Below are 261,538 nucleotides of genomic sequence, written 5' to 3'. Positions count from 1 at the left end.
GTGTGGTCCCATGGAAGTTCATTCTTGAAAAGCTGGAAAGGTTTACAATCCATCTGCTTCCTGTCCCTCAAATCACGGACTGCCTTACTATGTGTGTCGTGGAATATGCCGACGTTGGAGAATCAGGGCCTTGACTTCAGATTCTGCAAATTAAGGATGACCTTGTTCCACAGAGCTTAGCTCAGAAAAGCTGAGTGGTGGGCTACGTGTGATGGCATATGGAGGCAGAGGTAGGAAGATCATGGAAAACAGTGCAAGACTTTATCTGAAAAATAAACTGAAGCAAAAAAAAAAAGGCTGAAGTGGGAGAGTGCTTGTGCAAGGTTCTGAATTCAAATCCCAGTACTGCCAAAAAAAAAAAAAAAACAAAGAACCTATGAGTGGCAAAGTACTAGGCAATGCTAAAAGCGTTATTAAGATGTGCACTTTGTGTGGGTTACGTTCAGAAGCATTAAGCAGAGATTTCATTGTCTCCTGATAGCTTACTTTCCATCCTCCCTGGAGAAGCCACAGGAGCACTGGAAAAATTCAGCCTCTGAGGAAGGGCGGGAGACATGTACAATATGTAGGTGTCACAGCAGGAGAGAGGGGCTGAAGAGCAAGGTTCTGTGATGAGAAGATGACACAGTGGGTGTGGAGAGAGGAGAGATGTCACTGGTCTGGCAGCGATGAGCCTGGAACCTGCTTCCCTAGGAGGCAGCCTGGCCTGTGAGTCTCAGAGATGCCAAGACTTACCTCCACTCACTGGGAACAGCCTGAGCTAGTAGCAGAACCCTGGGGCGGAAGTGGCTTCTAGGAGGGTCTGGGCTTAGGCAGGTTCTCAAGGACTTCCATCCCCAGGGAGGCTTGGGCAGCCACTGATTCAGCGAGGAGCCAAGGGGAGAGATACCAAGGCTGGGGTTTCCCATCCCCCATGCCAGCCCTCAGATCCCGGGCTGAGGGGTCCCCAGTTGAGTGGGCTGATTGAAATGAAAATTTCCCCTTCTTGGAGCTGATATAAAAATACAAAACTGCACGTCCTGCACACCGAGTTAATATCCTGTGTGTGCTTGCTTTCCTCTCTGGTGTCCCTGCTAATGCAGCAGCACCCGTGTTTCAGAAAAACCTTCAACTCGGTATGGAAATGAATGAGATTAATTCTGGGAAAATTTTGCTGACCAAGGAAGGGAGATGAGAGAGAGTGTGCTAAGTGCAGGGTTTCAGCAGATGACTGATGCAATATGTTCAGGCGTTGCCTATCTCAGGGCCTTTATGAAGGGAGACTGCCCATTGAGCCCACACTTTTTCTTCTTTTTTCAGTACTGGGTTTGAACTCACGGCCATACCCTTGCTAGGCAATTGCTCTACCACTTGACCTGCACTCCAGCCCTTTTTGCTTTAGCTATTTTTCAAATAGGGTGTCACATTTGTGCCCAGACCCTGCTGGACTGTAGTCCTCCAATTTAGCTGAGCTGAAAGGTGCACACCACCACGTCCATCTTTTATTGATTGCGATGGGGTCTTACTAACTTTTTGCCCAGGCTGGCCTCAAATCTCAATCCTCCCAATCTTTGCCTCCCGAGTAGCTTGGATTCTAGATGTGAGCTACTATACCTGGCTGAGCCCACATTTTGACTGGCTGTTTGCATGCAGCTGATTAATTGTAGAAATTAAAAATACAAGCCTAGAGATCCTGGTACAAACTGTGTTGGTGCTTAGAGTTTTGTTCCACTGAGGGGCCAAACCTAAGGAATAAAATCCTCTAGATTCTCAAATGCCAAATACTATAACTGCTCTGAGCTGTTTAATTATTCATCTTTAAAGCTGTAACCAGTAAAGTGCTTAGATACTGAAGGGAAACATTTGCCAGTTTGCAACTTGCAGAAATCCAGAGAGAAAATAGCTTCTTTTCCCTTAAGATTTTCGAGGATGGGGGCTGGGAATCTGGATAATCTACTGAAAGCTAATTTCATGCACAAATGCAAGACTTCCTTTTTGCATTTCTTGTCTTACTGGGTTATAGTTCATTGAGCAAAGTTTTGCATAACCTATTTGCTTTTCAAATTCAATATTTCTACTTTATTGATCTACTAGGAAAATATTTGCTAAGCACCTCCTATGCGACCAACATTGCACTGGACTTGGAACTTATCAGTGAACCAAATTGACTAGAATAATCAGAGACATCACCCCAGGGCTACTTTTCTGGGAACTACCTCCCTCTTTGTCTCCCTCTTCCCACATTATATAAGTCCATATACTTATGGCAGGAGCGGTCACTTTATAACCTGGCCAAGGTGTTATAACCACAATTATAGGACTCCTCTATGATCATATCCTAGGGGAGAGAAGGAAGGATCTGAAAGTATTGGTCAACTTGAAACATCAACAAAGCAATCATTGAATGAGCACTCACTGTATACAAGGTGCGGTGCTCACTGCTAATGGTATAGAGGATAAAGGCCAAGTGTCTTTGCCTTACCAAGATCTTTAAAACTAGCTCAAGGGACCTTGTTCGCATGCAAACACTAGACAGACGATCCGACGTGTTAAAGGAAACAGCAAGCATCCTGGGTCTGACATGCTGTGTAAGGTCACAGGAAGGTGAGAGTGCCTTGTATTTGATTTGAAGCCAAGTGATCGTAGCTGTTTCTCTTTCTTCCTGCAGCTCCATTTCCTCCTCCACTCGTGCGAATGAGCATCGCAGTCATTAAATCATTACACATTTCCAGTTTCAGATAAAGACATGAAGTTACACTCCACTAAGAATTTTCATGAGGCCTCGTCTTTGATATTTTTGATGCAAAGATTCAGTGTGCGAGCTGCAGAGATGGCCTGACTCCAGCAGGTGGAGAAGTTCGCCTTGGAGCACAGCACAGGCTGGTCATAGGATGTGACTGCAATTTCAATCTCTCTTTGTTTCAGCATGTGCCAGAATACCCCTGAAAAAAAAGACCCATAACCTGAAGAAGATAAATGACACTTGCTTATTTTTGCCACACTAGCCAGAGCATAAAGTAGGTGGCACTTTCCTCATTTTGGAAGCTCAGAAATCTAAAGAAAGAATTAATTCTGCTACAGAGCACTGGAGAAAATTTGAAAACCAAAAAAGCATAGCATTTCCATAGCCTTATGCTACATTTAGAAAATGTCAAGGTTTGATTACTGGTGGCTTGGGTCTCCTGGTCATCCTTTGAGTTTACAGGAGTGGAGGAGTGGCGTCTGGTACAGGCATTGGCCTGTCGGACCATCTATGAGCTGGTGCAACCTGCCTGAGTGAACTCAGTGTACTCAAAGGAGAGGAGTCATCAGGGAAAGATGTCAGGTCTTGCCCATTGCTGGGATTAGGTATCCCCGGCAGTTTAGCAAGTGGTGGGACCTGTGGAGGACTGAGAAGTTTCCGGGATGAGAACTTGCTCACCCTAAGGGAAGAGATTTGATGATTAGTTTGGCTGGGAAGAGGCCTTGGTTGTCACAAAGGTGGCTACGTTTCATTTTGGCATTGTAGCGGTTTCTTCATTCTGTTCTCTGGACACGTGGAGAGATGTGGAGCGTTGTCAGTAAACACTGAGAGACTAAGATTTATTACTTTTAATTTTAAATTTACATTTTTTATTTATTTTATTTTTGGTGATACTGGGGTTTGAACTCAGGGTCTCACGCTTGTTAGGCAGGCATGCTACTACTTGAGTCACACCCCTAGCCCTTTTATGTTTTGCTTATTTTTCAGATCGAGTCTTGCATTTTTGCCCCAACTGGCCTTCCACATAGCTGGGATTACAAATGTGAACCACCATGCCTGACTTGTTGTCTGAGATGGGATCTAACTTTTTGCCCATGCTGATCTCAAACTGTGATCCTCCCAATCTCTGCCTCCCAAGTAACTGGGATCACAGGCATATATCATCATGTCTGCTTCCTACCCCATTAAGCTTTGTAGCACTCAGACTCTAGAAATACTGTTTTACCTTCCAATGGGAACAGGTGAGTTATTTTTTTGATTCCTCTGCTGAACAGCTTGGAGGAAGAAGTGGTTGAACCGTGGTGCCCAGTGGGTAGTGTGTTGCCAGTAGTGTAGGAGTGCATGGTACATCCTCTGGAGACTCAGAAATGCAGGACATGTGTGCCAGGCTTGGAGGTTTGGTAAGACAAGTGGGGGCAAGAATCGTGTTGGAGTTAGTGGAATTTCCTCTGATTCAGACTGAGAAAGAAATATGCATGACATATATATGTCATGTGTGATACATTATTACACAGGTCCTTAGAATTGTCATTTACTAGATGAACTTAAATCAATGATGTTTCTCTTGATACATAGCTCTTTGTCAACCCCCCCTTTTTTGGGGGGGTAATGCTTTTATAGCAGCAAAACATACCTACAGACAGGTGTATCTTAAGATTGAGTCACAGTGACTACTTACAAATGAATAACTCATGTGAACCCGACCTAGACTGAGCTACAGAACCTTCTGAACAGATTGGTGGTCCCTGCCATGGACCTTCCTAGTCACTCTCTCTCCCCCATGGTAATCACTACCCTGATTTCCAACACTGCAAATGATTTTTGCTTGTTTTAATTGTCTGTAAACAAGAGGCCACGAATAGCCAAGGCAATATTCAGTCAAAAGAACAATGCTGGAGGTATCACAATACCTGACTTCAAACTATATTACAAAGCAATAACAATAAAAACAGCATGGTACTGGCACAAAAACAGACATGAAGACCAGTGGAACAGAATAGAGGACCCGGATATGAAGCCACACAACTATAACCAACTTGTCTTTGACAAAGGTGCTAAAAATATATGCTGGAGAAATAGCAGCCTCTTCAACAAAAACTGCTGGGAAAACTGGTTAGCAGTCTGCAAAAAACTGAAACTAGATCCATGTATATCACCCTATAACAAGATTAACTCAAAATGGATCAAGGATCTTAATATCAGACCCCAACCTCTTAAGTTGATACAAGAAAGAGTAGGAAATACTCTGGAATTAGTAGGTATAGGTAAGAACTTTCTCAATGAAACCCCAGCAGCACAGCAACTAAGAGATAGCATAGATAAATGGGACCTCATAAAACTAAAAAGCTTCTGTTCATCAAAAGAAATGGTCTCTAAACTGAAGAGAACACCCACAGAGTGGGAGAAAATATTTGCCAACTATACATCAGACAAAGGACTGATAACCAGAATATACAGGGAACTTAAAAAACTAAATTCTCCCAAAACTAATGAACCAATAAAGAAATGGGCAAGTGAACTAAACAGAACTTTCTCAAAAGAAGAAATTCAAATGGCCAAAAAACACATGAAAAAATGCTCACCATCTCTAGCAATAAAGGAAATGCAAGTGAAAACCACACTAAGATTCCACCTCACCCCTGTTAGAATAGCCATCATCAGCAACACCACCACCAACAGGTGTTGGCGAGGATGCGGGGGAAAAAGGAACCCTCTTACACTGTTGGTGGGAATGTAAACTAGTACAACCACTCTGGAAAAAAATTTGGAGACTACTTAAAAATCTAGACATTGATCTACCATTTGATCCAGCAATACCACTCTTGGGGATTTACCCAAAAGACTGTGACACAGGTTACTCCAGAGGCACCTGCACACCCATGTTTATTGCAGCACTATTCACAATAGCCAAGTTATGGAAACAGCCAAGATGCCCCAGCACTGACGAATGGATTAAGAAAATGTGGTATCTATACACAATGGAATTTTATGCAGCCATGAAGAAGAACGAAATGTTATCATTCGCTGGTAAATGGATGGAATTGGAGAACATCATTCTGAGTGAGGTTAGCCTGGCCCAAAAGACCAAAAATCATATGTTCTCCCTCATATGCGGACATTAAATCAAGGGCAAACACAACAAGGGGACTGGACTTTGATCACATGATAAAGCGAGAGCACACAAAGGAGGTATGAGGATAGGTAAGACACCAAAAAACTAGATAGCATTTGTTGCCCTCAATGAAGAGAAACTAAAGCAGATAACTTAAGGCAACTGAGGCCAATAGGAGAAGAGGACCAGGAACTAGAGAAAAGGTTAGATCAAGAAGAATTAACCTAGAAGGTAACACACACGCACAGGAAATTAATGTGAGTCAACTCCCTGTATAGCTATCCTTATCTCAACCAGCAAAAACCCTTGTTCCTTCCTATTATTGCTTATACTCTCTCTTCAACAAAATTAGAGATAAGGGCAAAATAGTTTCTGCCAGGTAGCAAGGGGGTGGGGGGGCAGGGAGGGTAAGGTAGGGGGTGGGGGAAGGAGGGAGAAATGACCCAAACATCGTATGCACATATGAATAAAAAAAAAATCGTCTGTAAATGGAATAATTTCTTTTCTTTATAAGTGCTCAGCCTTAGGTATTTTGTTATAGCAAAAGAAAACTCACTAAAACTGTACAGATGTACAGTTCTTTTGAAGTAAAGATATTAAAACAATGGAGAAAGTGAATCTGACTAGAAAACTAGAAAAAAAGAGCAGGCAATATTTTGAGATGCTGGACAATAATAATTTTGGTATTTATTAATGTTGAATCCTCATTATTTATCTATCACGAGTTGTAAATATGGTACCTGTAAATATTGCGTTGCTCATGCCAAATTTAAAAGACGTGGAGGATAGCTTTTCACAGCCACCTAGGACATTTTCAGGATGTCTCATCCTGCAAGCTAATTTTTAATATTAAACCCAGGAACATATGCTAAGGAAAGTAATTTTTAATTAAAAATCTATTCCTGTCTATCAATGCAGATGGCTAAAAGTTAATTGCTGTACTCAATAGCTTGTAGCATTTGCCAGTAGAAGTTGGAAAACCTCAGTGGGTCTTTTACCTTTTTATTTTTAGTTAATAAGTTGGCAAATCTGTTTTAAGCAGGACTGTTTGAATGGAAAGGGGTGTTTGAGTCCCAAGAGAGAAATACTTTGTGATGTGGGGTTCATCCTGAGTGTCTATGCCCTCAAAATATCTCCAGGGTCAAAGCTGTCCTGTGGTCTTGGCCCATCCCTGCAAATTCTGTGTCTAATCTGCAGGAACATTGCTTAGAAGACTTCTTGGACACTGACATTCATTTTAATTTGTTTTCTAGTTATAAAAATAGATTGTGCTTATTCTAGAAATTTTAAAACGTTTATAAAATATAAAATATAAAAATCACATGTGATAACATTATTCTTTGTCTGTATTTTGGAGTTACTTTCCTTCAGTTTCTGAAATACCTCATTTATTCAGCACAAATGTTTTTGAGAACATCTTATGTACTGATGGTAAGTAGAACCAGAATTCCTGTAACCCTGTAAGCAGGGTATCCAAGATTTGAATTTACACAGCAGAATCATGAACAACTCCAAGGTCAGTTGGCATTGCTGGGAAGAGAGAGCTCAGGCAACTGTCCAGAAGAAGAACTGGACCACTCCTCTGAGATAGCCAGCTTTAGAAGGCCTTGCTTTCAAGGTTGACCCTTGGCCAGCATCCAGGAACTTGGAGTTCAGGAGAATTTTCATCATTCCTTGATAGGTGATCTAATACGCCTAGTGTATAAACACTATAGTTTATGTTGAACACTTATTTTCCTTCTCCTTCCTTTATGATCAGCCTCACAATAAGTGAGCTTCCCTAGAATATGATACACTTGGCACATGGTGCCACCTGACATCACTGAAGGAATTAAGCACCGTCGATGCAACTCTTCCAGGAGAGGATCCCGAAACCTGTGCCAGGTTTCCTCCAGACTTTGCTCCATTTGACATTTCCCTTTGCTGTTTTGCTTTTTATCCTTTCACTGAAATAAATTGTAAATATGAATATAACTAATTCTAAGTCCTTCTAGCAAATCATCATTGTGTCAGACACTCAACACTATGATCCACTGGGAAATTAGGTCACCAGATGAATCAGTGCCTCTGCTTTCACAGTGGCCCTTAAGGCAAAGCTGGGACTACAGCTCTCTGAATGGGTCTCTTCAGATGTGAGGCTCTGAGACTGGAGCTTTGGGTAATAGAAAAGACATAATGTCCCAGGTGACTTATAACCATAAGAGGATTGGGGACCCCTTCACCTGAAGGATGATTACCCATTCATTCCACCTCTCCCTCTGCTCTGAGCCGTGCTATTGCAGGAGAACATTCTCACTGGTCTGGAAAAAAATTGTTACCAATATAGCTCAATATACCTTGACACAAATACAAGCAGACATTTGAGGAAAACCAACTGCATGACACTCATGTATTCCATAGACAGAATTGGCTCACAAAGGAAAAAGAGTCAATCCAGGAAACAAAAGAAAACTTAAAGTGAATGTGAATATGTAACAGAGCTGAGAAAATTTTATTAACACAGTTCTCTTATATGAGAACACTCTATGTGTTAGAAGAACTATGTTGCTTGGTGCTGGCTTATTCACCATTAATCCTACCATCATGATTTCATTTCCATTCCCCAAATCACCCAGTCTCTGCTATACAGCAGCTTTGTACTGCAGATGGACCCTGGTTTATATGAGTTATGGAAGCTTCTTTAAAGAACGTTGGAAGAAAATTATCTCACAGAATAGAAAATTTCATGAAACTGGGTACCAGACATTATTGCACCTGAAGACCATCAGGCAAACAATCTAGGAGGGCATTCCTTCCTGGCCTTCTGTCTGTGGGTCCTGATCTGCTTTATGCTCTTGGAGACGCTCTGTTGGATTAGAGCGGCTTTTCCCATCACCTCTTGCCTTGAGACCCCCAATTATAATCTCTGGGCTTCCAGGAGAAAAAGGAATTCTCTGAAGTGAAACAAACCAACCCTCATCCCCAGACGCTATCTGCACAAACACGCCAGGCTCACATCACTGTCCAGAACAACTTAGGAACACGCTTTCTGTTACCCCTGCTGGCCTGGGCAGGGGTTTTCCTTTTGCATAATCAGAAGTTCCACTGAAACATTTTAACACACAAAAAAAAAAAAAAGAAAAAAATTTAGCCTTCTCTGATAGCAGTTTTTTTTTTTAAACAGTGTCCTCAAAGTAGCAATGGCTGAAGTTTTAGAAATTATCCTCCCAGCCACCCTGCTTCTAAATCCCTATTTTTGTTCTTAAAAAGGTAGTTTTATCTCTCAGAATGTGAGCAAAATACCCTGTGCATGACTGACCTCCACAGCTGTCCCTGTCTTAGCCCTTCTAGGCCAGCATCACCTCCTGGCAGAACAGACTCCTTGCCCCAGCTGTGGGGTTACTGAGCAAGATGGTCCTGAGGGGCCGCAGCAGGAGGTGGTGTCCTCTTGGCTGAGGCAAGGCTCTTACACAGCTGCCTGGGTAGCGTTTTGTGCAGACCCTGCATTTCTGAGCTGGCTGCTGAAACTGGGGGGACTCCAGCTTCCTTCCTTCTCCTTCCCACTTGACTGTGCTGCTCAGTTGGGGGTGGTGATGGATCTTGTTTATTTCAACAAGTTCCCCTTGCATCTTGGCCACAGTAAAGTTTCACAATCCAGCCTCCTGTGTGCTAAATTCTTTTTAGGCACTGTCTGATGGCTGGCAGGATTTCATATGCTGCTGAAGCTTTTGTGATTTCTCAGTAGGAAGTTATAAGAGATTGAGCTGTAGGTTATCATCCTGATGAGCAAGAACACAGACGTTGGGAAATTTGATTAATGAGGGGAATGGAAAAGAGACTGAGTTGAATATGACAGAGGGGACATGGGGTAAACTGTGGCTGTTGGAAGCTTTCTGCACTCTGGCTTTTGCATTCTTGCTTGTTTGCTTGTTTATACTTATTTATTTTAATAGTACAATATTCTGTGGTGTTCCACACATGCATATATTGTACATTGATGAGATTAACCTCCTCTACAGTCTCTTTCCTCCTCCCCTCATTTTTTAACACCTTTCAGTGGATTGCCTGGTATCACCTTCATACATGGACAAATGTATTTTGTATTGTTCCCCAACTTCATAACTTTCTTTCTCTCTCTTCTCTCTCATTCCTCCCAGACAGTCCCTTGATTACAGTCATGTATACATGTGTGTGTGTAAATATATACATACATACACATTCGAGGTTCTACATGAGGAAGAACATGCAGCCCTTTTTCTTTTGAACCTGGCTTACTTTACTCAACATGATGACCTCCAGTTCCATCCATTTGCCTGCAAACACCATAATTTCATTATTCTTTATGATTGAATAGTAGTTCAGTGGGCATATACACCACATATTCTTTATCCATTCATTGGATGAAGAGCCCTCTGGCTCATTTGGCTGGCTGGTTCCAAAACTTGCTCTTGTGAATAGTGCTGCAATAAACATGGATGTGCCAGTGTCTCTGTTGTGGATACTGCATTCTTGGTGAGAAGTGATGGGCATAGAAAGGAAAGTGGGGGCATAGAAGAGCCAGCCGCCTTGCTGATTTTGGAATGGGGGGGGTTGGCCTTGTTCAATGCCCTCTAGGACACAAGGTGGAGATATGGCCCTAGAGATGAGAGCCTCTTCACTCTGTCTTCACCAAGAATCTCCTGGGGGTCCTCCAAGAGGTTCAGAGCCAGGCTGCAAGAGGACTGGTTCTCTATCAGAATGTCGCCAGGTTCTGGATGTGAACAGAGAGAAGACCTATTTCCTCCTGCTCCCAGACCACTGTCAGATCACAGCTGATATGTCACCTCTGTGCCCTGCCTCCTCTACGCTGAACAGATAGAGCCCAGAAGACTTGGTATGGAATTGAACAAAGCAATTTATATGTTTGTGGAATAGCTTAGAGGGAACAATGGGCGTATGGAACAATATTGAGAAAGACACGTTTTCTGCACCAGAAGAACTCATATTCACAGAAAGTACTTTTAAAACTTGAGCTGGCTGCCAGTGGCTCACGCCTGTAACCCTAGCTACTTAGGAAGCAGAGCTCAGGAGGATCACAATTTGAAGCCGGGCTGGGTAAATAGTTCAAGAGACCCTATCTCTAAAAAATCCATCACAAGAAAGGGGCCAGTGGAGTGGCTCAAGGAGTAGGCCCTGAGTGTTCAAGCCCTAGTACCACAAAATTTTTTTTTTTCAAATAGAAGTCTTAATTTGCTACTCCAAAGCCCAAGCAGAACAGTTTTGCATGTGATGGAGGGAGGAAGAAGGTTGGGCAGCCCCCTGGGATCTCAGCGGATTAGTGCTTCTCTGCTATTAGGAAGGCAGAGCAGAATGGTTTAGAGTGAAGGTCCCAGAACTGACATGTGGAGGTTCCAATTCCAGTTCTGCTACTTACCAGCTGTATGACCTTGGGCAAATGCACAGACTTAACTTGCTATAGTTTCCTCATTTTTAAAGTGGGGGATAATTAAATGCCAACCTTGGGTCATTGTATAGATCAATCGAGTTAATACATATGAAGAGCTTAATATAGTGCCTGGCAAATCGTGAGTCTGAAGATAATGGTAGCAATTACTATTATTACCTGCCCTAGGAAGCGTGGGTGAGAACAGGATTCAAAGAATACAGATCTTTTAAAGTTATTCAGGGCCCATTGAACCCATCCCCCCCAAATAATAATATAATAACAATGTAATATCTAGTTAGATGTAATATCTAATTGGAGCTCAATCAAGAGGAATTCTAATGAGGTCCTGTTTTAGGCACTACATGTATTTTCAAACTTAGTTCTCACAGCCATCTTATGGTGTAGGTAGGTGTTATTATATCCAGTTTAGCATTAAAAACAAAAGCTATTTGTTTTTAAAAACTAAAGCTATCAACTTGTCCAAGCTCATATCTAGTAAGTGGTTGATCTGGGCTGGGAACTGGATTTTTTATGACCCCAGAGTCATGTTGAGACAGTAAGACCCAAGGAGTAAAATTGGCCTTTTGTTTAGTTTTAGTTTTTGTTTTACCAGCTGTGTGGATTTTCATGCCGTGAGAAAAAATACCCAGCTTGGTGTCAAGTCGCTTAGAGGGAATGATTTCTCATGCTCATTGCTTGGGGAAGATGTTGGCTATGGCCCCGGTTTCTGCTGAGTTGTGTAAGCTCTGTTGTTTTTGAGCTAAATCAGTTGTGAGCGTTTGGTATTCTGAGACATAAAGTCAATACTGAAGAGAATTTCCCCTATCACTGTTTATTCTCTGCTGGGATGGTAAATGCCTCCTTGCTTTCTGCCATTTCTAAAACATTGGCTTTGTTTAAGAAAAAAAGAAAGAAAAGAGAACACATCCCAGAAATTAAAGGCACAGACTTAAGTGGCATTCGTTCATTCAACACCACATAGTTAAAACCTGTTCTCACTTTGCACAAAACCCACCGAAGGCCTTCTGCTACCCTTGGAATTAATGCAAATACTTCACCATGGTGTGGGGTCCTTGTCCTTTCTGCTGCCCTGCCTCCATCCCACTCTTCTGGAAATAGCGCTCAGATTGGATTTAGTGGCTGGGATTCTAAGTCTAGGTCGTCCTGTTCTGCCCCCTCTTAGCTAAGAGGCAGGACCCAGGCAAAATCAGGTTTGTCCTTCTGGAAGTCAGTCTTGAGCAGAGACAAACGGATGAGAAAGAGCAGGTTTTGTGTTTCCTTGGAGAGTTCTGAGAAGACCAAATATTCTTCAGTTCTTCATTCCCAGAGCTGTCCCATGCCATTCTGTGCCTTTAGGAAAGGCAGGGCTTTAGGTCAGGCCATGCCCTTCCCCACTGCCTGGTCCTCCTCTCTGCAGATCAACCCCTGACTCTGGCTCCTTCTTCTCACCTCAAGGCCTTTATCCCACTATTCTCTCTCCCTAACTTCTGCAGCCCAAATACCTCAGACAGACAGTTGCTGACCACTTCATAACTTTCTATCTCATTAGCCTGTTTGATTTGCAATGTGATTATTTTTTACTATTTAAAATTACCTTCATTTTTGTTTACTTACCATTTGCATTATATTGTATTAGACTATCAGCTCTAAGAAGGTAAGCAGCCTATCTGTCTTACTCACTGGTCTCTCTATAGTCGTAATGGTGTTTAGCACCTAAGAGTTGCTCATTAAGGATTTATTGAATTGAGAATGTTGCATGGGGCACACACCACGGGTAGCAATCATATGTCATATAACCTAGTGGCCAAAGCATGGGCCTTGGAGTTAGACTATTTGAATTCAAATCCTGACTCTAATATTTGCCTGCAGTGTGACCTTGGGCAAGTCACTTAAGCATTTTGGGTTTCAGTATTCTCATTTCTAAGATTGTAATAATAAATATATGTAAGTAAGATGATTCACTGAAAGCCTTTAGCATATTGTCTGGAAAACAGTACGATTCAAACTATGGCAACTTATCAGAGTATGTATTTCTTAATTGTAAGAGGATTATATTAGAGATTGTAAGATATACTATTGACTTACTATTAGTTTTTTTTTTTCTTTTTTGGAGAAAACCATAACATTAAATTTATACAACTTTACAAAACCTAATTTAAAATAGCCATGCATTTTGGGATCCAAAATGTCTGTCATGTATGGCCACTGGTGGTTATATGAAATGATGAACAATGTAACAGACAGGTCCAGGACAGGTGATCTGCAGAACATTGTGGGATGATGTATTTATTTGTGTTCCCTTTTGGCTATTTTGTTTGTATCATTGCTGTTTATTGAATTATAAATACCTGGAGGTAAAGAGCTTCTTTGGAAAGTAGCTGAAAGCTTTTAACAGAATTGGATGTATGAGAGAGTGCCTTTGACATACCGGTTAGTCCTAACGACTTTTCCAGGATTTGAAAATCTATTCTTAGCGTTGTGCAGTTTGTACTGCCTTCAATCGTATTTTCCAGTGTATGGTTCTTCATTTTGTGCATTTGTAATATATCTTTTCTTTTTTATGCTGCATTATAATGGAATCTTTTAAAAGACCTTTTAAGTAATAATTGTGCGGTGAATTTAAGTTTACCAGCTATCAATGCAAATGATGCAACAGAAGTGACAGACTGATGGAATGATGCCTCTCCCATCTTAATAATTTTGCAAATGTACAGGCAATAACAGCTGTCTCCAAGTTTATGACACCCATTCAGTCCTGACATCTAGGCTTTCAGCCCTGGATGCACAATAGAATTATCTGGGTGTGGGGGCTGAGCCATGGCTCATGCCTGCAATCCCAGCTACTCTGTTCGGGAGGCTGAGATTGGGAGGCTGGAGGTCTGGTTGAGGGACAAAATGTGAGACCCTATCTGAAAAATAAACTAAAGCAAAAAGGGCTGAGGCCAGGTCTAGTAAGCATAAGGCCCTAAGTTCAAACCTCAGTACTGGAAAAAAATATATCTGGGGAGCTTGCAAAACTACAGGTGTCACTAAATTAGTGGTCTGGCATTTTTAACGTTTCCCAGGTGATTTCAGTATGCAACAGAGGGCAAGAACCACCAGTCTACCCATGGCTGGTAAGATATGTTTGGACATATGTTGTAAGATATGTCCAACTGTGTCTTGCTATGTAGTCCAGGCTAGCCTTGAACTCTAGCTCCAGGAAGATTAAGGCTATGAAAAACATGACACTGGGTTAGATGAATTTTGTGGGAGAACCAATGTTCCTTAATTAGTCTCTTTTATGGTGTGCCTCTGAAAGTTTCTACGAGGATTGTAGCCCAGAGATTATTAAGCTTCCTTTAGTTCCTGCCAGAGAGCTGGCAAGAGGCTTAGGGATGAATGAAGCCTAACACCCGAGACTTCCAAAAAATAAGGAAATAAAACACCCAAAAGCACTGTGAAGTACAAACATATTTCCTGGTGACTGTCTGCGCTCTGGTATCCTGTACCCTGTGGCTCAGTTTGGGCCCCTGATTTGGACATCTCCATCCCCCCTGGGCTGGTCCTTGGTGCTTCATCTGGTCCCCTGGTATTCTTTCACTTCCCATCCCCAAGGCAAGGGTGCAAGTGCTCAGATTCTCTGAACGTCAAGGGAAAAGTGTCTGTTCAGCTGGGGAGATAGACAGCTAGCTTACCAGCAGTACATGGCTTATAGGTGGAAACTATGTTTTAATTCTAGGTCTGAGTTGAAATCTTGAAGATGTGGAATTTGTGACATGGGAGTTTCAGCTGTATCTGCAAACTGTTTAAGATGGACTGAGTTCTTTCTGATGAAGACAGTTGTGATCTTTCTGCTGGTATATTAGTGCATCACTATGTCCAGATAAAGTTTGCAGATTCTGCAAAACCTACTGTTTCTGCCAACCTCTGGAGAAGTTGCAATTAACCTTCACCTGCTCTTCATCATAAGCCTGCCACACCAATGAGGTTGGAGACTTGCTTCTTCACTTCTGACAGCCCAACTGCCCATGAGGAAATTAGGAAAATGTACTGAGATCACATGTGAAAATCAGCATTCCATTAGGAACAATTAGAATCCTCATTTGCTGTGAGTGATCTGCTCATTACAAGCTCATTAACTAGTAGGTTAACAGCACAGTCGAGAAAGAATGGAGAGTAGCTCATATTTAATACCCCCTCTTTCCTTAAAAAATTTGTTAAAAATTGGCATAGCAATAAATCAATAAATTCAATAAATCTTCTCTACTAAGAAGTGAATATTGACAAGACAAATGAGTCCAGTTAATTAAAGAAGAAAATACATGACTCTGATTTATGGGCAAGGATAACAAAGGAGGTTTAGAATGTAAAATAGAAGTTGGAGAGAAGTTTTAGAAAATTCAGAGGCCCGATGCATAAAATACTTGGGAGGGATTCTAGCCTCCTTGAGAAAAATCAGAGCAATAGTTGCATTGTCTTTTGGTTTGTTAAGGCTTTAAAGTTTTATGTTTAATACATTAATATCTAGAATGTGATATGGTTAAAATAGTTTTACTTTCTAGATAACCAACTTTCGACTAATATTTTTCACCATTTTGAAACAATCTTCATTTCCTCCCTTGTAATTCTCTGCTCAACATGTATGAAACCTATTTTTTAGTTATTCTGTAGTCATTTTTAGGAATATGGTACCATTTTGATTATTGTTGTTTTGAAATTGCTTTTCATGTATCATACATCAACTTACTGCTTTTTCTTAAGCTTTTGCCTACATTCTTCCATTAATTTTTTTTTGAGGAGTGATTAATTTTATTTCTTTTTTAATTAAAAAAAGCTGTAAAGGTAAAATGATGAGGAAAATACTTTCAAAGGAAAGTTCTTTGATCTTCTTCTTCCATTAATTTTTGAGAAGAATCTAACAAATACATATTTTATCAAGTTCCAAAAAATGGCATTGTCTCCCAAGAATGTAATGGTAGGAATCAGTGCTGACAAAACCCCAGTTAACACCTTACGCTTTTTAACACTTGTTACAGGCCAGGCTCTGCATATCATCTCCACTTTAGAGTGTGGCACCTGTGGGTGAGTTTCTTCACTTGACCCAGGGCATACAGCTGAACCAGGACTAGAATTGAGGCAGTCACTGCCAGACACCATGCTCCGTGATTGAATGTCACTACTTTCGGGGTTATCAGAGAATGCAAAGAATAGAGGCTATTTAATAATGAATTCTTACATTTAACATGTTTTCATCTTATTACACAAAACATTTTTCTATGGGGTTTTCTCCCTTTATCCCCCTTTTGTTATGCAGAAATATAGGAGTCCTCTCCCTTATTCATAGCTTTGCTTTTTATGCTTTCAGTTACCCATGGTCACCCATGACCTGAAAATATTAAATGGAAAATTCCAGAAACAATGTATCAGTTTTAAACCATATGTTCTTCTGAGTAGTGGGATAAAGTCAAGTGCCATTCTGCTCTATCCTAACCTGGATGTGAATCATCCATTTGTCCAGTGCATCCACATGGTATACTCTACCTGCCTGTTAGTTACTTCATAGTCCTCTTGGTTATCAGACCCACAGGTGTGGTATTACAGTGCTTGTGTTCAAGTGACCCTTATTTACTTATTCATGGCTCTTTGACTTGGGGGTGTAGATCAGTGGTAGAGTGCCTGCCTAACAAATGTGAGGACCCGAGTTCATAACCCCCTCCAGAAAAAGGCCCTAAAGTGCAAGAGTAGAATATTAGGCTATATCAAAGGGAAGCCAGATGGCTTCCTTTAGGTGAAAAGGTAGATATTTTCACTTTATGAGGAAAGAAAAAAATCATTTGCTGAAGTTGTGAAGATTTGCAGTAAGAAAGAATCTTCAACCTGTGAAATTGTAAAGGAAAAATAAATTGATGCTAGCTGTGTTGTTGCATTTCAGACTGCAAAAGGTATGCCATATGTGCTTAGTTAAGATGGAAAAGGAATTAAATTTTAGGGTTTATTATCTGCACTGAGGGGCTTAGCACATCTGCTCCCTGCACGTAAGTACATACTGACCATTGTTCAACAGGAGAGCATTTTAGAAAGTATACTGCTGTATACTTTCCTGAAGCTTTTCTCCTCAAGTTGGTTTCCTTTATTAGATACCTTAAAAATCACAGGTCTACATTAGAAGATATTTGTAGGTTGTCATCAACAACCTACAAAGCATGACGTAACTTTCTGTCATGCTTAATGACATTATAATTCACTATATTCAATAGTTGCTAAAGAATTTTAGAAAAAATGTTGAAGTAAAAAGATAAGAACATCAACCAAACTATAAACTCTTTTAGATTTCATGGTGAATGTTTACTTTTACCTGATGGGGGAAGGGAAAAGACATGACTAAGTTTCATGACCACTGGGGTGTACGTAAGGCCTATCTTGAATTCCTTCCTCAGTGTGACTAGTTTTCCATTCTCTCCACCACTCCGGCGGAAAACAAGCTGTAGAGGTGATTCCTGCCAGACAGGAAGAGGAGGTAAGTGAGAGCCTTCCCACTAAGTGCCATGGTTTGTATATGATTCGTTTCTCATGCCGATGCAGGAGTTCAATCTTTGCTCTTAAATTGATGGTATTTAGAGGGTGGAAGCTTAAGGTTCCTGGGGTGTTTAGAGGAAAGGACCCTTTGGGAGGTGATTAGTTTAGATTAATTCATTGGGGTGGAGTCCCCAGGATTGAATCTTGATGGCTTTGTAAGGAAAGGGAAAAAGAACACATGGACACAGACATGCATGCACTCCTGCCATGATGTGATAGAGCCAAGGGGGGCCCTTGCCAGAGCCTGTGACATGATGTTTGGACTTCTGGTCTCTACAGCTTTGAGATAAATAAACCTTTTTTCTTTAGAACATAGTCTGCCTAAGCTAACTGATACACTAAAGGGGCAGGGAAGGGGAAAGGAACGGTAGGGTCAAGGGGTCAGGTCCTAGATCATTGATACCCTCTCTGTCTGTTTTGGGCTTTGTCTCACAGAACAGGAGCTACAGAAGCATCTAGAGCCAGGCCCTGGTGGCTCATGCCTATAATCCTAGCTACTTGGGAGACTGAGATCAGGAGGATTGAGGTTTGAGGCCAGCTCAGGCAGATAGTTCATGAGGCCTCATCTCCACAATAACCAGAGCAAAATGGACTGGAGCTGTGGCTCAAGTGGTCACCACAGTGACCAGATCACACAGAACAGCCTTAGCAATGGGAGGCATCCTGTCTGGCAGGGTCTCAGAAGGAATCCTGGTCTCTCCCCCTGCACCCCTAACCCATGCATCTTGCTTCCTGCTCAGGAGATCCTTTTGAGTGTTGTGATGGATTTTTTTCTTTTTTCATGTTGATTGAGATGTAATTCACATGTCATAATTCACTCTCTGAAAACATACATTTCTATGGTTTTTAGTACTATTGCCACTAATTTTGTGATATTTAATTCCATAAAGGAAATGTGATAACAATTTAGTCCTTTTTCCCCCCAGGGAAGTATCCCACCCATACATTTTGGTGGTGTTTCTTAGCACAGCTGTGGCAGGGTAGAGGGTAATGAGGTCCACACTGTTGTTTCCGTGCATTTAATTGGGTGCTTCCATTGTTTGCTCATTCCCAGTACCCAAAATTCTGGGTTCATCCAAACAGCTGATTCTTCAGAAAAATGCAGATGTAGGTGACTTGAGCTGTGTGTGATGTGTATGTCAGACCCGGGCGTCCCCAAACCCCAGTCTTTGTGGAAGCAACTGAGACTATATTTGAAGAAAGAATATATAAAGTGTGACCCAAGAACCTTCTTTGTTTAATTATTATAGTTCTCTTGACTCTAATCAGAAATTCTGATTCAATGGCAAGCCCTCCTTTCTTATCTGTAAGTTGAATAGATGGCGAAAGGTGAATGCCTACTTTAGAGGCAGGAAAACATCTCATTTCCAGGAAAGAGGACAATTCCCTGCAAATCACTTCATCGCTCCTGTGAGGAAATTCTGGGATCAGAAGATCCATTAACCTTTGTGCCAGGAGAAGAATAAAAAGTGGCTAATGTGTTCCATTAGGTAGTAAAGAAAAGAGAAGAAAACCCACAAAGAGAGATGGGACAGAAAATGGAAGAAGAAAAAAGTCTTCCAGTAGGGGGTGTGGAGAGAGGAATGTGTCACCCTGAGATCACAAGCCATGTCATGAACTTTTTTTATAAGCGTATGCTAATTGTACAAAGTGAGGGATTTCATGTGATACTTCCATAGTGCATATGATGTACTGTCACCCCCTCTACCTCTCTTTTTATCCCCTACCTCAGGGACCTTCTCACTTCCTTATAAACTTTTCTATGGAGTTCTTCTTTTTTCTTTTCATTTACTTTTTAAAATTATTATTGTTGTACTGGGGATACATTGTGACATTTACCAAAGTTCTTACAATGTATTTGAATTCACCCCCTCCATCATTCTCCTTTATCTCCCCTCCCCCCATTCCTGGAATAGTTTCAACAGGTCTTACTTTTCTATTTTCATACATATGTACATAATATTTTTGTATGGGTTTCTTTATAATCTTTTCAGACGTATAAACAATATACTTCAGTCATATTTCTCCCACTCCCCGTCTTCTATCCCTCCCACCTCCTGATGTTACCCCCCTCCCAAGGAGTCCCCCTTTTGTGTTCATGTTCTTTTTTTCTTTAGATCTAGATTCCACATATGAGAGAAAAATGTGGTATTTGTGTCTCTGCATCTGACTTATTTCACTTATCATGATGATCTTCAGTTCCATCCATTTTCCTGCAAGTGACATATTCTTTATGGCTGAATAAGTGTTCAGCATCCTTAGCTATAAAGGAAATGTGAATCAGCTCATGTATTTTTAAGCAATGTTTTTCTTTTAATAAAAAAAAGATTGATAACAGTGTAAGGGAGCTCAGATAATATTGCAATTAAAAACAGTTGTATTACTAATATTGCAATTAAAAACAGTTGTAGCCATTCAAAGAAATGTTACAGAAGCCAGTGACATGTGATATTTTGCAGAACAAGTTTGTGGCTTTTTTGTAAGCAGACTTGGTAAAGTTCTTGGAGGCAGGCCCCAAAGTATCTAAACTGTGGACATTTCACATTTTTTTGAGGAATAAATAAAACTGAGAGACAGTGCCTTTTTTTTGGCAGTAGTGGGGTTTGAACTCAGGGCTTCTTACTTGCTAGGCAGGTGCCCTACCACTTGGGCCACTCCTAGCCCTACTACCACACTTTTGAATAAATGGTTCGAAGGCCATCTGCTTTCAAGAGCTCTGGGGACTTCCCAACTACACTGCGCTGAAGAAATATTGCTCTGAGAAAGGTGAATTTTCACCAAAATACGTAAAAACTAAGAAATTCTATGGAGACATTTTGCTCTCTCATAAAAATCATTTATTGGCACACTGGAGATGACAATTTTTTCTAGTACAGTTGCTGTATGCATCTATAATTGCAATTCAGTGTAAACTAAGTGTTACAAGTCACTAGAAATCTAATTGGCAGGATGAGTTTAATAAAGGATGAGATAACTATGAGTCTACAGCGGCCCAGCCATCGAGGCTCATTGGAGCATAAATCAAATATCAAACTAGTGTTGCCCTGCAACAGAGTTTCTATAGCCATGGAAACTGAGACAGACAGGATAGCACCCGTTCAATAAATTAGGTTCTAACTAGAAAAACATCATAATGGACAGAAAAATCTAAGGAGAGGAAGCACATAAGTGAATAATTGGCTATTTACATAGATTACTTCTTTGCCAAAACACTGTTAGCTTTTCCATTCTATCTCTTCTCTTCTCATTATTTATTTATTTATTTTTTCACATTTCTTGGTTCACTAGAAAATATTTAGCCAGTGAATCAGAACTTCTTTCTTTCAGGTCCTACATTTTCTAAAACTTCATGTCAAACTACAGATCTGAAGGGTAAGTGCCACTCTCTCTAGAAGTAATCAGCATTATTATTCTGCCTTCAGTCCTAGTAGTGACATATCTCACACTTTCCCAAATTTTATTTGAACTCCTCTAGAAAGTCAGGCTGAGAATGGCAGCAGAGTGGATGGGTTTTCGTTGTAACAGGCACAGATTGCAGGCGTGGAGACAGCACGTGTGTCCTTCCTGAGAGTGTGAATGTCGTGGAACCCCACCTGGGATCCCTGTGACTAAGACTGGGTCCTCTGCCCTTAGCTCACTTATTTTTTTTAGCCATTCATTTTTTTTTTAAGGCTTAGTATGAATGCAGCATTAATGAGTAAGAATGCTGACATTATTTCTGCCAAAGAAGGGCTCTGTGATGAGTGGTGGCCAGGACCTTAATTAAAACAGTGCAGCTGGAGAGGTGTTGAGTTAGGATTACTATGGCCCTAGTGTGGGGTTCAGCATCACTCTAGGAAACCTGAAAGACCTTGCCAATGACCTTCTTTGACCCTTGTCTATTTCCTTTCTGCTACTTATACTAATCTGTAATTGTTTAATTTTTCCTTTGTTTTCCTACTAGAATATACACCCCAGGAGGGCAGAGACTGTGTCCGTCAGTTTCATGTTTCTACAGTGTCTTGAACAGTGCTTGGTCCACAGTTCTTAATTAAAAACTTTACAACTAAATGAATAAAGTCATTATGTCCTCTGGTCTGCCTCTGTCTCGAGACTTTCCAATTCCACACAGCCTACTTATTGGGCTGGCCTAATGATCACACCCTGCTGTTAACCTATATAGCTGACAATTCAGTGCTTCAATAGGTAGTAAAACTTCTCAATGCCAGATGCACTCTGCCCATCTCGGGCAGCTAAGAGGTGTCAGGGCAAGAACATTCTAGAAAGTAAACCACAGGCTCCAAATTTAGTTCATTCTTCTCTATCTCCCACTTTAATCACTATTTGACTCAAAGCTTAAGAAAAACTTGATCAAGAGAATTTTCTCTTGGCAGTGCCAGTTCAGTAACATGGTCAGAAAAAGAAACAAAATGAACTTACCTATGTCAAAAATTAAGTTAAATAAAAGCAAGATCTGGGAGTGGACACAGAGTGACATGGTAGGCTGCCTAGGTCCTTGGTTGGTTAGAATTGCTGGGTGTGGAAGGGGAGTCAGGCATAGCAGCGTGGAGAGGCTGGAGGGAAAGGGTCAGAGTTGTGGGGGCGAAGATTGTAGAGGACCAGCTGTTGTCGCCTCCTTTTTCCTCTGCTGCCAGCTCTGCTTCCCACTGCGGCTGGCTGGACTCCTTGCTGGGGCTCTCTCAGGTAGCCGGTGCCTCCACAGCTCCTCCTTAGGCTATCGATGCTCTGCTGGAGTAGAAGTCGGGGACTGGGAGCCCAGTGTGAAGTGTGACCTGGGAGACAAGACTGTGAGTTCTGCAAGACACCATGGGTATCCCCTGCCCCAGGCAAAGTGCCCAGTGGTGTGCTCCTAATTAAAAAAGGGCCCTGTTCAAATTTTTTGAATGTCTATTGTGGCTGACATTGAAGAAGATTCTAGAAGAATTCTAGCCGTGGTAAGGGCCACCATCACTGTGGTGGATTCCCAAATCCTGATGACACCTGATGATTCAGTTCTTAGCCACCTGCCTCTTTTAAAGGATTCTGGGAGGTTGTATTCCTTATTACCAAAGGCACAGGCACTGACTTGCAGGTAGTAAAAGTGGTGGGCTACACCATAGTCACCATGTCAAGTCCATGGGCAGAGAGAGAAGATTAGCAGAGACAACCCTCCCTTCTTACTTGCCCACTAGTTACTATAGCTGGGGTAGCCTTGTTTTGTGAGATTGCGTGGATGACTCATTACCAATCGGTACTTATGTTACTTCACCAGTTTCTGTTCAACCTCAGACCTCAATGGACAAGACTAGACCACTTCTTGTAGTACTGTCATTCTCTCCTCCCTCGACTCTGTCTTCCCCACCCTAACAGTCTTTATATAAAAATACTCAGAACGTGGGGAAAACTCCAAAGTATGCCTATTATCATATTCTTTGGAAGGGAAATGGCCAAAAATGTGGAAAACTTTCAGTGATATTTTTCTGAGATTCAGTTCTAGGGCCACGGTTTTCTTTGTTCCAATGTAGAGCAATTTTCCTGCATATAACTGACAGACAACAAAGAACATTTAAAGATAAGTTTCAAGACCATTGTTCTAGATAGGGCAAAAGACACCGATAGCATTTTGATTCTCAAGTCCTACTGCAAGGCCCAGCTCTTTTGGACAGTGAATCCACAAGTCCTGACTGACTGGCAGGGCTCCCCTCCGGCACCGCATGGCTCTAATCCTCCTCCTTGCTGCCCCCCTGCCCCAGCCCACCAGCCTGTTGTCTCTGCCCTGTCCATGTGAGACTCCTCCATACCTCAGAATCTCTGCATGGGTTGATTCCCCTGCCTGAAAAGCTCCACACAGCTCACTCCTTCACCTCCTTTCTGGCATAGTTCACCGGGACTGCAGTAGTGTTAATCCACACTGACCACCCTAGTTAAGGCTACCCTTTGCCCTCCCCACCCAGCACTCTTGATCCCCTTACCCTTCTTTTGGCCTTTTCTAAACTGTAGCACCTATCACCTTGTAAGATGCCTTATAAAGAATGTCATTCTGCTTATTGTGCATTGTCGTCTGTCTCCTGTAACTACAGTGTAAGCTCTAGGAGGGCAAGATTTATAACTGCTTTTTTTCCCTATTGACGTATACCAAATTCTTTTAATAGTGCCTGGCATGTAAAAGGCACTAGTGTTTAATGAACGAATGAGTGAGTGAGAGGAATGTGTTGTTTTGTGTCTACTTTAAATCATAACTGACCTGTAGGCAGGGGCTGTGTTTCCTATTGCTGCTGCACCCAGCAAGCTAACAGGAGTGCGGAGAAGGGGCTCGCCAAATTTTCTGATGAGGATGCTAACACTTCAGTCCTATAGCTTCCCTTCTCAGGCACTGTGAGTCATGCCAGTTAAAGGCGTTCATTTCTACTTAAGAGATGAAACTACAGCAAACCATGAAAGAACAGGATGGTTTCCCAAGGACTGTTAACTAGATGGTGTGCAAGAACAGGGAAGAGGCTTGTTCTGTGGTGGATTCTTTACTAGTTGTTCACAACAATCCCTTTCTCTCTTCTCCTGCATGCCTTGCTCTGGGCCTCCACACTGTCAGCTTCCCTCTGGGGGGTTGAAGTGCCCAAAAGCAGACTTTGGAGCAGCAGTCAGTGGAAGTTCTTACACGAGGGGCCCATGCTTACCTGCACATTCCGGTTCAGGCTGACGGCAGGGAAGAACAGGCCCTCCATGTTCTCAAATGCTATGGGGCCTTGCTGTCCATCGTTAATAAAAAATGTCAGGGTCTTTCTGTTTAAGTCAAGCAGGACCCCAATGGTGGCCCCTTTTGTGATCCCTCCCTCGGTTCTGTAGGAAAAGAAAAAAATGGGGTATCATACCCTTGTTCTCATTCTGATCTCCCCCTTTTTTGGATGGTTAATCCAGTGTTTTGCAACCTGTTCAGAACGTTTGCCTCATGTTTAATTTTTTTTCTAAGTACCTTTTTTCACATAAAATTTTGATGCCACAGATATACTATACAACTGTTTATGTGCTGCATATATATATATCTGTTTTTTATATAAAATATGAGTACGATTTTTTTTGTTCCCCCACCAATTCCCACTCCCCTGGGAGAGATGCTCACCCCAGTGAGAATCGCACAGGGTGCTTGTGTTGCTGAGAGTGAACTGGTTCATATGGGGTCTCTACCACTGAACTGCAGCTGTAGGAAACCAACATAAAGATGGGGAAAAATAGCCTTTTGGCTATCAGACCTCTGACTAGCTATATTACACACTTTGTACAAATGATGTAAATTAAACCCCATTAAATAAAAAATGACTTCATTTGAAAGTCAAGAGAAAGAAGCACTTTGGTTAAACCTAAAACATTGCATGAGAAATTGGCTTTGCGGCCTTCTGTTTCCCATTAAATAGTAAAACTCATCTCAGAAAGATGGTAATTTTTGTCATGTTGAATTTAAATTAAGAAGCCAGAGACTCTCTGTAAAATGACAATATAGAAGGAGATTCTTCTTCCCTGTAAAGTGAGATAATTATATTACAGGAAATGTAGGGATTTTAGAAAACCCGCATACAAATGTCATTTTACAAAGAATTGTCTTTTATGCTTCAATTGATGTCTTCACAAAATGCCATTAAATGGGGATGAGGGATATATCTTCCCTCCCTTTTTGAGATCTGGCAGGACTGAAGTTTGTCCTCATCTCAGCATAGCACAGGCACTCGCAAGCATCACTCACTTCCTCCGGCATGCAGAATACAGACTGCACAGTCCTTAGAAGACAGGCTTACGAGTCACATCTTGTTCACAGGCTTAGCAATGACAGCACACGTGACATGCAGTTTGCATGCAAGCGATGTGTTCAGCTTTGAGAATGAGTTTCTCTGCATAGTGTGATGGCTGTGTTCTTATTCACCCCTGCGCTCCAAAACAAAGACACGAAGCATAGTACATGGGTGATGGTACCAGGAATCTACTGTGAGCGTTCCTTAAATGCTGATCACTTAAGATAGCTGCTTATCTGTATCCAGTAGGATTTGATATCAAGTTGAAATGGTGTGTGCTCAGGTCAAGTGACAGTGACTAATACACACCTGCATGGAGACATATAGAAACTATTCAAGGGCACAGGAGGCCCTAGGAATCTGCTGGCTAGAGGGAGATGGGGGTCAGTGATGAGTGTACAGGAAAGGCTGAAACAGTGGAGTCCAGTTATCCTACCACTGCCTAGCTTGCTTTTCCTTTGATCTCACTGAACACAACTGGATATTTTTTCAGAGGTACTAAATGAGAATGTATTTTGGGGAATGTTTTTGAATAAGGCAGGCCAGTGTCCATGAAAGATACTTGTTGGCCTAGGAAACTTGAGATAAATTCATTTGAAGAGAGCACAAACAAATGGAAAGGGAAATCCAGGGAAAAAATTATAGTATGTGCTCAATTATAATTGTATTTCCTTGAGGAAAAATCTTAAAGAAATTACTGCATTCTCTTTCTTCTGCCAACTTGGTATTCTGACTTCATACAACAATAAGAGTTCAAGTATAAAACTCTCCACATTGGTTTCTGTAAGGTTTACTTTAACAAACGGGTTCTATTTTCAGCAGCAGTATTGATAATAATCCTAAGGAGAACAATGGCTTCTATTTTCAGGGCCTCCACTGCAAGGCATTTTTGCATATCTTCAGAACACTCCTGCATGGAAAAATATTATTAAAGTAATTTGAAGGATTTGCAAGCTGAGGTTTGGACAAATGAAGTACCTTAGCTTTTCAAAAGCACTTTTCTGGTAAGTTGTAGGTCTGGGTTCAAGAATCCCAGATTGCTTTCCTAGTGGATCTATTTCTAGAGGATTCTAGTTTCTAGCTCTGGGTGGAATATAGCAAAGCAGGGCCAGGGGAGTGCTTACATTTCCATCATTATGCAAAAACTAAACCAGCAGGATGGACTGTGTTAAGAGTAATGGATGTCCTGGGCTACGGAGTGAAGACTACCTGCCCGACTTCTTTGGTGTTGTCTGTGTCCCAGATCTTTGAACTGGGGCTCTCTCCCTGGTCACCAGAAGCCAACGTGAAGAAGGCTTGGTTTGGGGGCCGCAGGGTACCTGTTGGTGTGCGAGTTGCTGTGCATGAACCAGCTCCGGTTATTGTCCACATACATTGCCCAAGCTTTGTCGTCCTTTCCTAACATCACATCCTTCATCACATCCATGCGGGCCACACCAAATGCAGGGTCAGGGTGGTTGTCATAGCGATCTATTGTTAGCTCCCAGTAGTGGACACCCTTGGAGAAGCCAGTCTTCCCCAGCACCACCCGGTCATCGTAGCTACTGCAGGTCACTGTGAGGTTGTCATTGGAGAAGATGATGTCCGAGTGTGCCGAGCCAGGGTCGAAAGCAAACCAGGCCACTGAGAACAACAAAAGGGAAGCGGGTTATTAAGACGGACCCAGGAAGGTCAGCACTCCTGGGCGGTCACGTTTTCATGCTGCCATGCAGGAAGGAGGTTCTGGGGCCCGAGTTGCCGTAAGTGCACAGACAGGGGCACATCCTGGGAGCTGGTTCTCTGCACCAGAAACAGATGGAGGACACACGACCGATTCAGCAGGGGTTACCTGGCTCAGACTGCACTCCCAACCAGGTGATCCGGGAGTGAGGTGGCATCGAGTTTGGAAGGTGCATGTCCCTTCCCCTGGTGACTAGCAGAACAGTGCACCAGAGACAAAGGGAGAGGGGCTGTGCTAAGATGCCTGTGTGACCCCTGAGGCGGGGAAGCTAGATTTAGAGTCCTGGATGGAGGAGGGATAAAACACACTGGATGAAATCAAGAAGCAGCCCCTCCATTACAGAAGGCTAAGGTCTACTTTTTCTGAACATTTCCCTTGTGCCTGCTCACAAGCTATGAAGCTACAAGCAACATGGACTGTTTCATGTGTGATTGTGACTTGGGTATATGACAGGTTGCTTGCTTCATAACAAAAATGTGTGTTACTCCTAAGACTAACATCCTACGTTTGTTGCTGGAGCAGTAGGTAGTTTGGACATTGGGTGCAGATTCTTTGTACATATTGGTATGCCCCAAATCCCTTCCTTCCTTCCTTCCTTCGTTCCTTCCTTCCTTCCTTCGTTCCTTCCTTCCTTCCCTTTGTGGTAGGGCCTTATGTTTGTTAGGCAAGTGTTCTGTCTACCACTCAGCCACACTGTTAGCCCTTTTTGCATTACTTTGTTTTTAGATAGGGTCTTGAACTTTTGCTCCCACCATCCTTGGAACTCGATCCTCCTTATACCCTCCAAGCAGCTGGGTTAGTCATGAGTCCCCACGCCTGACTTGTTCGTTGAGGTAGGGCATCTCCACCTCCTAGTTGCTAGGCTTACAGGCATGTACCACCACGTCTGGCCTGTTAGGCCCCAAGTTCTAAATGTTGCCTACAGATGACGCTCTGGAGAGAAGAAATTGCTGATTTACTGAACCTGTGAGGCACCTCACATGCACTTCAGTCTTTGCTATTTGTAACAGAATAAGGGTATTCCATACCTGCCAACAGCTTTTTAATGTCAACTGTTGTCATTCCAGTGAAAGGCATGGGGGGAGAGAAATGGGAAGCAAAATTGATATTGATAAGAAAACACGTCTCTTTTGAAAGACTAATACCAAAAAAAAGGTTCCATTGAAAATGTTACACATGCTACATCAGCCGGACTGGTTTGTACCTTGTCCTACATTTAGTGCTCATAAAGAGTGCTTTGCATTGGTGTATAAGAAACCTGGAGGGAAAGGTAAGCTTTGAGGTATAACATTTCTTCTTAAGAACTTGAGAAACTGTTATAATGGGGTTAGAATGACAGACAATTTTATTGACAGAAAGTAAGCTGCCACCTTTTATTTTGTGAAGGAAATTGACACAGAAGTCACAGAGGTAAAAGATAACAATTACAATAGGTATACTTGCCTAATTGAGAGTAAGGTGCAGACTGTGTCTCAAAATTGCATCCTATAAAGAGATACTACACATCAAAGCTATGAAACAACAACCAGTTAGATAAAAATTACTTGTCCATATTTAAAAAGCACCAACTGACTATAGTCACCAGAGGCCTGATTCATGGAAAAAAAAAAAAAGCCCTTTTTATGTGCCTTTTCGTTGCTGGGTTAAACGGCATCTCTGCTCTTTCCAAATGAAAAGCACATCTATTTATATTTTAATAAACCTTCTCCAATGGATCTGAAATGCTGCAGCTTAAATTTTAATTATCTTCCAAGCTGATTGTTTTAAAAATGAGACAAACTTGCCCAACTGAAATAGAGAAACCACTGGATCTTGAGAAAACTGCTGTGTCACCATTCTATGCCTTTCTAACAGGTTATGGCCAAAGGACTTTGTTGTGAGCTGGGGCCAAAATAAATGAAACATATGGAGTGTAACATAATCCAATCCATAAATTAATACATTGGATAATGGTTAATGATGTGAACTGAATGTTTTTAAAACAAAAATTACTTCTCCTTTGATTTAATCCTTCTCACCTGAGGGAGGGATGGAGGGCCAGTAGGAGGGTCTCAGAGATGACTGGAATCACTTGTGGGACTTTTTTAGCCATCCCCTTCCCTGAGCTTTGGCTCTCCCACCCTGTGACACACTGTGCTGGTGGGGAGCGGGAAGGAAGGTGGTCTAGTCTTAAAATGCTCAGGGGTGTGTGAACAATTTCCAGTGATATCAGGAACTGGGTTAGAAAACATGGTTTTGATGAGCACTACCAAGTGAAAAAAGATCATGTAATTCTTTTTCCAATTTAGTAAGGCCCTTATACATTAATTTCCAAAACAACAGAAGGATAATACACTAACTTAAAAGCTAACTTAAAAGGATTTTTAGAAGAATTTTAAAAAAGCAACTTACTATAAAAGAGAACTGAGTTAAAGACAAAACTTAAATCCCTAGCATAGCCAAAAGAATTTTAAAGACTATGACCTTCCTTTTGGTTAGCTTATTTTACTCTGGGATGAATTCAACATACAAGAGAATCATTTTCTCCCAACTCATGGCTATTTTTATGTCTACTTTCTACCAACTATGACTTCAATTCCTATTCATGGGTGAGAGCACAGTGAGCATGGAACACCCAGAGTTTTAAAACTGAATTTCATATCCAGCTTTGAGTCATGGCATGTGAATAGGGCTTTTAAATTTTTTAGATGAATCATACCTTGTGCAAGTATTTCTTTTTTTTTTTTTTGAAACAAATATTCTGAAATATTTTTACACTAAAAACACCATTATACATTTAAAATTCAACGATACTACTAAAACAATGCTGTTATATATACCTGTCACATAGCCCCCAAACCCACATTTCATTTTTATTCTTGAGACAATATGCATTACAAAGACTGTAACAATATTCCAGTACATTAGACACGAGGGAAGAGGGTTCCATAACAGAGCGGGTGGCAAAGCCAGTAGTGCACAGAGAAACAGTAAGAAACGTGAAAGCACAAAGGCAAATGTCATTTTCAAGAGAGCTTGAAGTCCCTGCATCCTTTTTGCACTGTCATGCTGTGGCATTCTTCATTCCAGAATGTGGGATGAGCCAAAAGAATAAAATAAAAACCAAAAGAAACCTTGGGAAATGTATGTCATGTGTATCCATGATTATAATATAGTCCTGAAGAGATCAAATAGGTTGGCATCTTAGAGATTTTCAGGTTTTACTAGCCAGACAGAGCTTACTGCAAAGTAAGTCTAGCTTCCCTGAAATCAGCCCCGAGCCCTGCCACAGGCAGCAAGGCCGTGGGGAACTTCCAAGGCCAGGCCTTTTGATTACAGGATCTCGGGGCATTAGGCATCAGGAGTGAGGGTTTCTCATTCAGCTAGTCGTGGTCCCTGCCCTTTGCTGGGAAAATGAGCCAAGAGCCCGCTGGCTGTCCTAACAGCGAGTGCAGGCATGTGCAGAAATTGCTTTCTGCTTTGTCGGGTACATTCTGCTATTGGTGTGTTTTCATTTTTATTTTGTTTTATCAATAAAGATCTCTTAAGTCTATGTTTAATCAGACCACTTCAGGCTGGATGCACTGATCCAGTCTCCCAGACACAGCTGGTTTCCCGGATACAGAGGGGTGCAGACTTCTAAACTACTGCCATGGCCTCTACCCAGCCAGTGCCTGTGCCGTGCTATGTCACTGCATGTGATGACAGAGCAAGTTACCCATGGTGGGGCCAGCTTGTGCAAAAAAGAACAACTTCACTCGTCACTTTCGGATGCCATTACACACGGACCACAGCTCCATGGTGGGTCCTTCCACCACACAAACAAGAATGCCACAAAGCCCCATCATCCAAACGCTCCTTGCAGGGGAAGCAGGCCACAGACACAGACATCAGTTCCTTCCCCTCACCACGCACATGGATGGCAAGAACAAAACAAGTGTTTCAGAGATGCCATCAAGGCACAGAGATGAAGAGGAAAGGTGGGACAGCTCAGCTCACCGGGTACATTGAGAGACTGTAAAGAAGAATGCAAGCTCAGCTGGTGGGGTGAGGATCGGAAATCAAAGTAGGATCTCCCGGGGAAGCTGGGTTGTAGATTAAGGGTGGAGGAGAAAGGACTCATTCTACGGAGCGGCAATCTTTCCGAAGGCACTGGAAAAGGGAGGGTCTGTTCTTCCGAATCTGTGTCTAAATGTAAGATCAATGCAAACTAGAGATCAGAAATCTGCCACCTGCCCATGCCCGATTCCCCAAGACTTCCTTATAAGCATTCACGCAAAGCTTCACCTGCCCGCAGGCATCATGCCAGGCAGGCATGAGCAAACCCAAGGTGTCTGGGGGCTGGGCAGAGAATTCTCAGCAAGGTCAGGTCCCAAGAGCAGAGCACACCTCCAACATCACAGGTAATCATTTTCATTCTACCCCAATTTTCAGTGATAGACAGGTTTCCTTTAAATTATTCAATTAGATAATATTTTGAGTTGACTTTAGCGGTAAATTTTACCCACTGATGATCAAGATGAGAATAATACTTATCAGTTTTAATTGCATTTAACAATGGTCCTTTAAAGAGTTTCTATTTAGGAGATGATGATTTTTACCAATGGCTCCTACATATACATATATATATTTCCATTTTTAGATGAATGAGATGGTTTTCTACACTTTAGAAAATCAAGACTTGGTCTTTGAATAGGAGAAGAGTCACGTTATGAGGACAGGGCTGGATAAGTGATCAGGTTATGAATCTTACCTTTGTTTCTGAATTAGGGTCAGATTCTAGGGACATTACTTGACCATCTTGGGGTCTCTAATACACAGACTGTAGGTGGTGGGAAGGTGCATTGGTGTAAAGTGTCTGTTTCTTTTCAGCTAGGTCTGGCATTATATTAGAGTAAGTACCTATCAACTACTTGATTACACCTTTCTCTTTGTCAAACAATACCTAGTCTGCACAGTGGTGTGGTCTGGTCAGAGATGGTTCTTTCTCACCAATTAGTCTTCTTAAAACTCACTTTAATAGTAAAAGTTCAGGAATTACAGATGGCATGAAAGTAATATTTCATGCCCAAAACCTCCAACAAGCTTTCTTCTCATTGAAAAAATAATTTTGTTCTGGTGAGTGTCCCTGGGAATATATTTCTGGCTTGAGTCTTTTCTTTGTTGCACATACTTCTCCTATCAAAATGGTAGTCTGTGCATGTTCAACCAAAAATGTGTGTGTGTGTGTGTGTGTGTGTGTGTGCCTGTGTGCACACATGCAGAACATAATCCTATTTGAAGAGCTCAGAATAAGGGCTTCGGCAAGTTCTAATACTGCCAAAGAGCAGACTTATTTTCATTCTGAACTCGCAATATTGAAAGTCAGCTGTTCAGACTTTAGACTTATCATTGAAGGAATTTTTTTTCTAACTATAAACCAGATCTCAGAGAAAAGGAATTGCTATTTATGATGTCAAAAGCTTTATATTCCCCATAATAATACAGTGAAATATTTTAATTAAACGTCATATAGTTTGGGTGACTTGGCATGTACGCTTATCTCATTGTTCAGAAATGATAAGAAATGATTTGCCATAATCAACTTAAGGGGAAATTAGCCTCTTAGTTTTAATGGAAAGATCTGAAATATAATGACACAGTACCATGAATGGACACAGACCTCTTTTAGGAAGAGAGGGCAGTTACAACTGCATTTAGGTCAGGAAAAGATTTTTATTAATAAGAATTTGCTTGAGGACTGGTGGAGTGGCTCAAGTTGTAGAAAGCCTGCCTAGCAAGCATGAAGACTGAGTTCAAACTCCAGATATGATAATCAATTCATTATACTAAAAACACTTGTTGCTTTAAAATTAAGGGAAAGGACATATATGGCAAGATGAGTTTCAGAGTATATTGAATCCCCAAGCAATCATCTGAAAATCTGTGAAGAAATGTGTACTGAACCCGGAATTGGGGGATGGTGACTCATACTCACTTTTTCTATTCTCAGCACCAGAAAGAAGAGCTTAGAAGTATTGACAGCACCACTTTGAGGGAGGCCTGAGTGTAACTACTGCTATTCCTGGGGTACTTGGCACTAAAATAGTTATTGTTTTTCCTTTCCTTTCTTGTGGATCCATTGTTTACTGATAACCCAAATTTTCCTTGACAGCCCTTACTCTTGAACTATACCCTCTACTCAGCCAAATATTCAATATCCATGTTACCCAACTAGTCCATCTTTGATTTTGAGTCCTTTTCCCCACCTATGACCTTCCATTTCTGACCTGTTTGGCTCTTACCCAAGATTTTCTAAGCAGTTCCTTAAAAAAAAAAAAAATCCTACCTTGCCACGAGAATATTCCAAATAAATGAGAGGACAGAGAACAGTTTCCACTTGATTTCAGCCAAACTAAACAAGTGATCCTCCCTTCCCACCCCTCCACATGGGAGGTACAAGAGTTCAGTCAGCTGCTTATAGGTCCTCTAGGCCATTTCTAGGATCTTAAGTTACAACTGTCTTAGAGGAAGATCTTATCTCAGAAACATCTGGAGAGGAACCATCAAGTGTCGTCTGAAGTCCCTGGAAATAACTCATTGCCTCCAGCCCCCTCTAGTTTGTAGTTCCTGCTTATATTGGTTGGATAAACCCCTTTAGAGGCTCCACTCCCCAGGCAGTGCTATCTGGGGCCACATGAACTTAATTACTAGTTCTGCAAGTATTTGAGGTCAGTTACCAACCTTCTTTAAATATTCCCTTTTCTGGGCTAGAGTCTATTTTCAACCATTTTTCTTTATATGAGTTTCAAATCCTTCACTCTCCTGGTCATGCCCCTCTGGATATGTTTGAAGGCATGAGCCAAAAATTATATGACAGTATTGAGAACAGTACTGCCACTCCTTAGTTTAGCCAAATTATTGTAAACTCACGTTGAACATAAATATAACTACCCCAGTGTGTATCCTGTGTTATAACCATTTAATGCAGGAAGGAAGTACATCTCAATTCCTTACCTTCTATTTATTTATTTATTAATTGATTGATTGATCAATTGATTGACTATAGTACTGGGGATTGAATTCAGGGCCCCTCTACCACTTGAGCTACATGCCCAATTCTCCTGTAAAACACCACTATTGAGATACAGAGAAAGCTTCCCTGCTACCAATGTCCTATTAGTCAAGACAAAGAAGGATGAGGTTATCAGGTTTTTAATTTTTTTTCAGAATACATGATAGGAATCTGTGTTTTAGTTCATGGCCATTGGCTGTTGCTGATTCATTTTATAACTTATGGATCACTACAGAAAGACAAGAAGCTTCTTAAGAGATTGTTATAAGGTCTCATAATTTTCATCCCATGCAGTGAGTCCTGTCTACTTGAGCTTTGCTGGGTGAAAGTAGTTTAGTGGGAAAGAGCAATGGAAAGCAGCCTGTCAGTGCTTAGTGTGGAGACTTCATGCACAGCTATAACTTGAGGTGGGGACTGTGTTCTCAATGTCAATGTGTTAAGACTTGCTTTCCATCAACTATGTCAATGACTATCACTTTATTCTTGCTCTTTTGTGGACTTCTTTCCCTTCCCAACTGGGATTGGTTGGATTCTGGAGTGGGGTCTTAGCTAATGGCAGAGGCCACTGCTTGAAAGAAACAGTCAGGAATTACTGGTCCCACTGGAGGACCGTATATACTCTTACTGACTTTTAGGGTCAAGAAGGAAAAAAATATCTTGGTGGTATACCCTGTTTGGCTCACATTTCATTTGTTCATTATTTGACACTTACTGAACCATGTCATGCACTAGACATTGTATTAGAATTGAACAGTTGGAAAACATAAAGTTGGCAGAAGAGCTGACCATAAGAAAAATAATCTAGAGAAAATCTGTCATTTGTTATCGATCAGTTTTTATACTACCAGGGTTGCACTTTTGACCAATTCCAACATGTAAAGAGCACTAAAGATTTCTATGCATGCTGCAGAATAATTTGAAGATAGTGCAGTCTTTTAGGTGTTATTTTGTGGAGGAAGGGGAAAAGCAAACAGAAGTTTCTTATGACAATGACACTAACCCAGCTTCCTCTGTGTCCTGGTGGAAGCCGTGGTGTCCTGTCTGGTGGTGAACAGCTTCATAACTGAGCAGCTTTCAGGCTCTGGCTCAACAATAGGATTGCATTTCAGAGCAGAGTAAAGCAGGGTTATGTTACTAAGAATGGCAAAGTGGTGTTAAAAATGAGCTTCAGGTCCTTATAAACCAGCTGTAAGATAATTTGCTTTTGTTGGTAAGATTTTAAAATAGATAAAGAAATGAATGAAGAGAGAGCCTGGGTTTTCTTAAGTGATCTAATAAGCAGCCCCAAAGTTACAATTATGCTCAACTGGTATGTAATTTATAACAAAAGGTAGTATTTTAAGCTTTTGTAAGTGTGGCATTAATTGCAGTTGTGAAGTGGGAAACAAATCTGTTTTGAAAACTTCCTCTTGGAAGAATGAAACAGCCCTTGCCACCCCAGGGTGGTTGCTTACTTCATCACTAAGACCTCCATTCCAACTTATTATCATGGCATTATTTCTAAGCAACTATCATCAGGAGAACTGAAAATTCCTATATTTTAATTAGACACAAGCTTCCAAAGGATTAAAGTGCTCCTGAGGGTGTCAACTGTTGAGTACACTCCCCAAAACCAAAAATAGTGTTCTGGATCCAATTTAGTTACATGGAGAAATTCAGGATATTTCTTGGGATATCATGGATGATGGGAAAATCAAAAGAACAAAATATACATATCTTTTGAGCTGTGAAATTTATCATTATGTCTCTCACTTTGTGTGTTGTAAAATTTAATCAAATTTGGTCAGGTATTATTAACCTACCTTGAGGATTTTGTCTTGGAAATGTACATTCTTCTAACTAAATTATTTTTGGAGAGGCCCAGATGCTCTGGGTCAGGAAAAGCAAAGTCATGGAGAAAACATCTTCAGTAGACCATGGATTTTCCTTATGTGATCCCTTATCAACTATTTTCTATTAGTGTTGAATTTTCAGGGTCACAGGCAGAACTTTTAGACCCACCAAGGTCCTTGGAGGAGGAAGAAATTATCTAACACCTCTTTATAGCATTTTCTGAAATAGTTAATAGCTTTTCATAGCAATTTTGAAGACAGAAGCCACAGAGGTGCTAATTGTACAGAACATAGAGGTTGTCTGCTGTAAGTCCACAGCTTCATAGATGAGAAAAACTGAAGCCAGAGAGGCCAAGGGACATAGTTAAGTCACAGCAGCTGCTGTGGTGGAAAGGGCGGAGACTATAGCAGGATCAATTCCTGAGTGGATAAAATTTGGGAACGGACAAGGCTATTACTGCTCTGTTGTGACTTGGAAATGTACAAGAAGCAAAGTTTATGCCACAGGCCTTGGGCCCCATTCCAGTGGTATAAGGGGTAACAGGTTTTGTGGAGAGGACCTAATACCAACCATAAACCCTGAGCTACATTGAGGCTGACACTTGTCTTTTCTAAATAGGGTTATTCACTATAGGTGAAAGGCAAACATACCACCTTCCCCCTCTGGAATTCAGGCCACAGGGGGTAGGTGGCTGAGTTGTTTCCTGCTATTGTTCTCCTGAGAGGTTCTTTTTCCCTCATAAGGTTACAACTTCTGGGAATGGTTCTCAATATATCAGGATTTAAGAGGAAAGTATTTAGGCTGGCCCAAAATCACTATAAAATTATATCTGCAAAGAGATCGTGGATAGATGCATCTGAGGCTATTTGGTATTCAAACAAATGGAAGAAGTCTATATTCTGCCTACATCACTGAATATTTTCTGGGGGAGTTTCCTTTGGTGTGTGGAAAGAGGAGCTTCTACATGGACGGGGCAGTGTGATGCTGAGAGGCCAATCACAGAAAATGATATCTTCATCTTCATGAATAACACCTCTCACTTTTTAAGAGTCTCATGCTCTACCGACTGAGGTAGCCAGGTGCCCTCACCTCTCAATTTTTTAGAAAGCAATTTCTAAGATGTAATTTCAAGAATCTCAACCCATTTATTGTCATTAGATAAAGCATTGGTGAACAATGTTGGATAGATGGCTACTGTGTTCATTCCAGCAAGAATGCTTGAGAACTCTCTTTCCTTCAATTCCCTGGCACATAGCTGCTGGTCATGCTGGAGTGTACAGCCTCATCTACAACCTGTCTCTAATTATCACCAATCTCCTTCTCTCCCCTCCCAGCTGAGATCTGGAAGGCTGGAATGCTTCTGTGAATAAACAGCTCTGTGGTTTCAACCCTCTGTGATCTCCAAGTCCCAGATCTCATTGGTAGTAGTGTTTAAGGACCTCAAAGACGTGACTCTGACATTCCCTCTCCTTGTCAGGTAGTGACCCATAACTTCAGGCTAAGAGCATTCATAGTAGCACTTGGAGAGAAAGCACCTCTTGAGGTGAGCTGCTGGTCTGGGGTGGGGGAGCTGGCAGAAGCACAGACACAAGCAGATAGCACAGGAGCTGCTAAGGGGTGTGGATATTATTCCGTGACAGCCAGTTCCACATCTTCTTAAAGGAGGAATGTTGTTCTTTTTTGACAGAAGTCTAATATGATGCTCTGAAAGCATTAACATCGTATTTCTGGCTTTCTAGATGGTGCACACAAGGCGGCTACACAGTGTTGCTTTACCTAGGATGTTTTTAGACTCAGTGCAGACAGACTTGGGGTCTTTTTCCTTCTCTTTCTTTAAGGTTAAATGCAAATGGCATTTTTCTAATGTCAGCACCACAGTGCACTGTGCTGGGTGCTGGAGGCTGAAAGAACTGTGTTGGAAATGTTACTTAACCTCTCAGAAGCTCATCTTTCCATATGGAGAGTGGGATAATAATGGTACCTTACTCATAGGCTGTGACAGCCTCAGAGACGCTCATCCAAAAATGTCCCCATCTTGATCCCCAGAAACCTCTGAATTTGTACCTTTCAATGTGAAAGTGAAGAGGACTTTGCAGATGTGCCCACCTTAAGGTTCTTGAAATGAGAGTATCCTAGCTTATCCAAGTCGGCCCAAAGTCATCACAGGGGTCCTTACATAAGGAAGGCAGAGGGGCAGAGTCAGGCAGAACTGGAAGATGCTATGCTGCTAGATCTTAAGATAGAGGGAAGAGCATGAGTCAAGAAAGGCAGGTGGCTTCTAGAAGGTGGAAAAGGCAAGAAAACAAATGCTCCCTTAGAATGTCTTGAAGAAGCACAGTTCTACTGACACCTCACTACTAGCCCAGTAGGATTCTGACCTCTAGAACAGTAAGGTAATAAATTTAGGTTCTTTTGAACCGATAAGTTTGTGGTAATTTGTTATAGCAGCAGAAGACATTCAGTGCATGGGGAATGTTGCAGCAACAGAGAGGGGAGGGGTTTAGACATTAGCAGTGGTACAGAGATTAGTCTGTAATCTATTTCACTGCTTTAGGGTAGACATTGTTTTCGGTAGGACTGTCTCATGAAACATGGAATGGGTAGTTTTTGTATGATTTCTCCACTGTACTTCAGTATCCTAAAAAGATTTGCTGGCTCTCATGTTGCTGACATTCTTCACTGAATCTGTTGATGGACAATGAAGAAAGCTCTCAGCAGCTTGACACAAAATGAGGCAGGATTTAATGTAAATCATTTTTTTTTTCAGGGGGAGGGTTGTTTCTTGTGATTCCACAAAGTCTTCTGAGATATATTCAATGCTCCACTACTGAGGATTCCAGAGAACATATTGACTTTGAAATGTTTCAGATGGGAATATTTCTAAAATGTGTTATATACTTCCCGACTTTTAAAATAAAAATATTTGCACAGAGTAACTCTTGATTTTTGGGGGTCTTTCCTCAGGTTTTCCAAGTTACCTTCCTTGCTCAATGCTACCTACCAACAATCTAAATTAACTTCTACAGTGGTCCCTTATCTTTCTTTTAATGTGACACCCTTAGTCTATAGCAGTCTTAGCAAATGGGTGATAAGCTCAGCGGCATGGTGCATAAACTAAGAATAAAGGAGCTTGGACACACACACTCTCTCCCTCCCAATCAGAGACTATTGTTTTTACTTCCTGATACAAGCTCGCCACCTGGATTGTACTTCCAGAGAGGTGAGTGATACCAGTTTTTAGGTGAGCTAAACAAGGTGCTGTGAGTATGAGATGAGGAGCAAAGCCCCTAAATTCTAAAGCAGATGCGGTGCTTTGTGTATGCCTGTGATCCCAGCCAGCTAAGTTACCTGATATAATTAAAGTGCCCAATTAAAAGTTTTTGAATGATTGACTTTCCTTTTGGTGTCATCCAGGGCAGATTTTTGAACTTTTTGCCTTGCATACAGTAATTATGTTTGGAGCTCTCTCCTTCCACCTCCTTCTTTGGGAAATCTTTCTTTCCCTTTAGATCATGTTACATCTCACTGCAATACATTGTGACATACATGTAGCTAGTAGATGTGAAAGAATCAGAATAGTACTGCTGTGAAAAACATAATGGAAAACACTTTTAGAAACATTTTTAGGAGGTCTGCCCATTTAGTTGAAATTAAACCCTAAATATTATAATTATGGTGGTATTTCACACTGGAATGACCCAGACATTTCTGGTGTACATTCTGTCTGGAAAACAAGTTGGAAATACAGATCAAGGGTATCAGACATGATCTGATCCTCCAGTCCAGTAATTCCACTTCTTAGGATCTGTTCAAGAAAAATAATCTTTCTACACAGACAGCAGTGTTAAAGGTATGTTTTGTGTAGAGGCTGTAATCCTCCATCTTCTGCCTTCCCTGAAGGACTGATGAGGGGACTAGAAGCAATTCCCCAGCTCTGAGGACCTGAGCAGAGTGGAGACCCAGGGACTTTTTCAGCTAGTTAACAGATTCAGTTAATTGAGCCCTGGGAATATTACCTTTGCTCTATTCCATGTCTCTCCAGATTTACAAAAGAAAAAAAAAAGTTACCTTCTGTTTAGACAGAGAGAAACTATAGAAAAGTAAACAGAACATTCCTCCTGGTGTTCTCAGCCTAGTCGAACTATTGTTGGTAGAGCATAGTCTATCATGCAGAATGGGCCTTAGAATGCTGTGGTAAGAAGGCCTCCTTACATAATAGACACTCTTATAGATGGTTTCAAAGACTGACACAGTTATAATGATTCTTTGGCTCTCTTTGCTACACTCCCAGGAACCTGCCAAACTTGAACTCGTATAATAATGCATTTCTTTTCCTTCTCTCCTACAGTAACACATTCTTCATAATTTCTACTGAATTAAATTGCTTTTCATTGTTTCCCTAATTTTCCTATAAAAATTATGTCTCCCTCTCCTTTTTTTACAGTGCTCATCATGATTTGTAGGTATGTAAGTATTCATGTGTTCATTTCTTTAAGCCAGTCTCTCTTGCCCGTAAGCTCCACTTAACAGGGAAACATATGGTCAGAGGTGGCCACTTATGTGAAGCACTGTCCGACAGACAAATTTGCTTTTGAGGGAAAAAAGGATTCAAATTCATAATAATGTAGACATTTGATTTCCTCTATGTAACATTACCTTTAGGCCAACAGAAGATTTTCTGACAGTTCAAAGAGTGTTAGTGATAAGTGACTTAAACCTGTAATTAAGTTAGACTTGCTATCACATATGAGATGCACCCTTTTGTGACAGACTTTGGGCTTTGAACATTGCAAAAGGGTTGATTCCTGCTAAGGAGAAAGCCAAAATGAAGCCTCCCCCAATACCAGCAAAGAAAACATATCTTTAAAGGAAATGTTCCAGGAGCTGGTAGGAACTTATCAAAAATCTATGGTAGGATTTTTTTTGTCTCATTGATTTCTAAAAAAAAAAAAAAAAGAGATATACTTATTTAATCCTATAGGCTTTCTTTATTGTGACAGATGGATCAAATCTTTTTAAAAATAAGTATTCACTATATTTTTTTTCTTGCTTTCTAAATCTGATCTCATTATGCAAATGAATTAGAATGAGGGAGAAACAAATAGAACAAACCAAAGTTATGGAGAAAGTATGTGTGCAAACTTTATTTCATCATGAGAAAATCACTTCTGTGCAGTAACAGAGAATACTGAGATCTACATGATGATAGGGTTTGCTATGTATTTAGGTACATACCTTATATTTGTATACAATTATAAAATTCATGGAGGAAATGAATTTCTACAGTACAGTTTCTTTGTTGGTAGAGAACTTGTTCCATTAAGAAAATGACCCTCCCCCCCCAATTCTGTGACTGTGGTACCAAGGGTTGCAGTTTCAAATCCTATAATTTATTAAATTAGACACCATAATCTTATGAACATTGAAAGAAACTAAGAAATTACATCCTCCTGCACAGGAAGAAAGGAGAGACAGAAGCACTTAGCTTGTTATGCCCAGGACTGATTTTAGCAGAATAGTATGATTTCCATAACATCTTATGAGTAGAAATGGTTTTCCTATAGCTTTGATTACAAATATTAGTAACAATGCTGCATTTTTCTCTCTTCTGGCATGCGCTTCACTTTTCAATCAAACCACCTATGCACACCTGGGAAATGAGGCCAGCACTATTGGGGCCTTCTGTATTGCTTCCAGGAGAAAACTCTTAGAGGGCTTTTGCATTTAGCACGGTATTTTGGAAAAGGGATAACTGCTCTCAGACTGATAGGTCATTCCAGAGAGAAGTTGCTACAATGATAATTCTGGGGGAAGCTCTAGCTACCACATCACTACACTCTACATGGGAGTATGTCAAGTGGGTGTTTTCCCTTCAACAAATACTTTTTCAATAGATAGTATCACTCAGACTTACAACTGCTCCCCAAAGCACCGTTTTCATAGCTAGGTGCCCTCCACTCTTGCCGTGGGGTCCAATGTTGTGCTTGTTTTTAACCATGTGGACCACTGTAGAGGTGACTGACACTGGCTGAGGTTTGTGGGAAGTGGGAAAAAGCCACAACAGTTCTAACTAACATCTTGATGAAAACTGACGTAATTAGGTTCTGCAGAGGAAAGTTATGGAGAATGCCGGGGGGGTAGGAGGTGACATCTATAATTAAAATGACACCCCAAAGTCTCAAAACACTTTGGCTCTGGCCAAACCTACAACTCCTCATAGGTTTAATTTCATGTGCTGTTGAGTAAGTTATAAGCCTCAGGTTACACTGGGCCATCAAATTCAAACCTCTGTTCTGAGACAGATTGTCTTTGATGACCAAAATATTTATAGTGTAGCTAAGAAGCAAATGTCCCTTTGAGATTAACCTTGTACAGTGGCCCTAGGCAGCCTAACCACGACTAAAGGGACTGGCAAAGATGTAAATGGCGAGGTAATGCAGAGTTGCTGGTCTCTTCCTGTTTGGTGCCCACAGGAAGTCTCCATCCTGGTGCTGATGGCCTGGGCTTTGGGTAGAAAATGGAAGCAGTCCAAGCTGGTTAAGCCAGAAGTGGCCAACGGGCCCACTCTGAGAGCTCTAGCACCCCACTCCCATTGGAAACACATTTAGTCATACAAATCCACAGCTGGAAAGAACCTAGGTCTCCCCCAATCCCCCAGGAACAAGCAAACACTACAAAGAAATTGAGAATCATCTGGGTAAAACTGGCAACTGATGTGGATCGGTAGAGAATGGGAGCCTGCTCTAGAGCCTAGGTACAGCCGTCTTAGACACCAGGGGCACATTCAGGCCTTCACGTTCAGCTTCTTCAACTGCAGCTTACTTAGAGTGTTAGCAGAGGAAGCCGACGGCCCAAGCCATTGGAACTGCCGATGTGGAATCTTTGGTTTGCTCACATCCACATCCCATGGGCTCTCTAAAGGCAGGAGAGGAACAGTGGCTCTGAGGCCGAGTGCAGAGCAAGTCATGGAAACACTTCAGGAATGTGGGCAGTGGTGGGGTTACCTCCAGGCTGCCAGCCACGTTAGATGCCACGCAGTTCTCGCTCTGAGGGATACTGCTGAAGGGCCTTACCCTCAGACGTCTGGAGGACCAGGGTCTTGCTGTATGGGCTGACTCCTGTTTTGTTGAAGGCCTTGACGCGAGCGTTGTATGTGCTGTTGAAGTGAAGACCATCCACTGTGCACATTGTCTCTTTTCCGACATACACTTCCTGGGGGTCAACAGATGACAGGATCCCATTTAATGTGAACCCTTGTGACAAGTGAGGAAAGCAGTAGTGCTGAGTGGTTGCTTAGCAGTCAGAGCTGTGGTATCAGCCTGAGATAGATTCGACTCCTGTGAGATATTGGGTTGTTCATTTTACCTTTCTAAGCCTCAGTTACCTAGTGTGTAAAATGGAGATGGCGAAGCCTACCTTCTGAGGATAGCGTGAGGATTATATAAGGTTATAAATGCGGATTGATTAGCATACTGCCTTGCATTTCACCTATGCCTGGCAGCTTAATGAATGGTTAAGTTGTTAGCAGAAAGGGCTTAAAAAATTAATTTGGAGCTGGGTTGGGTGGTGCACACTGGCAATCCTAGCACTTGGGGTCGGGGGAGAGGGTCTGAGGCAAGAGGCTCACAAATTCAAGACCAGCCTAGGCTACATAGCAAGACCCTATCTCAAAAACAAAAACAAAAAAATAAATAAATTAGGTGCTTATTGTTAGGATTATGTTTATTCTTATTAACTTGGCATGTGTACAGTATGTTACTTTGCTGAGCTCTTTATCTATCAGTGTGATTTGTAAAAAACATGTTCCAAACATGAAAACACGAGGGTGGTCTCTATGCTGTGTTTATAACCCCACTGGTCACTTCAGGAACTGTCACAAAGACTACTGTCAAAGACATAGGAGGAACATTGATCTACCATTTGATCCAGCAATACCACTCTTGGGGGTATAACCAAAAGATTGTGACACAGGTTACTCCAGAGGCACCTGCACACCCATGTTTATTGCGGCACTATTCACAACAGCCAAGTTATGGAAACAGCCAAGATGCCCCACTACTGACGAATGGATCAAGAAAATGTGGTATCTATACACAATGGAATTTTATGCAGCCATGAAGAAGAACGAAATGTTATCATTCGTTGGTGAATGGATGGAATTAGAGAACATCATTCTGAGTGAGGTTAGCCTGGCCCAAAAGACCAAAAATCGTATGTTCTCCCTCATATGGAGACATTAGATCAAGGGCAAACACAACAAGGGGATTGGACTTTGAGCACATGATAAAAGAGAGAGCACACAAGGGAGGTGTGAGGATAGGTAAGACACCTAAAAAATTAGCTAGCATTTGTTGCCCTCAACGCAGAGAAACTAAAGCAGATACATTAAAAGCAACTAAGGCCAATAGGAGAAGGGGACCAGGAACTAGAGAAAAGGTTAAATCAAAAAGAATTAACCTAGAAGGTAACACATATGCACAGGAAATTGTGAGTCAACTCCCTGTATAGCTATCCTTATCTCAACCAGCAAAAACCCTTGTTCCTTCCTATTATTGCTTATATTCTCTCTTCAACAAAATTAGAGATAAGGGCAAAATAGTTTCTGCTGGGTATTGAGGGGGTGGGGGTGAGAGGGAGGGGGCGGAGTGGGTGGTAAGGGAAGGGGTGGGGGCAGGGGGGAGAAATGACCCAAGCATTGTATGCACATATGAATAAAAAAAAAAGACATAGGAGGAGTACAGGTTTGGACCACGGTTCAGAGTGAAGGGAGAGGAGGCACGGCATTTCCAAGGCTTAAAAATAAACCCTAGCAGAATGCATCTTTAATATAGGTTAGACATTTACTTCCCTCTTTGTCTGTATACTTTGCAAAATTATGCTGGCATAATGAGTAAAGACAATTTGCATTCAAAGCACAGCTTTAAAATGACAACTCTCTGGTGGACTACTAAGAAGACTGGGGTCTTGGATGGCCCAGCAATTCATTATGACTGCAGCAACAACAAAAATCTGAATATTATACCTTTTCATTTAGTGCTTCTCAAATTTTATGTGCATATCAATCACCTGTGAATCTTACTGAAATGCAGTTTCTGATCCAGTAGGTCTCTGGGATGGGCTCTGAGAGTGCATTTTTAACAAGTTCCCAGGTGAAGCCAATGCTAGTGGGGGGAGGACTACATTAGAGTAGTAACCTGAAGTCTCTTGGCCTGGGACCTTGGCCGACAATACACCACACCAACGGTCACACCTTCTCATGGTAGTGTGGAAGGAAGAGAAAGGGACCTGGATGTAGCTCCATAGCCTGACTAGATGCAATGAGGGAGATTCAATGACTCCCTTAATGTCATTGGGGCCTAAGGATGAAGAACTAGCTGGTGCTGAGATTTTGAGTCTGATATCTAAGAAAGGACAATTGGAATATAGAAGAGACAGAACTAAGTTTTAAAAGAAAAGTATAGGTTTATTTTAAAGCAACTTTGATGGTGTAAGCCATAGAAAATTCTACACAGGTGGAAATTGACCTGACTTTCAGACAAGAAGTGTGGGTGAAAGTGATGCACCAGGGAGGAACCTACATCTGGGTGGGTAAGGAGGCAGGACAAACTGAGGCCTTGGAACTGCAAGAAGGAGACCATTCCTGGGATGATGCCTGGAATGTGCCAATAGGTAATAACTGGTTTAGAGAATTAAGAAGACGAGGAAACTTAGTCTTTCAGGAGAAAAAAATAATACTAAAGGGAAAAGAAAGGCCCTTAAAATGAAGCAAGAACCAAAGAGGCAAAGTCAGAGGTAAGAAACTGGTGCATAGACATGATTTTTACACACATACACACACATGAGTACAAAAGACATCAACTGAAATGGAACCCAAGACCCGAGGTAGAAATTAGATTTTGCAGTACCAGTCAACCAACACATATGTAAGTAAAGATGTCCTTATCAAATGAGAGAGCCTTTATCCTTGAGGGGAATTGTAGAAGATATGGTCCCTGCTTGGAAGTATTTAAACCTAGTGGAGTATCAAAAACATTCAGGAAAAGAAGGTCTTGACAGGCTTTGCTCTTGCAAACTAAGTAGCCGAGGTCCCTGGTGATGGATGACCAAAAGAAAGCCTGTGCTCAGGGACTGGGGTGTGCTTTTGGACAGGGTGCTTCCCTCTCCATCAGTGCAGGATTGACCACAGAACCCACAATGGCTGCTGTTTAGGAGGTCCCAGACATAGACTCCCCAAGAAAGAAACTCAGCCAAGTCTGAGTTGGAGCAAATGGAAAGCAAAGTGGAGGGGAAGAATGGATGAGAATGAGGCTCCGTGTGCGTAAGAGAGAGAAGCAGACATGTGCAGACAGGCAGTCACACACACATCATCAACCTGTAGGCACCATGGCCATGTCCTACTTTCGGAGGGGACCACAGCTTCCCATTGCAGTTAGGAGTTCCTTACTCTGTGGAGGTAATAATCTACTAGCACCAGTTCTGTCTGGTGAAGTCCAAGAAAAAAACCCAACAACACAGAACTGTGAACCTTTGGTAGAGGAGCTTTTAGAATAGGGAGGCTATAAGCGGAGAGCTTGACAAGAAGAACCAACCCAAGATATAAGAAGTTACAGTTGCAGAAACAAATCTTAGACAACAGTTAATGACATTATTTGCAATACAAAATAATACTAATTGTGATGCTGCTACTGCAAGCTTGCCATGGACGAGGCAGCACGCTAAGAATTTTATTTGGATTATTTAATTAGCAACCAGGCATACCCCTCACTTGCAAATGAGGACCTGAAGGCTCAAAGAGGTGAGAATGGGCCTGGTCACACTGCTAAACGGTCTCTTAGGAACAGTAGAGTGATACAGGGAGAAGGCAGGTCTCAGCTGTAGGGCAGGCAGGTTTGCCAGGGTGGCCCATCTGGAGGACAGCCGGGAAGCCAGGCCTGAGACTGCATGGCAGGTCCCCTGAAGGAGTCACTGGCTACGGTTAACAAGTAGAAGATTGTCTACCTACCCGGAACTGACCGCCACTGCCGTCATCCAGCTCCAGAATGTATCCTTCCGCTGGCACAGTGGACAGAGGAGGCTGTTTCCAGGACAGCGTAGCGCTGTTGTTGTGGGTGCAACACTCCTCCAGCTGCAGGATGGGGGTTGCTGGGACCGGAGAGGAAGCTAAACAGAAATTAATGTTACTCTGGATTCTGCACTGTTGCAGATATTTCTGTATCATGGAATCATAAACACCCCCCTGACAAACGCGATTAGAAGGAGCCAGTCTGGGGTGCATGGCAGACCCCAATGGGATCCTCCCAGACTCTCCAGGGTTGGGCTGGTTCCTGATCTTTGTCCCGAGCTCATGGTGGCACTTCTCGCCTTAATCGTGGTAGCTGGAGGGGGTCAGGCATGTTCACAGAACGCTGTTCTCACTCTCTTCAGTGTGGAAGACATCATCCCTCAGGGGATAATGGGGACTGAATTTCAAGCCCAGCTCATTAAAGGTTATTTAACTCACAACCTGGCGGACGCTGTGCCAATAATTTTATTAAATCCCAGTTGATAAACTGGGGACTACTCATTTGAGAAGCAGCTCTGAAACCACTATATTTCTAATATAGGTATGATTCCACGTCACATCTTGTGACCATGAATAGCTATAGTAGTGGGTTTTTAAAATGCCAAGTGACAAAACAGTGATCTCTCCGTTTTGGAACTTCTGAAGAATCTGACATTGTACTCAAGGCAGCAGCTGTACCTAGGAAACAGCATGAGGCCAAGTTGCTTTTTTTTCAGGTACAGAATACCTGACTGTGAGCCTGGGAATCATATGGGAGCAGAAAAGGGGGCTCCAGGTGTCCCCACAGCCTTGTGAGAATTTGTTATGGTATTACTAGCTATCCACCTCCCCCTGCATTTTATATCAAGTCTTTTATATTGCTTATACTGTAGAGTTAAAAAGAAAAAGAAAAAACTCCAAAAATTTCAGAGTAGCTGAGCCTTCAGAAACAGACGTAGAAATGCTGGTTGATGAATAATCCCAGTTCCTAATATATGAACTTGATATATGTAGCTGAGAGCAGTGTTTTTACGAACTGATTAAAATTTTTTAGCATCAAAACACTGATTTAGTATTTTTTTTTTTTTTTAGCACTTTAGTAACAGGAGAGAACAGCTTGGACTACATTCAGAGACAACTAGATGAACAAATGTTAATTGTGGAACTCCTCGTGGGCTGTCCCAAAGTTAGACTTTGTGTGTCATGCATAGAGTTAAATCTGCTCCTGATAGTCAGTCACCCAACCAAGAAGATGTCTGATTTAGCTGCAGTTCAGGACACAGGATCTATGGATGGGTAACCTAGAAAAGAAAAGCAGTGACTACAACATATGAGGTGTGAACATGAAACAGGTCACTCATCTCATTCTTAGAACTGTTACATTATAATGAAACCATGTCTGAGCTATTAAACCAAGCATAAGCAAATCAAATTTAGCAACTAGGTAATCAGAGAGGATCTGTTTAAGAAGAGAAGTCATGCTTCAAGTTTCAAGGGCCCAGGGTTTGGATGGAATATTCTCAGAGACCTGTGGCTAACTGTAGCCTCAAGGGTCCCAGACATCTGGATTTGAAGGAAAAGAGATTAAATTACTTGCCTTGTTCAATAAATAAACTCCAGGATTAGATGGAAGGATGAGGAGACAGAAGACATAACTCTTTTTTGACATAGAGATTAGGCAGGGAGTTGGGAAACCTAATGGCTGAGAATGATGGCTTAGATGGTGATAAAAAAAACAAATTCTGGCTCTAGGACTTTAACAGAATGACTTGTGACACTCTGTTGGTGTCTTGTTGAGCTACAGCCCCCCCATAGCCTGTGAAAAATAAAAAGTACCGGTCTGACCATCCAAGGCCAAAAACTCCCCTTCTGAAGTGAGGGAGGAGTTGTTGCATAGCCCAGTCTACCAGAGTTAATGATACATAATCTTTTCCTGGAATGACTACCCCCATACCCACAGATACCAATAAAAGTTGAGGTCTTAAGACCCTTGGGGTAGCCACTCATTCTTGAGCCTATCTTCTCTCCCATTTTCAGGGTGAATTTCACTTTGCTTTGCCTTAAATTCCTTGAATTCTTTTTCTGATGAGACCAAGGACCTTCTGGCCCCTGATCCAATGACCAGGACCCAGGAGCACTTCTCATGATTCTAATGAAACATCTCCACAGAAATAGGCATCACTGGGAGTCCTAATGACTTTAGGTCATTACAAATATTGGGAACTTACTCTGGTATTTAAATTTTGTTCCCTTTATTTTATTTTATTTTTTAATTTTTCTTTTATTATTCATATGTGCATACAAGGCTTGGTTCATTTCTCCCCCCTGCCCCCACCCCCTCCCTTACCACCCACTCCGCCCCCTCCCTCTCCCCCCCAATACCCAGCAGAAACTATTTTGCCCTTATCACTAATTTTGTTGAAGAGAGAGTATAAGCAATAATAGGAAGGAACAAGGGATTTTGCTAGTTGAGATAAGGATAGCTATACAGGGAGTTGACTCACATTGATTTCCTGTACGTGTGTGTTACCTTCTAGGTTAATTCTTCTTGATCTAACCTTTTCTCTAGTTCCTGGTCCCCTTTTCCTATTGGCCTCAGTTGCTTTTAAAGTATCTGCTTTAGTTTCTCTGTGTTAAGGGCAACAAATGCTAGCTAATTTTTTAGGTGTCTTACATCATTTTGTTCTCCCTTTGTTCAGGTTTCAGGCAAGTCTGTATTTTATCAGTTGTAAAAATCAAAGAAAAAAGATCATGAGATAGTTTCAATTTGACTCATATAAGTGTTTGCAATGTCTCTAATAAGAAACTCAAATTTCCCGTTAGACATAGGTATACTTGAAAGAGTAATTGAGAAAATAATGTCATGTATAATTAAAACACTAGAATTTCATTTGTAAGTCCTGATTGGATACAATTTAAAAGAATGAATAGAAAAAAAAATCTAACCGTTCATTAATCTTCAGATCTTATTATCATCTCAGATTTTTAAAAATAAGCAAATGAACAAAAAATCAGGAGGTGGGGAAGGAAGAGAGAACTTACCTAGAGATGTACACATGTGTCTAAATCTATTTTTTCATGTGCTAAGAATTATTTTTTCTTTTTCTTTATTATCTATTCCTTATTTACCCCAAATGATATGGTACATAAAAAAGAAGATATGGCAAAATTATAGCCTCATTAGCAAAGAATCAGGTCAACATTTACAAAAGTAGATTTTATACCCTATTTCATTTTATTAGGTATAAAATAAATAGTCTACGAGAAATCCAAAGTAGTTTTGAATTAATCTGTCTTTTATGGTTTGGAAGTGGATAGCACTACAGTTCCTGGGATGATGTCTAAGAAAGATTGTTTTATTTTATTGAAACTCCTGTCACTGGGGCTACTGTAGCTATCTTGATCTACTTTCATGCTCCTTTTGGAGAATTTTTATTTTTTTCCTTAACAACTAGTTTCTCCTATTTGATCCGAATTCTAGCATTTAGCATTCTTTTAGCCTATAAAAGCAAAAGTAAACTTAAGGTTGAAAAGTTTCTGGGATACCAGGAACAGCTACTCTTACTGGCTGTCGCAGAGAGTTTGATAGAGCTGGGGTTCAGAGTTGTGTTCTGCAAGGGTGACTTCTGCCAGTGTTTTCAAATGTCTTACTGTTTGAAGGCTGCTGCATTTCAAATTATGGTTCACATTTTCCTCATTTTTTTCCTCTAATTCTTCAGGTTATGAACACTCACAACCCTTCAAAATTCCTCTGTGAAATGAACAGGAGTGTGGGGAGGTCCATGTGTAACATGAATCCTAAGTGATGCTTTGTGAGCACATGTGCCAAATAGCATGGTGGGAGGCCTACATGTGTTACCCCATTGCATTTTCACAACCCCACAAGTCAGGTTCTCTTCTGATCTCTGTTTTGTAGATAAGGAAACTGAGGCTCAGGGAGGTTTTATGACTAGTAAACAGCAGGACTGAGACCCAGCTGTGTACTTGGCACTGAATCACACTGCTTCCCCAGTGTAATACCCAGAATAGTGGGCTGGAGGAAGTCTCCATGCCTAATGTGAACGAGAGAGATTCCCAGGAACTGCTGTTGATATTAATGAAATAGTTAAAGTGGTGAGCAGGAATGCCATTTTACTGATCATCTTCTCTCAAAGTTCATGTGTTGACTGTCATTCCTATCCACTGTGGAGGACGAATATCAACACATTCTGAGGTCCCCAACCTCCGCATGTGAACAGATGACAGACTCATGCATATGTTCACCCCATTCCTGCCAACCCTGTGGCAGCTCCTTTGCTAGGATTTATAGGAACATCTGCTCAGATCACACTGTCCTTGCCCATGACCTTGGTGCATACCAAGGGCACTTGCATTCAAGATGAGCTAATGAAGATAAATACATCCTAAGGGGAGTAGAGGCACTTAAAGGAATTAATAGCATTTGGTGTATGTGCTAAAAAGGGTTGGTGGAATCAAAGGTCATGGTTTCATCCTAATTCAGCATAAAACATGCTGGCCTTTGATTTCAATACCGTATCTCAAATTTTGGGATACTCTGTGTACTTATGTAATCTTAGAGTAATATTTTTCTGAGAAGGCATAGATATCTAAAATTTGTTCTTATCCAAGCAGCAGAACCCTTAGCAGACTTGGAAAAGATTTAAAATTTCCTTCTCATGTCCAAGGAAAGAGTTGACAATATCAACTTAGAATTAAGGAAAAAAATACATTTTTAAATTATTCTTTAATAAAACCAGAAGACAGAACTTAATATGTTGTTTTCTATGCAAGAAAAGTCTGAAAATCAAACACCAGCCCAATCATCTGGGAAGGGGGTACCATGGTTTTCTTATCAAGATAAAATCAGAAAACATACAATTAAATTTAAGGATGTTTGATTAAAAAAAGTACCAAAAGGCCAGGTACTGGTGGCTCATGTCTGTAATTTCACCTACATGAGAAGCTGAGATGGGGAAGATTGTGATTTGAGGCCAGTCAGTACAAACAGTTCTCTAGATCTCATCTCCAAAATAACAAGACCAAATGGACTGAAGGCATGGCTCAAGCAGTAGAGAACCTTGCTTTGCAAGTGTGAAGCCCTGAGTTCAAACCCCAGTCCTACCTAAAGCAAAACAAAAACAAAAAAAAAAAGAAAAGAAAAAGAAAGTGCCAGTGTTCTGTATTTGGGGTGGTATGGAATCAGAAAGAGCAGACCAGTTAAATCCTTAGCTAGTAAGAGAATAACTGTAGGCAGTTGTTCTTGATAAATAGCAGCTAGCCTGAGCAAAAATATGTAGAAAACAACAGCAGTCCTGCCTTCTTCAATATCCACAACAGCAGCAACAACAAAAAGGGCATCTATGATGAGATTTAAAAACCAGAGAGATGCTTGCTAAAATTCTGACTTAACAAGTAAACAAACATGTTAGTTATTATTGAGTCATAACTTTAAATGCATACTTTAACTTTGAAAATATTTTAACTTCCTGCTATAATCCACTTAGGACAAATAGGAAAACACACTGTTACTTTCAGATGGTCAGATTATATTATCACCATTCCAAATGTTACTTAATTTTAACCATTTGTACAGGATTTAGGATGCAGTGTCTTGGGATATTTTTATTGACAACTTGTGAAAGTTCAGTTCATTAATGACTAAAAATTTCTTAAAAAAAAAAGAAAAGACTAAAACTATGCTAGGAACAGTTGTACATGTGTTAACAGAGATTTCAGAGGTCAGTAGCCAATTTTCACTACAGCCAACCAAGTTCTATTGCATCGTGACCTTTGACTTTTTCTATGACAGGTAAAAATTATTCAGATTCTAAAGAGGACTGGGCTCTCACTGAACTAACTACACTTAATGAGCACAAAGCAAAGCATACAAATTAACAATGCTGAGTGATAATAAACAGAAGTAAATTATATTGAGATAAAGTATAAATGGACAATGGAATAATCCACTCACACTAAATGGACTGTTATATTAATTTCATAAAAAATTGCTCTGGATCTTCTGTGTCTCAGGTAAATAGCTGATGTGAGGGTGTTCTATATTTTGGCACACATAGGTGTGTCCACTCTTAACTTCTGTGTGCATACTAAGTGGTCAGGTGACAGTGCTTTGGGATTGTGGTTTGTGATGCCAGGCACATGGACCTGCAGTCCTCTTATCAGCTGATGGGCTGGTTCACTCCAATATAATTGTTAGCCATACCACCAACTGGCTTGGATTCCACCATGGGCAGATGGTCAGTGGATAGATCTCAGAAGGGCAGTCAGCTGATCAAAGCATTTCAAGCCCCCAAGGCCTCTACTCTTTCACTGCCCCCTCCTCCTGCTCCTGCACCAAGGCTAATTGGGTCAGTTCATTTTTTTTCTCTTCCACCAAAAGCCTTTTTTTGTTGCTCTTTTGGGACATATTTTCTCCTCCAAGCTACTTGTGACATAGCTTTTTCAGTGATTTTATTCCATTGAAAGAATTGGGGACATGGAGAGGCTGGAGGGGGATTTACCTGGGGTTCTATATTCTACCAGGGATGGATTTAAATATCAGGCTACTATGTGTATGTTAAAGAAAATTTTTAAACAGCAAGAAAGAATTGCTGCATTCAATTAAGTACATGAAAGAATTTCAGATATTTCTCAAAGAACTTTCATAGGAAGGCACTAGTTCATAGCATGAACTGAAAGTTGTACAAGAGTGTTCTGCATCCACGCCCTGGGTGTGACCCCTGACCTCACCACTTGCTAGCTGTGTGACCCAGGCAGGTAACTCAGGCTTCCACGCCTCAGTATCCTCAGCTGACTACCACGGCTGTGGGAGGAGAAGGAGGCAACACACGTAAAACTGTATGTGGAAAGAATGTCTTTCTTGCTAGCACTCAATAAATGCCAAGTATTACTTGTTACTGTAAGAGAACATTTTAATTTATCATCTATACACCATCTCAAAAATTGGTTAAGGCCTCTTCTCAAAGCTGTAACTGTTAAAAAATGAGAAAATTGAAAATACATGACAGCAAAATCTATTAAGAGGATGAGAGAAGTACATATAGAGAAGAATATAACCATGTGACGTGAGCCCTAACAGACAGCCCTAAAACCTGTTAGGTTATGTAATCTACTGTCCAGAAAAAGGAAGCAGAGAGATTTTTCCTAAGAAACCAAAATTTTAAACCACTGAATTCTAAGAGTCATTTATTTCATGGATGCTTATGTTTCAAGGAGCAAATCTATTCCTTCAGTTTTAAAAAAGATGAGAATGATAAAATGGGGAACAGATTAATAGTAGTTAGGGGTTAGGGATGGTGGAGGAGAAGGGTAACATTGTGGTGATGGAATAAGTTTTTTTTTTAATCTTCCTTCAAATGTATGTTTCAAAATCAAAAGTTTAAAATAAAAAATATTCTTCAAATGGATATAGCTTATACTGCTATAAAAATATAGTTGCATAGTTGACTTGAGTTTTTAATTTTTCTTTGAAACAGTAATTTTCCTTAAAATAATTTTAAGTACTTGTACTTCCCTTTATTCCCCACCCCCAAATCTCAAAGCGACCTTGCCATATCCGTTAGTTACATAAACTAACTTTAAAGCTTATTTCAAGTTTGCCTTTCCTTTCTGGCTTGTATTTTCTTGCCAGTATGGGCAGGCTGGCTGTGAGCTTCTCAAATTCCTACTAATCATTCCCACCTGTTTATTCATTATCTATATCCAGGTGGAAGTAGTCATTTCAACTCTGGGGTCCCCTCATTTATATCACTATTTCTGGGTTACTTCCTGTAACAAGGTTTTATTTATCTGCAGTGATGTTGTCTCTTTCTTCTTTCCTCTTTTCATGTCGGCTGCTCTTTGTTAGTGAGCAAGTGAAATCTCTAAGGCTGTCAGAATCAGCTATTGAGTTTATTTGAATTTATCTGACATGTTCAGAGGTAGATTACACAGCCACAAGGAGTCATTTTCATTACCTAGTAAGATGGGAGCCACCCAGAATTTTATGGCAATCACCATAGCGGTACTAATCCTGCTTCAAGTCCCAGCATCTACTCAGGACATTGCTGTCTGAGTTGGGCCATGCAAGCACGTACCTTTCATCTGCACGAAGTCCAGCTGGTGAATGGATTGCAGTAGAGGGCTATTGTCCAGACTCAAGTCAAAGTCCGTGGTCATCCTGGGAGTGAGTGTGCCTTTCCCCCACTGATCCTCAGTCAGGTGCACTCTCCTTATGAGGGCATCCGAAATCTAATCACATCAAAAACCACAGCCTAAGAAATACAACACTACACTGGAACCACAGGCCTTGAGATGCACAACTTTCCAGCCTCAGTGGAGTTGATGGGATGGACTCTGTTGGTAAGAGGATGACCCACAATTTAAGAAATCTGAACACTTGTGTGAGTCAGAGGGAAGGGGCACTGTAAATAATTAGAGGGTGTTAATTGATCTAACAGACAAACCTGGATATATGGTCATGCTGTTTGTGACTGATCCTCTAAAAGCCAACAATTATAAAGAATGCTGCAACATACTGGCAACTAGTCAATCTTATAAGAACCAACAGATCTAAGCTTCTATTTTGATGTGTGGGTAGGCTACCAAGACTAGCTTAGAGAGGCTGTGTATGGAATTCCTTACAGTTTAAGCACACTATTTTTATGTGACTATCACTTTATTCTTTGGTGGAAGATTCTTTCATTACTTAATTAATTTTCCCTCTGTCATTCTGGGCCAGTTTAGTAGAATGTGAGTTGGAGGAGATCTATCCACATGTCCCTTACTGAAAGGTTACTTATTTTTATGATTAAAACTTAAATAAAATCCAGCTTACATCATAGCATTTCACTAAAACAACACTGAAAATGAAAAACACTGTTCAAGAAATCACTGACTTGCTGGCCAATTAGTAGGAAGTGACAAGAAAGTAGAAACCTTGCACACTCAGATGTTTCTGGCCAACAAAATTATCCAACAGCTGGTAAAGGAAAAGGCCTAATTCTCAGGCATGGCAATGCTCTACTTTGGAAGAACTTACAGGGAGTAATGTTTTCATGATTAAACACAAGAATAAAAATAACCACCCACCTACCCCCGCCCCTAAACCCACAATGCATTTCTCAGTCAGCACATGGTGGCAGAGACTTCTAGGAAGTCAGTGGAGTACATTTAGCAGGTACTTGCACACGTCCTACAGTGTTCTGTTATTGAGGACCCATGCTCAGCCAACGCTGCTGGGTGTCCTACCTATGTATCCTGCACTCAGTCCCATGGAACATCTGGAATCTGCCACTGAAGCTACTTACCTGCAAAAAGCCACTAGGATCATTTTCCTTAATCACCTCCAAGCAGTATTCCATGAGACCAGTGGTCTGGCGCAATTTCACTGTGCAGTGAGAGATCTGATCTCGAACGACCTAGGATTGATGAGAGAAGAAAATGGTCCAAAATGGTGGAAGACAGAGGAAAAGCAAACTGGGACTTTGGAAAGCATCTTCAAACCAAAATCCAAGAGCATCACAGAAATGGAACTCAGTTTACAAGAATACTTTGTGGCAATGTCTGCATGGACAGTGGCTCTGGAAGACAGATTGAATGAGGTTCTTACAGGAAACTGGAAACAACAGGACCCACCAGAAGGAGCACAGAGGTTGGAACCCTGTGAATCTAGTGACCTTCACACACCAAGGTTCACCCTCCATGGCATCTCCTTGCCACTGTCTGGGAAGCTGACTCTCCTGTGAGCTGCTGAGGTCACAAGGCCTCTGTGAGGGGCTGCTGTATAACACACACTATGATCCACTTTCCCATTCCTTTCGAGAGAGCAGACATCACCATCTGAACCCCAGCACACTGGTGGGGTTCACTTTTTTGGGGTGGGTGGTGGGGGGACAGGTGTGGTTTGTGAGAGACAATGAGATGATGTGAACAATAACTTGGGGAAAGAAAATAGAATGAAGTTTGTGAATAACCTACTTAGAGTCATTGCCCTCTTTTTGGAAAACACTTTTAAAGGCTGCCCTATTTGTCAAGCTGTGAGGCTGCTTTAACCTAGATAGGCAACTGTCCAAGCATACAGTTTCTGCCTCTAAGAAGTTGTCTTTGCCCAGTGACAAACTCATGACAATCCTTGAAAAGTTTCTTCCTTTAGGGGTGTTTGTCTTCCTGACCTCTGCTAAGTGATCTGAATGCTGAGTGGCTTTTGAAACAGAACTGAACATGGAGTTACTGAGAACCTTAATCATGTGCTTTTTTGATATTTATACTTCTTTGCAAAAGCCTTAAAATCTCCAGAACTTTGGATTTTATGGATAATTACTAAAAAAGATGTTAATAATAATTATTAAAAACTTCCTTGTTCCTTCCTTTCATTTTTCATTATAAATTCATATTGCATTAAAAATGATTACATCTGATTTCCAAAACAATTGGGAAATAGATGAAAACAAAGTAAATAACCTCACCATTCTAATGGAAAAGTTTAAAGCACATTGGTTTTTCAATTTAGTTTTTTTTTTTTTCTGGAACCAAATTTATTTATAGTTGCAATCATAGTACATGACAGTTTTACCCCCCAATTTAATACAATACCATAGGCATTTTCATCTTTCTACATCTTTCTACCATCAATAAAACCTTTTAGCTACATAAATATCCCATTGAGGGTGTAGTCATCATTTATTTAATCATTCTTTGTTCTTCCATTTTTTGGACATTTCACTTCTTCCTAATTTTTTGACAATTTGTTCACTCATTGTTTCTGTGTATTGTTTTTACTTTTTATTGTGGTAAAACATATATAACATAAAAATTTCTAGCTTAGCCATTTTAAATGTACAGTTCTGTAGCATTAAGTACATTTGCATTGCTGTGTAACCATCAACACAATTCATCTGCAGATATTTTCTGTTTTCCCAAATTGAAATTCTATAGCCATTAAATACTAGCTCTGCATTCCCTTCCTCCCAGCCTCTGGCACCCACCACTCTACTTGTCTCTATGAATCTCAGAAGGCAGGAATCTCATATAAGTGGAATTGTTCAGCAATTTGTTCTTTTGTGACTGGCTAATTTCACTTAGTATAATGTTTTTAAGGTTCATCTATGTTGTATCATGTATCAAAATTTCTGTCTTTTTAAGACCGAAAAATATTCTAATATATGCATTAACCATATTTTATTTATCCATCCATAGAGGGTTGGGTTGTTTCCATGTTTTGGCTGTTGTGACTAACCATGTTATGATCAAGGATGAACAAACACCTAAATGACTCTTGGCTTCTGCTTCTTATGGATATCCACTCTGAAGTGGAATTACTGGATCATATGGTAATTTTATGTTAATTTTTTGTAGACTCACCATACTGTTTTCCACAGCAGATGTAGCATTGTATACTCCCACAGCAATGCATACGAATTCCAGTTTCCCAACATCCCATCAATACTTACTATTTCTGTTTGTTGTGTATGTGTGTGTGTGTGTGTGTTTAACATAACAGCTATCCTAACAGGAAAAAGGCAGTGTATCATTGTGGTTTGATTTGCATTTCTGTAAGGGCTAACAATATTGAGCATTTTTTCATATGTTTATGGGTTTTTTTGGGGGGAACACTGGGGTTTGAATTCAGGGCCTCATGCTTGCTAGGCAGGCGTTCATACTGCATGAGCCACACCTCCAAGCCCATTTTTGTGTGTGTGTGTGTGTGAGATGGGCATTTTCGAGATTGGGTCTCACTATTTGCCCTGGGCTGGCTTCGAACTGCAATCTTCCTGATAGCTAGGATTATAGGGCTGAGCCACTGGCACCTGGCCTTATTAATCATTTGTACATCTTCTTTGGGGACAAGACTATTCAAGTCCTTGCCTATATTTTAATTGTTGTTGTTTTTATTGAGTTATAGGAGTTTTTTATATATTCTGGATATCAATTGTTTATCAGATACATGATTTGTAAATTTTTCCTCCTGTTTTATGGGTTGCTTTTTCATTCCTTTGATGGTGACCATTGAGGCATAAATATTTTTCATTTTGAGAAGATTTTTTTTTCTTTTGTTGTTTATGCTTTTGATGCCATATCTAAGAAACCATTGCCAAAGCTCTTCCCCTTCGTTTTCTTCTAAAAGTCTTATAATTTTAGATATTATATTTAGGGCTTTGATCTATTTCGAATCAGTTTTTATATACCAGTTAGGTAGGTGTCTAACTTCATTTTTCCCTGTGTGAATACCCAGTTTTCCCTACCCCGTTTGTTGAAAAGACTGTCTTTCTCCCTGTTGAACGATCTGTTGCCTTTGTGGAAGATCATTTGGCCATATATGCAGGAATTTATTTCAGGGCTATCCTATTCCAGTGGCTTATATGTCTCTCTTCATCTAGCAACACACAGTTTTGACACTGTAGCTTTGTGCTAAGTTTTGAAGACAGAAAGTATGAACACTCTAACTTTGTCCTTTTTCAAGACTGTCTGGCTATTTGAGTCTTTTAATTTTCTGACAGGTGATTTGGTATTGCTTTTTAATTTTAGTAAGAATCAAAATGAAGACTAAAATGCAGGACCTAGAAAAGCTATCATAATTGGTAAAAGAAACTAATTTTGATATGAAGATTATCTTTATAATTTTTCTTGGGGAGGGAGCAAATTAAAATCCACTAGTTAATTTATTTCCTTCTCATACCCAACACATTCCTGACAACCACCACCACCACCTGTTGGTGTGGGATCAAGGAATACAAGTTACTTTATTTTTTACTTGAAAATAAACAAGAAGGCGAGGTTTCTGCTTCTTGGGGGTAAGAATTCCAAAACTGTTCCTTAAGTAAAACATTTAAGGGTTCAAGACAGGTGACCATCAGCTAATACACTACTTCCCTCTGCTATCTGAGGCTTAATTCACCTGTTCTAAGAAGATGTTTTTATTTTATAATTCAGTAGGCAGTGCATTCCTTCTGCCAGGAACAGAAAGTTTAGCAATCACCATTTCATTGTACAATTGGCACCTGCTCTGTGACTACTGGTCCTGAAAGTCAAGTAACAAACACAGACCAGACCTGAACACAGTAACCCAAAGAGAGTCTGCTTTTGGAGACAAAACTGACTGAATTGTGTTCACTTTCTGGAGGATAATTTTATGACACACACATACTAAAATAAATTCATTCCTTGGTCCCCATAAAATTCTATGCATCTGTAGACTTCCTTCTCAGGCAAGGTGGACTTGGTGCTGAAGTTGCTGTCTGAATGTGGGGTTCTCTGTCCACTCTTGAGAAGCTTTATTGTTGCTCTGCCAGAGTCAGTGAGTTTCAGCAGGGCCAGACATTGGCTGTTCTATTCTAGGCTCTAGTTTCTGGGGAGGACTCAGTATTTCCCCAATTCTGACTCTCAACTACCACCGTTGCTAGGACTGATTTTGCTCTGTTGCTTTACATTTTAATCAGCCATTCCACAATGGTTGCAACAGCCTGTGATAACAATCACCGCTGAAATTAAGGCGTTCTCAGAGAAACAGCTTCGAGAGCATTGTAATTGATTTTTAGTTTCTGAACTATTGAGCAAGATTTCTAACCTTATGGAAATCAGTTAGATAAGTATCCTGTTTAAGAGTTTAAACATTTTCTCTGGTTGAGAGTCTTTTATTGGCTCTTTTACCGGCTATCTTCTTCAAACTGTAGTATTCATACCACTTCTAATTATTATTTCTTTTTGCACTTGGGTTTTTATGGAAATCAGTTCCTACAAAGCCAGGCCATGTCACTTTATTCCTTGAATTAAACAGTCTGCTTTGGCTTTGGTGCCCCAGAGAGATCGCTGGCACCACATTTGCAGCTGGCAGGACTCAAGAGTTCTTTTTCTTAGGAACTGCACAAGTTGAAGGAATGACACAAATAGGTACCAGGAGAACAGACTTCCTGCTTTCATCTGCACTGAAGCCTACACCAGTTCCCACGGGACAGTGAATTAATCTGTAGTCTATAATTTCAGAGAACACTTTCACAGTTCTGTCAGCAGAGCTGCCATCTGTTCTGGATGTCACATGCCCAATGATCATTTGAATAGTTTTATTTTGTTAAGTGGCAAACTTATAAAGATCACTTCTTTATAAGGACATGACACTTCTTGGGTGAAGACATGACACTGACATTCATTTGAAGAACACTCTTTGAATGGACTGCTGTGTCCTTTTGAATTCTCAGACTTTTTCAGCACCACTGAGAAACTCAGGGAAGTGTAGATTTGCTGTCTGTCCACACTAATGTTCACCTCCTACAGCCAATCTCCTTCCTCCATTCAGTTCATGTGACACAAAGAAAAGCAAGATCTGATGTTAATTAAAAGGAACTTCACGATTTTATTCAACTATGCCCTTGCCTACTTTTCCCATCTTCATTTACCTCTTCATTTCACATGTGGCTCTTTAAATTTTTTCTTTCTTCTTTTGAATAAACACTTACCACAATACTCCCCCATTATGGGATCTGGAGGTTTACTTACAACACTTCATTGTTCTAAATAAACGCTGACATCCTCTCTCCTATTTTAAACAATTGTTTCCTAAACAGAATCTATGCTTTTCTATCAGTTTAAAACAATTTCCCCTAAGCATAAGATAATACTTTAATTTTTTAAAATTTGCTTGTTTAAAGCATATGTACCTTTTTAAAAAATTTTTATTTTATTCATATGTGTATACAATGTTTGGGTCATTTCTCCCCCTCTTCCAACCCCCTCCCTCACCCCCCCCGCCCCCTCCTTCTCCCCCTCTACCCCCTTGCAACCCGGCAGAAACTATTTTGCCCTTATCTCTAATTTTGTTGAAGAGAGTATAAGCAATAATAGGAAGGAACAAGGGTTTTTGCTGGTTGAGATAAGGATAGCTATACAGGGCATTGACTCACATTAATTTCCTGTGCGTGTGTGTTACCTTCTAGGTTAATTCTTTTTGATCTAACCTTTTCTCTAGTTCCTGTTCCCCTTTTCCTATTGGCCTCAGTTGCTTTAAGGTATCTGCTTTAGTTTCTCTGCGTTAAGGGCAACAAATGCTAGCTAGTTTTTTGGGTGTCTTACCTATCCTCACCCCTTCCTGTGTGCTCTCGCTTTATCATGTGCTCAAAGTCCAGTCCCCTTGTTGAAGCACATGTACTTTTAAGATAGATGCTTGAAGGATTTGTTCCTCACAGGCTTTGTTGGTCAGTGGGCAAGTTTCTTAGTGTTCCACCATGTTCTGAAGCATTATAACCAACCGATGACGTGTGACTTAAAGGTGAAGTTCTTTGGCTGTTAGATTCACTTGGTAAAATAAAAAATTCTGTTTTTGAGTACAATGTTATCTGATACCATATTGTTGCCTTCACTGAAATTTAGAGGTATTTAAATGAAAAAAGAGCATTATAAGTTTCTCATATGCAGTAAAATATTTCCCCCTTTCTCTTGCTACTACCCTCTGCATGAGTGTTTTAATTTACCCATGTTGGCAACTAAAATTATTTCAAAGACAAGCTTGAGTTTTCAATCAAGAAAAAGACCCGGTAGGCCTATTAAATAAGCAAAACACGCACCTGCTTTGAAGAAGGATCGAGATTTTAGCAGTAAAGCTGTGAAATTTCTATTTCAGAAGTGTGAATGCCACCAACAATCTGATCAATAAACACTGAGTGCAATATGCAAAGCATGGGTTTGTGTATGAAAGTTGGTATCTTTGTACAGAGAAGGTAATGAAGAAAGAAATACAAGCCGTTGGAGAGAGGCCCATATTGGTACATTCCACCCACACAGAACACTTACCATTGATGGTGAGCTGCAATTAAAGCGATACAATACGGTGTTTTGTGAGATGTGAGATGCAGTGAGTTCCTAGAGGATTATTCCATCACCTGCACAGCATGAGTTAGGTGCCTTGTAGAGGCAAGGAGTGCCACTCACGTCTAGGTGCAGGCGAAGGACATTAGACCTTCTAAGACTGTCCTTCACTGGCATTGCCAGAGTGAGCTGGGAGTGCTTCCTAATCTGAGGGAGCCCCACCTGTGTTTGGTGGCCTCCTAGTGATTCCCTGGGGACCCTGGGCACTCACACAGACTTCGTGACCTTCGCTCTCATATGGTGGGAAGCAGAGGACCATAGAATTTGCCACATGAAATTCTAAAAGGAATTCCTCATTAATGATGGGCTTCCATCAGACATGATTGTGGTTGCATTATTAGCGTTGGTCTCTACTCCCTTCTGCTGATGCAGTTGAGGGCTTCAAGTTGTTCTAGGTACCTGTTTTTCTAAATGTCTTTATTTCTACTGGCCTAGCCTAATTGTTTGCCATTAGCTTTATTGGGATTGGGGTGATGACTGGCTTGACTTAGTTACTTTGTTTTGCTAGCAACGGCTGTAGCCAAATCATATCTAATTATTTAAAAATTCTTTGTGAGCTTGGGAAGGTTTTTCTCTCTCTCATCCCTGAATCAAAGGGTTAGCTACCTTCTAGGATGCCATGAGAAAATTAGTAAGTAGTTTTCCAAGCCAATAATGTTCATAATAGAAATTAGCTCACTTAATGATATGGTCACATAATTATTTGCAAACATAGTGAGAACATAACAGGTGATACAGGGTAAGTAATAACAAAGATCATGATGAAAATAATGATAATAATCTGAACAAAACCCACAGGTACTCTAGGCCCCAGAATGAAACATTCTAAACATAGCTGAGGTTGGCACTTACAAATATGAAACCTCTGTAACTCTGTAAGCTTTATCATTATCCCTCAGCAGCCTCACAAAGTCATCTTGTTTTATGTCAAATTTACCAACCACACATAGAAATTAAAGACCAGACTTTTTTCCAGAATATTTGTGAATGACTAAGGGCCTCAGAGTCAAAAGGTAACCAGGAAGACACTTAATACCTCATACTACTCAATGTTTCAATTCATTCTCAATGTTGCAGAGAGAATATATTTAAGATGAGTTTAGAAGCTGGGTGCATTGGCTCAAGCCTGTAATCCCAGATACTTGGGAGGTGGAGATCAGGAGGATCATGGTTTAAGGCCAGCCTGCACAAAAAAGTTCCAGAGACCCCCATTCCAACTAATAAAAGCTGTGCATAGTATCACATGCCTGTCATCCCACCTAAGTGGGGAAGCACAAATAGGAGGAACACGGTTCAGGCTTGTTAGGACATAAAGCAAGATCCTATACAAAAACATACCTAAAGCAAAAAGGGCTGGGGTGTGCGTGGCTCAAGTAGTGGAGTGCTTGCTCAGCATGCACAAGACTGAGTTTAACCCTCAGTGCTGAAAAAAAAAAGATTTTAGTATCCTTTCAAATTCTCTATACAACATAAACAAAAATAATGTCCACATACTACTTTGAGCTTCTCCAAAGAAAGTGAGATATGTAAAGTTTCTGGAAAAAAAAAGTATAGATTTTGCTAATGACATATTTTAGTGTTGTCACAAATTCCCTATGAGGATGACAGAGAGGACTTTCAGGGCCTTCCTTAGCTGTGGGAGATCTGGGAAGGGTATTGTTAACACCGTGTATGGGTGGGACCTGGGCTTCCATCTTACTCTACTAATCACCAGGATATCACCCAGCTAATTCCAAATCTGGGCTAGGTGGATTCCTTGGGAGGTCAAAAAGATTTTCTGTCTCCAGTACCCTTCTGATATTAGAAAAGAGATACGCAGTTTCAAGCATTTTTTCCGACCACAGAATTGAATTAACTGAAGTTTCAATTTCAAACACGATTCCTAGAATATGACCACGTCCACACATCTCACAGCCATTTTGCTTTTTTTTAAACTCTTTTGTTCTGGGGGAGGCAGTACTGGGGCTTGAACTCATGCCTCATAGGTCAGTGCTGGATCACTGAGCCATGCCTCCAGCCCTTATATTTTTATTTAGCTTTTACTAGCTCACTGAACTTTTGAACTGTTTCACAGAATGATTAATTATAATTCCAGGTCACTAAAGAATTCCTAAAATGTTTTGAGATAATAACACAATGCAATTAGGCATTGTGGATTATGGCAAATAAGCCCTTGGAAACTCTTCTTCAGTGTGTTTAATGAAACTTTATTTCCAGTCATTCTCTCAATGGTAATGATAATAATTAATACTTACGGAGTGCGGTGCTAAGTATTTTACAGTGCTCCATGAGGTGACAAAAGTACTACTTCTAGGTGTATTTTCCGCACAGATAAAAGAACTAAGCCATAGAATTTTCCCAAGTTAGAGGCCTCATAAATGACCCTGGTCTCTGTGACGAAGACTCTGCATTCCACCTGGACCACTTCCTCCCTCACCAGGGCCATGTCATCTGCTCAAGCTGTCAGTGCTCTCAAAGATGGACATGCACAGATTACCACGACTGTGGAAAGGCGCACTTGCTTTCCAGCATCTGCACCTTTTCAGTTGCTCAAGGAGAGGAAGTTGCCAGAAAAATGCACACACAATTCCCCTGTCAGCCGAGCAGCCCCGGGAAGACGTGGTCACCAGGAAGCGGACCTGAGACAACAAAGGCAGAAAGAAGTGCTGTGCTGGGCAAGGATGTCTATAAATGGCCAGTCTTTTCTCAGGACTCTCAGAAGCAACAAAAGTGACAAGAAAGAGAAAGGCAGGGACAAAAGGAGAGGGAATGAGCAGGGGAGGCCACTATCAGTAGTCATGCAGCAGCAGCAGCATTGATGGCTGTTTTTAGAAGCAGTGACAAATACCATCGGCTGGAAACAGCAGAGAAACAAATTGCTAGAGACAGAAGACAGAACAGCTTTGCTGCTGTGGGGGACAAGCAGCCACCTGTCTCTGTTTCTGCCATCCCTCAAGGTCTGGGACAGGAGCTCCAGCTAGGACAGGATGGAATGGGGGCGGCAGCTCCTCTGCCCAGTGGCCCCAGGGCATCAGCCTGCCCTGCAGTGGGCTCCCCTAGCACAGATGGAGTCCCAGCAATGTGTTAAAGCCATTCCTGTCTACACCCAAACTCATGGCATAGTCCATAGTTGATTTTTAACACTGTCCAGTCCTGCAGAGGTGGCACCAAGTTGGGAGTACTGGGAGCTTTTCATGCTTCTTTGCCATTCTCTGACATGGATCAATGATGCTTCTTCAATCTTGGATTCCCTCTTGCATCCATATTTCTGCCTTTCTGTCTTTCCCATATAGAAAAGCTGGAGTTCCAGTGGCCTTGTGACTTATCACAAAACGTTCACCATGTAACGTTGCCAGATAGAGTTTGCCATGTTTTATGAAAGAGATTCCATTGAGAAAAAGTTAAGTATTTATTGAAATGGATGCTCTTCTACTTAGTAGGGGAAACTCCAGCTGTCCAGTTCATTGTCCAAAGACATCTACAGTTTTATTTTACACAACTCTATGTGATTCCAATGAGTTTTTTCAGGATTGCTGTAACGATAAAATTCTGTATTTCTGAAAGGTAGTACATTGAAGGGTTGTAGTGATCACTCTTCTAGTGATGTTAGAGCAGAGGATGGAAACAGAAAACATCTATTGGTCCTCAGGACTAACTGGATGGAGCAAGCACATGGTGGTTAACACACACCTCCTACAGTTCAGGCCACTCTGATGCAGCTATGACTTTTAGCTGCAAGTAATTCTGTCCTTTTCACAACTTCTTTTTTTTTTTTTCTTTTATTATTCATATGTGCATACAAGGCTTGGTTCATTTCACAACTTCTAAGGCATTGACCACTTCTCTCCTGGAAGCTTGCTCTCTACCTGTGCTGGAGTCATTTGTGGTATGGCTTATCTCTTCTGAACTGTAAGCTCTATAAGGGCAAGGCTCATACTGAGTCACCTGTGTGTCCCTCCCCACCCTGCACTCCTGCCCAGCACTCAGCTCCTCATGGGTGTGCATTTGGTACAGGCTGACTGGGAGAAAGGATGAGGGAATGCCTGATCTCTGCATTGTTCAGAAGCAGGTGTGTAGATACAGAATGTGTTTTGAGGAGCTGCAAGTGGTGAGAAGGGCTACGGCTCAGATTCTGGTTTGGAAGCAGTGACAGATACCACTGTGGCTAGGCTACCAGCACTCAAATTCAGGTTCCCTGGACCAGTTCTTAATATCATGGTGCTATCACTATCTGTAGAAGGGGGATAGCAGTAATAATGACCTGATGGAGCTGTTGTGAGGAATACAGTTCATATAGTGTTGCCTGTGTCCACAAACTTTACAGCTATTAAATCATTAAAGGCAGGACTTGATCATCAAGGGTGCTCATCTGTGGTGCTCTGTGGGCAACTGCAGACTCACATGTTATAGAATTCACAGATTTTAATTCAGATAAATGGTGGTCAATCTTTGTTTAGACCTAACCAGAGTATCTTGGATGAAAATGTTACAGACTAGCGCCATTTTTCCACATTGTTACAGCTAAATCTATTAGATATCCACATGATAAACTTTCGGGAACTCTTTGTGCAAAAAGCATTAGTATCTTAAAGGCTTCCCTCAGATTCTGCTCACATGTTGTCATGAATCACAGTTTGGTAGCCCTTTAAGGAAGTCAAGAGCAAATAACTTGACACCAGGAGGCAGAGGCCTGGAAACTGATGAGCTGGGCAGAGATATGTAAGTAAAACTCCCCATCACTCAGCACTTTGTGGATTGTACATACACAGGCCATAGCAAGTGTCTCACTAGGAAAGCCCAAGGTCTTCTTATTCCCTTCAGTTCCTGTTCAAAGACTCCATGCAGCTGGGGTTGGTGTAGCATCCCTCAGGACCTTGACTTCACCCTAAGATGAACCTGAGGGACTCTTCTGCTTAGACCACCAGGAAATATGAATGGCCACTTTGCCAGGAGCTCTGGGATTGCTAGCTTTTGTTTGCTGGCCAAAAATAATAGGCTAAGGCTCTTTGAACACCTTTTTAAACCTAGGGTTTGTATTCTAATTTCAAGATATAGATATGCAATTTTCTTTACCCAGGAATCTGCAGTCCCTCTCTTTGTGCTATCAGGAGCCTCTCTATTGGGCTGACCACCAGGACCACCCAAAGGGCATGGCATAAGTGCCAGCTGGAGGTTAGATTGGCAAACTTCATCATAAGCCGAAAGGTGCATGAGCCCTTTCTGCCTTGGATGGATCTTGTTGTCAGAGCTCAGCCTCTTGCCTGTCTCAATTCCACGGGTCCCCACAGAGCAAAAGCCATGCAACTCACAGTCAGGGGAGAAAGGCTCATATCATCTCCTGACTCTGGGGAAGGAAGAAGCAGGTTGTAGATCTGGAATGTGTTTTGAAGAGCTGCAAGTAGTGAGAAGAGGAGGAAGCCTTAGAAGAGGAAGCTACAAGGTTGGGGCTTTGTTCACCTTTGGAGTGAACCAAGAAGCTTCCCTAGGGAAAGGTTTCTCTTTGTGATGCATGTGGCCTGGCTCCCTATCTTGAAAGCAGAGTTCTCTGGGACTCAGGGTCCTGGTATAAGGTTGGAGCAAGTCTGCTGCTCAGGTTGTGGCATTGCCAGTCTTGCTACAGGTTTTTTCCAGATCTCATGCTCCAGTTAGTAACTGTTTTCTTGCTCTCCTAACTATAAATTAGGTAGTGGCTCTGCTCAGAGCTTCCCTGCAATCAAGCTTTAGCTCCAAATCTTATAAACTATGTTTATCATTTCTTCATTCTTAAAACTCTTCCTTGTCTTACTTACTCTTTAGAAATCCTGTTCTCCAGCAAGGGAGCCTTCTCTCGTTCTATAGTAAACTGAGTCTCTTTCAGACCAGGTGGGTGGTCTCTACCATGTACTGGCCACTGACCCACCACTAGCTCCCCAGAGGTGTGTCCACTCACTATTGCCACTATTGAACTTCCTAATGCAGACTGCCTGATCAACAGACAGCCTTTCCTCAAACCCCACTTCTCCTGCTCTAATCCCAGGCCTACATTGCACAGCCTCCACATCCACTCTCTTGGCAGCCCCTCCAGCTTGCTGACCAGGTGGATAGCCCTCACTGACTGCCCACCAATGGATTCCTTTCTGCTCCACTCTTCCCATCCATCACCCTTGCCTCTCAGGTCTTGTTACCTGATCCAATGGGGACCAGATGGTCTGCAGGAGAACCAGTCTTGCCAATCTTAGAGTCCTTGACTTGTAATCAATTAATTTCACTTTGTAGTGACAAAAATTCATTCCGCTGTTCAACTGCAAAGCTCACTTCAGAAGTTAAGACAAATTTTACTTGCTTTCTAGAAAGTATAGATTTTGTTTTCCTATTCAAAAACAAAATTTTGCCTCTGTGTGGTGACCTTGTCCACCTTATCTAAAATTTCAACTTTTTACAAACATACCACATATCTTACTTACACTGTGGTTACTGTTTATCCCTCCTCATAGACTATAAGCCACACAAACACAGAGGTTTCGATTTATTTTATTATTCCTGCACCCAGAGTAGATCCTGGCCCAGAGGAGTCACTCAACAAACACTGGATAGGAAACTGAAGGCACGAGTGGTGAATGAAGGGATGTGCCTGTTCCTTTCTGACCAGACCACATGGCTGTGGACATTGTGCCTTCCTGTCCAGGACAGGGAATTTTTGCCCGCCTGCCATCTTGCCCATCATGGCTCTGGGAGACTGGCTCATGGGCTTTCTGCTCTGCCCAGTGCCACACTCACCTTCAGTTTGTGCTCATGCTCCTTGTTGACACGGGCCAGCAGCTGAGCCTTCCTTCTGTTGAGTGCGTCAATGAGGGCGTCACACTGGGCCACCAGACAGGCCTCAAACTCCACACTGTTTTCCTGTAGGAAAGAGCACATTTCTCAGACACAAGGTGCTGGGATCCCTGAGTGGCCAGAAAATCCAGAGCTCCCTGTTCTTCCTGCTGAAGATGATGGAAAGGAACTCTGTTCACAAAGCACATTTGGTATTTGAAAAATAGCTTGATAAGCTGCATTCTACAATGGTAGTGTTCTGCTGCAAATGCAGATGGAAAAGGATAAGCATTACCTAAGTTCGTTTTTATCAAAGGGAAACTGTCTCTATAGCTTGAGTTATGGTAAGTATACTAAAGCTTTAGCTAGCAGAGTGCACACGGGTTCCCTTAGGGGACCACATGGTGTCAGTTCTGTATGGCAGAAGGTAGCAACCAAGAGTAGTGGGTACAGTCATGGCAGGAGAGAAAGAATTATTAAATTCAATGGAAGAAGGAAGAAAGAGGATGACAGTGGCCTTTGATATCAAACAATAATCCTTAAGCAACAAAAGTTTATGAGCTATAAGAATAATGGGCAGACTTTCTTGTCCCCTTCAGGAAAGCAACAATATTTGTAACAGGCATTAGTTTACTGTAGACATCAGATATTAAGCAATAGCATGCAGGGGATGGGGGCTATGTGCTAATAAATGAACTAGAGTTCTCCATGATGTTTAAATTAAATGCTGAATACAAAATTTTTCCGTGATTTAAATACATACATGTCTTTCATTTAAGCAATTCTCTAAATTATAGGCATTTGTTAGATAAAATATTTTCAATAGTTATGAATACAATTTTGATTATTAAATCAAGACCTGAAAAAAAACAACTATAATTGATAGCAACTGAAAGCTAACTACTCACATTTACATTGCTGGCACTTAAAAAACAGTGCCCAATTGAGTAAACTCCAAATTTATGGGGGACTGTCAATGAAGGAACAACTTAACCTATCAAATTTTATTCCCAAAGGCATAAAGAACTGTGGCTCTTTATATAATAGTCCACAGATCTTTATTTGGCAACTTTTTCTCAAATACGAGGTCTTTGAATAAGGCATGCATTAGCAATTGGTTGAGCAATGACTCCTATGGATGCTAATTCTGGCTTTCATGGCAATGGCTTTCCAGTTCTCAGAGAAGGCCCTTGGGAAACATCATTCAAGAGCTCTTTGTGGCCCAGACTTTCCCCTTAAAGGCTCTGTTCCTTGTAGAAAGAACGCTTTGCTCTGATGGAGAGGCAAGGCTGAGGCAAGCCTTGGGCTGTACAGTTTATGCCAGCAAAAGCAAAGAAAAGACTGATTGATCAACTCCAGGGCTTTGAAAAACAGAAGGAAGTGTACAAAACTGTTAGGTTGTTAGGGAAGCCAAAGTTGTAATGGTCATGCATGACAAAAAAAAAAAGAAAAGAAAAAAGGCAAAGAAATCAGTGTGTAATGCTACGAGAGACTGGCTTCCCTTTAAAAATCCATGTCTTCTTTGACATGGGTTAAATATTAACTCAGAAAGCCAACTTACTAGAGGCCAAAGTTAAGGTTATTTCTTTGAGGCAAACTCCAAAACATAAGAATCATAAACGGTGCAGAGGGTCATTATTTTAGTGGCATGCATTTTATGGCTTCTCCCTTTCAGCTGCAGAGGAGAATTTATGAGTTCTCAAATGTTGGCTGACCTGCTGGTCATTGTGTCCAGATAAAGCAATCTGAAATTATAGTCACCAGGGGATCTGGCTGTAAAACATCCAAGCACCTAAGTAGAGGAGAAGCATGAGTATGGTAAAGCAAGAAAGGAAAAGCAATAGGAAGAAAGGAAATAAGGAAAGAAAGGAAGAAAAGACAGAAAATGTGACTTGTTTATGTTAAATAAGTTAAAATTATTACAAGATGTTTGGGGGAACTTACAGGTTTTAGAAACTCAGCAACAGCAACGTGAATTCACAAAGAAAATATGTTTCTTTCTAAATACACAGAGGTAGAGAATTAGGACTACAGTGTGGAAGACAGGAACCCCATGCAAAATTAAGTTTTGTTTCCAGTTTGTTGGCCAAAGTCAATCACCTCAAGAAGAAATATGTTTGAGTTAGTCTGTATGTGTGTTTACATGAATAGAAGTAAAAAATTAATAAGAATTTCCCCAGGACACACAAAAATAAAGAAGAAACAAGTGCCCCTCCTCCCACTACATAGCTATGCACCGCTGGTGGGGGTTTGCCCTTCCTCTATCTCAGGCGCTGCCCGTACCTGGATCTGCTGTACCATGTTGCGAAGCTGCACCAGAAACTCCTTGGCTTCTTTGGCCCTGTCTGACAATCCATTCAGCGCCTGGGAAAGCTGGCTCTGCAAAGAGACAGAGAAGGACACCGTGGAGCTACCAGTACACAAGACCACATGGGGTTGTTCTCAGAGCAAAAGGCCCCCAGACCCGGAATGTCTGGCCTCCTCAGATGCCTCTTGTCTGAGGCTGGGCCATGGAGCTAACATCTGTGTTGTAATTCTGGTACTGATGGCATCCAGACTCTTTCCTTGGACTCCTGAGTAGTCAGTCCTCTGAAATAGTGAATGAAAACTTCTAGCCATGGTGGTCAAAGGCTCTCACAGCTGATACCTATATACACAGTTTCCTCATCTTATCAATTAAACTAAGCAGTCATTTATGTAATGCTTATAAGGGGGAGTGAGGAGAAGAAGGGTAGAGGGAGTGAAAATGACCAAAGTACATATGGAAGTGTCATGATAAAGCACCTTATGTGCAATTTAATACATACCAATAAAAATTTAAGAACTTTAATAAATAAATTCATTGTAGAAACACAAAACAAGTGAGGCATCAGTAACTCACATCTGTAATGCTAGCTACTTGGGAAGCTGAGGTTGGGAGGATTGTGGTTTGAGGTAAGCCTGGGAAAATACTTCTGAAGACCCCATCTCAACCAAAAGCTGGGTATGGTGGTGTGTGCCTGTCATCCCAAGCTATGCAGGAAAGATTGAGAGCAGTGCAGTTCCATGGCAATCTGGGCAAAAAGATTTCGAGACCTCTCTCACGAGAAAAAAGCTGGGCATGGCAGAAAGTATAAACTCTGAGGCTCGCGATCTAGGTTGGCTGGGGCCAAAGGACTGGAGGTCAGAAGCACAAAACCCTGAGTTCAAATCCTCCAAACCCCCAAACAAACAAAAATCCAGTGACTCAGAGGATCTGATTACTATTGACATTACTCACTTCAGAGGGACTATTGGTCTCGGGTTAGGGCAGAAAGAATCAAGAGTGCCAAGAACACAACAAAGACGGAAGGGTTAGGTTCTCATGTGATGCTCTGGTCCACTTAACTGTAATGACAAGGATGAAGGGTAGGGCAACACTGGACCTCTCGCCCCATAAATGTCCCCTTCTTTCTCCCAAGCACCACGTCCTCTGTTGCACCACGTCCTCTCTGTGCCAGCCTCCTAACTGAGGCTCACTCTCTTTGGACTTCCCACACCACCCCATCACATGGGATGCAGTTGTGCTGGGGAGGCAATGTGTCCAGGTAAGCACTTGCTACCCCAGCCTTGCTGTCTGCTGGGGTGGCCGCTGCTGATCAATGGGACCTAAGTGGAAGTCTGCTGAGAAAGTCTTTGTCCTTCTGCCAGTGTGACTGGTGCAGCCCCTCTCTTTTGGTTCCTGCCTTTGAATTGTATTGTGGTGTCTTCTGACTTGAGTTAGGAGGAAGTCAACATGGTAAGGGTGGAGGGGTGAGAAGAGACAGAGCCTGCATTATGGCATCTTTGAGCATCTGAGCCAGCACCTGAAGTCTCCTACTCTTAGGCTTCTTATTATATGGGAAGAATGAAGTCTGTGTAAGTCCCTGTACTGGAGTTTTCTGTTGCTTGCAGCTGTTAGCATTGAACTTGATACAAAATTCCTTCTCCTAGCAGCCTGAGTATACCTTCTGTCCCTCACTTAGGGTCAGACTCCCTTTCCCATGACACCTTTTCTGAAAAGTAAACCCCATTTTCTTCCTTGCTGGCACAATGCTCCATCTACCCTTTCCTTTCAGTAAAAGGACACAGCATTAAAATGACATCTCTTAGCCCTGTTAGTTTTTTCTTTTCTTTTATTTTCCTTATTAAATATACTGACTCTCTTTAAAAATCTGCATTCCAAATGCTGTGTGGAAGCAACATGGGATGGCAGAAAGAACACAGATTCTGAAGGGGTTCAAATTCTGACACTGTCCTTTACTAAGCATGACCCTAAGAAAGTTGCTTCTGCCTGAATTACTCCAATGGGAATAGTAATGACACTTTGTCATTGGGTTCTTGTGAAGGTTGAATGCATTAATCTGTGTGAAAGCTTCTGCCAATAAAGGGTGGTGATTAAGGGAACTATTCTGAACTCAAACGCTGCCAGTTACTGGCTTCAACCTTTAGCCATAGTTTTACCTCCTCCACAAAATCTTAAGTGTTGAGAGCATTGCTTGAGATGCTATATGTAAAGCCCAGAGCACTGTGGGTGCACACTGCATGAGGCACAGTAAACGCTGCCTGGTATTAAAGTTTTCTTCCTTCATTCCTGCTCACACACACCTGCTGACTGGAGGACTTCGAAGGATGGATTCTTGGAACAGGATCTGTTGGAGAGTATTTTTGATCACCTGTACTTCGCCCTATATATTCAGACTTCAGAATGGAAGATCAATACAATCCAGTAAGAGAAAGCACGCAGTGAGCCCACAGTTGCAAAAGGACTATTCAGTTTGTTATTCTTGGGTGTTAGCTAGACCATGATTTGGGGTAAAATTTTCTCCTCAGGAACGATTTCTAAGACCGAGAAGACAAAGAAAGAAAAGAAGGTCTTATTTGGAAGGGCAGGAATAAAATGACACATTTTAAAGGAGAATGTGTTATGTCATGTCATGTCTTTTTTTTTTTTTTTTTCTGAATAGATAAAAGTTGGCTAGGCCACCACTGTTTTCTTTCTGTTTTTATTATCAGTGCCTTTGTAACCACATTTGAAAGCTTGGATGCAGAAGCCAAATTAACTTGGCTACATAGAAGTGAAGTAACCTGATTTCTTACTTTTCAACCTTACAATTAATTGTGTCTGTATAATGCAAGGCAGACCCAACACTCATAAAGTATTTGTAGACCAGGTGATGCTTTATATTTAGAAAAATTATTTAGTGGTAGACAAAGAGTGATGGCTCCATCCAGTATTTTATGTGACAAAGCAATAGTGAACTGTGAAAATCAATTTCCTTCCACATTTCTTCTCTGTATGCATGTTCAGACCCAGGGTCTCCCACCTGGCTAATGATTGCTCTGGAATTTGATAAACAACTGTATTATAAGATAAAGACCTAGAGGTCTTTCTTCTGAGCTTTGTCCACTTGTAAAAACTGAGCAGGAGACAATGAAAAATCCTGGAAAGCTATTTATTACTAGAAAATGCCCTTGTTTGTAAGGATTTATATGTGCTTTGTTTTTGTAGAGTAGCCTTTGATCACATTTATAAACTACATCTGATGAGCAGGAACATTACTGTTGACTGAGCTGGTTTCCTAGAAGCGTTTACATCCCTGGCCTGTGCTAACAGAGATGTTTTATATTCAGGACAGCAGAGCAGCCTTGGAAAAACCATCAGAGCACTGGAGTTACAGATACGTGTTGTGCGTTTTCATTTCAGCATCTTGGCTGTACACATAGTCATGAGAGAGAGAAAGGTATAGTTCTCAAAGATGTTGATAATACCTAAGCAGCAGCATTCAGATTGCTTGGATATGTGTGTTCTAATTTGCTGCAAAGGTATTGAAAGTGAATGGGAGTGGGGAAATGATGCAGCCACAGAGGCCCTGACAGATTTCCAGTGAAGTTGTTCTCAGCTCAGAGCATGCTCAGAATAACCAAGTTCTCCCAGGGAGAGAGCAAGTTGTTGGAGCTTGAAGGAGAGAAACAAAGAACCATCCTCCTCCTTCCCTCCTTGCTTGCCTTTCCCTTCGACTTTCACCCTGAGCCTGGCTTCTCTTACCCCAAAAGGACTGATGCTATGGGTGAGATGAGTTTAACCTGTAAACTAGCATGGAGGTTTCAGAACCTACTTCTTAGGCTCAGCAAGGGGGAAAGGAATTGGATCCAGGCTGATTAACTCTGCCTGAATCCAGCCACGCTGCTGAGCATGCTCAGGCAGAAGGCAGTGGCTCCTTCCCTTTTTCCACTGTAAACATCCACTCAATTTATTACTAACATTGGATGAAGCTTCCTGGCTGTTTGGGAACTGAAGTTACAGGCATGGGACAGGACAAAAAGTATCAAACGGTAGGTACAAAACAGAAGAGACAGAAAACATACAACAACAGCTCAAGGGCCAGAAAATGGCCCTGCTTCCTCTTCAGGCATGGGACACCTTCTGGTTTTCCATCACAGTGCATGCTATTTGGGTACTGTGGGCAACGCAGAAGCTAGAGCCCACCCCACCTCCTTCTCAGTACCAAGGTGAACACCAAACACAGGAAGAAGGTGGCAACTGATGCAATGGTCATTTGTTATGAGCCAAGAACTCTGGTGGTGCTCAAATATGTATCCTTGTTCATCGCAGTCACCACTCTGCGGAGGCTTGTAAAGGATACAGCTGAGTTGGGTGCTTCTGCTCACAGAGAAGAGCCACAACACAAACTCAGTGTGATGCCAAGTTCTGGAGTTCTTTGCTCTGAAATCTCAAAGAAAGGAACAAACACAACCCAAGAGGAAAGCTTGTGAAGCCAGAGAAGGTGAACTGATGAGGGCTCATGATTGATTATGAGGGGATCTGATCATACGGAATCATCACATGATATCTAAACCATTGCGTGACTAAGTACCTTATAAAATGTTCAATTTCTTTTTTCTTGAATAAATACTTTTTTTTTTGGAAAATTTAAAAAAGTCTCCTATCAAGAGAGACTTTCAAAAGAAAGAAGGTTTGATGGGGGTCCAATTGTGGGTTTATTTCCTACTGGCCTGAGACCTTAGGTAGAGACAACAGAGAGGGGAGTGAGTCGAATGAGGTTTGCAGAGTGACTAACACTTGGGAACCTTCAACCTGAGCTGCCAAGGGGCCTGATTCTTTTCCTAGCTAAAGTTTCTGTCCTTCATGCTTGCACATTTCCCGATCCGTGAAAGGCTCTTGCCATGGGTTTCTCTGGTGATCGAAGACCTTGAGTCTACCCCGGCCCCAGCTCACTATAGTTGGGTGGGTAGGCAGGCATCCTCAGAGGCCAGCTGCCTGCTGATAGCAATCTGTCTCTCAGCCCAGCAGCAGGGCTGGGTCAGGGAATGGCTTGTGATCTACAAATGGAGCAGCTGGGCCTGAGAGCTGAAGCACACAGTCTAGAGATAATGTGTGTGTGCCTGTGCGCGTGTGTGTGTGTGTATTGTATTAATGTGTGTATTAATACATGCATGTGAGTATGGATGTGACACAGTGAATGAAATTGTATGTGTGAGTGTATGTGCATATGTGTGTGTGTGGGAGAACATGAGTGTAAGAGTGTATAAATATGTATGGAGAATCTAGGATCTAAGAAAAAAGGACATGAGTATAAATGGGGGACTGTTGGTGGCGACCAGCAGAAGGTAGGAGGGGGAAAAGAGAGAATTGGAAGGAAGAATATGATTGAAGTACATTATATGTATGTGTGAAAAATCATAAGGAAACCTATACAAAAATTTGTAAGAAAGTTTAAAATGGGGTCGGGGAAAAGGGGATAAGAAAGAGTAACAGAGGGGATGGATATGATCAAAGAACATGCATGTATGGAAATATCATAGCGAAACCTCTTGCTTTGTGTAATTAATATATGCAATAAAAAGTGGATGAGTATGTGAGAATATAAGCCTGATGTCCTATCAATGGAGTATGGAGGGGCCCTAGGATTTGGGAGAGACAGGTTTTAGAGGGGGCCCTATGGGTAGGGATTTGGTCCATTAAACTGCTGCTTATTGCCACTAGTTTTGACAAAGGTTCTCTTCTTGCCCAAACTCTAGCTAGGCTCCTCTGAATCCTCTTCTTCGCTAGGCCTCAACCTTGGCCTGTAGACTTGAACTGATAATAACATAGTTTCTAACAGCTCAAGACTGTATCCCTAGGATGACCCTAGCCCCACTTAAAGTGCCTGCCTGAGAAAACTCAAGGTGGCCAAAAAGGTTTACTGTTTCTTCCAGCCAGTACCTGAAGTCAGGGCCCCTGTCTCCCATTCTCTGTGGGAGAGGAGGAACTGAATTTCAAAAAGTATAAGTTAGCAAAACCAGATGGATTTTATATGGGCCAACACCCCCTCCCTACTTTTTGAAAATTTTCAGTTCCCTGACTCTACTGAGCACCCGCTCAACCCCTCCCAATTTCTGTATTTTCCCTTTAAAATGCCAAATCTGCTTGGTACTAAACCAAGTTGGGTTCAATTTCTGCTGGACTCTTTGCCACTGCAACAGTATATTACTTATTAAAATCTGTCAGTACTTTTTTGGCTTTGCTAATCTTTGACAGTTGCTAAACCTGGCTCTGACCCAGGGAGAGTGGGGCAATCCCTGGATGATGAACTGACCTTCTGGCAGGAGCAGCACAGTGCTGTGTGGTGCCGCACATCACTAGAGATACAAGCTCCTGCCTGAGTGCATATCTCTCCTATAGTAAACAATTCCTCCATGTTTATTGTATATCCCACTGTGAGCTGTGTGGAGGGCAGAAGCAGAAGACTTAATCCAGTACATGGTTACATATCCTCCCCTCCCATTCTTCATTGCTAGACCTGCATACACAGTAGACAGGCATCCATACCACAAGCTAATGCATAGTGCCATGTACCTCCTTTTCCACAACAATTTAAACCCAAATATGCTATTTTACTCATTTTTAAGTCACAAAACTCAACAGAAAGTCATATTCTATCAGGTAGAAGCAACTGAATCAGGTACACAGGCAATAGGAGAAATATGGCATCAGAGTTAAGAGGACAGACTTTCAAGTCAGACAGACTTAGGTTGAAATCCCAGCATTTTACTAGTTGTGTGATCATGGATGCATACCTAACTGTAGTGAGCACTGTGGTAATCTGGTCAGAATCAGTTCTTGGTCACTACGCATCCTCCCAGCCGTTGGAAATACGGCTGCTGGTAGATTACACTAGGAATTCCTCTTAGCAAACGGCAAGTGTCTTGCTTAAGGCTATGCCCCCTTCCAAGGGGTCCCATGACCAGTGATTGGCTGGGACTCCCTTTCCTGAATTTGGGGACAATGGTGAAGGACCATCCCAGCTGCAGAAATCCCCATAGCTTGGTTGAGGTCACTGCAGGTCAGCTTCATCCTCTGTTCAAACCTGCTTTTCTCACTTCCTTATAGGTGAACCTGATAAAAGCAGTAACCAGTTAGCCATCCCCAAGCAACTCTCAGAGTCTCTGTCCAGGGAATCCAATGTAAAATACTATGCTTTCGTTTCCTCATCTGCCTCCTGCGGCTACTAATAATACCTGTATCATAGAATAATGATCACAATTATATGAAATCATGTATAGAAAGTTCTACACAATGTCAGGCATATTATAAAAAATCAATACCTAGTATTATTTTTAGAAGAATATTAAAATATACAGACATAAATTATTGAAACACTTTGGACTATATTTCTCAATTTGAGGCTTGTCAATTATAATTATTCAGACATTGGGAGGGGTTGTAGTATTGTTCACAACTATTCTTTATTTTTGCCATATGATCTTTAATGCTTCCTTTAGAGTCCTGCCCATTGTCCTCCTTGGTCATATGATGACTTATTAACCAAGACATTGTGGAGCACGGTGGCTCAGCCCCATAGTATCAGCTACAAAGGAGGTGGAATTCAGGAGGATCATGGTTCAAGACCAGTCTAAGGAAAAAGTGAGACCCCATCTCAACCAGTAAGTCGGGCATGGTGGTATGTGCTGATGGGTCCCAGCTACACAGAGGCCTTAGGAGGATTGCGATCTAGGCTGGCACAGGCAAAAATGTGAACTGATACCTGAAAAATCACTAAAGCAAAATGGTTCAAGTGGCAAAAAGAGACCCAGAGATCAAACTCTAGTACCACTACCACCAAAAAAAAGGGGCGTCATTATTCTTTAGCTTTTCCTCTTTGTCACAAATCAATGGTGTGTAGACAAATCAGCTCTTCTCAAAAAACAGAAACAAAAAATATTTTGATGTGTAGTATTTGCCACTTTTAATGGTACAAATACACAGTTCATTTTAGGCTACCCACATGACATCACTGGATATGGAGTTGGCAAGAGATTCTGGGGCCTCTGAATTCTGAGATGGCAGAAGGAAAGCAGCTTAGCATACCATTGGGCTTATCTCAAAGAGTGGCTGTGGGTCTCAGAATGGAAGATGTGTGGAACAGAATCCCAGACTGCCTCTTATTGTGTAACATGAATGAGAAATAAACTTTTGTTTGACAAGCCACTGAGATATTGGAGATTGCTATTGTAGCAGAACTGACTTATACAAACAGCAATTACGATTTTTCTCTGTGATTTATTTATTTTACTAATACTTAGAGAATACGGTCATGAGACACAGTGATTCATGCTAGGAAAAGAATGATAAAGAATAGACAATCCCTTCCCTCAGGAACCACCATTGCTCTGCAATGACCACTGTTTTGAGCTTCATTTCCACTTAAAAGTTGTCTCTCACAGGGGATGATGATGCATACCCAGTCATTGCAGGTGGAGGCATGAGGGAAGGAGTTTGAGGCCAGCCTGGGCTGTACAGCAAGCTCAAGGTCAGCTTGAGCAACGCAGAAAGACCTTGTCTCAAAAAACCCAGGGCTGTTGAGATGGCTCAGTGGTAGAACACCTCCCTGTTTGATCCTCAGCACGACAAAAAATAAAAGTTCTCTTTAATAAAACAGAAGTCTAGCATATTCTAACAACTGACCACAGAAACAAAGCTTCTCTATCTCTCAGGAGAAATGAGAAGTATCTGCTTTTTCAGTAAGACACAGTTCTGGTCTGAATTTGAACTCAAAACTCACTGTATGGCAGTGATTCACTAATCTTCAGATATTTCTATGTCTTACACAGAAAGCTCTCAAACTGACGATGCACCTCAACATGGCAGGTTTTTTTGTGCAATGACATAGAAGGAGCCACTTCTGGCCTCGGGGCATGGCAAAAAGAAATGTTGCCTCACCCAGCGCTTATAGTTTCTTAAGTGAAAATTGATTGGCTGGGTCTCCATGGCTTTGGCTTAGAGCTGGGAGCAGTGAAAGAATGCATGCAACCACTGTTGTGACCGAAGGCATGAAACTTTAATCAAGCAGCAAGGATGCAGGCTGTGAGGGCACAACTACTCTGCCCAAGGCTCTATAGAGAGCATGCCTTTCTCCGGATATTCTAACCCTGATATGGTGTGTTGTCAGGCAGTTACCAAGTGTGTACAACTGAGGATCAGAAATGTGCCTTCCTCAGGCTAAGCTCATGTGTAAATATTGGATTTTACGTCCCCAAGATGGACTTTAGAATAGATTGTCTTTTTACACATGCTACCTTCTCTTTTTGGAGGGCCCTAACCAGCAGGGTCTTGGTTCTTTTCCAGAAAACTGTTTTCTCTATGGGTCCCTGGCTGCCTTCACATCACACTGGGCCCCTGTGTTCTTGTAGGTGGTATAGCATTCTGCTGTCTGATATTGCAAAGAAGAGTTTTGAGGTAAGAAAAACAGATTTGAGAAATAACTCTTTTCCCTTTATTTCAGAAGCAGAACATGCAGGAAAATTAGGTAATAAAAAAGACTTGGAAGAGAAAATTCCTCAATTTCATCAGAGACATGCTAAATAGCCTTGTTAATGAACCCTAGTGCTCATCTTTGGAATCTTATATGTACTTATATGAAGATATACATGCCCCTATCTAATGAATTTCAACAACATGTCAGATATCTGTTGTCCTGAAACCTGTCACTTTCATTTAATATAAATATTTTTCCACCTGACTAAATATATTGTTGCCCCATTTTAATAGCTATAAAATACTTTGATAACACTTACCATGTATCAGGTATTGTTTGTAATACTTTTAATTATGTTATCTCATCTTTTTTCTCAAAACAATTTTTACAGGTGATAGAATAGGACAAGCAAAGTTAAGTGGTCTGAGATCACAAAGCTGTTAAGAAACAGAGCAGGAATCAGGCGTGGTAAAATACACCTGTAACCCCAGCACTTGGAAGGACTGGCAGGAGGATCTGGAGTTGGAAGCCAAACTGCTACTAACTATTAGGCTGTAGTGTAATTCATTGTATGTTACCATGATTTAATTCACCTCCTATTTTAGAATATCAAGTTTGTTTTCATCTTGTTGCAAAGACCTGAAAAGAAATTCATGTTGTAAATATTTGACTATATTGTTAATTATTCCCGTTTCTGGAAGTAAGAGTGCTTGAGATAAAACTTGAGATTAAACTTTTAGATTTAGAGGGTTTTTAAAATCAAGTTACCCAAATATTCCTCTGAGGAGTCATTTAATTTGTACTCCCACTGAAGGTATTAAGAAATTCTTTCCTATGTATCTATCTCCAAATATTTTCAGTGATACATTTGTGTTTTTTTGTAATCCCATAGTTAAAGAATGCAATCTCATTTTTTGAATTTACATTTAAATATTACCAGGGTGGGCAGAAGAAATAAGCTTTTTCAAAAGCTTCTTAATATCTTTTCTAGGCCAAGGTGGAAATTTTCACTGGTGTTACTCTTAAAGTACTTGGAAGAAGTCCAGGCACATAGACTGTTTGTTAAGCAGGTTAGCCTTTTTCTACTGCTGATCACTATTGTTAAGACTGCCTCCACCACTAAGAAAGCTGTAGGAGCCCCAATCTGGAAGATTCAGTGGTCTGTTGGAGAGGAAGTAAGAAGTTATGAATTCCAAGTTTTGGTAGCTTATAGTCAGAGAGTCTGATTCACAGTCTCTACTCCTTGCAATTTGTAGTCATTTCTTGGTAGACAGATGCATGTTTGTAATCACTTCTGGTAAACATTCACGGGGCATAAAAGAAGAATACCTCCTATTCTTATAGAATAGCATATACTTAAGATAAGGAGAGTATGCACAATGTAAACTTGCAATGCAGTCATAAACATGATTGAACTTGTTAACTGGGTTACTCAGATGGCTTTAATTTTTCCAATTTAGTCTCTGAATTTACAAAACCCTCAAGTCACTATCCTTGACCAACAGAAATATTTTGCTCAGTTGTCTTTAGTACTGGCTATTGGGAGCCTTCTACTCAGAGGCCGTGGTTGCTTACCATCACTACCATCACTCAGGCCTGAGCTTCTGCTCTGAGCCTTTCTTCTGCAATGCATAGTCAGAAGCACCCAAAATCTAGTCACAAGGCAACTGCTAACTCCGTGGGGTCTGTGTGCCTCCCACAATTATGCAGTTTTACTTATGCCTAATTTGAAAAGAGACAATTCTCCAGGGGAGCAGGAATGACTGAAGCCGTGGAACAAGCCACCGGATGACATACACTCCCTCTGCTTGTGCCTTTACCCACACTGAGAAGTGTTCCATCCTTTAGAAAGGCACAAATACCATATGGCCTGTAGTATACAGGTACCCTTTGTGACCAACTCATGAGGCCCTAAGTTTGTAAGAAGAAGATGTGTGCAGATGTGGTTCATTCCTCTCTTTGACTATGAGTTAGAGAGGCATTCAATTCTTTGTGATGACGTATCACAAATTCCTTCTCTGATAGTCCTAACATTACATTTATAAAGCTTGACAATAAGGGAACAATTACTCGTACCATAGCTCTCCACCTCTCTGCCAATTCTTCAATTATTTCAAGAACAAAATAAAACATAGTCCTGTTTTAATAACTGACCATCTTCATTGGTAAAATGACACTATCTTAAATAGTGTCTACATTAGATTTAGGTTAGACACTATCTTAAATAGGCCAGTTTCCATCCACAATAAATTAAATAGTGATTATCAATATAATTCAGAAAAATGGATTTAAGCTGTGTCTGATTTTTTCACCCTTCCCCTCAGCATCTCTGTCAATTCATTTCCATGCAAGAGAAATGCAGCTTCAGCTTAGTGAAGATAGGAATGGTTTCCATGACAACAGCTTTCTCTTTGCTAGTTAGAATCTAAGATTTGACTCCCACAAAATAAATCTCGCCATGGGAGAATTGGTTGATTTTGTAAATGGCTAAATAACTGTGCAACCATTTCCACAGAAAACCCTGTGACAAGCGTGCACAAGAGAGGGCAGGCCATGCAAGGTGACTGCTGAAGCTGCCACTATGTCACACGCAGAACAACGAGCAGGACATGCCTGTTTTGAGCTGCAGTCCACCCGGCTCCTGTCTGTTAGGCATGGGCGGTGCACCCTGGCCTTCGTGTGAATCACACTGATGTTTCTAACCAAATGGAGGGAATAGTTTTGAAAGCAAATGACAAGTGTTAACCTCAACCACCTTTCCTCTTATTTCCAGAACTTTTCCTTCTCTGAAAAGATGAAATTTCCAGAGCAGTTCTTAAGATATCCAGGATAGGCTGAATTTAATTTCTTCTTATCTGTTTTGCAGTTAAGATTAAGAGCTCTATTAGGGGCTGGCAGAATGGCTCAAGTGGTAAGAGTGCCTGCCTAGCAACCATGAGGCTCTGAGTTAAAATCCCAGCACCATCAAAAAAATAAATAAATAAACAAAACAAGAGCTGCTAATGTACCGGTGTTCCTTTCTTTACCATCATTTCTCCTTTTTTTTCAGTCCTGGGTTTTGAACTCAGGGTCTCACGCTTGCTAGGCAGGTGCTTTACCACTAGAGCCACTTCACCATTCCTTTTATGTGTTAGAGATAGGCTCTCTAGAATTATTTGCCCAGGCTGGCTTCTAATCTTGACCCTCCTGATCTCTGCCTCCTAAATAGCTAGGATTACAGGCGTGAGCCACAGGCACCCTGCTCCATTTCTTCCTTCTCAACAATCTGTCTTATTTTAACATTTAAAAAATGTAGAAACGTTTTTAGTTAGTTTTTTTTTTTTTCATTTAAAAATCTAACATGAGGCCAGGAATGGTGGTATGCATCTGAAATCCTAGGTATTGGAGAAGTTGGAGGATCACAGTTCTAAGTGAGCTTGGGCAAAGGTCAGTGGACACCTTATCTGAAAAATAAATTAAAAGTGAAAGTACTGGGGACTTGACTCAAGCAGTAGAGTGCTTGCCTAGGCCATGAGTTCAATCCCCCGCAAGGAAAAAGAAAATTAACATCATTCCAAATAGTGTTTTATAAGTATGTTTTCCTAATAACATTCATATGAATCATAATGGTTAACTGGTACATGTAAGAAGAAATTGCTCTTAATCTAGCAGGACACAAAATCAAACTGAATTCCATGTGACCCTATCCTGCTAGGCCAGGGTGTTCTGAGCACTGGGTCTCCCTGAAGAAGCAGCAGGTTCTGGTGGAGACAGGTGTGTCCTCAGCACAGATGTGTGGTGAGAACGCGTGCATGGTTGTAAATAAGGCTGCAAATGTTCACAAGGGCTGAGCATCATCTGCAGAGTGCAAACCTGATGGCATGGTGCGTGACCATACACCACACTAAGTGAGCTGGATGTAAAAGGCAATTACAAGTATGTGACAGAAGCCCCTCAGTATCCAGCCTGTCCTGGTCCTCACCCAGCAGAAGATAATGATGAGATAATGATACTGTCTTGTCAGTCTTGCTCAGTCTGCACAGTGGGTTCTCTCCTTGTTCCCCTAGCCCATCCTCTGTTGCCATCTCTCCTCTGCCCTTCTTTCAAAGTGCAGAGGAATCTGAAACCCATTATCCTTTCATTGAAATTCATTCACATTAAACTTTTATCTAAACCAAAGGTTTCCCTTTTAAATCTTTTATTTCTAGTTGTAAAATGAAAGACTTTGAGGTTGAAAGAATTTTCAGTAACATTGAAGAGCAGGAGCAATTTTGGTGAGGAAAGGAGACCTTGGAATCACATTAACTTTACTCTGCTTTACAAAGGCAACCCTGGCACTGTCTTGCTACAAAAAGTTTCTCTCTCCTCCTGTCCCCCAAAGGGCATCTTCTGCCTTGGGATAAGAACATCCCCTGGAGGCCACTGGAGGCTTGGTCCTGTTGGCAGTTAGGAGTGGAGGGACTGGTGTCCCTTTGCATTGAGGCTTTCTCAGGACCTAAGCCTAACCTGTTCCAGTACAGACCTGCCTGCAGGCAGTTCCTCCTACCCAACACCTGATCCCAACCTTCTCTGGGTGAATGCAGGCTGGCCCCCCTCCTGTCTTCCTTACCCTTAATTGCCCTCTTTTCCAGGCTTCCATCTATCTATCTGTCTATCCATCCATCCATCCATCTATCCCAGCATGAAACTTCAGGAGCTTAGCAGTAGAGCACTTGCCTAGCAAGTGTGAGGCCCTGAATTTGATCTCGAGCACTGCAAACAAAACAAACAAAACAAAACAAACAAAATAAAGTAAAACAATGCATTAGCTAAGCTAGTAGTTACTAACGTTAGTGGCATAAGTTGCTTACTTGAGGCCCTAAAATGCGTACACTGTATCTCATATAGTGTTTCTTCCTCTGAAATTCTAATGCTTTGATTGAAGTGCATTAGTTTTTTGACAAGTGTTTTCTTAATTGTCTTATATTTAGAATTATCATCTTCTGCTCATTTTTATTGTATATTTAAAATGACAGAGCTAGTTGAATGAAATTAAGTGTGGAGAGAAGAAAGGTCAGAGGGAATGAAGAAACCAGAACAGGAAGAACACGTGGTCTTGTGAACTGAGGCACTGAGCTGAGAGGGGGCAAACAAAGGGGAAGGCAGGAACGAGGGAGCAACGGAGAGAGGGGGGAGGGTAAAGAAATACAGAGAAAAGGATGGAGAACAAGTTAGACTCAGACTTCCACCATCTGGGAAGCAATGCAGTACCTACTGATGCCAGAAGCTCACTTGACCAGCTCCACACACCACCTATGTGTGGCCCAGAAGATAAGGCAGTGTCTCCCTGATCCCTAACTGATGCTGAGGGATGAGAGGACAGTGTTGCCACAGAAGCTTTACATGAAATTTATACAGGAAAGCAAATGTTAGAATGAATGATTTAGAGATCCTTTACCCCTTTCTATGGATATGCACAGACTTGGCACAACTAGGTGACTCACAGCTACATGAATGCATTTCACTTCTCTAGCAGTTAGAATGGAACTGAGATGAGCAGGTGGCTTTGAAATGCATCAGTGTGGGCAGAACTGCATTCTCCAGAATTTCCTTTCCCATGTGTTCAGTTAGTGTGAGACAAAGAGGGATTCTTTCAGGAGACTGGGGGAGAGTGAATTATCAGTCATTTGGTAGCTCACTCATTGTCCCCTCTGCTGACTCAACCAGGAGGCACGCGGCAGCTGCACCAGCAACTGCTCCAGCTTCCTCTGGACCTTCAAAAACTTCTCCAATTCCTGGGCCAGGTATGAGTGTGTGTGTGTGTGTGTGTGTGTGTGTGTGTGTGTGTGTGTGTGTATGAGTGTAAGTGTTTAGTTCTATGACAAAAGACTCTAGATTGCAGACATCATCACATCACCAAGGTCAGAAGCAAGAAGAACTGAAACAGGTTTCAATCCATCCTCATGGGCTCTAGCTTGTGCTTGTGGGTTTTAGCTTTCTCTAGTTCTCTTCCACATTTTTTTTCCTGGAGGTACTGGGGTTTGAACTTAGGACCCTGTACTTGCTAGACAGATGCTCTACCACTTGAGCCACACCCCAGATCTTTTTGCTTTTATTTATTTTTCAGATAGGTTCTCTCATTTTCCCAGTGCTGGTCTCAGATCACAATCCTCCTACCTATGTCTTCCATGTAGCTGAGATTATAGTCATGCACCACCACACCATGTGCTCTCCCCAACTTTACATCTATCTTGCCTGCCTGCCTACCCTCTGGACTTCATCCTCCAGGATCAGATGCAAGGAGACGGCATAATCTGCTCCTCCATAATTGTGTAAGGTCAAATCCTTATAATAAATGTCTCCATCCATCCATTCATCCATCCATCCATCTATCCATCCATCCATACATCCATTGATTGTATCTCCTAGTGGTTGTACTTCTTTGATTGAATTTTGCCTGATACAGAAGGGTAAGAAGAGTATGGAAAACATTTAATTCTAGAATAAACAAATAAAGTCTTCCTTAGTGACAAAAGAACAACAAGTGTATAAAAATCACATGAAAACACAAATTGAAACCTATCAAGATACCACTCCACACCACTAGGATGAAAATAATCAAAAGGCAGACAATAACACTTGTATGAGAACCCTCATGCATTGCTGGGGAGGGGGCTTGTGACATGGAGCAGCTTCTTTAGAAATCAGCTTGACGGCTCCTCAAAAAGTTTAACATAGTTGGAATGTGACCCAGAAATCCCACTCCTAGGTATACACTCAGGAGAACAGAAAACATGTGACACTGGAAGAACTATTGCCATTTGTTTGTTCACTCAATCAACAAGTGTGCACGTAATGATATATAATATTAACATATATATCTATAGTATTATTTATAATAATCCAGGAAAAGGGAATAGGCTTAGTATATATGAGAAGTGGCAAAAAAGAAAAGAGTGTGGCTACAAGGAAGGTGTGGGTGCAAAGCGTTTAGCAGGGGATTGGTACAATCTGATTTACCAGTTACACAAAGGCGTTATAACCATCTTACCAACTGGAAACCCTCCCCATGGAAGACTGTGTTTTCCAAAGACAGTTATACCTATGTACTTAGCCTTTTCTAAATGTGCTTCCAATACTGTGACCTACTAACAGGAGGGGTCTGTGTTCCCTCTCCTTGAATCTGGACAGAAACTAGGGTAGTCCCACCTAGTGAAGTGTGACAGAAATGATCCTACATGCCTTCTGAGGTTAACTCACCAAAAGCATACAGCTTCTGCCTGGCATTCACGTTCTATCTCTCTCTCTCTGTCTCTGTATTTTTTTCTCCATGGGTGCTCACAGTTGGAACAGAGCCAGCACCAGCTTGTCAATCACATGAGCGAGCCTCCTTGGGAATGGCTTCTCCAACCCTCCTCAGGCCCTCCTGTAGCACCAGCTAATGTCTGATGGCAACCTCATGAGAGACTACAAGCAGAACCACTAAGCCAAGCTGCCCAGGGTTCCCATGCACAGACACAGTGAGACAAATGATAAACTGTTTTTAGGCACTAAGCAGTCTGAGCACTAGATCGTGTAAGACTTTGAAGGTCATGGTGAGGACTTGGATTTAATTCTGATATGATGCAAAGTCATTAGACAGCTTTAATGAGGAATCCATATGCCCTGCTTTACAAGTACAAAAAATATTATCACACCCAGATTAACTACAGGAAATTCTCTTTGTCCCTAAAACTATTAGGTAGCCTTTCTCTTCCTCTTTAGTGCATCTCTTTCATCCTTGCCCTCTCTTTTTTTTTTTTTTTTCCTGTCTAGCAGTTTCTATTCTCTCTGCCTTGCTGTTTCCTACCTTTCTTGCCATTGACCTCCATTCCCTCCCTTCTTGGCCTGCCCAAGACACCTCAGGGACCTGTCCAATGCTCTTAGCCAAAACTACCCCAGTGGAGAAAGGCTTGGAGAGAGGAATTTGGGTCAGGTGGGATAAGGACAGCAGGTCTTACCTGGCAAGCCTCTGCACATGGAGGACAGCAGATTTTTACACAAAGCACCCAGGGAGAGCTGCATTTGCATAACTTGCTAGTGTGGGTGTAATTAGAAGGAGTATAATGCAAACAGCTAAGTCATCCTAAACTGCATTGTTAATGAGCTCTTAATGTGGGATCCCCAAAGAAAAAGATGGACTAGTCAAGGCATCTATATCTAAGGTCTTTGGTAAGAAAGGCACAGTGACCCAGCTACCAAATTTCATTAAAATTCTTATCTGGTTTGGGACTAAATTAATTCTCTCAAAGTGGATTTGGAATTCTCCATATCATTAATATGGTTTTAAAAAAAAAAGACCTATAAATGCTGTGCAGCAAATTACCAACTCCTTAACACTTGATAAACTCCTTAAAAATAATGAGGTCTGTGACTGTAAGTAGGAACTAACTTTTGTAGTTAATAACAACTGTTCAAAACCTTTTGTACCTCTTACTGTGTGTCTGCTGGAATTCTTCTCTGGGGAATTAAATTTGATGATCAACAACCCCAGTCCTTAGAGTACTTATTTTGGCTATTTTTGCTATTATCAACATTAAATTTATATTTCATCCCTACAGATTTGATTGTGAAAGGGAAGGCCAAAATTATTCTGATTGCCTAAAGCAACTCGGTCTGCTTGGTATCAGGTCATCAGTGATCTCAAAGGAGGAATTCTGACATAGAGGTTGCCAGAACAGAGGCTGCCAAGATTCTTTGCCATTCATTTTAGCTACTGCCACGATGTACTCAGACTCCACTACTTAAGCACATTCCTCTTTACCCCCATTTTTTGACTCCATATACAGATATCATTGCCCATAAATCACAACAAGTTGAGAGTTAAAGGTCACATCTTTTTGGTAGAGTCCCATATATCATAGCTGGTGCTCATGTAGACAACTCGCCACTTTATCTGTAGAGTAGAAAAGCAACACTCAGAGAACCAAAAAGAACCTTGAAAACTGGCACTTCTATTTTCTATTAGAATGAGCTTTATTTGGGGCCCACTCACAGTGTTTATCACATCCTCAAGAGTTCTGAGATGAGTCAGTTTTTCAAATGCCCGGTTCCTCCCAAGGTTCCCTGGGAAATCCTCCACTTCTTCCTGGTATAGTCAAGCATGGCTTCATGATGGGGATGCACTCTGAGAACCATGTTGTTAGGTGTTCTGTCACTGTTTGCGTATTGTAGACTATTCTTACACTAAGATGGCCATGTCTCTAGGTGATGTAATATTATGGGACCACAGTCACATATTTGGCCCATTGTTGATGAAACAACATTGTGTGGTGCATGACTGTGCTTTCTTTTAAAGAGCTGGTCTTCATGGGGGTGGGGTCTCGGACATAGGGGGAAGCTATGCACAGTGCACACTGACCATGGGGGATGCTTCAGTTCATATGCAGGAAAGTTCATTCAACACTCAGTTTGTGCTTCACACTTCACACCCTGAAAATGCCTCAGTCACAAAAGCACAACTGTAAAATAGATCACAACAGGTATTCTTAAGATGGGACATTATTATCCAAACGTAGACTAATCAACTATGAAATATAAAAGAAATATATTAGGAGCAAGAATGAATTTACAAGGGTCTGCTGTCTTAAAAGTCTTTAATAAAGTACATTATCAATTTAATCAGGTACAATCTGTATAGATAAATGAGTTACAATCTGAACCTTAAAAACTGATAATATTAAAATTTAGTGATTGAAATCCAGAGACTATAACAGAATTAACTAATCTTACTACTTTACATCATTTTAAGAGCATGGTTGATAACTCATGGAAGAGAAAGGATTAAATATTTTTATATTCATTTAACTTATTACTTTGAAGTTAAGATATTATTTCATTAAATTTAAAAGCCATCAGTTATAAGATGTACCCTTATTTTAGGTTCCAATAAGAAAAAAAAAAGCACTGACAATTAAACTATGAAATAATGTTTTCTTATCAGATTGATTGTAAAGTAATCTTGATCCAAGAGATTATAAAATATAAAAAATGTGTGTAGTAGGTAGAAGATTAGCTCTCTGAAACATGTCTATACTCCAATCTCCAGGACCCATGTATATGGTTACAGGGCAAAAGGGAATTAAAGTTGCAAACAGAATTAAGTTTGCTAATGAGCAATCAGGCATATCATCCTGGACTCAATCGCAATGTAATCACAAAGACCCTTTGAGCCTGGAAGCGGGAGGCTGAAGTCAGGGGGAGAATGGATAGAGAGAAAGATGCTGGGTTTAAATAAGGAGGAAAGGGTTGTGAGCCAAGGAATGTGTGTGTGGTTTCCAGAAGCTGGAAAGGTGAGGAAATGGATTATTTCCTAAAATCTCCAGAAAGGAAGACAGCCCTGCTGACACCTTTATTTTAGCCTAGTGCATGCTGGATTTGTCACCTACAGGACTGTGAAATAGAGTAAGTTTGTGTTTTTCAGGTCACTACCTTTGTGTAATTTGTTATGGAAGAGATAAGGAAATCAATCCGATGTGTATCTTAGAACCCATGAATATTAACATAACTTGCACAAATTTAAGCTTCTAATATTTATTTTTACTAGATATTTAAATTCATAAGATTTATTCAACTATTATTCATAAATATTTTAGACAACCCCAAAAAGTTTCATAATGTCCTCTCCTTCCATAAGGGATAACTTTTGCTAATATCTACAAATTCAGCCAAGTGTGTCCAAAAATGAACCTATTACTCCACACTCCTCTTATATCTCTGTTACAGACGTAGAAAAATAATCCCACTCCACATTATGTCACAATTATGCTTATGAATTAATAATCTGATTCTGATAAGAAATTAGAATATTCCAGAAGTTTAAAAATCTCTCTAACCAGGTATTGGTGCGGTGGCTTATGCCTGCAATCCCAGATGCTCAAGAAGCAGAGATTGGGAGAATCACAGCTGAAGGACAGCCCAGGCAAAAAGTTGGTGAGATTTCATCTCAATCAATAAATTGGGTATGGTGGTGCATGCCTATGATCCAGCTACATGGGAGGCCATAGATAGGAGGATCCTGGTGTGAGGCCAGCCCAGGCAAAAACATAAGACTTTACCTGAAAAATAAGTGAAGCAAAAACGGGCTGGAGGCATGGCTCAAGTGGTAGAGCTCCTGCCTAACAAGCTTGAGAACCTGAACCTAGTACTGCTGGAAAAAGTTTTTCTCTAACAGGATCAGCAATTAGTTATAATCAGTGATTCTTTATCCTGCAAGGGAATGAAACATATTAATTGGCTTATATTTGTTTTTCAAATTAAAAAAAATTCATTGTATTGGCTCTGTGCACGGAGCACTAGCCATTCTATATCAAAAAGAATTAACCTAGAAGGTAACACCCACGCACAGGAAATCAATGTGAGTCAATGCCCTGTATAGCTATCCTTATCTCAACCAGCAAAACCCCTTGTTCCTTCCTATTATTGCTTATACTCTCTCTACAACAAAATTAGAGATAAGGGCAAAATAGTTTCTGCTGGGTATTGAGGGGGTGAGCGGGAGGGGGGTGGAGTGGGTGGTAAGGGAGGGGGTGGGGGCAGGGGGGAGAAATGAACCAAGTCTTGTATGCACATATGAATAATAAAAGAAAAATGAAAAAAAAAAAAAACAAATGTGTAGTTTGCATCTGTAATAGCCAAATTCAAGCTGAATTTCTAAAATGAAGCAAAATTACCATGAAATAATCCCCCATGCCAGATACGCTACACCTTAAATCCCAGCTCTCATAATTTCACATATAAAACCTGGAAGTCAACAAATGAGCCCCACATCTCCCAAGCAGTAGGGAAATGTCACCTCACATGTGCATAGTGTACTCTCCACCATGGGCACCACTCTGAATACAAAGTAAATGACCCAGGCAGTTGGTTTGCATTCACAGCTCAGCAAACCATCTAAGGGAACTCTTATTTTGCTCTTCTTGTGCCAAATTCCTTCTTTTTGGTTTCACAATTTCAGGATCTTAATTGCAGGTACTCCAAGATCTTGATTGTTCTGTCAAAGTTTTTTCTTTTCATTTCTCTGTTTCCCCTATCACTGCTATCTTGTCATACATAGTGCAATTTGACAGAGCCTTTCCTTTGACTCCCTTCAAGTCAAAGGTCAGTGTTTTCAACTTCTGGGATTAAGAAGCAAATATTTATTAAAACAAAGTAAGAGATTTAAAACCCTATCTTGTACCCGTTAGTATTCATCTGGCTTGGCTTAGCTTCTGCTTATTAGATAAAAGAATGACTAAAGGAACTCATCTCCCATTCACTAACCAAAGCATTCTGGAGCCATGTCATTTTTTAGAGCATTCATTGATAAGGCTCTTTGGGTAGTCAGAATAGGGTCTCTGAAATGTTGTCGATATGGCCCCCAATGCTGGTCTCTAAGCCTTCCATTTTTATTGCCATCACCCAAACAGCCTATACTCTTTGGTAGAAATTTCTGCCCACCCTCTAATGGGAAGCACTTTAGTTGAGTGGCCATGGCAGCAAATGACGGGGCTAATAAGCTATTCTGCTGCCGCTGTTAGCCTGGTTAGCAGGAGCACTGCTCTTTCTGCAAAACTGCAATGTGTGTTTGTCTTCTAAAATAATTCAAAGCAATTTACTGAATTCCCTGAATTGTCTTCAAGAAGGTTGTGATGGAGACGATAACGCTTCTTATAGATGAAAGGATTTATTTTCTGGTAGTCACCATAATTAGTATTATTAAGACTTGAGACTCCTATGTTTTATAGTAATAGTCTGTCTGCTAAAATAAAGTACACTAAACTTTAAACACTGATTTGTCATATTTGAAATTTTGTCTGGTTTTTTTTTTTCAAAATGCATCACTCAATTTTCCCCACAAGGCAGTTACACAGGAAATTTTTCTTAAATTTTTTGTCTTTGAAGTCTGCCTGCCAAATATGTACTTATAATCCATTTAAGATATGATACATAAGCAGAAATAGCACTGTACATTAGAAATTCTGGAAGGCATGAAAACCATGTGTTATTTTCCCCTCTATTTTTTTTATAAAATAAAAATCATGGCTTTGTCTCTGCATTTGTTCATTGTTTTCTTAGTAATGCAACCTACTGACTAAAAAAATTGGCCACACTTTTAAAATCAGTATGTTTTACAGCTTTTTGATATTGAAACATTTATACAAGAAACAAAAACTAAACAGGAACGATGCCTTCAAAGCCAAGTTGATGTGAAAATTTATCCACCAAGGATCAATTAAAGACAAGTTACTCCAAGAAGAGTAGGCCCTGATTCCAAGCCAATTTACTCTGGTTTTAAATTAAACTCTTGCAACCTTGATTAGTTAGTCTCCAAGTCTACAACTGATTGGAAGTAGTGCTTCTATAAACAGATTACGGCAAGAAGTGATACCTGATAATTTACCAGTAAAGAGATTGAAAAAAAGTGAAAAATTGAAAAATGTCCCCTGGTGATCTAGAAGCTTAGGCTAGCACAAGTCAGCCTCCTACACAGACCTGAGGGTATCCCTGCACTACAGCAGGACATGATCAGGCATTAGAACTCGGAGCCAACACCACAGGCCAGCCCAGACATAGCTAGTTCCTATCTGAATGCCCTTAAACTGGGTACTGTGACCTTCACATCCACAGAAAGGAAAGAGTTCATTCTGCTTTCCCAAAATCAATGTTTCTCCTTGGGAATACCAAAAGAGAGCCTGTATGTATTAGTTAGGTTAGCACTGGTTCAGTTCATGTGAATTCTCTTTACCCAGAATAACGAATGCATTTCTTAGCCTCTCTTCTGCTGGGAGTGGCCCTAGAACTAACTTCTGACCAATGAGATTTGAAGAGGAAGTGGTATGTACAGCCTCCAAGACATGACCTCCCTTCACCATTTCCCTCAGTGGTGTTGAAAACTCAGGCATCATGGTGAGCTATGCCGGTCCATGTGGATTACAGGCAACAAGACCAAAGACCAAAGGTGTCTAGACATGACAGATACACTCAGCTGACTTTCACGTCAAAGAAATAAATGTCTGTTTTGTTTAAGCTGATCCAATTCAGTCACGTATGGTGTCTCTCAGTCACATTAATTCAAAATGACAAATGCCCTTAAGATTATGGAGGGGAGTTATGAGATGTTTGAAGAAAATGAAAAATAATGCTAAAATAAGCTTCATGAGTTACATGCTTAGCTCTCCACATCTAAGTAAGAATGCTCATGTGACATTCTGCATTTTTCTTCAGAGACTGTGGAAACTCTGAACTGACTACCCAATTCTCTAATTTCTCTAGGGCAGGTTAGAATCTGTACAGGAAGAACGGCAGGTTAGAATCTGTACAGGAAGAACAGATGAAATGGAGGCAGAGTCTGCCAGGCCCAGGAGCAGCCCCAATATCAGCACAACCTCCCTCCTCTGCCACCTGCAGTGGCCCTGGGAAATCAGTTCTCTCCCCAGGGAGGAGGAGAGCAGCGCATTGAGGATCAGAAAGCAGAGGAAGGGCAGAGATTTTTCATTTCCTCTAAACACCACTCTACAACTTGCTCTCCTGTTACTATGGTTACCACATGACTTCTGAATTAGTTTCTACAGAAGCAGCAGTTGTGGAAGCTGGTAGGCATAGCATTTACCCAGGTGCCTTCACTAATAAGAAATGCTGGCCCATCTGTTAAAAATGTACACAGTGAGGGAGACTTTTCTTCATCATTTACTTGTTTTTCTTATTTGCTTACCAATATCCAAATTGGACACAAAGAATTGGGAAAGCAATGAAGAGAATGATAAACATTCTTCTACCAGGAAAGCTAACCACCAGGAAAGCTTCTTTAGAATAATGGTTACTAGCAATGCTCTAAAACTGGGTTCCAGGACTAGGAGGTATCATAAAAAACAAACCATAAAACTGGGTTCCAAATAATACATTTAATGTAAAATGGGTAGTAAACTCTGTAAAAGAAGACTTTCACCCTAATTTTAAGACTTTTGTATGTCTTCCATTCAAAAGTAGAATGCCATCAAACTGAAACACAAATATGAATCACTTCCTGCCTGGAACAATTCAGAATTTATAATGGGTTTTCTAGCTTTCTGTTTCTTCCTTCCACAAATCACACTGCACTGAGCTTTTAGCATAATAGTTCAAAAATTGCATTTCCACCATATTGCTTACCTGTTGAGATCCTATTATTATCTTTTCTTTACTCAATTCTCTCGCCCTTAGCCTAGTCTTCAAAGTCTTGCCTTGTTCCATCTTTGTTGCCATCTCCACAGGCCCCCGGTCTTCCCTAGCTCACCATCCTAACATTCTCTGTATGTGTCATCCTGTCCTTATTTTTTATGGAACCACACAGTATGTATCTTGTGTTAGCTGCTTTCACTCAACACAATGTTTTTGAGATTCAATCATTTTATTACATAAATCATGAGTCCTGTGAATTGCTGAGTAGTATTCTGTTATGCGGGATATTACATAATTTGTTTATCATGCTCCTCTGTGAAGACATTTGGGTTGTTTCTAGTGTTTGGCTATTACTAATATGATTATAAACATTCTTGCAAAAGCCTTGTGAACATATATTTCCATTTTTCTTGGGTAAATTCCTAACAGTGGTATTATTGGTTTATAGTGAAGACATGTTTAGCTTTGTAAGAGAGTACCAATTTCCCAAAAATCATTTTATTCTCTCACTAGCAAAGGTAGAAATGTTGTCTCATATCCTTTCGAATGTTTTGTATTTCACTGTGTTCAATTTTAATAAGTTATATAAAAGTCTAATTGTGGTTTAATTCACATTTACTTGATGACTAATAGTGTAAGGTACTTATTCATGTGCTTAATGAACCTTCTCTATTGAATCTTTTAATTTTCTTGTGTACTTATTTGAGACCCTCATCTGATAACACCAGCATCTGAACCAGTTATCTTTGAGCCTACTATGCTGACTGCTTCATATCTTGACAAATGGTCACACTGTATTGATTCTTCAAATATCTCATCATTCTTGACTGTATGTCAGACTTTGTATTTATAACGAACAATAAAAGTGCCAATTTCACTAATGGCAAGAGTAGCTTTTATCTATACAGGTATCAGTTATAAAAAGTACTTGAAGGCACTGGAGAACAACCCAAATAAGAAGGAATTACATGCAAAACTATGCTTACAGTGAATTTTCCTCTGAGGCAAGGGCAGCTAGGAGAACTGAAGTCTTACTAGCCGGTGGTGAGAGAAGACAGACTTTGTATCTACCAGAGTGAAAACTGGGGAGGGGCACATTATCCTATAAAGGGGAGTGCCATAGAGAGGGGATCCATAAAATCTGCATTTCAATCTCTCCCTTCCTGAAATCTTTGGTTAATCTCTGAACTGTGGGTGCATGGAGAGATTCTGAGGAGCCTAAAAGAAAGTGCAAAATAAATGAACAGAGGTATCTGCACCTGCCCAATTAAGAGAACCAGATTTTGAATTCTGACAATACATAGTAGTTGGTAATCATAGAATTTTCAAAGACCGGAACACTAAGACTCTACAAAATTAAAATGATTACCAAGTAGTGTAAATGTGCACCAGGAGAATTCTTACTTTATAGTTAAAAATAACAGAAACCAGGATTTTAAAAATGTATCATCTACAATGTTGAGTATATAATAAAACATTATGAAGGATGTGCAGAAATAAGAAATGAGATTCATATCTTGAAAGAAAAAAAGAAGGAAATACAGGCAATAGAATCTGGTTCTGAGATGACCCAGATGTTGGTATTATCTGAGAAATAGTTCAAAACACCTATAATAAACGTGTTCAATGACTTAAAGAAAAAAGTCATCATCCTGTATGAACAGATGGGGAATTTCAATGAAGAAATGGCTCCAGGAAAATAATCAGATGGGGCTATTAGAACAGAAGCATACACCTGTAGTAAATGTCAAGTTAATGGGCTTCACAGAACACTGGCCAGGCAGAACTAGGGATTCTTATTCTGCTCAATAGCGATTACTCAGTCTGAAGGAGAGAAAAAAGGTGTAAAATGAACAGTGCTTCAGTGGCCTGCAAGAAAATATCACGTCTTAATTACATTTAACAATGTAGAGGAGGACAAGAATGATGCCACAAAACATTTGGTGAGACAACAGTAAAAAGTATCCCCAATTTCAGTTTTAAACCCCACTAAATTATAAATCCAAGAAGTATAGTGAACTTTAAGCAGGATAAATTATTTTTAAAAACAGCAAAATCACACACCACACATACACCCCCACACCCCCACTCCCCTACGCACATGATAGTCAAACTCCTAAAAACCAAAGATAAGGAGAAAATCATGACATTTGCCAGAAAAGGACACACTGAACAGTGGGAAGTGATAATGTGACAGCTGACTGCTGGTCAAAAATAAAGAAGGAAAGATGGTAATGGAACAAATATTTTAATATGCTCAAGAAAAAACCCAGAATTTCATATTCAAAAAATTCAAAAAACATTATCCTTCAAAAAATAGGATAAGATAAAGAAATGTTCAAAAAATAGAATCCAAGAGATTTTGTCTCTAATGGTTTTATCCTACAGAAGATGTTATAGGAGTTTTTCTAAGGGCGAAATGGATTGATACAAAATTATAATTTAATCTGTAGTAAGGAATAAAGAACACTGAAATGGGCATAAGTATATATGTGCAATAAATAAATAAATATTTACTTCTTAGTTTATTTAAAAGGCATATGACTGCCAAAGGCAAAAATTCTAACACTGTATTGTGAGGGTTACAACACGTGCAGATGCAATACAAATGACAAGAACAGCACAAGTAGAAGGGAGAATTGAACCAAACCGTTGCAATGTTCTGATGTTGTGTGAGAGAATAGTAGCTCTAAGTAGGCTGAGATCAACTAACAATGCATATTATAGTAGGCCATGTATACCGACTATCTTATCAAAGATAGGTATCATAGCACTTAGAGCAGCCACTAAAAACAATACATTTAGCCAAATTATTAGAATCCTTACAACTTTGTGCATATTATTTTTAATCCTCATTTTACACATAACAAAAATGAGGCTCAGAAGGTTAAGAAACTTAAGAATTTTTCTTTAAATAGTTTCTGCCTGACAGCGAGGGGGTGGGGAAGAGAGGGAGGAGGTGGAGGGGTAAGGGAGGGGGCCGGGGGAAGGGGAGAGAAATGATCCAGACATTGTATGCATATATGAATAAAAGAAAAAAAAAGAATTTTTCTTTACTTTTGTGGTGTCTGTTCAGGGCCTGTGCATACTAGGCAATCCTTCTACTACTTAGGTAAATCCCCAGCCCTTCTTATAAATTTTAAGTTCACACCCCCCGACACACACACACCTAGGCACATGATAAGTCAAACGCCTAAAAAGCAAAGAAAAAGAGAAAACCATGACATTTTCTACCTTGGTCCCAAGCTCTTAGACAGACTCTGTTCTGACACACGGATAGGTCATGAGTGGAGAAGGATAGGAAGGATGGAAAGTTGGGGGAATTAGAAAGGGAGACATGATGAGGCTAGCTCACCGTGCAGAGCCAGGTTTAATTCAGATCTCCTGGCTCTCCAGCGCACTTGTTCTACTCCATTCTGTCTTTCTGATAAGCTCCTGCAAAGGAGGCTTAGCCATGATTTCTGTTAAATAAAGCTTTAATTAACATTTTAAAGTGAGAGTTGGGGTGGTATGAGGTTAACAGCATGGTTTAAAAAATAGTGTCTTAAAATATCCATTTGGCAGTGACGATCTGATGGAGTAGAGAAGAGAGAGATTTGTGTGGGTTGCCCACTTAGGAGATTTTGAGTAGTTAAGGTGAGAGGACACAGGAATGAGGAGGGAGTTATGTGAGGGTTGATAGGCTCAGGGAGTGGAATGGATAGGACAAAGTGAAATATCCTTGCACTTAGAAGAGTGAGGCCTGGGTAATCAGGAGAGCAGCAGACTAGGGAACACAGAAAGGTGAGTGATAGATGTTTATGGATGAACATCTATCCATGCTCATTTACATCAGTCACCTCAACTGGAGGGAACTGATTTTGCTCCCCAGAGGACATTTAGCAAGACTGGGGACATTTTTAGTTATCAACACTCCAGGGTGGATGATGATTACACTACCTGCACGTAGTGGCATATTCCAGGGAGGCTGCTGAACATCCCGCAAGGCATAAGATGGTCCCTCACCGCAAAGAAATGTCAACAGTGCTGAGATGGAGAACCCTACTCTAGACTGTGGGGAGAAGTTCGCCCTTGGGGCAAGGCAGGCCTGGTGAGATGTGCTGAGCTTGGTACTGTTTTAATTCAAGTCAACGTTTAAAATAATCCAAATGTTGGGCTTCCCTTAGAAGATTTGTCAACCTTGAGCCCGTATTTTTCCAAGGCTACATCTGACTGTAACTGACCACGTGTTCCTCGGTTTGTCAGGCTTATCATCTTTACTTCCTCTCCAATTACTAAGTCCAAGCATGAGGTGCCATTTACCTTAGTGCTTGCACAATTATTTTTTCTAGGAATAGAAAAATACAGTCAATCCTTAATATTCAAGAACCCTTATTTGCAAAGTGACCTACTTGCTAAAATTTGTTTGTAATCCAAATCAAGGCTCGTAGTGCTTTCAGGGCTGCTCGTGGGTTAAGCAGTGAAAACATGTGTTGCTTAAGGCACACTTTTCCATTTCAGGTGGATCTTATGTGGGTGATGCTCTGCCTTCGTTTCAGCAATCAAACAGCAAGAGGTATCCTTATTATGGTATAGTCAGTGCCATCAGTTTTGCATTTTTGTTGGTGATTTTGCTACTTAAATAGCTCTGATTCATAGTGCTTAAATGCTACCTAGTGTTTGTAAGTGCAAGAAGGTTGTGGCATGTCTTGTGGAGAAAATACATGTATTAGGTAAGCTTTGATTAGGCATGAGTTATAGTGCTACTGGCTGTGAGCTCAATGTTAATAAACGAATAATACATATTAAATAAAGTACCTTTAAACAGAAACACACATTAAAAAAATTATACATCAATTGGTTGGCAAAAATGTCATGACCACAGGCTTGCAGAAGCCTAACCCTTCATTTTCCCTAGGCCCAATATTTAGTATTCATTAGTTCAGTGTTTGCGGTAACTTTATAGAACTGGGAATGAGAATGGACTATATGACTTTTTGAAAAAGGATAAATGAAAGATAGACCGAGGGCCATATGTTACCAGGAAATTTGGAAGTGTATTTCTTTCTGAAGATAAAAATACTCCTAGCCAGGTCCTGTGGCTCATACCAGTAACCCAAGCTACACAGGAGGGAGATATCCAGAGGATCTCCAGGCCAGCCTGGGCAAAAATTTAGCAAGACTCTATTTCAACCAATGGCTGGGCCATGTGACCTGCGAACGCAGAAAAGGTAAATAGGAGGATATAAATCCAGGTCTGCCTCAGCATAAACACAAGACCCTATTCAGAAACTGCCTAAAGCAAAAGCGGATGGGGGCATGGCTCAAGTGGCAGAGCACCTGCCTGCCAAGTGCAAGGCCCTAAGTTCAAAACCCCAGTACTGCAAAAATAATAATAATAATAATAAGATAAAAATCACTCCTATTGTTCATGTGGACTAAGTATGCAAACCTTGCTTATATCATTTGGCCTCTGTAGGCATTAAACTTATATTCCTAGACTCTTCTTTCTTTCCCTCCCTCCCTCCTTCTTTCTTTCTCTCCCCTCTCTGACTCTTCCTTTCTTGTCTCTGTTTCTCCTTTCTTGCCTCTTATGCTATTTTTTTGGTGGAGATGGGAAGTGTTAAGAACCAAGACAAAAAAGTAGTGAGTCAGAGCTTAAGAAAACAGAGACTGCTATATAAGACAATGTGAATAATACTGGAAAAAAGGAATACATTTTCACAATGGAACTTTGGCAGACTTATTAGGAAGTCAAGTAAAAATCATGTCTCCTAAGAAAGTGATGGCAGTAAGACTTCATCTTAAACACCAACTCTAACAGATTGGTACTGGCCGTTCATTGCACTATGCTAATTCTGTGCTGCACTGGTTGCCCCTGGACTTGGAGGGAAAGTGCCATGACACGCAGTGATGGTTGCCATAGATCTACAAGAGAGGAGTGGTGGGTGCTGTATGGTTGCCAATCTTGGTCTTGGCAGAGCAAAGGAGCATCTTGCAGGGCAGAGAGAGAAGCAAAAGGCATGGGAAGGAAACTCCCCTTTCTCCCACTTTGGCAAGGGCTGTTCATGCACACCCGGCTGGATTGGGCAGCTCTGGGCTCTGGGGAGCTTGTGGGCCTTTAGGAGGTTCTGGGAATCTCCCGGGTTCTTTTCAGAACACTTCAGGGCATTTCTTTATCTTCATAGGAACACTGAAGTCTCTTTCTTAAAACAAGAGTCTTTATAGTTTATTATATACTTCATTACATGAGAAAAATACTGAAGAAAGGTAAAGCTTAATCACATGGTTTCATGTGTCTGCCTACATGCATCCCTCTAAGGAGACTCCTCACCTCTGAAATGTGAGTTATTCATTAAGGTTGCCAGTTTATTACCATAGCATCCATTATGGTTAATAGATTGCACCCAAGCATCTAAACATGACACAACACATTGGATGCCTTAAGGTTTTAGTGGATAAAGTTCTAAAAAAAGACTACTGAGACAATGGAAAGGAAGTAGGACCACCCCTGGAAGCCTCCTAAAATTCATAGTTAATATGAAATCAGAATTGCTTTTTAAGATTATTGAGGTTTTAATTAATCATTTTTTTCTTAGGGACTATTTGAATAGCTCTTATTTTTAGTTAGGAAAGAGCTGTTCTCTCTTGGAAATGTATTGCACTTACATTGTTTGCTCTTACGAAGCCTTCTCCCTTACTGGTTTGTCACATGTCTAAGCGAAGCTATGAGTTGTACACAGAATCCCATAAAGACTCAATGAAAAGCACTGCTGCTCTAGGATAGGTGGTGACGGAACCTGCAGGAGAAGGCAAAGGTGTTAAGTCTTCTCCACTTGGCCCCTTTGGCTCATAAGACAAGATCTCAAGGAAAAAGCACTGTATTTCAGAATTAGATTCTTTTTAATGCTTTGATTTTTTTTAAAAGTATCTGTGGATTAAAAGAGAAACTCAACAGACAAATAAGAAAAAGGCAGACAACCCAATGGAAAAGTGGGCAGATGATAGCAGACTGCACAAAAGAAGTTCTTCAAATGACTGGAAAACATGCTTAAAATCAACCACTGGTTGTTGCAACGCTGTGATGCCACCATGCACTCAAGCGTTGGTGGGAATGAGGAGGGTTGCTAGCAGACTGCAGGCACGATGGCACCTCCATCTGGTGATAGTATTTTTCAGCAGGTGCTAATGCTGAGTACATGGGTACCCTATCTCCCAGCAATTCCTCTCCTAAGGATCCACCCAACACAAATGTTTACATTTGTGCACAAAAGATAAGTACCACTATGTTTAAACTGTGCAACTCATAACAGCCCAGACCTGAAAACCATCCACAGGTCTACCAATGGTAGAATGGATTGATTGTGGAGCGCTCATAAATGGAATACTGTATGACGAGAATTTTCTAAAACTACACGCAGCAATGAGAATCCAACAAACATAAAGTTGAGCAAAAGAAGCCCTGCATGAGTGCATGCAGTGTGATTACACTCAATGAAGTACAAAAGCAGGAAAAGTTACCATGCCGTTTGAAATCAGGATAGTGGTGACCTTAGCAGGGTGGGGGTGAGGTGTGGCTGCTGACTAGAAGGGAGCTTCTGGGGACTAATGATGATTCTGTTTCTTGACTTAGTGCCATTACACAGGCATGGTCAGTTTGTAGAAATTTTTAGAGCTGTACATTCATGATTTCCATACTGCTTAAATAATCTCAAAAATAATTTTAGGAAATCGATAATCTGGCAATTCCTCCTGTCTGACGTAAAGCTGAAACTGACAAGCAGTGGTATATAGGAGCTGAGTTGGGTGACTCCTCCTACCCCCAGGACCAGAGATCTCAGGCAGGTGCCCTGCAGTCAACCAGGCCAAACGCTATACAGATCAGGGCTTTGTGCACACCACTGCATATCAGCAATGACAATAAAACCCAAATATCTGTTTCTCCTGCATGAAAAAAGAATCTTAAAAATCACTTGAAATGGACAGCATCTACCATCTAAAATAAATATTACATTGCTACCCTTAGAAATTCAGTAGCACACTGTGGCCCTTCCCCTGGGATAAAGAACTGCAGGCCAGGTTCCTATCCTAGCTCAGTCCTCAAATCCTAGCTGATGCAAAGTGAGAAGGCCTAGTATATTTATCCATTTCGTTTCACTTTTTGTCTTTCTCAACCAAATCTTACTTCTCATTTTAGGAAGTAAAAAGTCAAAACAGCTTTTTAATTCCTTCTTGACTCCCCAGTGCACCCTTTGCTTTCCCTACAAGGAAATGATAATGGGTGTGGTCTGTAGACAAGATTGTTACCCTTTAGCCAGTGGGTTTATTCCCTGGGAACAGAACAGAATGAGGAAGCAAGTTCAAAGCCAACCAGTGTGATCTCCTCGCCCCATGTGGCTGTCATTTTGCCTGTGCTGTTCTGTCTCCTTCTAACATGGGTGCAACAGGGCCGTGGAGCCCCCCGGGCATTTTCAAGGCCCAGGTAAGATGGGGGGAGTAGAAGCTGCTGTATCTATCTGGTTCAGCATCTTTTGATTCCAAAATGTTCAAGCCCCCACTGAGAACCTTAAAATGGGAAGAAATCTGAAGTGTGTTTTCACAAAGGCACAAGCAGCAGGTAGCAGACAGTTTTATCCAAGAGACCATGTGGGGCAGTCAGAGAAACATCAGTAAATCTAGATCCCAATTAAATTTACCACTGACAGAGAACTTACCTCTCACCTGATCCTGTGTCCTCATTTTATGCATGAGAGGATGGTAGTCCAGAGGAATTAAGTGCCCTGTCCAAAGAGACAAACCCAAGATCTCAACAGGGGCCACAAAATCTGAGCCTCTTGCTTTTCTCCTCCACCTGGCTACCACAATCCTACAGCCCTGGATGGATCCCAGCCCCACTCCTATTCCAATTTAATGTTTCTGAAAGTGGGATGTACCCCACAATTCTTTCTTTGTAGTGTTTCCTATTTATTGCTTTTTCTAGAAAAAATTAAAAGCCTGTTATTAATTTCTTGGTGTCCTGGACTCTGCACAATGTGAACTGACAGCAGGTATTGACATTTGAAAATATACAGAAAAGATTTCTTTATACTGAAAATGTTTCCTACATTTAACATCTGGTTTAGTTTACACACAGTTTTGGGGAACACATACCCACTTAGGCCTACCTTTTAAAAGCACTCCTTAGCATTTTGTGGTTTGTTCATCTTTTCTTTTTTCATTTTTACTGCTCTTTTAAAAAATGTTTTGATAGTACTGGGGATTGATTTCAAGGCCTTAAACTTGCTAGGCAGGCACTCTACCTCTTGAGCCACACCCCCAGCCCTTTTGCTTTTAGTTTGTTTTTCAAATAGGGTCTCATACTTTTGCCAGAACCAGCATTGGATTACAATTCTCATACCTCAGCCTCCAGGAGTACTGGGATTACAGTCATGTGCCACCATCACCAATCCCTTTGCTGCTTTTCCTGAAGTCAGGGGCTGAATTCTTAGCAAATACCCAATGGTGAGTATGAGTCAGGGAGCCTTGAAGCAGATGCTGAGAAAGAAAAAATGGCCTGGGGATGGTTGAGCTGCCCTAATGCTCCTAAACTGGAGCTTAAGAAGTCAGCCAACTTCTGACTAACTGAATTTCTACCTTAATTTGGTGCAAAACCCAACTAAAAACCCAATGTAAAACACCTGTTGTGTGCTCTCCTGCTAGAGAACGCACAACCTAAAAAGGAGATTTCAGCAGGTATTCAACAAATGTTCCATTAAATGGCCTTTCATTTGGTGGGCAAGGAGTTTTAAAAACTTGTTTCCTTTTGTCCACAACTATATTACCAATGCTTACAAGAGAACCAGAGCACTGGTGTAAATGGTTAAATGACCTTTGACTAATAAAACTAACATTTATTGAAGATATGATAATGGCAAGGTCTTTCCGAAGACAAACTCCTTGAGCTCCCCTATAGCTCAAGGAGGTGGAGTGTGGCTGTTTCACATATGAGGAAACTGAGGCACAGATGGGTAAAATAACTTACTGAAGACAGTCAAGTAAACAAAGAAGGTAAGGTCTTCTGGCTCTGAAGCCCAGGTTTCTTCTCAGAAGATACTGGCCCCCTGTTTTGAAGGAATGATATGTGCTCAAGGTCAAGGGCAACTCCAGGGACTGCTGGTGATTTTGTCTCCTGGATCCCTTTCCTTTCTGTTTCTTCATGTTCTGCCTGCTCTGTGAAGGCAGCATAGTGTGTCTGGCTGCTTGACTTCCCTTTGCTGCCAGGGAAAGGACTGGTATTCACAGGAAACCAGCCATGCGCTCTATGGCTGTTCTCTCCACCTTTGCGTAGTCCCCTATCTGTATAGCTACACAGCCATGAAAACTTGGATCTGTTACAGAAGACCTTCTCGTACATTCACTCTCTTGCTTAGTCCTCATGTCTGTGGATCTAGGCAGAGTCGACAGCACCATTAACAGATGACAATAGCTCACATTAATCAGAACTTATTCTGGCCAGGCTCTGCTCCAAGGGCTTTGCGTCTACCATTCTTTCTGTCCTCACAATCCTTGTAGGTAAGTCAGATCACTATCTCCACTTCACAGATGGGCAAACTGAAGCACGGAGAGGGAAAGTAACTTATCCAAGTTCACACGCAGCTAGCCACTATCCCTCCCCAAATTCTGAACCTCTCCATTGTGCTTTCTGTTATTGAGCCAATAACAGAACTCAGCTGCCTGACACCTGAGCTTCCTGACATCTGGTCTGTCCCTACTATGGTTTATCAGAGAGTCCTCTTCAGCTGGGCTCTAGTCCTTTGGCCCTAATTCTCATTTAGAATGCTTGCCATAAAGGGCTTAACCCGAGACTGTTTTTTTCCTGTCTGCCACGCTCATCCTAATTCCTGTTTCTCTTTTCTTCTTGTCGATTAATCTGAATTCCTACTGTGCATCTCAGACTCTCCTACTTATGTACAGTGTCAAAATGCATGCTGTCATTTGCACTCACCCAATAAATCATGGGAGTTCCATGTTTGCTGAAGGCAACATGGTGGCTATGATAAGATGTTTTAAGGTTAGAGGTGAACAAACCATGAGCTGTCAAACTTAAGTCCTGGCTCTCAGTCCCAGTTTCAGTATGCACAAAGCCCTCTAACCCAATTCTAGTGAGCTGTCCTGTTAAATCAAAGGAAAGTATATGGCGGAAAAGACGATGATATGAAATCACATCTTGTAGCAAAGTTCACCCAGCAAATCCTGTTGTAGTAACAGCTGTTCTGTGACCTTGGCTTGAATACATTACAAGAACCATCTCTCAGAGACATCTGGAATGAAAATGGTCACACACCATTATCTGTACAGTCTCCCCTCCCTATTTGGACATATGAAAGTGCTCTGCTTATATAATCAAACTAGAAATTTCCCTCACTGAATGAAATTCTCAATTGAACAGCTGAATACACCTGGAATCCAGCACTTGCTAAATGGCCAGTATCTCATCACCAGTGTCCTGTACTCAACAGTAAGAGTCCCACAGCCTATGTGTGGTCTCAAGGTGGATACCAGGAGGATGGAGCTCTGAACACAAACCACCCACTAAAAAACACTCTGGGCTGGAAGAGTGGCTCAAATGGTAGAGTGCCTACCTAATAAGCACAAATCCCTGAGTTCAAACTCCAGTATGGCCAATAAATAAAAAAAAAAAAATAAAAAACATTTTGGGATTTATAACAGCCAAGATATGGAACCAATCTAAATGTTCATGGATGGATAAATGGATAAGGAAATTGTGATGTGTACATACATATATACATACTTTCATGTGTGTGCATGACCACAAACACAGAGAGGAATATTGGTCAGTTTAAAAAGGAAAGTCTACCATTTGTCATAAGATGGATGGACCTGAGAGACATTATAATTATGACAAATGAAATAAGCCAGACACAGAAAGAAAATTTCCACTTATGTGTGGAATCACAAAAAAGTCAAATATGCAGAGACAGAAAATAAAACTTTGGTTACTATGGTGGGGGAATGGAGAGATATAAATCAAATGATACAAAGTAGCAAGTGTGTTGCATGAACAAACCTAGAAACCTACTATACAACATGACAACTATAGATAATAAAATTGTATGAGTGATTTTAGCACTCTTGTCACCAAAAAATGTAACTACATGAGATGATCGTTAATCTGCTTCATGATAGGAATCATTTTACTATCTACAGTGTCCCCTAACATGTTGGAAACCTTACACATACACAATAAAATCTGAAAAAGTAAAGTAAAAACACTGAGTTAATTTAGTTTTAGAAAACTTACTGACCTTGACCCAAAAGCCAACATAACTAACAAATTAAATAACTTAAATAATAAATTGATGACTTTGTTCTCCTAAAAGTAAATAAGAGATTTAATGGAGTGAAACTACAACTATAATTGAGCTCCTTGGATCCACTCATAATAAAGTACTCAGCCAGTCTTTGGCCACCTTCACATTTAGCTAATAAATTTCTACCTAGTAATTCATCCCTCTCTATAGTATAGATGGAATTTATAAATTATCCTTTATTCCGTCCTTCAATAAAAGCAGAACATCTAGTTTCTACTAAGTATCAGCCCCAAGCTGGGTGTAGTGTGGTACACTCTGATCCCAGCTAATTCAAGAGGCTGAGGCATAAGAATTGCAAACTTGAGGCCAGCTTGGGCACTTTACGGAGACCCTGTCTCAAAATAAAATAAAAATGGTGGGGATATAGCTCAGTGGTACAGCACTTGCCTAGCATGCAAGAGGACCTGGGTTCAATCCCCAGTCACAGACACAAAAAACACAAAAAAACCAAACCAAACCAAACAAACAAAAACCCCACCTGTCCTGTTTCATTTTGGTGGCAGCTATATGTCAATGTAGTCTGTGTTGTATTTAGTTAAATCATTGTAAGGCATCTTTCAAAAAGAGAAAGTTACATGAGTACATTTTTATCAACCTAGATGTCTTGTTATAATCTTATTTTAACATCACGGGTTATTGGCCAACTACATTACAACAATCTGCTTCTGGGATCAGTGCCAACCCTAATGCTGCTGCACCTGAGATTTGATTTGAGGAGCTGTCAACACTGGAACCTTCAGTGGGAATGAGGCCAAGGCTGGGAAGCCCCTGTCCGGCTGAAGGTAGAGGGTGCACAAGTAACACTGGGAGACTCTACAGAAGTTCCTGGCAGATCAACACACACTGGAGATGACCAAGAAGGAAGGCACACTGGGCTCAGGTGTAGCTCACTGTTAGAGCACAAGTCTTTTCCTGCTTTGGACTTTTCCACATCTTCAATTTGTTGGCCAATCCTGATAGAGCTCTTCTAAGCTCTATTCTGTCTCAAAACTGGCTTTATTAGGATTTGTTAGACAAGAAATTTGTAATATAGGTCTTGTTAGGCCAGTCTTGACACAGAGCTGGCCACATGCAGCTTATGTCTATTTTTCTCTTCCTGTGAGTATCGCTGAGAGGTGAGAGACTGATGGGTTTGTCCTTTCCATTTTAAAAGTTGTGTCCAGCACATTTTATAAAAAGCTCTTATAACTCAAGATTAAAAGACAAATGACTCAAGGGCAAAGGATTGAGTCTCTCTCTTTCTCAGAAAGGCATAAAATAGCAAAAAAAAAAAAAAAAAAAAAGCCATGAAAAGATTTTCAACATCACTAATCATTGGAAATGCAAATGAGAACCACAAACAGACACCATTTCACAAGGTCTGTGATGGCTACATGACTACAACCAAAGACAGACAATACCAAGTGCTAGAGAGAATATGGAGAAATGCACTGCTGGTTGGAAGGCAAGATGGTACAGCTCTTTGGAAAACTGATTGTTCCTCAAAATGTTAGAACAGAGTGACCATATGACCTAACAATGCGACTTCTAAGTACATCTGCAATTTTCTGATTCTCTGACACCACTAGCCAAAAGGTAGAAACAACCTTGCTCTCAACTGATGGACATATAAAACGAATGTGGATTATCTAAGACAACAGAGTATTATCCCATCATAAACAGAGTGAAGTAGTAATGCATGCTAGAAAGTGGGTGAGTCCTGGAAACATTACGCTAAGTGAAATAAGCCAGAAGCAAGTGGAAAATCCAGAAACAGAAAGCACACTGGTGAGTGCCTGGTGGTGGGGATGTGGTGGCATGGTGAATCATTGTTAGTGGGCATTAATATTAACGGGGTTCTTTTGGGGGTGACGAAAATGTTCTAGAATTTGATTGTTGTGCTGGTTGCACTACTCTGTGCACAAATATATTAAAAACTACTGAATTATGCACTTTATTTATTTTTACCTTTTGAAACAGGGTCATACTACATGGCCCAGATTGGCCTGGAGCTCACTCTGTAGCCCAGGCTTGCCACAAACTCATGATTCTCCTGTCTCAGGCTCCCAAGTGCTGGGATTACAGATGTGAACCACCATGCTCAGCCCTGAATTATATTCTTTCAAAGGGTGAATTTTATGGTACCTCAGTTATACCTCCAAAAAAGTGAAAATGACCTGCTGTCCCCATAAAAGAGCAAGCAACCTTCTAGGACTATAAGGATAGAGTGAACAAAGCCATGCGTAGGATTTCTTCTGTGTAATATGAGGAGTTACAATGGGGAAAGCACAGAACCTGATGTCCAACTTTCTACAGGGATAACTTTAACTTGACTCTGGTACTTGTTAGCTGTGACTTTGGGCTTTGTGGGTTCTTAGTCTCAGTTTCCTCATCTGTAACTGAGGATAACAGTGGTACCTGCTGCACACAATTGTTGCAGGAATTCCTGCTTTTAATGCATAGAAAGTCCTAGGATCAGTGCACTGCGTAATTGGAGTCAAAGATCGTTAAAGAAAAACGGCCCAAGATTCTGTCGAAGTCTTATTTCCTTCCTTGATAATTCTGGAACTTGATGCTTTTGTCCACTAAGTGAATCTTTGCTTAGTTTTCTAATACTAAGGTTCTGAAATGTTTGAAATATTTAATTTGAGATCCTTAGGTTTAAAATTCTTCGCATTTATACCCTTTACTTGACTCCAGTATAGAGTTAAGACACTTGTATTTTTTTTATTTTCATTCAAAAAGGGAGAAGAGGAAATCGAATTACAAAGGGGAGAGAGATAACCGATTCAGCTCTGGACATGCTCAGTGTGAAGCAGCCGAGCATCTGACACTGACTGAGTTTCATGTAAAATGTTTGGTTAATGGCTAAATATGAGCTCAAATTCAAAAAATGTGAAATTTTGACAATTTGCAACACATTTTAACCAAAATAGTATTTCATATGGTACAAAAGAAAAAAGTGTGGGCTTGAGGGTTAATTGGCCTAGGTTTGAGCCCTGTCTTTGTCAAGCTGTATGATTCTCGGCAAACACTTAACTTTTCTGAAATAATAACAGCAATTTCAAAATGTTATGTTAGAATCAGACCAAATAAGGTATGCTGTGTGAACAAGAATCGTGTAGATTGCAACTGATAGAAACATTTTTCTCTTCAGCATAACAGGTTTTTTTTTTAATTCATGGAAATATTTGTGTGCCAGTTTGTAAAGGAACACAAATCGTTTGCATAATATGCTTTGTATCTATGTGGCAGGAGCTTACCATCAATTCAAACCTTTCTGTACTTTGTAAAAAAACACAGAGGCCAGAACAATCATAAATCTATGTGTGAGACTAAATGTTCCAATTTTGGATCGTAAGGGAACAGTAGTCACATTCTGTACCCTTGTGCTTTGAGCTTGTTGGAGCCAGACTGGAAATCCTGTGCTCAGAGAAGTTTCAATAGTCTGTATTTCTTGGTCCTCATAGTAGAAAGTGGAGAAAATTTTGATAGTGAATAATGTTTTAGTTCCACCAATGGCAGACTCACTTCCTTAACAGCAGAAGGTAGCCAGATAACACATGTAGCTTGTGAACATCATGCTTCTTCCTACCACACTGATTCTGTGCTGAAGGCTGTTGATCATATTCCCTTGCTAAGTCTTGGCTGGATGACTGATAGTCAATAAAATCAATAATAACTGCTTGTTAGAAGCTCCACAGATTTATCTAGGCCATGTAAGATTTATTAGACTGGATAGAAGTCCAACTCTACATTTGCTTTTATGTGACTAATGCTCCTGAGATGGCACAGATGTGAGAGGGAGGGTGCTAGAGCATAAGCAATATCTCTTTGATAGCATAAATATCTTCCATAGTACCAAGTAATGAACTCCACAGATTTGTAGTTAAATCAGCTGTTGGTTTTTTTTTTTTTTTTTGAGCTGGTGAAAAAAAACTACAGACCTTCAATGATTGAGCCATTTCCATTTGGCTTTAGGTGAACTGTACCTACAGTTAAGCCTGTGTATATTTGACTGTCCAAGTTTTGCTTCCTATAAAATCACAAAGTCTGTTATGAAGACCTGGTTTAGATAGAAACTGTTTACTGTCCCATAGTCACATTTGCTCCTGTCTGAAAGCTGCTTTGTTCAGAGAATAGATAATGTTTCAAGGACTGATACACATGACAGACCAGAGCAGGGCAATCCTCTCTTAGGTCTTTCCTGGAGTTTGGGACAGAATGATGTGTTCTTGGTGTCAGTTACTTTTTAAAACGTTGTCTGCAAGCAAAGTAAGAGTAAAGAGGGATGGACAATAATCTCAACAAAGCTGAATTGTCGCCATCAGGCTGGAAAGTCAGTGCCACATAAATAAACCAGCAGTAGAGAGAAGTAACCATTTATGTGTACTGGCTACTGGCAGAAGGTGGTGATTCCTACCACAAGGAACAATGTTTAGCATTCTTTTTCCAAAGTTGTCTTCCAGGAACACTTTCTTCTTTGATCAGGCTGTTATTAAAAAAAAAAAATCAACACACAGTTCTGGTTCTATTCAAGTATTTTAGTCTGTTTTGTGCTGCTGTACAGAATACCATGGACTGGCAATTTATAATGAAGGGGAATTTATTTGGCTTGTGGTTCTGGAGGCTGGGAAGTGGAAGATGGAGGGGCAGTATCTGGTATGAGGGCCTATGACATCCGAACACTGTAGAATGCATCACATGGGTGATGGAGTGAGAGAAGGGGCCAAACTCACCTTCTTGTACTAGCCCAGTCCCTCTGTAATGGCATTAATCCATTCGTGAGGGCTCTGCCCTCATGACCTGATCACCTCTTTAAGGTTCCCCTCTCAACACTTCTTCCAACACATGAACACTAGCAGACACAGTCAATCATGGCAACAAGGCACGTGAAAACCAATTCTGTTTGGCAGAGCTTAAACCACTCCTTTTCTAGTTCACACATTTCTTTTACATTTGTAGTGAAAAGCAAACTAGGTATCTATTCTTGAGTTAGACTATACAAATTTTATTTGAGCAGGAAAGGTGAAAGGTACAAGAAAAAACTTACAGTAAACACAGTGTGGATACCTGCTTGCAGGTTTAAACATATTTCTGTGTTTCTAAAACGAACATATAAATGTTTTAGATCTACAGAAATAGATACTTAAAATGTTTATGTCCCACTTTCATTTTTTAAATCTACCGAGTCTTTTATAGTTTCTTTGTGGTTACTGGGGTTGGAGCTCAGGGTCTCGGACTTGCTGAATTGATACTCTGTTGTTTTATTTTGTCTGTAAATCTTCAGATGCATTGTTTTATTAAAAGATGACCATGAAAGTCAAGTGTGATGGTACATGCCTGTAATCCCAGCAATTGGGAAGTTGAGGCCGGAATGATCCTGAGTTCAAGGCCAGCACGGGCTGGCTACAAAGCAAGCTTGAGGCTAGCCTAGCCCGGGTTTCATAGTAAGACCCTGTCTCAAAGACAAAAGCAAAACAAAATAAGAGGACAATGACTCCATGACTGAGCTGACAGACCCTTACTGCCTACGGCAGGAAGGCAGGCTGATCCCCTTTAGCACCTAACTTTGCAAGCTCATCCCCTCAGATGGTCTGGTTTATGGAACACTTAATGTATTTGCCTCTCCTTTCTCCCAGCCCTGTATTTTTCTCTTTAAATTTATTTTGTCACAGGGAAACTTAAGAGAAAAATAACTTTTCATTTCTCAGCAAATTTTATACATGAGAAATAAAGCAACCTGGCTATTTGTTACGTGACTGTAATTTGTAAGACCATAACTGTGCTCTGTAAGTCACATATTTCCTGGCTTATCAGCAGTTTAGTACATGAGCTCTGATCAGACTGCCTGGATCCAAACTCTGGCTCTGCAATTAGTGCCACTTTCTAACCTTCCTATGCCCTGGGTTTTCATAAGAAGATGTGTGAAATATAAAGATTAAATGTGAAAAAGGCTTACAACAGTGCCTGGCATGTAATAAGAATTCAATACATTTTAACAAAAAGTATTAAATACATGTTTTCAAATTTAATGATTACTGTCAGGCTAACGTATGAAACTTAAAATGTTAGGATTATACTGATGGTTATTAATCTTCCTCTTACTGACTGTTTCTGCATTAAGTCAGTCTTTAACATTTACTAAGTGCAGAAACAGGGGAAAGAAATATAAGAAACAGTCCATGGTACTGAGTTATTGGAGTCCATTGGGAAACTCTGACATAATCATTTATCATACAGTAGAGGACGATCCATGTTAGAACAGGGATGTGAGAGCTATTGGGTATAGGAGATAAGGCTGGGAAGAGAATTTGGGAACAAATTGTGAGAAGGAAAGAGACTGAGACTGGGTCTGGGTCGGACATCCAGGTACAGTAGGAATAGGAACCATGGAGTAGATGAGTTAGGTGTGTACAGGAGGAGGGAAAACTCAATGGTGTTTATTTACCCAAGCCTAGAATCTCAAGAAAAGTTTTCTTGCTCTTCCAGCTTAAAATGAAGAAAACTCCTTCTCTACAGTTAAAAAGCACTGTCTGTAGCTCAAGCCAGCTGGGATGGGGGAGGCTGTGGGTGCATCTGTAGCTCTGCTGGGATGGAGCAGCATGGGCAGGTTGGTCTGTGCAAGGCTGGCTCATCTGAGCCGGGCTTGGCGAAGTTAGTCGGTAGGCATCTGAAGGTCTGGCCTAAGAAAACAGTGGCAAGTAGGCCTAGGGGACAGGAAGACAGGCCAGGCAAGGATGCTGGATGGCCAAATGGGCTTGAAAGGAGGAGGCCACTTAAACAGGCAGATAGAATTGTGACTAGACCCAAGGCCAACACGCAGCACTTTAAGCCAGAAAAGTTAATGATGGCAAAGCCAGGGCCAAATACCTGTGAAGTGACACTGTGATGACTTCTCTGACACAGATGCAGTGAAAAATGACAGACTGCCTGCCAGCAAGTGCGAATTGCTTCAGTCTTCCTGAGCAATTAGGGCTGGGGATGAAACTGCAGTGAGAACACCCCAGGGAAGTATTTTTGGCTTTGGGATGGATTAGATGTGCTGCTGACAAACTTAGATGGTCTCTGATCTTCTAGGCACACTGCTGGTGACTATTTTAGAGTTAATTCTTCTTCTAAGTTTAAAAATTTATTCTGAATGCCAATATGAAAATATTAGCAAAGCCTAGAGTATAACAGATGACGTACTATTCAGATTTTGTAAATTACTGTGTTATGTAGTCACAGGAGAAACATTAAGGGTTTTAGCTTTTTAAATTTTGTCTTTTTTATTGACAGTATTAGTCAGGAACACCGCTAGGTGTAATCCCAGATAGACCAGAAGGGAAGCAGGAGGAGGCCAGCCCAGGCAAGGAAAGCAGAGAGACCCTCTCTCAAAAAACAAAGAAAAACAAAATGCCTGGAGGTATAGCTCAAGTAAGTAGAGTGCTTCCCTTGAGTGTGTGAGACCATGGGTTCAAAAAATTTATTTTAAAAGTAATCTATTTCTATGTAACACAGTTTAATGAGGAATTCAAGCCAGTCATTTGGCACCTCACATACAAAGCCCAAATGTAGTCAAAAGTACATTAGTTCTTTTTTATTATACTCTATAGTATTGCATTACATAATATTATGTTAATGACTAAAATAATTTTTAAGAGTTAAATCATTTACAATAATAAGTAAAAGAGGCAACATGTATTCAGGTCCTTACAAATAAATACCACAAAATTAGGTTAATATTTTTACCTCTGTCTTTGAATTTTAATATTTAAAGAATTACAAATCTAACTTTTAACATTTCCTTAAGAATTAAGATTTAAGGACAGGCTTACCATGGATTTTTATCCACAGGCTTGAGTTTTAGGGTAGTCTGTTCTGCATAGTCAAGACACTCATTGTTGCCTGGACTAGTCTTCTCTACCCGTGTGCCACTCAAAAAATGTTTTCAAAGTTGAGTAAGTTTGGAAAATTAGGGTTGAATCAAGTAGCTGGTTTGTTGTAAGATGTATTGACATAGAGTAGTCTCTTCTTACCTTTGGGGGGACACATCTAAGACCCCCACCTGGATGCCTAAAATTATGGATAATGCTAAGCCCTGCAAATATATGTAAATAAAATAACATATAAAGGTAAAAAACATTTATTTATATATAAATACTGTATATGTATATAACTACATATAAATGTTTTAATATACACATCTATAATAAAGTTTAACTTATAAACTGGCATAGAAGTTAGGCATATATACTTAATAATAATAACAAAATGAACAGTTACTATGCTATACTATAATAAAAGTTATGTGATTATGGCCTCTGTCTCAAATTATCTTATTGTACCATGCTCATCCTTTCTCTTGTGATGATGTGAGATAATATATAATACCTGAGAGATGGATTAGGTAAATGTGCAGGCATTGTAACACGGCGTTAGGCTCTACACAAGGGTTACCTGAACTCAGACACATACATACTACCATAGTGGTTCTAATAACTGAGATGGCTACTGAGTGACTAGTGAGCAGAAAGTTATATACAATATGGACTGCACAGAGGGATGACTCCCATCCTGGGCAGGACAGAGCAGGATGGTGGAGATTTCATCATGTCACTCAGAAAGGCAAGCAATTTAAAACTTATAAGTTGTTTATTTCTGGAACTTTCCATTTAATATTTTTGGAACACAGTTGACCTCAAGTAACTGAAATCACAAAAGTGAAAATGTGGTTAAAGGAAGACTACCGTATAGTATTATTGGGATATAATAATGTACAATGTGAACTATCAGGAGTGTATTTGGAGTGCAGAGTCCCAAATTTGTGTAACTATAGAAAATTTGTGGGAATTCTGACCTAGAGCCCAGGTCAAAACAAAATATTCTGGAGTGCTCATACATATCTTCAGAGGTTTCTTGCCTTTGAAAACAAACAAAAATTGATTATTGGCAGAAATCTGATTTCAGAACTTCCCGGTCCAGTCTATTGCCCATAAAAATGCCATCACCATGTATGCTGAGTAATTTACAGCTGGCTTAAATAAAGATTTCTTCAGGCCTCTCTGTCAACAACTTCACAATGAAAATCATTGAAGAAGCCAGCCACTATGTCAGTGAAGTGCCCCAGTGGTGAATGGGTGGACAGCATTAAATATTACACAACTTCTCCCTCACTGAAGTACAACTGCCCCTCTATTTGTACTCATAGCATTAGGATCCAGGCTTCTAACTATGAACTCCAGAGACAATATCTAGAATTAATAACAATTAGAATCTTAAAATACAAATGGTTACATGCACTAATTCATCTGCTTTCATAAGTTAGGATTTTTCAGTTGAAAGTGACAGAGAAACATCACAAACTAGCTAAAGCAACACAAAGGACTCCCAGTGCTAATGACATGAGTAAGGAATTACATGAGATGTTCTATAATTCACCGCAGCATGACTTTGTCGAAGCTGACCACGAGAGTGGATGTAGCATCTGGTTTTCCAGGTCCATTCTTCTAAAATGTAAATTTCATTTTACTTCCCATGAAAGCCTCTGAGATTACCCAAGTGAATTTCTGTTCCTTACCACCAATAGTCTCTGGTAAAACTGACTTTAAAATATTATTTAGAACAATTTGGTTCTTAAACATTTATCATGCAATTGGTTTTATTCTTCTCTGGGTGCCAAAGTTACAGGTTGAGCATCTCGAATCTGAAAATCTAAAATCCAAAATGCTCCAAAATCCAACATTTTTTCAGTGTGTACATGACATCACAAGTGGAAAATTCCATACTTGATCTCATGAGATGAATCTCAACCAAAACACTGGGACACTAAAAATATCATATAAAATTACCCTCAGGCTATGTGAATAAGGTGTATATGAAATGTAAATGAATTAGATTTAGGTTTTATTTCCTATGATATCTTACTAGATATATGCAAATATTCCAAAATCCAAACAAGTCTAAAACACACTTCTGGTTCCAAGCATTTCAGACAAGTGATACTCAAGATCTGAAAATATAGATACATACTAAAAAGTCTGTTTGCTTATTTAGATGAGGGAAGTGCCATTCAATATATTGCTAGTAAGAATAAATTTTGCCCGTACATTATTTCTTATGACCCAGTAGCAGGTGACTGTGATAATCTTTATGCAAACTGTCATTTCATCTGTGATTCCAATTAACAGCATCTTTCTATGGCATATACAGGAAAAAAACTTCAGCTACTTCGAAGTGATAACAGTGTTTTCTTGGAGTCCTCATTATCACCTTAGCTTTCCATGGAAAAGCAACATACCTTTGCTTAATATATAAATCTTTGTGGTAGCCACATTCCTTCAGCCTAATTCAACTGAGTACTCCCTATGGACCCATAAGGAAGAGATTCTCCTTAGGTCACCTTCAGAGTAGCTGTGGACCGAATACCTTGTGCACTTTGTGCAAGCAAACTAACGCAAACTGGGGGCGAGATTTTTGTGTAGTCTTTGTTGAACAGTGAGAGACACTGACTTCATTTTATGCAAACAGCTCACAGTTGCACTAAATTGCAGTTAGCAAATGATAAACATTTAAACTAATTTTTTACACTTTCACAAATAAGATTTTAACTGCTTTACATCCCTGTGGATGGGAAAACAGAGACTTGGTTAGTCACAGGAGTTAAGTGGCCATGTCAGTTCTGGAACGTGGACCTCCTGTCATCTAGCTCCTTCAATATGCCTCAGGTTAGAAAACAATGATTTTCTTCTCTGTAACATTCTCCTTGAGAGTTGTAAGAGTGTTTACATTGCACACAGAATGTTCTGATTGTACTATAAGTAAATTAAAACAAAGAAAAAACTACAAGTACAGACTACCTATTACACTGACCATAGAAATATAAGATTATAACAACTAAACTGCTGATACACATTTAACCAAACTCCATTTTAGTGACATCATCTAACACACTGAGCTACACAAATATTTGATGAGATCCACCATACAACTAAGCAGATAATTTTTCCAGAGTACTGTGGAAATGATATCAATCAACTGATAGTTTATTATTAAATGCTTAAATTGCAAATTGTTTTTAAAAAGAAGGTGAGAGAAATAACATTTGAGACAGGATTCAGAATGGATAGTCAATGTTAGGATAAAAAGGAAAAGAAAAATCTTTGCTCAACAGCACAAACACAGAAGAATGATTACAAATATGTTACTGACTCAGTGGTACATAAAACACATCAAGAATCCAAGAATAGTGTGAGAGTTTAGAAATGTAAATTGCTTAAAATTGCAAAATGACAATAGTGGTTCCAAAAGCCAATTTGTATATGTCTACAACAGATGTTTTGTTTTACAATTGAATAAATGAATATAGCAAGTACTGGTTCTAAAGAAAAACTGCTACCAGATATTTGGCTTGCAAAGCTACTGCATCTATTACTGTTTTTCATGGATTTTGAACATCACACATATCTGAAAAAAGATTTTAATTCGGTCAGCTGACGTCTCATAAATTTTAACAAATTGTTTTTAAAATTACAAAAATTCAGGCATTTTGTCCTGAATGTGGAGGATAATGACTTATGCCTAAGAGAATACTTACTTACACAGGATTTTCTTCATCACTAGAAATGATTAATGGGGTAGAATACTAATAAAAACTTCCAGGTTGCATAATAGTCTGTGTTGATAGCTACCTGCCCAACTGTGGGAGAATAAGTATAATTCCTTGCTCTCTTATGGTTTGAAGGGCACAGAAATTCTGGTCCATGTGCTTTTTTTAGAGAGAAAGGCATCAGTAATTAGAACATAGACAACAGGAGAAAATGGAGTGTTAACACATTAAACTACCTTATTAAGGAAATAAAGTTGGTGAGTCATGTTTATTGTTCATCTAACAGATGACAACTGATTATTAAAATCTGTCATCCTCTGCCTTATTTCTCTAGGTAGTTTAATTATTCTGATATTGACTGAATACATACTTATTATTTGGAGAAATATGCAAAAAAAAAGAGAACAAATGGCCTTCTAGCCATCATGTCTCAAGGGTTTTAACATTACTCTTTTTTTTAAAGCAGATTTCCAAATGTCAACCCTATCAACACTACAGTGTCTACTCATAACTTCCACTATTAATAAAATAAGTGGCTTATATTTCAAATCTATATAGCGTTTGACAGAGATTTAAAGGTTCTTTTGGTCTTAACAGATAAGGCATACTTCATAGCAAAGTAATGCTATGGTTTGAACACTCTAATTAGCATGTGGTGCTAAGCTCTTTGCTCAGACAGGGTGAGGAATTTCTTAAACGCTTTGGAGGGCAATTTAACACAGACTATAGTTAGCAGTCTGAGAGTAAAATCGTAATATGAAGAAAAAATTTACTGTGAACTGAAGTTTTGAAAACTTTAAAAATTAAATGTCATTTAAAACTACAAATTGAAATGTTTTAAAAACAGTGGCATGTGTCCAGTGAGGTTCAAATTTGTGCCAAATTAAGTCTCCATCAGTGCTAATATAGTTTAACAGGTTATATGTGAGAACACATGACTGTAAACATAGACCCCCATTCATTTGGAATCCAGAGTTGAGAAAAACCTCTAATGATTGCTAAAAGTGGTGATATTTGACCCCTCACCTTTTTGCTGTGAATAAATTATCACCCTTCCAGCCTTACCCTCAGAGCTGGCATCTCCCAAAATTAATCTTTCTGGTCCCCAAGTAATTCTGGGAAACTCTTCATGAGACCTGGACACGACCTGCACTGCCCTGCCTCCTCCCTGAGTGTGCAATCCACTGAGGTAAAGAAAACTTTCCTACAACAATCCTGGGCCCCTGCCCTACCCTCCACACTCACCTAAGTGGAATTTTAAAAAAACATAATAGTTAAATTGAAGCACATCTCCGCAGGGTGGTTCCCTTCCTTCTAAGTCACTGTGGGCATAATTTTATAAAGCGCTCTCGCCTCAGGAAGCTTATTTTCCTGTAGGTGTGCATGTGTGTGTTGGGGGGGGTTGATAAATACAAACATAACACGGTAATTGACATATAAGACATGATAGCATGCCAGAAAGTGGTAAGTACTACTGAGAAAAACAAAGCAGGGAAGGAGCTAGCTGGTGTCTGAGGTAAGTGGTAACCACTGCCATCAGAAAGCCTCCCTCCTGAATTTGTTCAGGTTTGAGCAGAGGCAGGAAGGAGGCAACTGAGTGAGCCATCAGGACTGAGGCACTGGGGAAGAGAGATTCAGGCTGAAGGAAAACCGAATGCTAACGCCTGGTATTGGCTGAGGAAGAAGCACAGTGTGGCTGGAGCAGCAGAAGTGAGTGAAACACGATGAGGTCCCTGAGGCCAAAGGGGAGAGGTCACATAGATTCAGACAGACCCTTCTAAGGACAGGATGCCATCAGAGGATTTTGAGCAGAGTGGCATGGCCTAACAAATTGTGAAAGGCACATTTCTTGAGTAGTCACGGTGGAGGCACCATCAAAACAGACCACAAAGATAAACCCTGTAACAGGTGTTCCAAAGTTTGCACATTACAGCGACTGAAAGAGGGAAAGGGTTGGATCCGGGAAAAATGGGGGTGTGGGTGCTTTGGGAGGAGGCGTTTCCCTGGGAGACGCGGCTAGCTTTCAGGCCACAAGGCACAGAAAACTCTGATCCTGTCACTCCAGCCTCAGGTCCCCCTCCAGGAGGGTCAAGGCCAGAGCTTGCCAGCACGCCGCGTTGCCATGGCGACCACCGGATTATTTTTTTTCCCTCCTCCTTCTCCTCCCACTTCCTTTCGAGCACCAGGCACCCCGACCTGCGTTCTCTCCAGAGCAAGCGCCAGGTCTGGCCCAGCGCGGGCTCATCAGTATTCTGTCCGTGCATCACGGCGTCCGCCTGTCCAGCAGCGCGGACCTCGAGACTCCGATGCCCCACCCCGACGCCTCCGCCCAGGATCTCAACCCCCCCCTGCGTTGAATCCTGCCTGGAGCCAGGCTTTGGCCCTGGCGCGGCTCTGCCCACCTGCGCAGAGCCACACAGTCTGCGGCCGTCGGCTGCAGCCCTGCCGCGTAGAGGGGGCGCTCTGTGCCTGGCTCACAAGTGGTGCGCCCCGCGAGAGAGGACCACTCTAAGGCATCCCCGCAACTACTCTCTAGAGACATTCAACTTCCCTGTATTCCGTTTAATGTCCCCTGAGCCTCCTGCAATGCACCAGATCGGGAAGACAGACACTGATGGCACCTGCATTGCGCCCCCGCTGGGATGCGCTGTGAGCAAAAGACTGGGACCCTCTGCCGCAAAACTGGAGGATCCGAAGCGCGGGAGTTAGGGGTGGGTTTTCTTAGGACTCACCTTGTGCAGTTTCCACATAGCCCCCAGAGCCTTGACTTCGTGGCTGGAGTGTTTGCCCTCCTCCAAGCACTGGTAGCACACGGGCATCTTGCACTGCACGCAGTACATGCTGTGGTTCTCCAGCTCGTGGTCTGTGCAGGTGGAGACCTTCCGCGGGCTCAGCCTCCGGCTCACGCGGCCCTGGGCCGGTGGCACCAGACGATGCTTGGCAAGGGGCCCCCGGGGCGGGTGGCAGCGCAGGCGGCAAGGATCACAGTAGAAGACATCGCACTGTTCGCACATGACAGTGGCCTCCTTGGGCGCCTTCTCGCAGAGCTGGCACTTGAGGGCCGCGGCTTTGCTCTGTTGGTAGCGGTCAATTACCCCTTCCAGGACGCGGTTCTTAGGGAAGCCGCGGAGGCCCCGGTCATCCAGGATGAGGCTGCGGTGGCACTGGGGGCAGGTGATACAGGAGTTGCGAGGCACTGGGGCCAAGGCCGGTGACAGGTGGGTGGCCGGTGGCGGCATTGCTGGGGGAAACACACGGACGCCGTTGGGGGACTTCTGGCATGGGGTAGTGGGGGCGCTGGCGAATCCCCCATAAGAGCCATAGCCGCTGTCCGCCTCGCTGTACAGGCTCATCTTGTCCAGGTCCAGATAGTCATAGTCGGAGACCCCAGAACCCGAGGCCCGACGGCTCTGGGGAGACTCAGATTCCGGGGTCTGCACCAGGATGTTGCGGGCGCACGCCTGACACAAATTGTGGGAGCAGGGCAGGATGATGGGCTCCCGGTAGAAGGAGCCGCACACGGGGCATTTTAACTCTTCTTCCATCTCTTCCATGAGGACCTGGTTGGAAGCAAGGCTGCAGCAGGGGGTGCAGCAGCCGGTGCCTGAGCTGTTGAGGATCTGTCGTGTCCAGCACCTTGGCCAGCGACGGCAACCGCGGTGGTGGCGCCTTCCCGCGTCGCCTTGGCGCCGACTCCCCGCGATGCTCTTGGTCTGTGAGCCGCCGAGATGCCGCGCCGCGCGCCAGTCCGGGACTACCCCCTCCTGCCCTCCTAGTCCCGCCCCTCCTGGGAGCCGAGGCTCATTGGACGGTAGGCGAGAGAGCGGAGCTCTCATTGGTTTCCGTCCTGTCTGTCGTCTCTCGTCCGCAGGCCACAGGGGGTTTGGTGGAGAAGTCTGGGGCTGAGCGAAATCTTCGCTCCCGGCTGCATGATCTCGGGAGGGGGCTGGCGCGCGGAGGCTAGGGGACCAGGAAGGCGGAATTAGGCGGGATGACTCATCTCTCGCCTCGCTTCCTTCCGACCTCGGCTATAGTCACCCAGAAGCAGGGGGCGTGAGAAACCCCTCCCCGCCGCGAGTGGGCCGGCAGAGGGGGCTGGTGCTTCTAGCCAGCAGTTTTGCATTTGGCTTGCAGCTCTGCGCTCCGCGCCGACCCACCATGACCGAATGGGGCGCAGCGCGGCGGACGCCCCTTCTCCTTCCGCTGCTGGCAGCCGGACAGGCGCCTCCGCCAGGCGGTCGGGTTTTTCTCCAGCTCCAGCGAGCCGCTGAATCCCGCCCTTGGGGCGCCCGCGTCCCGAAAGACCGCGCATGGCAAGTGTCAGCTTCTCCCTCCCTGTAAAAGGGGGTTCATAATAGGGATTTTACAGTGTGGCCAGAGATTTAACTAGGTGACCGATGCCAATGCTCAGCATTTGTTCACATCAATGCCACCTTCGTTTCACGCGGTAGAGTCAGGCTCGGCCTCAGGCCTCTGCGCAGTGGTGGAACGTGCCTCGTCCCTCTTCGTCCTCCCAGCCTCCAGGGTCTAGTTGCAACCCACTCTCAGTGCCAGACTGCGCTTCCACAAGACGAGTAGGGACATTGGTTCAGTTCGGGCAGGAATAGCTTGTCTGTTTCCCAATGCTTAGTGACTAGCTGTGTGAATGAATCACTGTGTGACTGCGGAGAATCACTGCTTGACTTCCAAACAACAGTATTTAATGTCACATGCCTGAGCATCGAGCACAGCTTCCAGCAAGGGGGGCGGGGGGGGGGTTCGTTCTGTTCCTCCTCTGTGCAGGGACGGTGGTGAGTGCTGGTGGCTCTAGTCTTAGTCCTTTATAAACAAGGCAACCTTCTCTCTCTTCTCCCCAGACATTGTTGGAGATGATGAGTCCTGCCCCTAACCTGCAGAACCTCTGATTTGATGATGGGAAAGAGGAGGGGGGAGAGGGGGAGAAAAAGGAAGGGCGCGCGCGCTCGAGAGAGAATATCCTTGAATCAAGTGACATTCCAAGGTAGTAATTTATTTGAAATAGTACATGGCTGACTTGCCGAGTGATTCATGAGGTAAATGACAAACATTCTTTCCAAGTTCTAAGAAATCTTCCAAATTTCCATCTTCTGTTGCTTAGAAAAAAATGTTCTTCCCTATAATCCTGCCCTTGGAAAAATAGTACAAACTGGCTTGTCTTTTCAATACCCTTTCCAGTTGCAATGAAAACAGTACTTGATCATTGTTGGGGGCAAAAATTCCTCATTGTTATTTAAAGCCATGTGAATCATAAATGCTCCCCCGTTTATTTATAACCTAGCTTTTAATTAGTAGAGACCATAGCATCCAAAGGTTTACATAGTCTGTTTATGGGCATACAATTTCTTAACTCTAGTTCAGATCTTGTCTGTACTTTGCAGGACACATCTACTTTAGGAGTTCCCAGATAATTTGCTTGCTGTTGTTTCAAGTTATGGAGAAATGGTTAGAAGGGAGCGTCGGTACCCTTGCAAGTTCCATGGTTTTGGATGCGTTTGTCCACAAGTTACAGTAGCCTTGGGCCTGCAAGGTGAGGAGCTGTTACTCTTTCTATGAGTTTGGACTTCACTTATCACAGTATACCATGTCTGCTTCTGAGCAGAGAGCTTATGCTGAGGTCAAAGGATAGTCTTGGGGAATGTCTGAGACACAGCAGTGTTAGCCTCACAAACAACCTCAATACAATGCAGATTTATAGCAGTCAACACATAAAGATTTGATTTCTTATGATCAATTTTTTTTATGAAGGACAGAACTGTTGTCAGACATATAGGGTAGGGCTGTAATACATGAGAGAAGGCAAACAGTGGTGAGCCCTACCTTCAGCCAGGCTTTCTACCAGATGACAGTCCCTAGAATTTGGTACACAGGAGATGAATCCAAACAAAGCCCACCACTGTCCCTGAATTGAAGAGACAGAGACTGGATTTGGGGAAGGCCAAGGAGGCTATAATTTGCAGAGAGGAAAGAGAGAAACAGAAAGAGTTTCAGCTATCAGCATGAGGGGGGTTTCTTGTTTTATTGTTTTGTTTTGTTTTTTTAACAACAATCTGTGCATGTAGGGTACCTTCCACCAGGTTGGGCAATAACAAAAAGCCACCAGGTTGGGCGATAAAGAAAGAGCAACAACTGGAATTGTTATGCAAATGATTCTCAGAGCAGCAGCACAGGACCAGGAATCATTCATATTCCCTTCACTCAGAATAGAACTCATTGAATATACAAAAATCAATTGTATCTGTATATACTAGTCATGCATAATTAGCAATTGATATTTTAAAAGTATAACATTTACAATAGCATCAAAAAGATGAAATTGAGTCAACAAAATATGTATGAAATCTGTATGCTGAAAACCATAAAGCATTCCAGAGAGAAATTAAAGATGACCTTAATAAAGGGAGAAATATACCATGTTCACAGTGTAGTAGACTTACTGTGGCTAAGATGGCAATTTTCCTCAAATTGATCAATAGACTCAGTGCAATTGAGAAGGCTTTTTTTGGGAGGAAACTGACAGTCATTCTAATATTTACATAAAGGTACAGAAAAAAGAACAAAGAAAAAGAAAAAAACTAGAACAGCCTAAACTGTTTTGAAAAATATCATACTTTACAGATTTTAAGATTCACTAAAAAGCTACAATAATTAAAATAGCTTAAAGATAGTCATAGATCAATGAAACAGAATTGAATCAACATATCTATGGCTGCTCAGTTCTAATTAAAGATTCTAAGTAAGCCATATAGAAATAGTTATTAAAACTAAAAATATATCTACTCTTCAATTCACCAATTCCACTGGTAGAAAACTATGTTATAAAAAGCATCAACGTGAGAATACCTGTAGAAAGATGTTTTGTTCCCAAACTAAAAAAGGAAAACAAACTTTTATGGTCATGTCATGGGTGAATAAATTACATCCATAGATTGCATCATACCATAGAATAGGATGAAGCCATCAAAAAACAAATGAATTTGTTAGTGTTTGACTGAGAGGAATTTCTATCAAATGTTGTTGATTGAGAAAAATAAGATACATTGGAGTATACACAGATGATTTTGGTTTGGGCAGGCTGACAGTGCTGCTCTTTAAAGCTCCTTGTGTGTATATGTTTGCGTAGGATTATCTGAACACGTAGAGATTTACTAAAGCATGCACACCAAGCTGTAAACCATGGTTACCTGGAAAGATCAGAGGCTGGATTACAGGTGAAGATAGAGAGGGAGGGTGGAAGCCATTAAAAATGTACCAGTTTGCCGGGTGCCAGTAACTCACATCTATAATCCTAGCTAATCAGGAGGCAGAGATCAGGAGGATAGCAGTTCAAAGCCAGTCAGGGCAAATAGCTCATGAAACTGTGTCTCGAAAAAAATCCTTCAGAAAAAGGACTGGTGGAGTGACTCAAGGTGCAGGCCCTGAGTTCAAACTGCAAAAAAAATGTATCAATTCTAACCCTCCTATGTTATCCTACTTACCTACTCTAAGATTGTGAGTGGTTCCATGTTTTACACACACACACACACATCTATTTTGAATGAAATAGACTTAGAGCTATAGATACTGACATATATAATTATCCTAATATCCTGTCAAATGAAAAAAAGCAAGTTGCAAGTGCATGTACATATCATGATTCTATTTTGTTAAAAAGCAACCAACCAACCCATCTACCTGCAGGTATAAATATATTCACTTGAACACATTTGAGTGTACAGGAGAAAGGGGGTCATTAACACTGTTTCTAAATGGAGATGGGGAAAGAGCAAAGAGGGGAATGACTGGCTTTACAGATCTTTGCACTAGGTTATTTCACTTTTTATAGCAAGTATGTGTTACAAATGTGATGTAATTTCAAAACATCTAATCAATAATTTAGGAAAGAAAGTAATAATTCTTTTCAAAAAATAATATTGAATAAATTTCTGGAGAAATGTTAACACTTCTACTTTGAGATTCGCATTCTCCTATTTAACTTTCATTGTTACATACTAGAATTTTGAAGCATCTCTTATGTTTCTAATCTTATATTTGGAGATTCTACTTTATGTATTTATTGTAGTGTTAATCTGATTTCTATCATTTATTCTGTCCTTATTAAAACTCATAGCTACCTTTTTATTAAGCCTTCCAATACAGCCCCAAATGCCATATTCCTTATAATGTTTCCTGAAGCTGTCTTCCTGATAATTTTCTCAACATTCTTAAGTTTTCAAATATTTGTTCTCTGCCTTTAAGGCAAAGAGAGTTTTCCAGAAAAATAAACTTGTTGGCAGAATCCTTTTTCTTTAGGTGTATAATAAATATTACCCCAGGTTTTTCTGTAATGTTTAAGTCTCAAAATCAGAAGTCATTCACAGCACAATTTCTTTTCAATTTGGCTGTTGCTGCTCTTGGTAATGCTGGAGGACAAGGAGTATAGGAATTCTTCTCATAGGATTTTGAAATTGGAAAACTGAAAGATTGAGTGCGTTTGCTGGGGGTTTAGGCAAAAAGTTCCGAGGTACACTTGAGACCAATTTTATATGGAAGCTAAAGCTTCAAGGAACATGTTAGGTATAGAAGACATTACCAGTGCTTAACAATATCTAATCTTTTTTTCTTTCCAGCACATATGAGAGACTACATCTTCTAATCCTTTGTTGTTAGGCAAGATCTTCTGACCAGTTCTGGAAAGAAATGTGTGCTGAAGTGATGTGTATTACTTCCAAACTGAGTCAGTAAAAAAGCTGCATAATGTTATTGAGATTTTTGTTGAACCACAAGATCAAAGATCTTTGAATAGTTGAATAGCTATATGAAAAGCAATATCAGAACCAAGGAGTCACTGCCTGGAGAACAACAGAGGAGGAAGTAACTTCTGCTGTGTTAAGACAGAGAGGCTTGTGTGTTCTGTATGTGACTGATGTGAGGGTTGTATGTTCCTGTAACTTAGGCAAGCCTAGCCTGACTAATTCGGTAGTATGGAGAGATGAATGGAAAGAAAATGGAAAGAGAAAAGCCATGCATGTGGATCTTGAGAGATACAAATAGCTATGTTATTTCTTAATGATTTAGTAGTTTAAGTTCTCATTAGGCCTGGCATTCATTTGGTTTTTGTACTTATATGCACAGGAACCTCTTGGTAGCTTTACAATAAAGTTAAATTTTCTTGGTTAACTTAAGTTTTCCTTACAATTAAAAGGTGAAAAGAAAATTATTTAGTCATATTTTAGCTATTTACAGATTCAGATCTCCATTGTAGCAGATGCTATTGGTGCTCTGCCCATTTTTTCTTAGCATGTACTCCTTTATTCTATAGGCCACTTGGTGCAAAATCCTTTGAGTCATTGGAGGATTTTTCAAGCCAATGAGCTCAGTCTATACATTGGGAAAGTCAGAAGTTCTAGGGAGTTAATGCTCCTGGAAATAGCCTAAATAAGAATGCTTGGTAGGTGAAGGTGTTGGTGGTTGAGATCATTTTGAGGCATATTCCACATTGTGTCCAAGACACACTGCAGCGGGATGAACTCAAGTTACTCAAAGTGGCTTGATAACTTACCCTTTAATGATAGCATACCCCTTTTTATCACTTTATTTCTTTAATTGTGTTCGTTAGGATTAGATCCAAATGAATTATTTTCATTTAAATTTCTGTCACAGGGATGCTTCTTGGAGAATTCCAAATCAAAATTACCATTGATTGTGTGGGAGAGTGCAGATGCATGTTAGAACTCAGCAAATCTTCAGTCATTTGAGGATATGGAGCAAAAAGAACTCTCATTTATTGAGAAAGCAAAAATGTAGAATGCAAAAATGACATTTTTGCAGAGTTTGGCGGTTTCTTACAAAGATAAACGTTTTCCTATGTAATCCAGAAGTATGCCCACACAAGCCCTGCACATAAATTGTCTTAGTTCAGTAGTCTAATATTCAGAGCTGTTATAATAAAATTCCATATACTGGGTAGCTTATAAACAACAGAAGTTTTTTTCTCACAGTTGTGGGAGCTGTTAAGTCCAAGGTCAAGGTGCCAACAGGTTAGGTGTTTGGTGAGGGCTTGCTTTTTTGGCTCATAGATGGTTCCTTCTAGCAGTGTTCTCATATGGTAGAAGGGACAAATAAACTCTCTTGGGTCTCTTAAATAAAGTCACTAATCCCATTCATGAGGGCTCCACTCTTATGACTTAATCACCTCCCAAAGGCTCTACCTCCTAATACCATCACCTTGGGGTTTAGGATTTCAACATATGAAATTCGGGAGGACACAACATTCATACCATAACATCAATGTTTATAGCTGCTTTATTTATAATTGCTAAACCTGATATCCTTCAACAGGTGAATTGATAAACATTTTGTGGTTCATTTGTATAACAGGATATTATTTATTGATACAAAAGATGAGCTATCAAGCTACAAAAAGCTATGAAGGAAACTTAAATACATATTGTCAAGTGAAAGTAGCTAAAGGGTCTATGTAGTCATATGATTTCACTTATGCAAGATTCTTGTCACAAATCTTCAGTAGGAAATAATATATGATTCAGGGAACAGGTGTTGGTATCAGACAAAGATGGATTGTAGTTTTAGTTCTTTCCTTTCTGAGTGTGTGAGACCCTGGGCAAGTTGCTTGATTTCCTTAAGACTCGATATACCCTTCTATAAGATGAAGAAAACATATGTGTTATGTTTGGATATGAAATGTCTCACAAAAGTCTCATGTGTTGAAGGCTTGGCCCCCAATGCAGTAGTGTTCAGAGGTGATAGGATTTTGAGGTCTTTAACCCCAGCAACGGATTAATCTATTGATTGACTTTGTAGCTGAATAGACTATTGAGAGGGAGTGGAAACTGTAGGAGGTGGACCCCAGTTGGATGAAGTAGGTCATTGTCCCCTCACTGTCTTTCTCTGTCTCCTATCCACCAGAACATTAGGTGCTCTGCTCTGCTACCTGCTTCCTGACATGAAGTTCTGCCTCATCACAGGCCAGAAACATCAGAGCTAAGTGACCATGGACTGAATCTTTTAAAACAACTAAAATAAACTTTTCCTCTTTCAAGCTTATTTCTTTCAGATATTTTGTCAAAGTGATGCAAAGCTGAATAATCCAATATGGTTTCAGCTTTTTAGACTTGTTAGGAAAGAGGGGTGTTCATGCATGTAAATTAGCCTAGCTAAAGTTTTGTTGTTACTGCAGATTTTTAAAAATTATTTTCCTGTTCTCTATATTGTTTATTTTGGTTCTAATGTTTATTATCTCCTTACTTCAATAATTTTGGAATCAGTTTGCTCTTTTTTTCTAGTTCCTTAAGGTATAACATTAAATTTTTGATTAGAGATTTTTTTCTTTTTTTGAAAAAAATAATTTTTATTATATAATTAATAACACATTAAGTGTACAAATTAATGGGATTCACTGTGATATTAAAACACATTTTTATATGATATTATATCTATTAACCCTTTTCTTTTTTTTTTTCCCTTTTATTATTCATATGTGCATACAAGGTTTGGGTCATTTCTCCCCCCTGTCCCCACCCCCTCCCTTACCACCCACTCCGCCCCCTCCCTCTTCCCCCCACCCCCTCAATACCCAGTAGAAACTATTTTGCTCTTATTTCTAATTTTGTTGTAGAGAGAGTATAAGCAATAATAGGAAGGAGCAAGGGTTTTTGCTGGTTGAGATAAGGATAGCTATACAGGGCATTGACTCACATTGATCTCCTGTGCGTGGGTGTTACTTTCTAGGTTAATTCTTTTTGATCTAACCTTTTCTCTAGTTCCTGGTCCCCTTTTCCTATTGGCCTCAGTTGCTTTTAAGGTATCTGCTTTAGTTTCTCTGCACTGTTGTTGTACTGGGGGTACATGGTGGCATTTATAAAAATTGTTACAATATATCATAGTTGAATTCACCCCCTCCATCCTTCTCTTTTATTCCTCCTCCACCCATTCCTGGAATAGTTTCAACAGGTCTCATTTTCCCATAATACATGAGTATGTAATATTTCTACCCCATTCATCCTCTGCATCCTTTCTTTATATCCACCCCCTGCCTCTGGAACCATCCTCCAGACAGGATCTGTTTTACCTTCCTGTTTTTCAGCTATAAGCTTCCTTTTTAGCACTGCTTTGTTGTATCCAATAAATTTTAGAATATTTTCACTTTTTCTTGTCTCAAATTATCTTATTTTCCTTATGATTTCTCCTTTGACCCATTGGCTGTTCAGTAGTATGTTGTTTAATTTCAGCATTTTTGTGAATTTTCCAATCTCCCTTTGGTATTATTTATAATTTCATTCTTCTGGTTGGAAAAGATACTTGTTATGATTTCAGTCTTCCCAAAATTGCTAAAACTTGTATAGTGATTTAATATGTGATTTCTTCTTGTGAATGTTCTATATGTACTTAAAAATCATGTGTATTCTGCTGCCATTGTGGAATAGCTCCATGAGAAGCCTCTTGTCTACAGTGTTAATTTTGCTATTTCCTTGTTGATATTCTGTCTGGATTTCTGCCCCTTATTGGTAGTGGGAGTATTGAAGTCCCTTACTACTGTTAGATTACCATTTGCCCCTTCATATCTTTCAATGTTTGCTTTATATATTTATGTAACCTGATGTTGGGTGAATATATTTGTAATTGTTGTATTTTCCTGATGAATTAATCCTTTCCTTGTTATAAAACCCCTTCTTTGTTGTGACTTTTTTACTTTTAATCTACTTTGTGTAATGTAAGCATTACAGCTAGTCAGCTCTCTTGTTTACCATTTATATGGCATGTATTTTACATACCTTCACTATTAGACCATGTGTGTCCTCAATCCTAAAGTGAGTCTGTTGTAGAGACCACATAGTTGAGTCTTGTTTTGTATCCATCCAGTCACTCTGTTCATGTTGACTGAAGAATTTAATCCATTTAATTTTCAAGTAATTATTGAAAGAGAAAAAATTACCTTTGCCATTTTAAAACTGTTATTGGTTTATATTATAGTTCTTTATTTCCTCTTTTCCTCTCTTGCTATCTTACTTTGTGTTTCACTGATTCTTTTGTGGTGATGCATTTTGACTCCTTTCTCTTTTCCTTTTGGGTTTCCTCTGTAGGTGCTTTCTTTGTGGTTGCCATGAGGCAAGATATCTTATAGTTATAACATACATTTTTTTCTGTTTACCCCTTTGAGTTGGTAATTTCAAATATCCTGTCATGGAGAGTGCTGATCATTTCTTCTGTTTTGGTGAAGTCTATTGTTGTAGTAAATTGGAAAACTGTATTGCTCAGTCCAGAACTTCTGTTTCATTCTTTTTAATAGTTCTCATCTCTTTGTTGATATTCTCATCTTATTTATATATTGTTTCTATGATTTTAGTGGTTAATCTGTGTTCTGTTTAAGCTCATTGACCTTATTTAATACAGTTAATTTGAATTCTTTATCAGATAATTTATAGATCTCTATTTCTGTATGGCCAGTTTCAGGATATTAATTTTCTTCCCTTATTTGAGCCATGTTTCCCTGTTTCTTCATGATTGTTTGTTGAAACTTGGATATTTGAAAAAGCATGTACTGCTCCCTGTCTTTATTGAGTAGTCTTTGTACACGAGGAGACCTTTACTAGTTGGCCTGAATCAAAATTGTTAGGGGCTCTCAAACCTTTTCTGGGATGTGTTTTCTCTGGGCTTGTGTTTATAATTTTCCAATTAGAGAAATTTGCTTACTTCCTTTTCAGAAGCTGACAACCTCTTGCTCCCTCCCATGTCTCTTTGTTGTACTGCAGGTTCTGCCCTGCTATAAATTGCTAAGTTCCCTTTTGCTCTGCTGGGTTCTCAAGCATCCAAAGTCTGCTAGTTTTTTCATGACTCTGATCAGGTAAGTCAGAAACAAGTCCCTCAGACAGTGTTCCTCCCATGCCCAAGCTGGAACATTACATGCACATTGCATTCCTCTCCTCTTTCAAGCCAAGAGTTGGGTGCTTTCTCCTAACTATGCTGAGCTATGCCAATTCCATGAAAGGCAATTATAGGTAGACAGCAATGCCTACCTATATGTGCTAAGACTTCTTTGTCTTAGCACAGCTATTTTCAGCTTTGTGTTCATCCAGGACACTCTCACTTCTTAACTGCTTTATCGAGTTCCCATAAAGGCATTTTGGTCTACATGTTGTGTTAAGTTGGTATCCCTATGGAAGAGTAAGGACTGAAGTCTTCTACTCCTATCTTGCTGAAGTCATTCTTCCATTTTAAAATAGAATTTATTTATACTTCTACTTCATATAAAATAATTTTGTTTTGATCTTTAAAAATCTTTCTGATATATATAATAAGGGTTTTATAATATAGGTAATATTTACCTATATTTTATAATGTAGGTAATATTTACATTCATTATCTTGCCTTTAACAACCCTGGCAGATAACCAAGGTAAGCATCTTAGGTCTTTAGGTGCAAAACCGAGGACTTAAAGAAATCATGTGATTTCTCTAAGCTTACATCGTAATGAGGGAACCAGGATGTTATGCCAGGATTTCTGATGTATAGTCCAGTTCTCTTTCCACTACATCAAACTAACAGAAAAATAAGAATATTGTCATTTAAATTTTTAAAAATATTCATGAGGGAAAGAACAAGGTAGGAGAATTTGTAAAGACCTTGGACTTCAAGGTGAAGATCTTGAATGGACTGATTCTCTCAACTTGACTATTCCTTGAAGAGACAAAGCATAGATTATGATTCTAGAATTAGGTTACTCAGAATTATGTGAGCTCTTGTGCAGTTTTATACTTCATATGAGACCTAAGTTTCCAAACCCTAAGAATGCCTAAATAGTTCTTTGGGTTCCCTGAAGTCTGCCTATCTCAGACTTCAGTACACACATTGTATATCAGAGACAAAGGAGGAGGAAATGAAGGGGTCAATGAGAAAGATGAGGAGGGAGAAGAAAATCTGCCTCCAGATTTTCTGCAAGGAAGGAATGTTTCAGGACAGTCTTCCCTCAGCCTGCTGAGAATGAAGATGGGCTCTGGAGTCTACTTAATATTAAAGCATTCTCTACATGTTTTTGCAGTAAGTGAAAGGTCAGGATTAGTTGGTAAGTGACGTCTAAACAGAATAAAATAGAGCAAAAGTTCATTCAGAGGAGGAAAATTGCTAAGACATGGCTGTACCTTTTAAAAAAATTAATTTCTGTTCTTGGCTATAAATTTTTATTCAGTTTGCCTTAAAATAAAACCTATATTCCATGTAATAAAATGTTAGTTTGATAATTTAAGCAGAAAAAAAACCCCATAACCTTGGTATGGGATCTTATTTTTCTCTAATGCTTTGTGTGTTTGGTCTTGGTTAGAGAAATAGAAGCACTATCAATTTACATAGCATGCCCAGTCGAGGGTCATCTAACAGCAGTGAAGCAGAGCTCAGGTTATACACTGGAGTTGCCAAATCAACATTATAAGGTAATATCTTGTCATATTTTTTAGGAGTAGTATTCTATGATGTAACATTTTTTCCACTTCATTGTTATTTGAGGGTAGTTAAATGGTAAATCAAAATGCCAAAATTGATAAGATGGGTAATATTTACTGCTCCATCTTTCTTTTCCTTGATGTTATTAATGAGCAACACATTATAATGCTTTTAAGTAGATTTTTGGATAGTTTCATTTCACTGCTGCTTCTTCGAGCCCTAACTTTTTTTGTTTTAATGACTTTTTGATTTTACTTCTAATAAGAGCCTACATGACCCAGTTCTTTTTTCTTGCCCCCCAGTCCACAATTAAGATCTCTTTGAATTTCTTACTGACACTCTTAGTTGTTAAATTATTTAGTGGATTTTAACAAAATTGATGACATAATTCAATTAGAATATTTTTGGTAACTTATTGATTGTGAAATACATGAGGCAGCTCCACTTTCCCTTTAAGAGTTACTGTATGATTCGAGAGAGTAAGATAGAAGGTGCTCATAATTAGATTACAAATCATGGATTCCAGGAAAGGGATCCAGAGCATTGTAGGATCAGAAGAGGGAAATAGCATGTGTGGATGAAATTATGAACTCTTTATATGTCAGATTTCAAAAGACCTAGGGTAGTGAAGAATGTTTAATAGCACACATAGCAAGCAGAGAAGTTGGTGCTTAAGGCTTTTGAAGATATTATTTGTAGTAATGGGAGTCAGTCCTGAGTTATGTTGGTGTATATGACATGTGAACATATGGATGAGAGAAGCAGCTGAATTTTTTCCCAAAAGGGCAAAATCAGGTTTATCTGTTAAAAGACTTAGAATCACTTCTTACTAAGTAGTGAAAACCTGATATTGCTCAGAATCTAAACAGGTAAAAAAAATCTTTAACAATGTACTTTGAACTGACAGAATACATATTTATTGTTATAAATATAAATAATTTAGAGAGGTAAACCACAAAAAGTTCTGACAGTACTTATTACTTATGTTTTCTTACATGTGGAAATGAAAAAATATGTTTATATGATTTCATTTTATATTTTTAAGCCTTGGATTATAAAGAATACAGATATATTTATTAGTGTAAATGTCAGAGAAATATACATTTAAAATCTTGAAAAATGCAAAAAAAAAAAAAAAAAACAATTTAGAACCAAGAATTAAAGTGCTTTACTCTTTGAGTATGGTGTCTCTTTAGTGCAGCGGGGAGCTCAGACAGAACCCCATGGCATTTATTCAGGTTACCCAAATACTGCAGCCTTCTCTGTCTGAGTTCTGCTATTCAAGCTACTATGTGTTTTAAAAAGACGATGAATATGGGGACCTCACAGATCTGGCTGTAGACTTACTTACTAGTCACGTCAGCATGGGTGTGCACATGAGGGCTTTGTTTAGTGCTCTATTCTTAGCATCTAAACAGTGGCTGAAATACAGTGTGAAATATTTGTGAATATTTGTGAAATATTTGTGAAGTGAAATTAAATGTTAGTGCTCTGTTTTGAGCCTCAATAGCTTCCTTAATAGGGAGAAATATAATATTCAAATCAAAGACTTGTGTTAAGGAATTAAACAAAAATGTTAGGGAAAGTGTCTAGTACAATACCTTTCACACGTGAGGTTTCTGAAAACATGCCTTCCTTTTCATTGTTAGATCAAGATTTCACTTAGCTATATGTTTCAGCAATTAATACCCTTTTTAGTTTTATGACTATACATCTTGCTTGAAAATACTGATTTTAATGTCTGTAGGTCCAACAACATATGAATATGTGACTTCATATGGACTGGGAAAATAAACCAGTATTGGCGCTGGTGCTTTTTGCTGGCTCAGCCGAAGCCTGCCCTGGGTAAAATGGATACAGCGCACAGGATTAATGGTGCGATGAATCAGAGACTTCTTTGTTCTGTCTAGGAACACCAGTGGGTTCACCTGTTTTCAATGACTTCACCAACCAATTCAGTTTTATCAAGTGAAAACAGGACAATTGCATTAGAATTTGTTTATATATGTAGCTCGAGTTAGAAAAAAGTCACTTAAGGGCTAGTTTCCTTTATTCAATATACTGACAGTCCCACTGAATTTAATAAAAATTCAATCCCATAAAATGTGTACCAAGAACTATGTTATATGGTAGAGTTCAGAAGCAATAAGAAACTTCCTTTTTTTAAAGATTTAGGATAAATGAGCAACAAAGAAGATATTTTGAGGCTTTGCTTTGCATTGTTCATTTGGCTTTTGAGAGTAACTGAGATATGCTATGAAAAGTGATCACTCTTAGGGCCATAACTGGTTAGTAAACCTCTGAGTAGTAAAAACGTAAAATTTCTAATCACCACCATAACTTAGATGGCCAGTCCCACCTCTGGCCCTAGAAGAAAGAACTGGTCCTTCTCCAAGCTCATTGTGCAACCCACTTCCATTTCTGTTCAGAGAAGACTGGCAGTGGACTGCTCTTTCCTGATCTTAGAAACTGTTGAGGAATATCTATTGCCTTCTATTGGTGTCATCGCTGTTTAAAACATCCTTTCCCTTCCAACTTTTAACTGACACTCTCCATCACCTGCTGCAGGGACCTATGAAGCCCCGCTTCGTGTGAATCTGTGGCATCTCAGTGTCTGCACATCTCTGACAGTGCAGACCCAGGTCACATTTTGATATCTCCTTGTCTCTTAGTCTGCTAATGAGTATCTACTTGATGCTTTTGAGGAACACTGTATTTTGTTTGTTGCTTTTAATTTCATTTTAACTTGTTTTTATTCCTTTACTGTTCTTGGGAATCCTGTGCTGAGGTTAGTCATAATTGTATGGTCTGGTATGTTCTTTTGCATGTACTATACATAAATCTGCTTGGAAGAACATACAAAGATTTTATCATTCTCTGCAATAGCTATCACAAATCATTCACAAGCTATCACACCCAGTGATATTAATCCAAATTCCTCCATTAACCTAGAAAAAAATTCAAGGGTCACACACTGCTGACTCTGGTCTTCTTTCATTGATATATGCTAAAAGACTGTTGGGGGTGTAGCTCAGTCAGTGGTAGAGTGCTTGCCTGGAGTGTGCAAGGCCCTGGGTTTGATTCCCAGTGCCATAAAATAAAAGTTACTAGAAGGATTTAAAAATAAGAACTCATTGACTAGTTGATAAAATTGATTGGTGAATTACAATGTGATGGTAGGAGAGTCAGTATAGCAAATCAGATGCACAATCAGTGAGGCTGGGAATCACTGCATGGAAGACTATGGGTATTCACTTGCAAACCAAGTTTACCTGTGAATAGGTGAGGGACCTAGGGAGTGAGGCCATCTGAGGACTAAAGGATGCATACAAAGGAAGCTAAGTATGTCCTACCTTCCATGCTTTTGATTTACTATGAGATATAAATATTCATAGGTTAAGGTGAATAAACAAATTGATTTGTCATTAGTTAAGAAAAGTGGAAAACAAATACATCTTTACTGGGTTCAGGGATTTAGTGAGTGAATATATATGAATATATGTATGTATGTATGTATTTACTCACTAATACATATGCAATATTCATATGTAATATATGCAATTATATATACGCAATAAAGGTTCAGTTGCACCATTTATAAAAACTACAAGTCATTCTTCTGCCTTCTGCTGGACAATGTGGGGTGAGGGACATTAGGCTAACAGGCACTAGGGGAACATATCATGGTGGTCATTTCCACTCTGATGAAATTATCGAGAAATGGTTTTCCTCAAGGCTCTCTTGCAAATACAGAGCATTTCACTTCAATTCAAAGGAAATTATCTTGCATACATTCTTCTTGAAGAGATCAACTATAAAAAGTTTAGAAGAACCAAACCTGTATCTGTTTCTCCAATTCTGAATTATAGGAGATGATGAATTACCAGACTAATGATATGCTTTTAATAATAGCCATATTCTGGGAACTTTCAGAGACCTGATAAGAAAATGGGATCCAGTTCTCCTCTCCTCTTAGCTTGTCTGCTCAGGATTTCTTGAGTTTGTTGCATGTTGATCCCAGCTGTACTTCCCAGAGAAGTAGATAGGAGGGGAGTTTTTGAGAAGAAGGGGTATAATAGGCTTTGGGTACCAGAGTGGAGAAGATGGCCTGGCAAGGGGAACAAGGAGGGCAGACTACAATGCACAGCTGCAGGGCGAGTAACACGATGCACTCAGGATTAAGGAAATGAGACATCCCAACCCTTCAGGGTTGAGATAGAGAGACAAAGAAGAGACAGCCTGATGGGGTTGGGAATTAATGAGCAGACATAGACTGTCTGTGCACATCAGGGACGTGACTCAGAAGGAAAGCTACCTCTAGTTTTATATTTTGATATGTACCTAGCTGGTTCAACTTCAGGTTTATATCCATTCATTGGTAAGTCAGGCACATAATACTCAGGCAATGAATGTTATGTGCTCACTTCTAATACCTCAGAGCTCAGTGCAAAGCAGCTTTGTCCCTGCTTTCTGGGAGGTAGCAAGAAAACATGTTTATATTGACTTGGAGAATGACTTGTAGGTAGTTAGCACTGAGTGATCTGTTTTATGTTTTTGTAAAACTATGTAAAAACAGTTCACAAAACTGTTTTTGTAAACTATGTTTTGTAAAACATAAAAGAAATGGTCAAAATTTTAATGATGTCTTTCTTTCCCATGTTGGGTGCCAGAGAAAGCAATTATACCAAAAGTAATTTAAATATCAAAATTCAGAGTGTTTATTTGAAATTTAATGTACCTGACCTGAAACCATAATTGCTAGATAACTGTTCTCCAAGGTGATGTTTACCTAAGAACCTATGTTTAAGAGACTTTCCCAGTAGTTAATTAGAAACAGTCTGCTTCCTCATTAGTAATAAGCTATGTTTAATAAGCTATGTTTAACTGTAGTCACTCATAGTTCTCTAAATTTAGAGTTTATTTCATTCATTGGTGCAGGCATTTTCTTACAAACCAGATGTTTTTTCTACTTCTTTTACTATGGAATGGACTCTGCTTCTATTTCCCATTTTGGGGACTAAAGCCACACTTGAGCTTCTGATGGCCCCAATATAGGAATTAAGGTCTCCTTAGGTGTGAGAAGGCACCAGTACAGTATACTTTGTTAATAAATATTTTTAAATATTTTCTATGTAAAAATAAGTGATTTTTCAGAAGAACTGATTTCATCAATTTGTATCCATTTAAAATTCCAATATAATAGCAATAATAATACTAATAACAGTAGTTTGTGAAGTATTAGGTACCAGGTACCAGGCAGACACCATTACCAACCAACAACATATAGTGTTTCGTTAGATCCTCACAACTACCTCCTGTGGCAGAGATTGTCATCTTCGTTTACAGTTGACGAAACAGAAGCACTGAGAATTTAACCTGTGGTGTCATGGTTACAAAATGGAATGAGACTTTAACATAAGCTTGACTGACTCTATCTGTATTTGTTTTCTGGGGCTGCTATAACTAAGTTCAATGCACTGGATGGCTTCAACAACAGAAATATATTTTCTCACACTTCTGGAGACTAAAAGACCAAGATAAAGGTATCAGTAGGGTTGGATTCTTCTGAGATCTCACTCTTTGCCTTGTAGATGACTGTCTTTTTCCCTGTGTCTTTACATGGTCTTCTTACTACCTGCCTGGGTATTCATCTACTTTTCTTCTAAAGACACCAGCCATATTGGATTACAACTCACTTCAATAAATTCATGTAACATTAGTTACCTCTTTAAAGACCTAGTCTCCAAATATAGTCACATTCTGAGGTACTGGGGTTTAGGACTTTGACATAGGAGTTTTGAGGGGAACACAATTCAGTGTATAACCATCTTTAAACCATAAAGTGTGTGTATCACCACCCATAAGGAAATATCAAGTCAGCTAGACATTTCCAATCTGGTATGAATTAGGTTTTCTCAATTAATTTCCTGCAAGATTTTAATAATGAAACTGATGGAGAAAGTTGGGAGCACTGAGTCCTTTAGGCGATGAAGAAAAGCCATGAAAGATGGAAGCAAGGACAGAAACTTGCACGTGCTAGAAGGACAGCATCTCCTAATTTCCTGGGCTTAGTATGGCCAAAACCATTTTCTATTTTTGTTTCAATATTCCATCCTAGCTTCTTTTCATTTTTGTTCTGTGTCATTGCTGAATCACCAAGCCAGTAGGCTCCTTAGCTCTTGGAAAAGCTCCTTGACAAATCCAAGTCAATTCTAAAATGGAACAAGAAAAAAAAGTAATAATGTTTTTTAAATGATCCTATATCATTTAAAAATATGTTACTAAATATTTTAGACCGCCTTTGATATAACTAGGAACCCAGAAATTGCTACAGGTTGTTTGTAATGTTTAATAAGAACTCACAGCAGGCCAACCAATCCCAGGGATGATTTTTTCCCTGGTGAACTCCCAATTTCCATCAGAGCTGTTTCATCCAAAGGAGGGTTTCAGAAAGTAAATCAGAGCACTGCTCACACCCTGCCTTCCAGAGTCCTTATTTCTATAACCTCTTGGGAGCCAAAGTCAATAGAGGAAGTGGGACCTTCCCTCCACACTTATCTACCAAGAGCCCCATTTTCCTATTACTTTCTCTTTTCCTGAGCCAGTAAGTTTATCCATTGATGCAGAACACTGAATTTGCCAGCTGTCCAGAGGCAATATTAACTACCAATTTACTTTTGACACCAAGCTCAGTGCTAATAATCCTTCGTGACAGCTTGTTAAGAACCTTCTGAGTCAGGAAGGGCTACTAAGTTTCTGCTTGCAAACCAACTCCAAATGATTGATTGATCCTGACTGTTTAGGCAACCACAGTCATGAGGTCCTTCTCTTTTCTTTCTTTCCTTCCTTCCTTCCTTCCTTTCTTTCTTTCTCAGAAAGAACACCATAATCAATTAGTTAGGGTTACCATAGGAAAGGATTGTAGCATAAATATAAATTATGTTACATCAGTAATAAATTCAGAGCTACGATTTATTGCAAGCTTACATTATGCCAGGTACTGGGCTAAGCCTGATGCATGTGCATTTCAGTCAATTTCTGTGACTCTACAGGATAGATACCATATACCCACCATTGTAAGGATAATTTCTTTATATTTGGACACAATGGGCTTAGTAACCAACCCCAGGTCACCCAGTGCAGAGCAGGGACTTGACATAGATGTCTTGAAACATCTAGTCAGAGATGAAGATGTCTGAGAAAGGGATCTGAAAGATAAGAAGGAAGCAGCTTAGGAAAAAACCGAGACAAGAACCCCAGACAGAGGAGGAGCAAATGCAAAGACACTGACATACAAGGATCTGCTATGTTTGAAGGAAAAGGCTCAGTCATTTGCCATTCTCTCCTTGTTATTTTCAAGATCAATGACACAGCTATGTTTCAGTGATTATCTGGAGTTCAGTTTCTCTGCACCAAACCATGTGCTGGCAGAGACAGAGAGAAATGTGACTTTCTTGCTCTTTTCTCCTTTCTACTCCCTGTGTCTTCTGTCAGTAACTCAGTGAGGGGTCACACACGTGCCTAAACCTTTGGCTTTGTGAAGAATTAATTTGCTTAAAGAACGATATGAACTTACACCACATCTTGTAGAAAGTATCCATTGATATTATAATGATCCTACATTAACAAACTAGTAAAGAGAGAATACATTTATTAACACAACTTAGTTTATCTTTGTAGAGAACAGGTTAAAGGATTCAATAAAAGGGGCAGTCACTTTCACAAGTCTCCATACACAACCTATGTATTTCTTTTTTTTTTCTTTTATTATTCATATGTGCATACAAGGCTTGGGTCATTTCTCCCCCCTGCCCCCACCCCCTCCCTTACCTCCCACTCCGCCCCCCTCCCTCTCCTCCCCACCCCCTCAATACCCAGCAGAAACTATTTTGCCCTTATTTCTAATTTTGTTGTAGAGAGAGTATAAGCAATAATAGGAAGGAACAAGGGTTTTGCTAGTTGACATAAGGATAGCTATACAGGGAGTTGACTCACATTAATTTCCTGTGCGTGTGTGTTTCCTTCTAGGTTAATTCTTCTTGATCTAACTTTTTCTCTAGTTCCTGGTCCCCTTTTCCTATTGGCCTCAGTTGCTTTTAAGGTATCTGCTTTAGTTTCTCTGCGTTAAGGACAACAAATGCTAGCTAATTTTTTCTTACCTATCACAACCTATGTATTTCCAATCAAGTGGACTCTAGTTCTACCCACATGGACCTTTGAAACTGCTATGGAGGGGAGAACTCTCCCCGCCCCCAGGCCCAAGTTGAGGAATTCAGTGAAATGACAGCTGCTTTTTTCTTTGAGTCTTTTCTGATATTGACTTGAGGTTGACTCACGTAAGTTATGGATTGTTTTAAATTAAAGAATGTACATGCATTCATGATTTATTATAAATATGACAACTATTGGCTAAAAGTTTGAATTAACCTTTGCAAAATGACTTAACAAAGTTTTCTCCTGAGACAGACCCTCTGGCATTTCTGTTTCTCAAATTGATACTTATCTAAGAAGCCTTTATCACGCACTGCATATGTACCCAGAAAGGGTCCAGACTCTATGGGAAATAAAATTATAAGCAGAAAAATCATTGTTTCTACCCAGAAGAAACTTGCATTTAGATGGGGATATTTGAAAGAACTAAGGAGCAAATCTAAAATAATTCAGGGAAAAAATTATAGTAATGCAGATTACATATACATTGTAGATCTTCACATATCTTTCTTTGTTTCACTCATACATTGGTCTTTTGAAATAGTTGTTGATTTATCCCATTTCACAGATGAGGAAAGTGAGGCTTAAAGATGTGAAATACCCAAGACAACTAATAAGAGGCAGAGGCAGCACACTGTAAATTTAAGAGCATGGGCTCTGGGGTCAGATAGAGTGTTAAAATGTTGACTCTCACTCTTATTACTTGTATAAACTTCAGCAAATTCCTTGACCCCTGTCAGCCTCAGTGAACACCTCAGTGGTATTCACTTCCTCTAGGTATTGCATTAAATGGGAAATCTCCTGAAAGTGCTTAGCCAAAGGCTGGGACCACAGTTTGTACTGAATGAATGCAGTCGTCATGAGGAAATAGCAAGGTCAGGATTGGGTCCCAATATCTCTTGCCTTTCAGATTCAAGGCACTGCCTGGCTTGTCTTGTTGAGTCCAGCATCATTCTGCTTAGGTTGAAAACACGGCTTAGATACTTACAAGTATGATCATGGGCAAGCTACTTATCTGCTCTGTGACTCTGTTTCTTCGTTTGTGAAATGGGGATGATATGGTGGCTCCCCGTGGGCTGATGTGACAATAAAGTAATTTATTACTCATGCAACACTTAGAACAGGGCTCAGCACAAAGTGAGCTCCCTAAGGAATCCCCACGAAAGGATGAAAGATGGAGGTGGGGTGAGCTCAGTGTGGAAGGCTTTCTCTAAACAACACTTGTCACTTATCCTGATGGAACAAATGTCAACAGGAATTGAATCGGCACATCCTGCTGATCATCCACCTCGCACAGTTGGGTGAGGCATCATAGTTACATTTGCAAACCTACCTCTACCGCCTCTCTTGCACCTGTCAAAACTGCAGGGGCTGCTCAACAACACATGGAAAATCTAGTTTGCAATAAAGTCATTTTTCCCACAAATACATCTGTCCACACTTGAAGGTGACAAAACACATTTGAGGATTCACAATCCTGGATAAGAGGGTATGAACTTGTCAGTTGTTCTGTCAACAGGCTTGATGTCTGAGCATTGTTACCATCACAGAACTGTGAGTTATCTGCTGAATTTGATTGTTTTCCTCTCAGGTGGGAATTGGAAGGTTCCCCAGCATGAGAAAGAGCTTTATCCAGCCTCAGATTATCATGAAAAGCCACAGCCCTTGACTATGAAGTGGAGGGTTTAGTCTCCCAGTGTTCTTAGCTTTGTTTTGCTCATGACCATGAGAACTTTCCCCTTTCCCTCACCCTCTCCTTTTCATTCCTTTCCTCCCCTTTCAGGGTCCTGCCCTCTAATGGGGCAAGAAACAGGTCAGCTTCCTTTGCCACTCTGTAAACATTTGCTGCTTATTGTATGTCTATCAGGTATGTAAATACATAACCTTGTTTAGTTCCCAAACAACTCTGTGAGGATTTGAACCCAGGCCTGCTTGATGACAGAGACAGAAATCTAAAATGGCTTGATTTCCAGCCTGTTGTCACAGAAGCTTTGGTTCTTGTAGCAGGGGACCATATTTTAATTGTCTTAGTTACACTGGCAGGGCAACTAAAAAAGGTCAACTGTAAGTAAACTGTAGATAAATAAAAAAGACAAGGAATAATTCTGTGCCAAGTTAAATTAGATGAATCTTGTTGAATATAAATGGCATTCAAATGGGCTTCGTTAAAATTTGAGCTGGGTATGGTGGTGTATGCCTATAATTCCAGCACTGGGGAGGTTAAAGCAGAAAGATTTCGAATGCAGGGCCAGCCTGGGCTTAGTGAGATTCTGTTTTAACCCTCCCTTCCCCCTCCCTCATGTGACTGAGTACAAAGTGGAATAGATCCCTGACTTTGGATTGAGACCCATGTGGCACCACATTTTGATTTCCATATGTGGTCTTGGGCAAGTTTTTTAATCTTTCTTAGAGCCTTAATTTCCTCACCTATAAAACTGGGGTGATAAAAACCTAAATTACAATGTGGCCATGAGGACTAAATAACACATTGTAAAGCATGTGACTCATAGTACTAAATTAGTTTGTATTTCCCTCTCATTCATCCATACCTCTCTTTAGGATGTATGGAAAGAGGCATTTTTAATAATTTAAAGAATCTCATGAATGCAGTTTTATTATAAAAGAATCAAGGCCAGAAGTGGAGGCTCAAGCCTATAATCCTACCTACTTGGGAGGTGGAAATCAGGAGTATTGATGTTCAAGGCCAACCCAGGCAAAAAAGTGAGTGAAACCCCTCTCAACCAATGAAAGCTGGTATAGTGGCTCACTTGTCATCCTGACCCAATCTCAACCAATGAAAGCTAGGCATAGTGGCTCACTTGTCATCCTGGCTATGCAGGAAGCATAAATAGGAGATAACGGTCCGGGACAACCCAGGCAAAGACCCTGTTCGAAAAATAACTAAAGCAAAAAAGGGCTAGGGGTATAGTTCAGGTGGTAGAGTGCTTGCCTGGCAAGTCTGAGTTCAAACCCCAGGAATTACAAAACAGAGAAAGAGAAGAGAGAGAGAGAAACAATAGTCTTTTGTCATATCATGCCCAGAAGAAATTTTGCCATTCACAGATAAATGGATGTAAGCCAGGTTCAAAAAGACAAAGATCAAATATTTTCTCTCGTATGTAGAAGATAGATCCAAATCCAAACATTATCAATATATACGTATATATATGTTCATAGACACCTACACACATGCATACAGAACATGTTTCTAAAAGTGGGATGGTTAGAGGAGACTGGGGCGGGGGAACAAAGAAAAGAATAATAGAGATGGAGTAATATTGAAATACATCATCTGTGTAGGATCAAGACAATGAAATGCACTGAAAACTGTTGACCAATACAGGGTAAGGGGAAAAGGATGAGAAGAGTAATAGAGAGGGTATGGCTGATTAAAGTATAATATATTTACAGGTAAAATACCAAGGCAAAACCTCACTGAACAATGAGCAGACACTAAAATAATGAAGGACAGGAATTTAACACAGGTCATGGGTAAGAGGAGGGTAATAGCAGGAGGGGGAGGGGAAAGGATGGTGAATATGGTTCATGTAGTTTCTATACATGTAAGAATATGGAACATTGAAACCTGTTGAAGTCATTTTAAGATGGGAAGTGGGGGAAGATGGAGAATACTGGAAGGAATAAACCAAACTGTATGTACATATGCATATATATATATATATATAATAAAATGTTTAAAGAAAAACTATAAAAAATTAAAACAAGGGAGACTAGTGGGGCAAAACTATAGATTTCAATAGTGGCATTGTGCCACTGGATTATGTGGCACAATAATCCAATTTTTAAGATACCACTGTCACCTTTTTCAAATGGGAGGGTTTAATCTTTGCACAGAGAGAGAGAAAGGGAGGAAGAGGGAGAGAGAGAAATTAGTATAATTGCTAAGCAAAGTGAGTACAGGCTTTGGATATGGGGTAATGAGATAGGAGATCCAGGTTGGACTTAGATAAAGTAATTTAAAATTAAGTCATTTTGCTCTGGAGATTTCCAATTTCGAGTCCAACCTATGATGCTCAGTGCCAAGGTCAACTATCTTAGAAAATAAATGATGTAGATATGAGCATCTGCTTGTTGCTTTGTTACATATGAAAAGGTCATACAAGCCATTCATTGTTATCCTAAGTATCATAAAATGTTACTTGGGAATGTTGGTTTTTCCACAGGCAGACTTTGCAAATAGTAATTCTGAAAACAGCTCTCTGAAGTCATTTATTTGTAGGCAAAGGTATAAGTGACAAAGGTAATTAATTTCCTGAACTTTTGTAAATGTCACAATGTACCCCTAATACAACAATAATAATAAAAACAGTTTTCCTGGTAGAAACAGAACCAAACTTCAAAACAAAAATACACTTAATGAGGGCTTAAGAATTACTGTTTAGTGTTTCTTCTTGGCAACTTCTGCCATGTCATTTTAGGAATAACATATGGAGAAATTATCAAGTTCCATCCATTAAGTAAAAGTGATTTATCCTTTAGCTGTTAACCAAATGGCTGGGTAGCTTCACAAAGGGAGATGAGTTAATGACTAATGGCACAGTTTGTTTTGTTTTACCAAAAAAAGGAGAGTAATTGACTTGGGAGCTTGCTTATAAAGGATTTGTGAAGAAGCCTTCCATCTTCTGAGAACTTGAAGCATGGAGGGGAGTCCTAATTCATATTCTTTTGTTTTAGGAAATTGAAGACCATTTTTAAAAAAGCTGAATACAAAGAAAAGACAGTTTTAGAAAAATGCATTAGGCAGAAAGAAAAGCAGATGGATTTAAAAGATAGGGTTCTAAAACAATATTTGCAACTCCTCCTTTTTAGTATATATTTCCCATAAGATTTTAAAATATAAAAGTGAGGACAATGAGTTAACTTAATTTGTGTCTTGCAGCATTATAAAAATGCATATTCTAACCTACTAGAGGTGAGATGGGAAGTCAACACTCTGCACTGGTGTTGGTGAGGAATCTCTTGGTAGGCACTCTTGGGATGTGGCAATATAAGATGTCTGCATCCTGGTGGAGAGCAGACCCTAAGACGGACCCCAATGACTCCTCCCTTCTAGCGTTCAAATCCCCTCCCTTTGAGTGTAAGTAGAACCTGTGACCTGCTTCTAACTATGGAAAAGGTGATGGGATGCCCATGATTGAGTTACATGACATTAAGTAAGACTCCATGTTGTTGACTCTTGCTGTCCTGCTGGCTTTACAGAAGGAAGCAGCATGTGGTGAACTGCCCATGAAGAGGGCTGTGGCCTTCAGGAGCTGAAAGTAGCTTGTTTTTTGGTTCTACAGAAGCAAGAAGATTAATTCTTCCAGCAACCTGAGTGAGATTGGAAGCAAATTTTTCCCCATTTAGGCCTCCAGATGAGAACACAGCTGAGATAACACCTTGACTGTAGCTTGTGAAAGATCCAGGGCAGAGCCCCTCAAAACTGTTCTGAAACCATGTACCATGGAAACTGTGACATAATAAATGGGTATTTATTTTGATAGCTTTAAGATATAATTCACAAGACATATTATTCATTCATTTGAAATATACAATTCAATGATTTAGTTTATTCACTGAATTCAAAATCATCAACAAAATTAATTTGAAAACATTCCATCTCCTCCAAAAGAAACCCATGCCCATTAGCAGTAACTAATGGGCAACTCCTCAACCCTCAACAACCACTAAGTTGCTTTTTGTCTCTACAAATTTGCCCACTTTAGACATTTCATATAAAGGAAATTATATGATATCTATTCTTTTGTAACTGCTTCTTTTACTGAGTGTTGTTTAAGCCACTAAATATGTGATAATTATGTCCATAGCATAGATAATTAATACACTAATATACCTTAACAGCATTTTAACATTTATTTTTCAATTGCTCCCCTTCTCTTCTACTCAATGTCCAAGAATCCTCCTCATCCATTGTAGCTCAGATGAAAGATGCTCCTTTATTAGAACTCTTATTCATCATTCAGGATCACATAAAATGCAAGACACCCAAACAGAGGGGAAGCAGATTTCACTCCCATATCATTAGCACTTTTGAGAAAGTGTTATAGTGTTTGGGCTATGTCTGGGGATCTTATGATATTTTACTTGTTTTTCCCAGGGTCAAATTGGATGTTAATTGTGTTATTAAAATCCATATCCTGATTAACTTTTTGTCTGCCTGAACTATCACTATCAGAATCTCACTGTGATTGTGGCTTTCTGGATTTCTCCTTGTAAGCTTTTCCTTGCCTTTCACTACCTCTTCTGCATCCCTATCCTTCAGTTACCCAGGTGTATAGTTTTAAGTTACTGCTCTAACTTGTAGTGACCTCTTTTCTGGCACATGGAGATATCCCTTTTTCACACATATGTGACTTTTTCTTTGCAAGTAAAAGAACTTTTATTATCTTTTATAAATCCTTTCAAGAATTTGCAGTAGGAGGGTTTTCAGGTTTCTTAGTCTGCCATCTTGCTGAAATTGGATCAATCAAAAATTGATTTTTCTAAAGCTCTAAGTGAGTCACTTTTCCTGTCTCCAGGTGCCTTAAAATTTTGTTTGGTAACAACTGCCTCAATGCCTTAAGATATTTGATGTCACCCTGCAATCCCTTTCCTGACTTAGCTTCTCTAAGCTCCTGCATTTGACCACAAATCACAAGACTCTGAGCACCATCTGGTGAAGTCTCATCTTCAGATACATGTCTATATATGAGTGTAGGCTTGCACATATGAATGTCTTCCTCCTCTCTTGAACACCAATAGACCAGATGTCAGGTAATAAGTACAGCCATAATTTGTTGTTGATTTTTTAATAATTGTTGTACTGGGAATACACTGTGACATTTACAATAGTTCTTACAATATATCATAGTTGAATTCACCCCCTCAATCATTCTCCTTTATCCCACCTCCCATGGATAGCTATAATGATCCATGCTTGGCTTCCTGAGAATGGCATGTTCTTTGCACCTGTAGTTTTTAAGTGGACAATCCCCCTACCCCTAGGCTCTTGGCAAACTCTTGTTCATCACTCAAAACTGTTCAATTATCCCTTCTGGAAACCTTTTCCTTTCCCTTATTGCCTTGCTCATCCTTCTATGTTTGGATTCATTGCACTACATTTTTGCATTGAAATGTCTACTTACCTTGCCAAACTGTGAGCTCTTTGTATTTTATGCCTGGTAGGTTGCCTGGCTAAAGAAAGGCAGTCCACAAATGTTTATTGACTTTAATTTACCAGGAGTTCAGGGTGACCTCAGGGAAATGTATGGACACTGATTTACTCTTCCCCCAGTACCTTGAAATCTGGGAAAAGTGACAGACGTTATACTTTTTCAAAGGGGGAACTTGGTGGGAATATAAAATCATGCAAGTGCTGTGGAGAAAAGTTAGTAGCTCCTTAAAAAGTTAATTGGATAATTAACATGACTAAATAATTCCATTTCTAAGTATATACCTCCAAAAATTGAAAGAAGGAACTCAGACACTTATGTACCAGTGTTCACAGCAGCACATTTCACAGTAGCCAAAGGGTGGAAAACATCCCAAGAGTCCATCAGCAGATGAATGAATAAACAAAATGTGGTACATCCATATGTTAGGATTTGATTATGAAATGTTTCCCACAGCCTTCATGCATTGAATGCTTGGTCCCCAACTGGAGGTGTTATTTTGGGAGGTGGAAGAAACTGTAGTACATGGGGCCTAGCTGGAGGAAGTAGGTCAATGGTATGTCTTTGATTTTAGCTACTCCCTGGTCCTTTCCTCTCTCTTTGCATCCTGTCTGCCAGGAGGTGAGTAGCCTGTGCCACAAACTCCTGCTGCCATGATGTTTTTCCTCACCACACACCTAGAATCAATAGAGGCAAGGACTCTGAACTTCTAAAACTTCTGAAACCATGAGCCAAAATAAATGATTCCTCCTTTTAAGTTGTTTTCTCAGATATTTTGGTCACAATTATGGAAAGCTAACCAACACATCATACAATAGAATGTGTTTCATTCCTAACAGGAATCAACATCGCAGGAATAAAGAGAATGAGAAATATCCCTTTATTGTCTTTTCTAGAAAAAAAATGCAAATTCAGGGAACATTCCCTTGCACTATTTGTGTTAGCTCTCAGTATTTCCAAGTAATACTATAATAATTTAATCCGTTTTGCTTTTAGATCAACCACTTCGGAGTTAGAGACTGGATAAAAGCTACAGCATGACTAGACGTTTCAGCCATCAGGGTGCAACACACAGCAGTGTCTGGTTTGCTCCTGCATTTCCTGCACAAGCTGGAAAAGGGACCAGAGCTTTCTTCTCGCAAACTCAGAGACCCGAGTCAGAGACCTCATCTGACCCGCCTCTCCAGAATTTCACCAAATAATCTTAATGCAAACTGATGGAGGGAGTGGGAAAACAGACAAAAACATCCTCCCTCAGCATGTGTTAAGCACAGACAGCATATGGTTGTGTTATAAACTCTTGAGACAGACCAGCTTCTGGAAGTTGTTCATAGTCCTACTGCTGCCATGGCAACTGTTAGAGCTCCAGGCTCTGACTGGGTCTTTCCTTTGGCTACTGAGGTCTGTCCACTGTTCAGTACCCTAGGAAGGCCCAACTTCACAGACATACTGTCCACATTGTCCTTTAACAAGACCAAAGGAGGATTGTATCTTTTTTTTGGGGGGGGGACAGTACTGGAGTTTGAACTCAGGGTTTCACACTTGTTAGGCAGGCACTCTACCTCTTGAGCCACTCCACCAGCCCAGACTGTTAGCTCTACTTGCTGCTCAGAGGAAAGCTACTACTTCAGGTTTGAAGCCTTTGCTATGTGGGTACAGCTCAGAGGATCTGGGTTGTTCCCTTGGGGCTGGGTGCTGATGTAAGCTGGAGGTGTGATGGGGCCTGCTCCTCTTTTAATGTGTGGGTCCTCCAGTGGAAAATCATTACAATCATGGTGGTAAGTAGGGGAGAAATCAAAGAACTGAATGATATATAACTATTTCCTGCTCTGCTGTCATATGACAGTCTAGTTTTGGGAGAGGAGGCCCTCAATGGATAATGTCATTATAATGCTTCAGGATAGCAGCAACAGCCAACACTAAAAAAAGTCAGACAACAATTTAGAAAATGTTTCATCTGGGCATGGTGGTTCATGCATGTAATCTCAGCTACACAGGAAGAATAGGTAGGAAGATCATGGTCCAAGGTAACTGGACAAAAAAAAAAAAAAAAAGGCTGGGAGTGAGGCTCAAGAGGTAGAGCACCTGCCTAGCAAGTACTTGACTCTGAGTTCAAACTTTAAGTACCGCCAAAAACAAAAAAGAAAAAAAATGTTTTCAATGTCTAATTACACTAACATGATTATTTATTCTAGTGAATTAAATACAATGAACAAGCTAACAGGTCAATTAAGTCTTTTTAGACTTTAATTCAAGCTATTTTCAGATTATTTAATAGGTGATTCTGGAAATTTTCAATGCTACAATTCACTAACTTCTTTATAAAGAGAAATAATTTTGTGTGAAATTGGGAATATATCCTTTTATTTAAATTGACTTCTTTATATTTTAATTATTTGTATAATTAGAATTCATAGAAGTACCTAAAAGACACCTACTGGATCTAGGGCTGGTCAGATCTTAATTAAGAAGGAATTCATTTTCTGTATAATGAGGGTTTAGGAATTTATAATTAATGGCTGTTATCACTTTGCCATAATTCATATTTTTACATTGCTTATCACAGTATATTAATGGATATTCATTAAGTCCCTGTGAGCAAAATTCAGTGAAAGACTGCTATCATCACTGTCTTACCTACTTTGTCAGAGGACAGAAATGAAGATGGATTGAGTTTATTCTTTCCTTCCTGGAGGAATTTGGCTAGAATAATAATTCACTTGCCTTTTAAAGCTGGCTGGAAAACACAGGAGGTGGGGGAGGGGGTTAAAGTGGCTATAAGGAGAGAACAAAGCATATATATTCTTAAATTTTACTTACATTCTGAAATGCTGGAGATTTGAAGGCAGGGCTCTTGGCTTCAGCTTGACTCTAGATCACGTTCTTCTGCTGGTGACTATGGAAATGAATTCATAATATTTAACACATCCCCACTCACATGCCCCTTCTGTTTTCTTCACACCATGTTGCAGATCTGCTTGTTTGTGTTCTCTCAGGCTCTCTGAGCCATTTGCCTCAGATGACATAACTCCAATGCATTCTTAGATCAGAATGGTGGAGGCTGCAGCCCAGAAGCCCAAATATCATGGCCTCGGAGTGCTCAGCAGGGAGCACCCCAAGACCCCAGGTCCCATCCCAGACCTCACTTCCCCTGCTACCTGCTACTTAGTGGACCTTCCGTCATGTGGCCCCTGGGAATGAGGGCTTAACACCATCAAAGCCATTGTCATCATTTCCCATCAGATTGTTAAAGCCTCAGAGTCTTTCGGGTTGGCGTCTTTCCTCCTTGGATTCAGTTTTTGTTCTTGCTGTTGTTCAGTAAGTCCTTTATTAAAGACTTTTGCCACATTCATATTTGAATAGAACATCTCTGTTTTGAAATTGAAGCTCATTTTCACAGTTCTTAAAACATTCATTTACACAGAAAGGATATGTATAGATGCATATGTAGCCGGAAGAACATTTGCTATTTTGAGTTTTGACAGAGAAATTAAGGGGTGCGGGGAGAAGAGAAGGAAAGAGGTCTTTCTAGAGAGTGGGGAGAAAGAAGATGGGCCTGTCAGGGTTGGCTGGTGGCTTTAGAAACAGTGATGTCTGAGAGGTATACAATCCTTCACATGGCTCAACAATCAAAAATTGAAATCTTCCAACTTTTCCCTAATTCACCCAACCATCTCTCCTTTCTCCAGACCTAATTTAGGCAGCTTCTCTGTGCACACACAAGCAAATATGAGTCAATTTACTTTTTTATTTGTTCATTCAGTCAATTGTCTATCATTTCAGGCACAATACAGGTAAAGATTTCTTCCCCAACCCCAGAGATCCAAAGATTACATTCTGACTGACAGAGACAGACAATAACAGGCATGATAAATTTGAAAACAAGGTTTTCAGGCTGGGAATGTAGCTCAAGTGTTGGAGCATCTGCCTAGTGTGTACAAAGTCCAGGATTCAACCCCCAGTACCACAAAACAACCCCCACTCTGGTGTTTTCCATTAGATTAATAGGGCTAAGGAAGAGGAAACCAGAAAAGGACAGGAAGGAGAACCAGGATGGGGAGGTGGGTTGCTATTTTCATTATGGAAAATAGAAGATATTGGTGAGAAAGTACTACAGTGATGTGAGTTGGGGAAAAAAATGAGGGAAAAGTACAACCCCACTCATGATGAGGAAAATGGTTTTCACCTGTGTTTCCTGTGTGCACAGTGGTATTCTAAGTTACTCTGGGAGCCAAGCACACATGCTACAAAGAAGTGGATATACATATTGCCATCCACTGACCCTCCTCAGGAAAGCAGTGTCTCTTTCTTGGAATCTCATCAATGTTAGGAAGGGGGATTCACACATATTACATTGATAATGTATAATATTACTCTGGGAAGAAACCAGAAGCAGCTGGTGTAGTTACACTGTGGTGACTACATTTATGAGCTAAAGGCAAAGCAGGAACCAAAAGGACAGCTCTGTTCCTTTGGTTCTGGCAGCAGCAGAGGATGGTGGGAAAGGGCACACTCACTTCTCTATTTACTGAGCACTTACTACCCACGAGGCACATTGCTAAGCACGCAATCTCACCGTGACCCTCACAGCCCTCTGTTTCTGCGAGATAGGTCTTTTTATTCTATTTTGTAGATTAGATTCACTAATGTTATAGATAAAATTTTGGATTCAGGGTATGATGACTGGATAAATGCTAAATCTGAAGCTTGGGATTCTGGGATAGGCTCACTACAGTCCTTGGCCTTCAATGAAAGTATGAGGTGGAGGGTCATCTGCTGTCCATCTTGTTTTGAGTTGCTATAATAAAAATATAGGTGATTTGTAAAGAAAAGGGGTTTATTTTAGTTCCCAGTTTTTGAAGGCTAAAAGTCCAAGATTAGGTGGTCCCATGTATTTGCACTCTGGAGATGGTCTCCTTGCTGCATCACAACGTGGTAAGATAGGAAGTCAGAGAGATGAGAGATTCAGAGGCCAGGCTCATTTTTAACAATGAGAGAGAGAGAGAGAGAGAGAGAGAGAGAGAGAGAGAGAGAGAGAGTCAGTCTTGCTATGCAAGACTAGCATTAATCCCTTCCAATGACTTAATGGCCTCCCCCTATGCCCCATGTCTTAAAGGTTCTACATCCTCAACACTGCTTTACTGGGGACCAAGCTTCAATGAAACTTTATGCAACAATCTAAATCATAGCATCTCCCTTGGTCCTTCAAGTTTGGAGCAACTCAATAGTGGCTCTGAAGAGGACAGGTAAATATGTGTGTTATCCCCTGGCAGGTGATACAATGGTTATTGTAGAGGGCATGATATTTGCCACTTGCTTTGGTATTTTTTCCCTTCTATTACAAAATACTATATCATATCCAAACCCATGAGGCCATCAATGCCTGCCTGGTTGGCGGTCAGATTTCTAAGTATACTTGTAGATTTTCAAGACAGTTTAAAAATGACAGGATCCTCATGTGAAACTCAGTCAGTGTATTGTCACTCTATAATAAAACAGTGCAGATGTCTGAAAGTTAGCAGCATGTTGGTGCTGTTTAACAACTCATCATCTCACAGTTCCCAGAACACTGTTTGTTGGGTTACTAGCTTCTTTGGCTTGTTACATGAGAAGGAACAGGTTTTTAGTTGAACAAATGTATTTTAGGGAAAAAATACAGTGGATCTTACTCTATATTAAAATTGTATTTTTGTTGCTCCTTTCTCAGTCTGAACTCCATGTATCTCTAAAGGTAGGAAATGCATCATTCTTTATGGAGTAAAACCTGTTCATATGCCAATGCCTGGGTACCTGGCATGAGTTGCTGCAGCTAGATTGTCAATCCCATAATCAAAACATTATTTAGTCCTTCAAAAATATGGTCATTTTCTGTTCTTTTATCATCCTTTTTGATTCTAAAAAGCACAACTTAAAACTTGTAACACTGGTAAAGAATTAAACCCAACACTTCTTTCTGTATTGAAGATGGAACATGCTCCCTGAATTTTAGTTATTAAAACGTCAGCCTTGAAAGTATTCCATTTCGTAGAAATTAAAAATCTTAGAAGTTGCTCAGTTAGAATCCTTTTACATGTGATTGATTCATTAATCAAATATTTATGTTTTCAAAAACAGTTTTAAGAGACCTAGCCATTTATTTTTCTCAATATACCACATGTCCACTGTTCAATTTAAGATGCTTCAACTATGTGTGATGCTGATATAGGAATGATAAAGGGGAAACAAGAATTTCTGATTTTTTTAATGTTTTTCAGTCATTTGGAAGTACTCAAAAATATTCTCTAATTAGTTGTCAGTTTTCAGCTTGAATTTTGCAGCAATCTCCAATTTGACATTCAAAGATACCTCTTTATAGGAGGAAAACACAAATCATTAAGGATGGATCAGCTTGGCACTTTCTGGAAATTTTTGTGAGCTGTCAAATTGTTCTGTTCCGGAGTACAGGAAACAAAATAACTGAAATCACTTATGTGGTTGTAAATGCAAAAATGTCCTTGTCTGTTTCATCATTATCATCATCATAGATTCTGAGTGTAGGAAAATGTTGTTTTCATAGTTGGGCACTTGAACATGGTAGAGGTTTGATAATCATTTTTTGAATGAGTGAATGAACAAATGAGTGTGTATGACTATGGATGGGAAAGAATTGGAGGATGTCAGATGTTTCAGAACTGTTGCATGAGTCAGCACTGCCGTAACCATGTGCGGGAGGATCTTCTAGATTCATCTTTTCCCAAATTGTTTCCTGCATGAATCGTTCTTAACTTCTCCCAGACATTGTGGGACTCCCAAATGCCTGTGATGTAAAGCCTCCACAATGTGTGAATGTGTAGGAAGTGTTTTTTTTTTTTTTTTAAAGATTTTCTTTCCCAATCATCTTGGTTTTTGGCAGATGACACAATTAAGGTGCAATATGTAGGCGGACATTTTCTAAATTATAAAATAAAGGAGGCTAGTGGGTGACTGTAGATGCAATGGCATTAACAAACTAGAAAAGAGAAGAATTTGAGAATTAGAAAAGGCAAAAAATCCTTTGCAATTTATAAAGAGCCGTGCAATGTGATATTAATAAAATAAAGTAACCGAAAGCATAACCCAACACTCTGCAGGAAAGGGACGACTAGAGAAAGCAAAGATCATTTTATTTTTGAACTAAAAAATATCACTTGATATGCTATTCCACTAACCTAATCTCCTGTTTTCAGGTTTTTCACACACACGCACACACACACACACACACCCCTACATATGAAAGTATAATGTTGTAAGCAAATGTGGTTTATAAAACAAGATCAGTGCACGAAGTACCTTCTAAATATAATAAATTGGAAAAGTCCTATTTGTAGAGGATACTAGATGGTAACTTGGGTAGTTTATTTTGGAGTAACTGCCAGGGAATATGACCACTATGAATTTAGCAATGAGATTTTGATCCTCAGCCTTGAAGACTGATGCTTTGTTTGGTTGGCACACCATGAGTGGATCCATTTCTGATGGACTGACTGAGAGACTGAGGAGTACAATCAAATTACAGATTCTCACAGTACTATGACATATAAAACTGTCAAATAGGCAGGAGTCCTAACATCAAATACAACCAGTATATTTTCTCCCTCAAGAAGACCAAGGTTAGCCTGGCTCAAAAGACCAAAAATCGTATGTTCTCCCTCATATGTGGACATTAGATCAAGGGCAAACACAACAAGGGGATTGGACTATGAGCACATGATAAAAGCGAGAGCACACAAGGGAGGGGTGAGGATAGGTAAGACACCTAAAAAACTAGCTAGCATTTGTTGCCCTTAATGCAGAGAAACTAAAGCAGATACCTTAAAGCAACTGAGGCCAATAGGAAAAGGGGACCAGGAACTAGAGAAAAGGTTAGATTAAAAAGAATTAACCTAGAAGGTAACACCCATGCACAGGAAATCAATGTGAGTCAATGCCCTGTATAGCTATCCTTATCTCAACCAGCAAAACCCCTTGTTCCTTCCTATTATTGCTTATACTCTCTCTACAACAAAATTAGAGATAAGGGCAAAATAGTTTCTGCTGGGTATTGAGGGGGGGAGCGGGAGGGGGTGGAGTGGGTGGTAAGGGAGGGGGTGGGGGCAGGGGGGAGAAATAAACCAAGCCTTGTATGCACATATGAATAATAAAAGAAAAATGAAAAAAAAAAAAAAAAAGAAGACCAAACAAAGGAAGTCAGGCTAGAACCAGAAGATTGTAGGAGGAACTGGAAATAAGAATACAGAAAGTGAGAGCAACTGATGAGTGGAAGGTAGTAGGCTGGGGTGGCCAATATTGATGCTTCCAGGAGCCAAGCAGGTAAGAACTGAGAGAAGGTACCACGTGGGGGCTGCAGACAGCCAGGGAGCGGTCTGCAGGAGACAGCGTTTATCAGTTCTACCTGATTCTTGCCCCTATGGGAATGTAGGCTTTTCCAAGAAAAGTAATAAATGGAGATTCTAATGTAAAATCCTTTAATTTAAAAATGTTTCCAGCTAACTTGATTATTGAAAAGAAAACTTACATAAGCCAGAGAAATCCATCTATGAGCAAGTTTAGGGTACCATACTCCAATTGGTGACCTCTGCCTTGAGTTTTCTTCCATAGCCTGATGCATCTGGCTCACAGGAAGATGACCTTGCTATGAACACACGTTACTCAGAGACTTTGGTTAAGCCAACCCTTGTTTTAGTCAAATCATTTTCCTATGTTTCTGTGAGGGATCATCATCCCTTCCACACATTCTCCTACACCTTTGCATGAACACATTCTTTAGGTAATAGAACACATTCATTCTTTTTTTTTTTTTTTTGACTTCCCTGGGGCTTGAACTCAGGGTCTTATGCTTTTTTAGGCAGGTGCTCTACCACTTGAGCTACTCCACCAGTCCAATATACTCATTCTTTTATAGTTTGATCTTGCTGACCAGTAGCTATTCCTGTCTCTGCAGATTTGCATTCTCAGCTCTGATCATTATTTATTGACTACATGGTTTAACTCTTGATTCCCCTTACTTTCAAATTCCAGGAGGACAAATCACTGTACCTCCTGAATGTACAACATTGTCTTGTAAAATGTGAGCCATTTTTTCAAAATCATAATTTTTAAATTATGGGATAAAATATTTTTCTATCTTTTGATAAAAACAATGATCTTCCAGGTGCCTGTTTAAAATAGACCCCATCAAATAGGCCATCTGTATGATATCCATAGTGTAGTTCTGAGAACATCTGAGAACCATTTTGGATGAAATAAAATGCAGAAATTATTATTAATGTTTTTCTGTCTTATCACAGCTGGCTCATTAGACATGTTATTTTTAAAATCAGCAACATGATCATAAAAACATTTTCTTCTCAACTTGCTACCCCAGAAGGCATATGGTGCTGATGCCAGCATGAAATGGAGGCAGTGAGGCCTTGAAAACAAAGCATATTATGTTTTACTTCGGGTGCTAACTTGAGCTTGAGCAGCTGTTCAATAAGTGTGGGAGGCATTTTAGAGACAGATTTTCAATCTGGACCTTAAACTGTATACAATGGAAGGTTCTGCCCTACAAGGTGCCCCAATCCAAGCATCAGGATCCTGGACAGCACACTCACTGCAGCCAGCCCTCCAAAGAGCAGGTAAAACATGTTTTATTTTGCCAGTCTGATCTGGAAGAAGCACTGGGGTCTCTGGTATTCAGACATTTTATATAACAAATGACACCTGGCTCTGAACTTTTTGTTTACTTAAACAATTGTCTTCTTAGGGGAAATTTCACCAACAGCTAGTTGAAGAGGGAGGAAGCTGCTTGAGCAATCCACATGCAGAATTTATGGGTCCATTTTTCCTTTGCTTTTGAACTACTCATTCAAATCATGTCAAGAAAAGGCATTTCTTTCTTATGGAAAATTTCAAAAGCATGCACTGAAGTAGAAGGACTAGTGTAGTGAACTGTATGTAGCCCACAAGCAGATTCCCCAATTATCAACACAGGGCCAATTTGTTTCATTTGTCTACAAAAGCCTACCTACTTGTTCTACCCTCAATGGATCATTTTAAAGTAAATCCCAAAGATCATCTAAAAATATTTCAGCATGTATCTTTAAAAAATATAGACTATTTGTTCTAAAACACACAATACCACTATTAAGCTTGAAATATACAATGATTTCTTAATATCATAAAAATATCTATTCAGTATTTTAATTTGCCGATGATCTCATACATACGTTTTTTATTTTTTAAAATTGTTTTGTTCAAATCAGGATCCAAATGAGATCTATGCATTATATTTGGTATTTATGTATCCAAAGTATTTTCCTTTAATTTTTTTCAATTGGAATGTAAAATAAAGATATAGAAAACTACACAAGACAAATTTATGACAATGAATTTTTAAAAAGTGAACACCTTTGTAACTACTACCCAAGTGAAAAAAATAAAACTTTGTCTTGCTCTTCAGAAGCCCTTCCTGTGTGCTGTTATCCCAGCAATTGATTCTTTCTTCCTACAATTACTTTTATAGTAATTGCTGCTTTGTAGAGTCTAATCACCAAATTGTGCATCCTTGGACATTACAGTTTAGTCTTACCCACTTAAAAAGATGTTTTTTAAGTTTTAATATAATCAGACCTTCATTTTCCTTATATTATATCTGGGTCCTTGGACCTGTAGAGCTTCTCATAGACTAGATTTTGCTGATTACATATTCCTTGTATAAATCAACCTGTTCATCTGTCTTCTGGTATTTCCTGCAAATTGGCAGATGGATCCAGAGGCTGAATTAGTCTTCGGTTTGGTTCCTTTGGCAAGGCTGGGAGATGCTGGTCAGTTCTACAGGAGGCTTATCTTGGTGTGAAACAGCCATTAATAATTACTGCCTATATATAGTAGTTTATTTGGTTTACAAAGAGAAATATCCTAATTCTAAACTTCTAGCTCATTTATTAGTTGAAATTATTTTATAAAAGCATATTTCCACTCTTATGTCTATACAGGAAAGCAGAATAAATCTTTGATTTTTTAATTTTAGCTACCCAGTTTTCAAAATAATGAATTGATTCTCCATTACATCCTGAAAGTGATTCTTATATACACATATAAATATATAGATGCATATATTTACACACATATATCATTATGAGTTCATAGACTTAAACATATGTGATTAGTTTTAATTCATGGAAATGACTATTATCATTATTAAAACTCTTATTGCCCCACTTTTGCTTAGTGGAGTTTCTTCAAGTTGGTCTCTGAATCTTTTAGATATGACCTTAGTAGTTTAAAATTGGTATTTGGCAGACAAAATATTCCAGACTCATCCTGTCATACTCTCCAACAGAACTGGAATCAGCCATTTCTTCTAGAAACTCTGATTTACTGAGAAATAGTTTCAAATCAATAAACTGTGCACTATAAGGATACGTGTTGTGCTAGGTTTGTCTTTGTTTCTAAGCCTTCTTTCTCTGCCCCTTTCTACCTACATTTATTTCTATTAATATACATACATAATCTCTAAATGGTACATATAAAAATATACTTTTTGAATCATTTAAAATTAAGTTGTAAACTCCATGAAACTTAACTCACTTGATAATTGCATCCAACACAAGCCCATATTGAAATCTCTGCTATCCTCAAAATGGCCTTTACATAAATTTTTGAACTCCAAGATTGAAGTCCAGGCTTTTGTATCATGCTTAATTGTTATGACCTTTAGTTTTCCTTAATCTAGAATAGTATTCTTCCTCCATTCCATTTTTTTTATGACAATGACATTTTGAAGAATCTGAGTTGTTGTCTAGAAGAATATACCATGACTATGGATTATCTCTCATTATTAGATTCAAATGAAATATTTTGGCAAGAATACTATATATGTGTGTGTGTGTGTGTGTGTGTGTGTGTGTGTGTGTGTGTATGTGAATGTATGTTTCTCATAGTTTATAAAGAAGGGACACAGAATATTAATTTCTTCTGTGATTTGTAAGAAATAATATTTGATGTCTTGTTTAAGGTGTGTCTGACAGATAAATTCATTGCAAACCTATATTTTCCTTCCTTTTTAATTAAAATTATCTGTGGACTGATAATCTGAAATAATGGAACTGTCTGATTCTCAAACTTTTTACCCAATGATTTTAATATCCTTTGCTAATTGTTGCCTGAAAAATTATAATATAAAGGTTGTGAAATGATGATTTTATAACTAAGGGATTTTATCTATGTCTATGAGCCTTCATTTTTTTTGTAAAGGAAATCTTTTCCTATTTTCTCTCTCTCCCTCTTTACCAATGGGAATAATGGATTTTTAAATTTGTATTATTCAGTGTGGCCAGAGTAGCACCTTCAAGTTGGCTCTTTGAAGAGAATATTTCCCCACTTTAGCTTTTTGGTCACAACCAGAAGGAGTTTCTATAAACTACATAGGAACACAGAGTGTTGGGTCACAGACCATACATCAGTTTCTTGCATGTTACCTACCTCCTGCCACAGTTGCCAAAATAAGTTATGTGTGCATGCTCCTGACTCATGGCCTTTCTAGGGGGAGTTCAGTCAGCAAGAACACTGCATGTGATTATCTAACAAAAGAGAGAGGGTGGTGATGTGGTCTGGGAGTCAGGCACAACTGCAACCAAATCTGCTTCTATCCAGTAATAACTGCAAGGTCATAGGAAGTGATTCAATGTCTCTGAGCCTCAATTTAATAATCTATGAAAAAAAGTGGGGGAGATAAGGCCTATTTCATAGGCGTGGTTGTGTGGTTGTAGATGACCAAGTCAATTGCAGTCATTCAGGAGCTGATAGCAAATATACAGGAGCCAGAGTGTGAACAGATTGAACCACATGAAAATTCATACTTTTTCACCTTCTGTGTCCAATGGAAAAACTTGCCATAAAGGGAGACTGTTTAGAACTGTAAACTGGGGTGAAATCCACCTTGTTACTGTCCCATCCATGACTGAATGAAGGGTCCTAATTTGTGAGTAGGATTTTTTTCTGTCCACAATATTTTTCTTCTTTCTGGAGTTTTCTTTCTTTTAAAAAAACCATGGTAAAATATTCATAACATAAAAATTACCATTTTAAAATGTACAGTTCAGTGATATTGAGTACACTCACATCATTGTGCAACAATTACCACCATCCATCTCCAGAACTTTTTCATCTTCTCCATTAAATAATAACTCCAGATTCCCACATCCCTCCAATCCCCCGGATATCTTTTCTTTCCTTTTTTTTTTTTTTTTCTGGTAGAACTGGGCTTTGAACTTAGGGCCTTGTGCTTACAAGGTGCTCTACTGCTTGAGCCATACCTCCATCTTTTCTGTCTCTATGAATGGACTGTTCTAGGTCCTCATAGAATTATAGAGTATTTGTCTATATACATTATCTTCAAGTTCATACATGGTGTATCATATCAGAATTTCCTTCCAGTTTTATTGTGGTAAAAAAAAAACCCATATAGCATAAATTTTACCATTTTAACTATTTAAAGTGTATAGTTCAGTAGTATTAAGCATATTCGTGGCTATGAAACAGATCTCCAGAAGTTTTTCACTTGGTGAGACTGAAACTCTATATCCATTAAAGACTTCCTGTTTTCCTCTTCTCTCAACCCCTTGTAACCACTATTCTGTTTTCTGTTCCAATGAATCTGACTACTTTAGGTACTTCATATAAGTGGAACTATGCAGTATTTAACTTTTAACGACTAACTTATTTCACTTAGTATAGTGTCCTCAGGTTTCATCCATATTATAACATGGGACAAGATTTTTTCTCTTTTGAAGGCTGAATATTTCCATAATATATATGGACTATAACTTATTCATTAATCCATCAATGGACATTTGTGTTGCCTCCACCTCTTGGCTATTGTGAGTGGTACTGCTATGAACATGAGTGTACAAATAACTCTTTGAGATTTTGCTTTCAGTTCTTTTGGATATATGCCCAAAGGTGGGATTGCTGGAACATTTCCTTTCTTTTTATCTTTTTCTTTTTTTTTTTTTTTTTTTTGGTGGGACTGGGGTTTGAACTTAGGGCTTCATGCTTGCAAAGCAGGCACTTTGCTGTTTGAGCCACACCTCCAGTCTTTCCTTCCTTTTTTTAGGTTGAATAACATTCCATTGTATTCATAATATACCATATTTTGTTATTGATTCATCTGTCAATATACATATGGATTATCTCCATCTTTTGGATACTGGAAATAATTGTGCTGCTTATAGCATCGTTGTACAAATACCTGTTTCTGGCAGTACTGGTGTTTGAACTCAGGGCCTCACCTTTTTTAGGCAGGTGCTCTACTGTGGCAGAAAGGCAGGGAGGGAGAAGAGAGATAATGAGTGCTATAGTGAAACAAAGACAAATTGGAGTTGAAGAAAGTCACCTGGAGACCAGAGAAGGGTCACCTTGCCCCAGAGGTTAAAGCAGCCAATGAAATAACATGTGATTATGTATGGGACAAGCTGTATCCATCCCTCATTTCTGTAACCTGCTGTAAATGGTATATAAGGAAGGCCCTCTTTGTTCTTGAGGCTAAGCTTTGGATCAAATCCGCTGAGTTGCTGCAGGCCTGCCTAATAAACTTGCTTCCCAAAAGCTTTGGTTTCCTCTCAGTCTCTGTCTGAGCCTTCCTGCAACATTTCTGGGGAGCTTGTCCAGGATTTGGAGGGTGGTGTTTTCACCTCCTTGTCACCAGTTCAATATCACTGGCCCACTGGGAGGGCCAACCTTACCCAGGACCATGTTCATCTAAGGGGAGGGAGTCCCTCTCCCAGTGAGCTGAGGAGGCAAGTTCCAGTTGCACAAAGGAATCCAGAAAGGCTTGGGAACCAATTTGGGAGTCCCACTGATCAGATTGGTAAGAACCCAGATTTGAATTCAGGCCTGTCTTAGGAGTCAGAAGGGGAGTATGATCAACTCCCAAGGACACCTGAGTAACCCCATCTTTGGTGGGGTGAAACCATGTCTTTCAGGTTCAGGAAGTGGGCTGGAAGTACTGTGCTGTGTGAGAGTGTGTGAAAGCATGAGCCTGAGACATAGTCTGGTTATGAAGCGAGTGCAGAGTCCTGATCTGCAGGTCTGTGGTGGACTCAGATGGTCTAGGGTGAGCCCTAACAGGGCCTGCAGTCCAGGCCAAGAGATGCTTAAATCCTGTGAGGAGGGTGGTCGGAGACAGATGAAGAAAGTGGTGTTATTTGTTTTCCCCTGTGTGCTGGAGGGAGGATCCCTTACCTCCTCTCAACAGCCCTCATCCCTTCCTTCTCTCTGTCTTGATGTCTGGCAAATGGGAAGAATGGAAGGAGGTCAGAGTAAGAACACTCCCTAGAATGCATGCTTAAGAACTTTAAGAGGGGATTTAAGGGAGATCACAGGGTCAAGCTGACTCCTGTGATCCTCAGCTGGTAAGCTTAGGACCTTCTGTGAAATAGACTGGCCTGCTTTTGGGGTCATTAGATAAGATCATAGTCAATAGAGTTTTTGAAGTGGTTGTAGGGGGACTCAGAAACCCAGATCAATTCCTCATATTGATTGCTGGCAGGATGCAGTCCTCAGTCAGCCCATGTGGCTAAAGCTCCACCTACAGGAAGCATGTAGGGTCATGGTAGCCAGGGCAGCAGCTTCCAAGTGCAGGGAAAAATGGAAAAAGCAAAAGAAACCCATATTAGCAGGGGACCCCAAGGGAATCCCCTCCCCTTATGTGCCACTATACCCACCTTTGCCACTATTATCTGCCTCCATCCTTGGAAGGAGCAGCAGCACCCAATGTGGGAAGCCCACAGCAAATATACCTATAAGGCCAAGCCCAGGAGTCCTTGAGACTTCAACAATCCCACCTTCCTCAGGCCCCATGAGCCTCGTGCTCACTCCAAGCCCACCAGTCCTCATTCCACAGCTCCCTATGAGACTGGACCCTAGGTTTAACCAGGAACACTTGAATAGACCCACTATAGGTCTAGCTTCTCCCTGGGAACCCACCACCCTGTTATGCCCCTGAGAGAGGTCCAGGGCCAAATATATTATGACCAGCATTGTCAGATACAAGGAGGAAGGCAAACATTTGTCTACCAGCCCTTCACCACTGCAGACCTCCTTAATTGGAAGCACTACACCCCCTCCTTCATGGAAAAGCCTCAGGCCCTGATTGATCTAATGCAGTCCATCATCCAAACTCATAAACCCACCTGGACAGATGCTGACAGCTTCTTCTGACTCTGTTTAATACTAAGGAGTGACACTGTATAACCATGGTAGATCTATGGTAGCTGGAAGACCATGCCCCTGTGAACACTCTAAATGCCCAAGCCTATGCTCAGGGCCAGCTCCCTGAGGAGGATCCCCCACTGGGACCCTAATGATGACTGAGATTACCAGTGGCTTGAACAGTATCAGGAGGCATTATTAGGAGGCATGAAGGAAGGAGGAAAAAAGGCCATGACCATGAGTAAGACAACAGAAGTCCACCCAAGGCCAGATGAGAGCCCCAGCCAGCTTTACAAGTGACCATGTGAGGCCTTCTGCCTATACATGCTTTTTGACCCAGAGGTGGCTGAAAACTAGAGGATGATGAATGCAGCCTTTGTCAGCCAGGCCCAGGAGGACATAAAGCGAAAGTTGCAAAAGCTTCAGGGTTTTGCTGGTATGAATGCCAGCCAGCTCCTGGAGGTGGCCACAAAAGTCTTTGTCAATCAAGATTAGAAGACCAAATGGGTGGCTGCCAGAAAGATAAAAAAGCAGGTGGACCTCCTTGCTGAGGCTCTAGCTAGACAGTTGGGCAAGCCCCAGTGTGCACCATCCCTGTGGATGGTGGTCAGTGCCCCTGGAATGGCCTCATCCTAGAGAAGAACTAAGGCAGGACCAGTGTGCCTACTGTTGTCAAGAAGGACACTGGAAAAATGAGTGTACCCAATGGCAGGAACCCCCAGAAGGCCCCCCTGACCAGAGGCATAGGCCCTGTTGTTGGAGGAAAGTGTTGGCCTGCTCAGGGGAGAAGTGGCCCCTGGGAGGAAGACATCGTCAGGCTGACCACTTTTGAGGATTGTGAGGAGGATTAGGACAGACCGGGCTCCATTCTACTGGGACCCCAGGGCCTATGGTCTGAATGAAAATAGGGGGCTGTCCCTTGACCTAATGGTGGACACTGGCATGACCCATTTGGTTGTAACCCAACCTGTGGGCCCTCTCTCACAGAGACATGCAACCATTGTTGGGGCCATGGGAGATCAGACTTGCTGCCCCTTCCTTGTATCCAGAAAATGCAATATTGGAAAGCACGAAGTAAGACATGAGTTTATCTTCCTGATTGCTCTGTGGCCTTGATGGGCAGATACTTGTTGTACAAGCTAAGGTCACAATCTTTGACTCTGATGGCAAGGCAGCTTTAAAGCTGAGAGGACCTGAAACCAAGATTCTGACCCTCACGATTGCACAGGAGGAGGAATGGTGACTCTGTGCCTCTAAAAAAGAAATTCCCAAGATGCCTGAACTTCCCTTTAAAATTCCAGGAGTATGGGCTGAGGACAACCTCCCCACCCTCAGACTAGCTTGGAACACACCTCCAGTGGGGGTAGAATTAATGCTGGGAGCCATCCCTGTTAGCCAGAGGCAATACTATATTCCTCACAGGCCCAATTTGGGATCCAAAAGCATCTTGACAGACTCCTGAAGTGTGGGATCCTTCGGCCTTGTCAGTCTCCCTAGAACACCCCCCTACAGCTTGTCCCAAAACCAGGGACTGAAGACTTTAGGCCAGTTCAGGACCTCCATGCAGTCAATTCAGCAACTGTTACCTTACACCCTATAGTCCCAAACTACAGGGTGTCTTTTGGGCCTTATCCCAGCTGAGGCAAAATACTTTACTTGCTTGGATCTTAAGGATGCATTTTTCTGCATCCACTTGGCCCCACGGAGCCAACCCGTCTTTGCCTTCCAATGGGAAAATTCTAGCACTGGAGAAAGGGACAATTGACTGGGACTCGGTTGCCACACGGCTTCAAAAACTCTCCCACTATCTTTGGGACTGCCCTGGCATCTGACCTAAAGGCCTTCTCAGCCGACCAGCATGGCTGCACATTCCTCCAGTATGTAGATGACCTTCTGTTGCCTGGACCAACTCAGGAAGATTGTATGGAAGGAACTTGCTTCCTTCTCTCCCTTTTGTGGAAGGCAGGAAGGGAGATAATGAGTACTACAGTGAAACAAACCAACAAAAAAACCCAAAGTTGGGGAAGTTACCTGGAGACCAGAGACGGGTCACCTCGCCCAAGAGGTTAAAGCAGCCAATGAAATTACATGTGATTATGTATGGGACAAGCTGTACCCCATTTCTGTAACCTGCTCTAAATGGTATGTAAGGAAGGCCTGCTTTGTTCTTGGGGCTCAGCCTTTGGACTCAAGTCCACCAAGTCACTGCAGGCCTGCCTAAAAAACTTGCTTCCCGAAAGCTTTGGTGCCCTCAGTCTCTGTCTGGGCCCTTCTGCAACACTACCATGTGAGCCACTCCACTGGCCTTTTTTTTGTGATGGGTTTTTTCCAAGGTAGGGTCTCATGAACTATATGCCCTGGTTGACTTTGCACTATGATCCTCCTGATCTCTGCCTCAGAAGTAGCTAGGATTACAGGTGTGAGTTACCAGCACCTGGTTGGATTCTTTCTTGGTGACCACCTGTTGCTCCCTGTTCATTCATCCATCCATCCATCATATATGTACTATATGCCTACTGTGTGCCAGGCATATTTCTAGGCTTTGAGGTACCTCAAAGTACCAATCAGATGAAAGCCTGTACACCCATAACACTTACATTCAGTGAAAGAAGACCTCAATAAGAAGAAACATAACAAATAAATCATGTATTATGTGACCTTATTTTGCATATCTTGGGGAAAAATAGGGCATAATTAGGGTGGCAGTGAGATGGATGGGTTGAAATTTTACATGGGATGCTCAGAATCAGCCTCACATTTGAGTAGACTCATGATGGACAGTAGGTGGAAGGCCTGGAAAGTAAGTCCAATTCAGCCATTCAGGACAAATGACAAGAGCATCAGTTTAAGTAATTACTTAGACAAAATGAGAAATGTTTAAGAACTGAGTTTCTAGAGCCACGTCAGTGACTATCTTCACTCTGGCAAACATCATTTAGTGCAATTTGTAAACAAAGTATATCTTGTAGCAGAGACAGCTCTGTGTTCTCCCAACCCTTTCATCTCCTCTTGGAGTCATAGCAAGACCACTTCTGTCAGTCCACTGTGTCTAGGTAGAACCACATAGCTAGCTGGGGTAACAGAATCCAAACAAAAGTTATGTAGGCCACCAGGCCTCCAAACTTCTTGGGTGGTCCTCTATATTGCTTCATTCTCTTTCTTTCTGCAAAAACAGAGGATTCAGTGGAGGACTCCAAGGCTGTGGGGAACAGAGAAGCCACAAGAGTAAGGAAGCCTGGGACCCTGAGTTACTACATGGAACAAAGTTCCCCACTTACCTTCACTGGGTTATGATAGCAGCAAACATTCACTGTGTGTGCATGCGTGTGTGCGTGCACATCTATTTAAGCCTATCCTACCTCTTATCTTCTCCTAACACGTACTTGAAGCCAGCTACAAGTGATTTCTTCTCAAGTTCCATATAAAGCAAGTATCCCTAGATTAAATCCTAGATAGACAGTTCCCTGGGGAGGTTCCATTGCTGATTTCCTTAGACAAGTTTCTGATGCTACCACCTGAGGTTTTCTGGGAGAGAACAAGGCCATTTCCACTGTGAAAAAGACCCCAAATCCACAGAGTTTTGCTGTTGTGAGTGTTTCACCCTTCTGCACAGAAACTACAATGCACAGGACCATAATAGTTCTTCCATTGGCAAGGCCTTCTGAGTGTAAACTTTCCCCAAATAATGTTAAATATATATAGTCCTGTCTTCTTCACTCCATTATTGCACTTCAGAATCAAAGTATTGGCTGGTCTCTTCCAGCCACTTCCTATTTGGCCTCATCCCACTCTGGGGAAATAAATAATCACTGTCCCTTCTTCCATTTTACTTTAAAAATTCTAAGCTGTGTCATTGAGTTTTCTTGGTGCTTGGGAAAGCAGATCACTTTTCTCCCTAGGTCTTGTGTCAGCTTTAAGTCACTGACATCTATTAGGTTTTGCCTAAAGAAATTCTTTCAATGAATTTCTTACCTATTCTTGATTCTATGATTTTAGTGAATGAGTTCATTATGCAAGGTTCTAAAATTTCTGCTGGTTTTCCTTAGATCTCTGTAGCTCACTAGCTTCTTATAGCTTTCTATCATTACACCAGATTAACCATAATTTCTTAGCATAGCCCAAGCAGTCCTGACTGCAGGAGCAGACAGCTGTTTTCTGGAAAAACTGTGGATCTTACTAATATGGACTAGCAGAAACTTAAGAACATTCATGAGAGTGGATCTTAATGGTGTTAGACAGAGGGAGGTGGAGTAGAAGGTTATTTAGAGGAACTGCTTGTTGACCAGGGGTCATCCTCCCATGCTTTAGAGTTTAACTTCCTACCAAGGCCAAGTTCTTTGATGTTTGGACATGAAATAACTTACAACAATTGAGGCAGAAATGCCACAATCATCTGGGCAAAGTATGGAGCAGAGTCAGAAGGCCATGTTAGAATTGATTTATTACATGACACTAGAGAACCTAACATTGTTCTCCAGGATGGTCTGAAAGACAATACTAAAATAACACAGAATTCAGTAGTGAGAGATGTACTAGCATCACTGAGAAGTCAGGGTGGTTACCTTTTGCAGGACTAGGACTGTATCCCATTTGCCCATCTGATTGCAGCACAGACCTCAGGATGGCACACTGGAATGAGTCAGTGGACAATACCTGTAAATGGCCAACGTTTTGCCTCAAGCAGGCCCTAGGGAATTTCTCTGCTTTTGTCTTAAGACTAAAGTCTATTCATCCCAGGTAGAGGAGAGCTGGAAGTGTGAGGACATTAATTGTTTACATGACCATGAAGGTTAATTTTATGCACCAACTTGACTGGGCTAAAGGATGCCCAGATGGTAGTAACACGTTATTTCTAGGTGTGTGTATGAAGGTGTTTCCTAAACAGCTTAGCGTTTGAATCATTAAACTAAGAAAATCTGTCCTCACCAACAAGACTTGACATCGTCCAACCCATTGAGGGCCCAGATAGAACAAAGAGGCAGAGGAAGAGTGAATTCTCTTTGTGTCTCCTTGAGCTGGGACATCCATCTTTCTTGTCCTTGGCCATTGGAGATCCTTGTTATCAGGCTTTCATACTCAGACTGAAATATATTTCCAGTTTTCCTGGTTCTTCAGCTTACAGATGGCAAGATTGTGGTGCTTCCCAGCCTCCATAAATGTGTGAGCCAATTCCTATAATAAATCTATCTATCCCTCTATCTACCTACCTACCTACCTACCTATCCATCTCTCTCTCGCCTATCTTTTGTTTCTCTGGAGAAACGACTGATTTTGGGATAAGCTTAAAAGAACAAGGAACAGAAGTTAGTGAATACATTTCCTGACCCCTCTGTGCCCTATGGTTTCTTTAAAGGTCTGTGGGGGACTGATCCCCTGATATCCACAGCAGTAAAAAGTCTCGACCTTTTGCCTGCTCTGTCTCACTTTCTCAGCAACCTCACTCCTGGTTCCTGGAATCCTCTCCTAAGTTAAAAACCATATCCTCGTCTTTGTCTAAGTTTTGTTTTCAGGGAAGCCTTGCTTAAGGCACTTCTGTGTTAGCATTTCAAGTTTCTAACATTCATGTCTGCATAGCATGGTACGCTGGGTACCACTTTTAGTCTATAAAAATCTCATTCAGAAAACCTATGTAGCCCAGCATTATCTGATTAATATGAGTATTCTCAAAACTCTATAACACACTCTTTCTACCCTAAATCTATTTGGAGAAGAGGCAATATTTTTCCTGTATTTACCCCAAATCTTCATAGAGTCCTTGATGATAAAGCCAGACAAAGCTCGTGATATATGAGAACAAATAGCCAGTCTACAGTATATCAGAAAGGATGGTTATGATTAAAAGCAATAAGGATACCTAATCAGAGATCTGATGCAACTGGCAGTAATAGCATTTTCTCATGAAAACATTTTAGTGCATCCATGCCTTATTTCTCTACCCTAGCTCCTGCTAGGTGTTTGCACTGCCATTTGCTAAGCCTGCCTTTCCTAAGCTATTGTCGTTTTCATTTATTCTGAGCTGTCTTGTTTTAATTCTACAGAGCATTAGATGGCTCCCTTTCCATCTTTTTCTGGAAGAAATCTTCATATATTTAGATCCCAGATCTTGAAATGTTCTCTGGCAGGCCCCAAGTCTTGCCTTTTTATTTGCAAAGCTTTCAGAATCCCATTTCCTCCACGTCTTCTCTCTGAGGACAGAATATGCACTATCTCCAGTCTCTCCAAATTCAGCATCCTTCACTGCCGTCCTTCCCTGACCTCCCAAGAGAGGCAGCACTTGGCAGGCACTGAGGTTCCGACTGATTGTTTGGATGCCTCTTTGTCCCTCATGTCTTGCCTCAAAGTATCTTGGTGCTTCTGTTGAAATTCCTGGACATCAAAAATAATGTCTTTACAATTTGTTTTTTGGCACAAGTACATGCAGGGAGAAACTCTTAATCCAGCCTTTTAAAAATGAAGATTGAGTTAGATAAAAAGACAGGGAACACAAAAAATTTAAGTGTGAATTTTAATGCCCAACAAGTGAACAATATTTTGCTTCAGGTTAATATTAGAAGGCTCAGTGAGCAGATTCACATGGCTGTAATATACTTCACAATAGTTAAAAGCCAAAAGTAATTTAAAAACACAGAGATGATGATAAGATATATGAGATGGAGAGTTGCAGACCCATCCATATTCCAATGTAACATTGAGTGTTCTTCAGGGGATCGAGCATTGTAATAGCCTAGATCATTTACCAGTGATATTCCCTGTGTCTATACAGCCCAAAAGGGGGTAAGAAAAATAATGGCATGGGACAGGAGACAGGTCCACTAAGCAAATCAAAGAATATTAAACATTGATGTGACAAGAGGGATTATCTACTTCAACTTCCTGATTTTGCAGTTATGGACACTGTTGTAAAGAGACTTTACAACACTTCAGAGCACCCAGCCAGTTAGTAAAGTTGTAAATCTTCTGACTCTTAGAGGTCTGCCCTTCTAACATGCTTTGTGGATGTAGGGCGAATTTATTGATTCTTCTCAAGATGAAAATTTATCAGGAAGTCAGGAAGGACTTATATGAAGGAAACAATTCCAAAATACTGAGTAAAGTTTTATGAACAAGGATATTCATTATGGGCTATTTATAATAGCCAGAAATTGGACATGACCTAAATATAGAGTACAAAGGAATACTGAAATAAACAGTGAGATAATTATAAAGTATAATAGTGTATAGTCATTAAATATGCGCCACAAAAAATTTAAGATGATAGAGGAAAGTGGGATACTAAATTTCATACGTAGAATAGCTTTAACATATATATGTATATTTGCATAATATGCATATGCACACACACACAAAAACACAAGATCATACTAAAATGGTAATTGTGATTGCCATGTATCTTTGCGTATTGGAACTAGATAGTCATTTTATTTTATTTATTTATTTATTTTTGTGGTACTGGGGTTTGAACTCAGGGCCTTCACCTTGAGCCACTCCACCAGCCCTATTTTTGTGATGGGCTTTTCTGAGATAGGGTCTTGTGAACTTTTTTCCCCAGGCTGGATTCGAACCATGATCCTCCTGATCTCTACCTCCTGAGTAGATAGGATTACAGGCGTGAGTCACAAGTATTCAGATTATTTTTAAAATTTTATCGTTTTTGCATTTACTCACATGTGTAATACATTGTTTGGTCTACCTCTCCCCCGCTTCCGGGAAGAACTTGTTCTGCCCTCTTATTCTCCAATTTTGTTGAAGAGAAAACATAAGAGATAATAAGAAAGACATACTGTTTTTGCTAGTTTGAGATGAAGATAGCTATACAGAGAGATTCCTAGCATTGTTTCCATGCACATGTGTATTGCAACTCACATTGGTTCATCTTCATTAGACCTCTTCACTACTTCCTGGTCCCCTTCCCATAGTGGCCTCTGCCAGTTTAAGATTACTATATTCACTCCTCTACAGTGAGCACATCAACCACATTCAAGTTTTAGGTTTCCTTCCCCGTCTCTATTCCTCTTGTGCATTTTCCCCTTAGTGTGTGACCCATGTCCAATAATATTACTGCATTTGTTTTAGGTGTACAATCCGCATATGAGGGAGAACATGCGATTTTGGCCTTCTGAGCCTGGTTAACTGAACCATGATTCTCTTGATCTCTGCCACCTCAGTAGCTAGGATTATAGGCATGAGCCACTGGCACCCAGCTTACTTTTATTTTTAAAATAACATTTACATGGTTACTATGATAATTTTCTTCCAGAAAAAAGAAGTAATGCAACATAAAATATATGCGTAAAAGTAATCAAAGATTATAAATTTTTACATAAAAGACAGCTTTCAATGACTCTCCATCAATCTTTGAATAGGCTTTTAATCATAGCAATATGCTACCTTGGGTTTTTGACATGTAAAGTATAAAGAATATATCATCAAAAACATCAACTGGTTTTTACATTTAACTTGTGAGTTACACAACAAAGCTATTACACTTTCAGATTTTCTTTTTTTATCTTTAAGTCTAGCACTATTTTCCCTATATTTCAAAATCATTCATAAATTCACAGTCATTCAGATTATCTTAATTTTTTTGTGGTGGTATAAAACTCATACTCATAGTTTAGTTTGAGTCTTCTGAAAGCAGGTGCAATATTACATGTGCAAGAGATTTATCAGAGAAATACTAGTGAAGGATAAAAGGAAACAGGGTGGGAGTAGGCAGAATGAGGCTTCAGACCAGAACAAAGTCTGACCCAGCTGGAAGCCAGACCATTGGATAGTTCTTAAGTCAACATATCCATTGAAGGACAGTTTTAGTCTATTTGTGTGGCTATAACAGAATACTTGAGATATGGTACTTTATAAAGAACAGAAATTTATTTCCTTATAGTTCTGGAGGCTAGGAGGTCCAAGATCAAGGCACCAGCATTGGACATTAGGTGTGAGCCTTTTGTTGTGTCCTCCCTCATACAGTGGAAGAGACAGAATTCACTTCTACAAGTGGGTTTATATAGGAGCCTTCATTAACTAACCACCTTCCAGAGGACCCTCTATCCAATACTATCACCTTGGTGATTAGGTTTCAGCATGAATTTTGGACGAGACACCACTTTCAAATAATAGCAAGGACACAGGAATGGGACATTTGTGTTCATCATGCTCAGTCATTGGTGTGGAGCAGCCAAGGGAATTGTGGCCACAATCGGAGTACAAATGGTAATGGATTCAGAAAGGCAGCTACTGGGACCATAGTCAATTATGCCCACCATACTAGTCAATTATGCATCACCACAGTCATAAGATGCACACTACAAAAAGATGGACAGATGGATAGCTCCCTAAGTTCTTTGAAACACAGAGTGAGTGACCTTGACATTTTCTTGAGGTCCATTGTTATAAGCAGTTATGGCAAGAGGCAATGCCTGAAGCAACCTGGAATGAAGCACATTTGAGTTTGTGGGCTGATAGCCCACAAATTATAGCATTTTCAAATTATCTCACTGATACAGAAATAGTTATAGTCTGCACATTTAACTTCTCTAGATGAACTTTGGTGGGGAACAGCCACCCATCCATTCTGGTGCACTTTAGTTTTGTTTTTGCTCACTCTTTAGCTGAGGTAAATATAATGAGGATAATGATATATTGTAAATGAGACACTAATTCAGAGCATTTCACAGTATTCCTTTGGAAGTACTGGCTCCACAGACACTATAATTATTGGAAAGCAAAAATGTAAAGCTGTCACATAAACTGAAGTGTTTCTGCTATTTCTCAGAGGCATTTAATCAATTCAGCCAAAGCAATCAACAAAACCAGTTGTTTATTGTTATACATTCCAAATTGCCTAATGACTGAGTTTCTTCAGATTTAATTGAGTAGATATTGAACTGCTGTGATAATATAAACCAGCATGCCTAAGTGGCTCATAAGGCAGCAAGACTGCAGAAAATGCATTGGAGCTAACATTAATGAATAAAACTCTGTCTCCTCTCAATTATTTTATACTTAAAAACAACATTATTGACTTATAAATGGTCAAAACAAACAGGAAGCTTGAATAATATACTACGTGTCTATTGATTTTTTAAAGAATCATCTTGCTGTTACTCTGAAATGCACTTCATCAGGGTGCCTCTGTGTTTCCAGGGCAGAACAGACTCTGTATGTACTGTTCAGGGTATGAGCTCAGTCACTTCTAAGGAAGAAGAACCAGACTGTTTCAGTCTGTGATTCATTCTCTAAGTGTGATTCCTGGATCCAAGGCATACTGAGGGCAGGGCCAACAGTGTGTGTTCTAACAATCCACTCAGGTGACTTCACACCTGCATGGTGTATTCTTCAGAAAGCTATTCTGTGGCATATAACAAGTGTTATCCAATGGAGGGGTTTCATGTTGAGTAAGTTTGGCAAATTCTGGACTAGAAAAACATTAACTTGGGTCATCGGAACTGATTCTTTTCAGGTAATTTCTGAAAATTGCTTAATGTCCCTAAATTAGCACATTCCATTACCTGTCTCCAGAGATCCTCCTTCTCCGCCCTTCTCATCCATTCAGAGAGAGAAAGAATTCTTCTCCAAGTCCAAAGTTCATCTTTCTTTACTCCAACCTGATATGACCGATGAGGGCTTGAGGGACACAGAAAGACAGTTACAATAATTAATGGGCAACATGTTAACCAAAGTTTAAGTTATCCAGTCTTAAATAATGACCACTTTAGATCAACATTCAATTCAGTACAACTATATAGATATATTTGGAGAAAAGACATTTTTCTTCAAGGACATAGTCTTGCTAAAGACATATCCAATTTCTGTTACTAAACTGAATGAAACATCTCAGTCAGAAGCATCTGTATTTGCATTATTTCTGTGGTTGGGGCTTTCCTAAAATTAATGTGGATTGTTTGCTTTACATCTATCCCAATACAAACAAACCTAATAAGGACTTGCCCACTGAAAAGATTTCAGTTTCTACTTTAGCATGTAGAAATTGGTTATGGACCCCTGAGTGGCAGTTTTTCAGTTTGGGCCATTTAAAATTCAAATTCTACCTCCAGCAACACATACTGGTTTGCCACTGTATAGGGGCTACTCAGTAAGACTTGAGTGTGAGAATCCAAATTACTTTTTTCACTTAAGAAAAAATTAATATGCTCTAATGTTACAAATGTATGTGTTATTGTTGGTTTAATGTCTTATGCCAAAGAGAAGGAGGACAATTATGCAGAAAGAGGGATTATTCCAGCCTCTTTAGAAACAACGCTGCATTTCTCATTTGCCTTTGCTGGGCGAAGGTATATACATCCACACAGTGAACTGCAAACCTCTAATGGCCATGAAGGAAAGATGCTTTGAAATGCCCAGACCCTAATGAAGGCTGATAAAATCTGGATCAGACCAACTCTGGAGAATAATTCGATCATGACTTCAGATTTAAAACCCCTTAAAGAAGCACACCAAATTATGCCAAGTGACTTGTGTACAGTTGTAATAAGAACACTTCAGTTCTGAAGGAGAAAGGGCATTAATTAATTAAAGAGTTGCTGGCATGGCAAACAATAGATGACGTCTCATCCCTTTATATCCTCTAATAAGTGAGTGTCATCACAGCCTTTCCTCTAGCTCCTCTGACTCAAATTCATGCATTGTTAAAAACTTATTAAAATGCATGGAATCAGGGCACTGCAGACAACAAAAATAGAGACAGTTTTTGACGGCAAGCCAAATAATTTTGGCTTTTTTTCCCCATGGCGCATGCATGTACATAAACTGTCAGACACCCATACATACAAATGGAAAATTATTCATAAAAGGGGAGGATGGCTGAGGTTCTGAGAACAGTTACCACCATGGAGAATTAATTCACTGACACATGTTGTCTGTGGAGAGTGTTTTTCTTTTCCCCTTAGTGTCGTATCACATTAGCAAACATTTCATTTCATGTTGTCCACCACTAAGCACAAAACTCATATGCAAATTATGATAATTAAAACCTAGGTTTTCCAAAACAAACATATAAAGACTCCCCATATTCTGCTGTTTCTTTCTACACACAAAAAGGAGAGAAAGATGTAGGATGACTATCCTCGAAGTTTGGAGGTTGGATCTTAGAAAATGATCATCAATACAGCAGTCACATCTATTTGGTGGGACACCAAAAACTCATAAGGGAGTTAAAAGAAACTGAGTCACAGGAGATGAGAGCAATACTAATGTAACTGAATTTTAAATGTGCTAATATACAAGTATTAGTCAGCTTCGTGTTACTATAACAAAATACGTGAGATAACTTATAAAAAGTAAAAGTTTATTTTGGTTCATAGTTTAAGAGGTTCCAATTCAAAATGGGGTGGGGACATTGCTTTGGGCCCCCAGTGAGGCACACATCATGGAGGAAGCATGTGTTAGAGCAAATCTGCTTACATCATGAGCCAGCGAGCAAGAAGAGGCAGAAGCTGGGGTCCCACAATCCTCTTAAAGAGCATGCCCTTTGTGAACTAAGGACTGCCCATGGGGCCCCACCTCTTAAAAGTTCCATCACCTCCTAATAGTGCCACCCTGGGAACCAAACCTTTAACAAATGGACTTTCGGGAAATGTTTATCCAAATCATAGCAATATGTTAGCAGTTTATTTAGATTTAGGGGTTGTAACTGTTAATCCTTATAGAAAATCAGAAAGTCAAAGTTTTGGTTGTAGCAGAGACTGCCAGAATGTTCCCAAATATCTATTCACACCATTCTATAATCAAGACTTGTAGCTAGGTACATATCCCAGGTTCCCTTATAAGCCAGGTGTGTCTTATTACTATTTTCTGACTTTAGGGATGCTGCAAAAATGATGTATCTTTTAAGATGTTTACCTAAAGAGAAAAGGAATGCACTTTTCTTCCCCTTCCTCATTTGGAAGAGAAAGATGAAATGTGAGTAAAGATTTAGATCCAAGTGAGGCACAGACTTACTGATCAGAACCCATAAGAGTGGTTCCTAAGCCCTAGGGCTATGGTGTGGCAATGTAGCTCTAAGAAAAAGCATCTTCATGGTTTGCTGTAGAGGGAAAGAGAAAGAAAAATTGGTTCATCTGGTAAAAGCCAGCAAAGAGGGAGAAACAACAATAAACAGGAAACCATGAAAAACAAACAATTTTAAAGGTCAAGGAATATGTCTAAGTATATTGGCGGTTAAAATAAATGTGAGTAGGCTCAATTCCTCCACTAAATATGTTAACGTTAGTCAGGTAAGACAATGAGTCAGGCCTGGAGTTGTCAGGAAATTTGAGGCATTGAAATAAAGAATAAGAGAACTGCAGAGGAGCAACAACAAAAAGGATTTGGTGTGGGTAGAATTTTCCCAGGAAAAGGAAGAACTCTACTTTCAAGATTCTGCATGCAAAATTCCAGGTAGCTGTTTAGTAAGCTGACTAAGAAAGTTAGCAAACTTTTCAGCCAAAAAGGAAGACAGAGAAAGCTAGACTTGCTTCTTGAGTGAACAAAAGGACATTTAATTCTCAGGGAAGGGTGGCTATAGGAGACTCTTAGAGGTGACAAGAGTCAATTCTATTAAAGAACAAGTGCCAAGTTCAATTGAATAAAGTCAAATATTTAAAATCATCTAATTAATGAATAGGGTATGCTCCACCATTCTCATACATTTAATGAAAATCAGTATGTAAGCATTATGTGGGCTTCTTACCACTGGAGAAATAGAGAAAGAAACTCTTATCCTTTGGGGTTATCCAAGGGCAGAAACAGTGAAGAAACTTTCAGTCTTTGGATTTCTTTGGGCTTATTCTGTTTGTGTGCTGCCTGCAGTCCTGCTATTCATCATTCTTGTCACTCCAGTCTTGGTTGTACTTTCTTTTATGGATACTTGGCAGTACTATCTTCTATTGCTAGCACCTGTTATGATGCCCAAACCACTTTGCCAGGAAATACTGCACAACTTCTCCAAATAAGAGAATGCTGCCATGAACTGAGTAGCTGTGGGGGGCTGCATGGAGTAGGGGTGGAGATGCAGAGATGATGCTTTGGTTCCTTTCTCATAGCCACTAGGAATTAAGAGTCTTCCTTTTCACTTCCAAAACTGTGATAGAACAACAGTCTTTAAATCCAGTGCCAGGATGAAGTTTTCTTGGATGTTATAGATTATACTTTGAAGAATCAGTCTTATTATTTGTTCATTCAATTATAATTTCTAAGTGTTGCCTGTATGTAAATATCGTGTTAGGTACTGAGGATTTCAAAATGGATAAAATGTGTCCAATGCCTTTGATGAATTTGTATCTAATGAAGAGAAAAAAGTTGGAGAATAAACTACTCTGCTTTCTCTTCTATGTTCCCCTAGTGTACAAAGAAAGACAAATACACACAACCCTGTGCCACTGGTTGGTCATCAAATTTAGCCCTGTATCTATTGCATTGCTTACACTGGAGTAGACTCTAGAAACCATAGGTCCTTTTCTTGAATTAGCTGTTTTTGAAAGCAAGAAGAAAGAAAATAAGGGTCTCATGCTGTTATAAGCTAAACTCATTTTGCTAGTATCTTAGTACTACCAAAATTTAGAGATAACATGAAAATTTACTTTTGAGTTTTAAAAAGTCAATTTGTGCCCCTTCAAATCAATACGTAATTTGTGATTTTTTAAAATAATTCTAATATTTTCTGGTACCCTACACATACCTGAATAATATATTAATTAAAAAACTGTAACATTAGATTGTTTTAGATTGTTTCTGGACTACTAATTGTAGGCTTTCTGAGAATAGCAAAACAGAAAAGCCACTTTACATTTGAACTTCCAATAAAAGGAAGGAAAGCTCATCAAGAAGTTTGAGTATAAATTTTCCTGTCTTAGAGATACAATTATGAGATGATAAATTCCATTGAGACCACCATTTGCAACAGCATTTTACCCACAACAAATGTGATTTATGCATAGTAGTACCAAACGAAAGTCACTTGAGTTAATGGTTGTCCCTTCGCTGGCTACTGCCAAATATTGTTATTGAAGACCTGCAGGTAATTCACTAACACATTCAACAGTCACAAATAACGTTAATTCAATCTCAAGATCAATGAACTACATTGGTGGTTTCGCTGTGTTTTATTTGAGATAGTAACTTCAGATTTTTCCAAGGTTAATATAATGAATGGCCCTACAGAAAATGATTTTCATCTTTTCCAAAATAACTTGAAAAAAATCACTGTTTTCTATATAATGGTCCCTTTTAAGAATACAGAATCAGAAAAATATCTCCTTCTGGACTAATTGGTGCCTTTCTTTTAAACAAGTGATAATCACATAATGAATTATGATAGAGATTTTATTTGACGGCTTTAGGAAACTTGGAGCTCAATTAACAGTGAAGCATAGCACAATCTTAATCTAGGTTTGGAGCATACTTATTCCTTTCTGGGTTCTCTATACAAATAATCTTAGGGTAGAGATCTTTTTAATATCTGATGCCTTATGTTTTCTTAAAAACAAGTAGACTACCACATACAAATATGACTATAAAATATCATTCTTTCCAGAAGCATACTTGCAATTTCAGAGTCATACAGAAGCAATGACATAACCCAAACAGTGGTTACAATGGTAATCCAGAACAGGACATGGCCTGGGGTTATTTTGGTCTGGTAGTCTTTAGTATTGCCCAAATTTCACTTTCAGAAAAGCTACTTTTACAGGCCTACTCTTGCAGCTGGCTCAGGGAAACACTGCTTGTGTTGGCTGTCAGTAAGATAGAGTTTGGGGAGCTAGGATAGGTGGCTTAAAAGAGCTATTCAAGAAAATGTGGAAAGCATGTCAATTTGTAATCTACTTTAGCTAGGAAGGTTATGTGGGAAGACCCTCTGAAGGGAGAGGATGAAGGGGAACCTATCAACAATATTGAATTATATATATACATATATATATATATGTATATATATGTTCAAACCTAGTTTTCAATGGTCTAAATGCTATTTTTGTGTCTGAAATGATGCCCTGTGGGGGAAAAATCAAGGCAACTAGGGCATGCCTGTGCACACCTGGGATTTTATAATAGTTCTAGTTCTAAGTAAAGGTTCTGGTTTTTTGTTCATCAACTCCCCCCCCCACCATTCTAATTCCCTCCTTGTTCTCTCTAACCTAGAAGAAAACCTTTACTTAAAAAGAACCTTCCCTGTGAATCTCTTTCACGCAATGTAAAATGGCCTCCTTTAGAATTCAGTTCTGCACAGCTGGACAAGCAAGGGCGTGGGAGATACAGGTTGCCACAGAAACTGCTGTTGGTGCTGGGATTCTTTATCTTTTGCTCCTAAAAATAAGATGTGAAATGTACCGAGGGTGTGATTAGCGCAGCACAGAAGGGAATTTCTAAAAGGAGAGCCAAGCCTCCCGCCCCCACAGGAACGGGGGTGTTCTTCATAGCTGGAGGACAGGACATGAATCCGGGAGCAGATGCTCAACACAGCTCCTCCCTCAAAAGGTGCAGGGAAAGACAAATGGGAAAAGTGGCTTTTGAAGAAGAAAACAGTTCTCAGTCTAGCATAATCCATATAAATTTTAAGGTTGAGATGTCCTGAGATTACCCAGGAAGTAAACAGAATCATTCGAACCAGCCTACAAAGAAGACAGAAATTTAGAGAGGAGACTGGATCAGATTATTGCAGACCAGGACCCTGCCCAGTGCAGGATGCTGTCATATTTCTCCTTTGCCAGGTACTTCCCTGGTCTGCTTGGATATATTCAGTGACCTTCATCTCCCTTGGAAACATCAGACAACTAGAATTCTCCAAATATTGTTGGAGTCTGTCTTCCTGTAACTTCCATTCATTTTTCCTTGTTTACCCTCCTGCAGCAACTAAGAAAAGTCAACTGTTACATAACTTTTTGACTTAACATGGTAAATCTTCATTTAATATCCTAATGAGACAATTAGCCAGGGTGTCCACTCATGGCTCAGTGAGCCTGACCAAGTTGACTAGTCAGTCTCATAAATCTCTTCAGTATAAAATGAAACATCATTAAAACTTTATCAGTCTCATGGTTACATCCAGAAAATTCTTCAGTGTTTCCCAAGCAGGGCCATGTGTGTGATTCAACATGTTCTATGTGTCAGGCACGTGCTAAGTGCATACACTAGTTCATTGTATCTAGTTACAATGATAAGTAGGTAAGTACCTCTATCACCCCCATTTTACAGAGGAAACTTAGTTCTGTCTGAATGGCAACATCCTCATGGGTGTGCCCACAAAGTAGAGTGGCAAGGGTGAAGACTTCAGTCACAGGAAGTTGAACACCACTTCCTCCACTTGCTAAATCAGTGATTTTTGATAAGTTATGTAACCTCTTTTGAACTTAAGGTCTTCTCATCTTAAAAAAAAATCATGAGTTATTAGAAGTAAAGAAAATTATATGCTCAAAATGTCAAATGTACACTAATAGGTGCTCAATGAATCCTACTTCTCTTCTTCCCTTTCCTGGCAGTCCTAGAGGTCCTCACTGCTACTGGATAGCAGATCTGTCAATCAAAAGGCACTTTAGATCCTTAAGCAGCCAAGACTGGAAGAGCTATTTAAAAAGGCATTAAAGAGTCAATCTGAGGGTGGGAGCATGGCACAAATGGTAGAGTGCCTGCCTACCAAGCACAAGACCCTGAGTTCAAACCACTGTTGCACTAAAAAAAAAAAAAAAAAAGTCAATCTGAGCAAATAAACTATTAAATGAACAATTCACTTTACAAGCAGAATATGTGAAATGATATGAGCTGCTAACATAAAAGAATTTACCTCCTCAAGGAGGTGATTTGACCATTAAAAGGGAAGAAAACAATATGTATATACCACCCAGAAGAAGACGGACTTTGTACTAAATGTGACATTCCCTGCTAGGACTACCACCTCTCATCCCTCTACCCTTCTGTCTTCACTGTCCCTCACATGTTCTTTATATCCCTGCAAGGACAGACAATAGTTTTGCCCTCACTTTCTTCCTACTTAGTTGGACTCCCTGGATAGTCTTTTCAGTGAGGCCTAGACTTTTTTCCATATGGTCACTTCCATAGTCCCCAACTCTGGATAGGCAATACTACCTACTTCCTAGTTACCTGATGGTTCACAGGGAAGGGTAGGATGGAAGGAGACGCTCTTACTTTCAAAGAAACCTAATCAGTTTAAGTTCCCAGGGATGATAAGATTGGTTAGGACCTCATTATTTATATATAAATGTGAAACTTGTATAAAATAGTATGTATATAAATAACAAAGAAACTTGTATTTTGAAACTCATGTATATCAGACAGATCTGGGTGGGTTTAAATCCTAATTCTAATAGTGAATCAGTTTCTTAATCTATTTGAGCCTCTGTATTTTCATATGAGAAAAAAGGGCCTAATACTAAGCTAAAACATATGTAGAGCATTTGTTTCTCCTCTAAACAATCTAATAATGGTACATAGATCATTCTGTTCCACAGAGTCATCCATGAACCCAAGGCTAGTAGGTTTACTGATATCTTCAATATTCAGCTTCAAATATTTTCAAATAGCTGGGAAGAGAGAAAGAAAGAGTCCAGAATAAGGAATTTCTTTTTAACTAAGCAAAGCTGTAGTTGTACACATTGCTTCTGCTCTCATTCTGTTGGCTAACACTGAATTACATGGCCACATCCAGACAGTTCTTAGAAGACTGAAAAAATATAATCTCTAGTTGAGTGGTCATGTGCTCAGAAAGGAGAGAATGCATATGAGGAGGAATGGAGATAGTCTATTTTTATCCCCACTTTTACAGATAAGGAAACTGAGGCAGAGAGAGGTTAGATAACTTGTTGAAGAAAAAACAGGTCAGGCCAGGATCTGAACCTCCGTTAGACTGTCTCCAAAGAGTTTGCCCTTACCTACGATGGCCTTCTGCCATTTCAGTGCCTATTATATATTGTGGTATTTACCTTTTTCTCTCCACTATAAGCTCTTTGAGTACACAATTTCTTATGTGAAAGCTTTGCATATGAAGGATGTGTCAGTCACTTCTTAGTTGGAAGTAATTGAAATTCACTATAGCTAGTTTAAGCAGAAAATGAGTATGTCAAATGACATTGGTAGCAAAAGAGTCTTCTGGAGGACCAGAGAACCAGTTTTGAAGGCTAGACAGCCCAAGGTTATGTGCAAAACCTATCACAGGACCCTGAGGAGTCCCCAGATGGAGTCAACACTGTAGCTCACTGCCGCCCTGGAAAATCATGGAAACTCCTGTCTCTGTAGTCACTTTTCCCAGCATGAATCTGTGCAGTGCTAGCTGAGATGGCTCACCAGTTTCTGACTGGAGTTATTGCATGAGTGTGTCTGATTGGGGTAACATCTGTCACTTGCTGGTGATTGGTTCTGTGGAAGATGGAAAGAGTGAAAGAGTGTTTAGCTTCTGTTATGTGAAGACCAGGACAGAAGAGATGGGGAATTTCCCAGCATACAAAGCCTATTCCAAGGGGGTGAAGCAGTCAAAGTATATTAACCATCTACCCCAAGTAGTATAAGCAAAGTGACTTTTTCCTTCTAATTTTCCCAAACCCTTCCTTCTTACCTAAGAAATGGATTGCCTGAAATACTGAGATGATTGCCCTGTAGCAATTGAAGAAAAAATATTTACAGTTCAAAGAAACCCTCAGAACTTCCCAATTCTAGAGCAGTTGTTAGGCAGCGATTTAATAGGACACAGGCAAAGATAACCTAGCCCACTTAGCTGCTGTAAGAAGTAATTAGCAACTTCAACTCCACCATAGCCCTTAGTGGACTTCAGGCTCTTCTGCACCTGCCTCATCTTACTTTTTTTTTTTCTCCAAAGTAGTATTGTTTTTATTCGGATTGTATTTCCTTAAGGGACTAGTGATAGCTATTTACTATTAATAAAACTGCATCTCTCTTGTGAGTTGATATTTTTCTAATTCACAAATTAAGTAATTAATTAGTTAATTAGCTTATTTTTAGAATGCTCATGTGTACTTTATTTCATGCAAGGGACATTGGAATTGAGGAACAATGAAGAGGGTAAATTCAGCTATGACATATTATAAGAACTTCTGTAAATGTCACAATGTACCCCCAGTACAACAATAATATGATAATTCAAAAAGAATGCTGTTCCCTAATAGGTCTTTTTTACTGTTATCAGAAACTTCCTGACTTTGGATATGTGAAGGAAAGCCTACAACTAAATTTAAAGAAGTTTTTTAGGAGACTGAATAATAAAGTAAGATTTTGATTTTTTTCTTTTTTTATTTTGTGCTGTGTGGGAGCTTTTACAAAGGTTCCTACAATTTATCAAAATATCATACTTGAGTTCAACCCCTCAACTGCTCTCCTTCATCCCCTCTCCCCTAATTCCTGAAACAGTTTCAACAGGTATCATTTTTGCACTTACATACATGTGTACACATTACACAAATGTATTTAAAAGAGAAAATATGAGTAAATAAAAGAAATATGTACATGTTTTTTGAAAAATAAGACATAATAGCAATTATTGTTACTATAATAAGCAATAGAATATTACCAAAATATAATAAAGTGATATTTATTAACCAAATGTATTTTAACACTCTATTTCATTGTTCAGAAATTTGGGGATACAGTGAACTTCTAGAAATGTGGCAGTCAAAAATACAAGTATAGGTAGTGACTTGAAAGGAGAAAGAAGCCCTGACAAGACAGTGAGGAAATGAGACAAGGAAAGGAAAGCAGCCAATAAAGAATGTGTTACCTGGCACTTAACCCACTGGAAAACCTCCAGAAGCCAGTGTAGATCCCATCCCTCAGAGTTCTCACCCTACGTAGTGCGGGGATATTGAGGGCTGCTCTCAGGGAGGGTTAATTTCCAAGTCAGCTGACATCACAGAGTGCTCTCCCTCAGGAAGGGTAATGGAGATATGGCAATGAGAAATCAGCTGCACTAAACCCCAAGACACAGAATGTCTGCTACCACGATTTCTTAACTGACCCAAACTTCCCAATACTTCACTTACCGGAGGTGTTAATCTCTTTATCAGTTATAAGAAATATGTGGGTGAGATGTTGTCTATAGTTTCTGTTATGGTTCTGTTTCTTCACTTGATCTCACTGGCCAGAGTTCCATACTTCTTTGTTGCTAGTATTATAATATAAATGAAATGTTTGATGATTCTGCTATGCTGGAAAACTAAGTTCTAGAATATTATTTGTGATATGTACTATCAAAATATCTGATTTCTAGGAGAATGGTAGAGGGGTGAATTCAAGTATGATATATTTGATATATTATAAGAACCTTTGTAAATGCCACAGTGTACCCCTACCCAGCAAAACAATAAAACAAAAACAAAAAATCTGATTTCTTAGTAGGATCTTTTGGAATGTGATTAATAAATTATGATTCTATTCTAGTACACGGTTTACACAATACTTTCTAGCCATGAGGAAGAAAAAATGTTTGTTACCTATTTGGAAAAGTTCATTTCAGGGCATTTTTCAAAATGAGAAATCACTCAGAGACTATGGCATGAATATATAAGTGCTTGTCTAATTCCTTCTTTTTTGAGGATGGGGCATTAAGTTTACTAGATTCTTTATCAGATAATCATTTGATTGTGATTTTTGAGATAGGAGATATCTTTGCTTTGGAGCTGAAGTTGGCATGCCAATGGATTCCATTGTTCTTCTGCTGAGTGGATTAAAATGGCTGTGTCCTCTCCTACATGGCTCCACTTTTTTCATTTTTCTTTCTCTGTTCCTCTGCCTTTTCCTTTCTTTTCTCCCTGTATTTTCTTTTATCTTCTGTCTTCTTGGCTATTCCCCTTTTATCTACTTCTGTTTCTCTTAAGGCTGGGATAATCTCCTAGGCCGATTCTCTCATTTTTTTAACCAGTTATTTCAGTACTGATAACATCAATAAGAACACCCTATCCAGTGCAACTTTTTTTTTTTTCTAGGTTACATTTTCTTTTCTGGGTAAAGTGATTGGGATTGTTCCATGGTTTTAGAAAAAACAAGCCAATGAGATTTTCTTGGCTTATCTTCTTACTTAGGTTTGCCAGGTTTAGCAGATAAAGACACAGGACACAGTGTTAATTTTGAATTTCAGCTAAACCACATTTTTTTTTTTTTTACTCTCAGTAGGTCCCATGTAATATCTGGAACATACGTATGCTATAAAGTGTTCATTGCTTATCTGAAATTCAAATTTAATGGATGAGACATGTTTTATCTGGTGGCCTCTGGCCTTATCCCTCTTCAAAATATTTTTTTGCTTTTAAATCTGTCCTATCAGCAATAATTGCAGTTCAGTTTTCATTTTTGGTTCTCAAAACCATTACTTATGGTGGAAACACAATTACTATAGCAAGAATACTTCATTAGAGAAAGTTTTCTCCTGCCTTTTTCTTTTGAGACTAAAGTGCTTCCAAGATTATGTAGAATAATAAAATGAAGAGTGCATTCATCAAGGTGTTAAAGTCGTGGGAAGGAAATTAAAAACCTATTACTCATGGCAGAGCTCATCCATCACATAAGGCTTTGTGGTTATCTTGCCTGTCATTTGTAAGTCTGAATACTCTGATATGCACTCAAAGATTTCTATGTGGTGTTTGTTATAATTAAGACAATTTAACAATTTAATATACTGGCACACAACACTGATAATTCTGTATTTTCCCATTTTCCTTTCTTCCTTATCACTTATTGAACTTAATTTTATGGACATAATAATCAATAATACTGCAATTCTCAAATTCTGTCTTGTCAATCATTCTTTCCTTTTTCCCTGTCTTTCTTCTCATGGACAATTGTACAGAGAACTATGCACATCATACAGAAGCTGCCAGCTCAACAGAGTTCTAGGAAGGACACTTGAAGGTACAGATAATGTGCTAGGTTGGAGATGGAAACCTTGTGAGGAGGAAGGGGTGCTATCCTTTAGGATGTGTATTGATCTTCAATAGCCAGTGTATTAGTACTGTTCCAAAGAGGTAAACCCTATGGACTGGGGAACCAAGGGGTACATACAGGAGTAGCACTTATTCCATCATTACTAATGACCCACTTAGCGAATTTGGGTTTCACATTCTCACAACCTTTGGTTCTGTGGGTCAAAAAGTCCTGGTCCTCATAATGGGTATTTCCAACTAGAGTGCATAAAGATACCCATGAATCTTATTGCTATGGCTGGCATCTGGTCACTTAAGACTCCATTGGCCAGGCACATGAAGGATTTTCCATACTAAGAGGTATAGTTGACCATGATTATTATGGGGAGGTAAATGTGATACAAAAATGGGGATGGAAGGAATATATTCATCTTTCAGGTGATCTCCCATGCCCAGTTTTAACTATAAATGAGCAAGTACAATAACCATAGACTATCAGTCATGGCATGGTAAGCTGGAGCAACCCCCCAGTAATGTGGGTCTAGGTCACCTCACCAAGCAAGCCACCTAGACCAGCAAAAGTACTAGCCAAGAATGAAAGGAATCTAGAGGTGGTAAAGGAAGGGGATAGTGAGTATTGGTCATAGCCCTGGGGACAACTGCCAGAATAGGAATCTACTTGTTCCCCAACCTTCCTCTTGTAAGTTTCTCTAGAAATTGTGACCAACTAGAATCCTGAAGAAGCACTATCTAGACAGAGTTTATGTGGGAAGCCAGTACATCTGAGCACCTCATAGGATAAACTGTAGTAGCATTTACTGGTACTTCACCCTGATGACCTATACCATACCTGTGCACAAATTTTCCACCTTTAAGGCAAACAACTAGGATGCATGAGAGTTACATTCTCAACTCCCAAGGGTAGAAAATGATAGACTGTATTAGGCAAGACAATTCTGCACTATGATTTATTCCCTAGAGTCTTAGCCATATATCACACACATATGTACACACATGTAAATACACATACATACACATGCACACACCAATGTATGAGGCCAAGACTAGACTTGACCTGAGACAACATTCATGCTTAGCTCTTTCCCCTTCCCTTTTCTGCTCCTCTCATTTCTCAAGAGAATTTTTTTCCTGAAAAATACTAATAGAACACATACCCCAATCTCTAAAATAGGCATTTCATCTAGGACTATACCATTGCTATCACTCTGGGAGACAGAAATACTTTTCAAGTTTGCTTATACGAATTGGAAGACTAATTCAACAATGGGTGAGTTTATTTAGGGGAAATAAAATAATTTCTTCAAAAAAATTTGATGGTACAATCTGGGTGTAGTGGTATGTGTCTATCAGCCCAGATCTCAGTCCAGGCCAGCTTGTGCCTAAACACCAGATCCTATCTAAAAAATAATCAAAAAAATAAAAAAAGGCTTGGTGTAGCAAAGAGGCTACTAAAAAAAAAAGTTACAAAATACTGGTTAAGACTAAAAACTGAACAAAGATCTGGATATAGTTGATTTCCTAAGCCAAATATTAAGTAACAATAGTAGTGCTATCATTAAAAATAGCTATATTAAAGAAATTTAATGTTCAGAAAGCCAACAATAGATTTCCCATTATTTTCTGAATTGATCAGAACCTTTTTTTCTTCTTCTTTTTATTTAATTGTTTTTATATTTATTTACATGTGTATACATTTGGACCACCTCCCCTCCCACCCCCATTAGCACCTTAATAAAGTAGAATATCCTATTTGATAACAATGTAGAGAGACTAAAGACTAAGTAGGATGCAGCAACAAAATTGGTTAAGTGCAAATGGTAGGTTCTGTGTGGAAGAGACTTTTTCATGGTGGAGTGAACCATTTTATCACTGACGTTGTTTAGAATTGCTGGTGCATGGTGATAATAAAAATTAGACTGTTAAATTAGAATGTCAAATTTAGTCAGTTAAATGATTGTTTTAAATTCCCTACAAGTAATACCTGCATCCTCCTATGCCTCTGCTCAGGAGCTACTCTCATCTCCTTAAATGTTTTAAAACATTTCTGTGTGAGATGTGGTCTGTGGACTGAAGGTGATTTGCAACAAGCAATTAAGAGTAAGCTATTTTTAACAGAAATTTGACTTTGCTAATATCCAGTATCATCTTCCAGCAATTCATTTTCATTGCATTTTACATAAAAACACTGGTACATAACAGTAAAGAAATTTTAAGAACTAGTCCATCAAAGACATTCTGAGAAACATTAATTTATCATTGCCCTTCCCATTGAATTATAGGATATTCTGAAGTGTCTTGATTAAACAACATGGTAGCTTTCCATGAATCTATGAATCTAAAAACTTACAGGTGCTCAAGTGATAGAGTGCCTGCCTAGTAAGCACAAGGCCCTGAGTTCAAACCTCAGTACCAAAAAAAAAAAAGAGAGAAACTAAAAACATATCAAATGGCTGGGCTTGAGGACAGACTGGACTAGATGTTGCCAATGTTGATTATATTGGAGCACAACCTATTACATTAGAACAATTTTAAATGTCAGAGTCTGCACTGGGACAAACATATTGTAGTTCTCCTAGTATAAAAGCTTATTATTATTGAGAATATTAAGATGTGACCTGAAGACAAGTGGGAATAAGATAATTCCTTGAGACCAGTACTCATCTTGAATTCATTCATAGAGAAGAAAATAGACAATTGAAAGGAAGTCAGGAATAAAATTAGCAATATATGGCTGACTGTGTGCAGCAAAAGAGTAGAAGGGATTCATCTTTAATCCCAGAACCAAGATAACTAGACTGACTAAGGCTACATAATGGAAGGTATTTCTGACTGAAATAATTAGGGGAAGAATGAAGTCATCAATCTCTTAATGACAGGGATTTTTTTTTTTCTCCAATTTTAGTTCAGATTCTCCCTTGGCTCTTCTGTTATTTGAAATCTAAAGCACTTACTGTAATTCAGGTAACACCTTACCTCTACACTCTTAATTTTCTTTAATGTTAGAACACAGAGTAGAAAGAAAGAATATTTATCTCACAGAGTTTAACTACGTGACTTTTGCAACTTCTACTATAGACATTACAGGGTGTAATTATTAGTTATCTTTGCTTCATTATCCATCCATTCATTTCACACTTTTGGGGTATATTAGGAAGTAATCCTTTGGCAAATGAATGGATTAGATGAATAAAAAATAGACTGGAATAAATTTAAGTCTGAGAAGTGAAAGATATTCTTCCTATGTGAAAAAAAGTGATTTTTTTTGCCTTTTTGATTCTATTATATTTGGAAAACAGTCTGAAAAATCCATTATTCCATTCATTCCAGGAGTCAGTTGGGCTAAAAAAAGGTAGGTACATCAGCATCTAAATGCTTTATGCTTAGAAGTCTCTTTTAAACATAGGTGTTTTGCCAGCTGTTTGAAAAGAGATATCAGAGGTATTTCTTAGATAATTACAAGGCTATATAGGAAAAAATGTTTTGGTGTTGGGGATTGAACATATATGCTACACATATGTGCTACCAGAGAGCTACATCCACTATAGAAACTGTTTTTGATCCAATAACTTCTCATCCAGTCTAGAGTTCTGTCTGTATGGTCATAGTGCCAAAGTCCCATGATTATGCAAAAAATAGACTGTCATATTTTAATACATGCAAAAGGATACTTTTTAAAAATTAAAAATAGCTATTTTATGGCCTTGTTCAACATCCAGTTCCAGTCTATAATCAATCTTGCCTTTATAAAGTTCTTCTTATGGTTAGCTTGAATTTTTCCTGTAATCATGTAACCCCTTTCCATAGCTTTTTAGCACCTGGCTTCTTTCAAGAATTACTTTAGTAAAACATGTTTGGAGGATGACAACGTGTGGGAGCTACATTTACAACTATTTGGTAGTTTTCTGATTGCACTTCCACAGAAGGCAAAGAAGGACTGAAGTAACATTTACCCCTCAGGAGGAAACAGAAGGAAACAAAGATGGTGTGTGTGGGGTGGGCAAGTCTCCTCCTGGGAGTTTAGTACCTTTGGAAGGTTTAGAATTTCCACGTCTTCCTATCTGTAATCTAATAGTCTCCACAGGGAATATTATCCTTACCAGTAAGTTTCACACTATGTCAGAAAAAAAGAAAGTGAAAACAGCAAGTGGGTGAATGTAGAATTTACCAACGTGTACATTAATTATCCCAGGTGAAGTGAAGAGTGGGTGAGCTTAATAAAGCTTTTCAAAGCTAAATTTCAAATGCTGATAAGAGCTCCACAGCCCCTCTCAACATATGCAGCAGAGGTATTATTTTCATCATAACTTACAAAATTTTATGAAAAAAGTTTTTTAAAGTGTGCAGGATAATTTATTGAACATAAAATACAGAGGATCCTTTACCCTCCCATTAGCCATTTTTGAGCCCTTTCATATAATAACTTTAATAAAGTATTCTAACTTGGTGGCATTTATTGGTGCAGTAAACTATTACATAATTTGAGTCCTTAAATATGCAATACTATTCATAATCTTCATTGATTGGTTGTTAAGGGTCTACAAATAAGATGTATGTAGGATTTCCTCCATTTACTTCAAGAAAACCCATACAGTCACAAAATGAGTGTAGTAGAAATGATTATTTTGTCTTCTATATGAGGCTACTTACACAATACCCTAGAATTCACATGTCACTCAATTTTGACATGTGTAAACTTATTTAATCTTTGTTTTTGAAAGTTAAACCTTTGTGAAATGGGCAAATGGATGAATCCATGTAGGAAGAATTCTACATGGGTAAAAAAACACATGACAAAATGCTCACATCCCTGGCCATAAAAGAAATGCAAATCAAAACCATATTAAGATTCCACCTCACTCCCGTTAGGATAGTTACCAAGAATACAAACAGCAACAAATGTTGGTGGGGATGTGGGACAAAAGGAACCCTCTTACACTGCTGGTGGGAATGTAAGCTAGTACAACCACTATGGAAACAGTATGGAGGCTCCTCAAAAAACTAAAAACAGATCTGTCATATGATCCAGCAATACCACTCCTAAGGATATGCCCAAAGGGATGTAAGTCAGGCTACAACAAAGGCACCTGCACACCCATGTTTATTGCAGCATTATTCACAATAGCTAAACTATGGAAATAGCCCCACTACTGATGAATGGATTAAGGAAATGTGGTATTTATATAAAATGGAATTTTACTCAGCCACAAAGAAGAATGAAATTTTGTCATTTGCAGGTAAATGGATGGAACTGGAGATCATCTTAGGTGAAGTTAGCCAGGTTCAGAAGGCCAAAAGCTGCATGTTTTCTCTCATATGTGGAATATAGACCTGTTACAAATACAGCAATATTATGAAAAACAGGTCACCAAGAGAGGAGTAGTGTAAAAGAAGGAAACTAAGGAGGTGAATATGGTTGATGTACTCTAACAGCAGTGAATGTAGAATTTTTAAACCAGTTGAAACCACCATAAGAAAGGGCCTAAGGTAGAATGAAGAAAAATAGAAGAGATGAACCAATTGTTGTAATACATATATATATATATGTGTATATATACATATATATATATATATATATATATATATATATATATATATATATATAAATGACACAAGGAAACTCCCTGTGTAGCTATCTTTATCTTAAACAAGCAAAAATACAATATCTCCTTTTTTTCTTTTTTCTTCTACAAAATTAGAGAACAGGAGGGCAGAAAAGGTACTGCAGGGAATGGGGGGTCAGTACCAGTGGCAGGGAAAGGGTACAGGAGGGTGAATGCAGTGCAAATACTGTGTACACATGTATGTAAATACAAAAATGATACCTGTTAAACCTATTCTATAAATGGGGGTAGGAGAGGATAAAGGAGAGCAATGGAGGAGGTAAATTCAAGTATTATATATTTGATGCATTGTAAGGAATGTACCCTGACCCAGCACAATAAAAAATAAATTAAAAAAAGAAAATTAAGCTTTTTAGTCCAATTTCTCCCTAAACACTTGGATTGAAAGCATTATGTAAATATGCAGAATCACATTAAAAGGTGATTTCCATACCTATATTTTCTTGATTAATTATTGTCTGCCCCTGTTATTATCTTGTAATTCTCAAGAATGGAGAACAAACTATTCCATATTGTTTTTGTTACATTTACAGAAAGTGATAACATCTGTACTGGCAAATTTAGGAGAACCTTAATGTTAAAATGGATTTATATGTGCAATACAAAAATTGATTTCACTTCTTTATGAGAATCTGAAACAATGAAATGTTTCAGATGAAACATTGAAAAATTGAGTTTAAACTGTATAAATTTCCTTCATTATTTAAGAAAAATTAATGATTAGGTCAGCTCACGCATTTATCACATCTGAAGTCTCATACTCTCTATATTGAGAAAGAAATACTCATTTTTCTTGGCTGAACCACTCTGCATACAGTATACATTTTTAAACAAGAAATTCTGGACTCTAAATCATAGTATACATACTGTTGGTGAGCTGACAGTCAACTGAGTGTGTTCTTTGGTGTTCATAGTACCTGAGCTTGACGGTCCTCTTCCAGTAAGACTGGGGAAAATCTGACCTCTTACATCTGTGAGGAACAATGAGCATCTCTGCATGGAATGAGGACCTCCCAGCATCCAGCATACTTGCCAGAGGGCTGGAAGACCCACAGCCCATCTACTAGTACAGAAGGAGCCATGTATGCCACAGACAGGTCAAGAACATGGGCAGATCTGTGGTACAGAATAGCCTGGTTCCCATCCTGCATGGGAGCTGGTTCTTTGCCACACTGTACAAATTTTAATGTCATATTAACATATCCTGTACCACGGATCACATGGGCTGGTGGTGGTATGGAAGAAGGCTGTGGTAAGAGAAGATGAGAGAAATGATGAAGGGTGGCATCTCCATTTTACCCAGAGAATGTGGCACCAGGAGCTTTATTTTACATAGCAAAAAACTAGCTTTCCCTACTCTCACATTCCTATTCAATACACTCTTAATACTTCATTTTGACACCAGATGTGTGTGAGTTTTTCCCCACACACCAAGCAGTTCTCTAGCAGACACCAACTAGGCATCCTTCACTTCAATTCTGACACTATTTACCTCCAGTTAGAGTCAAATCTCACAGGTTGAGGGCTTGGTCGCACAAGAGGACTGCCACACTTCAGATACTAATCATGAGCCTGGGTCTCCAGAACTTCTGAAGAACTAGCTAGACACCCTTCTTGGGTTCAATGAATTTGTCAGAGTGGCTCACAGAACTCATGGAAACAGTTTTCTTACACTTGCTAGTTTATTATAGAGAATATAACAAAAGATACCAATGAACAGCCAGATGGAAAAGATGCGTAAGGCAAGATGTGAGGGCAGAGGCATGCAACTTCTGTGCCTCACCCCCTAGTCTGCACCACCTTGCAGGGACCTCTACATATTCAGCAACCAAAAAGCTCTCCAAACCCAGTTTTATGGCAGCTTCATCATGTAGCCATGATCAGTTATTAAGTCAATCTCCAACCCCTCTCTTCTCTCTGGAGGATAGTGTTTGGGGGAGAAAGTTCCAAGACTGGTGTTTCTGATGACCAACCCCCATCCAGATGACCACCAAGAGTTATTTAATTAGAGTAATAGATACTTCTATCATCCAGGAAATTCTAAGGAATTAATTGCTCTGTGTCAGGAATCCAGGACCAAGACCAAACATTAGACCAAAAATGCATCCAGCACTCCTATCACTCAGGGTATTATAAGGGCTTTAGGAACTCTGTGCCAGGAATGGGAGCAGAGAACAAATATTTTTTTCTTATTATCTTATAGCTCTAGTCACAAATATGGTGACTGGTTCAGTATTCCCTACATTAAACACTGACACAATATCAGATACAAATATCACTTGCAGCATCTCAGAAGTTAGGAGATGGTTATCTCTGTGATCTTAGAACACAGACTTCTGGATTAATAAAAATTACCACCTCCTTAAAGACCAATTTAGATACCTCAATTTTTCTAAACTTGAAGTTTCTAGGTAACCAAGAGATTTCCTTTTGGTAGGTGGTGTTCTATGAGTTTTTAAATTGTTTGTTAGGTACACAGGGAAGGATGAAACACCTTAAGTTTCAGGTCACAGGCAGTTACAATTTATATTTGTTGAAAAAGTAAGAGGAGTACAACTTAGCTATGGTCATTTGAGTACAAAGAGCCTGAGATGAGTATTGATCTTAAGTTGCCTCGCCTATTCATCTCACGCTTATGTTTCAATTTATGTTGGTCCAGATTTTCTTTCCTGAATCTTTAATATTCACTGTTTACAGCTGTTTCATTGATTGCCTCTCATTTTTCCAGGAAGACATGTTTTCTTCAAAAGTACCTCATAAATCACTTTCACCTATTCTCTCATTTGTGCAGGCTATGTTCTTTTCTAAGGATGGATGTAGTGGCACAATTTGTTCTCAATTCAAATGACAAAAAATTGGCTGTGAGCCACTGCTTAAATTTCTATTTTATATCTTGCTCTGCTCTTGTAAAAGATACCTCCTTTGAACACAACTCAATTCCTATTCCCTTTGATAAGATACATACAACATTTTAAATTTATTTGTTTTGTTTTTAGAAATATTTTAGTTCATCTAATTTTAATAATTCCTACCTTTCATCAGGAGGAATCAGAATCTCTACAGAATCATGTTACCTAACAGAGGAGCAGCTAACAAATCCTTAAAATGCTACTTTACTACTTATGAATGACAGTTATCTTGAATGCTGATTATTATCATAAGCTGATTCTGTATGAGAAAGCCAGACTGACTCACTGGCAGACTATTACATTTTATGAAGAGGAGCAGGTCTTTGCTTGGTGGCTTGAGTTTTTATGTCAATATCCTTATGTAGAGTTTATGTAGGCCTTTCCTTGGGTAGAACTAAGGACTCCCTTTCCCTTTCACACAGTGTCAGGCTGGGCTTTCCCCATGGATAGACTATGGATGTTTGAATTGTGTTCCCTACCTCCTTTTCTTTCATCTCTTTTTCCTCCCTCCCAGCTGCTGCTATCTGAAGGCCTGGACTGATTTTTGTCTTGAGGCTCAGACTGGCAAGACTGGAGCCCAAGAGGCCTTTGGATATATTTGCAAGCTATTCTTCCCAACTTTCAGAATCCTAGCATTCTGGTTCCAGTTCTGTGTCCTTTGTGAGCAGGAGAAGGACAATCCCAGACTATAAATTGAGTTTTTTGATGGAATTTGCAAACTAACACTATGTTGCCACTGAGGCTCTGTAGTAGTATGGCTACGTTATTACAGTTCTTGTGTTGCAATCATGTACCACCACACGGTCAATGACAGACCACATATTCAGTGGTTGTCCTGTAAGACTACAAAGGAGCTGAAAAATTACTATCATCTCATGATGTCATCGCTGGCAGTACAGTACATTATTCATGTGTTTGTTGTATAAACAAACATACTGTGCTGCCATACAAAAACATAGCAATAGTTATATATAGTACATAATATGTGATAATGACAATTGACTGTTACTGGTTTATATATTTATTATATTACATTTTATCATTATTTAAAAGTATACTATTACTCATTAAAAAAAAATAGTTTGCTGTGAAACAGTATTCTATGTCATGCCAGCAGCAGCTTCATGCATCTTGTGTTTACCTTTTCTTTGTTGTATCAAGAGACCATGATGAGTGACCGGCCTATACTCTCTAGGTCTGGGAAGGTAGGTTAAATGATGAAATTGTCTAACAATGCCGTTCCCAGAGTCCATCCTCATCATTAGATTCATGACTGTAATTTCTATGGGAACTGGAGAGGTCTGAAGAAGGAAAACCATACTGTTTTCATAATAAGACTTCTTTCATGGGAAAAAGATTTTCTAATTTCAGTGAAGTTACCAAGATCTGTCAATTTACTGTGGATCCAGTTGCTCCTACTGCTCAGTTTATACTTCCCAGCATATTTCCTATGTCTAAATAGTATGTTCTCTTTGGAAAATAAAGTTATAATCCAATTATAATATTTTCCCCACTAGTAAAGTGTTTCCTTCAGTCGCTGTCAACTATATTTCATGATAGAGAACACTATGAGTAATTTACCAGCCTGTCTGAAAGACGTAAGAATGATAGACAGATCTTTCAGATAACATATACCATACCCCCCAAAATATATGATGCCTTCAAATGGCCTTATACCTACTCCTCTCAAAAATGTGAACAAGAACTTTTAGGAGACAGAACAAGACAAAATAAAGCATTTTGGATATATACTACATTCATGAAATAGAATACTGAACTCTGGTAATACTATATAAAATTCTGGATCAGGATGAAAGCATCTTTTATTGAAGAGTCTAATCTCTGAAAGATGAGCTTTTGCATAGAATATTGGTTGATTGCATTGTAATTTGTAGAGGAGGAGATCCTACACTTTGAAAGATTAATGTCATTGGATCTTCATAGTATAAAAGAGAAAATAACAGGTTTATAGAGTAAAACTATACTCGATGGAAAACATAAACTCTCAAATAGGATACATGTTAGGTCTCACATGAAGCCACAACAAGCAGAGCAAACGATTTATAAATCAATCTTCGTTTCAGCCCCATACCATACCCAGCACGATGTCCAACAACTATGCTGTTAATATATTGCATGCGATGTATTAATCAGGGACACCCTGGTGTGTCAGGCAGGCAGCTGTGCCCAGCAGATTCCCATGACCTAACAGATGGCCTACTACTCAAACAAACTGCAACACCTGTTCCTAGAATGGACCCCTAACCCAGGCCTATTCCCCAAACTCAATAAACCTCTTATAACTATATGTGGAAGTCACTCTGTTTTATTTTATTACATGAAAAGTTTATATTTCAGGTCTCTATTGGGGGGATCAGAGGCAAAGATATAAGGGAATCTTTTTTAAGGTCAAAGCAGTAAGTAAATGGAAATAAATGCAAGTATGTGGAAAGAGAGACTATTGTAGCCTGTTAGCAGAAACCAGGCGGCTGGGCCCCCACAGCTGCCCTCCGCTCACTGAACCATCTGCTTTATAGCTGGGGCAATACCAGAGGCTCTGTTGTACAATTGAATTACCTCTGCAGATGGTCACTTGTGAGCTAGGTGCTGAACTGCATTTAACCTCAAAAGCAACCAAACTGTCCCAGAGGATGGGCTAATGATAATCTGTAGCCTATTTGAGATAACTTGGGTGGTAAAATCTTGAGATAAAAATGTTTAATTGGCTTTAAAAAATCTTTTAGGGATTAGGTCATTAAAGAAGTTCTTATTTTTTCCTTTTTAATTTATTAGCACATTATAGTTGTACTGGGGAGGTACACTGTGATATTTACAAAAGTGATTACAGTATATCTTAGATTCTCTCCCTTCATCTTTCTCCTTTATCCCCTCTCCCCCTTTCTTAGAACAGTTTCAACAAGTCTCACTGTTCCATCTGCATACATGAATACATAGTACTTCAACCATATTCGCCTTCCTTCACCCTTTTCTTATGTCCTCTCCCATTCCACTGGCACCAATCCCTGGATAGGACTTCACCTTCCTGTTCATTTTTTTTTAAAGGACACTGTTTATGATGGTTATACAGGGAGTTTCATTTGATATTTCCTTATATACATGTATTTTACCCCTAATTGATTCATCCCCTCCATTATTCTCCTATCTTAGTCCTCTTAATATGGTGATTTCAACAGGTTTGAATGTTCCATATTTACACTTGCATAGAAAGTGCATCAGTCCACGGCCATACCACCTCAATGTGCCTTATCTTGCCTGATCTTGGAAGCTAGAAAGTACATCAACCATATTCATCTTCTTTAAGAAATTTCTTATCTTGGAATTTCATTTATTTATCTAGAATTAGTTGAAGGTACAAGTTTGTATATTGAGACAAGCTATCCATAGTGACAGAGTTGCAGATCCCTGAATTATTTTGGACATAAAGAGCATGAGAAAGATCAGTGGAGACTGAGGCAAAAGTCACATGCAAAAAATTCCCTTGGACAGTCCTCTTTAAATTTTAGAATCTATAAATGATTGTTTAAATAAAAGTATAATTATAGGTAGTTGTGTTGTAGCAAATCAGTATTTTTATATACTCAACTGCAACTCAAAATTCAATTGTTATTATTAGTTTGAATTGGGGCAAAATGGTAACCTAAAATTTAAAATAGAACACAGCCAAGACATTGTAAAACTAAATCTTGAAGTTCTTTATTAAAAGGCAAATTAATGAAAACTGAATCAGGCCATGGGGCAGAGGGATTTCTAGTTGTAAAATGAATGAAAGCAGGTTATTAGGTTGACAAACAAGAATATCTGATTTTCAAAACTGGAGGCAGTTTGATAAGTCACTATATAGGAAAGTTCTTGATTAGGCATTTACAGTGGAGGATGGAGGGCAAAGATGAAAAGCTTTCAGAATTGGGGCAAATAAAAACCTTAGTTAAGCCATTATTTTTGGCATGCTTCTTCACAGAATAGTCTACTGCTGTTCACAGCTACTTGAGGTTATTCAATCTAATATACTTTGTGGACATTTTCTAAAAACCTTCTTAGTGAATGGGGAGGAGAGCAGGGCACAAGCACTGGAAAGCAGCAGTTCCTAACTGCAGCTTTGAATATTTAGAACCAAATGGACAAATAAGACAGCCAGAGTAAGCAGGAGGAAGAACCTGCAAGCGTGTGTCCTGCATAGCTTCTGCAACATTCTCCCTACCTGCCCTTGGGTGGATCAGCAGAGAAGGGATTATGATGTTACGATGTGACAGGCTCATTGTTTGGTGTTGGGGATCCAGGGCTAAGTCAGACAGATGTATCCAGCTTCAGATATGGTGAGGATGGGCATGATGTCAAGTCAGTAGAGGTTAGGAAGAAAGAAAGGGAAAGTAAAATGATTTCAGTTATTGCTATGTTTACTGCTTCAGGTTTGGGTTTAGAGAAAGAAAATAAGAAGAAAAGATGTAGGACTAAAGGAGAAAGAAGGGGGGAAAGAATATAGATAAGAAAATGAATGAATAAGTCAGAAATACTCAAGGATAACACATTTTAAGAATTTACATGCCAGCCAAGCTCTTTTGTTTATATACACTTGCTCTCACACACACAACATATTTATATATGAGTTATATTTATATATTACCTATTTATATGACATAAGTGTACCTAATATATATTTAAGGATGATAAGGCCAATTTCAAGCTACCAATCTGATAGGTCACTGAACATGGGAGCTGGGTGTAGGGTCACTGTAGCCCAGTAGCCCACTGTTATATGCTATTTGTCCATAAAGACATAATACATATAGATAGCCTCAAAAACATAGATATTAGTAAAATGTAGTCAATTATTTAGGAAGTGATGAGTTTTGAGTATTATGGCTTGGAAAATTCCTGATAATTTAGAAATTGTTTTATAAGCTTTCTTGCCAGTACCTAAGAAGTAAGTACTATTATTATTCTCATTTTACATTAAGAGGAAATTGAGGAACTGAGTTCAATAATTTGTTTAAGATTCCATAATTTGTGAATGTCTGAACTGGAATAACAAACACAGGCTCCAAAGCTTTTCTGCTTCTCTAATGGAAATATATAGAGTCTCCAGTGACCCCATTCATCTCTACAGTACAGTTACAGGTGGTGGCAGAAATTACTTTGACAGATCTTTAAATGAGGAGGCTGTTTTAGGAGGGGTGGGTGGTTCTCCATTCGACATGGGTAGGAGACTGGTTAGTGAGAGACCCCAAAATAAAAAGACTGCTGCTTCTCTCCTCTGCGTCCTAGTGGGACAACTCAAACTCAGTATGCAGAACCTTGTTGAATATACTTTGAGGAAATTAGTAATGTGAAGTTACTTTTCTTCTTAAATTAAAGTTAGCATAAGACATCATTTCTGGCAAGGATGAAAGAATTGATAGAAATATTATAGTCAATAGGTTAAATCCACATTTCCACCAGAGTCCCAAAAGAGATTACTGAGTGGGTCATAATTCTAAATTAAAAAGATAATATTTAAAAGAACTTTCATCATTCAAACAAAGCGTCCACCATCATAGTTAACAAAACATTACTAGTCATAAGCATTACTCACACTCCCTTGATAAATAGCAAATTATTTTGTCATGGATTTTAGTGATTCATATACACATATATGTAATAATTTTAAAATTTATATAACCTATAGAGTATTAGTTAACTTAGAACATAATATTAACATTAGACTTGATATTATGTATAAGATTTTTATTATAGTTATGTGTTTTAATGATCTGCAACTGATAAAAGCTATTTATGTCATTAAATTACTTTTTTGCTATGATATTCTGGGATGAACTAATGAATAGCTTATAAATGAATATTTCAGTGAATTAATTTTATATTTATAACTTATGGTGCTGGGCAGCCTATTTATAAAATTCAGGTAAGTTCTACTTTTTTTTCTAAAAAATCCATATTCATTTTTGACAACAACTATAAAATAATTTCAAAATTATTTGAGAAGTCATCAAATGATTCCTTTAAATGAAAAGTTGAAAGTTCTCAAAGAAAAAAAATTGTTTACCAAGATGGCTAAGATCTACAGTAAAAATGAATCTTCTATTGGTGAAATTATGAAGAAAGGTAAAGAAATCTGTGTTAGTTTTATTGTCATATCTCAAACTGCAAAAGTTCATTGGTAGGTGCTTAATTAAGATGGAAAAGACATTAAAGTTGTGTATGTGTATATATATGTGTATAAGAAAAAAAACCCATAGTACAAATGGAATTTGGTACTATCTGTGGTTTAGGCTTCAAGTGGGGGCCTTGGACTGGATCCATTATGGATCTGGGTAGGCTGCTGTATGTTTTACTTAAAGGTCCAAACATTGTGTGTGCAGCAAGGTAGGGATGTAACTTGGAAATCCTGCAGTCTCAAGCCTAAATTGCTTCTGCATAAGAAAAACATAAAAGAGGAAATGTAAATTCTTCCACAGGATTTGTACAATGTGTTTGGCAAACTATATGCTCAACAAAACCATTTCCTTTACCTCCTTGCCACAAGCTAAACTTTTCCCAGCCTCCTTTGCACACAACTGAGTTGTGGCCAGTGTAGCGGGGCAGAACCATATTGGTAAATTCCAGCTTGTCATAAAAATTTTCTATATGATCCTTCATATCTTCATAGCCTGTTTGCCAACTGGATGCAGAAAATACAGAAGGGAAGGCTGAGATCCTAGCAGATGGTAGAGCCCTACATGGAAGGAGACTTCCCCTGAATGACCAGGTTGAAGGATTCTTTTCAAGCCAGAACATTTGACAGCAAAAAATAAAGTTTTGTTGTGTTAAGCACTGACATTTTGAGATATAATTGTCACAGCAGTTAGTCTTACTTAGCCTAGAACAATGGGGAAGGGGATGTTTTATACAAGATGAAATCTTTTATCCTTCATGCTTTTGCCAAGGCTGCCCCCTTTTTGTTAAATCTACACTAGTATTTTCAACAAAGGGATGGCTTTTGATACTTGTTAGGTAACAAAAAACAGCCATATTTTTAAAACATGCTCAATAAAGACATTTTTTATTATATTATTATTGTACTGGGGGTACATTGTGACATTTACAAAAGTTCTTACAATATATCATAGTTGAATTTACCCTCTCCATTATTCTCTTTTATCCCCTCCTCCTTCCAAAACAGCTATTTTAGCAGGAAAACAAAAGGCATTATAGAAGTTCAAAGAAAAGGAAAAAGGTAAAGACAAATATATAAAATGTGGCTTTTAATAATTTTGTCACCTAACTATGGATATCACTAATCATGTAAAACATAAAAATGTAAATAGTAAACAATGAATAGATAAAAGATAATATGACTCAATGCAGGAAATACATAGCCTAGAATAATATTGTACAGGATAATTACATTCTAAAAGCAGAGCACTTTATTTATTTATTTTTTTTTCATTTTTCTTTTATTATTCATATGTGCATACAAGGCTTGGGTCATTTCTCCCCCCTGCCCCCACCCCCTCCCTTACCACCCACTCTGCCCCCTCCCTCTCCCCCCAACCCCCTCAATACCCAGCAGAAACTATTTTACCCTTATTTCTAATTTTGTTGTAGAGAGAGTATAAGCCATAATAGGAAGGAACAAGGGTTTTGCTGGTTGAGATAAGGATAGCTATACAGGGCATTGACTCACATTGATTTCCTGTGCGTGGGTGTTACCTTCTAGGTTAATTCTTTTTGATCTAACCTTTTCTCTACTACCTGTTCCCCTTTTCCTATTGGCCTCAGTTGCTTTAAGGTATCTGCTTTAGTTTCTCTGCGTTAAGGGCAACAAATGCTAGCTAGTTTTTTAGGTGTCTTACCTATCCTCACCCCTTCCTAAGCAGAGCACTTTAAATTATAAAATTAGGAGTGAGATTTCTTTGACATTTCTCCAGATAGAAGTCTCTCAACATTGCTATAAATAAATATGTTTTTAAAAAGGAAAATGAAGTTACCAAACCAATCAATCAATAAATAGCTTGACGGTGAGTATCCTTAATCCACTAATCCCTAGTGGACTTCATTCAAGGAGATAATATTAAAAAGTAACTTGTCAGTAAAATTTATAATCAGTGTGACAGTGACTTTTATTTCTCTCAGATTCTTGAGACAATGGATTCTTGAAAGTTTCATTTATGTTTGTTGTGCTTCTAGAAACGTTCTTCATTATATAAATTCACAACTGACTGGGCACATCTAAACTGTATAGCCACACTAAGACATTTAAGTTTGACCAACATAAAGTTGGATATTTAAAGGAAAACCAAATGGAGAATTTTTTCTGAGTTTTCATTTTGCTTGTTTTAATTTAAAGATGTTAGTGAAAAAAATATTAAGATGTAGTTCAACTAATAATACAAATTAATATCACATTTAATATCTAACAAACTACCAAAATGCAAGGAACTACCAATTACCATTCAAATCTATTTAATCTTTTGTCTATTTCAAAGTATGGTTTTAAAGATTAAAAAAGTAGATTTAAAAAACCTTCTTCTAATCTTTAAAGTGCACTATAAATTCATTTAATTTAGATGATTTGAAAAGTTTTATAACTTAACATGTAAAAAAGACATACAAGTTTGAAATTCCTCCTCTTATTCCACATTCCCACTTTCACATCCAAGAACACGAAGATTTGGAGACTTTATTTAAATAATATCTGTGTAAGTATGGAATCTTTCCCTCTCCCTCTCTCTCTCTCTCTCTCTCTCTCTCTCTCTCTCTCTCTCACACACACACACACATACACACACACATACACACACACATACACACCAGAAATAGAAAGAAACACCAAGGATAAATACACTAAGTAAAACTTAACAGTTAACAGGAGGACAACCAGCCTTGTGAGATTTCCTAGAGTTGTGTTGTCCTATGAAATTTCTACATGATCACTGCCTTGTTTCACATTTATAAAACAGTTACTTATTGACAAACCAATATTGTCTCCATAAGCTCTCACTTATCCCACAAATCTTTCAATTATTAGGTGCTACTTAGGAAATAAAGAAAAATGCCTTTTTGTTATCATGGATGCCTTCTGTCAGCTTGGGTTATTAGTATAGGGTGTAGTTTTCTGAAGATGAGCACATTGGACTTGGGAAAATGATTTTTTAATAGCTTTGCCATTCGATTTTATTTTTACATGTATAAATTGCCAACATTACAATATTATTCTTGCCAATTACACTGCTGCATGGGGACTTAAAATTTGGGGGCTCTATGAAGGTCTGAGGAAAAAATGGCTTTCACTGATGAATTACCTATTCCAGGCAAACAGGCACAACGGAAAGGAGGTTCTAGGGAATGGGTTAGACATAATGATTAGAAAAAAAGAGATGAGTACTTGACCTATATACCTAAAAAGTCTTTATTAACACCTTGTTTTATAAGGACAGTGAACATATGAGAACATATCTGAAATCAATACATGTCCCAAAGTAATTCCATCATAAAGTGATTCATCCTTTCAAAAATAAAAATTAAACATTCTTCAAGTTCTAAGCCTGCGTAGTGAGACTATGATCAGTGAGGATCCCAAGTCCAACAGACTTGGGCACACTGCTTAACCTCTCCACAACTCACCTTCCTCCTCTAAACGAGATCAGCGTGTCCACCTCACTCAGCCACCACGAGGAGTAACCAGCCTGATGTGTAGGCCCCTCTCAGTCTGGGGCCTGGTACATAAAAGACATTAAATGAATGTTATAGTTTGGCTATTACTATTGTTATTGCTATTACTACAATATAGCCAATAGACCGCATTCCATGGTTGGGCTATGGAATACTGATATAATGTATATCAGTATACATTACTGTATACTGTATACAATACTGTATACAATACAATACTGTATACAATGTGATTTTTAAAGTGTTTTTCTAAAACCTGTTTTCTACTGAATTCTTTTAAAATATTTTCTCAATGTAATCAAAAGAAGCATCCTCTGCCACCTAGTGGCTCTTTATGACCAGTCAAGAAAAACAAAACACACAATAACTAAAAACAAAGTCCACAGTTATTTTAAACAAAAGACCTATGCTGAAGATCTTTTTTAAAAGAAGCAAAACATGTAAGACAAAAATTACTAAATTTCAAATACTGAGATCCTATTATTGTTTTTCTCTACAGTACTGTATTGATTAAATTGCATTTGAATACTTAACTGCTAACAGACTGTCTGACTTAGGAACTTTTATGGCTTTTCTGCACAGTTAAATTCTTTGGCGCCTTCAAGGAAGAGGTGAAATATCAATGTAAAGATTTTATCTTCTATGCTTTGAAATACAAATGGAACAATTATTGATCTAAAAAAATTATAAAGTGCTCAAGGGCCTTCAGTTGTTTCTAGACATCATCTAGATGGAGGGGACATTGGATGTCAAGGGAGATGTAAAGGGTTCCCCATTAAACCAATAAGGATGGGTGTGAGTGTGTGGGGAGGGGTAGAAGGAGAGACAAGGAGAAAAGACAGAGGAGGAAGAGGAGGAGGAAGAAGGTGTAGGAAGGAGGGAGGAATAGAGAAAGAAAGAGATTGATTATAGAGAATCGGCTCATGAGATTGAGAAGAGAAAGAGAGAGATTGATTATAGAGAAGCTGGCATGTTCCAAGAGCTATAGGGTAAGCTGGTAAGCTCAGGAGAGCTGACAGATTAGTTTCAGTCTGGGTCAAAGTTCTGAGAACTGGGAGAGCTGATGGTATCATTCTGGTATGGAAGATGTTAGGCTTGAGACGAAGGAAGAGTGGGTGTTACGGTTCAGGTTCAAAGGCAGGACCCTGTTCTCCTGAGAAGGCCATCAGACATGAAGAATTCGCTCTTCCTCAGAAGGTTAGCCTTTTTGTTCTATCTAGGCCTTCAACTGACTGGATAAGGTCCACCTAGAGTCTGAGTGGCAATCTGTTTTACTCAGTCTACTCATTTAAAGGTTAATCTCAGGGAGGGGCATGTAGCATAGTGGAAGAGCGCCTGCCTAGCATATATAAGGCTGTAGGTGCCCTAGCACTGCTCCCCAAAAAGGTTAATCTCATTTAAATCACCCTTGCAAAATACCTAGAATATCTGACCAAATATTTGGTCCAACCAAATGGGCTTGTGAAATTAACCACCCCAGCAGATGATATATAATAATAAGTGCTAGGACCTGCAAGTAGCTCAGTGTGTCTGGGACTGCAGGGCTCAGGGTAAGGGGAATAAGTAGAAGACAGTTGGAGGCTAGATTCTCAAAACCCTTGATTGTGATATATCTGGATATCAACCTGCAGAATCTTGGGAGCCACCAAAGGTCTCTACAGAGACAACAGAAAATACTGACAATGACAAAAGTGATCACTGATTAAGTACCTCCCATTTACCACAACTTTTTTGTTTTCTGAATACTATCTCAGATTCTTACAATAACTCTTGAAACTTTGTTTGAGCCTATTTTACTTAGTAGGAAACTGAGGCTCAGAGAAGTTCAGTAAAGTACTTGAGGTCACACATCTAATAAATGAGGGAAAATTCAAACATGATCTATCTCTAGAGTCCATTCTAGTAAGCCAAAAGGCCTGTGCAATGTTCCTGATAGTATCACACTTGTTTTAGGACAATAAGTAATGTTCACTTATTTTGATTGATTTTTTTGAGAATAAAAGAACATATTTTGCAATGAGTGATGGTTACATCTTAAAATGCTTTTGTCTACCATTGTGCATAGTAAGTGTTCACATGTTTGCTACAAGATTCAATGCTTTCTGCCAACCTCTGACTCCAGAAAAGGTAAGTGGGAGGTATAAAGGTGAAGCATTCTTAGATGGAACTGCACTTTTATCCATTTGCTCATAATTGCATGAGAAGACAATATTTGAACTCCCTTAGGTTTTCTGGGCTATTCTATATTGATGAATATAATCTATTGAGTATATATTACACATATTAACTCACATAAGCCTCACAATAACCCAAGACTGAGGCACAGAAAAATTGCATAACTTGTCTAAAGTCACAGACTATTCACTGGTAGAGGTAGGACTCAATGACATCTGACTTTAGGAACCCAATCACAAGCCCTCTGCTCTACAGACCCCACTGGGCTAAACTGCTTCTCAGGAAAGATTATTTCTACTCAGTGTAACTGAGTAGTCATCATGTCCTTGTATTATAGTGACACATACGTAAACTGTGGGCAGCAAAGAGGGTATGGACTCTCATTGCCTGCTACTGTTCTCTAGGACCTGCAGCCAAGGGATAATGGGGGCTCAAATACTACCTATGTTCCAGTGGAAATGTAATGTGCCCTGGTCACTGTCCGTACCAACTTAGGTTCCCTGTAGAGTTGCCTCTGCCAGGAGGAAAGGATCCTCTTTCCTCATTTACATGAAGGTAGCACAGAGGTGGGCAACCCTGCATGAAATCTGATTTGGTAGTGACAGTGGAGGAGGAACAAGGGTATAGTGAAGATGCAGAAGAAACTGCCATGGGAGAACTCCAAAAGTTGGAGAGTCATAAAACATGACCTTCCAGTTCAGACTTTTACCTAGAAAGACTGAGGGCACTGCTCAAATACTAAAGACTGTAAGAGTAATGTCTTCATTGAATTTAGAAATGATTAGTTTATAATACATGGTTTTCATTGAGGACTGCTTATTCAATAACTGTTGGACAGTTTGAAAAAAGTTCAAAAGATACTCAACTTGTCTGAAAATAAAAATAATCTTAGGTAGCATAAAGGTAGGAGTTAATTTAGAAGAGTCTTTCTAATAATCCCACATTGGATTATATGGGCAGCTATTGAATTAAAAAAACTGTGGCAAACCATGATTTACATATTATTTGTTAAAACTGCCATTATTTTTAACCACTGAAAATTTCCAGGATTTGTACATTCTTCAAACATTGGGCATTAGCGGTAAACCCCTGATAGAAATTTAATGTTGATGAGATAAGAAATTCAACTTGATGGGGTGCTTGGTGGCTCACACCTATTATCCTAGCTACTTGGGAGGCTGATATTGGTGGTTTGAGGAGAGCCTGGGCTAATAGTTTGCAAGACCCCATCTCCAAAATAACCAAAGCAAAAACTGACTTCAGGTATGGCTCAACTGGTAGAGTGCCTGCTTTGGAAGTATGAAGCCCTGATTTCAAGCTCCAGTTATATGCATACACACACACACACACACACACACACACACACACACACACACAAGTCTGTTTGCAAACAGTTTTGTGGTCATAATCTTGTCTTTTAAAAAAGTCAAAAATTCAAATAACAAAGTCATGAAGATTGTGGAATCAAAGAAATAGCAGGAAACATGTTACTCTTTCAGAATTGCTTCCAGCTAGAAGGCTGTTCTCTAAAGGCTTGCAACCACCTTGTATCAACACCCTGCACCCCTCACACACACACATCTATCAATAAGATCCCACACTCCCAAATACTGCTTTCATTTGAGGCAGGTGCCATTCTAAAATCTTTCATTGGATAGTTATTTCATTGGACAGTTTATGAATAAAACAAAATGACTAACTGAAAATGATCAAACTCTTACTAAACAATAAGAACTTCTGAAAATCAATAAAACTTTTACTTTAACAGACACATACATAGTACAGTAGTTGCTATGTTTTCTGTAGCTCTCTTCCCCATGTGTTTCAGAAATTTGATTTAGGCTATATTCTCACAGGTGAGTGTGCTCTAGCTCAGTGAATAACTTGCTGGTCCTGAGGAAAGCTGCTTATCTGTTGGGAAAAGATTAATTTTCCATCTGGATTAACCAAAAAAAAAAAGTCACTTAATGTGACAAGTCTTCCCCCTGGACTTCCCAATTTCATTACTTTTTGAGTATCCCAACTACAGTCACATGATTACAGCTTTGCTTTTTAAACAACAAAAGAACTAGAAAATGGAGAAGTACCACATACATAAGATATTAGAATGGTCATGAAATGATGGCAATGATAATGAAATTGAAGAAGTCAGCCAAGATTTACTGAATTCTCATAAAGCTAAGAAACAAACAATGTGCTGAATAAATTACATGCATTATCAGAATTTTAAGTGAATGTTATGGAGCATCTAATATAAGCCAGGCATATTTATAGCACTAAGGTTATGGTGATGAATGACACAAAGTCCTCATGGAACTGACATACTAGTGATATACTAGAGTCACAATAATCAAGATAGGTAAATAAGTGCATGATATAATGTCAGGTGCTATGAATAAAGAAATGAAAGGGCTCTGAGGAGATAAATTTTTTTTAAGTTAGAGACCTAAATGAAGAAGGAACATGATCAACAAAAATATATAGTGAAAAAATTCCAGGCAGAGACAATAGCAAATACTAAGTCTCTAAGGTGAGTGAGAGAGCTTTACAATGTTTGAAAAATAGTAAGGAGGCTAATGGATGGTGAGAAATGAGGAAAGGACACAATGAGAAGAATCAAGATCAGAGGAGTGTAGTGGTTAGTTGTTCCATCAGGTTCTGGTAGGTCACTGAGTTTCTAAGTCAGATGGGAGCCATTGGAGGGTTGTGAGTGGCAAAATCATATTACCTGACAGAAAGAATCCTGGTTACATTAACTCATTTTCTTCTTAAAGAAAATTATTCTCATAAGAGCTACCCTTTTAAACTTAACTGATGAGAAAATTGAGGATGAGAAAGAATAAGTAGGTAGTGAAATCAAAATTGGAATGCTGGTCTGTTTGACTCCAGAATCTAACTAGCATGACTATTAAATGGTTGCTGTTAGGAGTTGTGGGCAGCCTCCAAGATGGCCCTTAGTGGTCCTTAGTGTTTGTATCAGTCTGGTGTGGCCTCTTCCATGACAAATAGGTCTGATCTTTAAGACCAATAGGATATTATGGAAGAGACAGATGGTGAGCAGGTTCTGAGGCCAGGTCATAGAAGACACTGTGCTCTTACTTTGCATTCTTGGATAGCTTACTCTAAGGAGTAAGCTAGTCATGAAGACCTTAAGCAGCCCCAGGAAAGGCCAATGTGTAAAGAGTCTGAAGCTTTCCACCCAGAGCCAGCACTGACTTACCAGTCACATGACAGCCATTTTGGAAAGTGGTCCTCTAGCACTAGTGAAGCCTTCTGATGACTGTGCTATAATCACCATTTTAACAACCATCTCATGAAACACTCTGAGCCAGAACCACCAGGAGTATCACTAGGAATTAAAACAATCCTGACTTATTGACACAAGAAACTGTAACAGATAATGCTTATTCTTGATTTAAGTTACTAAATGTTAAGGTAATTTAAGGTAGCAAGAGATAACTAATACACTGTGCTTTTCTAAAAGCAGATGCCCCTGATACTATTGAATTCAAACATTATGTAGAGTGGAAATACTAAAAACCTAAAGTTTGTTAACTTGTTGCCTTTACTTTTCTTAAATAAATGGTCATCTTCTATAATTAATGATTTTCTAGAGATAATTATGTGTGAATGTGGTATATCAGTGTACATACACAAAATTTGTTCTTTAATTAATATACATAGATAGAAATTAATATGCAATGCTGTTCTTTATGTAATGGCCCCATCTTCATGGGTAGGGAAATGGTATCCTCCATAGCCAGCAGTATTTGGATAGCCATCTCCATGCTGGTCTAATTCAAGCATTTCTTCTTGTCCTACTTTTGCATCATTTATGATCCCCTTCTATGTGCTGGGCCATCTGCCTGAGTAGAACTGCTGTGTATGTCAGAGATTTTAGTGCTAAGAGCACAAACTTCTCTTTTTCCTTCTGAAACTGATCAGACTTTAGAATTTACATCTGGTATTTATGGCTTTATTTTTCCCCATGCCTTTTGGACAATACAAAAACCTATACAATAATCTTGAGCTATAAATTCCCTACAACTTGCCAAATAATTACATTAAGTACATAATCAAATAATTATAATTAGTAACCTTTCAGATGGACAAATCTTTATTTATTAACTCTAATTTAGGGATTTACATGATAGAATGTCTGAATATTTAGATTCTTCTCTAGCTAGATTTAAATATTTTATGCATGAATGAGCACATTATGAAATATTTAGTAAGCTTCTTTAAAGTTAAATTTTAAAGCCCATCTCATAAATTTAGAATAACCCTTTACTTTTGCCTTTCTACATCTAGACTGGGAAAGGAGAATATGTAATTAATCTTCCCTGAAGAGTCTAAAGAGCAGTAAGATTGTCTGAGGAGTTATGTCCTGTCATGATAACACATGCCCTGTGGTTCTCTAACTGTGTTTTGTTTCTAGTTTTAGAGGTAGTTTTCTACTGTCACTAAATAGGCAATATGAAATGATTTCTTTTTTGCAAACATTGATACAGAAAACCCTTTCCTCTTTGTATCTGGGATGCAGTTTACTATCCTATCTGTAAGATAACATCTTTTCTCTAATTCACCTATAATTATAAATATGTATGAAGATCTTTTCACATAGGTGTTGGAAAAAGTCCAACTTTTCAGTTCATTCCTTATGATAAAGTACCTGAAGTGAAGTTCTTAGTCTTAAAAAACCATAAAATTATTTCCAAAAGTGTGGTTCAGATTTATCGGGCTGCCACCATGTTTAATCACTATGGTATTGCAAATACAGTCAGCCCTCTGAATCCAAAAGTTCCTGTAGATTCAACCAAATGTAGATTAAAAATGCTCTGTAGATTCAACCAAATGTAGATTAAAAATACTAAAAAAAAAAACCCATCTGTACTGAACAAGTATAAACCTTTATCTTGTCATTATTCTTCAAACAATATAACTGTTTGTCTAACTTTTACATTGTGTTAGGTACTAAAGGCAATCTAGATGATTTAAATATATGGAGAGCAGGCATAGGTTACATGCAAACACTGTGCCATTTTATATCAGGGACTTGAGCATACAAGGATTTTGGGATCTGTTGGAGTCCTGGGACCAAGGGATGACTATATTGGTTATTCTTTATTTTAAAAAGCTTAAAGATAAGATCAACCCATACTTGTCATTTATGTTTATGTTATAAAGGCAAAGAAAAGCTTCTCTATACTGACTATATATGTGTGTACATAAATGTATGTACACATTGATGTCTGTTGAGTTAAGCGTATAAAACTTCATGCCTTTAAGAAATTTTGATACCTCTATCTCCTTGCCCTGAATATTTAATTAACCCACAGAATGTGGTAACACCAATGACATTGAGCTACCAAAGAAACATTAATGAACATGATAGACACAGCTCACAGTCTGGAGCCACACTGGTCAGGGGGAGACACTAGCAAACATAATACTAAAATTCTGGGTTCATGATTGGGGTTGTAATACACATATGCATGGAAACAGCACAAGGAAATTCCCTGTGTGGCTATCTTTAATCTCAAACTATCAAAAACGTCATGTTTCTTTTTTTATCTTTTATGTCTTTTCTTCTACAAAATGGGAGAACAGGAGGGCGGAACAGGTTCTGTGGGGGAAACCTGTTGGCACAGGTGGGAGGGGGGATGTGGCAGGGGAAAAGGGTAGGATGATGAAGATGATGAAAATAATGTATACACATGTATGTAAATACAAGAATGATACCTGTTGAAACTGTTCCAGGAATCAGGGGAGGGGGATGAAGAAGAGCAGTGGAGTGGGGAATTCAAGTATGACATATTTGACACATTGTAAGAACCTTTGTAAATGCTACAATGTACCTTCACCCAGCACAACAATAAAAGAAATAAAATAAGGGGAAAAATACAAAAAAAAAAAGGGAAATTCTGGGTTCAGAGGGTGTACTACAGAAATCAACCACCCTCAATCCACCCCCCAAATTGGCTCAGGACAGACTTCCTGCAGAAAGAGGTATGTAGGTAAAATCTGAAGATGGAATAGGTAGTTATATGGAGATAGAGCAGGCAGTTGGGAATGAGGCAGGCAGTATAATTTCTCCAAAACCCTGAAAGGAGTTATATATTAAGAAACCCAGTATAGCTTTGTCAAAGAGTATGAACGAGAGGGGCAACAAATAAGACTAAATTATTAGCCTGATAGTCTCCAGTGGGGTGTTGGAGACTATATTAACATACTGAACTTTATGCTGAGCAGAATGGGAACATGTTAACTCATCCACTGAATAGGGTTTTTTTTTTTTTTATGGAACGATTCATGAATTTGCGTGTCATCCTTGCACAGGAGCCATGCTAATCTTCTCTGTATCATTCCAATTTTAGTATATGTGCTGCCGAAGTGAGCACAACATTGAATAGTTTTAATCAGTAATCATGTGATTAGCCTTGTATTTTAAGAAGGCTACTTCAGTTTTAGGTAGGAAAATGGATTTGGAAGTTGGGGGCAAGAGAGAAATGCAAGTATAAAGACATTGAGACTAATTAGAACTTTACATAGTACAATAATCCCCATGAGATAAAATGATGGCTTGGGTTGGGCTTCTAGATGGCAGGGTAAATTGCTCTGTGCCTCACTCCTCAGCAAAACAAGTGTAACTGGTTATATTAGTTTGTGAGGGCTGCCATGACAAAGTACCAGAGACTGGCTGGATGGCTTTTAAACAACAGAAATTAATTTTCTCACAGTTTGGGAGGTTGGAAATGCCAAACTCATGTGAACATGAGCCCTAGGTGTGGCCAGTTTAGTACCTTCTGTGGCCTCTTTCCCTGTGTCTTCATCTAATTGTCCCTCTACATTTGTATATGTCTATGTTCTAACTTCCTCTTATTACAAATATCCTTTTCTCAGTTTATTAAGGCCTCATGATCTTATTTTAACTGCCTTTTAAAGACCCTATCTTGCCAGGTGTGGTGGTTCACATCTGTAATCCCAGCTACTTGGGAGGTAGAGAGAAAAAAATCTTGGTCATCAGGACACCATAACTGAAAAACTAAAAGCAAAAGGACTAGAGGCGTGGCTCTGTGGTACAGCACTAATAGAACCATGAGGTTCTGAGTTCAACTTCAAGTACTGCAACCCCCCCCCCCCACAAAAACAAAAAACCCCTATCCCCAAGTACACTTACATTCTGGTTTCCTGGAGGTTAGGATGTGAACATATAAACGTAGGGGACATATCCTATAACACTGTTGAAAACTATAAAACAGAACAAAAGCACTTAAAGTCTCCGGAAATTTCCCAAGGGCATATAGTAAATGAAATATTTTTTTCAAGAAAATCTACTAAAATTCAGTAAGAACCACGAATCTATGGTATCTGAGCCACCACAAACTCCTATCTGCCTTTCTACCCTCCTCCCCAATTTATTTTGGCAGAAGCTCTACACTAGGTTGGTGTGGCCAAGAATACAGGGCTCCCTCTCCTCCCAGCTTCCTGGTGAAACTATCTCACCAGGACCAGAAGACCACCAGTATTTTTATTCCCTCCAACTCTGAGTTACAGAGGCTTAAATTCTTGGTGCGTGTGACCCTACACCTAGGATGAAAACTTTATTCCAGGTGCAGCTGACTGAGAATGCTGGGTCTCAATCATCCTTACCCACGTAGCTCATGTGGCAGAGGCTGCACTCCAGGAGAAGCAAATCCAGAGCACCAGAGCTACTGCTTCAGCCAGTGCCCAGAGAGGTGACTGAGAGGCTGTGGCAGGACAAGGCAGTCTACAAAAACAGAGCTCTGAACTCTCATCAAAGGAACTGACTTCATTTGAAACAGAATTATGAGGGATGTTCAAGCCTAAAATCACTCTAAAAAGCAAACAAACAAAAACTAACAATCATTTCCCTTAATTAAGAACAAGCTAGCCCCATAAGCCATCTAGTTCACCAGAAAGAACCCTTGGATACAGCTAAGAAAAGCCTTCCTGGGGTTAAAATAAACCTCAAAGACTGACGTCAAAAACTACCCCTGTCTGAATTTCATTGGCTTAGATTGTAGCACCCCAGAGAATTTAAAAAAAAAAAAATAGAGCAATCAGCCGGTACTTAGTATAACATAACAGCTGGATGTGATACCAACGAAGCAGATATCTTGACAGTGACATCCAGAAAGGAGATAAAGACAGACCTGCTTAAAAAAAAAAAAAGGCTCAGGAAGGAGAGAGACATCAGTATCCAGAGTCACTGTAATACATTACCTAAAATGTCCAGTTTCAACAAATATTTTTGAGTCATGCAAAGAAACAGGAGAATGTAAATCATACACAGAAAGACAAAAAAAGCAGGCAACAGAAACAACCTGTGAGAGGGTCAATATGTCAGATTTACCGAACACTTCAGAGCATCCATTACAACTATGTTCAGGAAACTTAAGAAAATTGTGTGTAAAAAGTTTAAATAAGCTAAAAACAAAGGGCCACATATTGCATAATTCAATTTACATGGAATATACAGAGACAGAAAGATTAGTGTTTGTTTAGGGTGTGTGAAAAGAGGTGGTTCAGAGGAAATGGATATAGGGTTTCTTTTTGGGTTATGAAAATGTTCTAATTTTAATTGTGGTGATGTGTGCACATCTCTAGGAATATACTAAAAACAATTGCATCATACATTTTAAATAGTGAATTGTATGGCATGTGAATTATACATGATAATTATATGACTAGAAAGAATAAACCCTACAGACTCCAGATGAGAAAAAAAGACAATGGTCTATGTCAATGCCATGCTAGTAGGATGAAGAGATGGATTTGAGATCAATTTAAGAGTTAAAATTAAAGGGGGAAAAGGTAAGAAGGAGTGATAGAGGGGGGCGAGACTGATTTAAGCACTATAGTTACAAGTAAAATACCAAGGCAAAATCCCCACTGAACAATGAACAGACACTAAAACAATGAAAGTCAGAAACTTAAAGCAGGTCATGGTAATGGGAGGGTATCAGTGGGATGGGGAGGATAAATGAAGAGGGGAAAGGAGGGTGAATATGGTTGCTATAGTTTCTATACATGTATGAATATGGAACATTGAAACCTATAGAAGTCTTTTTAAGAAGGTGAGAGTGTGGGGGGGAGGGTGCTGGTAAAGTGGCTCAAGAAGAAAGAGCACCTGTCTAGCAAGTATGAGGCCCTGAGTTCAAACCCCAGTGCACCACAAAAAAAAAAAAAATTAAAGAAGGGGAGTGGAGGAAGAGGAAGAATAATGGAGAAGATGAAACAAACCAGGGTACAATATATGTATATACAGAAATATCACAATGAAACCTCCCAAATAACTATCATATAGTAATAAAAACATTTTTAGAAGGAGTTAGAATCAACAGTGGTAGCTGATTAGTTAAGAGAGCTAGTCTGTTTGAGTAAGTAACTCAAATTTAATAGCATTGACAGCTTTCATGGTAAGAAGCAGCAGCAAAGCTAGGTCACAAAAAGCTATAGCTCCTTGCCCTAAACTTAAAGAAATAAATCAAAACCAGAAAAATCTCAGAGGAACAACCCTTGCATGGATCTACAATCAGTCACGCTGTGACAGTCAAGCCATGACAGTTAAAATATTAAAATACTTCCATGATGTTTGGTAAATAGCTACTACCTGAAATTACTTACACCCCTCTGCTCCAGGAAGCCCCCAGCGGCTGCAGCCATTCTGGCTTTTTCTCTCCCCCCTACTTCCTTATGGAGAGACTTCCCCTGAAACTAAAGAATTAGCACCAGGCATGAGGGCCACCAGGACATTTGGGGAGCACTGTGGCCTGTACTTCTTATAATTGGTGATCTTTTTAAAAACGAAAAATACCACGGTCATCTTGCTATCCAGTGGTGGATGTGGGATTTACCTTTAGACGGGCTAACCATTATGCAATTCCACCTCTAGTTTTGGAATTTTTTGAGAGTTTTCTCTGTTAACTATAGTAAAAGTTTTTTGAGTAACTGAAAAGAAAATGATCAAAATTTAGAGTTTGCTATGAGACTGTCAGATCGATATTTTCAAGAACTTTATTTTTTACTTTTTGACTTATAAAAATTTAGTTACCAGAAAATGAAAAATTACATGTGATTCTCAGATTTCTGGTGAACAGCACTGCCTCATATCCTTATTTCTTTAGTTATTTATAGAAATACCCATTAGTATTTACTATGTGAAATACTGTGAGGCAGTCATGAAAAGGCACTAGCTGGTACCCAGCTGCTGCCACTGTGAATGCTGAGGCCATGCTGCCTTCTTTTTCTCCAATGATTAAGTGGCAGGTACATCAGTGCCAGCCTTTCCTTCCTGGTGTGGGATTCCTCTAATGAGTAATTTTGACCCTGGACTCCCAGTTTGTCTGGCTGAGTCTGTATTAGAACCAAGAGATCTAAGGCTCTTCTCATGCCCTCCTTCCCCTTATCCTTTCACGTATGTCAGAATGACATTGTAGTCTGAATATTCTCTGCGGGCTCTTACTCCTTTATCTCTAGTTCTTCATAGGTCTCTTCCCCAATAAATTCCTTATATGTCTGATCCCATTCAAGGTGGAAGACTAGCAGAGGGAGAATCAAGAATTATAGTTTTCGGCTTGGGGACATGGTTCAAGAGGCTAGGGAGCCTTCCTAGCAAGTATGAGGCCTTGTGTTCAATCCCTAGTATGGCAAAAAAAAAAAATTATATTTTCTGTTATGTTTGACCTGCCTATTAGACATTCAAGAGCTGCCCTGCAGAGTTGAGTATACATGTTGGTCATTCCCAGAAGAATCAAATCTGGAACAACAAGCATAACAATGGGTTTCAATGCCAGCACTGAGTTATTTAGAGGAAGGTGTTGACAAGAAGAGAAGTAGAGGACCAGTCTAGTGTCCTGGGGCAGGACAATGTCTGGAGATCAAGGAGAGGAAAATCTGTCAAGTCTAAGGAGCAGCTAATAAGGATGGAGAAAACCAAGTGAGCAGCTCAAAAGACATGACAGCAAAGCCTTTCAAGGAATGTGTGGTGGTGCTCTCTCCACTTTTATTCAATATAGTCTTGGAATTCCTAGCCAGAGTAGTAGGGCAGAAGAAGAAATAAAAGGAATACGAATGGGAAAGAAAGTAGTCAAACTAACCCTATTTGCAGATTACAAGATCTCATACCTAAAAGACCTGAAAAACTCCACCAAAAAACCCCCAAAAAACCTCATAGACACCATAAATAGCTTCAGCAAAGTAATAATATACAAAATCAATTTACAAAAATCAGTAGCCTTTTTATATACCAACAATTAACAGAATGAGAAAGAACATAGGAAAACAATTCCACTTACAATAGCTCCCTGCAAAATAAAATACCTAAGAATAAACTTATTAAAGGATGTGAAAGACTTCTACAAGGAAAACTATAAACCACTGAAGAAAGAAATCAAAGACTACAAGAGATGGAAAGATCTCCCACGCTCATGGATTAGTAGAATCAATACTGAGAAAATGGCTATATTACCAAAAACAATCTACATGTTTGAATCTCCCATTTCAAAGAACAAATGAAATTTAAAAGCTTCTGCACAACAAAAGAAATGGTCTCTAAATAAAAGAGGCTGTCCACAGAATGGGAGAAAATCTTTTTCAAATATTCAACTGACAAGGGATTGATAACCAGAATATACAGGAAGCTCAAAAAACTAAACTCCCAAAGAAATCAATGACCCAATGAAGAAATAGGCAAATGAACTGAACAAAGCTTTTTCAAAGGAAGAAGTCCAAATGGCTAAAAGACACGTAAGAAATGCTCACCATCCCTGGCCATAAAGGAAATACAAATCAAAACCACATTAAGATTCCACTTCACTCTTGTTAGAATGGCCACCCTCAAGAACACAAACAAATGTTGGCAAGGATGTGGAGGAAAAGGAACCCTTATACACTGCTGGTGGGAATGCAAATTAGTACAACCACTATGGAAAACAGTAGGAGGCTCCTCAAAAAAACTAAAAATAGAGCTGCCATATGATCCAGCAATTACATTCCTAGGGATATACCAAAGGAATTTAAGTCATGTTACAATAAAGGCACAGGCACACCTGTTTATTGTAGTATTATTCACAATAGCTAAGCTATGGAAACAGCCAAGATGCCCCCTACTGATGAATGGGTTAAAGAAATGTGGTATTTATATACATCGGAATTTTATTCAGCCACAAAGAAGACTGAAATTTTGTCTTTGCAGGTAAATGGATAGAACTGGAGAACTTCATCTTAAGTGAAGTTAGCCAGGTTCAGAAGGCTAAAGCTGCATGTTTTCTCTCATATGTGGAATACAGACCTAATACAAATACAGCAATATTATGAAAAACTGGTCATGCTAAGGGGGAGGTCATATACAAGAGGGGTAGCGTAAAAGAAGGAAGTTAAGTATGGTTGATGTGCTACTCTCTATACAAGAATGGGTATAGAAGTTTTAGACCTGTTGAAGCTACCATAAAAAAGGGACAAAGGTAGAAGAAAAATAGAGGAGATGAACAAATTAGGATTATATATATATATATATATATATATATATATATATATATATGGAAATGTCACAACTCCTTTGTTCCTGTATTAAACAAACAAAAATGTTTAATTTTTCATTTACAAAACCAGGGAATAGGAGGGTGGAACAGGTTCTGCATGGTGGTGGGGGAGATGGAAGCAGTGGGAGGAGGGAGGTGGTGGGGAACGGGCATGGGAGGATGAATATGGAGCAAATACTGTGTATACATGTGTGTAAATGGAAAAATGACACCTGTTAAACTATTCCAGGAATGGTGAGAGGGGAGGGATAAAGGGACTCATGACCTCCTTGACAGAGGGGTGAATTCAAGTGTGATATATTTGATACACTGTAAGAACATTTGTAAATGCCACAATGTACTGCCACCCAGCACAATAAAAAAAAAAAAGAAAAACAAGTTTGAAAAAAAAAGAAAAGGAATGTGTGGTGACTTTAGAATTCTGTTGGGAGTCAAGCTACAATACAGAGTGTTTGGCTTTGTTTCCATGCAGGTTTCTGTTGGCCTTGGAAGGCCCTTTCTGTGGAGAGGTGGGAAATGGAGTGAGGTTGGGCGGGCGAGAAAGCGAGGTGAGGATAATGGCAATTATTTTCCGTTAATTGATGGAGAAGTGCACATTTTGGGTTGCATTGTACTTCCAAAACTTTGAGAGAAATTCTCAAGTATTTCTTACAAGCCCATGTGGCTTGTTCCATTTTGAAATTCTAATCTAGGGTTTCTGTACCAACTGCATTTTTTTTTTTTGAGGAATAACATATCTGAAAGTGCATAAAGCACTTAGAAATGTATACAACTGGAGGGTTTTTAAAAAGCATATGCGCATGCTCAGTTAATCACTTCGTATTTTAATATAAAGGGTACCCATAAGGTTCCCCCTGCAGCTTTTCAAGTCTATTATCCTCAGAAGTAAATAAATATTCTGCCTAACAACATCCGTTAACTTTATTACAAAATTTTTCGAAGAAATAAATGAACACTCTGAAGGACACTGGAAATTGCCTTAGTATAGACTTACCCATTGACTAAGTACGAATGCAATCATCTCGCGCCAAAGGGCGCAGCCGTCCGCTTGCCAAGCACCGCCCACTCTCTGGGCCATGCCCCCTTCCGCGCTGCTCGGGGGACACAGTGCAGGGCACCGCAGACAGAGAGAAGAGGCCGCGTCGGTCATGCGCAGTACGGACAGGCGCGCTTCCCTCGGTTCACTCCGCTAGCCACAGGAACCAGGGCCCGGTCATGCGCACTGAGTCTGCGCTGGGCTAGCGCGCCTCGCTGCGCCGTCCTGCGCATGGGCGGAGCGGACGCCGGGGCGGAAGTGGGAGCTGCTGCGGGGAGGGGTGGCGGCTGCGCGTGCTGAGGTGGGCGAGCGGCCGACATGGCGCCCTCCGGGCGTCTGGTTTCTTTGGTGGCCTTGGTGGTGGTGTTTTGGGGGGCTCCCTGGGCCCACGGCCGGCGGAGCGACGTGCGCGTCATCACGGACGAGAACTGGACAGAGCTGCTGGAAGGAGAGTGGATGATAGAATTGTGAGTGTGGGCGGTCGTCCCGCGGTGTGGGCCGGGGGCCTTCACTCGAGCGTGCACACCTGGCTTCACCCCCACCTTCCCCAGGCAGGCCCCCCACCCCATTCCCAGGACCGCGCCCCCAGTCGTGGAGCGGGCCTCCCGGCGGCCCCCATCCCCAACTCTAGGGATCTGCCGCCCGCTCGCGCCCTGCTCGTTTCTTACCCGGGAATATCAAGTTTCTTTAAAGTCTGCACTCGAGTTTCGTTTATAGGGCTGTGTGCACCGGAGGGATTCCGTGCCAGGTCGCGTTCTCCAAATTTCTTAACGGGTTTGGGGATGGAATTTGGTGGGGTGAGGTTTGACTGCTTCCCAGATAGTTTATTTTAGAATGATCCTCACAGATAGACTTCTAGACTTTCCACCAAACTTTCCCGAAGAGGCTATTGAGTAAATGTCTCCTTGCCTTTTATCTATCCTTAGGATATCCATTTGTAGTGTTGGAATTTGGGGCTCTCTAATTGTTTAATAGGTTAGGTACATTTTTATTGTGAATGCTGAATAAGTTGAAATTGGCTTATTTGAAAATGTTTATTTCCTTGTTTTCTTCCCCTGTGTGCATTCTTTCTCTTTCACTCCGCCTCTCATTTTTCCTTTGAGGGGGGATGTGTATGCAATGAAGAGAATGCCTTAATTGTGATTCCTAGGCCTTTGTAAGTGGTATTGCATTAAAATATAAAATTAATATATTAGTGTGATTGTTATCTCTTTAAGAGCGACAGGTGATTATTGTTCAAAACGTGTCTTCTGTGGTGGTTCTACTTTAATAATATCTTTCTACTTTGGTAGGAAATAAACTGCCTTTGTTTTAGATACTAAATTGGTGGTGCTGGTGGTTGTACCGATGAATGGTCTTACTACCATATTGATAAAAGCACCATTACTGAATATTAACTGCTGACACTGCTCAGCACCTGTGTCTATATTACCGTATTTAATTTCCTACACATTCCCTACAGATGAGAAACAGATACTTGAATACCTTAGTTGGTCTGTCCAGATATTGCTGTACTGCTTTCTTTGGGCCTCCAGAGAAAGTATGCAATAATTATTGTTCGAACACCCCCTTTAACAAGGTTTAAGTGAGTGTTTTCCTGTTTCATGGATACAGTTAGGGTTGTCAGTTAGGGAGGCAGGAGGAAGTGGACATCCTCAAGGGAGAACCCGCAAGACCAAATCAGTAACTCCTGAGTCCTTAAAAAAATAAAAAACTTAGAACATTTCTATGGAGGATAAGATGGGCAAAATGTTTAGTATGCATACAATCTACAACTCAGAGAAAAGAATTTTGCAGGCACTGTTTAAGCTGCAGGGAAGAGGAACTGTAACCACTTGGCAGCATTTGTTTTTGAATCATGATCATGAGTCCTTTGATTTACATTGTGCCCATAAAATATTTAATATTACAGGCAATATGTTAGACACTAGTAATTATAAATTTATATGTAAAATACAGTCAAATATTACATTTTGAAGCTCTTGGTCAAACTATAAATACAGCAGTCAGAAAATGTACTAAAAGGGAAAACTGACAAAATAATGAATAATCCAAATTGGAGCATCTACCTGAACTCATAGAGGATAGCGTTTTTTTCTTTTTCATTGCCTAAAGATTGAGGTTAAAAACGTCTTTAAATGACTAAGAGACAGCAAACTGGAAAGATCTAGTTACTATTCCTAATAGTTTAAGTAGTTAAAATTACAAGTAAATTGTTTTCAGTAAATCCATTTCTGATCAGTTTTGTTATAGTGATGTTTTCACTGTAATACAACTTTCTGTTTAGGAGTTTGGCTTTTATATGTAATACAAGTTTGTCTAGTTTTACATGCCTATTTAGGAGATTGATTTTCTTAAAACAAGTCAAGAAAATGTCAGGTATAGAAACTATATATTTCTGTCTTAACAGGTATAGGTTTCATTCTTTGGGTTCCATAAACTGAGGCAGATTATAAGATATATATAAGAAAATGGAGAAATTAAATCCTAGGACAAAGTTAGGACCTGGAAAGATAATGAAATTCAGAGAAGTAATTAGAATGGTAATGTGCTTGGCCATAGAATGTGTAAGCCCCCAGGTCTGTCCAAAAGAGTATTGTTTAGCTTTGTTAGTATTTGTGTGTGGGTTAGGTTTTTAAGTAATACTTTTACATAAAAATGCATGTCTCTAACTTTTTTTTACCATTCTAGGCCAGACTGTCTTGTGGCAATCATTCCCAGTAGTGATTTAAGTTAGAACTTAGGTTTCCTTGTGTACCACAGACCAGGGCACTTCCTATTTTTCTAGTACCTTACATTTGTGACTCTGCAGTGTAAAATTAAAATTGGTGCACTACAAAAAACACTTGAGGTTTTTGGTGGTCACATTTTAATAGAAAACTCCAAAGGTTTTTGAAGAGCTGTTTGGCATGTGGGAAAACTCTGCTTAACATTATCAATTCATATTTTTAATATCTAGATCGTTAGACCCACTTACAACTTTTTTTAGCTGCACAAAATTAACCACTTTGTCATTTTCAGTATAAAAATTCTTCATATATTATGTCTAAAATCTTTATCATTTTATGTTTTATTCCAAGATAAATGGTCATTAGAGTGTTTAACTTTTTAAATTATTATTATTATTTCTTCAGTTATGCTCCCTGGTGTCCTGCTTGTCAGAATCTTCAACCAGAATGGGAAAGTTTTGCTGAATGGGGAGAAGATCTTGAGGTTAATGTTGCAAAAGTAGATGTCACAGAGCAGACAGGTACTGTAAATCTGGTTGGTTCTGTTTGTTTGCCAGTTCTGTTGATATTTATCATTTTCCACATTATATGGGCTTTACCTTTCATTAATTAAGTTTTGCAGATGTAATGGTCTGCAGCTAGTTAAGCAAGTATACAATTCGTTAAGTCCACTAGACTTGCCACCTCCCTGATGGGGGCTCAGTGTACTTTGGTTGCAAAAATCAAATTCTCTGTTTTTGGATATAACATGCTCTAAGGCAACTTGAGGCATCACCCTGTCCTCTTCCTTACCCACATAACTTTCTCCTCTTTTTGTGTCCAGGCTGCAGACTAGTATGTAAGATGCCTTTGAGAAGTCCTAGAATACTGTGGTCCAAGTAAACATTGGGCTAGGCTATCATTTGCATCTACACCAAACTTTAGAAAGAGCAATATGTGGTGGTGTTTCTTTATAGGGTCAGGGTCACATTCTTTGATAAGAGATACGAATCTCTGAAATTGAATTCCAGATTAAATACCCAGTCAACCTGGGTTCCTGGCTGTCCTGTTTCAAATAGTAGTAATGAGTACTATTTATTAAGCACTCACTTACTGCAACACACTTTCAAGGGTTTTGTATTTATTATTTAATCCTTATACAACCTTGTGCGATATAGAATATTCCCATTTTACAGATAAGAGAATTTAGGTACAAAGAGGTTAATCCTCAGTCATCAGTGCTAGACAGATAGTTAAAAGTAAATGTTAGCTGCTGGTGTTACTGCTGTCTTACAACAGATTCATAGTATTCCCTTTTTATCAGCAATTTGGCCTTTGTTTCTTAATGCCAAATTCAATTTCATTTGACTTGAGACCTTCTTAAGACCCTATAATAATTGTGTTTTCCCATGACTCATCACTAGTATTATTTTTTTTGACTATTACTTTTTTTAACTTAAAGTTTATTTAACAAGTTTAATATGAAAAGTATATGACTCAATTTTCACTTCATAGTAAAATAGGCCCTTTGAGAGGGGACGTGGATTTCTTTGCTGAACAGTCATTAAGCTTGTTCCAAGGCTTCTAACATGATCATACTATTGCCTGATATTACCACCATTCCAGTAATGCTTTGTTGCCACTAGTTGACATCTACACATTCATCTATTTCAAGATTCATAAAGAGATCAAATCCTCGCACTATTCCTTGGACATATCTGCCACCATTTCATTTCAATGACAACTTCTTGACCATAAATTTTTTTGGCTTGGGAGGGTATGCTTTACTCATGGTGGGCTTTTAGAGCTTCTTTTAAATGGAACTTGCAACCTCCCTAATGCTCCTATGGTAGATTCGTATCACCAATATCGTTAACCACACAGTGGTATAACTGGTCTGGTGCTTATATGTAGTTACAAATATTTTCAGTAGTCAAGCTTCACAAACTTTTTAATTGGCATATATGCAGCAATATTTTAAGTTGCTCTATGTACATAATTCATATTTTCATTATTGCAAAGATAACTATTTTAGGTATTTTCATGTTCTTGTTAACATTTAAATAATTCAAAATCAACCTTTAAGTAGTCAGCAATTGAGCCACATAAAACCTGCTTTGTGTTCGTTATCATTTGTAGGACTAAGTGGACGGTTTATTATAACTGCTCTTCCTACTATTTATCAGTAAGTATTTGAAGATTCTCAGTTATGGGGAAAGATGCACCATGGCGTAATCATCTTGGATCCTGTTGAAGAGCTGATGTAATCTCATATTCAGCAAGAATTTTAGAGAGCTTGTTCTGCTCTTACTGGTAACCTAAGTTCCTTTAAATAGACAGTGATAAATGCAGTTGTTTTGGAAGGTGATGTTCCTGTGAAATGGTGTTATCCTGTTGAGTAGTAGTGAGTACCATAGGAATTTGGGGGGGGGCGGTAAGCATTCCATTCTGAAGATGGTTAGAAACATGGTATGTTTAAAAATTGGCCAGAAAGGGCTGTTGCACATCTTAGGGAGAGTAATATGTGACACTGTTGTGTAAGTCAGAATAAACGAGATTATATATTAACACCTGCAGTATCAACTCGTTTATTTTGACTGTCTTCTAAACTAGAGGTAGGAAATCGCAAATCTGTCTGTACTGTACCTTAATGTAATTAGCTGGTAGTCTTAAGGCCAAGAGGTACTTCTTTCCTTACTTAGCATCTTGAAAATGAGTTGGCAGTTCCTTGTGTATGTCTGTATCTTGCTTTTCTTTGTTCATTTTTCTGCTTTTTAAAAATTCACCCCTACTCCTTTTGTGTCTATTAAAATTTCTATTCTCTGTTTCCTTAAGTGCTCATCTCCCTTTTCACTCAGTGTTTTTCCCCACATGCCCCTTAGCTGACTATAATGTCTCCTTTTTTCACTATTCAGTGCCCCCTGAACTTGTCTGCTATTTCCTGCCCTTTTTTCTTTAGTCATGTTGTTTATCTTGCCTTTGTCCTAATTTCTGCTTCCTGAAATCTTACTCCTCCATCAAAGAACAGTTCAAATGTCACCTCTTCAAAATTTCTTTTTGAATAGGGGCTTTCTTGTCTTGCTCTGATGGATAAAGGTTCCCCTAATGCTGTTGTAGGTAGCAGGATGCTACTGTATTTTTGCACTTGAAGCTGTGGGAGCTGAGAGAACATTCATAACTTGCCAGACTCCATACGTGGAAATGGGAAGTAGGAGGTGGGTGGAGGGAAGAGTGCAGAGTTGACTGAATAGAACCACTGAAATCCCTGGGAAGAAGTATGGTACCAGATGCCTCCAGCAGTTTAAAGCAGAATGGGTGAGATGGTGAGATGATGACTGAAAGTACCTGAAAAATACTTTAAAATTTTAGCTAACAGTTCAAAAATAACTGTTAGCAATGATTCTAGTAACTTCATATAGTAGTACTACACATAGGCTTACAAGTAGTTTTTTGACATTTATCTTACTGTGTTTCGTAGTTTTATTACTCGAAGGAATAGCAACAGAGTGAGGTGAAGAAATAATAAATATAAAAATTATTTCTTAGTGCTATTTAATACTTAATTCTGATCTTTAGTTGTAAAGATGGTGAATTTAGGCGCTATCAGGGTCCACGGACTAAGAAGGACTTCATAAACTTCATAAGTGAAAAAGAGTGGAAGAGTATTGAACCAGTTTCATCATGGTTTGGTCCAGGTTCTGTTCTGTAAGTATAAGGGATTTTTCTCTTATTTACTTCAGAATTAGTTGGAACAAATAATTATAGTTCATGTAAATTGTGTGTGCTTTTTCTTGGGCTCTTGAAATATATTCAGATTTTTGTGTGTTTGCTATTTTTAGTTTGACCTTCTGAATCAAACATAGCTTTGTGCTTGTTAAGCTAGGAAGAGGCATTCTATAAAATCGACTTCAGTGCCTTTAAAGGAATGTTTTAGCTTTGTATATATATATATATATCTCATTAAAAAACTAAAAGACTGAGCTATGTAATGGGTAAAGCTATTGGTTGGGCATAATAATTTGAATGAGAGGACTCACATTTACCATTAGGCTTTAGTTGTTAAAGTGATTAAATTATGTTTGTTTAATTCCACTGTCTGGTAACTTGTATGAATGGTGTGTCTGAAAACTGACTGATGTGATTGTTGAGTTTATAAGGTAGGTAGAAGGTAGATAGATTTCTCCATAGCACTTAGGACTGGGAATGGCAAGTATGTTTCCTGCTACACAGTTGGTGTATAAGGCCTAGCTGGTCATTAAAGACTTTGAAATAGTTTTGCAGTCATCATGGCCTCATTCTGGGGGTGACTAAGCTATTTCTGCCCTCTCACTGTACTTGCCCTTAGACGATGACACCAACCATATAATAGATAAATGCTCTGTGTTCTGGGAGTGGGGGAAAAGTCACTTCTGAGCAGTATTTTGAAGTAGAATATCTTTCCCTTTTTTGTCTTTTCCTGACAAAACCTCTGAATTGTTCTTTACTTTGTCAGAGCTCACCCACTGCACCACCCAGTTGGGTTCCAACCCAGTTGTGGAACCTAGTATTTCTAATAGAGTTTAATCAGTGTAGACTACTGTGAGGCTGCATAGTGTTGAAACATAGTGTTGTATGTTTCAGTTCCTTATTGCTATTCCCACTTGGCCTTTTAAACAGCAGGAACAACGTGATTAAAGTACTTTTCCGTGTTGACCTTAAAATAACTGATTTTTGTTTTTTAAAATCTAATTAAATCTAACCTTCTCTGTTAGAAGAAGGTGATTGTTTATGTTTCTGTTGAATCCTCATATAAATAACCCATCCCTTTTTAGTTGGTAGACTGAACAGGGGGCACTCACAATGTCAGCCCAGCAGGGCAGTTGGATCAAGCTATCCCTGACCTTTGTATCAAAAACTTCCTGGCAGTACCAGTTGTACTTCTTGCTAGAAGGAAATGGTTGGAACCCACAAACCCTTCTTATTTTTTGAAGCGCATTTTTCAACTGTCCATATAGACTACTTGTACTTAGTTTTATAAAAGTAATATTTTGATAATTTTTTACTTACATGGTAACTTAGCATTTATTTCCTACATAGCTATGTATATGTTATTAAAAGTTACAGACTAAGACCATTGTAAATTTTAATTATTGTTAACAAAAAGAGAGGTGGTTGGTGAGTGGAGGAGGGGGTGTGCTGGTAACCAAACCTATGGCCTCACATGTGATAGACAAGTGGTCTAGCACTGAGCACATCCCTGGTCTGAGAGGTAATTTTTAACTGGAAGAATCACTCAACAAGTGCTCCTGGCAGTTCCTTCAGGCTCTCTTCTTTGTTCATTTTTTAGAGAATTTTAAGAGGGAATAAGAATTGCCATTTCCGGCTGATTTCATAGAGCTTTTGTAACTTCTTTCTTAGTATATTGAGAAATAATCAAACGAAAGTTAAGAGTGAATGTTGAAGCAATGGGAGGAAAGGAAAAGAAATCAAGTTTTATTTATGAGGAAATCAGATGATGGAAGCAAGTCAGAAACAGTTAATTTTCATGAGCAACCCTTATTAGAGGCATGAAGTCAGTGACGCATAGCTAGTTTTGATTAACACCAGAATAAAATCTATCATGTTGGGGAAATTATAGAGCAGAATTTAGAATATGCAGATACAGGCAAATCTGTATATCTTACTCAGTTTTTTAATTATCTCTTTTTATTTTAGGATGAGTAGTATGTCAGCACTTTTTCGGCTGTCTATGTACATCAGGGTATGGCTAAAAATATTTCTATCCTAAACATTTTTAACACTATTTTTTAAAAAATAAATACATTTTTTACTTCTTTTCTTTTGGTTTCAGACTTGTCATAACTATTTTATTGAAGACCTTGGATTACCAGTTTGGGGTTCATACACAGTTTTTGCTTTAGTGACTCTGCTTTCAGGACTATTATTAGGACTTGTAAGTACTTCAGCTCTACAGTACTAGGAAGAAAAATATTTTAAAATGTGGTAATATAGCTATATTAATTGTATCATGTATTATACATTAAGATTTCTGTTTATTTTTGCAGGGTATGATATTTGTTGCAGATTGCCTTTGTCCTTCAAAAAGGCGCAAACCACAGCCATACTCTTCAAGTAAGTGTTTATTTTGTTTTGTGGTACTGGGGATCAAATTCAGGGCCACATGTATGCACGGCAAGTGCTGTGTCACTGAGCTACATCCCCAGCCCTAAAATGTCTTTTTTTTTTAATTCATTATAATCCTATTCATTTCTGTAAACACAGTCACACGCTTAAAACGTGTTGCGCTTCCAGCTTAGTTTACTAAGTGTAGAGTGGTGGTCTCTAACGGCTGTGGTGTAAAGAAAGGATGAGGAGATGCATATTTCAGCTGAGAATGGTAGTCCAGTAGGTTTTGGAACATTATTATTTTCTTTACTCTTAACACTATGGAGGATTTTAGCATTATATATAGCTTGTCAATACTTAGTAACATTGATCTGATGTCAATTTATTTGAAAATTTCATGTTATTCATGAATCCACTTAAATATACCTGAGCTAACAATTAAAAAAAAAATCAAATATATTCCGCTCCTAAAGTAATTTGTTAGTATAGTGACCAGATTTTAAGATTATTCTTTGTATTTAGCTAATTTTCATTTTTAATTTTGGAAGTTTTTTTTTTAACATTTTTATTAGCATATATTAGTTGTACAAGGGGGTTTCATTGTGACATTTCCATAGTGCTTACTTTGTGTTTTGGTTAGGTTCACCTGAACCATCAATCTCTCTTATCCCCCTCCTCCTTCAGTAGGTTACATGTTCTATTTTCATACAAGTATATAAAGTACACCGACCATATTCTCCTTGGATCCCACAAATGTACCAAAGTGCATACTTAGTCACTCACTATAGAATGAATATTATTGCCATACTTGCCAGATTCTCTTATCTCTGTCAAAGTCATCTGCTAAGCGTATACATTGGGTTTGGGGGGGGGTAGTCTACATAGATTAATTTCTCTATCTGAGGATATAGGTGTTTGAATCTGAGTTGTCTTACCAGTTGGTGTAAACTTGAAACTGTATTAGACTTGCCTGGAGAACTTGTTGAAGTACATTGCTGGCCCCTGCACTGGATTTTGTATTCAGAGATTCTGTGGTGGGGCTGGGACTAACAAATTGCCAAGTGAAGTTGATAATACTGGTTTGAGGACCACTGAGAAGCAGTGTTTTAGAGAAAATGGTTACCACTAGGATAATCTGTATGTCCCTGCCTATGAAAAGCTTGTTTTTTGCTGTTGGCCATAGAAATTTGTTAAGAGTACTGACTCTACAAAGTTCTCTCTTACAGAGGTAAGTGTTCTCAAAAGAGGGAGATAGGAACAGTGAATAGGTTTAATTTTAGAAATTTTCACAGAGTTGAATTGAAGGAAATGATAGCAATTACAAGATTTATTTCTTGGAAAGGAATTTTTTTTTTAATGACTTAGGTAATTTATATCAAGGTGCTCAAGTTGGTCTCCCTTTTACTAAGTCCCACAGTGAAAGTTATTAGAGAAATTTACATCTTCTTAATTTGTAGAGCTTGAAAGGTATAAGTAATGGGTTTTCTAAATGCCTTTACAAATAATTCAAAAAGAAGATAGGTATGTAATGCTCATTTTATCCCAGTAACATATAGTAAGCACTCAGTAAGTATTTACTCTGCGTGTGGTTGTGCAGTTTGCTTTAGTGACATCACTGGCAAATATTAATCCAAACTTTAATGTGATACTGCCCCTTCTGTAGCAGGGCCATATTTGCAGTTGTTTTCCAGCACATAAGATTGGCTTAGATTTTGAGTTGCTAGAGAAAACAACCCAATTCAGTCTTATCTTCAAGCAATTTTAGTAATTTACTGGGTTGTATAACAAAAAGTCTGAGGACAGAGTTGACTGGATCCTTGGAGTGCAAATGATGTTGTAAGATGCTGGGTGTTAACTGGGCATTGTGGTGCATACCTGTTATCCCAGCTACTCAGGAGGTGGAGGGAGGAGGATTAGAAGTTTGAGGCCAGTCCAGGCAAGGTTACCAGGACCCTATTTCAAAAATAAATAAATAAATAAATGCTGGGGCATATAGCTCAAGTGGTCAGAGTGCTTGCCTAGCATGGGTGAGATCCTGAGTTCTATCCCTAATACTGAGTGGGGGTAGAGGAAGCCATTTCTGAATTGCTTCGTGCTCCATAATTTTACTTACCTGTTCTCATCTTGATTCTTTCTAGTTAGTAGTTTGAGATGATTATAGAAAGCCTTGCTAACAGTAAGAAGGAAATCCATTTTTTTTCCTATAACCACCTGTTTTGGAGAAATTCTGTTGTAGTCATCGTACGTAAAGGGCTCACTTCTTGGAATATTACTGTAAACCAGGGTTTCTCAGCCTTGACACTATTGCCTTTTGCTGCCATATAATTTTTACTCTTGTGATGGACAGTCTTTTTTACATAGTTGAATATTCAACCGTATCCCACTTAGTTGCCAGTAGCACTGCCGCCTCGGCTGTGACAGCCAGATATCTTCATACATTGCTAAGCATTCCTATCACTCTTGGTGAACCACATGGGGTAAGACATAGGGCAGATTCTGTTATCCTAACATAAAGAGGAATGCCAGGCCAACCAAATAACAGGTTGTTAGTGACTGGAAGTTTCTTCCCATAGTTTATTCTTACTAACACTCCCACTCCCAGCCACCAATTCTGGGTTGTTTGGGATTAGGGGCAGTCTGGGATCAGTGAACACAATAAAGCTCTGGCCCAGTTCCATCTCCTATGTCTCACTAATAGTGTGCTCCGAGCTTAAGTGAACTAGCAACTGGCCCTGTAAATTAGGGTGTGCATGTATGGTCCCCTGATAACTATATTCTTCATTGTTTTTAATTATACCTTAATAAAGTTATATAGACAAGGATGGGAGAAGCACATTTACGAGACTAGAAAAAATATTAATAGCAAATTAAAATAGTTTCATTTAATACTGTGAGTATGTGTATGTGTATACACATATACATCTATATATATGTGGAATATTCACAGCATTAATGCTGATTTGTTAATTTCAGATTATTTTGTAAGTAGGTGGGTAATTAGAATGAATTTGTTAATTAAAATGGATCTTCAGTTTTTATAATATCTACTGGTGGTTTTTTTCCCCATTCATTTATTCCTTTCCAAACAAATAGCTGGAAAAAGGATTTTATGGCATATGAATTATTATATCTTGATTTTACTCTGAAGCAAATCTAAGAATCAACAAAAACACATTTCTGGTTTTTGTCTTCAAGAAAAATCATTACCAGAATTTTCTCAGCCTTTGAAAAAAGTGGAGGAAGAACAAGAGGCTGATGAAGAAGATGTTTCAGAAGAGGAAGCAGAAAATAAAGAAGAGACAAACAAAGACTTTCCACAGAATACCATAAGACAACGCTCTGTGGGTCCATCATTGGCTACAGATAAATCCTAGTTAATTTTTACAGATACCTTAATACTACAGTTTTGACAAAAGCAAAAGATCGATCATTTGTTTTGAAGTGAACTGTGACTTGCTTGTATTTTGCAGGGCTCAGTGTAAGTGATCATAGATTGAACAGTTTTCATTCAGAAAATAAAAGCAACTATAAAAGTGTGGAATTTATGATTTATAAACATGTGGCGGTTTAAACAATAATTTTAGAAAATCTGGTGCCAAGCAGTAAGACTTGTGTTATGTTTATTAATGGTAATCTGTTTCAAGTCTGAGATGAAAAATTATATTTCCCAAGATTTGCATTACTCTGGGGTGTTTAAGAAGATTACTTTAGAGAAAAAGATTTCTCATTTGATATGATTTTTCTCAGTTTCACTGTGTGAAAAAAAAGAACATATTTCCCATAAATGGGAACTTTGCCCCCACTGTCTCAAGAAATTTGTACTTCAATTGAAACTGTGGTCTTTAGAGGTAGAGTTAAAAATTTCCTCATAGATTTTAGATTATGCAACTAATAAAAACTCTCTTGCTTTAATTATAGTTTTCTACACATGATATAACAGGACATAACTACTGATTTAGGCAGGTTTTGTAAGTCCATGGTATTCTCGGGATTCCTGTAAAGGTTGATTACCCTTTTTGGTCTCTAGTTAAGTGTATGGCTTGTGTTTTTTGTCTTAGGTTACATTTTTTTAAATTGGATGATAGGAAAAGTATGACTGTTAAATTTGCTGTTGGTATATACTATTTTTGTGTGTGTTTGAAACTGAACTGAGAGAACCAACTAATTGAACTGTTAAGATTTTGGCCATCCATTCCAGATTTTACATTATTATTGAACCTTGTCTTGAATTTTTCTTTGCCTTTTTTTTTTTAATTGTGAAGATGGGTATTCCTGATTTTTTATTTGATATTGAAAAGCTTTGTATATTTTGGAAATTCAGAGCTTAATTTGATATAAAATAAAAGTTTGCATTCTACTCAGGAAAAAACATCATCTGTATATTTTCAACATTATCTTTGTTCTCACACTGAGAGTACTTAATTGATTTTTCAGTCAGTAAATGCCTGATGTTTTAAAATCATAACATTTTCATGTTTTTAAAAAAGACAAATTTCCTATTTTGTTATTGATTACTAATAATATGTGGTATTTCACATGTGGGTATCAGCAAGATGAAATAGTTTTCACCTTACAACAGGGGAGGGTGTGATGAACGACCATATTTGCTGCAACGAAGGGAAAAACCATAAACTAACCATTATGTAATAGATGATGTTCTGCCCCTTTTTAGGTTCTCTTTCTGTGTGAATCCATTAGACTTTCAGTATCATAACGTACAAATTTTTTTAAAGGCCTGCATTCAGAATATTAAATATTCCTACCATTGAGAAGTTTGGATGTGTAATTTGCCATGCCTTAGAAAAATATTCTGAGTGCAAAATAAACTTTTCTAAGCACTAATGCCAAAGACCAGTTTGATTTCTAGTTAATTGCTTAATTGCTTTATATTTAACAGTGTTTCGATGAATAGTTGTGTCACTATACATGTACTTTATATATGTTTAATCAAAAAAGGTCTTTTCTGTTAGTTGATTGAGGAAAATAATAGTCATTAATTAAACATTCCCTCCATAATCATCTCTGCCACTGAAGTATTACAAAAACTGGTCTTAGTGGAAAAATGCAGTATTTGGCCACACATTGTTAATGATTACCAGCAAAACTGGGAGAAGTCTTCATGAAGATTTTGGATAAGTCTAATAGCTACTCTAGTACTCACAGTACCTTTTGGAACTTTGTTAAGTTTTTCCTGTGTTTATTCATTTAGTCCTTACATATAAGACAGGTAAGCATCTTTCAATAGTCTCGAGTTATGGTAGAAATTAGTAGAATGTGAATCCAGTTCTCTTTCTAAATCGTCATTTTTCAGTAAGAATACTGTAAATTCAGTCTATTTTGGTTTTAAAATCTTCTATCAGAATATAGCAACCAATGCTATTTGAATAGAAATAACATTTCAGAAATACCATAATTATTCAGTATTTTGCAATATCTTAATGTTAGTTACTGCATACATGATACTTTTGAAAGCAGTTTTCTCTCAAGTTGTGTCCTTAAATCCAGTGCGTAACAGGCATAATGCTGGACTTAGATATGGAATAATCATTTTGAACAAACCTTTTAACTCATTTTAGGACATTCTAATTCATTTTCATAGTTTCCAACAGTTCTTAAAAATTTTTGGTTTGGGTCTTTTACTCATTTGGTTTGAGATTTAAATGAGTGCTGTTAGTGATTGTATAATTCTAAAGGTAAAATTTGGACATCCTTGCAGGTATAGGTATATCATATTACATATCTGGCAGCTTTTGTTTTTATTTGAAACTTTTTTGGGTGTAACTGGAGCTTGAACTCGGGGTCTCATGCATACCAGGTTAAGTGGCATACCTGTTACATCCCAAGCCCTAATATTCCCTTTTTAAAAAAATAAGTGTTTACTGTAAGTTTTATATGCCAGTATTTTGGCCATTAGTGAAATCACTTGTCTGTGTAATACTTTTAAAAGTAAGTGATACGTTTTCATAGTGATAGCACACCTAAGCCTCCTATGTTGAAAGTGAAAACAAAATGAAGATGAAGAAATAGAGATCTGATTTATATAAGAAAATATTTTAAAGTCGGTGAAAATACACTTCAATTTGAGTATAACCTAAGCAAGATAAATATTTTTAAAAACCTAGCTTCAGTGTTTTTAGTAAAACAAGAAAGTAGATTATAACAACTAAGATACTTGGCAAGAAGAGCCAACTTACTGCTACCTAGGCATTCCTACAAAATTTCTCTAAACCGATGTCTTCCTTCTTCCACAGAATATACTTCTTGGTTGGAATTTAATATCCTTAACTATATTCCTTCCCTCTGCCCTAATTCATATTCCTAAAGCCACAAATCAGTTGTTTATGAACTTTACATACTGTCTTAGTTTAAGACTAATTCAAAATCCTTTAAGTCCTGTAAGTGTTCTTTTTCCACAAAGTAGTGTTTTTGCCATTCTATGGCAGTTACGTTGTGTTCTGTAATACCTCTTTTGCATTTATTATATCTGTTAGCTGAGAAACTAATAGCAAATTATCACCTGATCCTTGTTTACTTGTAGAATGACTTCTGAGGCTTCTTTACCTTTGACAAGATAATCACTGCATTCATGGGTTGTCTCCAAAGCCTGATTCCTTGAGGCTTGATACTCTATAATCTCAAATTTAGAGTAGTGTTGTGGAGACTTATGTACATTGATTCTCATGTTTTTAAAAGAAATAAGCTACTAATGATGTCTGTCCTCTACTGAGACAGACAAGCAAGAAAAGAAAAGGAGCCATCTTGCCCTTTGCTTCCATACTGAATAGTGTTGTTTCATTATACTACTGTCTTATCCTTCACAACAGAAACCAAATTTTCAAGTCTTCCAACTCCCTGCATCTATAGTGCTTCAAGGAAAACTGACTTTATTCTTGCCTATCAGGGTTGAGTATTGGTAAGACATGCTAATTCAGTTTAGTGATGGACATCGTCAATGGACTTGTCCAATTTGAGCCAATGACATATTGGGGACTTCTTAAAAATAAGCTAAAAGGAGATGCAGTTCTGTTCTTTTAGCATGGCATTATCTAGATGTGACAGAATTTGAGCCAGTGACATATTGGGGACTTCTTAAAAATAAGCTAAAAGGAGAGGCAGTTCTGTTCTTTTAGCATGGCATTATCTAGATGTGACAGAATTTGGTCATTCCACAACCGGACAATTAAGCCAATACTTTGGAGGGCAGAGCCAGGAGAATCAGGAAAGCAAAGCAAAAGCTCCAACAATACACCCTACCTGGACACCTTACTCGAGATAATTTTTCTTATTAGCCATTTTGAGTAAGAAGTTTTAATTTCCTGAAACTAAGCTCTCTGGACTTTGTGATGATAGTGTCATCTTTCATCTGAGGGTACTCTCATGGTTTATTTCTCACCGACATCCCAAGATCAGGAGGAAAAGAGTTTGATTGAGATTAACACCAACCAAATCAGACACATACTTGAAACACTAGATAATAAAAGTAACCTTTCATTTGTTGGAGCTATTTTTTATTGCTTTCTTACTAATCTAGTGTTATTTTCGGTAGGCATTAGAGAAGAAATATTGGACTCCAAAGTGTGGGGTTCAAGTGTAGCTGTTTAGAGTGAAATAAACTTTAAGCCTAGAAAGACCCTTGTTCAGCTTTTTAAATCATTTTATATTTAGATTTGAATGGTTAGTGAACAAATTTATCATTTAAACAGTAACTTGGACTTTCTACTGCAAGTAGCAGTAACACAATTTGAAGGTGGTAAGAAAAGATGATTTTGTCCCTTTTGGGGACAGATGTATGTCATCTGCAGTGGTTCTTAGTCTAATACTTACGCAAGTGGATACCAGTTGAATAACCCTACTGCTTAATGCTCTGGAGCTCACATTTTAACTTGAGTAGTTTTTGAAGTGTGATTTTTGCAAACTGATCCAGAGTGTGACCACTTCGACTTTCAAGCTCCTTGTCAATGCATGTTGGACACCTTATTGCTGGGGAAGTGAAATTACTTGACAAGTTTTAGTACTATATTATAAAGGGTTTTTTAAAAGTCATCTTCAGTGTTTATGAGGTTAGGATGTTAAATGGCTTCTGTTTTCAGGCTGATTTTTAATCTGAGGGTATGCAAGCTGCATAAAATGGTATCTTATTCTCACCCTTGGAGAATTTTACTGTGCCATAAAAGTCCAGATAAGTCTAGAAACCACTTGTTTAATCAAAGATAAATAATTGTAGTTTTCTCACGAAAGGCAGATAAAAAGGATTCAGATCTCACAATCAATTGACTTTTCCCTACTTTGTAAAGTTTTCTTAGAGTTATTGGAACCAGTATTGTTTTATACATGCTGTCTTACCCTACTGTAATGTTAAATGTTTTGTTCACATTGTTAAACAAAAACCAAGCCTTTGATCCACAAGGCTGTTAGCTTAAAAGGCCTATCAGGTGTCAGTTTGTATAACCTTACCACTAAGTGCTTATAGTAATTTCACTCATGGTTACATTAGGATGGAATCATCAAACTAAATAATTTGAGTTGCAGTGGTACATACAGGAAGATCAGATTGAATCTGATTGATCAGATTGATCTGATGCTTGATGATAACCTAAAAAAAGAAAATAGACCACTGGGTATACTGAGGTTCTCTAGATTTTGTTTTTAGAAACATTGTTATAAAATTGATAGTAACAAGAAGTGCCCAAGTTCATACAGACCATAATAGTGTCTTGCCAGTGTGGGAGCTTAATAAATGCTGAATGTACTTTTTCCTTTAACTATTTTTGCCATTGTTCTTTGGGTTAGACCACCAAAGAAAGCCCTGACAACTCACAGTTGTCTCCTTTTATTTTATTAATAGTAGTCTGTGTAATGACCCTGGTGGATTTACCTTACCTGTAATGTGAGGTATTGTAAAAGCATTTTACTCATGTGTGTTGCCTTTGAGTTTGCAGAAGGTGTCCACATTTGACTCTAACAATAATCTTCAGTGGGTCAGGAGGCAGGCATTATTTTACAGAGAAAACTGACAGATAATACAATAAGGAATTACTGGAATTAAAACTTGAACCCAGGATTGTTGAGTTCAGTAGGGTCCAGTGTTTCTCAAATTATTTTCTGAAGAATACAGGCCCCCAAGATATTCATGAGGAAGAGCCTTATGGTCAGATGACATTGGAAAAGTATGTGAAGAATACATCCAGTTGGGTATTTTTAGCACAGACTCTCCATCTACCAACAAGAACAGTTTACCTTTGTTATTTCCCAAGTTTATTTGAAGATAGAAACTCAACTCCCTCTAACATCCTAAGAGGTCATTCTTAAAGCACATTCTAGTAGTAATAACTTCCATGTTGTCTTACCCTAAGCTTGGATGAAACTTTTTTGTATAATTTCTTGTAATTTAAGTTTCCTGCTCAATTGTGGAATACTTCCTGAACATACACTAAAATAGACCTATTCAGAAGTAAAACTTTATTGTTTACCATGAAAGGATAGTCACTATATTGACAGAGTCTTGGTAGCATCTTTAAGAGGGGAAGAATAGAGGCAGTTGTTTTGGAGTCTGGCTTAAGGTGGATCTGTTGATTTGAGGACTTGTTTATGATTGAACAAATTTGGGGCTAGGATTTTAATGTGAATTTTGAAAAGTAAAGAGTCATTCAATGCTATCTGTTTGGAGAAGGGAATATATAACCTTCAACCAGGTTAAGTTCAGTAGTTCAGTGTTCAGATAATGATTTTGAGGAAGTTCTTGAACAATAGAATTATTTGCAACTTTAGCTTTTTGACTAATTTTCCTAGAATACTAATGTCATGAGGATGAAAACAGCTAAATAGTAAAGTTGTTAATGGTGACAGTAAGCCATGTGGATACAGATGGTTTCAGTTTTTGGCATCCCTTCTATTACACAGTAAAATATGTATATTCGGTCTCTGTCCTTGGTTCCTGACTCAGGTCCTGAAACCTTTGTAATTTCCAGGGTGATGGAAGCATTTTTTTTAATTAAAATATTTGGTCTTTTCCTTGCTTCCTGACAACAGAGCTTCTTAGACACTTGGAGTCACTAGAAAAAAGTGATGTGTCTTTTTATATATTAATGAGCAGAGTGATCCCTGAAAACCCCAGTGAGAATAGTGACTGGTTCGCAAAGTAAACAACATGATTTAGAAGATAGAAACTTTCAGCCTCATTGCCTCCCCCTCCCCCTACTGTCTCCTAAGAAGGGAGAGGGTCTGGAGACCTTCTCTGGCCAGTGATTTAATCTGTTGTACCTATGTAATGAGACCTCTGTAAACACCTCAAAGGATTTGGAGAATTTCTGGTTAGTGAACACATAGACATGCTGGGAGGATGATGCTCAGAGAGGGCATAGAAACTATCTCTTCCGATACTCCTGTTCTGCATACCTCTTCTTTCTGACTTACATATTGTGTCCTTTATGATATGCCAGTTATAATAAATCATTTTCCCAGTTCTGTGAATCTTTCTAGCAAGTTGTCAAACCTGGGGGGCTTGGCAGAGGTTCTTAGGATCCCTATCCCAGGCTTATAGCTGTTAGAGTTTGCGAGGCCTGGAATTGTGACTGGCCTCTGAAGTGAGGGGAGCAGTTTTTGTGGGATGGATTCCTTGTGGGTACTAACTCTGGGTCTCAGAATTAAATTGTAGGATATCCAGTTGATGTCCACAGAACAGGACAACTGCTTAGTGTGGAAAATTCCCAAACATTTGGTGTCAAAAGTGTGGGTATAGATGAAACTGTCTTCCCTTTTCACCTGGTCATTCTTTGGCTTGAGCTGAAGGATTTACTACTGGGGATGTGATCAGACCAGATTGTCACTGCTAGTTATGGTGTCATGATCATATATCAGTCTTCTCAGCTGGTTGTTTCAACATCCATGAATATTAGGTTTTTCTGTTCTTTTTGTTGGATGATTTGTTTAACCATGTGATAGGACAGCAGTTGTACAGCAGCATTTAAAACTTACAATCAGCCATCTGAGCTCCTGTAAAAGACAAATGCCCATAGAAGGGTTGTGGTGAGAGTTTGTAATATTCTAAGCCATTAGTCAGATGTACCCAAATTAATCCAGAACAGATTTCATATCCAATGTGAAGCGTCTGCAGTATCAGATAATGGAGTATTAGTCAAATTATCTAGTTTTATGGTTTCTTTGTTAGCTTCCCAAATCTCTTCAGAAACGTAAAAGATGCCAGAGAGGTGTGCAAGATGCAAGACAGCAACATGCCCCCTCTGAAGACCCCAGTGTTAAATGTAAAGGGTGCTTACTATATTTGGTATCCTGACCCTCTTGGCTGAAGAATTCTATAGCCCGGATGGCATTGTATGCTTTCCTCCTTTGTGCTGTCTCCTTACCTGTAGGTCTCCTGCAAAGTGAAGTGAAGAGGGTTGAAGAGAAAAAGTAATCCAGAATTCTCTTTGAGTGGCTAGGCTTTCAGATCTTAAATCAAGACATGCCTTTTTTCTTTTTATTAAATTACATAATCCCTTTTTCCATGAGGGAAAATTGATGAATCAAAACGGATGTTGGGTGATACCAGGAACTAAGTTGAAGGCAGGTATTAGTTTACCAAGGCAACCTCTGTCATATTTGCAAGGAGTAGCCAATAGGCTTTTGTGTTATAAATCCAGTTGTGTTACAAGTTCAGTCTTTGGTGGCCACCTAGTCTGTTTTCTGTCAAAATACCCCTATGGAGTTGTTAAATACTTTGGTTATGATTTAGGGCCATTTATGAAGAGTGGTCTGGTTCCAGGCAATGAAATTTATAATGTCAAGATCATTGATTAGTCAGCTCTGAATTGAAAGTTAATGCATTTTACCTGCCAAATTTGGTATTTTGGCAGGTAGCCTCCAAATATGCGCCCCCCCCCCCAGTTTTCCTCCAAGCTGTGTGTCTGTGAAACTATGGGTATGAAATTTAGCTCCTACAAAAAGTCCAAAGCATGGTTTTGATAGAGATAGGAGCCTTTATTTCTATATAGGATAGAGGAGTTTAAACTTCTGGTTTTCTGTTCTTGTGTTGTAAGCCACCTACAAAGTCACCTATTAAGATGACCAAGACCAACTACCCAGAAAATTACCTGATCTCATTGCAAGGAAATGGAACCAATGGAAGCTGGGTGGCTCCTCCCAAAGGAAAATGTGTGCAGTCTCAACAGTTTTGTTGTACGCTTTTAACCAGTTAATGAGGATGATGTCTCTTCTCAAAGACCTGGCCTTTGGGTTTAGTTTGTGTAAGGTTTGTTGAGGATTTTAAGGAAAGGCTGCTCAGACCTATTGATTAGACTGGATATGTTGCCTGAACTCCTGATATTTGGTCCTGTCTTCTAGCATGTAAAGTCTAGAGTTATGTAATATTTCTAGATACCTGGGCAGGCCTCACAAGGTAAGAGCTGCTATATCCCAGAGGAGCCTGTAAAACCTTGAGAATCTTTGAGAACTTTGCTAAGTTGAGGTTCAGAATTTTGTTTGTTTTGTTCTTCTTTTCCTGGATATTGGGGGAAATATGGACAGCAAACTTTCTGCAAGTGGCAGGGCTTGGCAAAAGCACCAGATAAAATTGTTGCCCCTGTCACTAGAAGATAGGTTTGAATTCCTCAGGATGGAGACATGACATCAGGTGATATTTTTCCTACCATAAAGCCCTAGCTTCCTAGCCAGGAAAGGCTTCAGTCTATGCTAAGAATATGTAAAAATGACCAGCATATAAACCTCACTGCAGAGTATGCTTATATGAAATCCACTTGTATGTGCACAAAGAGGACCTGAGTTTGGGCCTTTTGTCCATGTTCAACCATTACAGTTTTGCCACAGGTATGCCGGTGACATGAAATACACATTGATGATGCAAAGGAATTAATGCCGAAACTTCAAAGCAACAGAGGCTAATAGGAGAAGGGGACTAGGAACTAGAGAAAAGGTTAGTTCAAGAAGAATCAACTTAGAAAGTAACACATATGTACATGGAACCAAAACTAGGAATCACCCTATATAGCTATCCTTACCTCAACTAGCAAAAACCCCTGGTCCTCCTTATTATTGTTTATACTCTCTCTTCAACAAAATTAGAGATAAGGGCAAAACAGTATCTGCTTGGAAGCAAGGGGGCAAGGGCGAGAGGGAGAGGATGGGGAAAAAGGAGGGAGTGGGGGGAAGGGGGAGTAATGACCCAATCATTGTATGCACATATGAATAAAGGAAATTAAAAAAAATACACATTGATGACACTGCTAGAAATTTTCAGGGTTTTCCCCACCAATGTTCATTTGGTACCGTGGCTGATTTTCCTTACTGTGGTAATTTTACGTAACACTTGTATATCATCTCGTGATGAGAGTGCCAGAGATTATCCTCATGCAATTTGTTTCCAGATTTCTTCCAGCACCTCTTTTCTGAGTCCTGGTCTAATTGCTGGCATTCTATATTAAATGCCTTTTGAACTTCTCTAAAGGTTTGATCTCTTAGTTTTATGGGTGCTAGGATCTTAGCAAAGGGATGTGTGCGTGTCTCACATAGTGATGAGCTAGGGCATTTCATACAGTGTTTATATTATCCCTTTTAGGATGAGTTCTGACCTTTATAATAACTATCACCTTAGGAAATATTAGAACATTTAAATGTTCTGTTGACTGACCTTAGTTGAATTTTCTGCTGAGGTCAAGAACCCTTATTGGAGCCATAGCATTTTGAAATCATGGACTACCCCAATGCGTATCTACTATGACTGTTTATATTAGGTCTTGTTATTTTTCACCAATAAGCTCTGGTGAGTGATGACTTCTGCTATCTAGGCAAATTTTGCCTCTTGTCCTCTTCTGAAGGTGAAGTGAGATGTGATACAATGTATCCATCATGACATTTTCCCACTTAAATCTTAACTTTGATTAACCAGTTTAAGTTTGGATTTTACAGTTGATTTGGGGTGTAGATCATTCATGAACAAAGGTTGTCAGTTTCTCCTCCAGGTAATGGAAGAGTAGCAGTTTCTAAAGTGTGACAATGAATAAAAACGTTTGAAAAAGTAAGCAACAGGACTCATAGTAGGTAAGCCCATTTGTGAGGAATGTCCATTCCAGCAAGCAGCAAAGATTCTGCAGCACAAAATCACCAAGTTCAGAGGTTACCCCAAAATTATGTGTGCAGAACTAGCTTAGCTCAGAAGATTTTGCTACAAGAGAGAGATTGTAGTAAACCATTGGCTTCTATTGATTCCTGTGGAGTTGAGCCAGAATGGTTAGAGCTCATCTGAACCTTTTTTGTACAAATAGACAAAAGATGTATGATAATTAAGAAACCCCACAATGAGATGTTGAAGAGCTCAACTCTGCTGTTGTAGCACAAAAGCAGCCATACGATATGAAATGAATGACTGTAGCCACCCTTGTTCCAGTAATTTAGAAAACAGGTGCTGGACATAGGTCTTAGAATGACAAGTATTTTCTTTTACTGAAAAAATTGGTCCTTTAATATTTATTATGGTTATGGATGTATTTAGAGTTATTTCTCCAAATAACTCCAAAACATAGGATAAAAGCTATCATATGTTGCTTTTAAAGTGTCCTACTTTAAAATTTTTATTTAAAAATTTTTGTAAGTTCTATTTTTCTCCCCCATTGAAAATGATGCTGTTTTAATTATTTTGAGGTTTTCCTAAAAGCTCTCACAAGCATGTTTAACTTAACAGAGTCTAAAGTTAATCACTATTTCACCTACCTCCCAAATTATATACTTAAAAAAATTTTTATTTCACTATATTTTGATCCCATAGTTTAGATATTACTAGTACTGTATTTGCCTTATGCAGTCAATTTCCTACATGTTTTTTCATTTATTTTGCTTGGGTTTGGTTCTTACCTCACAGACCTTTTGGGGCTCATTTTACTTCTTCCTAGACCAGACCCTCTGAAGTTTAGAAGCCAGTTATAAATAAATTTCTTTCTAGATAGTGGAAGGTAATTCAAACATTACATTGAGGACCTCTTTATGCTGGATCGCAGGGATGATGTCCCAAATACAGAACTGAGTTTAAATTTATAGCTGCATCCTGAAGTGAAAAGTGATGCTTGTGTTCCTCTCTTTTTAAGAGAGTTTCTTATCAAGTATTGTTAACTAAATCAGTTGGGTTTAGCAGCTGAGTGTATGTGTTCTTTTTTTTAAATTTTTTTTCTTTTATTCATATGTGCATACAGTGTTTGGTGTGTGTGTTCTTATGTCATTCACTTAAGCTATTATAAGTGGCATCTTCAATTGATAAATTCTACTTATTTTAGTAAAAAGCTTAAGATGATATGAAATAAATATTATAAAATTGTAAATGTTGGGACTTCTGCTTCTGGGTACTCTTTCTATAATGTTAGCCTTTAAATTTATGAAGGTTAGAAAATGACCTTTTCATGGAGCAGATAATAAATTGTTGAGAAAATGCTTGGAACCTATCCTCTTAGGATCTTACTTAGATTAAAAATCCATATTCGTGCATTTTCCTGGGCCCAACCCTCCTTGGGCCTTGGGGACCCCTTTGGCCAGGTACATTTGTGCAGCGCACAAACTGTTCAACCGTATGTGATGAGCTCGGCCTTACTGCACTAGGGTTTACTGTTTGAGAGAACATTTTAGGAAATATTGCATTCCCTAACAGCTTGCATTCTGTAGTTTGAGAAACTGAAAGATAAACAGAAGCAATATGATTTGACATGTTGAAGGAAGATACCTTATGGGGTTGGGCTTTAGAAACTCACCTTATTCCCATCAGGAGAGTTAACTGTGAATGTAATAAAATGAATTCACCTGAGTCAAACACTATTTTTATTCTTTTCATTTCTGTTAAAATCCTGTGTGTGTAGATATACCATGCTTGGGAGGTTTCATTCACCTTAGTAGAAGGAGTTGCTTTGCCCAGTTATCCTCCAAACCTTGCCTCATTTCTTATAAGCCAGATTTAAGACATGCTATGCTTAGTGTTTGGCTGGTTCCCTCTGAATTTTCAGAGTAACAAGGCTAATCATAGTCTTAATTCCTAATTCATGGGGTTTTTTTCCCTTAAGGGAAATAGTTAATCTTTAAAAATTAAAAAAAAAACTTTATCACAAGGAAAGAAATGTGGGCATCTGGGTTGTAGCGTGGTAGTGGGAGCATTCATTTGCCTACCATGTGTGAGGTCCTGTGTCCCACTTCCAACACAACATGGGGGGAAAAGGGAACTATGGAAAGAAAAAAGCAACAATTAAAGTTTTGTGTGCAAAATATAAAATGACCATAATTGGCTTAAATTGTTAGGCAGCTGGTGTGTTAAAATTAAGTAGCAATAAATAGAGTTGAACTCATTTTTATTGGCAAACTGAAGTTTTGCTTTAATTGTGTTTCTACTAGGGTCATCTTCCTTTTTGTTCCATTTGTTTTTACAAATAAACCAACTACTTTCTAGCTGATACTGTGCAAGGAGAATCTCAAAAAATGTAAGACTTGCCTTTTATATAAACAAGCCTAAAATACCTTATACCTTTTTCCCCTCCTCTCTCTCAGGTCAAAATTTTCTCATCTTTGTTGCTAACTTGTAGTAGACTTCTTTAAGAACTCATGGACATAAGAAATCCTTGAGCAATCTTGATGTAGTTTTGACAGCCTTTTTCCCCCCATGTTCCTAAAAGAAAACCCAACTCAATTTAGTTCCTGAGTTCTCTGTTCACGAACATGGAATTCCCTTTTTGCTATGTTTTCAAGAGTTACCTTACAATTTACCCCCCCCGCCCCGCCCCCCGGAGTAATTATGGAGTAAAATTCTCATTTATAGACATCTTTATAAATATTTTGTGAACTTAGTAATGTACTGATTGATATCTATTTCTTTTTTTGTTTTGTTTTTTGCCTACAGCTTGTTATTTCGGGCAAACCTATGTCATTTTCTTAGCTTGAGTCTCCACTTATATCTCTTCCTACAACCTACCCAGTCCCAAAGCAGAGCCTGGTAAGCAAGTAGTTTATTTGGAACTGATCCCATTAAGCTAGCATAAGAAATCAAAGGAATAAAATAGGGAAGAAGGGAAAATACTATTTTGTATTACTAAGTTATTTATTCCTTGTGGATGATTGATCTCAATCTTGATGGGATATTCTTTTAGATTTGTCTCAGAACTATTTGCTTGGGAACAAAAGGGAGAATATTTATCCATTGGCTTCTGTCTCCTATTGGTTACTTGGCCATGCAAACTTTATCTCCAAGAGGTGGGATCAAAAGGATTTTCACTGTTTATTTATGGTGCATAATGTCCAATAAAATTTTGTGAACTTAATAGGACTGAGCTCAATACTGAGCTCATAGTATGCATTCAATGGCTACCTAATGACTTAAAAGTTATGGTTATATCTCTGAAAATAGAAATAGCATAGAGAGCACATTCTTACTCCCATTTCCCCCAGAGCTGTTAGACAGACAGTGAACTATGCAAGTGGGCTTATGTCATAAGCAAAATGTTATTCTGATTTTGAGGGGCTGTCAACATTCTTTATATATACATGATACATTAATATTTGCAGAACTTAACTCCAGTATACTAAAAAGGCATTCTGTATGACTACTTCCTTCAGAAATGTGTCAGATGGGAATAGTTCACCCCATGGAATAATTTTATTTTGAAATATACGTAGAATTACAGAAAAGACTTGTAAAACTAATACAGTCAATCCTCATATACCTTTAACCCAGCTTTCTCTCAAGTTTACCTTTATTCAACAGAATAATAAGGAAATTAACCTGGACATTTACTACTAACTAATCCACAAACTTTACTCAAATGTAAAATTTTCTCACTAATGTGCTTTTCCTAGTGTGGGATCTAACTAAGATCCCACAATGGTTTTAGTTGGTGTGTGTATCTCTCTCCCTCTAATCTTTCTTTTTGGTTCATAATCTTGATACTTTTGAAGAGTACTGGTCAGTTTTTTTGTAGACTGCCCCTCTATCAGGGTTTGTCTGAGGATTTGCCCACTTATTTTATCATCCATTGATAGTGTCTTTGCAGTCATTACGCAAGGCATTTGCCTAATGATGATTTTCTACTTCCAACATTCCTACCTCATTTATTAATTGAAATGCTAATTTATTTTTTTTATCAGTTTGGACTCATGAGTGTAATCCATTGCTATCATGATATGTACCTTAGCTGCCGGGAACTCCTACTTAACTTCTATGTCCTTTGACCATTCCTTTATCTTCATTTTAGCATTTTCTTTCTGATGTCATTTTCCTGTTCTAGGCCTAGAGTCAACCATTTTCCCAGTGAACTTCAATTCTATTTATGGGAGAATGGTGTTTTGAAACCAAATGCAGCTAGCTAGGTTCATTGTTTCTAGGCTTTCTCAAAACAGAGTTTGGAAATCCATGTATGTATATCAATCTTATTCATGTACTACACAAGTCTTTTGGTTTTTACTTCTTTTTGCAATAGTCACAATACTTACATTAGCCCCTTCCTTTCCACTTCTGTGTGGCCATATTATTAATCTATCTGTGATACAGTTAAGTTCATTTATTACTATTTCATTTTAGGTTCCCCCTCAAATCCTGGTTTATTATAATACTTTTTTTTTGACTATATGAAACATGACGTGGTTTTTAAGAAGCAGAGTTATTTTAAAAAGTATACTTAGGAAAGTTTCATTCCCTTCCTTTCTTGACTACCCTGTTTCTCTTTCCCAATTTCTTCTACTCTCAATAAGCAACCATCTTGTTAATGTAGTTTTATTAGGTATTCTCAAATTTCCTTGCAGAGGGTTGTACCAATTTTTATTCCTGCTATCAATGTAAAAAAACAATTCCCCACAGCTTTGCCAACAGAATGTATTGTCATACTTTCTAATTTGTGCCTCTCTACTAAATAAGAAATTGTATCTCAGTGTTGTTTTCATTTAAATATTTCTATCTATAACACTTTTTTTCATATGGGGCCATTGACATTTTTTGGGTAAATTGCTTATATTGGGTTTTTGGTCTTTTCTCCAAAGTTCTTTATATATTAGGGATATGTCTGATGCAAATATTTATTCATTTGTCAGTTGCCATTTGCTATTGTTTCTGTTAGTTTTTTTCTCTACATTATATTTTATTTTTATGTGGTCATATTATCAAATATGTACTTTTTTTTGTAAGACTGGGGTTTGAACTCAGGACTTCTTGCTTGCAGAAGCTGTACCACTTGAGCCACACCTCCAGTCCATTTTGCTCCGGTTATTTTGGAGATGGTCCAAAATAGTCTCAAAAACTATTTGCCCTATGAACTGTGATCCTCCCCACCTCATCTTCCCAAGTACCTAGGATTACAAGCATGCTCCACTGATGCTTGGCAAATTATCAATATTTTATTGTCTTCGTATTTTAAGCCTTAGTCTCTACACTGAAGTCAAAGAGGAATTTTACTCATGTTTTCTACTAGCACTTTATTTTTGTATACTTTTATTTTTTGCACTTAGACTTCTGATAGATTTGGAGCTTGTTCTTTTGTATGGCATAAAATATACATCTAATTTTATCTTTTTTTTCCAAAGGGCCTCTTACTTGTCCTGACACCCTTTATTAAAAGTCCATTTGCTCCAGTGATTTGAGATGCTCCTTTCATCATAACTAAATAGTATGGAATCACCTTTAAATTTTCCATTTTGTTCCTTTTGTGCTTTGGTACTATGTGCTTTTTCAGAGTACATGCAAAGTGCCAGAGGAATTTATGCTATCTGTTCATTGCCTATGGGCACAGATAATGTTCTGGGTTGGTGTTTCTTCTGAAAGAATAGTTCATTATTGCAGCAATAATCTTGAAAGCTAAAGAAATTTACCTTCTGGTGATGGATTTATAAAACACTGTTACCCAAATTGAACCCACAGCTAAGAGACATTACTCCTTCTGTCCAAATGTTATCAGTGTCTGTTCTATTGTAAAATCATTAGGCTGGAATGAGACTTTCTAAAATTAGTCTCAGTGCTACTTTGGAGCCACTGTACTGAAACCTTGAAGAATGGCCTCCTGAGCCCAGGCTTTATTGAGGTTTATTGTCCTTGGCTCCTGGAGTTGTTTCTGTAACTCAACTGCTGGATCTAGGTAGCCAAATTGCAATACTGTGATTACTGCCAGAGTAGATTCATTAGAGTTATGAGGTACTTTATCTTTTATGTGCACTTACATATAGAGAAGAAAGTTGCCTGGCAACAATGTCTTTCAAATTCAGCAAACCTGGAAGTCCAGACATTGTCTTTCTGGAATGACTTTACACTGATGTGAGGAGGAACACTGTCCTAAAGAGTCCTTGTGTTTTCAAAATAAACAATGAACAGATCAGAGAAATAGATTAATAGAGGCTAATGAAGTATAGCATCTTTCCTCACCTTACAAGGCCAGTCTCAAGTATTTGATTATTGCTAAAGATCTGGTTTTGCTTACAAAATAAGCCTACCCTTCCAGCCCCCTACCAATTCCTGGGTTTCAAATTTCAAAGTATTGAAAAGTGACAAAGGAATTTTAATGTTTGCTTTTATTTTGTCCTTTTATTTTGATACTGACTTATTTTAAAGTGATGAAGAAAGGTGCCATAAAAAATGAAGCTCTGGCTTCTGCTCTTTTCACAAACATGTTATCCATACCATTGACCTCTAGAGGGAGTAAGAAGGTTATAGTTTTTAAATAGTAAAGATTCCTGAAAAAGAACTCAAATCTTACCTCCTTCTCCTCTCTAACCCAGGTAGAAATTTGTTTCAGCAGGTGGGGCTATTTCATTAAGAATAGTATTAATCCTTTCACCCTCCCAACTCTCCCTCCACCCTCCTTCCCACTCTTACCTGCCTGCTATTTAGGTAGAGAGACTAATAATTCTTTTTCTCCCTGTTCCTACACAACAAGCATGTTAGCATTCCTAATTAAAAAAAAAAAAACTAAACTAAACGATAGGTCATTTTGAGTAGTTGGAGAGTCCACCTTCTGATGGCTAAAAAAATCTATGTATCATGAGGCCCTTTGTTGCTAGGTACTCAGAGATGTTAGGGATGTCTCACTGGTCAGGGAGTTTCCCCATGATGACAAGTCTAACAAAAGCACCTATAACTTTCTCTGGAAGAAAAGCCCAAAGAATAGTGAGGACCTGGTCCCAACATACACATTTCCTTTCTCCTCTGTGGTTATTGCTAAATTCAGAATAGGATGTGGTGCCTGGGCCTGGATCTGAAATATTCTGCTAAACCTGAGAGCTGGCCTTGAAGTAGTTTACAGTTGGATTGGGATTTTTCCTCTGTTGTCCTGACATGAGTTGGACTACAGCTTTCTGTCCTGGTTCATTCTGTACATAAACTGAAAATTTCTTCTTCCTGTGTGTGTTTGGCTTTAAGGCACCATCTGCATGCTGCTGACTCCCCAGATTCTATCCCCATCTCTGACCTTTCTTCTGAGTGACCTACTTGATATTCCTACTTGGCTGTCTCATTGGAATTTCAAATTTACTAGGTTAAAAACAGAATCCTTTCTTTTTTCATATTGAACCTGGTTCTTTCCTAGGACTTCCCATTCCAGTAAAATGGGCAATGGTCTGTTATTTAGAAGTCATTCTAAATGACTTAACCTGTACCGTCTAACACCTCCAGCACCTGTTCCATCTGACCAATCCATCTTCCAATTCTGTAAGTTCTACATCTGAAATCTCTCTTCATCCTTCTTCTTTCTCCCTCTCTTTCCTGTTGTCTACTCCATTTCTACCAGAGAGCAAGCTATGGGTCCCCCTCACCCAGAACATTCAGATAGCTTCATAACAGGTGTAATGATAGCCATGCTTTGAAAAAACATAATGTGCTTTCTACTTTTCTTGATTATATCTATCTTTAGGAAGGGATAAAAGATTGCGAGCCAAATGAAAGTTAATATTTGGTTTCTGATATTTAAAAATAGGGCTCTGCAGAAAGACAGTAGGCTTTAGAGCTAGTCTTTGTAGGGAGAGAAAGGATTTTATAAATGATTTTAGTTTCCATTTACATGGTGAGGATTGCCTGGAAGATTGTAAATTTCATCACATATAGAATGTTTATTATATTAATGCTTAGTGATAACACTGGAGTTTAGAAGATGAGGGCTATGATGATGATGATGAAGATTGCTCTCAAGCCTGAAAAGATTTTTGGAGGCAGAAGTCAGAGAGTAGATTGTCATTTAGGTATTCAGAGAGGAGTCTGTTAAATACTTGGAGGAAAACAGGGCAGAGGGCTGCTTCCTATCCTCTAGTCTAAGACACTGGGAAGACGTCACCTAAGGGACCAACATGGAGGGTGACCAGTTGAAATAAAATCAGAGATGTGACAGTCTAATTAGTATTCTCAGGCAGAGTTGAGAGCCAGCAGGGCCTATGTAGGCCTGTTGAGATGGGAATGTAGAGGCACTTGGGATCCTGTAAAGCTAGTGATAGCTGAGATGAGTGAGGCAGTCAGACAGGGTTTCACCAGGGTCCCCCTGAGCCTAGAGTGAGGGTAGACCACAATGTACACTACCAGCAGCCTCAGTCATCTCCCCTAATGACACCAGTGAGTACTAACAACAAGAGGGTCAAGGGACACTGCTTGGGGACCAGAGGAACTGGAGGACCCTGCATTGTTTTGAGGACTCTTTCCCCCTAAGTCTATTAGATCATGCATATTTTTTTCCCCTACTGCTATGTCCTGGGGGCAAGGGTGGTGCCAAAATATAGAGACTATGCAATTTAACCCAAGACAGATTTAAATTGTAGTGTGTCTAAAGGTTTTCCTACTTGTCCTTTGGTCTCCCTGTATTGTGGAGGAGTTAGTAAGCAAGAAAAAATCGGCTCCAGGTGAAGTGGAAATTTCATTTCTCAGCACATTGAGTTCTGGGGTGAGTTCATTGTACCCCTTCTGCACTGATTGCTTCCTCCTTCCTCTTTCCCTCTCCTATGGTATAGCTCCACATAGCAGGCTTAGCAAACTTTTAAAGTTTGAGAACCCAACCAGATCTCTTATCCCAGCTTTCTAAAGTCTTTCCATTGCGTGGAATGAAATGCCAGTCTTGTCTTCCTCTCTGTTCTCATTCTGTACCTTGTCTATGAAGCTTCAGCATCTTGGCCTTTCTCTTCCATGAACAAAATGTGCTATTTCCCATCTCAAGCCTTTGCACTTGCTGTTGATGCAAAACCTTCCATTTGCCCTTCCAGATCCAGTTTCCTCCTTTTATTACCTTGCTCCATGTGCCAGTAGGCTGGTGCTAAGAACTTCATTGATGGGCACTCTTGCCTCATAGCTTCCTATTGAAATTGGTCAATGGAGAGCACTGGCAGAGGGGGGAGTTGGAGAGAGATGTGGGAAGAAAGAGATATTTGTTCAGAGTATTGACTGTCCCTGCTCTTCCTAGTTATTTATCTGGGGTTGGCTGTACCCTTTTACCAAAGGCTATATCTCTGACGGGGACCTTCTCTATCTTTTGATTATATCTTCTCCCTTTGCCCCTGCAAGCCAGGGATGCTGTTCCTCTTCACCCCCAGCCTACCCGCCACATCTTTGGTAGCCCTTGGTAGTTAGTTTCATTAAACTTTCTTTGCACTTTTGTACGCAGTCCTTCTGAGTGTCTTCTGCTTCTTGAATCTCAGAAGAGATGTCTCTTCTCAAGAAAGTCTTCCCTGACTACCCATCATTTCACTGCCCACCCCCATGCCCTTCTCCTGCCTTTCACTTTTCGTTTTAATTTGAAATGTTTTCTCTGTAGTAAGAACAGTTAACATGAGATTTACCCTCTTAACAAATTGTAAGTGTATAATACAGTATTGCTGACACTAGGCTCAATGCTGTACAACAGAGCTCTAGAAAGTAAACATCTGGTGTACTGAAACTATACCTGTTGAGTAGTAACCCATTTCTTCCTCCCCCAGCCCCTGAAGACCACTCTGCTTCTGTACATTTGATTATTATAGCTATCTCATGTAAATAGTGAATCCATGCAGTACTTGTACTTCTGTGACTCTGCTGTTCACTCTATAACAACATAGCTTTAATTTCTTGCATTACAGTTGTGGTAATCTGACACTGTGTTTTCTTTTCTTTTTTTTTATTTTATTATTCATATGTGCATACAAGGCTTGGGTCATTTCTCCCCCCTGCCCCCACCCCCTCCCTTACCACCCACTCCGCCTCCTCCCTCTCCCCCCCCCCCAATACCCAGCAGAAACTATTTTGCCCTTATTTCTAATTTTGTTGTAGAGAGAGTACAAGCAATAATAGGAAGGAACAAGGGTTTTTGCTGGTTGAGATAAGGATACCTATACAGGGATTTGACTCACATTAATTTCCTGTGTGTGTGTGTGTTACCTTCTAGGTTAATTCTTTTTGATCTCACCTTTTCTCTAGTACCTGTTCCCCTTTTCCTATTGGCCTCAGTTGCTTTTAAGGTATCTGCTTATAAAGGAAATGCAAATTAAAACCACACTAAGATTCCACCTCACCCCTGTTAGAATAGCCATCATCAGCAACACCACCAACAACAGGTGTTGGCGAGGATGCGGAGAAAAAGGAACCCTCTTACACTGCTGGTGGGAATGTAGACTAGTACAACCACTCTGGAAAAAATTTGGAGGCTACTTAAAAAGCTGGACATCGATCTACCATTTGATCCCGCAATACCACTCTTGGGGATATACCCAAAAGACTGTTACTCCAGAGGCACCTGCACACCCATGTTTATTGTGGCACTATGCACAATAGCCAAGTTATGGAAACAGCCAAGATGCCCCAGCACTGACGAATGGATTAAGAAAATGTGGTATCTATACACAATGGAATTTTATGCAGCCATGAAGAAGAATGAAATGTTATCATTCGCTGGTAAATGGATGGAATTGGAGAACATCATTCTGAGTGAGGTTAGCCTGGCTTAAAAAACCAAAAATTGTATGTTCTCCCTCATATGTGGACATTAGATCAAGGGCAAACACAACAATGGGATTGGACTATGAGCACATGATAAAAGCGAGAGCACACAAGGGAGGGGTGAGGATAGGTAAGACACCTAAAAAACTAGCTAGCATTTGTTGCCCTTAACGCAGAGAAACTAAAGCAGATACCTTAAAGCAACTGAGGCCAATAGGAAAAGGGGAACAGGTACTAGAGAAAAGGTTAGATCAAAAAGAATTAACCTAGAAGGTAACACCCACGCACAGGAAATCAATGTGAGTCAATGCCCTGTTTAGCTATCCTTATCTCAACCAGAAAAAACCTTTGTTCCTTCCTATTATTGCTTATACTCTCTCTACAACAAAATTAGAAATAAGGGCAAAATAGTTTCTGCTGGGTATTGGGGGGGAGGAGAGGGAGGGAGGGAGTGGGTGGTAAGGGAGGGGGTGGGGGCATAGGGGAGAAATGACCCAAGCCTTGTATGCACATATGAATAATAAAAGAAAAAAAAAGGTATCTGCTTTAGTTTCTCTGCATTAAGGTCAACAAATGCTAGCTAATTTTTTTAGGTGTCTTACCTATCCTCACCCCTCCCTTGTGTGCTCTTGCTTTTATCATGTGCTCATAGTCCAATCCCATTGTTGTGTTTGCCCTTGATCTAATGTCCACATATGAGGGAGAACATATGATTTTTGGTCTTTTGGGCCAGGCTAACCTCACTCAGAATGATGTTCTCCAATTCCATACATTTATCAGCGAATGATAACATTTCGTTCTTCATGGCTGCATAAAATTCCATTGTGTATAGATACCACATTTTCTTAATCCATTCGTCAGTGCTGGGGCATCTTGGCTGTTTCCATAACTTGGCTATTGTGAATAGTGCCGCAGTAAACATGGGTGTGCAGGTGCCTCTGGAGTAACCTGTGTCACAGTCTTTTGGGTATATCCCCAAGAGTGGTATTGCTGGATCAAATGGTAGATCGATGTCTAGCTTTTTAAGTAGCCTCCGAATTTTTTCCAGAGTGGTTGTACTAGTTTACATTCCCACCAACAGTGTAAGAGGGTTCCTTTTTCCCCGCATCCTCGCCAACACCTGTTGTTAGTGGTGTTGCTGATGATGGCTATTCTAACAGGGGTGAGGTGGAATCTTAGTGTGGTTTTCATTTGCATTTCCTTTATTGCTAGAGATGGTGAGCATTTTTTCATGTGTTTTCTGGCCATTTGAATTTCTTCTTTTGAGAAAGTTCTGTTTAGTTCACTTGCCCATTTCTTTATTGTTTCATTAGTTTTGGGAGAATTTAGTTTTTTAAGTTCCCTATATATTCTGGTTATCAGTCCTTTGTCTGATGTATAGCTGGCAAATATTTTCTCCCACTCTGTGGGTGTTCTCTTCAGTTTAGAGACCATTTCTTTTGATGAACAGAAGCTTTATAGCTTTATGAGGTCCCATTTATCTATGCTATCTCTTAGTTGCTGTGCTGCTGGGGTTTCATTGAGAAAGTTCTTATCTATACCTACTAACTCCAGAGTATTTCCTACTCTTTCCTGTATCAACTTTAGAGTTTGGGGTCCGATATTAAGATCCTTGATCCATTTTGAGTTAATCTTGGTATAGGGTGATATACATGGATCTAGTTTCAGTTTTTTGCAGACTGCTAACCAGTTTTCCCAGCAGTTTTTGTTGAAGAGGCTGCTATTTCTCCATTGTATATTTTTAGCTCCTTTGTCAAAGACAAGTTAGTTATAGTTGTGTGGCTTCATATCTGGGTCCTCTATTCTGTTCCACTGGTCTTCATGTCTGTTTTTGTGCCAGTACCATGCTGTTTTCATTGTTATTGCTTTGTAATATAGTTTGAAGTCAGGTATTGTGATACCTCCAGCATTGTTCTTTTGACTGAGTATTGCCTTGGCTATTCGTGGCCTCTTGTGACACTGTGTTTTCACTGTATTCTACTTATCTCTTCTAACTGTACTGTAAACCAAGAAGGGAAGGAGCCTTGTCTATTTCACTCATTGCTGTGCCCCCAACACCTACAATAAAACATATACATAGTAGGCTGGCAATACATATTTTTTGAAGGAATAAATGAATAGCTAATTTTTATTACTCCCAAGAATCCTAATCTTAAGGCAGGTATAAACAGGTCTGTCACAAGCAGTTCAGGAAGTTGTTCTATTTCCTTGTTCCTTTAGTGGATCAAGTTGCTCACACTGCTTTTCAGGTACTTTTTGTTAAGCAACTCAACCAATTGTGCTTAGGAAGTCCAAAAGGAGACACAAAAAAGGCCAGTTAATGGAAACACAGAAGGCCATACCATATACTGTCCAATCTAGCTTTCAGTCCTCCCGGTGGGTCAGCTGGGAATAGAAGTTGCTTGGCATTTCTTTAAAATCTTGAGACCATGGAGTAGGGGATGGTGCTGAAAGAATATCACAAGACTTCTTTCATGCCAGAAAATGGAAAGTATGCTCTGAGGTGACTATGTTGGAATGCCTGGGCTGCTTAAAAATACCACAGTTAGGGCTTTGCAGAGTGGTTCCCAATGTGAGCTCAACATCCAAGTCATTGCAGAACTTGCACAGTTCTCCATGCTGCACCCCAGGTGCCCAAGTCATAAATCCAAGGGTTGGGTTCAGGAATCTGTACTTTATAAAAAGTTCTGCTGGTGCATCTGGGGTGTAGCTGGGGTGATAACCACTGGACCAGCATAAACAAGCTAGGCTCCATTTTGTTTCATAAATTGAGGAATTATGTTATCTTAACTTTCTTGAATGATTAATACAAAGCCAATGAGCCAACCACATTTTATGTTGGAATCGATAGATGCTTCCTCTTGTGACTTTGGAATTGTTTCTCAGCAGCAATTGGGGTCTTAAAAACTTGACATTTGAAAGCTAGTATTAGTTTTAGTTTATAAAGTAAGGAATTGAAATTGAAAAGGTTAGCAAACTTATTTGACCACAATGACATTGAGCGTTCTCTCTTTCTTTTTCCCCTTAAGTCCTACTGTAACTCAACAATCCATCACATGAAGCTCTTTTTTCTTTGAAATGAGACACCCCCCCAGTCAGGATCCTACAGTTTACTTTATTTCCTCTGATTTCTCTCATTACTCAGTGCCCTATTTCTATAGAGAGCAATCTCATCTACAAGTTTGGCATTGCTGGGTAGGCCCTGTCTTCAGAGTCCTCTTTACCTCATTTCTTTTCTGATTGCTGCTTTTAAAATACCAGGCATCTGTGAACCAAGCTG

General features: G+C 39.3%; 2 protein-coding genes, 2 long non-coding RNA genes, 1 other non-coding gene and 1 pseudogene across 14 annotated transcripts; 2 read left to right on the top strand and 4 right to left on the bottom strand.

Annotated features, from left to right (window-relative positions):
• Window positions 1-20,086: 20,086 nt before the first annotated feature.
• On the bottom strand, window positions 20,087-124,473 carry Trim9 (tripartite motif containing 9). Of its 10 annotated transcripts, none has more exons than XM_074067990.1 (13): window positions 123,370-124,473; window positions 72,111-72,206; window positions 69,792-69,914; window positions 56,489-56,599; window positions 55,277-55,430; window positions 47,145-47,302; window positions 43,216-43,354; window positions 31,255-31,443; window positions 28,720-28,761; window positions 28,305-28,328; window positions 26,876-27,179; window positions 24,450-24,612; window positions 20,087-22,590 (listed from the first exon to the last, which is right to left on the bottom strand). In XM_074067990.1, the coding sequence occupies exons 1-13, from the start codon at window positions 124,471-124,473 to the stop codon at window positions 22,327-22,329; spliced, it is 2,871 nt and encodes a 956-aa protein (XP_073924091.1). In that variant the 3' UTR covers window positions 20,087-22,326. The 10 variants fall into 10 exon arrangements, with proteins under 10 accessions (XP_073924091.1, XP_073924092.1, XP_073924095.1 ...); XM_074067991.1 differs by having other exon boundaries at window positions 26,930-27,179; XM_074067992.1 differs by having other exon boundaries at window positions 22,366-22,568.
• A 340-nt stretch (window positions 124,474-124,813) lies between these two features.
• On the top strand, window positions 124,814-152,738 carry LOC141421578 (uncharacterized). The gene is made up of 2 exons (XR_012446170.1): window positions 124,814-124,950; window positions 152,467-152,738. It is a non-coding gene; the product is annotated as an uncharacterized lncRNA (long non-coding RNA).
• Window positions 152,739-161,857: 9,119 nt separating this feature from the next.
• LOC141421577 (uncharacterized) lies at window positions 161,858-224,705 on the bottom strand. The gene is made up of 4 exons (XR_012446169.1): window positions 224,506-224,705; window positions 208,723-208,814; window positions 178,191-178,305; window positions 161,858-174,048 (listed from the first exon to the last, which is right to left on the bottom strand). It is a non-coding gene; the product is annotated as an uncharacterized lncRNA (long non-coding RNA).
• LOC141421998 (U6 spliceosomal RNA) lies at window positions 217,240-217,346 on the bottom strand. The gene has a single exon (XR_012446667.1). It is a non-coding gene; the product is annotated as a U6 spliceosomal RNA (small nuclear RNA).
• A 73-nt stretch (window positions 224,706-224,778) lies between the features above and the next one.
• Window positions 224,779-238,209, top strand: Tmx1 (thioredoxin related transmembrane protein 1). Its single transcript, XM_020165027.2, has 8 exons — window positions 224,779-225,014; window positions 227,682-227,797; window positions 229,395-229,440; window positions 230,832-230,960; window positions 232,950-232,995; window positions 233,086-233,187; window positions 233,300-233,366; window positions 236,556-238,209. Exons 1-8 carry the CDS (start codon window positions 224,866-224,868, stop codon window positions 236,732-236,734), a joined length of 834 nt encoding a protein of 277 aa, XP_020020616.1. The 5' UTR covers window positions 224,779-224,865; the 3' UTR covers window positions 236,735-238,209.
• LOC109687221 (small nuclear ribonucleoprotein G pseudogene) lies at window positions 228,723-229,047 on the bottom strand (annotated as a pseudogene).
• Window positions 238,210-261,538: the final 23,329 nt, after the last annotated feature.

The sequence above is a fragment of the Castor canadensis genome, chromosome 3, assembly GCF_047511655.1.
Source record: "Castor canadensis chromosome 3, mCasCan1.hap1v2, whole genome shotgun sequence".
NCBI lineage: Eukaryota > Metazoa > Chordata > Mammalia > Rodentia > Castoridae > Castor > Castor canadensis.
Note: the sequence above shows the minus strand (reverse complement) of the source record. Positions and strands in the feature narration are given on the sequence as shown.

Excerpts from the sequence above, each read along its gene's own strand:
- Trim9 (XM_074067990.1), bottom strand. The coding sequence starts at position 124,473 with ATGAGAGCTCCGCTCTCTCGCCTACCGTCCAATGAGCCTCGGCTCCCA. Across the intron at positions 69,915-72,110 it reads ACATGGTACAGCAGATCCAG|GAAAACAGTGTGGAGTTTGA; the intron begins GTACGGGCAGCG and ends TCTTTCCTACAG. Across the intron at positions 55,431-56,488 it reads ATCCTAGTGGCTTTTTGCAG|ATTTCGGATGCCCTCATAAG; the intron begins GTAAGTAGCTTC and ends TGATGTGATTAG.
- Tmx1 (XM_020165027.2), top strand. The coding sequence starts at position 224,866 with ATGGCGCCCTCCGGGCGTCTGGTTTCTTTGGTGGCCTTGGTGGTGGTG. Across the intron at positions 230,961-232,949 it reads TTTGGTCCAGGTTCTGTTCT|GATGAGTAGTATGTCAGCAC; the intron begins GTAAGTATAAGG and ends TTTTTATTTTAG. Across the intron at positions 233,367-236,555 it reads ACCACAGCCATACTCTTCAA|AAAAATCATTACCAGAATTT; the intron begins GTAAGTGTTTAT and ends TTTGTCTTCAAG.